Source organism: Hippopotamus amphibius, chromosome 7 (assembly GCF_030028045.1).
Source record: "Hippopotamus amphibius kiboko isolate mHipAmp2 chromosome 7, mHipAmp2.hap2, whole genome shotgun sequence".
Lineage (NCBI taxonomy): Eukaryota > Metazoa > Chordata > Mammalia > Artiodactyla > Hippopotamidae > Hippopotamus > Hippopotamus amphibius.
Window position 1 is genome coordinate 59,944,620 of NC_080192.1, and position 288,358 is coordinate 60,232,977.

Below are 288,358 nucleotides of genomic sequence, written 5' to 3' on the forward strand. Positions count from 1 at the left end.
GGAACTCACCAAAAAAAGACACCCCACATCCAGAGACAAAGGAGAAGCCACAATGAGATGGTAGGAGGGGTGCAATCACTTAAAAATCAAATCCCATAAATGTTGGGTGGGTGACTCACAAGCTGGAGAAGAGTTATACCACAGAAGTCCACCCACTAAAGTGAGGGTTCAGAGCTGCACATCAGGCTTCCTAACCTGGGCTCTAGCAAAGGGAGGAGGAATCCCCAGACAATCAGACTTTGAAAGCCAGAAGGATTTGATTGCAAGACTTCCACAGGTCTGGGGGAAATGGAGGGTCCACTCTTGGAGGGCACACAAAAAACTGTGCTCACCAGGACCCAGGGGGAAGGAGCAGTGACCCCATAGGAGACTGAACCAGACCCACCTGCTGGTGTTGGATGGTTGCCTGCAGAGGTGGGGGGCAGCCAGTGGTTCTGGGAAGTGCTCATTGGCATGAGCCCTCCCAGAGTCTGCCATTAGCCCCACCAAAGATGCTGTAAGCTCCAGTGCTGGGTAGCCTCAAGCCAAATAACCAACAAGATGGGAACACAGCCCCACCCACTGGCAGACAAGCAGATAAAATTTTCACTGAGCTTCAACAACCAAATCGGATTAAAGTTTTACTGAACTCCACCCACCCAGCCCAACTCACCATCAGTCCCTCCCATCAGGAAGCATGCACAAGCTTCCTAGATAGCTTCCTCCACAAGAGGGCAGACCACAGCATCAAGCAGTAGCAGGATTATCTTGTCTTGTGGAACTGAAAACCACAGCCACAGAAAAATAGAGAAAATGAAAAGGCAAAAGACTTTGTTCCAGATGAAGGGACAGGGTAAAATGCCAGAAAAACAACTAAATGAAGAGGAGATAGGCACCCTTCCAGAAAAGGAATTCAGAATAATGATGGTGAAAATGATCCAGGACTTTGAAAAAAGACTGGATGCAAAGATAGAAAAGTTGCAAGAAAAGCTTACCAAAGATCTAGAAGAATTAAAGAGAAAACAGAGATACGCAACACAATAACTGAAATGAAAAATACACTGGAAGGAACCAATAGCAGGTTAACTGAGGCAGAAGGGCAAATAAATGAGCTGGAGGACAGAATGATAATAATCACTAACGTGGAAAAGAATAAAGAAAAAAGAATGAAAAGAAAAGACAGCCTAAGAGACCTCTGGAACAATGTTAAATGCACCAACATTCGCATTATAGGGGTCCCAGAAGGAGAAGAGAGAGAGAAAGGACCCAATAAAATATTGGAAGAGATTATAGTTGAAAACTTCCCTAACATGGGAAAGGAAATAGCTACCCAAGTCCAGGAAGTGCAGAGAATCCCAGGCAGGATAAACCCAAGGAGAAACACACCAAGACATATAGTCATCAAATTGACAAAAACAGAGAAAAGTTCTTAAAAGCAACAAGGGAAGAACAACAAACAACATACAAGGGAACTCCCATAAGGTTAACAGCTGATTTCTCAGCAGAAACTCTGCAAGCCAGAAGGGAGTGGCATGATACATTTCAAGTGATGCAAGGGAAGAACCTACAACAAAGAGTACTCTCCCCAGCAAGGATCTCATTCAGATTTGATGGAGAAATCAAAAGGTTTACAGACAAGCAACAGCTAAGAGAATTCAGCACCACCAAACCAGCCCTACAACAAATGCTAAAGGAACTTCTCTAAGCGGGAAACTTAAGAGAAGAAAAGGACCTACAAAAACAAATAAAACTATTAAGAACATGGTAATAGGAACATACATATCGATAATTACCTTGAATGTAAATGCACTAAATACACCAACCAAAAGACACAGACTGGTTGAATGAATACAAAAGCAAGACCCACATATATGCTGTCTCCAAGAGACCCACATCACACCTAGGGACACATACAGACTGGAAGTGAGAGGATGGGAAAAGATATTCCATGCAAATAGAAATCAAAAGAAAGCTGGAATAGCAATACTCATATCAGATAAAATAGACTTTAAAATAAACAAAGTTACAAGAGGCAAGAAAGGACATTACCTAAAGATCAAGGGATCAATTGAAGAAGAGGAGATAACAATTATAAATATATATGCACCCAGAAGTGACCTCTTTGACATGAGTAGTGAAACCAGAAAATCGTCCAGTCATGGCAGCCACTCCAACCATGCATACACTGACACAAAATGATTAATTCAGTTGTCCTGATATGTAACCAGTCAAGGTCTTGAATAGTTCTGCAGCTGTGGTGTTCTTTGGTGACAAAAGTACACATCCTCATGCACATCCTTCTGAAAAATATATCACACAGAAACAAGCATTGTTGCCTTGTTGTCAACATCAGTAGACTCTTCAACCTGGATTGTGTACTGTGGTGAGTCATTAATCCTCTCTAACAATTGTGCTTCTGTATCCTCTGCTATTTTATCAATTCATCTAGTTATGGTTCTAGCTGAAAGAGGAACACATGCTAGGTTCTGAATTGCAACCTCTCCTAAAAGTTCATGACAAATGCCCTTAGCAGCAGGCAGGATCAACTCCTCACCATGAGTAAAAGTCTTCTTAGTTTTAGAAATGTGGCTAGCCAATAAGAATGATGCTTTCAGTGCAGACACATTTGATGAAGTGCTGGACTTCCATAATTGTTTCTGTTCTTTGTGTTCATGTTTTTTTCTTTTGAAAAACTCCAAAAGCTTGTTTTTAAATTCAGGGTGCTTAGTATCCATGTGGCAAAGCAGTTCTGAAGGTTTCATGGCTTCTTTCAAGAGATGAGAGCCACATATTATACAAAGTTGATTTGGAGAATATGAAGCACCTGTTGCAATGAATGTGTAATTTAAGTAGGACTCTTGTTATTTTCTCTTAAATGCAGCTTTCTTTTTATTGGCAGTCTCAGAGTTTTCTGCTGTCTCACCATTGGGTCTTTCTCCCTTTTCAAAGAAGCTCTCCAGCAACCTTTGATTTTTACTCATTTTGGCTAGGGTTAGCTTGTGGTCTTACCAAAACTGTGACTGAGACAAGTGCACAGTAAGGGAAAGAGGAGTGGATGGAAGTGGTAAATAAAACAATGGGCGGGCCACACATGGACTAAAATAAGTGTCAGATTCTGACTTAAAGCCTGCCATGAGATGTCACTGTACAATTGAAGTACATCAACTCACTTCCCACTATAAAGCCTGCCACCAAATGCAGCTTAATTGACACTTGCCTCTCACTGATAGGGTTTCAACATGAGTCTGCAAGCAGTTGATTTATTATGGTCTCTGTGCAGCCAGAACTCTCTGCTAATGATAATATATATTTGCAGCCCCTCCCCAGCACTAGCATTGTTGCCCTAGCTCCACCTCAGATCACCAGGCATTAGATTTTCATAAGGAGAGAAACCTAGGTCCCTCACATGCACAAGTCACAATAGGGTTCATGTGCCTATGAGCATCTAATGCTGCCACTGATCTAACAGGAGGTGGAGCTCAGGTGGTGAGGAAGAGTTGGGGAGTGGATGTAAATACAGATGAACCTTCACTCACTCACCCACCACTTTACCTCCTGCTGTGCAGCCCACTTCCTAAGAGTTTACCTGGGATTTGGGGATCCCTGATTTAGGATTAAGCCAATAACTTAATTCTGGCTAGTGGACTATGAAAAGAAAAGTTCCAGAGGTTCCTTGGAAAAAAATCCTGGCTTTTACAGGGAGTGAGTAATGGTATATTTTACTATGAATTTTTTGTGCCTAGATGTGATGTTCACTCTTGAAGAGCACTGGCCTTCATCTGAGTAGCAGGCTGATATACAGAGGAGAGAAGTGCAAGAGCAAGATCACCCAAGGGAAATGAAACAAAGCCTGCTACACTTTGTATTTTGTGACTTAATTAAAATTATTTGATACTACTTCTCCTCTATCCTCTGACCCCAAAATATTTTGGTAATGCTTATTATTTCTTTACATCTGTCTTGACCATAGGTCAGTTTTCTGTATCTTTTAAGGGAGTAGTAATATTTTTCCCTTTGCAAATATGTCCTACCTATGATAGAGGAGTAAAAGAAGCATACATTTTAAAATATATAATCTGGTTGTTATAGCAACTGTGAATTCCATGGAGAGACCAACATCCTTGAAGTTGCAACTAAAATGGTTACGACTTACTATCTCCACTACCCCATATTCCACATGAATTCTCTTGCCAACTTTACTTGCATAAAGGAACATGAAAAGTTCTCCACACAAAGAAATTGAAGTCTTGACAACTGAGTGGTAGAACAGGAGGCAGCTAACAAGAACCATTCATTTTCATGGTATTATTTTATAATACTCATCATATTTGTTCTAAATGGCCAGAGTCAATAACCTCAACAAATATTTTTGTTTTGCAATTTCCTAATTTACATTACAACTTAAATAAAGTCAGGGCATACTTTTAGCTTCCAGTTCAGAGAAAACATGATTAGAGCCCATTTCTTTGCATAATAAAGCCCCTAGTCTGGTACAATTCAAGAAAGTTAAAATATTCAAGGTAGGCTATTAGTTAAAATCCAGATTCTCTTATCTTCTCTACCTTTTTTGTTTGTGGCACTTTATGGAATAGATATAGATTATCTCTCTGAGAGAAATAGGATACTATTATTGAAATGGATTGTTCCCAGATTCCAATAGGTGTTTCTATTATTTAGAGAACCAGTTGCTTATAGGTGATGGATAAAAAATAAGACCAGTGAATCTCACAAGTGACAGCTTATTGTTTACTTCTTTTATTTTGAATTGGTTCCTTGGTTGGATGCAGAGTATAAAGCATTGAGTAATTTCATGGATGAATGATATTGACAGCAGCAGGAAAAGTAACTTCAAATATAGATTGTCTATTTGGTAAGGACAAATCTTTGTCCCTTCATGATAGAAAGGGTCACATGTAATCAACCTATGACCAGAGAGCTGTCTGGGCCCCTAATACGTGGTGTCATCTCATGGATTCAAAGTTGTTCTTAGCAAGAAGGATAACAACAAAGCCTGGTGAGAGAAAATTCCATAAGTTAAACCTGTGAATCTATACCATATCTGCTCCTTTACCCACTTTGTTTCTCAGTCTTATTGTGTGAGCATTGGCCTGGGTGGAAAAGAAGGCTTGTGGACATGCAAAGAGGCTCATCTTGGGCTTCTGAATTTAGAGAGACTATTTTGCAGTTGCAGCCTTTTGGTGAAGGGTACAAATAATTTCAATATCTAGGCCAGTATTTTTCAAGAAATCTGTAGTGAAAGACCAGTTTCTTGTTTTGGTCTGTTCTGTTAAGTCTAATAATCTGTTGCAAACCAACAATTTCATAGCACTGCTCTTAAGTCTATTTTTAGATCTTCAGCCACATGTTCTTTCACCAAAACTCCTTGTCACAAGATACTCTAATATTGATATTCAAAGTCCTTTTTTAGGTACCCTTTTAGACCATAAGTTACTGTCTAAGAATCATTGACAGTAACTTGACCTAAGTCCATCTCTCTGTTCCAGGCAAGTTGAAAAATAAGGGAGTTTTTTAAGATCTGCCAATAGTAAGTTTTTTTTTTTTCTTTTCTCTATTAACTGTTAATCACTGAGAAGGGTTTTAACACTGCTGCAAAATACATATGGTTGGCATTACCATACTGTGTGATACCATCTCTAAATAAGGCTTAAAATTCTTATCTTCATCAACTGGTCCTTATATCATTAAATCATAATCTAATGCATGAGGGGGCACTAGAGTTAAGTCTGTATAACTATTTGCATCTTCAGGTTCTTTTTGGAGCTATTTTCTGATGGGATGTTGTTGTATGTACTTACCTAGGAAGTTCAGAAAACTTCTAGACACTGATACCATTCAAGACCAATGGTCATGTGCTTCTTTATGACCAGGAGATCTTTCTCAAAAAACAACAGGTCCTTGTTAAATGAATCCTAATTTCAGGGTCCTCTGTTCCACTGCCCTGCTGTAGGTTTGGACCAGGTGTTATGTTATAGACTAGTCTGCTGCAGATTTATTAAATACAAAATTTGTAATAAGGTGCTTGGGCAGAAAAACCAAATCACTAGACCTTCTTATGTGGTATATTAATACACAGTTATTACATTTTAAAAATTACTCTAAAACTTAGTGGGTTAAAACAACAAACACTTATCTCACAATTTTTATGGATCAGGAATATGGAAACAACTTAGCTATGTACTTTAGTTCAACATCTTTCATGCTGCTGAAGCAAGGTGTTGTTCAGGGCTACTGTTTCATCTCAAGGGTCAAATAGAGTGAGAATTTTCTTCTAAGCTCACTCAAGTGGCTGTTGGTAACAGTTAATTTCTTGAAGGCTGTTGGACTGAGGGTCTTAATTATTTTCTGGATGTTGGCCAGAGGCCTCCCTTAGTGTTTTGACATGTGGATCTCTTCAAACAGCCACTTATAACATTGTAGCTGGCCTCATCAGAGTGAACAGGTGAGAGAGCAAGAAGGAAGCCAGAACATTTTTTGTCACTTAATCATTGAAGTGATATCCCATCAATTTTGCCATGTTCTATTTATTGGAAGCAAGTCATTAGATCCAATTCACACTCAAGGAGATGGGATTATAAAGAACTTAAATATCAAGAGGCAGTGGTCATTGAGAATCATCTTAGAATCATCTACTATAGATGACCTTCATTAAAATCATAAAACACTTGTGTTTATCTAGTAAATGGAAGAAGGACATCCAAATATGGTATCATCCTACTAAGCTGTATTATGTGTCATTTTTAGTCAAAGAAGACATAGGCTTTGTCTTCACTTTTGGATGCATATATAAGTCCAGCCCACACCAGTCTATTCTTAGGAACTTCAATGAGGTAACTCTGTCCTGTATTTTTTGTGAGATTTATTTCCTGCCATCATCATCCATATATTTTTGAAAAGTTTGTAGGGAACTTAATACTTGTGCTTACTCAGTCCTTTCAGAATTTTATTATTGACATAGTAAACCTGTCTGATGTTTTAGAATGAGGGCTCCAGAGGACCAAAATTTCTACAGCTTAGATTGTGGCAGAAATAAAGTGGCAGAAAAATTATTCATATAGTCCTCCCACAGTAGTGAGCTAGTTTGGCTTTGGGTGGTCCCTATGCACTGTAAAGGAGAAATATGTGTTTGTTAGGATGAAAGATGTACATCATGTACCAAGAGCTATATGTAGAACAATAGTCACAATTAAAATCATCCCCTGCTTAAGTTAACAATAATTAAACCCATCAACCTTCCATCCTGACCAACTTGGAAAATTCATCATTCCTAATGAAAATAGGAGGAAAGACAAAGCAATTTTGAAAGATCCCAGGATATTTCCTTGCAACAGAAAAAAACATATATCTACTGGATTTTAATAGTGTACAAGAGTGAGGCAGCTGCTAGGCAAAATATCATGTCTATAGTACAGAATTCATAAAAATCATGCTTCCTAATGCTTTAAAATTCTTTCCTTTGCATTTGGCTAAAGTGTCAGCTAGCCTTGGCCATGACTGGTTCACGTTTGTGTAGTCAATCTGGCATTGAGTTGTAGCTGCTTGTTGAACTGTATAGTATCGCAGGTGAGTTGTTGCACACATAGCAATATATTCTGTCTGGTATTAATTTTAGGTTTGTTGTTGTTAAGCACCTTCAGATTGTCTGCAGAGTTTTCTTAACATAGGAGAAAACATACATTTTCTTATGGATTATTACTCACTTATGGCAATAAAGTTTAATATAAGACTGCAAGAGGCTGTTATGTAGAGATTTTTGTGTGTTTCAGTTAATATTGCTGCCTAGCAAATGACTAAAAACTTTGTGGTATAAAGCAACCACTTTATTACACTATAGATTCTGTGGGTCAGAAATTGTAAAAATTATACTGAGGATGAACTATCTCTGCTTTATGATCTCTGAAGTCTAATTGGGGTAGGTTTTGAAGGCTGGAAGTGACAACATCTGGGAGCTGAAATTATCTGGATGTGTCTTCACTCACCTATAGGGATTTGATGATAACTGTTGATCAGAAGCTTTACCCAAGGCCACTCCATGTGATCTTTCTACGTGGGCTAGTTTGGGCTTCCTTGTGATATGGTTTCCAAAAGAAACACAGAGAGAGGAAGTGGAAGCGGTAACTTTCCTAAGGCTGAGACCTTGAAACTAGCACGGTATTAACTTCTAGGTCACATTCAAGTCAGATATTCTCAGGGTTCAGGTTTGCTTGGAGAGGATATGGACCTCATATCTCAATGGTAGAAAAGTCAAAGAATGGGGGGCCATGTTTTAAAACTGCTGCCAGAGGGATGTATTTCTTCAGAATTTCCAACCTATCTCTGTTATTGCCATTTTATTTATTTTTAAGGATCCCACTCTTTCCTCATAAACTCCCTATTGTTTATATAAGAATCCTATAGAATTTCATTTTTACAGTCGTAACCCAACAGTTGTACCTGAGCAAAGTGGTTTATTCAGCTGTATCAATTCCCTGAGGTGCATAAATTCCCTGAGTTTTCTTCCTTTTGAGTTGAGGGCTTTAAGGTGTGAATTTATCAAGTTCTTATTTTAACCACTGCTAAAAGGATTCTGAGCAAATTCTACTTTCCACTTCTCATCATCCCTCAATCAGTGACCAAAATTAAAATTGAAAATAACCTGGAATCCAAAATGCAGAATCAAAGTAGGAAAAAGCAGATTATACTTGCTCATAGGAAATTATGGAGAATTGTTCATCCACATCACAAAAATCTAAGGAAAATATTTTCAATTTTCCTAAACACCTACATGTTTCTGTCAATCTTCCATCTTTGTCCCTATAGTCACAATTAAACTTCGCCCCTATAGTCACAATGTGATTAGCACATACTCCAATCCCCTCCAATAATGAGCCTGGTACCAACATCTTTTATTCAAGGTATTCAAGATTGGATTAACTGAAACTCACAGAAACTGATGCTGACTGATTTCGATACAAGACAATTTATACAATGCCATTGAAGAGTTCATGAAATCAAAGGAATAAAATGTCAGGATCTTGGACAAGCCTTGGGTCATCAGCAGTGGAAGTATATGCATGTTTCTTCTTTTGAGGGTGTTGCCGTTCAGCTGGCTCAGCTCTAGACACATCCAGTGGTGAAATGTTTAAAAATTACTAGTTGTGTGTACTGTGTAAAAACTACCCCAAGCACCTTTTTATTTTCACAGGGAAATTATCTTTTCCTCCCTATTTGAAACATAAAATGTTGCTACAAGGGCATATGGAAATGTTTCACTCACGGGAATAAAGTTTTGCTTTGTAGGCAAACTTCCCTTTGGAATTCAAAGATCAGGAACAGATGTCAGGAAATGGTCTTTCTCAAGGAAATTGGAAGACTCCCAGCCTCTAGGATTAGCACTGCTACTATTTTATTTCTGCCAGATTAAGGCTTTGGCTTAATCCAGAGACTACTTCTCTAATTGAAGGGTTCTGGTTTGGTTCCCTTTGTTCTTTGATTTACTTATCATCAGTGGTTCCTCAGCATGTAGTTTTTTCCAGCCTCTGCTGGGTTGCTGGTAGTGCTGGCATATGTAAGTGTTGGTATTCGTAGTGAAAAAATATAAAGGGATTAATGGGAATAAGAAGTTCAGAGAAATTAATTGCTGGGTCATGATGGAGCTTCCTCTTAATTTTATTTTCTGTATTTGTTGTAGCAGCCTAAAATTAGATACCCCTTCTATAACAGGTTCTTTTTCCAACTTCAGGTATCTTCCTCAGCAAAGTGCTATATCACCTCCGTGCTTAATGGGTCATCCAACCTAAGGACAAGTGGAAAACAAGATATTGGTTTGTCTATTGATAGGTAAATTTAAAGTTCAATATCCTATTTCCAGCTCTGTAGTAGATTTTCTTTTATCCTGTTCTTTTTTAAATCAAAATTACTAAGTGAAAGTTAAATAATTTCCTTTTCCCCTTTTTTTCTAGTTTATATTATTCTCGATCATTTTAAGTCACTTTTCAGCTCAGAATGATTGACTTTATGATTTTTGTCTCTCTATTTGTCTCATCTATTCTGGAGATTTCTTTAGCAAGATCAATTGTTCATAATCAATATCTCTGCTCACTGTTCACTATATCTTGACAATAGTTTTATAAATTACTGCTTCCATTGTAATATTTTAAAACCCTATTCAATTATTAGCCTTTTGAGATTCCAACTTACACAATAGCTGATTGTCTATCATAGTCAATAATCTTATCACCTATTTTTCCAAACTTTCTCAAAGTCAATATATTTGAATAAATCACAAAGTAGTCTATAAACTTTATTTTTATTTTTAACCATGTTTTTATTTTAAAAATATGTCTTTTTCTCCTGTGTATGTGACTAATTTCTTGTTTGTGGCAAAATATTTTGACAGGCCACTTACTGGGATATTATTATTGTTAAGTTTTCTTTGAGTAAAGATACTATCCATAACAGATATTTTTCCCAAATAGGGTATGCTTTTCCTATTAGGGTGAACTAATTTTTATTTTCTCCCTTATCTTTCCTCAGAAATGCTCTTGGAATCTTCTTTGCTGTTGTAAAACAGAGGGATTTGTAGATAAAATTTTTCATCACCAGTTTGTTGATATGTCAGTTCATTTGAAGTTAAACAGGATGGATTGATGGAGGAAGGAAAGCCAGTTACTCGGCCTTACTACAAGAAGCATTCATTCTTGACACATTTTCTTCTCTCTTTCATACCATTCTTCTACTCAATGTGCAATTCAATTTCTGTTTGTCTAGGCTTCAAACTCATAGCATTAGCTATGGTTATGCCCTTTTCTTTCCTGTATCCCTGTCCATAACAACAAAGAAGAACCTTGCTATATTATGAGCAAGAGCTGCTATGTACCTGCTGCCCCATTGTGGTGTGACCTTACTTGCCCATTTCCATTTTAAAGTAGCTGGTTTAATGTTTTCTTGATCCCAGGCAGATGAGATAGCACAGTATTTACATGCTATACATTTATTTCCTGTTCCTCCCCCTTTCTTACATGCCTTGGCCTCCAGATTTTGAAGTCCTTCTGGGTTTCTTTCTGGATCACTTCTTACAACATTATGGTTCCTTTGTATTTTTTTTTATTAAGAAAGCAGGGTTTTCTTCTCCTTTGAGATTTATTATCAGTCTTCTCTTCTAATAGAGCCTCATATATGCTATATCCAATAACAATAATTTGACATATATGGTGCATCAGTGAAAAACACTATTTCCCAGTTCTTCATTTGTTACACATTTTTCCTCTTTGCTTATATCCTTTGTTGATGTCAGTCAGTATCTATGATAGGGATGGGGGTGGTTATGCTTAAGTTTTCATCTTTTACAGAGGTACTCTACCTTTAATTTTTTTAGTACCTTGCATAATAGCTAATTTTCACAGAAAAAAAAGGGAAAAAAAGCTACATAAATGTGGAAGGTTTGCTTCTCCCCATCATGTTAGAGCAAGCAATCAGACCTAATTTTCATAATATGCAGCCAACATTCCCCTTGAGCCTCAGTCCACATGTTCAGAAATTTATTCTACAACCCAAAATCTTGTGTTCCATTTTCTCTATCCATATCTTTTAGGAATGAGCAACCACACCAAAGTGTTACTAAAAAAATCATTTAGTTTTATAGAAGACAGTTAAATTTTAAATGACAAATGCAGTAGATCTTAAGCTGATTAAAAAGTTCTCAAGAAAGCCTGGTGTATTTAAACTGTGCAAAAAAAAAAGAAAGAAAGAAAATCTATGTATAATAACACACTTGGATTTTCAGCACTAAGTGTTTAGATGCCAGAAAAAAGGTGATAGACCTATCTCAAATTTAAGGATACTCAGTGACTCCTCTCCCAGTGGGAGTGCAGCAGTCCTGCCTATCTGACACTGCAATTCAGAGACAGATCTGGGGATGTCTACTCAAACAACTGGGGACCAGGCCTGAACCCCAACAGGGATGTGACAACTACAGAACAAAGAGGAGGCCCCAACCCACATCCAGTGCAGGCTCTGGTCACCACAGCAATCATATCCACTATCAAGGGGGTAATGGCCAATACACACTGAGGGAAGATGTGGCAGGAATCCATACTAAAAACATCCCTTGCACCAAAAATATTAGACTCATGGAGGCTACACAGGGACACTCTGACATAAAAGCAGCCCTTTAAGACCACAGTAGATAAATTCATGGAGTCAGAAAATATAAGCAAAATAAAGATGCAGAGAGTTCATTCTCAATTAAAAGATAAAGAAAATTCCCCTGAAAGAACAAACAGTGAAAAGAGGTAATGAAAATACTTAAGGAATTAAGAAAGGCCATGCAGATTACTGTAACAGGGAACTAGAAATTATAAAGATGAGCCAATTAAAATTTTTAAAAAATTCATTTGCCAAGAGAAAAGCTGAGCTAAAGGCAATAAATAGCAAACTGAATAATGTAGAAGAATGAATAAGTGATCTGGAAGATATAATCATGGAAATCACCCAATCAGAACAGAAAAGAGAAATATGAATAAAAAAAATGAAATAAAAGCAATGTATGAGACCTATGGGATAATATAAAGCATTCCAATCTATGTATAATAGAGATCCCAGAAGGAGGAGAAAGAGAAAATGGGATTGAAAATATATTGAAGAAATTATGTTTGAAAACTCCCCAAAGCTAAGAAGGAAACAATTGCCCAGGTACAAGAAGCACAGAGGGTCCCAAACAAGATGAACCCAAACAGCCATACACCAACATATAGTATAAATTAAAATGGCAAAAGTTAAAGATAAATAGAGGATTTTAATGGCAGCAAGAGAAAAAAAAGTTAATTACCAGGGAACCCCCAAAGCTATTGGCTGATTTCTCAACAGAAATGCTGCAGGCCAGAAGGGAATGGCAATATATATTTACAGTCCTGAAAAGGAAAAACTTGCAACCCAGGATACTCTACCCAGCAAGATTATCATTTAGAATAGGAAGACAGAGAAATAATTTCTCAAACAAGTAAGAGCTAAAAGAATACATCAATACCACTTACTGAGCTCTGCCCACCCATCCCAGCCCACCATCAGTCCCTCCCATCAGGAAGCATGCACAAGCTTCCTAGATAGCTTCTTCTACAAGACGGCAGATCACAGTATCAAGCAGTAGCAGGATTATCTTGTCTTGTGGAACTGAAAACCACAGCCACAGAAAAATAGAGAAAATGAAAAGGCAAAAGACTTTGTTCCAGATGAAGGGACAGGGTAAAATGCCAGAAAAACAACTAAATGAAGAGGAGATAGGCACCCTTCCAGAAAAGGAATTCAGAATAATGATGGTGAAGATGATCCAGGACTTTGAAAAAAGACTGGATGCAAAGATAGAAAAGTTGCAAGAAAAGCTTACCAAAGACCTAGAAGAATTAAAGAGCAAACAAGGAGATATGCAACACAATAACTGAAATGAAAAATACACTGGAAGGAACCAATAGCAGGTTAACTGAGGCAGAAGGGCAAATAAATGAGCTGGAGGACAGAATGGTGATAATCACTAGTGTGGAAAAGAGTAAAGAAAAAAGAATGAAAAGAACTGAAGACAGCCTAAGAGACCTCTGAAACAATGTTAAATGCACCAACATTCGCATTATAGGGGTCCCAGAAGGAGAAGAGAGAGAGAAAGGACCCAATAAAATATTGGAAGAGATTATAGTTGAAAACTTCCCTAACATGGGAAAGGAAATAGCTACCCAAGTCCAGGAAGTGCAGAGAATCCCAGGCAGGATAAACCCAAGGAGAAACACACCAAGACATATAGTCATCAAATTGACAAAAACAGAGAAAAGTTCTTAAAAGCAACAAGGGAAGAACAACAAACAACATACAAGGGAACTCCTATAAGGTTAACAGCTGATTTCTCAGCAGAAACTCTGCAAGCCAGAAGGGAGTGGCATGATACATTTCAAGTGATGCAAGGGAAGAACCTACAACAAAGAGTACTCTCCCCAGCAAGGATCTCATTCAGATTTGATGGAGAAATCAAAAGGTTTACAGACAAGCAACAGCTAAGAGAATTCAGCACCACCAAATCAGCCCTACAACAAATGCTAAAGGAACTTCTCTAAGCGGGAAACTTAAGAGAAGAAAAGGACCTACAAAAACAAATGAAACAATTAAGAGCATGGTAATAGGAACATCCATATCAAGAATTACCTTGAATGTAAATGTATTAAATGAACCAACCAAAAGACACAGACTGGCTGAGTGGATACAAAAGCAAGACCCATATATATGCTGTCTCCAAGAGACCCACTTTAGACCTAGGGACACATACAGACTGAAAGTGAGGGAATGGAAAAAGATATTCCCTACAAATGGAAATCAGAAGAAAGTTGGAGTAACAATACTCATATCAGATAAAATAGACTTTAAAATAAAAAAATGTTACAAGAGACAAGAAAGGACATTACCTAAAGATCAAGGGATCAATTGAAGAAGAGGAGATAACAATTATAAATATACATGCACCCAATATAGGAGCATCTCAATACATAAGGCAAATGCTAACAACTATGAAAGAGGAAATGCAAGGTAGAAATAGAGACACAGATGTAGAGAACAAACATATGGACACCAAATGGGGAAAGTGGAGAGGGTTGGGCAGCAATGAATATGGAGATTGAGATATTAAATTGTACACTCCAAATATATGCTGTTTATTGTCTGTTAACTGTATCTCAATAAAAGTTCTTAAGAAAAGGATACATTAATACTAAACCTATCTTAAGAAAATATTGAAAGATCTTCTCTGAAGAGAAGATAAAAGTATTGGAATGTAGATCACTTAAGGAAGATAGTACACAATTTTTTTTTAATGAAAAAAGAATATTTTAGGTAAAGTGTTGATAACTACAAGGAACAGAAAAAGAAAAGATGCAGATGTAAAAGAGGACATGAAAATTATAAAATGTGGGGGAAGAGAGTAAGAAAACATAGATTTTTTTTTTTTTTTAGAATGTGTTTGAGCCAATATGAGTACCAGTCTAAAGCAAGTAGATATAGTAATGGGTTAACATACTTGAGAAACGGGGTGACCACAAATCAAAAACATACAGTAATTTCACAAAAACCAAAAAGAACCCAAAATAATCCAAAGAAAACCATCAAACCACAATAGGAAAACAAAAAGAAGTAGGAATAAAGAAGAAATACAAAATCACCTGGAAAGCAAGGTTTAAAATAGCAATAAGTATTTATCTATTAATAATTAGCTTAAATGTCAATAGACTAAGTGCTCCAATCAAAAGACATAGAGTGGAAGATAAAGGGAAAAAAAAAAACATACAGTTTTCTGCCTACAAGAGACACATTTCAGAGTCAAGGACAAAGAGCTTGAAAGTAAGTGGCTGGGAAAAGATATTTCATTGACATGGAAATGACACAACAAAAAGTTAGCAAATCAAATCCAGCAGCACATAAGAAAGATTATGCACCAGGATCAATTTGGATTTGTCCCAGGGTCACAAGTGTGGTTCAACATATGCAAACCAATCAATGTGATATACCACATCAACAACAATAACAAAAAGACCGAAACCTCATGATCATCTCAATAGATGCAGAAAAAGCATTTAAAGTAAAATTCAACATCCATTTATGATAAAAAAAACTCTTACCAAAGTGAGTATAGAGGAAACATATCTCAACATAATGAAAGCTATTTATGACATACCCAAAGGCAACTTAACACTCCACAGAGAAATGCTGAAAGCCTCCCCGCTAACATCTGGAACAAAGGATGCCCACTATCACCAATAAAAAATAGCAATTAGACAAGAAAAAAAAATCCAAATTGAAAGTGAAGTAAAATTATCATTATATGCAGATGACATGATACTATATAGAGAAAACCCTAAAGCCTCCACACAAAAATTGCTAGAACTGATACATGAATTCAGCAAGGTAACAGGATACAAGATTAACACACAGTAATCCCTTGCATTTCTAAGAAGAAATATCAGAAAGGGAAAAATAAAAATTCCTTTTAAAATCTCATCAAATAAATAAAATATTAAGAATAAACCTGACCAAGGTGGAGAAAGACTTATATGCCAAGAACTATAAAACATTGATAAAGGAAGTTGAAAATGATTCAAAGAAATGGAAAGATGCCTCATGTTCTTTGATTGGAAAAATTTGTATTATTAAAATGGCCATGCTACCCAAAACAATCTACAGATTTAATGTCATCCATATCAAATAATCCATGACATTTTCCACAGAAATAGAATAAATAATTCAAGATTTATATGGAACCACAAAAGACCCAGAATTGCTGAAATAATCCTGAGGGAAAAGCACAAGCTGGAGGCATAACCATCCAGGAAGCAGATAATACTACAAAGCTACAGTAATCAAAACAGCATGGTATTGGCAGAAAAACAGATACATGGATCAATGGAACAGAATAGACAGCCAATTAATAAACCCACAAATCTACAGTCAATTAATCTTCAACAAAGAAGGCAGGAGTATAAAATGGAGAAAAGATAATCTCTTCAGCAAGTGGTGTTGGGAAAGCTGAACAGCCTCATGTAAATCAATGATGTTAGAACACACCCACACACCATACACAAAAATAAACTCTAAATGGCTTAATGGCTTAAATATAAGACATGACACCTAGACCAATGTTTTCTTAGGTCCATCTCTCAATGCAATAGAAATAGAAGCAAAAATAAACAAGTGGGACCCAATCAAACTTACAAGTTTTGCACAGCAAAGGAAACCACAAACAAAACAAAAAGACAACCTACAGACTGGCAGAACATATTTCCAAGCAATGTGACTGACAAGGACTTAATTTCCAAAATATACAAACAGCTCATACAACTCAATAACAAAAGAACAAAAAACCCAGTTAAAAAATGGGCCAAAGACCTAAACAGACATAAACAAAGAAGACATACAAATGTCCACTAGGCACATGAAAAGATACTCATCATTGTTAATTATTAGGGAAATGCAAATCAACATTGCAATGAGGTACCACCTCACACCAGACAGAATGGCCATCATTAAAAAGTCTACAAATGACAAATGCTGGAGAGTGTGCAGATAAAAGGAAACCCTCCTATGCTGTTGGTGGGAATGTAAATTGGTGCAGCCACTATGGAAAACAGTATGGAGTTTCCTTAAAAATAACTAAAAATAGAGTTGCCATATGATCCAGCAATCCCATTCCTGGGCATATATCCAGAGAAAACTCTCGTTTGAAAAGATACGTGTACCCCAGTGTTCATAGCAGCACTATTTTATAATAGCCAAGACACGGAAACAATACACACACACAATGCAATGCTACTAAGCCATAAAATGAATGAAATAATGTCACTAGCTGCAGCATGGATGGACCTAGAGATTATCATACTAAGCAAAGTAAGTCACAGAGAGAAAGACAAATATCATATGATATCATATATATGTGGAATCTAAAATATGACACAAATGAACTTATTTATGAAACAGAAACAGACTCTGAGACATAGATGACAAACTTATGGTTACCAAAAAGGAAAGAGCGTGGGGGGGATAAATTAGGAATTTGAGATTAGCAGATACAAACTAATATAAATAACATAGATAAGTAACAAAGCCCTACTGTATAGCACAAGGAACTATATTTTGTATCCTATAATAAACCATAATGGAAAAGAATATAAAAAGAATATGTATATATGTGTAAATGAATAACTTTGCTGTACACCAGAATCTAATGCAACATTGAAAATCAACTATACTTCAATTACAAAAACTAATTTAAATCTTGGGCATCTGTACCTGCTGTCCCTCTAGCTCTTTAGCTTGTGTCTTTTTGCCTATATTGGTAGAGTCCAATCTCCTCCCTCAAATGTTCTCCTCTTATCTAATTCTTACTTTAGAGAACTAGCTTTTAGCTTGAAATATGAAAATTATGTTCACAAATATCTTCTTAAAATATAAATTAAATTGATCATCTGCCTACCTCAATTTATCTAAATGAGTCAAATCTTAATAGGCCAACACATATTTATTGAGTATTTTTGATAGTTGAATCACTTTCTTAAGTGTTTTGAGAATCAAGTTTATACTACTGTTTGCTTGTTAGGGCTGAGATAATAAACAGACTGGGAGGTTTTTAAACAAGGAAATTTGTTTTCTCACAGTTCTGGAGGCTAGAAGTTCAAGGTTAAGGTGTTGGCAGAATTTGTTCCTTCTGAGAAACTATGAGGGAAGAATATGTCCAGGCTTTTCTCTTTGACTTGTAGATGGCTGTCTTCTGCACTTTTTTTTACACCATCTTCTCTCTGCCCATGTTTGTGTCCAAATTTCCTCTTCTTGGATGGACATCATTCTTATTGGATTAAGGCCAATTCATATGACCCCATTTTAACTTTATCCATGTCTGTAAAGTCCCTGTTTTCAAATATAGTAATATGGTCACATTGCAAGGTCCTGGGAATTAGGATTTCACTATATGAAACTTGAGGTGGACACCACTAACTCATAATGTACTACATAGTATCCACTGTATGTGTGAAAAGCAGTGCAATATACTGGTTAAGAAGAAGGACTATGGAGACTTAGCTGATATTTAGATTCTGAATCTGATGGTACCTCTTAGCTGGGTCATTCTTTGCAAACTTCTAAGCAAGTTTTCCTGTGGTTAAACATCCACATCTATAAATTTAGGGTAACATTTATTACATAGGCTTGCTTTGTAAATTAATGAGCTAATACACATCAAGTGCTGAGAAGGTAAATAACTCAAACTACATATTCAATATGTTTTAGTTTTAATAATTCAATGATAATATACAGTTTTTATAATTAAATAAAAAATGTGTATGTGACAGAAAGGCATCATGATGACTAAATCAGGCAAACACCTGATAGGTAAAGATTCCATTAGATTGGTGTTAAAATTTATTTTGACAAAAATAACCACTTGAGAAAGATATGAACATTTTAAGCAGAGCCATTCTAATCAGTTATTAATCAAAAGCATTTAAAATCACTAAACAGCTTCTGGTTCTGTGTAAGATAGAGTACACTTACTCTGGTTCTTCCCCTGAGAAGTGCTATAAAACCTGAATAGAATGCAGAGGAAAAATAATTTGAGGACTCTGACAAGTGTATAGTAACAGGTGGATTGAGGAAGAAGAGAATATGAAGTACCACTAGCTGGTGGTGATTTTACTATTTTCCCATTTGGGTATTCACCTGCCTGGACTTAAGGTTGCCTAAAATCTGAAAGTGCATATTGTTTCAGGCAAAAAGCACTCCAGGAGATTCTCTTTATTTATTTTTTAAAGAACTCTATTGAGATATAATTGACATACAATAAACTGCATATAAAGAGTACAATTTGATATATATATATATATATATTTCTTATTAGTAATGTATATATGGCAATCCCAATCTCCCAATTCATCCCACCCCAACCACCCCTCCCTGTCCCTGCTTTCCCTCTTGGTGTCCATATATCTATTCTCTACATCTTTGTCTCTATTTCTGCCCAGCAACCTAAATGTCCATCAACAGACAAATGGATGAGGAAGATGTGGTTATTTGGAATGGAATATTACTCAGCCATAAAAAGGAATGAAATTGGATCATTTGTAGAGACATGGATGAACCTAGAGTCTGTCAAACAAAGTGAAATAAGTCAGAAAGAGAAAAACAAATGTATATTAATGCATATTTGCAGAATCTAAGAAAATGGTACAGATCAATTGGTATGCAAAAAGATGCTCTTTAGTTCTGACTTGAGGAGCTGGAAAATGGTATCTTAATATTCAGTAATAGTGGGATAAATCCCCATATTTTCTTTTCCTATTTCCCCCCTTTTTCTATTCTCTCTCATCCCAAACCCCAGGTAAATTTAATTGCATGGAAAGTAGTGATGACAATAATGAAGGCAAGGCAGACTGGAAGAAACTCATAGGAAGCGGTTTCCAGTTTGAGGAACTATGGTCCCCAAAGAATGGGATAAACCACTATTGCTGTCTCTGCCTTTACTATGCTTGCCCCCAGAGGTGGGAATACTAGCAGGAAGTGTGTGACAGAGCAAGGTAAATAAAGCCTCAGCTTTCTGGCTAAAGGACCAATATGGAAGCCCGAGTCACTGGAAAATACCAGGGTGATCCCAGACAGAGAGGAACTCAGAAAAGCGACTGCATAAAGTTGTGAATAAACTCATGGTTTCACCATTGAACTGAACATACATGGATATTAACCTAAACAACATACTAAATGTTTGAATATGGAACTAAGAGATAGATCATTGCTCACATTCCAGACTTGCTGCTGTCTGGTGCACACGTGGGACTGATATGAATAACAAAGGCAGTGAGCATGGAACTGACATTGAGAGCACAACAAACAGATTACTGGTTGAAATTTGTTTCTTGAACCCAACTGTGTTGATTACCTGGTGAAACAAAATTATCAATATAAAATATCATTTAAACAAGACACAGAGCATACTATTCAAAATGTCAAGGATACAAGGATACAACCCTAAATTACTCAGTGTATAAAGAATCAAGAGAATCTCAGCTTGCAGGAGAAAAGGCAATCAATAGACACCAAAGCCAGAATTTCCCTGGTAGGGCAGTGGTTTAAAATCTGCCTGCCAATGCAGAGAACATGAGTTTGAGCCCTGAACATGCTGCAGAGCAACTAAGCCCATGCACCACAATTATTAAGCCTGTGCTCTAGAGCCTGTGTGCCACAACTACTGAGTCCATGTGCCACAGCTACTAAAACTCACATGACTAGAGCCTGATTCCTGCAACAAGAGAAGTCACTGCACTGAGAAGCCTGCTTACCTCAATGAGGAGTAGTCCCTGTTCTGTTCACCACAACTAGAGAAAAGCCTGCATGCAGCAATGAAGACCCAAATGCAGCCAAAGAAAAGAAAGAAAGAAAGAAAGAAAGAAAGAAAGAAAGAAAGAAAGAAAGAAAGAAAGAAAGAAAGAAAGAAAGAAAGAAAGAAAGAAAGAAAAAATGAAAAAATGAAAAAAACAATAAATATACACCAAGACCAATAAGCACAGATGTTGGAAATATATGATGAAGTATTTAAAGCAGCTATTATACAATGTTTGAACAAGCAATCAGACAAAATTGAAATTAATATCAGAGGGAACATATCGACAAAGTAGAATACATGAAGAAGATTCAAATAGAAATGTTAGAACTGAGTAATAAAATCACAGAAACAAAAGCCAAACCTTATATCAGATATTTTTGTTGAGCCAATAAATAGCCTCTTAATCCTGAAGAGTGGGCTGTGAGAGTCTTCAAATTGAATTGTTCATATATCAAATGAACATTTTTATGAAAAGGGGGTGCATGTTAAAAACACTGATGCCTGAGCCACAAACTCAGAGTTTATGACTTAGTGGTTTATGAATAGGACCAATGGAATCAGGTTTTTAAGAATCTACTCAGAGCATACTCATGAGCAGCTAGGGGTGAGAACCATTGGTCTAGTGCAACCTACTTAGTTTTCAGAAGAGGAGAATGGAGGCCAACAGAATGTTCCTCATCAGCTTTCTCAGCCACCTCAATTGTGAATACTATTTACTATTATTAATTGTTCTCTGGGTATTTCAGTATTTTGAGCCAACTTTCAACTTAATTCTTAACAGTCCTTTACTCCACCATCCTATCTTATTTCTCAGAAAGATCTGTCTTATTTGTGTGTTTATTTCTCAGAAAATTCTCCAATTAACTTTGTTTTTGTCCTTGGTTAGAGTGCTGAGTTGGGGTAGGCAGGCCTTGGGCCTAGAATTTGAGAGGATGTCAGAAGTTTAAGTTATTTAGATAAATATTGTTTGGAAGCATTATTTTTAAAAATCAAAATTAATTCAAAGAAGTCCATGATGAGAAAAAATCAAAAAATTAGAGTAAAACTCACTAACAGTGCTGCATAAAGAAATATTAAAACCTAAGACAAAACTTAATATTTATTCTGCCTTTATTTGGAAACTTGATATCTTATCTTCATAGATTTCTTTTTGCATTAGTTGAATGCATTGAATGCTGTAAATAAATAGTGAATTTATTTACATTATTTGTTGTCTTGATTGCTGTCTTGGAACATTGTCTTGGTTGCTAGGTGTTTTGGTCATCCTTGGATTTTGTGCTCAGGAAGAGTGTGTTGCTTATCTCACCCCAGTTCTACCCCCATGTACTGAATTTGCTAAACAGGGACTTGTGGGAAGAGCAAGAAGCTCCTGGTTATGGTGAGAAATAGGTTACAACACTGGGAAGTGGAAGCATGGACAGAATGAACAATGTTGTGAGAGGAGATACCAAACTTAATTCTTTATTATAAAAATGGGGGAAAATTTTGCTTTATCAGCCAACATGAGACATTTTCTGGGAGGTGGAATCAACATTCATTTAAACTCATTTTTTAATAAACTACTTAAAGAGAAATGAAAACTCTGAGCATCTAAGTGTTTAGCAACCATGATAATTAAAAAAAGAGAATTAAATGGGTTGTTTTGTAAAGAGAAAAAAGAAAAGAGAAAAAAAGAAAAGAGAAAAAAATTTGAAAAGGGAACAGAAGATCACCATCCATTGTTTGGGGAACAGAAATTACTAATATCTAAGTTGTTTGTATTTGAAATGTAAATCTTTCCAGTGAGATCCTTATAAATGCCTCCTGAGCGGGCTTTACTATATTTTGAGGTTGTGCAAGTTAAGGAAAGCAATACATTTTCTGTCAGTGACAACAATAGCAAGAAAATGAGAGGATCCTTAGGTCAGACTAATTAAGCAGAAGCAGGAGCCGAGTATTTCACAACTCTTTGAAATGTTCTTACCATTTTACTGATTCTCCTTGGTAAATTTAAAGGTGGATTGGTAGAAATTATCCAAGCTGAAAAATGAAAGAGAAAAAATGAAAGAAAAAAAAAAGGCAAAACAGTAACTCAAGGACCAATGAGAAAATATCAAAAGATTGAACATATGTATCATTGGAGATCCAGAAGGAAAGAAACAAGTGCAATGCAGAAAAGAGAAAAAAATGTTTGAAGAAATACTGGCAGAAAACTTCCCAAATCTAGATAATGCCATAACACCTTAGATTGTCATCCCAATGAACCACAAACAGGATAAACACAAAGAAATCACTGCCCAGTCACATCATAATCAAAGTACTGAAAAACTAAGAAAAAAAAAATCTTGAAAGCAACTAGAAGAAAATAACATATTATCTATGGGGAATATGATTTGAATGGCAAGAGATCCCTCATCGAAAACCATTGAGGCTGGGAGAAAGAGGCTAAATATTTGTAAGAAGCTGGAAGAAAACTACTATCAACACAAAAATCTATGTCCAGTGAAAATGCCCTTCAAAAATGAAAAATCATATAGACTTCTAACACAAGGAAAAGAAAATTTAGAGAATATGTGGCCAGGAGAGCTCCTCTAAGAACTTTACTAAGGCAAGTTCTATTGAAAGAAAGAAAATGACACTAAAAAGAAACGGATTATCAGGATGGTGAAAAAGCAAGAAAAAATGATAAATATTGATGTAAATAAAATAGGCTTTCATCTTTTCTTGATTCTTTAAAATACATTTGAGGACTTCACTGGTAGCACAGTGGTTAAGAATCTGCCTGCCAATGCAGGGCATATGGGTTCTGGGCCAGGAAGATCTCACATGCCATGGAGCAACTAAGCCATTGTGCCACAACTACTGAGCCCGCACTCTAGAGCCTGTGAGCCACAACTAATGAGTCCACACTCCACTACTACTGAAACCTGCATGCCTAGAGCCTGTGCTCTGCTACAAGAGAAGCCACTGCAATGAGAAGCCCATGCACCACAACGGAGAGTAGGCCCCACTCACCACAACTAGAGAAAGCCTGAGCACAGCAACAGAGCCAATAAATGAATTTAAAAAATATATTTGAGTGCAGCCAATAAATGAATTTAAAAAATACATTTGAGTGCTGAAACAAATGATCAAAATCACCAGATGGATTTTCAGTACATGTAGATATAATATACAAGACTATAACATAAAGAGGGAGGGAAAATGGATATATTTGGTGGTAAGATTTTTACATTCCACTTGAAGTGGTAAAATAAGTTAAAATGAGTAGACTGTTAAGAGTTAAATAGTACATTGTGATGCTGAAGGCAACTACTCAAAGCTCTATAGAAAGTATTAGAGTCGCTAACACAATTGATAAAATAGTAGGAAATTTTCAAAATACCTAAAAGAAAGCAGGAAAGGAAAATCATAAGGATGTAAAACATTAAATAAATAGAAAAATATAATTAAATGGTTATTTAAGCACAAATTTAACAGCCAGTACATTCAATATCACTGGGCAAACACAACAATTAATGAAACACCTTCAGAAGGAGGAGAGAAGTAGAGACGTATCAATCACCCTACTACATACATACATACCTAGAAGGATAAGAACCATAATAGTTTTGAATGGTTCTGTTGACTACCATAGGGTAACAAAATTCGTGGGACAAACAAATATTTGCTTACTGATATCACAATCCTAGTCTCAGTTAATAACATGATCTAGAAATAAAAAGTAACTTCTAATTTGACATTGACCTATAAACAAGTACAGACTCACGTGTGGAGCTATGTATCATTTGAATTCTTCTTCACTAGCCACCCTTATCTTTTTTATACTTATCTCCTTATGTTCAGACACATTTCTTATAGCATTGAAAAGATATTTATTATAGGTCTTTGCATACTTATTTGCCTGAAATATTTTTGATATATTTAATCAAATCTTAAAATTCCTTGAGCCATATTTTGTGCAAACAATTTTCATGAAAGTATATCATGGCTAACTTTAGGGAAATTAATGTACTCAATGAAATTGATTATATCACCTTTCCTACTAATCTAACCCTCTGTTTATTTAATTTAGCCTTGATCTCTCTGAGTAAAATTTTTTGAAACTTAAATATCTCTAAATTTATCCAAGGGTTTGGATGATCCCAATGGGAAAGAAACTTGTTCCTTTAAACAGCACTTTTAAACTATATTAAAGCTTAGATAAAAGCATTTAGGAGAGTTAGCCATGGAATACTTTTCCTTCCTGTCATATAGATTCTATTGAAAACAACCCCTTAGGAATAAGGGAAACAAGACAGTTATACTCAAAATCGTGTATTATTAAAACATATCAGATAACTGAGGATTCAAATTAACCTAAAATGCTGAAAATCATAAATATTTAATAGCAGAAAAGAGGCCTATGGCTGTTTTCATCCCTGGAAAAGCAGCAGGAGGCAGAAAATCTCACTATATATGGAGTAAAGATAAATCAACTAAAATTTTAATATATTTTATTTTTAAGCTCTTTATTGGGATATAATTGATTTACACTATTGTGCCAGTTTCTGCTGTACAACAAAGTGAATCAGCTGTATTTATACTTACTTCCCCATATCCCCTCCCTCTTGCAACTCCTTCCCACCCTCCTTATCCCACCCCTTTAAGTCATCAGAGTTTATCTCCCTATTTTATGCAGCAGCTTCCCACTAGGTATCTATTTTACATATGGTAGTATATATATGTCAATGCTACTCTCTCACTTTGTACCAGCTTCCCCTTCACCCCCCACCACATGCCCTCAAGTCCTTTCTCTACAACTGCATCTTTATTCTTGCCCTGTCACTGGGTCCATCAGTACCATTTTTTTAGATTCCATACATATGAGTTAGCATACTGTATTTGTTTTTCTCTTTCTGGATTACTTCACTCTATATGACAGACTCTAGGTCCATTGGTCTCACTGGAAATAACTCAATTTCATTCCTTTTTATGATTGAGTAATATTCCACTGTATATATCTTCTTTATCCATTCATCCATTAATGGGCATTTAGATTGCTTCCATATCCTGGCTATTGTAAACAGTGTTGCAATGAGCATTGTGGTACATGTTTCTTTTTGGATTATGGTTTTCTCAGGGTATATGCCCAGCAGTGGGATTGCTGGGTCATATGGTAGTTCTATTTTTAGTTTTGGCTGTACCAATTTACATCCCCTCCAACAGGGAAGGAGAATTTCCTTTTCTATGCACCCTCTCTAGCATTACAAAGGATTAATCTCCAAAATATTCAAGTAGCTCATGGAGCTCAATATCAAAAAAGCAAATAACCCAAACCAAAAATGGGTTGGAAGACCTAAATAGACATTTCTCCAAAGAAGATATGCAAATGGCTAACAAACACATGAAAAGGTGCTCAACATCACTAATCATTAGAGAAATGCAAGTCAAAGCCACAATGAGGTATCACCTCACACTGATCAAAATGACCATCAACAAAAAATCTAGAAATAATATACCTTAGATGGCCTCACTTTGGCTGGTGTGATGATTTAGAATCTTGAGGCCACAAAAGTCTGCATCTACCTTCCAAACCTTTTACACTGGCCTTCACTAAACTTATGGGGTAAAATTCCAAGTCTAAGATAGGTCAGAAGAACTAAGAGAAATTCTTCTGACATATGTCAGTCCTTAACTGGCTTACAAGGTAGTGGCCTACTAAGACTGAAAAAGGGTCATGGAAATTTATGGAAATTAAAAGCTGTTTCTTTAAAAAAAATCAATAAAATGGATACCCTCACAGCTTGACTGATCAAAGAAAAGAGAAAAGACACAAATTATAGATAGCAAGAAGGTTGGGCCTGACTAAAGAGCTTGTAAATATTAAAGGACAATAAGAAAATATTATGAAAAACATTATAGCAATAATTCAACAAGGTACATGGAATAAATTTATTTCATGAAAGATAGATATTACCCTAAATAACTCAAGAAGAAATAGAAAAACTCAATAACCACATATTACTTTGAAAATTAATTCATAGTTTAAAATCTTCCCACAAAGAAAAATACAGGTGCAGATGTCTTCAATGGAAAATTCTACAAAATAACTAAGAATGAATAAACAAACAAACAAAAAACAACAATGGAAAAAAACAATTCTACAGGTACTATTTGAGAATAGAGTAGGAAGGAATATTTCTTTTTTCATTTTTATGAGATTATCATTACTCTGATACACAAACTAGGCTAAGACTTTATTAGAAAAAAATGCAGACAAGTATCTCTTACAAATGTGAACATAAAATATATTAAAAAATAGTATATGTATAAAGATAATACACTATGACAAAGTGGAGCTTACACTAGTAATGCTAGTTTGATTTAACTATGTAAAAATCAGTCAATGCATTTCATCCACTAACAAATAAAAGAGAAAAACAAATGATGATTTTAATAGATACAGAAGAATGCAGATAATAAAATTCAGCACCCACTTGTGGTAAAAATTCTCAGCAACTACAAATAGAAGGAAATATTCTATATGAAGGGTTTCTATGAAAAAAATAGAGCTCTATCATAATGATGTATATTAAATGCTTTCCCCTAAAATCAGGAACAAAGCAAGAGGGTATAACTTCATTTCTTTTATTCAATATTGTTCTATATATGTTAGCTATTGTAATAAAGTAGGAGAAAAAACAGGATTATTAAAAGGAAGAAGTAAAACTGTTAATATTTGCAGAAACTATAATTATGGTTGTAGAAAACCTTATTTGTAGATTTACAAGTAACTGTGAGAACTAACTAAATATTGCAGTTTCACAGATTTCAACATCTGTATACAAAATGCACTATATTTCTATGAACTAGCTGGAAAATTTTTTAAAGTGAAGTTTAAATATAAAACCATTTATTCCATGGGACAGATATCTCTTTCTCCAAATAATCTATAGATTCAACACAATCATAATCAAATTCTTAGCAGGATTTTGTTTTTACTTTTCAGTAACTGACAAGCTTATTTTTAAATGTATATGAATTATGTACACCACAGTCAAGTAGGATTTATTCCAGGGATTTATGGATGTTTCAATATCTGCAAATCAATCAATGTGATACACAACATTAGCATAAAAGGAATAAAAATCATGTAATCACCTCAATAGATGCAGGAAATGATTTTGATTAAATTCAACCTCCTTCATGATAAAAACTGTCAATAAGTGAGTACAGAGGGAACATAACTCAACGTAATAAAAACCATAAATGACAAGCCCATGACTAACATCATACTCGATGATGAAAAGCTGGAAAGATTTCCTCTAAGATCCGGAACAAGACAAGGATGTCCACTCTTGCCACTTTTATTCAACACAATATTGGAAGTTCTAGCCACAGCAATCAGACCAAAAAAAAAAAAAAAAAAATCCAAAATGGAAAAGAAGATATAAAATTGTCAGTTTGCAGATGACATGATACTATGTTTAAACAATCCTAATGACTCCAACAGAAAACTATTAGAACTAATAAATGAATTTAGTAGAGTTGCAGGTTACAAAATTGATATACAGAAATCTATTGCTTTACTATACCATAATAATAAACTATTAGAGAAATTAAGAAAACCCCATTAACAATTGCATCAAAAAGAATAAAATACCTAGGAATAAATTTAATGAATGAGGTGAAAGACTTGTACTCTGAAATCTAAGACATTGATGAAAGAACCTGAAGATGACAAAAATATATGGACAGATACTCTGTGCTTATGGATTGGGATAATTAATATTGTTAAAATGTCTATACTACCCAAGGTAATCTATGGATTCAATGCAAAATGCCAGTGGTATCTTTCACAGATTTAGAACAAATAATGCTAAAATTTGTATGGCACCAAAAGACATGGAATAGGGAAAGCAATCTTCAAAGGAACAAAGCTGGTGGTAGCACATTCCCTGATTTCAAAATATATTACAAAATTGATTTTCTATAGAAAATCAACACAGTGTGATACTGGCACCAAAACAGGCACAGAGATCAATGCAACAAAACAGAGAGCTCAGAAATAAACCAACACATATATGGTCAATTAATCTACAACAAAGGAGGCAAGAATATACAATGGGGAAAAGACAGTCTCTTCAATAATAGTGTTGAGGAAACCAGACAGCTACATGCAAAAGAAACAAACTGGACCACTTCCTTAAATACAAAAGTAAAGTCAAAATGGATTTAATCTGAAAAACCTGAAAGCATAAATCTCCTGGAAGAAAACAGGCAGTATGTTATTTGACATCAGTCTTAACAGCATTGTTTTGGCTCTAACTCCTCAGCAAGAAAAAAATTAAAAACATAAAAATAAAGCAAAATAAACAAATGGAACTAAGCAAACCATTTTTTTTTTTCACAGTGAAGGGAACAATCAACAAAATGAAAAGGCAACATACTGAATGGGAGAAGATATTTGCAAGCAATATATCTGATAAGGGATTAATACCTGAATTATATAAAGAACTCATACAAGTCAATATCAAAAAACAATTTGGTTAAAAGTGGGCAGAGGACCTGAATACAGACATTTTTTTCCATGCAGATGGCCAAGAGACACATTTGATAATGCTCAACATTACTTATCATAAGAAAAATGCAAACTGAAACCACAATGAGCTGCCACCTCACACTTGTCAGAATGGCTATCATTAACAAGATAAATACCATGTGTTGACAAGAACGTGGAAAAAAGGAAACACTCCTGCACTGTTGGTGGGATTGTAAATTGCTGTAACCACTATGGAAAACATTATGGACATTATTTAAAAATAAAAGAGAGAACTACCATATGACTCAGCAATTCCATTTCTGGATATTTACCTAAAGAAAAGAAAAACACTAATTCAAAAAGATATTTGCACCCCTATGTTCTTTGCAGCATTATTTATGATTACTGAGATATGGAAGCAACCTGAGTATCCACAAGATTTGATATAAATATACAATAGAATATTACTCAGTCATAAAAAATGAATGAAATCTTGCCATTTGTGACAACATGTATGGATCTGAAGGGTATTATGCTGTGTAATAAGTCAGACAGAGAAAGACAAATATTATATAATCTCATTTACATGTGGAATCTAAACCAAAACAGTTCATATAGATACTTTTATCTATGCTTCATAGTAGGTTTATTGAAACCCACTAAAGTGATATTTCACAGACAAAATGAATTCATAGTAGAGTTATGAATTCACCCTAAATTCCTCAATTCAGATTTTGTTTGGCTTCCAAACACTTTTATAAAATCTAGGTCAGAATATCATTGCCATAACTAAATTTGGATTTCATCTCTTCACCTTCAGGTGCTTGTTTATTTCCTATTTATTATTATTATTTGCTTTTGATTCAGGCTTATTTTTCACTATCCAGCAATCAGCTCAGTCAAGTTTCTCTCTCATCAGTCACTGAGCATACATCTTTTCTTCCCACCTTCCTGCTCTGAGTCATGCAGTTTCTCCAACCTGGGATAATCTTTTTTGCCAGTTTAAATTCTTCCCATTACTCAATACCCTATTCAATCTCCACATTTCCTCTGGGAATCTTTCTTCATTTATGCTAACCTTCTGAACTCCTGCAGTGGTTATAGACAGATCACAGTGCAGCCCTCTAATTGCACGCAGAATGTCAGAGCTGGAAGGGATCTTAGGAATCATCAAGCCTAATGCCTATGCTCACAGAGAAAAAAGCAAAGCACAGCATATAATCTGGAAAGTGAAGGACATGATCTTAGAGAGTATTTAGGGATAAGATTTGGATGTGACACTGATACTATATGTTATGATTACAGTCTAGGTGGGATTCAGTGTTGGGAAGAGTAATCAAGTTTAGACACACAGCAGAGAGAAATGGAACTGGTAGTTAATTAGAGATGCACTGGTAATTGCCTAGAGATGCTCTGGTGGTTACCTAGAGATGCTCTGGTGGTTAACTAGAGATGCACTGGTGGTTAACTAGAGATGCACTGGTGGTTAACTAGAGATGCACTGCTAATTAACTAGGGATGCACTGGTGGTTAACTAGAGATGCACTGGTGGTTAACTAGGGATACACTGGTGGTTAACTAGAGGTGCACTGGTGATTAACTAGGGATACACTGGTGGTTAAATAGGGATGCACTAGTGGTTAAATAGGGATGCACTGGTGGTTACCTAGAGATGCACTGGTGGTTACCTAGAGATACACCGATAGTTCCGATTTTCCATTCAATATTTATTGATGGAATGTAACCAAATTTATAAAATTGTAGAAGTAGAATTTTAGGTAGAGAAAAAATAAGGAAAATCCACAGAAGAAATCATTGGGTGCCAGGGAAGACAGTCAGGCTCACTGAGACTTGAAGAGGATCCCACCAGCCTGGTGTAAAGGAGGAAGTCAAGGACTTGGAATGTATTTTTAGGTCAAAAGCAATCCATTGAGTGGAATGTAACAGAATAATGATAGAGACACAAATGCACTTTATGTGGACTATGAATAAAAGGGGGACAAAAAAAAAAGGACATCACTGTACAAGTGAAGAGGTGTTCAACTTCCTGGATCCAAATCACTTACCTTTCAGTTTCTATGGCATCACTTTGCTGGGTTTTCTTCCACCTTCCTGGTGCTACCTTCTCAGTCTCTTTCCTGAGTCCTCAGCCTGTGTTTATTTTGTGTTTAGAATTATAATTTTTTTTATTCTCTAGCTCTATTCTTTCTCTAAGTGAAATTATAATTTTAAATTTTAGAAATAAACCAAAAATTATCTGTATGCTAAAGATTCACTGTTTTATACCTTTACACCTGGATTCATCTGAATACAAGGCAGTTATATATATAGCTGTTCTGTTAACATATTCAGTTGCAAATCTCTTTAGATGTAGTAAGCTTTGATATCACTTCTGAAAAACTTTATCATTTTAGTAAGAACATTGTCATCCACTGTAACCAAAAAACAAAAATTTATCTTTGATTTCTCCCAATTCTTAATTCCTCATATCCAATAAATAAGCAATCCTATCTCTAAAACTTATCTTCAATTGGTCCATGTCTCTCCATCTTCTCTGATACTCTCCTAATTTAAGTCCCTCTCATGTTTTTTCCTATGGGACTTCACTAGCTCCATACCTGGTATCATTGGTTCCACTATGGCCCCCCTGCAAAACAGTCTCCATGGTACTGTCATAGTAATCTTAAGTAATACTTATTATCATTTCACTATCCTATTTAAAACCCTTCAACAGCTTCCTATAAAATCCAGGCTCACTACTCTAGCCTAAGAGGCTTACATAGTCTGGCCTCTTGTGTCTGTCCTTTATTCTCATGAATCTCCATTCACACAGGCCTTCTTCCTCATTCTTGAAAAATTCAGTTCTTGAATGTCTCAGGACTTCTGAACATGCTGCTTCCTCTGCATATTGTGTTTATCTTTTGGTGCTTCTCATGGCTGACTTCTCACACTTCAGATCTTGGTTAAAATATCTTTTGGAGAGGGCATTCCTGAGGGTTCTTTCTTAAGGTTGGCATCCTTACCATATACATCTACAAAGTTTTTCCCTATCACCACTCTGCTTTTCCCTTCAGGGCACTTATACAAGTCTTCAATTATCTTAATTATTAATTTATATATTATATGTTTCTCCTGAGTATAATAAAACTCCATAAGGGACTAGGCTCATCTTTTTTGTTCACAGGGACATAAAACTGAGCCTGACACAAAGTATCTGCTCAATAAACACCTATTGAATGAATTAGGAAGCTACCAACTTCAATTTTAGAAGGAATTATGACAAAAAAAAAAAAAAAAAAAACTTCTGCAGATACACTAACAGCTAGAAACATGAAGTTAAACATGAAAACAACAGAAGTGGCTTTGAGCTTATTTAATTGACCTTAATATAAATCACCTTGTTTCTTAAACACCAGGCAAAAACTAATGCTGAGGTATGCAGCTAAGTGGAAAAGTAGTGAAAAAAGATGTGCTACCACATATATTTTAAGGCTTACAAAAAGAAGTTCAAGATATGTCTTGTACAAGCCACTTGCCAAATGTCAAACTGCAAAGTCCTTTGAAGGGGGTCCCGTCATTAACTCAAAGGGACCCAAGAATATGCAATTTTTAATTTACCCTGAGGACTTAAATCAAGCACCCATAGCTCAAAGTTCTTCTTGTGTTTCTATTCTATTATCACCCATCCCAAGATATTTTTGGTGTCCATATAGCCATGTACCTATGGATTAAATGAATGCAAAGTGGACATGCCCTGTGAAGCTCAAGCCGCACTCTGAGGGAGCAGCCACCTCTCTGGGAATAGGCTCTGCAGAGACCCATCCACACCAACAGGCCAGGCCCCTCTGACACTCTGAGGGCAAAGACATCTCTCTTTTCCCTCTGGGTTAGCCTTGGTATGAGAAGGACCTAGGAGTAGACTGGCCTTTCTACAGGCTTGATTTAAAGATGGTGACAATAAACATGTTCCTTGTTGCAAATACTGGATGAATAAATTGTTGATTGTCTCTAGATTAAATAAAACTCTGAGGTCAAGGTGGTCTGTGGCTCCTTACACATAGAGCAGTCACTGTTTAGTGGCTGCCTAAGACCACACATTGAATATTTGCCGAACTGCATTAAGATTGGGTTTTTGTTGTTGTTGTTGTTGATGTTGTTTTGGTAAGCATATTGTAATTCTGATATGGTATGATAAAAGTTTCTTGCAGTAGAAAAGTTTAAATTTTGTCTTTTTTTGTCTTTATTTTTTAAAGACCTTTTTATTATAGTTAATACCAGTTACATACAAAAGTGGAGCAAATATAATGAAACTTTATGTATTTATCTTCCACAGTAAATGATTTAGGAATTTAAGTTCACTCTTATTTCATCTGTACCCTGACCAGCCTCTCCCCTCTTCACCAATAATTTTGAAGCAAATGTCAATTTTTTTTTTTATTTTTCACTGATGAAATAAAAATAAAATTATTTTTATTTCATCAGTAAATATGTCTGCAGTATGTCTTAAAGATATAACTTCTTTAAAAAACTCACAATACTATTAACTGACCAAAATAAATTAACTATTTAATATCAAGAAATGTTAATTAACATGGTTTTAAACATAAGGAGGAGATTCTATCCAAAGTGGAGCTCACAGGCATTTAGGAACAAAGATTCTCTTCTTCTGTGACCTCCTAAGTTTGATGCCTCTATTGAAACAGGGGAATAATAAGTACTCACATTTATAATAATAAAAACTCAACCTTTTATTATATAGTTGTGATTTCTCATTTTATGGAGGTAAGATTTATTTATTTTCCAACAATGTGGAAACTTTTTTTAAAAAATTATTTATTGGAGTGTAATTGCTTTACACTGTTTTGCCAACAGTTGAACAGTTTCTGCTCTACAACAAGGTGAATCAGCTGTATTTATACATATATCACCATATCCCCTCCCTCGTGCAACTCCTTCCCACCCTCCCTATCTCACCCCTGTAAGTCATCATCAGTCATTGAGTTGATCACCCTGTGTAATGCAGCAACTTCTCACTAGCTATGTATTTTACGTTTGGTGGTATATATATGTCAATGCTACTCTCTCACTTCATCCCAGCTTCCCCTTCACCTCCCCCCTACCCCCACCACCACATGTCATCAAGTTCATTCTCTGCATCTGCATCTTTATTCTTGCCCTGCCACTGGGTCCATCAGTACCAATTTTTTCAGATCCCATATATATATGCATTAACATACGGTATTTGTTTTACTTTTTCTGGCTTACTTCACTCTCTATGACAGACTCTAGGTCCATCCACCTCACTACAAATAACTCAGTTTCATCCCTTTTTATGGCTAATATTCCATTGTGTGTATATATATATATCACATCTTCTTTATCCATTCATCTCTTGATGGGCATTTAGATTGGTTCTATGTCCTGGTTGTTGTAAATAGTGCTGCAATGAACACTGTGGTATATGTATCTTTTTGGAATATGGTTTTCTCAGGGTATATGCCCAGTAGTGGGATTGCTGGGTCATATGGTTCTATTTTCAGTTTTCTAAAGAACCTTCATACTGTTTTCCCCAGTGGCTGTACCAATTTACATTCCCACCAACAGTGCCGGAGGGTTCCCTTTTCTCCACACCCTCTCCAGAATTTATTGTTTCTAGATATTTTGATGATGGCCATTCTGACCAATGTGATGTGATACCTCATTGTGGCTTTGACTTGCATTTCTCTAATGATTAGTGATGTAGAGCATTTTTTCTCTGTGTTTGCTAGCCATCTGCATGTCTTATTTGGAGACATGACTATTTAGCTCTTCTACCCATTTTGGATTGGGTTGTTTGCTTTTTTAATATTTAGCTGCATGAGCTGCTTATATAATTAGAGATTAATGCTTTGTCCATTGCTTCATGGTCAAATATTTTCTCCCATTATGAGGGTTGTCTTCTTGTCTTGTTTGTGGTTTCTTTTGCTGTGCAAAAGCTTTTAAGTTTCATTATATCCCATTTGTTTATTTTTCTTTTTATTTCCATTATTCTGGGAAGTGGGTCAAAAAGGCTCTTGTTTTGATTTATGTCATAGCATGTTCTGCCTATGATTTCCTCTAAGAGTTTTATATTGTCTGGCCTTACATTTAGGTCTTTAAGCTATTTTCAGTTTATTTTTGTGTATGGTGTTAGGAAATGTTCTAATGTCATTATTTAACTTGCAGTTGTCTAATTTTCCCAGTACCATTTATTGAAGAGGCTGTATTTTCTCCATTGTGAAGTCTTGCTTCCTTTGTCAAACATAAGGTGCCCATATGTGTGTGGGTTTATCTCTGGGCTTTCTATCATGTTCCATTAATCTATATTTCTGTTTTTTGTGCCAGTACCATACTGTTTTGATCACTGTAGCCTTGTAGTATAGTTTGAAGTCAGGAAACCTGATTCCATTAACTCCTTCTTTCCTTCTCAAGATTGCTTTGGCTATTCAGAGTCTTATGCATTTCCATACAAATTGTAAAATTTCTTGTTCTAATTCTGTGAAAAATACCATTGGAATTTGATAGGGATTGTATTGAATTGGTAGATTGCTTTGTGTGGTATAAGTCATTTTCACAATGTTGATTCTTCAAATCCAAGAACATGGTATATCTCTCTATCTGTTTGTATTGTCTTTTATTTCTGTCATGAGGGTCTTATAGTTTTCTGCATACAGGTCTTTTACCTCCTTAGGCAGGTTTATACCTAGGTATATTATTCTTTTTGTTGCAATGGTAAATGGGAGTGTTCCTTAATTTCTCTTTCTGATTTTCATTGTTAGTGTATAGGAATGCTAGAAATTTCTGTGTATTAATTTTGTATCATGCTACTTTTAGTAAAGTAAATTCATCAATTAATGCTAGCAGTTTTCTGGTAGAATCATTAGGTTATTTTATGTATAACATCATGTCATCTGCAGAGAGTGACAATTTTACTTCTTTTCCAATTTGGGTTCCTTTTATTTCTTTTTCTTCTCTGATTGCTGTGGCTAAACCTTTCCAAACTGTGTTGAATAACAGCAGTGAGAGTGAGCACCCTTGTCCTGTTTCTGTTCTTGGAGGGAATGCGTTCAGTTTTTCTCCATTTAGAATGATGTTGGCTGTTGGTTTGCCATATATGGCTTTTATTATGTTGAGGTAATTTCCTTCTATGGCCATTTGCTGGAGAGTTTTTATCATAAATGGATGTTGAACTTTGTTAAAAGATTTTTTGCATCTATGGAGATTGTTATATGGTTTTTATCCTTCAATTTGTTAACATGATGTATCACATTGATTGATTTGCATATATCAAAGCATCCTTTCATTCCAAGGATAAACCCCACTTGATCACGGTGTATGATCTTTCGAATGTCCTGTTGAATTCTGTTTGCTAGTATTTTGTTGAGGATTTTTGCATCTATATTCATCAATGATACTGACCTGTAATTTTCTTCTTTTCTGACATATTTTTCTGGTTTTGGTATCAGGGCAATAATGGCCTCATAGAATGAGTTGGGGAGTGTTCCTCCTTTTGGTATATATTGGAAGAGGTTGAGAAAATATAAGAAATATTCAATAAGGACCTAGAAGAACTAGAGTAAACAAACAGTAAAGAACAATGCAATAACTGAAAATAAAAATACTCTAGATAGAACCAACAGAAGGATAATTGAGGCAGAAGAATAAGTGTCAGTGGGAAGTAAGAATGGTGGAAATAACTGCCACAGAACAGGAAAAAGAAAAAAGGAATAAAAGAAATGGAAGAGAGTCTCAGAGACCTCAGGGACAACATTAAGTGTACCAACATTTGAATCATAGGCATCGCAGAAGAAAAAGAAAAAAAATAAAGGGTCTGAGAAGATATTTGAAGAGATTATAATTAAAAAATTTCCTGTCATGGGAAAGGATATAGTCAATCAAGTCCAAGAAGCACAGAGAGTCCATACAGAATAAATCCAAGGATAAACACACTGAAGCACATATTAATCCAACTAAAGAAAATTAAACACAAAGAAAATATATTAAATGCAGCAAGAGAAAAGCAATAAATAATATATAAGGGAAAACCCATAAGGATAACAGCTGACCTCTCTACAGAAACTCTGCAGGCCAGAAGGGAGAGGCAGGATATACTGAAATTTCTGAAAGAGAAAAACCTACAGCCAAAAATACTCTACCCAGCAAGAATCTCATTCAGATTTGATGAAGAAATCAAAATCTTCACAGACAAGCAAAAGTTAAGAGAATTCAGCACCACCAAACCAGCATTACAATTGCTAAAGGAACTTCTCTAGAAAGGAAACACAAGAGAAGGAAATGACCTATGAAAACAAACCCAAAACAATTAAGAAAATGGTAATAAGAATATACTTGTCAATAATTACCTTAAATGTAAATGGTTTAAATGCTCCAACCAAAAGACACAGACTGGCTGAATGGATACAAAAACAAGATCCTTCTATATGCTGTCTACAAGAAAGCCACTTAAGACCTAGGGACACATACAGACTGAAAATAAGGGGATGGAAAAAGATATTCCATGCAAATGGAAGTCAAAAGAAAGCCAGAGTAGCAATACTCATGTCAAGCAAATTAAACTTGAAAGTAAAGACTATTACAGGAGACAAGTAAGGATAGTACATAATGATCAAAGGATCAATCCAAGAAGAAGACATAGCAATTGCAAATATCTATGCATCCAACATAGGAGCACCTCAATAAATAAGGCAAATGCTAATAGCCATTAAAGGAGAAATCAACAGTAACACAATAATAACAAGAGACTTTAACACACCACTTATACCAATGGATAGATCATCCAAAGAGAAAATAAATAAGGAAACACAAGCCTTAAATGACACATTAGATCAGATGGACTTAATTGATAGGACATTCCATCCCAAAACTACAGAATACACTTTCTTCTCAAGTTCATACAGAACATTTTCCAGGATAGATCACATCTTGGATTACAAATCAAGCCTTGGTAAATTCAAGGAAATTGCAATTGTGTCAAGCATCTTTTTGAACCACAAAGCCATGACACTAGATATCAATTACAGGAAAAAACTGTAAAACATACAAACACATGGAGGCTAAACAATATGCTATTACACAACCAAGAAATCACTGAAAAATTAAAGGGGAAATCAAAATATACCTGGAAGCATTTTAAACCTAGTTATTTCTTGGAAAATTGTGATTGCCTGTAATTAGTGAGTTAATTGGATGAAGTCATAGAGAGTAACAAACAGGACATGGAAGTAAGTCACAAATTGATATGTTGTCAGTATGTCAGTAGACTGGGTAAATGTCTTGGAGGAAAAATGCAACAAAGCAAAGCAAACAAATAAACAACAAAGAGCTTTGATTTGCCAGGCACTAACATAATAAAGTTTCCAAGTTATCAAGAGGAAATACTTTGGCTGATTTTTGGAGCAAACTGGGTTGTTTCTTTTCCTATTGTTGAGTTTTTAGAATTCTTTTATGTCCTGGATACAAGTCCTTTGTCAGATGTGTAGCTTGCAAATATTTTCTACCAATTTCTGTCTTGATTTTTCATTCTCTTTTGCAGGTTAAAGCTTATATTTTGACAATATCCAATTAACTTTTATTTTTCTTGTATGGACCATGTTTTTAATGTTATGTCTTTTTTTTTTTTTTTTTTTTTTTTTTTTTTTTTTGCCTAAATCTGGGTAGTTAACATTTTCTCAAGTGTTTTATTCTAGAAAACTTACAGTTTGACATTTTGCATTTAGACCCAGGATATACTTTGATTCATATTGTGTATGACACTTGAAGTTTACTTTGAGATACTTTCTTGTTTGCTTTTATGAGGCTGTCCAGTTGTTCCACTGGCTTTTGTTGAAAATGTTATCCTTTCTTCACTGAATTGCCTTTAACTTTATCAAAAATAAATTGGTATGTTCATGTGAATCTACTATGGATTCTAATTTGTGTCATTGATTGGTGTCAATGGTTGATTTTTGGCAATTTCATAGTTTTTATTATTGTAACTTTTTTGGTAAGCCTTAAAATCAAATAGTGTGATAATTCCAACTTTATTTTTCTGTTTTCAAAATTGTTTGGTCTCTTCCAGTCTCTTGGCTTTTCCATGTAAATTTTAGCACAAACTTGTCAATACTATAGAAATCCTGGTTGAATTTTAACTCTGATTGCATTTATTGTATAGATAAATTTGAGAAGAATTGACACCTTTACTTGTTGATTCAAAATTTATGAGTAGGATATGTTTCTTTAATTTGTTGAAGTATTCTTTGATTTCTTTGATCATCATTTCTTAGTCTTCAGCAGACAGATGTTACATGAGTTTTATTAGATTTATAACTACATTTTTGAGGAAATGCTGTTGTATATAGCACTGCTTTATTTTTTTTCCAATTGTTCATGGCTAGTGTATAGATGTTTGAGAGATGACCTTATATTCTATGACCTTATGAAATTCGTTTATTAGTTCTAGATGATTTGTAGATTCTTCTTTTTTTTAATTTTCTGTTATTCTTTCTCTATTGATCTCTATATCAAGGGTGTGGTAGATTGAAGATTCTTTGAATTGTCTATGTCTGCAATCACATGAGTAGGGATGATTTCAACTCTTCTATTCCAATCTGCATGCTTCTTACTGTTTTTTGTTTTTGTTTTTTTTTTTTAATTTGGTAATCTACCGTATTGGCTAACACTTTCAATATGATGCTGAGTAGTAGTGGCCTTATGTGCCGTATTCTCAATCTTAGGAGAAAAGCACTGAGTCTTTCACAATTAAATGTTAGCTGTAGATTTTTTAGAGATATCCTTTATCAGGTTGAGGAAAGTACCTTTCATTCCTATTTTTCTCAGAGTTTTTAATCATGAATGGATATTGAATTTTGTTAAATGTTTTTTATACCTTAACTTATATGATCATGCTGTGTTTATTCTTTAAACTAGCAACATGGTAGATTGCACTGATTCATTTCTGTGTGTTCAACCAGCCTTGCATTACTCAGATAAACCTTTCTTTGTTATGCTATATTATTCTTTTTCTATGTTGCTATAATTTGTTTTTAAGGATTTGCTTAAATATTATATATTGTGTGTGTCCTTGGGTAATAATGTCCTATAGTTTTATGGGGGTTTAGACAACATCTATTTAGTGTTTTTGCAGAATCAGGACTTTCTGAATAAATTTTGCTGAAAATATGGAATCCTGGGGTAAATTCAAGTCTTGGGAAGTTAATTTTTACCTACATGGATAGAATGAGAGCACCAGAGGGATTTACCTAGCTCTGGAGGTATGTGCTTACATTTCCTGGGACCTTGAACAAGGCTCCATGCTGTAAAATCTGGAGACACCAGGGATTTCCTGGCCTTGGGTGGGATGTGTTAACATATTGTGTGTAACTGTAGTTCATTACTTTTTATTGCTGAATATTATTTTACTATGCACACACCCCCCCACAATTTATTTATCCTTTCATCAGCTGATAGACATGTGAGTCATTTCCTGTCTTGGGGAAAAGCCTTTCTCCTTAACAGTTAATTACTTAATTTATTTTGTCATTGTTGTTGTTGCAATGTGACTCATCTCATTTTATTCTTAAGCATTGTGATTCCATAGCATTTCCTGAAAAGAGTCATTGTTTTCACTCTAGAATATTTCTCCCCACCCTAATAACCTTCATTAAGATGTAACCAATAAGGAGAAAAATGTCAAATTGTACACTTTAAATATATGCAGTTTATTGTATGTAAATTATATCTTAATAAAAGTTCTCAAAAAAGATGTAACCATCTCCATATCCAATTTCCAACTTAAGTTGTATATTATATTTTCTTTCCTGGTGCTCTTTTTTTTTTTTTTTTTTTCTAGTCTTGAAACTATGAAGGTCTTATGACTTCTCTCTCATGTGATCAAAATGCATGCCCTTTTGGGAGGGGTAAGTGGGATACTCTCAGATCAATTTACCTAGGTACCTTATGCAGTTATGCTTGGAGTGTGAGGTGCCTTGCTATATGCTTCCAGGCCTACACTCAAAAATGCATTCCATAGATCTGGGATCTCCCAGGTTCCCTTAGGTTAAGTTGTTTCTTGTCCCCCTGGATAGTTCCCAAGATATTTAAGCAGGGATAGAATTGAGTGGTAGTTTTAAACTTTCTGAGATCTTCCTTAATTTCTACACCCAATTGTCCTTAACATGTTATTCTCTAGTCTATATCAGAATAAAAGCTACACAGGTTTAGTTACCTAGAACATGATTCAGTTACATGCAATAAACAAAGTATTTCTGTTTTGGATTTGGGCCTGAGATTTTTGGAATGTTACAGCTAAGTTTTTTCTTGGTGACTGCCCACCGTGAGGCAAAGTGCAACTTATATCTCTATGTCAAATGGGGGCAGGAACTAGAGTTAAATATATGAAAACATACAATACTCTGCACATCATCCTACCACAATGATAAATAACTGGTGATAATATTGCTAAGTTGTATTGAGTACATAATCAAAATATTTTTATATGTATAAATTTACTTAATCCATACCGTAATGCTGTGAGGTTGGTAATATTTTTGTGTTCATAAATGGTGCAGCCTAGATTCAAACATTGGCATTTGGCTCCAGATGGTTTTTTAGCCATTATTCATTAAACCACTGTATCTATAGATAGAGCCATACTTGGATACAGGTATCTCCTTGCTGTGTCAAAAGCACATTAACAGCATTCAGACATCTCAGTAAAGGTATGGATTATGGGTAATGATTATCTTTTCTTCTTTCTCTCCAACCTCAGAAAGGATATTTTTTCTTTTGTTTGATAATTAATGAAGAAAATCAGCAATCATTTTGGGGGAAAAAGAGTGTTTGGAATATTTGAAATGCACAGAAGGTCAACAAAGATACATCATGTTGGGAGCAATAATGTCAATGTCAGACTTGAATCAGGTCAGATTTTCTGTGTTCAGGATTCATTGTTTCCAGAGAGGACATCAATCAGTTATAAATACACTGTGTGTTTTTGCTTGAGAAAACACAGAAATATAACAACTTATAAGAGGAGTTAGAGAAGGAAGAAAAGAGTGAGAGAGAGTCTAATCTGAAAAAACAATTTTGAGAGGAGATAAATATTTGACTAAAAACCTTCTCTTTTGGGAGGATTTTGCTTTTTCACTGTGAATACTTCTATCCTGACCTAAAAGTGCCCACTTATGTAGAGCTCATAATTTATACAGTGTTGAGATGCTCATACGTTGAATATTGTGTGAGAACATTGGTAAAGTATGAATTCATTTACATTCAGGGTCTGTTTCAAGGCTTGAAGGAAAAGGGGAAATGTGAAAAGCAAATGGTCATTAGATGCAAAAGGATGTGTGCCAGTGCTTTATTTTTATTTTTTGAGTTTCCACAATATTTTCATACTTTCCATTCTATTTTATTTAACACATTATTTTTAAGCTTTATTGAGGTATAATTGATTAGCCAGTGCTTTAACAGAAAAGAGTGTGAGAGTTTGTGAAAGGGAGTAAAAAGTTTCTGAACTTTCAGAGACTGAATCTCACTGATGGCATAAAAGTATTTGTGTGCATAAGATAACCAGCCAATTATAATGCCATCTCTATGTGAACCTTATTATCAATGATGTAAAAACGTCATTCATATCTAATTTTGGTGATTTAAAATTAATAGAAAAATACAACAGTTGCCATCTACATTTAATTGAAAATATTTCTCCAGACATTCTCTAATTACCTAAATTATTTTGTATTTCTATCTTTTCCGCATTCTTCCTTCATGTAATTCAGTAGAGTTACTATTTCCTAAACTGGGAGTGGAATGGTTCTGTAAGGGTCACATGGCCTAGGCCAAAACTAGTCAGAATATTGTGTTGTCTCTGGTTTGACATTGGGTAATGACCTTGTCAGCAGCAAGAATATTCAATGGACTGGTATTAGTGATTCTTGTTAAATCTATCTGAAATAACTCTAGAATCAAAGAGAAAATCTCTTACATCAATAGATAATTTATAAACAATGACAATAATCTATTATATATTAACATTTATGGACTATATGAGGGAAATAGAGGGATGTTGGTCAAAGGACACATAGTTGGAGTTACGTAGGATGATTAGATCTTATGTATAGCATGATGACTATAATTGATATTCTATTAATTACTGGGAAATTTTCTAAGTTTGTACATTTCAGGTACTCTCACCACACACACACACACACACACACACACACACACACACACACACACATACACACACACACAATGGAAACCATACGAGGAGATGGATATGTTAATTAGTTCGACTATAGTAATGATTTCACTATATATACATATACCAAATCATCATATTGTACACCTTAAATGTATAACATTTTTATTTTTAAAAATGAAAAATATTCATTCTGAATTAAGAGTACTGCAGAAGGTAAGGTTTTGTACTGTACTGAGTTGGAAATTGTTGGGGAAGGGGTTGCTTTAGCTAAGGTTGTCATAGAAGATGTCTCTGAAGAGCTAATACTGACTTAAGATTGAGTAGAGAGATGGAAGTCATGTCAAGGTCTGAGGAAATAATGTCCCCAGAAGGCGTGGCAGCGAGGCAGAGGCTGTAATGTAAAATAATCATTCTGTGCTTAATGGTCACCAAGAATGTCACTGTGGCTAGAATATGAAGATTGAGGGAGTGAAGCATATGGGATTACCAGTGGGAGCTCCCTTGACAGTGGAAGTTGGCCTGACATTCACCACTAGACAGTATTGTTCTTTTGTTCAACATAAGTAATTTCAAGGAACACCAACTTCAAACATGTTTCCTCTGTGACCATAAGTGGAGGAATACAGAAACAAGACTACTCCATAATATATATAATCACAGCTGAAAGCAAGAACACTGTCCAATCCACAAAAATGACCCATAACCATCTTTCCTGGCTAACATGAGTGGCTACTGCTTCTCACCAGTCACAACTTTCACGCTGCTTTATTCCTCTTCCCTGCTTGATAAGATTCTTTGAGATACCCAATCAAAGTAGAATTGACCCTGCTGTGCTGATAACATCTAGCCTAGAACTAAGCTATGCTTTCTTTCCTTTTTTTTTTCCATCTTTATTGGAGTATAATTGCTTTAGAGTATTGTATTAGTTTCTGCTGTACAACAAAGTGGATCAGCTATATGTATACATATATCCCTATATCCCTTCCCTCGTGAGCCTCCCTCCCACCTTCCTTATCCCACCCCTCAAGGTCTTCACAAAGCATCAAATTATCTCCCTATGTTATGCAGCAGCTTCCCACTAGCTATCTATTTTACACTTGGTAATCTGTTTGTGTCAATGCTACTCTCTCACTATGTTCCAGCTTCCCCTTCCCCCACCCTGTGTCCTCAAGTCCATCCTCTACATCTGAATCTCTATTCCTGCCCTGCCACTAGGTTCATCAGTACCATTTTTCTAGATTCCATATATATGAGTTAGCATATGGTATTTGTTTTTCTCTCTTTGGCTTACTTCACTCTGTATGACAGACTCTAGGCCCATCTACCTCACTACAAATGACTCAATTTCATTTCCTTTTATGGCTAATGTCCCATTGTATATATATGCCACATCTTCTTTATCCATTCATCTGTTGATGGACATTTAGGTTACTTCCATATCCTGGTTATTGTAAATAATGCTGCAGTGAATATTGCATTATGGTACATGTATATTTTTGAATTATGGTTTTCTCAGTGTATGTGACTAGTAGTGGGATTACTGGGTCATATGGTAGCTCTCTTTCTAAATTTTTTAGGGAACCTATATACTGTTCTTCATAGTGGCTGTTTCAAATTACATTCCCACCAACACTGTAGGCGGGTTCCCTTGTCTCCACAACCTCTCCAGCATTTATGATTTCTAGATTTTTTGATGATGGCCTTTCTGACCAGTGTGAGGTGATACGTCATTATGGTATTCCATTTCTCTAGTGATTAGTGATGTTGAGCATCTTCTCATGTGTTTCTTGGCCACTTGTATGTCTTCCTTGGAGAAATGTCTATCTAGGTCTTCTGCCATTTTTAGATAGGATTTTTTTTTATTTGTTTTTTATTGAGCTTCATGTGCTGTTTGTATATTTTGGAGATTAACCCTTTGTCAGTTGCTTCATTTACAAATACTTCCTCCCATTCTGAGGGTTGTCTTTTTGCCTTGTTTTGGTTTCCTTTGCTACACAAAAGCTTTTAAGTTTCATTAGGTCCATTTTTTTATTTTTGTTTTTATTTCCATTATTCTGGGAGGTGGGTCAAAAAGGATCTTTTTATGGTTTATGTCATAGAGTGTTATGTCTATGTTTTCTTCTAAAAGTTTTATATTGTCTGGTCTTACATTTAGGCCTTTAATCCATTTTGAGTTTATTTTTGTGTATGGTGTTAGGTAGTATTCTAATTTCATTCTTTTACAGTTAGCTGTCCAGTTTTCCCAGCACCACTTATGGAAGAGGCTGTCTTTTCTCCATTGTATGTTCTTGCCTCCTTTGTCATAAATTAGGTGACCATATGCATGTGGGTTTATTTTCTGGGCATTCTAGCCTGTACTATTGATCTATATTTCTGTTTTTGTGCTAGTATCATACTCTCTTAATTACTGTAGCTTTGTAGTATAGTGTGAAATTGGGGAGGCTGATTCCTCCAGCCATTTTTCCTTCTCAAGATTGCTTTGGCTCTTTGGGGTTTTTGTGTTTCCATACAGATTGTAACATTTTTTGTTCTAATCCTGTGAATAATGCCATTGGTAATTTGATAGGGGTTGCATTGAATCTGTAGTATTATTTTGGGTAATATAGTCATTTTCACAATATTAATTCTTCCCACCAGAGAACACGGTATATTTCTCCATCTGTTTATGTCATCTTTGATTTCTTTCAGCAGTGTTCTATAGTTTTCTGAGTACAAGTCTTTTGTCTCCTTAGGTAGGTTTATACCTAGGTATTTTATTATTTTTGTTGCAATGGTAAATGGGAGTGTTTCTTTAATTTCTATTTCTGCTCTTTCATTGTTAGTGTATAGGAATCCAAGAGATTTCTGCACATTAATTTTGTATCCTGCAGCTTTACCAAATTCATTGATGAGCTCTAATAATTTTCTGGTGGCGTCTTTAGGATGCTCTATTGATAGTATCATATCACCTGCAAAGAGTGACAGTTTTACTTCTTTTCCAATTTGTATTCCTTTTATTTATTTTCCTTCTCTGATTGTCATGGCTAGGACTTCCAAAACTATGTTGAATAAGAGTGGTGAGAGTGGGCATCCTTGTCTTGCTCTTGACCTTAGTGGAAATTCTTTTGGTTTTTCACCATTAAGAATAATGTTTTCTCTGGGCTTGTCATATATGGCCTTTATTATGTTGAGGTAGGTTCCCTCTATGCTCAATTTCTGAAGAGTTATTATCATAAATTGGTGTAGAATTTTGTCAAAAGCTTTTTCTGCATCTGTTGAGATGATGATATGGTTTTTATTCCTTAATTTGTTAACACAGTGTATCACATTGATTGATTTGTGTATATTGAAGAATTCTTGCATTCCTGGGATAAATCCCACTTGATCATGGTATATGATACTTTTAATGAGTGACTGGATTCTGTTTGTTAGTATTTTGTTGAGGATTTTTACATCTATTTTCATCAGTGATACTGGTCTATAATTTTCTTTTTTTTGTGATATCTTTACCTGGTTTTGGTATCAGGGTGATGGTGGCCTTGTAGAACAAATTTGGGAGTGTTCCTCCCTCTGCAATTTTTTGGAAAAGTTTAAGAAGGATAGGTGTTAGATATTTTCTAAATGTTTGATAGAATTCACCTGTGAAGCCATCTGGTCCTGGAGTTTTGTTTGCTGGAAGATTTTTTATACAGTTTCAATTTCATTAATTAAGATAGGTCAGTTTATATTTTCTAATTCTTTTTGAATCAGTCTTGGAAAATTGTGCCTTTCCACAAATGTGTCCATTTCTTCAAGGCGGTCCATTTTATTGGTATATAGTTGTTTATGGTAGCCTCTATAATCCTTTGTATTTCTGTGGTGTCAGTTGTGATTTCTCCTTTTTCATTTTTAATTTTATTGATTTGTGTCCTCTCCCTTTTTTTCTTGATGAGTCTGGTTAAAGGTTTATAGAATTTTGTTTATCTTCTCAAGGAAGCAGCTTTAAGTTTTATTGACCTTTGCTATTGTTTTCTTCATTTCTGTTTCATTTAATTCTGCTCCGATCCTTATGATTTCTTTCAGTCTACTGATTTTGGGTTTTCTTTGCTCTTTCTCTAGTTGTTTTAGGTGTATGGCCAGATTGTTTACTTGAGATTTTTTCTTGTTTATTGAGGTGAGATTGAATTGCTATTAACTTCCCTCTTAGAACTGCTTTTGCTGCATTCCATAGGTTTGGGGTCATTATGTTTTCATTGTCATGTATTTCTATGTATTTTTAAATTTATTCTTTGATTTCTTCACTAATTGCTTGGTTATTTTGTAGTGCACTGTTTAGCCTCCATATATTTGTGTTTTCTACAGTTTTTTTTTTTTTTTTAATCTTGTAATTGATTTCTAATCTCATAGTGTTTTGGTCAAAGAAGATGCTTGGTACAATTTCAGTTCTCTTAAATTTTCTGAGGCCTGATTTGTGCTCCAAGATATGATCTATCCTAGAGAATGTTCCATGTGAGAAGAAAGTGTATTCTGCCACATTTGGGTGGAATATCCTATAAATATCAATTAAATTTATCTGCTCTATTGTGTCATTTAAAGCTTGTTTCCTTGTTTATTTTCTTTTTAGATGATCTGTCTATTGGTGTAAATGGTGTGTTAAAGTCCCCTTCTATTATTATGTTACTGTTGATTTCCCCTTTTATGGCTGTTAGCATTTGCCTTACATATTGAGGTGCTCCTATGTTGGGTGTATAACTATTTATAATTCTTATATCTTCTTCTTGGATTGATCTTTTGATCATTATGTAGTGTCCTTCCTTATCTCTTAGACTTTAAAGTCTATTTTATCTGATATGAGTATTGCTACTCCAGGTTTCTTTTGCTTTCCATTTGCATGTAAAAACTTTTTCCATCCCTTCACCTTCAGTCTGTATGTGTCACTAGGTCTGAAGTGGGTATCTTGTAGGCAACATATATGTGGGTCTTATGTTTGTTTCCATTCAGCCAATCTGTGTCTTTTGGTTGAAGCATTTGATCCATTTACATTCAATGTTATTATTGATATGTATGTTCCTATTACCATTTTCTTAATTGTTTTGGGTTTGTTTTTGTGGGTCTTTTTCTTCTCTTGTGTTTCCCTGCTAGAGAATTTCCTTTAGCATTTGTTGTAAAGCTGGTTTGGTGGTGCTGAATTCTCTTAACTTTTGCTTGTCTGTAAAGCTTTTGATTTCTCCATTGAATCTGAATGAGATCCTTGTTGGGTAGTGTAATCTTGGTCATAGTTTTTTCTCTTTCATCACTTTAAGTATATCCTGCCACACCCTTCTGACCTGTAGAGTTTCTGCAGAAAAATCAGCTGATAACCTTATGGGGTTTCCTTTTTATGTTACTTTTTGTTTCTCCCTTTCTGCTTTTAATATTTTTTCTTTGAATTATTTTTTGTTAGTTTGATTAATATGTGTCTTAGTGTGTTTCTCTTAGGGTTAATCCTGTATAGGACTCTCTGTGATTCCCAGACTTGGGAGACTACTTCTTTTCCCATGTTAAGGAAGTTTTCCACTAAAATCTCTGAATATTTTCTCAGACCATTTCTTCTCCTCTTCTTATTCTGGGACCCCTATAATTTGAATGTTAGTTTGTTTGGTGTTGTCCCAGAGGTCTCTGAGACTGTCCTCACTTCTTTTCATTCTTTTTTCTTTATTCTCCTCCTTGGCAGCTATTCCCACCATTCTATTCTCCATCTCACTTGTTCGTTCTTCTGCCTGTTATTGATACCTTCCAGTGTATTTTTCGTTTCAGTTATTGTGTTGTTCATCTCTGTTTGTTTGTTCTTTAGTTCTTCCAGAACTTTGTTAAACATTTCCTGTATTTTCTCAATTCATGCCTCTATTCTATTTCTGAGATTCTGAAGCATATTCACTATCATTACTCTGAATTCTTTTTCTTTTTCAGTAGGTTGCCTACTTCCTCTTCATTTACTTGGTCTAAAGGTTTTTACCTATTTTTTTTTTTTTTTTGAAGCAGCCGGATTGTGTTCCTGTCTTACTGGTTGTTTGGTCTGAGGCTTCAACCACTGGAGTTTGTAGGCTGTTGAGTAGAGTTGGGTCTTAGTGCTAAGGTGAGAACCTCTGGGAGACCTCACTCTGATGGATATTCCTTGGGATCTGGGGTTCCCCGTTAGTCCAATGGTTTGGACTCAGAGCTCCCACCACAGGAGCCCAAGCCTGACCCTGGGCTTGTGACCCAAGATCCCACAAAACTGCATGGAGCAGGAAAAAATATATAAAAATAAAAAAGGAGTAGAACAATAGCATAATTAAAAAATCAATAAGATTAGAAAACTAAAAGATGTGTTAGAAAACATTTTAAAAAATGGATGAAACAACAACTGGAAGGTAAAACAGAACTGCAATAGCAAAAAAGAAAGGGGGGGGGAGAAAAATAAAGAAAGCCAGAAAAGGCCTTGGCTGTGGGAATGGGGCTTAGGCAGAGACTAGGTTTAGACAGTGCATGGGCCCTACACTTTTGTCCCACAGGGCAAGAAAAGGCCCCAAGGGGAGTGGAGAGTGGGGCTTAGGCTTACAAGGCAGGAGGGGCACAGGAGTGCATCTGGTCTTGGAGGCAAAGGATCAGGTCCAGGACCCCAGCAGGCTCCCTGGGCCTGAGTTGGTGGGGGAAGTGCTAGGCACTTCCCCCAGTCTTCTGATCTCAGAGGGTCCCTCCCCCTCATCCACCTCTCCTCCAAAGCCATGCTTTCTTAGATACTGTTCAAAATCCTGATATAAGACAATATCCTATATCATGTCCTTTCTAACACCTTCTTACTGAGACATTCCATGGTTCTCCATGGTGTGTTTTCTTTCTTACTTTAATGGGTCCAAAAAATCAACTTTGTTCAGATATAGGTGGATTTTTGCTAGATGGCATAAATAAGATTCTGTTGAGGAAAGAGATTGGCTGAAAAAATAAAGAGTTTGGTGAGAAGTAAAAGGCAGCTTTAGTTTCATTAAAATTTTGATGAAAATATTTTGCAATTATTAGGAAACAATGAGAAGAAAATTCACAATATGTAGATATAGATATATAGATGATGATGATGATGATAGATAGATAGATAGATAGATAGATAGATAGATAGATAGATAGATGATAATCTTGAGAAACATTACTCCTCCCCTTCCCCATAGAGGAATATTCTTTACATTTATCTTGCATCATTATCACCTGTTTAGCTTACAAACAAAACAAAGGCAAAACAATACTTGGGTGCCTCCCCCTCCCAACCCTCAGAGATTGTCTGAAGGGAGTCCTGGACATTCTAGTGTCCAAATGGTGCCCAGATGATTCTAATGTATAGCCAAGGTTGAGACCCACTGTTCTAGAAGTAGATGATGGTGTATTTAATTAGTCCCTTAAAAATTGCAATTTCAAAGCTTCTACAGATTTTTGAGTAAAGAGTAGTTACTAAGAGGAACTCTACAGTAGTGGAACAGTTTCCTTCTTCTTGGATCAAGGGAGGAGAAACTAGAGCACTGTGTGTAATAAACAGTATAATACTCCTTGCTCTGTGAGCATAATGGCCTTGCAAACCACTGCATAATTAGAAAAAACTATGGGCTTTGTGGGCTGATTGTACTTTTTCTGAGAACTACTCTTTGTCTTTAGGAACAATGTGACCGATCCAATAGTTAATAGCTGAATGAGTAGTGGTAAGAAGAGTTATGTTTCCTATTCATACCTGTGGGAAGAACTTAAAAAGTTTCCTTATCATGCCTTCACTTGTGAATTATATTTCATCTGTTTCCTTTAGTCTCCTGGCACCCTCTATGAAAGACAGGTGCATCTCTCCAACTTTGTGCAGTGGTGTTGAGGAGGCAAATGACTCAAGTTTATATCACAACCACTGCTACATATTTCAGGCTGTCAACATATTTTGTCCAACTGCCTTTCACTCCCTAAACTAGTGAATAAATGTGTTCATTTAATTTGTTTACACACATAGTGATTTTGAATGTTGAGATTCTTTTAGATTTGACAATGAGGAAGATTGTTGGTAGTGGGTTTACCATATCTCCATTTTATTTACACTCATTAACTTATTAGTAAAGCTGATAATTCATTGGCAATTATACCTTTTGTGTAATCTCTCTTTCATATTTTCTACTTGATTTTAAGGGGATGGAATTTTTTAAAAAATGCAAGAAATACATGCACATTAAATCTGCTAACACTATCTCCTTTACAGATATTCAAAGTATATTTTTCTGCTTGTCATTGCTTTTGAAACTCATATTTTTAGTAAGTTTCTTGGCCATTGTTTTTATATAGTCACATCAATTAATAATTTCTTTTTTTTGTTTTGGACTTTGGGTCAGTAATTTATCAGACTACAATTATGCAAATGTTTATATGTTTTATTTTTGTGAATCTAGCTTACTTTTGAATTTGGAAAATTTTATGCTACTTAGAAATAAATTTTAGTAAACAGTAAAAAATCAAGTAGTCTGTGAAAAATATTTGTAACACATGTAAAGGGGCTAGGTTAGGAAATGTATAAAATATATTTTATTTAAAAAAATAAAATAAATATTTCAATAGGGAAAAGTGGGCTTAGGATATAAATAAGCAATTAGAAAAAGAACAAATTAATATATTTAATCATTTATTCAGTATATATGTATTAACTATTCACTATTATCTTTGCTCTATGACAGATCTTGAAATGGATAGTAGTAAACACTCAAACTCATTAACCTCATGAATTTTACTAAAAACCGTTAACACGTGTGTAAATGTTTAGCCAAACAAATTTAATTATATCCAAACTATATTATTAGTTACATGTATTTCCCCAAAAGAAATTTGTAAAACTGAGAAAAAAGAAATAGGTCATAATGTACAAAATTGGTCACTCAATGGGAAACTCTCTTCATAAAATCTTTCTGGCCTGCAACTTGATAATATTCAAAACAGTGAAAAATTAGTTGATATTGGGAATGTATCCTAGGAAATAATAAATATAAAATGTATAATATGTCCATTTAAATAACTTTTATAAATATGTAATAATTATTCACATATAGAGAAAAAAGAGTTTTTACAAAATATAGGTGTAGTATGACATGTACATGAGCGCACACGCACGCATACACACACAGAGTCAGAGATCAAGAAGCAGAAAATAGTTCTGGAAGGACTCACTGTATTAGGAGTGTGACAAAGCACAGTCTGTGATTGCCAACCACTGGTGGGATTATGGGATTTTTTCATTGACTCTTTTATAATTCAATAAACACTAAATAATAAATAAGGAAAGTTGAAAAACTTACCTTCTTCATTCTTTCTTGATTTACTATTTGTGTTTTAAATAGGTAATCATAACTACTTAGGTAGGAAAGTTCATTACTCATTAGTAATCTAGAACAATCTAGGCAGTGAATTTTTTCTATACAAAATGTTGATTTTTTTCTGGTTCTCCTGGTTTTGGAAGAGTGATGATGACAAGGCTAAAATTAGTGTATGATTAAATGGTATAATTTTGAATTATTAAACTAATGCATTAGTTACAATGATTCTAAGTAGAATAGGTCTTCCAGTGTCAAAAATATCATATTGAATTCCTTTGGCATAATATGCAGAAATCTCTCAAGTTTTTTTTTAATGATTTGTCTAAACTTGAATACCACAATGATAAACATAGTTCCATGTGAGACTACATTTTTGAAATCTAGATATTATTCAAATCAAAGTGTAGTATATATCCAGAAATAGACAAAGCTAAGAGTGAATTGTTTTATTACTAAAAAAAAGGGGGGAGGTTAATTAGATTTTGTTTTAACATTACCTCTTGAGGCTGTGAACTGTGAGATGATTTAAAATTATACATCCAATAGCTCAATTTGTCTGTATTGAATGAAAATTGTATTACACTCTGCCAAATACTGAGCAAAAAAGAATTACCAAGTTTGATGAGAGACAGGCAGAAATCACATAATAAAGTCACTGTGCTTTGCTTTATTTCTTTTGTTTTTATTTTGTTTTCAAGGGAACTTATTATCCCCTCTGCCTGGTTTACCATTTCAGACATATTCATGTGACTAAACGTGCAAGGAGTTGGAATATTGTCCAATAATGACATTGTCCTTAGGGAGAGTTAGTAGGCTTGATGTTGTTTTGAATATATACTCTCAGAAGAGCTGAAAATCCATCAATCCACCAGTAAGTACTTATAAACTTTACTATATGTCTACATCAATACATAAAAATCTATATTTGCACTTTGTAGAAGACAAAGTTTGTTGATTAACACAAACCACATTCCCAATTCTTATCTCCTTTATCTATCTCCCACTATAAAGTATGAAAGTGTGATATACTTATTTCTCATCATCTTTTGTAGCCAAGGGTGATAATATGAACTAGTTTTGGGCAATGACATTTTTGTGGGGTTTCTGGAATGTATATATATATATATATATATATATATATATATAGTTGTTGTTATACGCACACTCCACCTTAGCTTGGAAATAGCATGATGTCTGTATCTGCAGCAGCCACATTGAAGTTTCATGTGAAGGGTGATACATGGGCAATAAAATCCGTGATGCTATGGATGTTAGAAGGGAAAGAGAGAACTTAAAACCTTGAGAGCATTGCTGAGCACTCAACTAGTGACAACACTGCCTACACCCAGACTTTTTTTTTATGTGAGAATAGTAAATTCCTATATTTTAAGCCACAATTCATCAGTTTTTTAGTACTTATACCTAAACACTGTCCTAATTTGTAACCTTCCTTAACGTTCATTTGTTAAATAAATATATGAGCATCTATGAAGAACAAGGCATTTTGCTTGCCCCTATGTTTGTGATCAATTACTAACAGACCTGAGTCTTCATTTCAAGAGTGCTTAAGAGGGTACATATTAATAAGAGAATTGTCACTAAGGAAATCAGGACACAAAGAGGTCGTGTCACAGAGAGAGGGAACACATAAATTAAAACCTGCAATCTGACTAGTACCTGACTAGGCAAAGAGGGAGGCGGAAGCATTTCAGGCAGAGGACAGCATGTGCTCAAGCATGAAAGTCCAGAAGAGAAAGGAGCTTAACAAATTTTCAGATGAGGAAATAAAGAAAAGGAATATTGTTAAGTTGGACATAGATATATCATTGTTTAGATGGCAAGAGCACATTCATTAAGTAATAGGAAACTATTCAAATTATTTTATTCTCAATATATAATAGAGCTAGAAGAGAATTTTGGTCTTAAGTTCTTTCCTAGATGGAGGTATATTTACCTCCCTCCCGTAAAAAGAATTTCTTGAAATGAAAGAAAAGAAGGAAAAATTCATAAAAACAGTGAGGTAAAATGAAATAACTGAATATTACAATATAGGTGTTACAATTCTATACACTTAACTCTAATATGTATCTAAATTATATTTTATTTTTAAACAATTTCATGAATTTAATAAATTTCCTCCTGAGCCCTCATTCTGGTAGATTGAAGATGTGGAAAAGTAGGTTCAACATATCAGTTAATATACTTTAAATGCAGCCTAAGCACAGAAGAGTGCACACAACTCAAAAAATTATAGTAAAGTAAATATACTCATGTAACTACAATGCAAGTTTAAAAAAAATAACAGAATGATAACAACACTGTAGAAACATTCTTTATACCACCTTCCAGTAACTAATCCCACAGTTTTATTTCTAGATTTCTTTGCTTTTGAATTTGAAGGAAAGAATATATTATATATTTGTTTGTTTGTTTTGCATCTGGAGATATTTTTTCCTTATTAAGTTGTTTTATGTAGTGGTAGTTCACTCATTTCTATTGCTATATAATATGTTAGAAATTGAATATATAACAATGTATTTATCCATTCTACTGTTTGTGGGCATTTTGTTTCCACTAATGGATTTAAAATGTTTTCAGTAATTAGCTATTATAAACAATGCTTCTATTAATGATACTGTACATATGCATATTGTTGGGTCATTGTGTTAGGATTGGTGGGTTATGATGACTGAATACTTTCAACTTAGTATAAAATACTCAAGTATATTCTAAATTATGTCTACCAATTTACTACCAGGAAGATTTGAGACTCTGGTATTCCATATTTTTGACTAATTGTCAATCTTTATCATTGTAGCCCTCCTTAAAAGTGCTCAGCAGTATTTCAATATGGTTTTAGCTTACATTTCTTTGATGACTAATGAGGTTGAGAGCCCTTTCATTTGATTATTGTCCATTTGAATTGACTCTTTTGTGCATATTCTATTCAAATATCTTCCTATAGGATTGTCATCTTACAAATTCATAGAGCTTTATTTTTATTTTTATTTTTTTATTTTTTTGGGGGTACACCAGGTTCAATCATCTGTTTTTATACACATATCCCCGTATTCCCTCCCTTCCTTGACTCCCCCCCCTCGAGTCCCCCCCACCCTCCCTGCCCCAGTCCTCTAAGGCATCTTCCATCCTCGAGTTGGACTCCCTTTGATATACAACAACTTCCCAGTGACTATTTTACAGTTGGTAGTATATAGATGTCTGTGCTACTCTCTCACTTTGTCTCAGTTTCCCCTTCACCACCCACCCCCTCCCATACCTCGAGTTCTCCAGTCCATTCTCTGTATCTGCTTCCTTGTTCTTGTCACTGAGTTCATCAGTACCATTTTTAGATTCTGTATATGTGAGTTAGCATACAATATTTGTCCTTCTCTTTCTGACTTACTTCACTCTGTATGACAGATTGTAGTTCTATCCACCTCATTACATATAGCTACATCTCATCCCTTTTTATAGCTGAGTAATATTCCATTGTATGTATATGCCACATCTTCTGTATCCATTCATTTGTTGATGGGCATTTAGGTTGCTTCCATGTCCTGGCTATTGTAAATAGTGCTGCAATGAACATTATGGTACAAGTTTCTTTTGGGATTATGGTTTTCTTTGGGTATATGCCCAGGAGTGGGATTACTGGATCATATGGTAGTTCTATTTGTAGTTTTTGAAGGAACCTCCAAATTGCTTTCTATAGTGGCTGTATCAACTTACAGTCCCACCAACAGTGCAGGAGAGTTCCCTTTTCTCCACACCCTCTCCAACATTTGTGGTTTCCAGACTTTGTGATGATGGCCATTCTGATTGGTGTGAGGTGATACCTCATTGTGGCTTTGACTTGCATTTCTCTGATGATGAGTGATGTTGAGCATCTTTTCATGTGTTTGTTGGCCATCTGTATGTCTTCTTTGGAGAAATGTCTATTTAGGTGGATTGTGCCCATTTGTGGATTGTGTTATTTGCTTTTTTGGTATTAAGCTGCATGAGCTGCTTGTATATTTTGGAGGTTAATCCTTTGTCCGTTGTTTCATAGGCAATTATTTTTTCCCATTCTGAGGGTCGCCTTTTAGTCTTGTTTATGGTTTCTTTTGCTGTGCAAAAGCTTTTAAGTTTCATGAGGCCCCATTCGTTTATTCTTGATTTTATTTCCCTGATTCTAGGAGGTGGGTCAAAAAGGATCTTGCTTTGATGGATGTCATAGAGTGTTCTGCCTATGTTTTCCTCTAGGAGTTTTATAGTGTCTGGCCTTACATGTAGGTCTTTGATCCATTTGGAGTTTATTTTTGTGTATGGTGTTAGGAAGTGTTCTAATTTCATTCTTTTACATGTTGCTGTCCAATTTTCCCAGCACCACTTATTGAAGAGGCTGTCTTTTTTCCATTGTATACTCGTGCCTCCTTTGTCAAAGATAAGGTGCCCATATGTGTTTGGGCTTACTTCTGAGTTCTCTATTCTCTTCCATTTATTGTCCCTTCTATTTTTGTGTCAGTACTATATTGTCTTGATCACTATGGCCTTGTAGTATAGTTTAAAGTCAGAAAGCCTGATTCCACCAACTCCATTTTTCCTTCACAAGATTGCTTTGGCTATTCGGGGTGTTTTGCATTTCCATACAAATCGTAAGATTTCTTGCTCTAGTTCTGTGAAAAATGCCATTGGTAATTTGATCGGGATTGCATTGAATCTGTAAATTGCTTTGGGTAGTACAGACATTTTCACGATGTTGATTTTTCCAATCCAGGAACATGGTATGTCTCTCCATCTGTTTGTGTCGTCTTTGATTTCTTTCATCAGTTTCTTAAAGTTTTCTGCATACAGATCTTTTGCCTCCTTAGGCAGGTTTATTCCTAGGTATTTTATTCTTTTTGTTGCAATGGTGAATGGGAGACTTTCCTTAATTTCTCTTTCTGCTCTTCCATTGTTAGTGTATAGGAATGCAAGAGATTTCTGTGCATTCATTTTGTATCCTGCTACTTTACTCAACTCATCAATTAGTGCTAGCAGTTTTCTGGTAGAGTCTTTAGTGTTTTCTATATATAATATCATGTCATCTGCAAAGAGGGACAATTTTACTTCTTCTTTTCCAATTTGGATTCCTTTTATTTCTTTTTCTTCTCTGATGGCTGTGGCTAACACTTCCAAAACTATGTTGAATAACAGTGGTGAGAGTGGACACCCTTGTCTTGTTCCTGTTCTTAGAGGGAATTCTTCCAGTTTTTCCCCATTGAGAACAATGCTGGCTTTTGGTTTTTCATATATGGCTTTTATTATGTTGAGGTAATTTCCTTCTATGCCCATTTTCTGGAGAGCTTTTATCATAAATGGATGTTGAACTTTGTCAAAAGCTTTTTCTGCATCTATTGAAATGATCATATGGGTTTTATCCTTCAAGTTGTTGATATGATGTATCACATTGATTGATTTGTGTATATTGAAGAATCCTTGCATCCCAGGGATAAACCCCACTTGATCGTGGTGTATGATTTTTTTAATGTGCTGTTGCAGTCTGTTAGCTAGTATTTTGTTGAGGATTTTTGCATCTATATTCACCAGTGATAATGCTCTGTAGTTTTCTTTTTTTGTGACATCTTTGCCTGGTTTTGGTATCAGGGTGATGGTAGCCTCGTAGAATGAGTTTGGGAGTGCTCCGCCTTCTGCAATATTTTGGAAGAGTTTGAGAAGGATAGGTGTTAACTCTTCTCGAAATGTTTGGTAGAATTCACCCGTGAACCCATCTGGTCCTGGGCTTTTGTGTGTTGGGAGATTTTTAATCACTGCTTCAATTTCCGTACTTGTGATTGGTCTGTTCATGGTTTCTATTTCTTCCTGGTTCAGTCTTGGAAGATTGTATTTTTCTAAGAATGTATCCATTTCTTCCAGGTTATCCAATGTATTGGCATATAGTTGCTTGTAGTAGTCTCTCATGATGTTTTGTATTTCTGAGGTGTCTGTTGTGACTTCTCCTTTTTCATTTCTAATTCTGTTGATTTGCATCTTCTCCCTTTTTTTCTTGATGAGTCTGGCTAATGGTTTATCCATTTTGTTAATCTTCTCAAAGAACCAGATTTTAGTTTTATTTATATTTCTTATGGTTTCTTTCCTTTCTTTTTCATTTATTTCTGCTCTGATCTTTATGATTTCTTTCCTTCTGCTCACTTTGGGGTTTCTTTGTTCTTCTTTCTCTAGTTGTTTTAGGTGTAAGGTTAGCTTGTTTATTCGATCATTTTCTTGTTTCTTAAGGTAGGACTGTATTGCTATAAACTTCCCTCTTAGAACTGCTTTTGCTGCATCTCATAGGTTTTGGGTTGTTGTGTTTTCATTGTCATTTGTTTCTAGATATTTTTTGATTTCCTCTTTGATTTCTTTAGTGATTCCTTGGTTGTTTAAGAGTGAATTGTTTAGCCTCCATGTGTTTGTATTTTTTGCAGTTTTTTCCTGTAATTGATATCTAGTCTCATGGCGTTGTGGTCTGAGAAGATGCTTGATATGATTTCAATTTTCTTGAATTTGCTGAGGTTTGATTTGTGACCCAAGCTGTGATCTATCCTGGAAAATGTTCCGTGTGCACTTGAGAAGAAAGTGTAGTCTGTCGTTTTTGGATGGAATGCCCTATAAATATCAATTAAGTCGAGATGGTCTAGTGTGTCATTTAAAGCTTGTGTGTCTTTATTTATTTTCTGTTTAGATGATCTGTCCATTTATGTAAGTGGGGTGTTCAAGTCTCCCACTATTATTGTGTTACTGTCGATGTCCCCTTTTATAGCTGTTAGCATTTGCCTTATGTATTGAGGTGCTCCTATATTGGGGGCATAGATATTTACCATTGTGATATGTTCTTCTTGAATGGATCCCTTGATCATTATGTAGTGTCCTTCCTTGTATCTTGTAATAGTCTTTACTTTCAAGTCTAATTTGTCTGATACGAGTATTGCTACTCCAGCTTTCTTTGGACTTCCATTTGCATGGAATATCTTTTTCCATCCCTTTCCTTTCAGCCTATATGTACCCCTTGGTCTGAAGTGGGTTTCTTGTAGGCAGCATATAGAAGGGTCTTGTTTTTGGATCCATTTAGCCAGTCTGTGTCTTTTGGTTGGAGCATTTAATCCATTGACATTTAAAGTGATTATTGACATGTGTGTTTCAATTACCATTTTCTGAATTGTTTTGGGTTTGTATTTGTAGGTGTTTTCCTTTTCTTGTGTGTCCTACTTAGAGAAGTTCCTTTAGCACTTGTTGTAAGGCTGGTTTTGTGGTGCTGAATTCTCTTAACTTTTGCTTGTCTGGAAAGCTTTGGATTTCTCCCTCAAATCTGAATGAGAGTCTTGCTGGGTAGAGTATTTTTGGCTGTAGGTTTCTTTCTTTCAGGACTTGCAGTATATCCTGCCATTCCCTTCTGGCCTGCAGAGTTTCTGTAGAAAGGTCAGCTGTTATCCTTATGGGTTTTCCCTTATATGTTGTTTGTTGCTTTTCTCTTGCTGCTTTTAATATTTTTTCTTTGTGTTTAATTGTCGTTAGTTTGATTAATAAGTGTCTTGCTGTATTTCTCCTTGGGTTTATTCTGTATGGGACTCTCTGTGCTTCTTGGACTTGGTTCATTATTTCCTTTCCCATGTTGGGGAAGTTTTCCACTATAACCTCTTCAAATATTTTCTCAGTCACTTTCTTGTTTTCTTCTTCTTCTGGGATGCCTATAATTCGAATGTTGGTATGTTTAAGGTTATCACTGAGGTCTCTGAGACTGTCTTCTAATCTTTTTATTCTTTTTTTCTTTTTCCTGCTCTGTGGCAGTTATTTCCCCCATTCTATCTTCCAACTCACTTATTCGTTCTTCTGCCTCAGTCATTCTGCTGGTTAGAGCATCTAGAGTATTTTTAATTTCAGTTATTTTGTTATCCATTGCTGTTTGTTTTTCTGAGTTCTTATGAACTGTTTCTTGTACTTTCTCTATTTTGTTATCGAGATTTTGTATCATTTTTACAATCATTACTCTAAATTCTTTTTCAGGCATTTTTCCTATTTCCTCCTCATTTATTTGGTCTTGTGGGTTTTTTTCCTGCTCCTTTGCCTGCATGGTGTTTCTTTGCTTCCTCATGGTTGTCCAAACTTTTGGGGTTGCTTGTCCTGGCGATAGAGGTGTTTATAGAAGACTGTCCAAGCCTCACACTAATGTCCAAGTATTGGATTAAGCGAATATTAAGTCTAGGAAACACATACATGTATAAGTCACACAATTACTGAATCCGTTAGGACATAAGGCTCTAGAAAGACCTGACAGAACCCCAGTGTGCTATCAGATATTCAAAGAGAAACCCAGCAGAAATTGACAACTGAAACAGAACAAATCAGAGACAAAAGCAAAAGCAATCAAACAACAAATAACACCCTACACATACAAACATCAATCCAGGGAGATTTTGTAAGCTAGGATCAAATATAGAAAAGAGCAGGAGTACCACCAGAGAGAATGGAGATTCTCAGAATGTAATTAGACAACTGTACTAAGAACTAAGATAAAGACAAAAGCCTAATATTAAATACCAAGGCAGTGTGTCATCTGGAGAATAGAGCAAGGAGTCTGAGCAGACCGATAGTGTTGCTTATAAGTATGTTAAGATAAAATAAACTTAAAAAGGCTGGAAGAAAGGGGAACAGAGGAGCGTAATGTGGTTGGAAATATGCAAATAAAAAGAAAGGAATAGAAATGTATAAAAGATAGGGATGAAAGGAAAGTATGAGAGATATATTGTCCGTACTACCAAAAACTTAGCTAGATATAGAAGTACATAAAAAGGCAAAAAAAAAAAAAAAGAATAAAAAATATCATTAAAAATTATGTTATAAAACTTGTAGATCCCTTAGGGCTAAGATCATATTTAATAAATCAAAAAAAAAAAAAAAAAGAGAGAGAGAAAAAAAAAAATGAAAAAAAAATCCAGAACTGATCCCAGAATTGACCAGTTCAATAGGTATTGATACTACTATTTCTGTTTCCTTAGCGTCTCAGCTGTAAGTGTCCTTCTCCTTGCCTTGGGTTTTTTTTTTTTGCATTACTCTGTGACCAGCAGAGGTTCCTTTACTGTTCCTCTGTAAGCGTTGGTGTGTGGGGAGGGAGAGGGTACAATAGTGGCTCCTTCTCCTGGGAGTGAGTGAGCAGTGGCGCACTGTTGTTTCAGTCAGGCTTTGAGGTGCCTGTTGCAGAGGGTGCTGGTGGCTCAGGCGTAAACAGAAAGTCTTAGAGTTGGGCCTCTCTCAGGGTTTTTTTCTTTTTGATGCTGTTTTTTTTTTTTTTTTCCCTCTCGGCAGCCTCCCTGCTGCTGGTGTTGCAAGGGGTTTTAATCTAGCCCTGCCCAAGTGCCTGAGGGTGCTGGTTATCCCTGAGCACCTTAGGTGGCCCACAGGGCGTCTCTCCACTGCCTGTTGCAGAGGCACTGAAAGAGAGGGAGGGTGGCTCCTCCTCCCCGCCCATGAGCCTGCAGCCTCCAGCCACCATCATGGCCGGGCAGCTCTCAGGGACGGGCACTCCTCTCCACGGACCTCCTCCCTCCTGTCCTCTCGGTCCGTCACCCTACCGGCAACAATGTTTCTCACCCTGAACCAGCTCTCCGGTTCCCACGCTTCCGCTCCTGGACCCTCCGTTCAGCCGCGGATCGATGTCTCAGTCTGGGAACGCTGAGCTGCGCTGCAGACCCTCCGTATGTTTCTCACTCCATCCCGTCTGCCACAGCTCCGCTGCTTCACCCTCTTTGAGCCATCGTAGATGCCTCCCTACTGGCTATGTCAGGCTCCCTGCAGCCCTTTCTGGTGTCCGAGGCCGTCTGCTGGTGTTCAGCTGGTTCTCTGTGGGAATGACTGCGTCCTTCCGTGCATTCCCAATGCATCTGTGGAGAGGGATGCACTCCACATCTCTCTACTTCGCCGCCATCTTTTCTCCAAGTGAGCTTTATTTTTAGTATTCTGGATAATAATACTTTGGTGTTATGTGTTATAAATATTTCCTTCCATTCAATCTTTCTCTAAAAATTTATTGATTATTCTTGGAATTTTGCATTTTCATTTAAATACCAGATTAGTCAGTTGTTTTAAACACTAGGGAAGAACAATCAATCAAATAGCAACAACAAAATCTTGTTGGGATTTTTTTCTTTAAGATTATATCGAGTACAAATCAATTTGGAAATAACTGATATTTTTACAATATTATGTTGTCTATTTCATGAGCTACTATATCCTTCCATTTATTTAGGTATTCTTTAATTTATCTCAAAAATATTTTGTGATTTTCTGCATATGACTTTGAAGATTTGTTAAACAGAGATACAGATATTTGAATATTTGAAGCTGCTATAAATGCTGAGGTTTAAATTTCATAGTCTAATTATTTGATTACAATAATATTCTTAAATGTATTCTCTAATATTTTCTCTAGATTTTTCTTTATATGTACATGACCATCTTATCTTCAAATAATGAGTTTTATTACTATTACTTCTTTTCAAATCCTTATAACATACTTTTCTTGTCTTTTTTCATTACTTAAAAAATTCATGTATAATTTTGAATATAAGTAGTGACAGGAGGCATCCTTGTCTCTTTCCTATGAAATATTCAATACAGTTTGTTTTATTTGTAGTTTTAATTCCATTAAGGACCTTCCGTAGTTTGTTATGGGTTTTTATTTATTTTTTCATTGAAATATAGTTGATTTACAGTATTATTTTATTTTCAAGTATACAACATAGTGATTCTGTAATTTTATGTATTATACTTCATTTAAAGTTATTACAAAATTGTGTCTCTATTTCCCTGTGCTGTACAATATATCCTTACTTATCTATTTTATGCATAATAGTTTATATCTTTTAATCTCATACCCATACGTATCTTGCCCCTCTCTCCTTTCTTCTTCCCACTGGCAGCCACTAGTTTGTTCTCAGTAATTACGAGTTTCTTTCTCTTTTGTTACAAATATTCATTGGTTTCATTTTTTAGATTCCATATAGAAATGATAATGTGGAATCTTTTTTTTTGCTGTCTGGCATTTCACTAAGCATAGTATAGTCTAGGTATTTCCACAGTGTTGCATATGGCAGCATTTCATTCTTTTTTATGACTAATATCCCATTGTGTGTGTGTGTGTGTGTGTGTGTGTGTGTGTGTGTGATCACATCTTCTTTATCCATTACCCTGTTGATAGATACTTAAGTTGCTTCCATGTTATGGGTATTGTAAATAATGCAGCTATGAACATTGGGGTGCATGTGTCTTTTCAAGTTAGGAATTAGTGGGGTTTTCTTGTTTTTGTTTAAGATTTATACCTAGCTGTGGAGTTGCTGGATAATGTTATTGTTCTATTGTTAGTTTTCTGAGCAAACTCAATAATGTTTTTCATAGTGACTGCAACAATTAACAATCCCACTAGCAGTGTATTATAGTTCACTTTTTTCTTTTTTTTCACATTTGCACCGACATTTGTTATTTGTAGGCTTTTTGTTATAGCCACTTAACAGGTGGGAGGTAATATTTCATTGTGGTATTGATTTGCATGTTAGTGATGCTGAACATTTTTTTCATGTGCCTGATGAACATCTGCATTATATTCTTTGGAAAAATTCTATTCTGATCTTCTGCTCATTTTTTAATTGGGTAGTTTTTTTTTTTTTTTTTTTTTTTAATTTTGAGTTGGATGAGCCCTTTATATAGTTTGGATATTAACCCTTTATTGATCATACCACTTGAAAATATGTTCTCCCTTTCAGTATGCTGTCTTTTCATTCTGTCAGTGGTTTTCTTTACTGTGCAAAAGCTTTTAAGCTTAATTAGGTCTAATTTATTTATTTTTACTTTTATTTCTTTTGCCTTAGGAAACTAATCCCCCAAAAAATATTGCTATGGTTTTTGTCAAAGTGTTTTGTGTATGTTCTCTTGTAGGAGGTTTTTTTTTTTTTTTTTTCCTTTAGGTCTTACGTTTAGGTCCTTAATCAATTTTGAGTTTATTTTTGTATTTGGTGTGATGAAATGTTCTAATCTCATTCTTTTACAAGTAGCTCTTTGGTTTTCATATCACCGATTATTATTCTGTACATCTGCATCTCCACTCTTGCCCTGTCACTGGGTTCATCAGTACCATTTCTTTAGATTCTGTATATCTGAGTTACCATATGGTATTTGTTTTTCTAGTTCTGGTTTACTTCACTTTGTGTGACAGACTCTAGGTCCATCCACCTCACTACAAATAATGCAATTTCATTCATTTTTATTGCTCAGTAATGTTCCATTGTATATACGTGCCATATCTTCTTTATCCATTCATCTGTTGATGGGCGTTTAGGTTGCTCCCATGTCCTGGCTGTTGTAAAGAGTACTGCAGTGAACATTGTGGTGCGTTTCTTTTTGGATTATGGTTTCTTTGTTGTCCATTTTATTGGCATATAATTTTTGTAGTAATCCCTTGTAATCCTTTGTATTTCTGTAATGTTTATTGTAATTCTCCTCTTTCATTTCTGATTTTACTTATTTGGACCCTCTCTCTCTTTCTTTTTTTTTTTTTTTCCTTGATAAGTCTTTCTAAAGGTTTATCAGTCTCATTATCTTTTCTGTAAGAACCAAACTTTGCCTATATATAAAACCCTTCAATTCTGAAAAAGAAACTTGCCAGGTACAGTATTCTTAGTTGTTAGTATTTTTTTTTTCTTTCAACACTTTGAATATATTTAACTCCCCTTCTTGCCTGTAAAATTTCTGTTTAAAAGTCAGCTGATTGTCTTATGAGTTCCCTTGTATGTAACTAGTTGATTTTCTCTTGTTGATTTTAAGAGTTTCTCTTTAATTTTTGACACTTTGATTATAATGTGTCTTTGTGTGGCCTCTTTGGGTTTATATTGTTTGAGACTTTATGTGCTTCCTGGATCTTGATGTCTGTTTTCTTCACCAGGTTAGGGAAGTTTTCAGCTACTATTTATTCAAACAAGTGCTCTGCTTCTTTCTCTCTGTTCTTTGTTGGGCCCCTGTAATGCAAATATTAATATGCTTGATATTGTCCCAGAGATTAAACTATCCTCATTTATAAAAATTCATGTTTTTTTTCTTTTGTTTAGCTTGGGTGATTTCCACTACTTTGCTTTCTAGATTGCTGATGTATTCCTCTGTATTATCTAATCCACTCCAATTCCTTCTAGCATATTTTTAAAATTTTAGTTATTGTATTTTTCCTTTTATATTTTTTTAACTCTTTAAAAACTGTCATTGCTCAAACATTCTTCACCTGATTTCAGTGAGTATACTTATAATCATTACCTTAAACATCTTATTGGTCAGACTGCTATCCTAACTTTTTGCTTAGTTCTTCTTCTGAACTTATGTCTTGTTCCCTTGTTTGGAACTTATTCCTATGCCTCCTAACTTTTCCAGTTCTCTGTGTTTATTTCTATGCTTTATTTAATTTGGTTATGTTTCCTGATCTTGGAGAATTGGCTTTATGTAGGACACACCTTATGATGCCAAGCAGCATGTTCCCCTTAAATCACTAGTGCTATATGCTCTATGGGTGCTCCCTTTGTGGGCTATGTGGGCCCTTCTTTTGTGGTGGGACTGACTCTGGCAAGCATGTTGGTAGGTGGGCCTGGGCTTCAATTTGGTTGGTTGTGAGGCCATGCCTCATGTGGTGTCTATGGGTTTACTGGAGGGAAGGCTCTTTTTTCCTGCAGGGTTGGTTGGGCATTGGGGGATTCAAGGCTAGTGTTGGCTTGTTGGTCAGTGAAGCTATGTCACAGGCTCTAACAGGCTAGATGCAGGATGCCAAAATGTTGCTTGTCAGTGCTGGTGTTAATGCCATATAATGAGCTCCCCAAAATGGCTGCTGCCAGCATCTCCATCCCCGTGGAAAGTGTCAGTTGCCTCCTGAGTCTCTGGACAGATCTCCAAGATCAGAAAGTGGGCCTAACTCAGGTTCCTTTCAATCTACTGCCTCTGTACTGGAAGTCAGAGTATGATTTTGTGCATGCCTTTTAAGGGTGCAGTCTCTCTTTCCCAAGACATTTGGCAATCTTGAACATAAGCCCTTGCTGGCTTTCAAAGCCAAACATTTTAGGGATTCACATTCATGGTACAGGATCCACAGGCTGACAGCTCAATGTGGGATTCAAACCCTTCAATTCTTGGGGAGGACCTCTACAATTGTGATATCCCTCCTATTTGTGTATTGCCAACCAAGGGTTGTGGGTCCTAACCATACCATGTCTTCACCATTCCTACTCATCTCATGGCTTCTTCTTCATGTCTTTAGTTGTGAAAAATATTTTCTGTTGATTTTCAGGTCATTCTCATAAATAGTTGCTCAGTAAGTAATTTTAATTTAGAGAGAGATTATGCCACATCCCTCATGTTATTTTTCTTAGTAAAATAATTAATTTTGCTTTCTGCAGGAAATTGTGTTTTGGGGAAATATCTTAATGGAATAATTTGAAGATGGATTCAGAATGTGTAAGATTCAAATTCAAATTGAATTCAAATTAAATTCACAACTTGTAAGAGCTAGTCTCTTTCTGGTTCTGTCTTAATACTAGTTTTGTCTACTTGGTGTTTTAGGATTCTGCAGCATTTGACAGAGCTCTCTTCCTTGTAAGGAACTCTAATTTTGGCCTCCAAAGTCACAGAATTCATCAGAGAAGGAAAAATAAATGTAAAATATTAAGATGAATTAAGACACTTGGAAGATAACAAGAAGTCACAGTACATCTCTTCAGTATGAAATTACAAAGGAGAGAAAGTTATTTTAACTGATAACAATGGGTAATATTCTAGCTTTGCTGACTTAGATTCTTCTGCTTAATAAAATACCAAGAGAGAACATTTGGATTATTTTACAACCATTAAATAATAGTAATAATCTACCCATACATCTATGATCAACTTATTTTTGATATCAGTGCCAATTCCATTCAATGGGAAAATAACAACATCTTAAAAAATAGTGCTCAGATAATGGGATTTTGCTCATGCAAAGAATGAGGTTGGACCCCATCAATATTATATAAAAATTAAGCCAAAATGGATCAATAACATAATAGTGAGGTAAAATTAAAAAACTCTTAGAAGAGAACATGGATAAGTCTTCATGACCTTAACACCAAAAGCATACAACAAAAGAAAAAATAAATTGAGCTTTATGTAAATTTGCTTTATGCATCAATTAAAGCTATTGATAAAGTGAAAAGACAACACATTGAATAAAAAAATTTACAAGAAATGTATTTGGTAAGAGTTTAATATCCAGAATGTATACAGAACCAATACAACTCAACAACATAAATTGAGGAATGGACAAAGAATTTGAATAAGTTGCCAATAAGCATATGAAAAGTTGCTCAATAATTTTGATCATTAGGAAAATGCAAATCAAAACCACAGTGAAATATTACTTCATACCTACTAGATGGCTGTAATTTTTTTAAGAAACAAAAGAACACCCAGAAAATAACAAGTGTTACCAAGGGTCTGGATAAATACAAACTCTCACACATAGCTAATGGAAATGTAAAATGGTTCAGCTACTATGAACACAGTTTTTGATTTCTTAAAAAGCTAAACATAGTATTAGCTTATAACCCAGCAATTCCATTCCTAGGTATATACTTAAAATAATTGAAAACAAGGACTCAACAGATACTTTTATACCAATGTTCAGTGCATGCAAGAATGAAAGAGCAGAAACATAAAAATGCCCATCAATAGATGAATGGATAAACAAAATGTCATATGAACATATAATGGAATATTATTTAGCCATCAAAAGAAATGAAACTATGACATATGATACAATATAATGGACCTTGAAATTTTTATGTTAAATGAAATAAGCTGAACACAAAGGGACAAATATTGTATGATTTCATCTCTATGAGATATTTAGAATACAAAAAGTCATAGAGACAGAAAGTATATTAAAGTTTACCAGAACCTAAAGCAGTGGGCAATGAGGAGTTACTCTTTTCTATTTCTTTTAAGCTCTTTATTGGAATATATTTGCTTTACATACTTGCACCAGTTTTTGAGTTACACCAAAGTGAATCAGCTGTATTTATACATATATCCCCATATCCCGTCCCTCCTGTGACTCCCTCCCCCCTCCCTGTCCTGGCCCTCTAAGGCATCACCCATCATCAAGTTGATCTCCTTTTGTTATACAGCAACTTTCCACTAGCTATCTATTTTACAGTTGGTAGTGTATATATGTCTATGTTACTCTCTCACTTCATCCCAACTTCCCCTTCACCCCCCATCCCAGCCCTGTAATACCAAAAAAGCCAATAACCCAATCCACAAATGGGCAGAAGACCTAAATAGATATTTCTCCAAAGAAGACATGCAGATGGCTAACAAACACTTGAAAAGATGCTCAACATCACTAATCATCAGAGAAATGCAAGTCAAAGCCACAATGAGGTATCACCTCACACCAGTCAGAATGGCTATCATCAAAAAAATCTAGAAACAATAAATGTTGGAGAGGGTGTGGAGAAAAGGGAACTCTCTTGCACTGTTGGTGGGAATGTAAGCTGGTACAGCCACTAGGGAAAACAGTTTGGAGATTCCTTAAAAAACTTAAAATGGAACTACCATATGACAAAGTATTCCCACGATGGGGCATATACCCAGAGAAAACCATAATCCAAAAAGAAACATGTACCATAATGTTCATTGCAGCACTATTTACAATAGCCAGGACATGGAAGCAACCTAAATGCTCATGAACAGATGAATGTATAAAGAAGATGTGTCATATATACACAATGGAATAATACTCAGCTATGAAAAGGATTGAAATGGAGTTATATGTAATGAGGTGGATAGACCTAGAGACTGTCATACAGAGTGAAGTAAGCCAGAAAGAGAAAAACAAATACAGTATGCTAACTCATGTATGGAATATGAAGAAATGGTACTGATGAACCCAGTGACAGGGCAAGAGTGGAGATACAGATGTAGAAAATGGACTTGAGTTACTCTTAATGGTTACAAATTGTCTGTTTGGGGTGATGAAATAGTTTTCAAAATTGTATTAATGGTGGCACAGATGTAAATGTAATTAGTGACACTACATTGTACACTTAAAAATGGTTAAAATGACATATTTGGTTATACATATTTTCCATAATTAAAAATAGGAGAAAAAAGAATGTTAAAAACCTTTGCCTTAACATATGCTTGCACATCTACCACCCCACTCCCCAAATAAAAAAAAAGATAAACACATAATTTGACTTGTTACTTTAAGAAAAATGCAAGTAACACATAATTTAATTTTTAATACAAACTCTAACAGAAGGGAAAAATGAGTGATATATATATATATATTGCAATGTATGAAGACAATGAAACTAGATGATGACTCTAAAAGAAAGGAAAATCACAAATTCATTTTTTATACTTTTATATATTTATTTATTTATTTATTCTTTTATTTATTGGCTGCATTGGGTCTTCCTTGATGCTCACAGGCTTTCTCTAGTTGCGGTGAGCAGGGGCTACTCTTCATTGTGGTGCACAGGCTCAAGGTGGCTTCTCTTGTTGTGGAGCATTGGCTTTAGGCATGTGAGCTTCAGTGGTTGTGGCACATGGGCTCAATAGTTGTGGCTCATGGGCTCTAGAGCACAGGCTCAATAGTTGTGGCATGCAGGCTTAGTTGCTCCTCGGCATGTGGGATCTTCCTGGAGCAGGGATCAAACCCATTTCCCCTGCATTGGAAGGTAGATTCTTAACCACTACACCACCTAGGAAGTCCTACAAATTCATTTAACACTTGAACATAAACATACAAATTATAAATAAAATATTAGCAATGTATTCTAGCTCTAGCTGTAACATTTATTTTATCCTAAGGAAGTAAAATTAGTTTCACAATGGTTAGACAATTAATATCATTCATCACATATACAGGTTAAAGAACAAAAAAACTGCAAAAATAAAGAACTTGATCAAATTTGAAGATGATCTGAGCTTTGCTCAATTTCAGTATTTGATGTGTAGTCTGTCTATGTGCTCCAACTAATGTATCCTAATATTAAATTTGTCAATTGATGTAGCTGTCATCACCCACCTATACAGAAACATAAACTTACTTAGAACACAAATCGGTTGTATAAAGAAATTCCATCATTTTGTGGGTGAGCGATTTGCTAAGAGAGTCTTCTTTCTTGATCTAATCTTATGAAAGCAAACATGAAGCTGCTCAGGTGACTAACTATTTTACTTGTTCTTTGACCCACTTCCCATACACCCCTTAACCATGAGATTTTATAATGACTCAATTATTTAGAAGAGACCAATTAAATCAGAGGAAATTCATGGTGGCCATTTAATAATTATGACAATATCTTATACATTAATATATATTATGCATTAATACACATTCCAGATTTGGCATAAAACTAGCAACACAGAAGCAAAGAAAGACCATTAAAGAAGTAAACCAATATGTTACCATGGAGGAACCTAATAATGCAGAACACAGAAATATATTGAAGAACTCTAAAATTAACATGCTCAGAGAAATTTGAGATTTTTTTCTAAGAACTTTTATTGAGATACAGTTAACATACAATAAACAGCATATATTTAGACTGCACAATTTGGTATCCCAATCTCCCAATTCATTCACCCTCAACCCTCCCTGCTTTCCCCACTTGGTGTCCATGTGTTCGTTCTCTACATCTGTGCCTCTATTTCTGCCTTGCACTTCCTCTTTCATAGATGTTAGCATTTGCCTTATGTATTGAGATGCTCCTTTATTGGGTGAATGTATATTTATAATTGTTATCTACTCTTCTTGGATGGATCCTTTGATCTTTATGTAATGTCCTTTCTTGTCTTTTGTAACATTTTTTATTTTAAAGTCTATTTTATCTAATATGAGTATCGCTACTCCAGCTTTCTTTTGATTTCCATTTGCATGGGATATCTTTTTCCATCCCCTCACTTTCCATTTGTATGTCTCCCTATGTCGAAGTGGGTCTCTTGTAGACAGCATATATATGGGTCTTGTTTTTGTATCCATTCAGCCAGTCTGTGTCTTCTGGTTGGTGCATTTAGTCCATTTACTTTCAAGGTAATTATTGATATGTATGTTCCTATTATCATGTTCTTAATTGTTTTGTTTTTGTTTTTGTAGGTCCTTTCCTTCTCTTATGTTTCCTGCTTAGAGAAGTTCCTTTATCATTTGTTGTAGGGCTGGTTTGGTGGTGCTGAATTCTCTTAGCTGTTGCTTGTCTGTAAACCTTTTGATTTCTCCATCAAATCTGAATGAGATCCTTGCTGGGGAGAATATTCTTGGTCATAGGTTCTTCCCTTTCATCACTTGAAATATATCATGCCACTCCCTTCTGGCTTGCAGAGTTTCTGCTGAAAAATCAGCTGTTAGCCTTATGGGAGTTCCCTTGTATGTTATTTGTCATTTGTCCCTTATTGCTTTTAATAACTTCTCTCTGTCTAATTTTTTGTCAGTTTGACTACTATATGTCTTGGCATGTTTCTCCTTGGGTTTATCCTGCCTGGGACTCTCTGTGCTTCCTGGACTTGGGTAGCTATTTCCTTTCCCATGTTAGAGAAGTTTTCAACTATAATCTCTTCCAATATTGTATTAGGTCCTTTCTCTCTCTCTTTTCCTTCTGGGACCCCTATAATGCAAATGTTGGTGTGTTTAACATTATCCCTGAGGTCTCTTAGGCTGTCTTCAGTTCTTTTCATTCTTTTTTCCTTATTCTTTTCCACATCAGTGATTTTCACCATTCTGTTTTCCAGCTCACTTATTTGCCCTTCTGCCTCAGTTGATCTGCTATTGGTTCCTTCCAGTGTATTTTTCATTTCAGTTATTGTGCTGGATATCTCTGTTTGTTTGCTCTTTAATTCTTCTAGGTCTTTGGTAACCTTTTCAATCTTTGCATCCAGTCTTTTTTCAAAGTCCTGGATCATCTTCACCATCATTATTCTGAATTCTTTTTTCTGGAAGGGTGCCTATCTCCTCTTCATTTAGTTGTTTTTCTGGGGTTTTATCCTGTCCCTTCATCAGGTGCAAAGTCCTCTGCTTTTTCATTTTCTCTATCTTTCTGTGGCTGTGGTTTTCACTTCCACAAGACAAAACATGGCTGATACTGCTTGGTATAGCTGTCTGCCCTCTTGTGGAGGAAGCTATCTAGGAGGCTTGTGCATGAAATTTGAGATTTTATACATAAAAGGATAATTTCTATAGTAATCAACATTTAAAAATCATAGATAGTAAATATATAATTGTTGAAATAAAAATTTTCAGTAAAAGTCTGGAATAATTGAAGAATTATTTTTAGAAATATAGTTAAAAACTATGATAAAGATATAGTAACTTTGATGTTTAGAGAGAAGATGGAGGAGTAGAAGGATATGATTTTGCCTGTTCTTATGAAAACATCAAAATCACAAGTTGAACATCTATCAAAACAAATGCTGAAACCTACCAAAAATTATACCCTATATCCAAAGACAAAGAAGAAGCCATGATGAGATGGTAGGAGGGGCACGATCACATTAAAATAAAACACCATACCTGCCAGGTAGCTGACACACAAACTGGAAAATAATTATACCACACAAGCTCTCCCACAGGAATGAAAGTCCTGAACACAATTTTAGGCTTCCCAAACTGGGGGTATGGCAATGGAAGGAGGAGCCACCAGAGAATCTGGCTTTGAAATCCAGCAAGGTTTGAGAGCAGGAATTCCACAGGACAGGGGGAAACATAACCTCCAATCTTCAAGAATGCACACAAGGTCTCCTATGCCTCAGGTCCCAGGAAAAAAGAAAAAAGAAAAAACAGTGACCTAAGGAGAGACTGGGCAAGATTCACCTGCTGGTATTAGAGGATCACCTGTGTGTGTGTTTGAGGGGAGGAGCAGCTGTGGCTCACTGCAGGGCAAAAGATACTGGTGGCAATAGTTCTAGGACATATTTATTGGTGAGTCTTCTTGAAGGCTGCCATTTTCTCATCAAGACCTCATCCCACCCAACAGTTGTTAGGCTCCAGTGCTGGGAACCTGAGACCAAATAACCAACGGGGAAGGAATAGCCCCACCCATATACAGACAGGCTGTTTAAAGTCATCCTGAGCACACAGCTGCCTGTTAAACACATCCCTTTATGTGGCCCTGCACATCAGAGGGAAAAGACTGAGCTCCACCCACCAGTGGGAAAGAACCACTTTCTTCCACCAGAAAGCCTGCTTAAGCCTCTTAGACAGTCTCATCCACCAAAGTCCAGAGAGCAGAAGCAATAATAACTACAACCCTGCAACCTGTGGAAAGGGAACCATAATCACAGAAAGTATGAAAAAATGAGATGGCAGAGGAACATTTTGCAGAAGAAGGAAGAAGATAAAATCCCAGAGGAACAGCTGAAAGAAATGAATGTAGGCAATCTACCTGAAAAAGAATTAAAAGTGATCATATTAAAGGTGATCCAAGATCTTGAAAGAAAAATGAACAGATCAAGAAGATACAAGAAATATTTAACAAAGACCTTAGAAGAAGTAAAGAACAAACAAACAGAGATGAGCAATACAATAACTAAAATGAGAAAACACTAGAAGGAATCAATAGCAGAATAACTCAGGCAGAAGAATGCATAAGTGAGCTGGAAGACAGAAGGGTGGAAATCACTGCCACAGAACAGACTAAAGAAAAAAAGAATGAAAAGAAATGAGGACAGTGAAAGATACCACTGGGACAACATTAAATACATCAACATTTGCAATATAGGGGTCCCAGAGGAAAAGAGAGAGCAAAAGGACCTGAGAAAATATTTGAAGAGATAATAGCTGAAATCTCCCTTAACAGAGGAAAAGGAATAAGCACCCAAGTCTAGGAAGTGAAGAGTGTTCCAGAAAGGATAAACATAATGAGAAACATATTAACCAAATTGACAAAAATTAAAGACAAAGGGAATTCCATAAGGTTATCAGCTGATTTCTCAGTAGAAAACAGCAGGCAAGAAGCAAGTAACACAGCATATTTAAAGTGATGAAAGGGAAGTATATACAACCAAGGATAATCTAGCCAAGAATGCTCTCATTCACATTTCATGGGGAAATCAAAACCTTGGAAGACAATAAAAGGTAAGAGAATTCAGCACCCCCAGACCAGCTTTCCAATAAATGCTAAAGGAACTTCTCTAGGTAGAAAAGAAAAGATCAAAACTAGAAACAAACAAACAAAAATCTACAAATGGAAAAGCCCACTAGTTCTGAGGAAATCATCTTCACACAAATGTGATATAAAACCCAGCAATTGTAAGAAGAGGAGAGCACAAATGTAAGATATTGGAAGTGCATTTGATATTAAAAGACAAGCATCTTAAAACAATCTTGTTTATATATAGGTTGCTATATCAAAATATTATGGTAATGGGAAACACCAAATGTACAACAGATACACATAGAAAAAAGAAAGTGATGCATACACAATACTAAAGTTAGTCACAAAATCAATAGAAGAGAACAAAAGAGGAGGGGAAGAAAAAAAAATCTAAAAAAATTAAAAAAATCCTGAACAATTAAGAAAATGGCAATAAGAACAAACATATCAAAAATTTACCTTAAATGTTCCAAACAAAAGACAGACTGGCTGAATGGATACAAAAACAAGACCTTTTTGACCCACCTTCTAGAGTAATGGAAATAGAAACAAAAATTTACAAATGGTACCTAATGAAACTTAAAACCTTTTGCACAACAAAAGAAACCATAAACAAGACAAAAAGACAGCTGTACAGATTCAATGCAATTCTTATCAAATTATCAATGGCATTTTTCACAGAACCAGAAGACAAAATCTGAATATTTGCATGAAGAAACAGAAGATAAAGCAATCTTGAGAAAAACAAAAAACAAAAAAACAGAAAAACAGAACTGGAGGAATCAGGTTCCCTGACTTCAGACTATTCTACAAAGCTACAGTCATCAAGAAAGTATGATACTGGAACAAAAACAGAAATATAGATGAATATAGAACAGGATAGAAAGTCCAGAGATAAACCCACACAGCTATGGTTACCTCATCTATGAAAAGGAAGCAAGAATATACAATGGAGAAAAAAAGAGTCTCTTCAATAAATAGTGCTGGGAAAACTGGACAGCTACATGTCAAAGAATGAAAGTAGAGCATGTTGTAACAGCATCCACAAAAGTAAACTCAAAATGGATTAAAGACCTAAGTGTAAGGCTGGACACCATAAAGCTCTTAGAGGAAAATATAAGCAGAACCCTCTTTGACATAAATTACAGCAGTATTTTTGGTATCTGTCTCCTAGAGTAATAGAAATAAAAACAAAAATAAAGAAATTGAACCTAATTAAACTCAAAATCATTTGCACAGCAAAAGAAACCATAAACAAAATGAAAAGATGACTGACAGAATGGGAGAAAATATCTGCAAATGATGCAATTGATAAGGAACTAATCTTCAAAATGTACAAAAAGCTCATGTGGCTCAATATCAAAAAACAAACAAACAACTCAAAAAAAAAAAAAAAAATGGACAGAAGACCTAATTACACATTTCTCCATACAAAACATACAGATAGCCAAGAGGCATATAAAAAGATGCCCAACACTACTAATTATTAAAGAAATGCAAATCAAAACTGCAATGAGATATCACATCATACTGGTCAGAATGGCCATCATCAAAAAGTCTACAAACAATAAATGCTGGAGAAGGTGTGGAGAAAAGCTAACCCTCCTACAGTGTTTGTTGGTAGAAAGGTAAATTGGTTGCAACCACCATGGAGAACAGTATAGAAGTTCCTTAAGAAACTAAAAATAGAGCTACCATATGACCCAGCAATCCAATCCTGGGCCTAAATCCAAAGAAAAACATGGTTTGAAAGGATATATGCATCCCAGTGTTCACTGCAGCACTATTTACAATAACAAAGACATAGAAGTAACCTGAATGTCCATCAACATCGGAATGGATAAAGAAGATGTGGTATGTGTATATATATATATACACACACACACATGCATATACACATATATATGTATACATATATGTATGTAATGGAATATTACTCAGCCATTAAAAAGAATGTAATAGTGCCATTTGCAGTAACATGGATGGACCTGGAGATTATCACAGTCAGATAGAGAAAGTCAGATAGAAAAAGACAGATACTGTATAATATCACTTATATGTAGAACCTAAAATAATAATAATAATAATAATAATAATAATAATATAAATGAACTTATTTACAAAACAGAAACAGACTCAAAGACTTAGAGAACAAAGTTATGGTTACCAGGGAGGAAGGGTGGGGGGATAGATTGGGAGTTTGGGATTGACATGTACTCATTGCTATATTTAAAATAGATAACCAACAAGGACCTACTATATAGCCCAGGGAACTATGCTAAATGCTCTTTAATAACCTAAATGGGAAAAGAATTTGAAAAAGAATAGGTAAATGTATAACTGAATCACTTTGCTGTACACCTGAAAATAACACAACATTGTTAATCAACTATACTCCAATATAAAATAAAAATTAAACAAACTATATACATACATACACACATATATATACACACACAATAATTACTCTTCTGTATGTTTACCTGAAATAATTGAAGGCAGGGACTCAAACAGATATTTATACATTCATGTTTATAGTGACAATATTAGCAATAGCCAAAGGTAAATATAAACCAAGTGTTCATCAAGGTATGAATGAATAATCAGAATGTGGTATATACATACAGTGGATCACTGTTCAGTCTTAAAATAGAAGGAAATACTGATGCTGTAACATAAATGACCTTTAAAGACATTTCACTTTCTTCTCTTGGAGCAGTCAGCAAACTAGACAAAAAGAAAGAAAAAAATAATAACCTTCATGTGGAATAAAAAGAATTTGGCTTAATCATTACAGAAGAAAAACATTTTTTATTAGAATTGTCAAGAGGAATTCTGTTTCCATCAAAATCTTCTGTTTTCTGAGGAAAACATTATGGTTCAAATATTTTTATGTTCCTTTTTCTTTTTCCCCTCCCTCTGGTATTCTCATTACATGTATGTTATACCTTTAGTAATTGTCCTGTACTCCTTGCAAAATTCTGTTCTGTTTGGAGGGGTTTTTTTCCCCCATCTTTGTTCTCTTTCCATTTTTGTTCTTAAACCTATTGGTTCATTTTCAAGTTCAGAGATTCTTTGTATAGCTATGTCTGGTCTGTTAATAAGTCCATAAAAGTCATTCTTCATTTCTGTTATAGTGTTTTTAATATCTAGCATTTCATTTAAGCTTTTTCTTAGGAAAATTCATCTCTCTGCTTACATTGCCCTTCTGTTCTTGCATGCTGTCTACATTATCCCTTAGAGCCCTTAGCATATTAATCATAGTTGTTTTAAGTTCCCATTCTGATAATTCATCCTACCATGTTTGCTTCTGATATTTGTTATATCTCTTCAATTCGGGTTTTTGGCCTTTTTGTTGTTTGTCTTGTAATTTTTCTTGAGAACTGGACATGAAGACACAAGTAAAAAAAAAAAAAAAACTGCTGTAGGTAGGCCTTTAGTACTGTAGTAGTGAGGTGCTCAGGGAAGAAAGATATTCTTTGTCCTATGATGAGGTCTCTGTCTCTTAGTGAGCCTATGCCTCTCCACTGTGAACATCACAGATGTCTCACTTATTTTTCTCCCTGCTTAGGTGGAACAGAATGGCTAGAGACAGCTGGAATTGTGTATTTCTCATGTTCGGGTCAGTTAAGTTGTGATAATACCTAAGCAGGTTAGGCTCTGGTTAACTAGTTTCCCTTGAGAACAGGCCTTGTTAAGAAAAATACCTGCTATATTTCAAAGTGGTTCCTTTTTCCCTATGCATGCTGAAAGTAGAATAGGAATTTTTTTCTCCATATTTACTGTGGGGATCTGATCAGACTACTGACAGTAAATATCACAGTATTATGGGGGTCCCTTGGTGATTTTACCAATAACTCTGAATTATACTCACTGAGCTTCCAGCAACTTTTTTGATTACAGTTCAGGCTTTCCTATCCTGGCAATGGTCCCCATGAATGTTTTCACTTGTGAGTCTCTGCTCTGGGAAGCCAAGACTCCAAGGAATGCTTTTCTGTCTCTCCAATTTTGGGGGTACCAGTTTGCCCCATGTTCTTCCTTCTTTTATGGATCCAAGAAGTGTTGATTTTTCTGCCTGTTCAGCTTTCTACTTGTTGTTAGGACACTGACAATTTCCAAGCTCTTTGTATGTGAAATCAGAAAAAAAATCTACACTGATTTTTAGTATTAAAAAATTTAACTCACCAAGAATTCTTTGGGTATGAGTTGGGTAGGAAAAACTGTTTTAATAAAATTAGCTATTTTAAATGTCAACCTACATGTTCTGTTATATAACATGTATTATTATAGAATTATGCATTTAAGGAAGTAGAACACTAATCTACTCATACAATGTTTTATAGAAATCATAGAAAATATCATGTGCTGCCAGAAAACTGTTAAGTGGAATAGCATTGACTCTAGTTTCCTATTGTTCATGCTGACTTTTTATTTATTTTGCCGGATCCCTTTAACCTAAATTTGTTGTATCTTTCCCCCAAAAGCTTTAAAATTTTGAATCACACACTTTTGCTTTTGAATTTTAAAGTACTATATTTTTGGTAGCACATTCTGCATTTGCAATAAAGAAAACCAAGTTTTTAAATATTATTTTTGTAACTGCCACTTAGGCAGTTAATATATTCATCTGATAAGATAGATGACTTAAGGAAGTAAAAACCAGAATATTTACTATAGTGTACAAGAATGTTTTTTATCTGCCATTCCCCTTCCCCCACATCTCTGAACTTATATCCTAGTCTCTCCCTCTCCAATCTAGATTCTGTAGTTACTGTGGCCTCTTTGTTGTGCCTTGACCAAGCCAAGCAAAATACTTTACAGTGCTACTTCCTATACTTTGGAATTCTTCCCCAGACACCCAGTTAGCTCACTCCTCACTTCCTTCCTATGGCTCTGAATCAGGGGTATTTTTCTGATCACTCTCTTGACATTGCTTTTATCCCACAGCACATATTTACTGCACCCTGCTACTCCCACTTTCCTTAACCTGCCTTAATTTTCTTCCAACACCTATCCCCTGATAGTGTATATTTGTTATACTTATTGTCAGTTTCCTCCTATTAGCATGCTAACTCCATGTGGGCAGATGCTGGGTTCACTGTTTTGTGATATGACAAAAACCAACGTGATAGAGAATCCTCAGTTTCCCCCTTATGCCTCCTCTCCCACCCCTTCCTTTTCCTCTCTCTCCCTCTTCTCTCTTTCTTTCCTAAGTGATTGAATTATACCAACAATATCAAGTGAGAGGCTTGAAAACAAGAACCAGGGCAAGTCTGGGTTACAGACAAAAATAGCTTACCAAGCCAAAACCACAAGGACACATATCTGACTTTTCCCTAGTCCATAAAAAAACACTGCTCTTGTATTAACCTTGAAGTTTCCTGGTCTTTAGGTGTCCTCACAGATATCAGCTGAAAGTGTTGCAAGTATATTTTTAGTGTGTTGCCTGAATTTTAATGTTGTTGGCAGGTTTTTCCCCCAATTGATTCTTAAGTTTTCATTAAATCAAATCTGTCCATTTCCTTTGTGATTTCCCACCATAGACCCTTTGCCATAGGATCAGGCTAGCTTCCTGCATCTATTACACATAGTATTTGTCATCTTGGACTGCCATGACAAAATACCGCAGACAGCATGGCTTAAATGACAATTTATTTTCTCACAGTTCTAGACATTGGAAGTCCAAGATCAAGACACTAGTGATGTCAGTTTCTGAGGAGGGCCCTCTTCCTGGCTTGCAGACTGCTGCCTCCTCACTGTGCCATCACATGATCTTTCCTCTGTGTGCTCATGGAGAGAAAGGTCTCTAGTGTCTCTTCTTCTTTGTATTAGGACACTTGTCCTATCACATTAAAGTCTCACCTGTATGTCCTTATTTAATCTTAAATACAGCATTCAAAGCTCTAACTCCAAACAGTCACACTAGGGATGAGAGCTTCCCCATATGAGTTCTGATGAGGGGCACAGAATTCAGGTCATAGCACACATATCTTCATCTATATTTTCTAATGGTATTTCTGGCATCAATATCTTAAATTTATATTTTTTATCCACCTGAGAATTGTTTTTTTAATGAATTTTAGTTCACCAGTTTTTTTGTTCCAGTGTCTATAACTGAATAACCCAGATTTTTTCCTTATAAAAGCCATCTATATCATTAATAAATTTTCTCACTCTCTTATTCACACATCTGTTTCTTATCTTTCTTTAACTGATATATGGATTTCTCCAGAACCACTATCTTGTTTCAATTATTATTGTAGTAGAGCTCTTAAAATTCTTTCTCATTAAAAAAAATAAGCTTTTCTCATTTTCAAAACCTTGTTGTTCCAGATGCAAACTTAAATGTAATTAGATATCTTAATCATACTACAATTAAAAATAACTTTCATTTTAGAAAAGTAATAAATATTTATTATACAAATGAAAGAAATAAAGGAAAATAGAGGGAGAAGAAATAATTTTAATCTAATCTATCTATATCTATTTATATATTCACATATCTATGCACCTATCTATCTTTCCAAACTGAATTTTTGTTTAAAACTCCACCCTGCAAGAAATAACACTACAGACCTAGATGGCTGTACTATTGAATTGTTCAAATATTTAAGGAGGAAATATTCTGAATTCAAACTTTTTTTCAGGAAGTAGAAAAAGCAAAATGACTCAGTTTATTTTATGAGGCCAAGCTTACCATGATACTAAAGTCAGACAAAGACATTACAACTTAAACTACAAAATGAGAGCTCTCTTAAACTTAAATGCAAAAGTCCTCAACAAAATATCAGTGAATACAATCTGTCAATAAAAAAGGATAATATATAACTATAAAGTGAGATTTATCCCAGGAATGCAAAACTAGTATAATATTTGAAAATCAATCAATGTAGTTAGCCATATCAATAGACCAAAGAAGGAAAAACTGTATGATAATCTGAATAGAGCAGAAAAATTCTTCAACAAAATTTAATATCTAAATAGCTTGATAAAAATTTCCAGTAAACTAGAAATAGAAGGATTCTTCGTCAATATGATAAAGGACATTTATGAAAAACCTATAGCTACACCATACTCAAGGCTAAAAGACAAAAAGATTTTACCATAAAAATGGAAAAGGGAAATTATTTCTTCCTTTATCCTTCTATTTAACACCTTAATGGAGTTCTTAGTGCAAGAAGGTAAGAAAAAGAAACAAATGGGTACTGATTTTTAAAGAAATGTATAAAATTTCCTTCATTCATAGACAATATGATTTTCTATGTAGAAAATCTAAAGGAATCTACAAAAAAGCTCCTAGATCCAAAAAGTGAGTTTAGCTATGTCATAATATATATAGTCAACAACCAAAGATCAAGTGTATTTCTCTGTATAAGGAATGCTTCATTGGAAATTGAAATAGAAAAACAATATTAATGAAATAACAATGATAATACAAAATCTTTCAAAATATTTACCATGTCTGCATGTTAAAGGTTACAAAACACTGAATAAAAAATGAAATAATTTGTCATAAATGAAGAAATATGCTGTGTTCATAAATTGGAACACAATATTGATAAGATGTTAATTCTCCCCCATATTAATCTGTAAATTCAACAAAATCCCATTCAAATTCCAAGAAAAAATATTTTATAGATAATGAAAAGGTGATTCTTAAATTTATATGAAAAGACAAAATAACATTTATAGACAAATAATTTTGTACAAGAAAAACAAGATCAATTATTTACAGAATACCCTTAGCTGGATGTCTCTGGCAAAAAGATTACATATAGTACAAATAGAGAATTTATGAAGCATGATTATCTTAAGAATGTCACATTTAATAAATAATTTTTGAGGTATAAAATAGAGGTATTTAATAACTTAAATGTTCCCTGGATGTGAGGAGCCCTGTAAAACCTCATGTATTATTCTTTGGCAGAGAGTATGTGTCTAATGTGGGAAGGAAGAATGTAAGAACTCTCTCTCCTTGATTTTTCTGTACCTCTTAATTATCTACATCTTAAACTATTAATAAAGGTTAACGCTGGGTAAGTTCTCAGATTCCTGTGACTCTGATGTGACAATATAATTTTTTTATATCTGCTCTCCCTTTGATTCTATTAAAATAATACAAGAACAATAAAGCATAGATAAATAGACAATATCAAAGTGAGCAGAGGTGGGCTGTCTTCAAATGAGGAACATTAATACATTCCTGAAAGAAAGAACAGTTATGGTAGAGTGGAGTGACAACCAGAGATTCTGTTACTTACTCTACTTGCGGAGTAGCTTTTAGTGAAAGAAGTTAGTTTTGTTTCCAAAATGTCAGGAAGATGTGGACTATGAAGATGATGACATTATGGAGGAAATTTAACTGAGAATCTTTTATAAGAAAGAGTTGATGCCTTCACTTTACTGTCCCACATGTATTCACAGAATTCTGAGAAGCCAGTGTCAATAATAGCAACAGCAGTAATAACAGCAACTGCTTACCTAATGACTACTATATGACAAGCAACATGCTAATGCATTATGTATGTTAAATTTAATCTTCACACTTTCAAAGGCAGGTATTATTGTTACCTACAGCTCAGAGAAATGAAGCACAAAGAAATCACATAATGCAACCAATAAGTAGATGAACTAGAATTTGAACCCAGGTAATCTCACTCCACAGTCAAATCCATGTGCTTTACCATTATACTATTTGTGATTCTATTCTGTCTGTCTTCTTGCAGCAAAAAAGGTGCATGTTTGTTTGACCACCTGTGATGGTTAGCCTTTTACAGCTAATTGACTAGGCCACAGTCTCCAGTTATTCAATCAACCACTAATCTGGGTGTTGCTGTGAAGCTGTGAAATGTGATTAACATTTTCAATCAATTGATTTGGAGGAAAGATGATTATCCTTGAAAACCTGGGTGGGTCTTGTTCAATCCATTTGGAGGTTTTAAGAGCTTGACTGAGATTTCTGTCAGGAAAAAGTTTAACCTGTGGACTATAGCTTTAGCTCCTGCCTCAAGAGTTTCCAGTCTGCCCTTTCTGATGTCCTGAGGGTCTCTCCTACATATTTCAGCCTTCCCTAGCCAGCCCCAACAATTGTGCAAGCCAATTATTTCAATAAATCTCTCTCTCTGTCCCTCTCAGTTTGCTAAATTCTAGTATAAAATCTTGGAAATATTTTTAAAATATGCAAATCTAAAATATCAATGGATATTCAAGAATCATGAAACAATTCAAGAAAACTCACAAACTAAACAGAAGATTAAATAGGGCAAAGACTTGAACATCAAAGCATATAGAAACTGAATTCAGGAAATTGAAAAAAAAAACACAAACTTTAATACCCTTTAATTAGTATCCTCACAGAGTCAAAAATATGTTGAACAATGTGATATTGTGATTTATAGTAAGAAATATATATTTAGTCTCTTCCTGTTTGTGGTACAGAGCTCTCAGAACTCTTGAGATTTTCTGTGATGAGAATGATAAAGCTGCATTCCATTCTGTTAATGAGGTGACTTATGGAAAGCACCTAAGGGTGGGGCTATTTGCCAGTGGAGTCAACAATGTGATTGGTGGGTTGTAGCTGAAGATTGAGTTCATTCACTAATGGCCAATGATTTAACCAAAAATACTTATGTAATGTGCCTCTGTAAAGTCTCCATAAAAATCCAAAAGAACAGGGTCAAAGAGCATCCGGGCTGGTGAACATGCAGAGGAGCTGGGAGAATGATGTGCCTGAAGAGGGCATGGATGCTTTGTGGCCATTCCCACAAGCATTGCACTATTTGTCTGTTCCATCTGGCTGCACTGAGTAATACCCTTTTATTATAATCTACTTAGTAAAATGTTTCTCTTAGTCCTTTGAGTTGCTCTAGCAAATTAATCAAACCTAAGAACCTTTGGAACCTGTGATCTGTAGCTGGCCAGTCAGAAGCCTGGGTGACAGCCTGGACTTGTGATAGACATCTGAAGTTGGGTTTGGGGTGTAGCCTTATAAGACCATGACCTTGATCTGTGGGTCTAATGCTAAGTACAGGAAGATACTGTCAAATTTTAGTTGAATGATAGGACAATTAATTGGTATCTGAAAACTGTTTGGATGTGTGGGGAACCCGGCCATCACACACACACACACACACACACACACACACACACACACACATTAGCAATAGTGACAGAATTTTTAAACAATAGGAGAACAGAGGAGAAGTCTTGGACGTTAAAATATGGTTGTAAAATAAATATTCAATAGAATGTTCAAAATATATAGTTGAAGAAATGTATATTTATACAGTACAGCAAAACAAAAGAGCAGGGAATGTGAGAGATAAAAGAGATAAAAAGGGAATATGAGAGATAAAAGAGATAAACTCAATATTAATCCATGAGGTCTAACTTTATACTAATGAGTTGCAGAAATAATTGAACAGAGATGACAGTGAGAAGAAAATTATTATAGGTAAAATGCTAGAAACTTCCTAGAGCTTAAGGACATGGTCTTAAGATTCAGAAGAGGCCACTGAGTGTATAGTCTAATGAATGAAAAAGACAAACAGCTGGACACATCACTGTGAGCATTAGAGATAGAGAAAAAAAATCTAAAAGAGAGGAAAAATATGTTGAAAGCAGTGAGGGGAAAATAAAGCAGTTTGCCACAAGCCACCTGAATCAGGCAGAGGTGATTATTTTTGTACCAGCAGCACAATGCGCATTAGAATGAAAATCAAGCCTTTGAGACTTAAGATAAAGTTATTTCTACATTCAATTCCATACCTGGCAAAAAAATGTAAACATATTCAGCCAGGCAATAATTGAGGAAAACTAGCTTCTAAGTACTTTATAGAAAGTTCCTTAAGCCTGTGCTGCAGTGAAACAGAGGAGAAAGGTAAGAAAGAAGACAGATTGTGATTCAAGAAACATGGCACCCACCCTGGAGAACAAAGCAGGATGAAAGCAGCATGGTCAACCTGGAGAACACTTAGCTCAGGTTAGAGAGGCTTTTTCTGTTCAGATTCTGTCTGGTGGAATTCAAGCAGGAAGGAGATGTGTCTGGTATGGCCAAACCACATTCCATGGCAACTGACATACAGGAAAGACCATTTCTTTGGTTGCTTTTATTCCCCAAGTCTGTATACAATTGAGACACCTTTCTCATGCCTAACCACCTCCCTGCTTCACATCCTGTCCCTTCCCATGAGACTCATGATGGTTTTGCTAGGGACTCTGACCAGTAATTTCCCAGAAAGTTTGTGTTTTCTTTATTTTTGTAGCTTTTATTTCCCTCAATCTGGTCTCATAAGATTTCTTGCAAAATGTTCTTAATTTGGTGATGCCAGCCTATTCTGATTTCTGATGTTACAGACATTCCCCTTCCTCATTTCCTTAGTAAATTTAGTGAAAAATTGACAGGAAATGTGTTTAAATAAATGAACTCAAATCTTCAACTTAAAGAAATTAGTGTTAGAGAGACAGTCAAGGTGACAAAATTAATTTATAAATGTGTATGTTGATTGTTAATTTCCTTTAACTCATTTATACTAGCGAGGTAGTTGTTTCCTTATAAAAATATATATAAATTACAGAAAAAAAATTATCTGTCTTTACAACAACCTCAGTACTTTGGATAGACTATGTTAACTGATGGCTTTGCACAGTCATGCTGAAAAAGCATCCTCAGCCTATTCTCATTCTGTGAAGCCATATTGTGCATGTCATCTTTGTTTTAAAACTTTTTCTTTTTGTTAGGGAAAATTTCTGCATTCTCTTATTTCTACTGGGGTTATTATTTTTATTTTTGCTACAAGTCAGATATGTAAAATGCAATTTTAATTTTTAAAGGGAAAACACATAAATCCAGATAGTAAAAATCAAAATCTAAGGAAAAATAAAAAAAACTAGTTTTGAAACTAAGCACACATTCCAGCATAATGATCCATATAATTAAGCTAAGAACAAAATGATAAAGTCCCTAATCATACATATATGCAGCTGGCCCTTTGTCGATTTGGACACTAACTCAACTGTTTCATTTAATACTCTGAGTTAATGAGGGATCTCTTATTCTAACAAAATGAACCATTACATGATTTTTGCCTTAAGCCCAAGGTCCTCAAAAGCCTAGATAGCAAGTATAAGTAGTGATTAAAGAAGCATGTATGTGTGTGTGTGTGTGTGTGTGCCGGGGGCGGGGGGGTGTCTATATGCATATACACATATGGATATAATGGTCATTTGCATATTCATATTTATATGAAAGTCTGCTACATAATGGTTAGAAAAATATTATGTAAGGGCAAAATTTGACACTTTAATTCTGTCCTTAGGGTGACAAAAGACAACTTATATAATTGAGTAGAATACAAAACAGCTAAGTGCTGAAGGACAGTAAAACTAATAGAGAAAATTTGAAAGACTGCTTAAGGAAGGGAGTCTTATAAATAGTGTTATCATAGATAGAGGCTGCAGTTACGTTATTTTTTATAGATGGTATGGTAAGAGCAAAGTTACAATGATATAGTCAAAGAAAAGTAAATACAACATCTTGCCTTTTTACGGAATAGTGAGCTAGAAAGCTAGAAATTTATACCTAAACAAGGGTCACAGTTTTATTCATCTTAAATAGGAAGTGATCAGGCCATCAGCTAAAAGTCACTGAAAAATTTTTAGCAGAGGAAGGTCACCACCAAAGTAGTGCTTGTGGTCTCAGGTGCTGGAGAGAGTAGGTGAGAGACTGGTGATAGAAAGGTCATTGACAATATTACAATAGTCTAGATATCCACAAATGAGAGTTTAAATTTGAAATATGTTGGCAGCTAAGAATAGGGAGAAAGGATATTTATGGGAGATTAAAAGAAAGACTGTTAAAAATTATGATATGTTTGTCTTGGGGCATGAAGAAAACAGAGGCTGAGTTATATGATTAGGTTTCAAAATTTGGTGGTGAAGGGAAGAGTGTCAGGTTATTACAAGAATATAGAAACCAGAAATAGAAGTTGCATTTGCTCAGAAAGGAAAAGAGAAAAGGAAGAGAGGAATGATGGATTGGAAACAAATTATTATGTGTAGTAATTTCAGAAAGATTTTATTCAAAATTATAATTTCCTTTTCTACACTAGTCTTTTGAATTCAGAAGGTGTACAAAGTTACTCTACCATTGTTTCCAAGTTGTACAAAATTACTCTACCATTTTGCCAAATATCAGTGAGAATGCTTATAAGTGAGACACAAATCAGAGTGTAATATATTGATAGCTGTGCCTTTAGCCTTTACTATTTGACTATATGACAACTTCATTAGTCCAATTGAATATAAATATTGAAATAAAGTAATTGAGTGATTCAGCTGAATATATAGAAATTTGCATATATTATACAAAATTCACTTATGTAAAAACATACTGGAAATAGTAGAATAGTGTTGTTAACTTATCTGTATTAGTGGCAACAAAGTGTATTCCTGTGTCATGAGTCAGGAAGGAATGTTTGTGTTGAAATAGTGTGGTTTATTCTTATTTCTCCTTTGGGATACACTTTGTTCCTAAATATTCTATCACAAATTCAGAAGATAGCAAGGGGAATTCTCAGGTACTTTCAAAGGGAGAGTCAGGTCTGCAACATCACATAGTGGATTGTTTTACCACTTTACCTCCATGCAACCTCAAATACATTCATGGGAAGTAACAGGAAAGCAGTAAGCACAAGAGCAAACTGGTGAAAAAAGGTTTTCCCCTCAGAAATATTATTGGAATAATGCACTATAATTTGTGCTAATAGATTTATAAATTATTACACATGTAGTATATATATAAGAGTATTTATGGGATAGATATATTACAGTGACTTTGCCTAGTATGTACTTATAACAAATGGAACATTATCTTTTGTTTATTTGTCACATACATCTTGTTTTCTAAAACATCAACTGAAATCACTGAGTTCCACAATCTTTTAACCATTTATGAAATAATTGCTTTTCATATCATTTGGAATTTCAGCATGTTCAGATTCTTATTACAGGAAGGTCATTAGGCTTGTTATGTCTGCATAAATATCAGTGCATACCAGTATATTTTATTATATAAGAAAAAAGATTAGTATTTTTTATTTTCTCAAAACAAAGCTATACACACAAAGAACTATTATTTACAAACTATTCAGGAAAAATAATAGTTTAAAACAGTAACTCTTTCCCCTAGAGTCACATTTATGTTACCACTTCAGTGGGAAATATTCCCATATAGTTCTTTAAACTAGTCTCTCTGTCTATTAATATAGCTCAAAAGATATTTTCATTGCTGCAATTGAATTACTTTTAATCTATTGTTTTCAAAGTTTCCAACAAAATACAGAAAGAAAATAGGAAGTAAACTTACTTGAATATGTACAATAAAATGGGCTTAATTTTTTGTATTACTGAAGTATCATTAGTTTACAATGTCGTGTTAGCTTCAGGTGTACAGCAAGTGATATAAATATATATATATATATATATATATATATATATATTCCTTTTCCCTATCAATTATTACAGAATACTGAGTATAGTTCTCTGTTCTATACAGTAGTTCCTTCTTTGTTATCTATTTTGTATTTAGTACTGTGTATATGTTAACACCAAACTCCTAACTTATCCCTACCCCACTTTCCACTTTGGTAGACATAAATTTGTTTTCTCTGTCTGTGACTCTTCTGTTTTGTAAACAAGCTGATTTGTGGGTATTTATTTTTTTTTTAGATTCCATATATAAGCAATATCATATGACTTTTGTCTTTCTCTCTATGGTTTACTTCACTTTGTGCTTAATATTTTAAATGTATAAATTCATCCAATCCTTCCAAAAGCTGTGAGGTAATTTTTTATTTTCTTCTAACAGATGAGAAAATATGAATAACCATTATACCAGAGCTGAGCTTCAACTGCAGGTAAATGCCATTCTAATCAGAGTAGAATTTGCTTAACATGCTCAGCCCCTGTATTTTAACTCATTCTTATTTTCTTCTCTTTTTATGATCATGATATGTTGAGCAATGGTAACTCTCAATTACCTGTATAAAAGGGCACAAGCATTCCCTTACTTTGTGCTCACATGAGTGTATATCTGTATTAGAGTATTATTTTTCAAATATTATTTTCTTAAAAGAGTATTTGTTAGCACATTGGATTTATTTTTTATCATCCAAATGTGCATATTGCTTCTATGTTGTAGTAACTCTATCCTGTGTCCACAAAATTCACCAAGCAAATACTACCTAGGACTCTAAATCATTTAACAAAATTTATTGGGATCTCAGAGATTAGTGGCATGCATAAATCTTTTCCCTTTCTTATATTTTACAATGACAAATTCTCATTACCCTTAGAAATTAGATAAAACAGTTATTACTAAAGAAAAATTCCTATTGACTTTACCACACATAACATAATATGCATGCTATTTAAAAGACATTTCTTTCTAAAAGCATATTTATTTAGAAAGATAAATAGGAGCAGAAGACCAGCCCTATGTTTTTAGGCAGATTATGAGGATTATTGTATCCTAAATGCCTTCTGACTGGATGGAGAATACAGTGGCTTTCTAGTTGACTACTTTTATCATTAACAAGTATCAGAATAGATAATAAGAAGAAAGTTAAGAATATAAAAATAATAAATGCAATATTATTAATATTTAATCTGTGATTTGGTAATCACATCACCATGGAAATATCCAACAATCATAGAATTCAGAAGAGAGGCCCTGACTAGACATAAACATTTGTAGACATCTTCATATGGTTGATCATAAAAAAAAAAAACCAGGAATATAATGCAAGAGAGAAAACCTAGAGTAGAATTTCTGATCAGATTATTTGAACTCCCAGTTGCATAAAAAATAAAGGCTGATGTTCAAACCCCTTTGCATGATACATAGGGCCTCTCGTATTTTCTTGTCTTCAACCTTAACTCTTGTTGCTCTCCTTCTTCTTATACACTTTACATTCTAGTCAGAGAATTGTTACTTACTTGAAATAGACACCATATTATTTATACCTACATATGCACAATACATCACACAATTAAAATATAAACCTCAAAGGAGAGGTTAAGATAGAATAGGAGGACCTGGAGTTCACCTCTCTCCACAAGTACATCAAGAATACATGTACAAATGGAACAATTCACACAAAGCACCTGTTTAACACCAGCAGAGGACATTGGACACCTAAAAGGACAGAAAAAGATCCCTGAGTAACCAGATAGGACAAAAGATAAGAAAAAGAAAAGAGGAAATGGGATGGACCCTGCACTCTTGGGCAGGAGCTGAGGTAGAGGAGTGATCCCCACACCTGAGGAAGCCCCCTCACCAGTGAGGAGATAATCTGAGATAGAAGGGGAGCCTCAGGGCCTATCAGAGGAAAGTGCAATGGTCAGTCCCTGGCAGGCAGGATAGGGCAAACCTTATACAGGTAGTCTGTGCCACAGCTCTGCAGACCCCAGCCTGAGATGGGTGTCCACCAGTGTTGACAGGGGCTTGATACTGAAACACAGGGTTTGAAGAGCAGACCCATGGAGGAAACTGCTGTTGACTGCATGGAGACAACCTGTGGGGACAGGAGTGAGGAGCTCTGCAACTGGGAATGCTACTGGAAGAAGCCTGGACAACCATAGAAGTGAAACACCATTGTTGAGAGATGTGCAAAGTGTGGGGCCACCATCACAGCCTCTCTCCCCACACACCAGCCCTTGTCTCTGCAGGCACTGGGGGGGGCTCCCCCTGAAGCAAGCATATGTGCAAGTCATTGCTGTCTCATCCTTTCTCACCTGAGTAAGCACCTGTACCCCAGTTTGTTGCCATCTCCAGCCAGCTCCTGCCTTTGCAGGCATGGAGTGGAGGGGCTGCTCCACAAGGGCAAGCATGCAGGCCCAAGTCCTGGCCACCTTATGCCCCCTAACCTGAGCAAGCACTCATGTTCCTCCTGCCAAAATAGCTAAGCATGCCCCCAGTTGCTGACTTCACCCCCTCTTGCCTGGTGGGGAAAAATGCCTGAGGGTGGCTCACATGAAGAGGTAGAGCTGAAACCAAAGCTGAGATGAGGGGCTGTATGATTACAGAAAAATTATGGAAATATCTCCTTGCAGTTGCACAGGGTGCAGATTAAACCCCCATGATTGACTGGGTAAACTCAGCAACTGCAGAACATCTGAATGGACAACTAATGCTCCTGCAATTGAGATGGATCTAGCTTTAGCAGCCGTGGACTCTGTGGACACATACATGCAGGAGTTGGGCCAGGTCAGAGTCTGAGCTGCCCTCACAGTGCCCACAATGCATCCAGAGACCTACCTAGAGGTCTTAGAAGGTCTCCTAGAGAGGCAGGAGTGGACTGTAACTGATCTTGAGGGCAAAGACATTGGTAGCAGAGGCCCTAGGAAATTTGTTGTCATTGTTTTAGTTTTTTATTTTTTATTTGAATTTAAATTTATTTTGATTTTATATTTTTAAATTTTAATATACTTTTGTAGTTTTTTATTTTTTGTTTATTTTTAAAAATGTTTGTTTTATTTGTTTTTTTGTTTTCTGTTTTTTGTTTTTTTAGTTTTGTTCTTACTGTCTATTTTTGTTTTTGTTTTTTATTGGTGTGGTTAGCTTCTTATTTTGCTGGTTTTTTTTGTTTTGTTTTGTTTTTTTATCTTTGTTTTTATTTGCCTGTTTGTTGTTTGATTTTCTTCCATGTGTTGCAGCTTGCAGGATCTTGGTTCCTAGCTGGGGGTCAAACATGAGTGCCTGCAGTGGGAGTGCAGAGCCCTGACCACTGGACCACCAGAGTATTCCTGGCCACAGGGACTATTAATCTGCATGAGCTTTCCAGGAGGTCCCCAACTTGGCACCAAGACACAGCCCCATCCAACAATTTGCAAGCTCCAGCGTTGCAATACCTCAGGCCAAACAACCAGCAAGACAAGAATACAGCTCCACCCATCAGCAGACATGCTGCCTGAAGTCATGCAAAGCTCACAGATATCCCAAAACACACCAATTGACATGGCCCTGCCCACCAGAGACAAAAGACCCAGTTCCATCCACCTGGGAGCAAGCTTGAATCCCTCCCACCAGAAAGCCTATACAAGCCCCCAGACCAACCTCATCCACCCAGGGGCAGGCACCAGAAGTAAGAGGAGCTATGACACTGCAGCCTGCAGAAAGGAGACCATAAACACAGTGAGTCAGACAAAATGAGATGACAAAGAAATATGTTGTGGATGAAGGAACAAGGTAAAAACCTATAAGGCCAACTAAATGAAGAGGAGATAGGCAATCTACATGAAAAATAATTCAGAATAATGATAGCAAAGATGATCCAATACCTTAGAAAAAGGATGGATACACAGATGGAGAAAATACAAGAAATGTTTAACAAGGACCAAGAAGAACTAAGGAACAAACAAATAGTGATGAACAATACAATAACTGAAATGAAAAAAATACTAGAAGAAATCAATATCAGAATAACTGAGGCAGAAGAATGAATACGTGAGCTGGAAGAAAAGTGGTGGAAATCACAGCCAGGGAACAGAACAAAGAAACAAGAATGAAAATAAATGACGATGGTCTCAGAGAAGTGTGGGACAACATTAAAGGGACCAATGTTTGCATTATAGAGGTCGCAAAAGAAGAAGAGAAAGAGAAAGGGACTGAGAAAATATTTGAAGAGATTATAGTTGAAAAGTTCCCTAACATAGGAGAGGAGATAGCCACTGAAGTCTAGGAAGTGCAAAGAGTCCCATATAGGAAAAATCCAAGGAGACACAGGCTGAGACACATATTAATCAAACTAACAAAAATTAATACAAAGAAAAAATATTAAAAGCAACAAGGGAAAAACAACAAATTACATACAAGGGAATCCCCATAAGTTTATAAGCAGGTTTTTCAGCAGAAACTCTACAGTGCAGAAGGAAGTGGCAGGATATATGTAAATAGATGAAAGGAAAAAACCTACAACCAAGAATAATCTACCAAGCAAGGTTCTTTTTCAGATTCTATGGAGAAATCAAAAGCTTTACAGACAAGCAAAAGCTAGGAGAATTCAAGGCCACTAAGCCAGCTTTACAGAAAATGCTAAAGGAATTTTTCTAGGCAGAAAAAAACAAGAGAAAAGAACAAAAGTGGAAGGGAAGAAAAAAGACCTACAAAAACACACTGAAAACAATTAACAAAATGGCAATAGGAACATACATATTGATAATTACCTTAAATTTAAGTGGATTAAATGCTCCATCCAAAAGAAACAGACTGGCTGAATGGATACCAAGACAAGACCTGAATATATGCTGTCTATAAGAAACCCACTTCAGACCTAGGAACACCTACAGACTGAAAGTGAGGGGATGAAAAATGATATTCCATGCAAATGGAAATCAAATGAAAGCTGGAGTAGCAATACTCATATCAGGTGAAATATAATTTAAAATAAAGAATTTTATAAGAGACAAGGACGAACACTACATAATGATCAAAGGATCCATCCAAGAAGATGTAACAATTGTAAATATATATGCACTGAAAATAGAAGTTCCTCAATATATAAAGCAAATGCTGATAGCTGTAAAAGAGGAGATTGACAGTAAAACAATAATAGCGGGGGAATTTAACGCTCCACTTACACCAATGGATAGATCATCTAGAGAGAAAATTAATAAGGAAACATAAGCCTTAAATGATACATTAGACCAGATAGACTTATTTGATATTTACAAGACACTCCATATGAAAGCAGCAGAATACACTTTCTTCTCCAGGATAGATCACATCTTTGGTCACAAATCAAGCCTCAGTAAATTTAAAAAAATTGAAATCATATAAAACATTTTTTTTGCCACAACACTATGGGATTAGAAATCAATTACAGAAAAAAAAAATGTAAAAAACACAAATACATGGAGGCTAAACAATATGTTACTAAATAATGGGTTTCTGAAGAAATAAAAGAGGAAATCAAAAAGCACCTGGAGAAAAATGACAATGAAAACATGATGATCCAAAAACCCTATGGTACACAGCAAAAGCAGTTCTAAGAGGGAAGTTCATAGGAATACAATCTTATCTCAAGAACCAAGAAAATCTCAAATAAGCAACATATCCTTATACCTAAAATAACTAGAGAAAAGAGAACAAACAACAACCAAGGTTAGTAGAAGGAAAGAAATCATAAAGATCAGAGCAGAAATAAATGGAATAGAGGTGAAGAAAACAATAGCAAAGGTCAATGAAACTAAAAACTGATTCTTTGAGAAGATAAATGATATTGATAAACCTTTAGTCAGACTTATCAAGAAAAAAAAGAGGACTCAAATTAATTAAATTAGAAATAAAAAAAGAAGTTACAACAGACACCTCAGAAATACAAAGGATCAGAAGAGACTATTAGAAGCAACTATACATCAATAAAATGGGCAAGTTAGAAGAAATGGACAAATTCTTAGAAAGGTACAAACTTGCAAGACTGAACCAGGAAGAAATAGAAAATATGAACAGACCAATCGCAAGTACTGAAATGGAAACTGTGACTAAAAATCCTTCAACAAACAAAAGTCCAGGCTTCATAGGTGAATTCTATCAAATATTTAGAGAAGAGTTAACATTTTCCCATCTGAAACTCTTCCAAAAAATTTGCAGGGGAAGGAACAATCCCAATCTCATTCAATGAGCCCACAATCACCCTGATACAAAAACCAGACAAAGATATCAAAAAAAAAAAAAAAAAAAAATTGCAGGCCAATATCACTGATGAATATAGATGCAAAAATCCTCAACAAAATACCAGCAAAGTGAAACCAACAACATGTTAAAAGCACCCTGATCAAGTGGGAATTATCCCAGGAGTGCAAGGATTTTTCAATATCTGCAAACCAATCAGTGTGATATACATCAAAAGATTGAACAACAACAACAAAAAAAAAGGTCATCTAATAAATGCCAACAAAGCTTTTAACAGAGTTCAATACCCATTTATGATGAAAACTCTCCAGAAAGTGGGCATAGAGGGATTCTACCTCGACATAGTAAAGTCCATATATGTTAAACCCACAGCAAACATCGTTTTCAGTGGTGAAAAACTGAAAGCATTTTCTCTAAGATCAGAAATAAGAAAAGAATGTCCTTTCTCACCACCATTATTCAACATAATTTTGAGGTCCTAGTCATGTCAATCAGAGAAGGAAAGGAAATAAAATGAATATAAATTGGAAAAGAAGAAGTAAAACTATCACTGTTTGCAGATAATATGATACTATGCAGGAAAAACCCTAAAGATGCTACCAGAAAACTACTAGAGCTCATCAATGAATTTGGTGAAATTGCAGGATACAAAGTTAATACATAGAAATATCTTGCATTCCTGTACATTAACCATGAAAGTTCAGAAAGAGAAACAAAGGTAACAATCCCACTTACCATGGCATCAAAAATAATAAAATACCTAGGAATAAACATACCTAAGGAGGCAAAAGACCTGTGCTCAGAAAACTGTAAGATACTGATGCAAGAAATAAAAGGATGGCACAAACAAATGGATAGACATACCATGTTCCTGGATTGGAATAATCAATTTTGTGAAAATGATTCTATCCAAAGCCATCTACAGATTGAATACAATCCTTATGAAATTCCCAATGGCATTTTTTCACAGAATTTGAACAAAAATTTAACAGTTTGTACAGAAACACAAAAGACCATGAATAGCCAAAGCAATATTGAGAAAAAAATAGAGCTGGAAGAATCAGGCTCACTCACTTAAGACTATACTACAAAACTACAATAATCAAAATAGTATAGTACTGGCACAAAAACAGAAATATAAATCAATGGGACAGGATAGAAAGTCGAGACATAAATCCACACACCTATGGTCACCTCATCTATGACAAAGACAACAAGAATGTACAATGGAGAAAAGACAGTCTCTTCAATAAGTGGTGCTGGGAAACCTGAACATATAAAATAATGAAATTAGAACACCCCTTAATAGCATACACAAAGATAAACTCAAAATTGATTAAAGACCTAAATGTAAAGCTGGAAACTATAAATCTCTTAGAGGAAAATGTAGGCAAAATACTCTCTGACATAAATTACAGCACATTTTTTTTTGATCCCCCTCCTAGAGTAATGAAAATAAAAACAAAAATAAACAAATGAGACTAAAGTAAACTTAAAAGCTTTTGCACAGCAAAGGAAACCATAAGGAAAACAAACAAAAGAGAACTCTTAGAATGGGGTAAAATATTTGCAACTGAAGCAACTGACAAGGGATTAATCTCTGATGTATACAAACAGCTCATACAGCTCAATATATAAAAAAGAATCAAAAGTAAGCAGAAGACCTAAGTAGATATTTCTCCAAATAAGACATACAGATGGTTAAAATGCACATGAAAAGATGCTCAACATAACTAATTATTAGGGAAATGCAAGTCAAAACTACAGTGAGGTATCACCTCACACCAGCCAGAATGGCTATCATCAAAAAATCTACAAATAATACATGCTTGAGAGGGTGTGGAGAAAAGGGAATCCTCCTACACTGTTCATGGGAATGTTAATTGGTAGAGCCACTATGGAGAATAGTATGGATGTTCCTTAAAAAACTAAAAATAAAGCTACCATATGATCCAGAAATCCTACTCCTGGTCATTTGTCTGAAGAAATTCATAATTTGAAAAGATACATGAACCCAAATGTTCACTGCAGAACTATTTACAATAGTCTGGGCATGGAAGCAACCTAAATGTCCATCAATAGTTGAATGGATAAAGAAGATGTGAGATATATATATATATATATATATATATATATATATATATATATAATGGAATATTAGTCAGCCATTAAAAAGAATGAAATAATGACATTTTCAGCAACATGTATAGACCTAGAAATTCTCATACTGAGTGAAGTAAGTCAGATAGAAAGACAAATGTCATATATTACTTATATATGGAATCTAAAAAAGGGGTACAAATGAACTTATCTACAAAACAGAAGTAGATTTACAGATGTAGAAAATGAATTTATGGTCACCATGGGGTAAGGGAGCAAAAAATAAATTGGAAGATTGGGATTGACATTTACACATACTAGATATAAAATAGATAACTAATAAAAACCTAGTATATAGCATAAGGAACTCTACTCAATACTCTGTAATAGCCTACATGAGAATAGAACCTAAAAGGACAGGATATATTTATATGTGTAACAAATGTACTTACCTGTAGACCTAAAACTAACATAACATTGTAAATCATCTATCCTCCAATAAAATAAATAAATAAATAAAATGAAAAATAAAATTTATTGAATGTTTCAAATATATGAACCTCCCCAGTGTAAATATTGTTCAAGGGCTTTATACATAACTAAAATGCTAGCCAGTAATTGATGTAACATGAATCAATCTAATAGAAGAAAATGATTTTAGTTTCTGCCACCTTTGAACAAGTCACTTCACCTCTTCAAATTGCAATTAATCCAATCTTGGAATAAAGTTGTTGATAAAAATACATGTTACCTAATTTTTTTAATTAAAAATTCTCTAACTGCACTTATGTATTTCCCTTTGGATAATTAATCTATGGACAGGCAGAAGTTATTTTATAACCAGAAGCAATAGAAAAGACAAACAATTATCATAATTATTTCTCTTCTATGATAGTACTTTGAGAAATTTAACCCATGTAGTTGAAAGTATAGTTTTGTAATAAAAGTATCATAATAAGACAAATATGTCTAACACATCTATAAAAGCCCAGCTAAGCAGAAATTTTCATCATGTTAAATAATATAGAGTCAGCATCTGTAAAAGAGGAATTAGGTGAAATAACTTTCATAAATAAAATATGTATTTGCTAACATATATTGAATCTTTAAATCCAGAGAAATATCATAAATATTACTTTTTATCCCTGCTCTCTCCTCAATGGAGGGAAAATCTTAATTTATACTATTCTAGATCTAAATATAGGCTTTGAAAAAGGCAAGGATAGAATCAAAGTAGAGGGGAAAAATCTGACTGCATTAAAATAAGAAATAATCTACAAAGAATATTAAAAAGGTAAAGTTTTCAGTTTGATTCTCTTACTAAAGCTTATATATAAGGAAGAAAATATCTTTGAGATCTTAATACAAATAGGAAGTAAACCAACTGAATTTTCATTAACTATCGTGTTAGAGAAGATTTTAAATGCTCTGAATATTTTAAAGTACTATGTTGAGGAAAAATTTGTTTACCTTCACCTTTAAAAAAAAAGCTATAGTAACTTGGTATGGAAACAGTTTTCTAGAAGATCATAATATTAGTTTCAACACATTTCTCTATGGGCCCTATAATTAATTATATTTATTATCTGAAGTTTCACACAAACTCCATATGTAGAGACATGATTTTGAAAGTAATGAATTTTGAGATTTTCCAAATTTATTCTTTTATTTTCATAAAAATTACTAATTAATAAATTGTAACATATTGACTTTGAAACTGTCTCCTGATTGTTTTAAAAGTTAAAACATATCACAATTTTAGTCATATTTCTATCAAAACAATACTCATCTATTATGACTAAAAACATAATGTGTTGGAATTGATACTGATGAATTAACCACTCTTCAGCGGGTATGAAAAGTATTCCCGGACATAGACACTTTCTTTTAAAGCCTCCTCTCCTTTCCTATAAGCCCCCTAATAAGAGTGAATCCCTTCTAATTGGTAAGAAAATAGAAATTTCACAGTGTAACTTTCAGTCTTCCATATAGGCTTATTATGGCTTATGGTCACATTTGAATCAGGGGGTTCTGATTTCTGGAGAATTTAAAGACCCTGATCTCTTAACTGCTTATTATCAATGGTGTTAAAGTCTTCAATCCAAGTTAATAATCACTATAGTTCAGCATATGTGCTTTCTAGATGTGACAGGTATACCTTTTGATAAAATCAGCTGATTAACTAGTACAGAGGAAATTCCAATGTAACATAATTTCCCTGTCAGGCAAACAAACATCCTTCAATGGCCAGTGGACTTTGTCCATCCAACTTTTAAATCTTTAGTGAGTTTATTTTGAATATTGTTGTATATATTGGCAACGAACAACCCTCAGGGGAAACACATGAGCTGTGACTTTATTATAAGGAACAAATTTAAGAATAGCAGACATGAGTTAATGCATATAAAATAGTTTTTGAAATATAAATGAACATGAGAAAATAATGATAAATATTGTAAATGGCTGAATTGCAGTTTAGGACATTTAGGGAAACCCTATCTCCTTCCATCAACAGATCAATTTTGCTTTTGAAAATGTGTTTAATTTCTACTTCTAGTTCCTAGAATTTCTATGAAACAGACTCCATACTCAGGGTCTGAGAAGGTTTGTGTGATTCAGGCACAGTTTCACATGCTTTGGCAGTAATGACTGTTTGAAGAATGGGCATCTGACCAGCCAGAGGTAATGAGGCTGAGTTTATGAATGATTGTTGAAAATGTGAGGAGGAGGTTTTCTCATTTGTCTACTTGAATGTAGAGCATATTCACTTTATAATTATAAATTGTTAATCTCTATGAGAATGAAGCCAACATACAAGGAAGAGAGTAGAAGCTGATCAAGAGACAGACAAAACCAGGTCCTATTTACATTGTTTCCTCTTGTGCTAAATTAGGCAAAGTCTAAAACCAACCCCCACTCTGAATTTTTCCACATTTACATGAACCAAAATTTTTCAAATGTTTAATTCCTTAAAAAATAAAGTTTCAGTTGAAGTTTTAGTCAGTAGCAACCCAAAAGTCCTAATTGATTTGGGAAGAGAATTTGAGTATTCAGGTACCAGAACCAAAAGTCAGGGTCAGATAGTTCAAGAAATTGATGTGTTTTTTTCCTATTGCTTTTCCTAGGAATCAGAATAGCTGAAAATAGTCCACAGATGGTGTCTGATGATGACATCAAGGCTGTCAGAGCAATGTGAAAAATTGGAAAGGACACTGGAACTGCAGGAGGAGTGAAGGATAAGTGACTTGGTGCAGTGATGCCTGGGCCAGAGATTGCAAACTGATTTTGATTGTTAAGCCCTAGTTTCCTTTGTGGACTGAAAAAAATACCAAAAAAAAAAAAAAAAAAAAAAAAGCATAATGTGAATGCTATGAGTTTCAGTTTTATTTGGAGACTTACTGAGGACTATAGCCTGGATACAGCCTCAGATATCTCTTATGAACTGCTCCAAAGCTGCAGGGGAGTGCAGAGATCAGTGTGTGTGTGTGTGTGTGTGTGTGTACAGTGAAGTGGGTACATGCAATCAAGCACACATTTTGGTAGGAAGCTGCTGCTAGTCATGAAGAACAAGTATCCCAGTTATAGTTTTCATGCTAAGTTTGGGAAGATGCAAGAGTTTGGGTTCATAAAAAGTTTTCTACTGAAAATATCTAATTCTCTCAAGGCATGTTCTGCCAGTTTTCCCAGAGCACAGAGTGCCTCATTTCTGATCTCAGACCCAAACTTCTTTTAAGGTGTGCTAAAGGTCACCAACTGCAGTGTCTACTAAATTAATTATTGTAGAACAAGATGGTGAGTGACATTTTTTAGTTGTCATCTTGTTTATAAAAGAGGAGGGAATATGTTTGTGTCAAGATGGCAATGTAGGAAAAGCTTGACTCCTCCTGCAGTCACATCAAAACTTCAACTACTTACAGAGCAACTATCTGAGAATGATGTGAAGACTAACAAAAAAGATTTTCCACAACTGAGATGTAAAGAAGGAGTCACAACTAGATAGGAGGGACAATGTATCAGTCTAGTCAGCACCCACACTCTGGGCTTGGAAACCAACAGACAGGAGGGATGTTATAACCACAGAGATTCTTTCTGAAGACTGGGGGGCCTGAGCTCCACATCTGGCTCCCCAACCCAAGGGTCCTGCACCATGAAGATGAGCCTGTAAAATATCTGATTTTTAAAAACAGTGAGAATTATGTTTGGGAGAGACAAAGAGTTGTAGAAAACTGAGACTCCATTCTTAAATGTTGCATACAGAATATAAAATGCTCCTAGTTCTAGCAGAGACACAGCAGGTTAAAGGGTGCCTCCTAGAGAGGCAAGTGGCAGCTGGACTCTCCCAGAGATGAAGATACAATTGGCAGCCATTTTCTGATCTTGTTTTACCATGCTGACACCGTTCTAACAGGTGTCATTTGGAAATCCTTCCTCTAGCCTGTTGGCTCCAAGGTTCTTCCTTGCCTATGGGCATGCCTGAAGCAGTTGTACTGCTGGGCCTTGCAGTCAAGCATGCAGAGAACCTGCCCTGTCCACAAGCATGCCTGAAGCAGTCATAAGCCACTGGGCTTCCCAAACAGCTATACCTGTGGATAACAGACACTCTGGAGCACATAGCTATGGGAGCCAGAAGGTAGCTTGCTGCTAGGCCCCCTAGGACATCTTCTACATAAGCCCACTTTTCCAAGATTGGAACATGTATTTAATCTACCTAATACATATAAATAAAGATTTAGACAAAAGCAGGACACAGCTATATGCTCCAAATGAAATAACAAGACAAAATCTCAGGAAAAGAACTAAACACAATGGAGATAAGCAAATTACCCAATAAAGGGTTCAAGGTAATGATTGTAAATTTGCTCACCAAACTTGGTTAAGAACTTCACCCAAGAGTCTCTCTTCTCTGTGAGAACTTCAACAAAGAATTAGTAACTATAAAGAAGAATCAACTCTAACTTAAAATATAAAAACAAAAAAAAAAATCCACTAGAGAGTGTCAGAAGTAGACTAGATGATACAGAAAAATGGATCAGCAATCTGAAAGACAAGAGTAGTGGAAATTACCAAAGCTGAACAGAAAAAAAATATATATATAAAATATAAATAAATTTAAAAATCAAAAAGAGTTTAAGGGGCCTTTAAAACAACATCGGCTGTACTAACATTCTCAGTATAGGGATCAAAAAGTATATGAGAGAAAGAAAGAGACAGAGGAAACTTACTTGAAGAATTAGTGGTTGAAAACCTCCCTTACCTGGGGAAGGAAAAAAACATCCATGTTGAGGAAGCACAGAGAATTCCAAACAAGAAGTGTATGCTAAGTCACATTGATTAAAATGTCAAAAATTAAAGATGAAAAAAATCTTAAAAGCAACAGAAGAAAATGAACAAGTTACAGTCAAGGGAACTCCCATAAGACAATCAGTTGACTTTTCAAGGTAAATTTTGGAGGCCAGAAGTGCCACAATATATTCAAAGTGCTGAAAGTAAAAAAAAAAAAAAAAAAAAAAAATTGACAACCAGAATATTCTACACAGCAAGTTTATCATTCAGAATTAAAGGAGAGAGAAAAAGTTTTAATGATAAGCACAGGCTAAGAGTTTATCTACACTAAACAGGCCTTAAAAGAAATATTAAATGTGCTTTTCTAAGTATACAAAAAGACCACAACTAGAAATGAGAAAACTGTGAAATGCTAAATCTCACTGGTAAAAGCAAATATATAATAAAAAGTAGTGGATTAACTGCTTATAAAGCTAGTAGGAAGATTAAAACACAAAAGTAGTAAAATAATGTGTATGTACAATAAATAATTAAGGAATTCACAAAATAAAATGATGTAAACTATGACATTGAAAACATAAAACATGGAAAAGGGAATGAAAATGTAGGGCTTTAAAATGAATTTGAACTAAAGAGATTATCAAATTAAAATAGACATGTATATGCACAGGTTGTTATATATGAATCTTGCGGTAACCACAAACCAAAAAGCAACAATAGATAAAAAACAAAACAAAACAAAAAACAAAAACAAATGAAGAGAAAAGAATTCAAGCATAACAGTAAGGATAAATCACAAAATAAGAGAGCAAAACAAGAAGGAAGGAATAAATAAGAAACAAAAACTACCAAAAGACAAATCATGAAATGGCAATAAGTGTATACATATCAATGATTATTTTAAATGTAGGGACTTTCTAGGTGATGCAGCAGTTAAGAATCCACCTGCCAATGCAGGGGACACAGGTTCGATCCCTGCTTCAGGAAGATCCTATATCTTTTGAGTCCATACACCACAACTATTGAGCCTACATGCTGCAGCTACTAAAGCCCATGTGCCTAGAGCCCATGCTCTGCAACAAGAGAAGCCACTGCAATGAGGAGCCCATGCACCACAATGAAGAGCAGCCCCTGCTCACCACAACTAGAGAAAGCCCATGTGCAGCAATGAAGACCCAGTGCAGCCAATCAATCAATCAATCAATCAATTAATTAAAAAATGTAATTGGATTGAATGTTTCAATCAAAAAAACATAGGGTGGCTAAGTGAATACAAATACAACACCTTTTTTATGCTGCCTACAAAATACTTACTTCAAATATAAAGATACATACAAAAAGTGAGAGAATGGAAAAATATATTCCATGAAAATGGAAACAAAAAAAAATGCTGTGGTATCAATATTTATATCACATAAAATAGGCTTTGAAACAGACTGTAATAAGAGACAAAGAAAGATATATTGTCGTGATAAAGAATTCAACTCAACAAGAAGATGCAACACTTATAAATACATATGCACCCAGCATAAGAGCACCTAAATACATAAAACAAATAGTAACAGACAAAAAAGGCAAAATTGACACCAATACAATAGTACTAGCAAACTTTAACAGCCTACTTACATCAATGGGTGTATTATCCAGACAGAAAATCAATAAGGAAGATTGACCTTAAAGGACATGTTATATTAGATGAGCTTAATAGATATATCCAGAACATTTCATCCAAAACCTGCAAAACATACATTCTTTTCAAGTGAACGTAAAACATTCTTCAGGATAGATCACATGTTAGACCACAAAACAAATCTTAATAAATCTTTAAATGGAAATAATTTCAAGCATCTTTTCCAAACACAATGGTATGAGAATAAAGCCAACTACCAAAGGAAAAAAAAATGAAAAATACATAAACACATGGCATCTAAACAAGATACTAGTAAACAACAAATGGGCTATTGAAGAAACCAAGAGGAAATCTGTAGTGAACCACAGAGGACACAGAGGACATCAACTTGGAGTAACAATGCTGAGAGTGCATGACCAGCTACATGGCTGCAAGCAGTTCTGAAAGCAGAACTAGTCTCAAGGAAAACCAATTGAGATAAAGCAGTCATATAGCCCAATGGCTCCAGTCTCCAGCTCCAAGTTAAAGATTAACTATCTCCCCCAGTAGTCATAAAAAACAAGGTGTTCTGCTTTTTTCTCTATTTGAAGCATATACCTTGTGATGTCCATTATTGTGATTTATAATCCAGAATGCTAGAATGCTAGAATGATTTTTCTCAGTAAATATGCTATGGGAATCAGAGCTCAGGACTCTTGACTGGCTTGGTCTTGAGTCCCTTGACCCCATGCTTTCCTATCCTCTTGTGTGTATTTTCTTAATTCCACCATGCCACTCACATTCAGGTTTGTTTGTATGGATGAGATCTCCACAGAAAACAAAAAGTACTTTGAGACAAATAAAAATGGAAATAGAAACTTCCAAAATCTATGGGACTCAGTGAAGAAGTTTTAAGAGGGAAGTTTATAGCAATACAGGCCTACATCAGGAAACAAACAAACAAAAAAATAACAAATAAACAATATAATTTTACACATAAAGGAACTATAAAAAGAAGAGCATACATAACCCAAATCTAGTAGAAGGAAGGAAATAATAAACATAAGAATGACCAAAAAATAATAGAAAAGATTGATGAAACTTGTCTCTTTTTTTGAAAATATAACCAAAATTGATAAACTTATGAAGAAAAAAAGAGCAAATTGCCCAAATAAATAAAACAAGAAATGAAAGAGAAGTTACAACTGACACTGAAGAAGTACAAAAGATCACTGGAGATTACTATGAACAATTATATGTCAGAAAATTGTAAAATCTAGAGAAATAGATAAATTCCTAGTAACATACCCTCTTCCAAAACTGAATCAGGAAGGAATGGAAAATATGAGCAGACTGATTATTAGTAATGATAATTTCTCATCTAATTGATCATTAATAAAAGAAAAAGAAAAAAACTCCCAACAAACAAAAGTACAGGACAAGAAAGCTTCACAGGTGAATTCTACAAAACATTAAATAAGAATGAACACATCCTTCTCAAAATATTCCAAAAAATTGAAGAGGAAGGAACACTTCCATACTAATTCTACAAGGCTAGAATTACCCTGATAGCAAAACCAGACAAATTCACCACAAAAATTAAAAGTAAAGTTACCCATGAATATCACTCATGAACATAGATGCAAAAAAACCTTAACACATGGAATTTAACAATGCATTAAATGATCACCTGCAATGATGAAGTAGGTTTCATCCTACAGATTCGGGATAGTTTAATTGCAAATCAATCAATGTGATATACCATGTTAAAAAATGAAGGAAAAAATTACATAGTCATCTCAATAAATGCAGAAAAATCTTTTGACAAAGTTCAACATACATTTATAATAAAATTTCTCAAAAGTGTGGGGATAGAGGCAACATACTGCAATGTAATAAAGATCTTCTATGACAAAACCACACCAAATATCATATTACTTTGTGAAAAGCTGAAAGCATTTCTTCTAAGGTCAGGAACAAGACAAGCATGTCTACTCTTGTCACTGTTATTCACTATAGTATTGGAAGACCTAGTCAGAGCATTCAGACAAGAAAAATAATTAAAAGACATTTAAATTGGTAAGGAAGACATAAAAGTGTCACTATTTGTGGAGAACATGACATTATACATAGAAAATCCTAAAGATGTCACTGAAAAACTATTATCACTAATAAATGAATTCAGCAAGATTGTAGGATAAAAAATTAATATACAGAAATCTGTTGCACTACTATACATTAACATTGATCTATAAAAAAGAGAAATTAAGAAAAGTATCCCATTTATAATTTAATCAAACAGAAGAAAATACCTAGGAGTAAATTTAACCAGTAGTTGAAAGAACTGTACTCTGAAAACTATAAGACACCAGTGAAAAAACTTGAAGATGACAACAAGTGGAAAGACATTCTGTACTCATGCATTGGAAGAATTAATAGTTAAAATATCCACAATACCCAAGGCAATCTAAAGATTCAATGAAATTTCTATCAAACTACCAATGGGATTTCTCATGAAACTGGAACAAGTAATTCTAAATGTTGTGTGGAATCATGAATGGGCTTGAATAGCCAAATCAATCTTAAGAAAGAAGAACAAAACTGATGGCATATTCTCTGATTTCAAAATATATTACAAAGCTATAGTAATCAAAACAGTATGGTACTGGCACAAAATAGTCACATAGATCAATGGAACAGGATAGAAAGCCTAGGATAGGACTAAATCCATGCTTATATAGTCAGTTAATCTATAAAAAAGGGTTGAAAGTATACAATGGGGACTAGAAATCCTCTTTGATAAATATCATTGGGAAAACATGCCAGCTCTATGCAAAAGAATGAAACTGGATCATTTTCTTACACTGTATTCAAAAAAAAACTCAAAATGGATTAAATACCTAAATGTAACACCTAAACTCATAAAACTCTTTGAAGAAAAGATAGGCAATATAAATTACTTTTTGACATAGGTCTCAGCAATTTTTTTGGACTTGACTCCTCAGGCAAAAGAAATAAAAGAAAAAATAAACAAATGGGACAATATCAAACAAAAGCTTTTGCACTACAAAAGAAACCATCTGCAAAATGAAAGGGTAACTTACTGAATGTAAGAAGATATTTGCATATGATATATCTGATAATATGTTAATATCCTAGATATGTAAATAACAGCTCTATATCAGGAAAAACAATTTGATATTTGATCAAAATGTGGGCAATAGACCTGAATAGATTTGTTCCCAAAGAAAACATACAGAGGAACAACAGACCCATAAAAAGATGCTAAACATCACTAATCATTAGGGAAATGCAAATCAAAACCACAGTGATATTACCTAATACCTGTCAGATGGCTATCATCAAAAAGGCAAAAAATAATGTGTGTGGCCAAGGATGTGGAGGAAAGGGAACTCTTGTGCACTGTTGGTGGGAATGAAAATTTCAGCCATTATGAAAAATAATGTGGAAGTTCCTCAAAAAACTAAAACTGGAACTATCATATGACGCAGAGATTCCACATCTGGATATTTACCTGAAGAAAACAAAAACACTAATTCAAAAAATTATGTGCACCCTATGTTCATTGCAGCAGTATTTATATGGGCCAAGATATGGAAGCAACCTAAGTTTCCATTAATAAATGAATATACACATATTTTTTCCTTTTTTTATGGATACACACACACATACATATACATACATACACACATATATGTAAACTCAGCCATAAAAATGGGATAAAATTTTGCTATTTGTGACAGCATGGATGGACTTGGAGGCTGTTAAGCTTAGTGAAACAAGTCAAATAGAGAAGAACAAATAATGTAACATTTCACTTACATCTGTAACCTAAAAAAAAAGAAAAAAAGAAAACAAAATGAAGGCAGACACTTTGATACAGGGAACAAACTAGTGGCTGCCAGAGGAGAGGAGGCTGGGAGATTGGGTGAAATAGGTGAAGAGGACTAAGAGCTACAAACTTCCAGTTATAAAATAAATACATCATAGGATGTAATATACAATGTAAGGGATATGGTCAATAATACTATAACAACTTTTGATGGTTACAGATGGTTACTAGAGTTATCACGATGGTCATTGAATATTGTATTTAAATGTAAAATCACTATGTTGTGCATGTGTAACTGACATAATGTTGTATGTCAACTATACTTCAATTAAAAGAAAAAAAAGGAAGTCAGAGCTGGGAGACCCAGAGAGCACCAATGCATAGAACCAAATGAGTTTTAGTCATAGGAACATTTACCCAAAGATCATTTAGGCAGGAAAGCATCCCCTGGCAGAACTGCCCTGTTGAGGGAGAGGTGAAGTGAGGCCTGCCTGCTCAGGCAGCATCTGAGCATTATTTTCACTATCCAAGCTTTGTCTACCCAGTTTATATACCCAGTTTATATACATGAAGAAACTGGGGTCCAGACAGCTAAGAAGGCTGGCTTATGTTCATACAGCCTGTTAGCCAAGAGCCTTTCCTTCAACTCAGTAAGCCTCTGTTATATTTATTCCCATTTCTTCTCTGTAGATGATAGATTTTATAACAATAATAATAAGCTTCATCAACTGAACACTTACTATATACCAGTTGCTATAACAGAGTAGATATTTTCAAAGTGTGGTCATAGGGTACCTGGGGGTCCCTGAAACTGTTTCAAGGAGGACATGAGGTCCTATCTTTTCCAGTCACATATCTGTACAAGTACAATATTGAAAAGGATTGAATGGAATCTAGTCATCTATGGAATCCAGCCATCTTCTATTAAGCCAGGTATCTAAGATACTTTCCAAAACATAAAATACTGCCATTCTTCTCATTAATTGTTTTTAAAATAACTATTTTTCATAAAAATGTTATTTTGTGAATAAGTAGATCATTGTTTTTAAATAACATAATGAAATATTTTTTAAAAGAAAGAGAGGATAAAATAATCATAGTGGCATGTCAGTTAATTAATGCAAAATTTAATGTAAATCTTTTAGCATAATACCTAGCAATAGAATAACCTTGATACATTGTAATAATTATTATTGTCATTACACAACCCAAATGTGAAACTAATCTTTGCCATTTACTAAGTGTTAACAGTAAGCCTATTTACTTTTCCTAAACTCAAGTATTTTAACCTGGCAAGCAAGCAATGACTATTTTCATCATATCTATTTCATAGTGTTGTCACCAAACACAGAAATGTAAGAGAGGCACTGAAAAGTCATTATGCAACTGAGGCAGAATTAAGGTGATGAGAGCAGCTCTAAGATTTTAGACATTCTAAAATAGTCTGGGACATCAAAATATCTTCCTGAAACACCTAAGGATAATCCGTCCCATTCTATTGAATCAGAGTCTTCCAAGATTAAAGGCTAGGCATATAAAAATTTGAAAAGCCTCCACAGGTATTTCTGAAGTGCATGAAAGTTGTGGAACTTATGCTTTTTTGCAGGGATTCTGAATAGTGGTCACTCAGTGGAGTCACCTGGGGAACTTTATAAACTGTGAATGTCTAGAATCTAGCCCAGGGAAATTTAATTAGAATCTTTGGTGGTAGAGCTGAGAGAATCAGTAGTTTAAAGTGTTCACTAGATGATTCTAATATGCACCTATGATTGAGAACTGCTGTGTCTGGGAAAAGGGAACATAAATACATTTATTGAGATCACTGTATGCACCAAGCATGTCACTGGACGTGTACATATTATCTTAGTTAAGCTTCATTTTAAATTAACCATATAAAATAGGTGTCATTTCTATATTCTACAATTAAAAACTAAGTTCAAACAGGTTGGGGGATGCACAAGCAGCTGGAGTTAATACGTGGTGAAACAGTCATTTCGTTCTGAGCTTAGAAGCCCATTCTTTTTTGCATTCTTTCTCCACCGGCTCTAAAATCCTGTCACCTGAAGTCCATAATGGGCATATAATTTTAAAAGGTAAAATCATTTGTTGCTCTTGAAATACTTAATTTGTTTGTTTTCCATTTCATATTATCAGGTGTTTTTAAAAGCTAAATGGAGATGGTTTGAGGATTTAAAAAGAAATTTGTAATTATAAAAACTCAACTACATTCTATTGGCATTTGAAATGTATTCCAAAGAGAAACACAAGTTTTCAAAAAGTCTGTAAATGAGACCTTCAAAACTTAAATGCTTTAGGAATATTAAGAATTATACTAATAGCTATGGAACAAATAGATTCTTATCCGATATTTGAGAATACACAGAAAATTGTTACTTCTTGGGAAGCAAATGAAGGAATTTAGAAAGTAAATGATAAATCACTGTATTACCTTAGGGAAAAGAAAGTACAATTTTAAAATTAATAGTCCCCCAAAGGAACTCTGCATCTTATGATATTTTGAAATGCAACACTACTTGAATACCTTGGAGAAGTAAGATAAAATCTTATAAATGTTTAACAGTAGATTTCTACAAGTTTAAAAACATGAATTAAAAAAAAAAAAAACACTGGGAATGGGAGTTAGGTAGAGGAGGAAGTCAGTTTTGAAAATTTGAGTAAAAGTTCATACTGTGAGGAGTTACAGAAAGTTTCACATATATTTTACCATCTCTTTTTTCAAACCAGTGGGTTCAAACTTCACATTAACACAGCTGTAATACTAACCGTGTGTCTATTAATACTGTCTGCTGACCTCAGACTGCAGTTGCCAGCTTGAGCTGATACTTATAATGCAGGAAAATTGAAACCATAGAACTCATACATTAAATTTCTGGGAAGACAGTTTCTTAAGCAAAGTGTTAGAAGTCAGAGTCATCTCAGTTCTCTCCATATGTTGATAACTTCTTGGTGTGTAGGCCAAGAGATATTTCCTGACTTATGGTCAAAATAATTTAATGAAAAATGTATCTCTTTCAAAAAAAGAAAATTTGAAGGAAGAGTGCCATGAAAAAAATCATAAACTATTGTCCTATATTTGAAATACAATTAGAAAATATATAGCAGAGCTTAGCTTATTTATATAAAGCCATGAAGTGTTGGTTGATCTATGATTCCAGTGTTGATAATTAACATATCAATGTTTAGAAGAATACTCATCGATTATTAACTTATCCTAAGTATTGCCGAAGTATCCATTTAGTCCATGAAGAAGTTGAGGATGAATGTTTTACACATTTATAATTATTTTGTATTGTGTGCCTACCATGATGACTTTTTCTTTTATTCTAGTTTTGGTCTTGTAAAAAGATTTACTGAAAATTTAAAACTAGTGGTGATAGGTTGTAAATCAGTGAATCTCAAACTTAAGTGGGCATCGGAATCATTTGGAAGCCTTATGAAATCATGGATTGCTGGGCTCCAGCTCTATGATTTCTGCTTTAGAAGGTCCAAGTTGGGACCAAAGAATTTGCATTTCTAATGAGCATCTGACTGATGCTGATGCTGATGCTGATGCTGCTTGCCCAGAGATCACACATTGCGTAGCACTGCTGTAGATAAAGGGGCATTTGAAGAAAAGCTGTCAACAACAATAAAAATAACAGCTCCCACTCATTAGACACTTACACTGCACCTGTCTGGATCTCATTTAAACCTCACAGGTGAGGAGGCTGAAACTTGAAAGGATTAAGAGATTTTCTCAAAGTGAGATTAGTAATAAGGAGTCAAGAAAGGGTTTGAACTCAGTTTGTCCAATTTCTAAACTGGAATTTAACAAAAAACTCATAACAATTATTGTTCTATGTTCTGCATTAGCTTATTAATACAGATTAATACAGATTTCTTTTTACTCTCTAGAGTGGATTTGCTAAACATTGAAAGTACCTAACACCATATGTGTACAACATGTGAAACACTATGCTATTATATATTTGATATTAATCAAGTCACAACAACTGAATCTGGCTCAAAAATCACATACAGTAAACAGACCAAAAGAGGTTATGGAGACAATAGAAAGTAAAGAAAACTGACACTTAAAACGAAGCCTAACAAACTGTCTAATTGTTTATTCAATGGTATCTGGATAGAAGTGACATGAATAAGAAGATAGAGTTGGATGAGAAGTAATAAATTAACTAATCTGGGTTCCAGTTCAAATCATAGTCCAGACTGACTTCAGGAAATAGGAAACTGAGAAAAAGAATGTAGCAATTTCCTTCATAATTCTCTCCCATTCTTTCCCCTGAATCATGGACATAGAGGAAAACTAGGTTGAAAACAGACAGTGACCATTATCTAGCCTCTTGGTACCATTCTGTGAAGGAAACAGATTTTTTTTCTTTTTCCTTAAAACTCCCAAGAGAATCCTGAGGAAAAAACACACCTAGGTGTTTTAATTTTTATAAAATCCATGTGTTCAAAGTATCAAAAGATCAGGAAGTTTGGATGAAAGATGCCTAAATGAAGCCTTTCAGAACTTGAAACTGGATAGGTGTTGTGAACATTCGTTTCTATATCTGAGAAAAGTGTTTAGTCACCACATGAGGTAGAAAGTGATCACACCAAGATTCCCCCACTTCCCATATCTGTTAAAAAGTGTGTGCATGCTCAGATGTTGCCTCATTCTTGGATGAAGAAAGACACGCGCATGCACACACACACACACAGACACTCACACACACCCAAGGTAAGATTGAAATGGAATATATGGTTGGCTGTTCAAATCAGGAAATAAAATCTATGTTATACTGTAAATAGTTTTGGGAAACATTTGACTAAATATTTGGTAAAAAATTAAGGTAGATCCTTGCTTATATGGCTACCAAGTTAGGTTGTAGATTAATTAGATATTGGAATATTGCTAAAGAAAAATACTATAGAAAAATTAAGGTGACTACTTATGTAATAGCAGAATAGACAAACTCCAAAGCATAATTCTAATGGAGATAAAATACTGGAACAATTTGATAGAGTTTTTTAATCTGCAACATATCCTTTAAATCAATAAAACAAAATCATTAAAATATCTAAATAAATTGGGGAAAATATTAAGGAAGTGATAAAGATAAAAGTTGATATTGTAAACACTGAAAATAATAAAACCCAGATAATGGTATTCTTTTCCACCAGTGATGGACATGTAAATTGTCACAGCTTTTTATGTGACAACTGGCAATGCATCAGTTTTTGAATTTGCTTACTTATTTACTCAGTAATTTAACTTGTGGGCATTTATCCTAAGAGTTCAATTTTTTCCAGGGACAAAGATTTAACTGCAAGGAAATGTACTGATCATTATTCAAAATGGGGAAAAAGAAAAAATAATTTATCCCAAATAAGTCTATTAATTTGTGAGCATTCATAAAATGTTGTTTCATGTAACTATTAAAATATTGTTATAAGAGAGTGTTTAATGAATGAAAACATTTTTATATCTATCTAACTGAAAAGGAAAATTTCAAAATGGTAAATACAATATTGCGCTATTTGTATAGAAACAAACACGCAGTTGATTCAAGATAATAGACTGAGTACATGAATTAATCACCTCATCCTCCTAAAGCTGTGTAAAATTATAATAAAGAAATAAAAAGCCTAAATCAACAATCAACAATAGTGAATACATTAGTGAAGGTAGGAAAGCAGCTAGAAGTCACCACCAGAGAACAACCACGTAAAAACATGAAGCATATCATATACCTGCACTGGGTTGCTGTGAAGGAGAGAGTGAAAGGTTTAGAATGAGAAGCTGAGAACTAGCAGTGGGTAGGAAAGATCTGAAATTAACAAAGGACTACATATTGTATAAGCAACCCCCTACTTCTCTTCCACCTTCGCACACTCAGTGGCCCATAGCCAGGCATTTTCTCTCAAGGAGAATTTAAAAGTTTCTGCTCTAAATATTGAGTAAATAGTCTAGGGTTTGTTTTGGCACTCAAGAGTAAAACCACCACTCTTCCTGGTCTTTAGGAATGCCATGCTTAATATTCTGGTCTCCTAATTCACCCTAAAATGAAGATTTTCAGTCATAAAGTCTTGCTAAAATACTGCCTTAGCCACTTTTTTATTTTCTCATTCTTAGAGACAAATGATAAAACAACAACAAGAAAAGTAGGAATAATTAGGCATTTGAGGAAAGCTTGGAGAATTAAAAAAAATTCAACAAGATGAAAGCATAAAAATTAAAAATTCTTGGCTATGTAAGATAATTCAGAGGCAGAATAAAACTTTAAAATCTTTAAAAACTTCTAGCCAGTATTTTTAGAAAAAATCAGGAACATATTTCACCCACCTAAAAATATCAAGATAAATGTAAAAGGAACAATTGAGAAAAAACAAATACCTTCAGTGTACACACACACACACACACACACACACACACACACACACAGTTGACCTTAACAAATAGGTTACCAGCTATTTCTCCAGGAAAAAATGGGTTTATTCATGATCAGCAATTGTAACTCAAGATCTACGACAATAGCGAGTCAGGTGCAAGCACCTGCACAGCCGGGGAAGGATGACTTTTACAAAGGGTACAGGAAGGTGGGGAGGGCTATTGTGGACATAGTCCATGGCTTTTCACTGGCTGAGCTGTTGTCAGAGAAGAAGAGGAGGACTTTCTTCTTCTTGGGCTCTGCTTTTGTTGCAGAGCATGACAATGCACCCTTCTGGTCTCCTGCTCTATTTTATTTGAGTGTTCTCTCTTCTCTCTCTCTCTGTCTCTCTCTCTCTGTAATATATATATATATGTATGTGTATATATATATATATATACACACTAGAGATCTTTCTTTTATTACATTATGTGTTATATAATTCATATATTTATATATTACATTTTATGTAATATATAATAATTTTATATAACTGTATATGTATATATTCTATATAATTCTAATTTTACATGTATTATATATATATATACGTATTATATATATATATGTATATAGTATAAATATACATGAAATAAGAGAAAAACAACAGAAAACATGGCTTGGATTTGATCATCACAAGTTCAATCCCAAGGCTAATAAGGAATTATTTCACAGTTGTAATAGAGATCTTTGGTTCTCTCTATGACTTTTGAGCTCAGAATTTGGGCCTTGTTGGGAAAATTGATAAAATAGTCTTGTTCAGGCCTCAGAGGCAGAAGCAGGGCTCTGACTGACCTGTGACCCTGCCTGGACTGAATACCTGCTTACACACCTAACAACTGCTGCTAGCAAGTCAAGCAGTGCTTACGATAAGAAAGGGAGTTGGTCTTGGAATTTCTTGAGCCATGGGGACCTGGCCAGGTCCCCAGGGTCTGGAAAATCTTGTGACTCACAGGGCGAAACCAACAACTTTGTTAAAGTAAAAATTCCAGAGCTGCATTTTTGCACACAAATTGATATCAGTTTGCAGCCTGGAACTATAAGCAGGAGCCCCCATAACACCAATCTGAAGTCTCACTCATGGAGTGGACACACCGCCCAGGGCTCTTCCCAATTGGGACTCCAGATTGCTGTCACCTGGGACTTCTCAGCTCTGCTTGAATCTGGAGGTAGGTGCTTCCCCAATTCAGCAATGTATGAGCCTCTGTCTTTACTAATCTTTCTTAGTTAGTTATAGTGTTCTTTTCTTAGTATATTGTAATCTTTGTTAATTCAATGAACTCTCTCTAAATTCCTGTTTAACTGAGTGTAGAGTGGTTATTTTGCCAGCAAATCCTACAAACTTTGAAACAAAAAGTAAGGCTTTTGGCAAAACAGTCCCTGAGTTTGCCATTTTTAATTCCAAGTCTCCATTATACTCAAAAGTTGTCAGCCCAATGTGGAGTCCATATACTTTTTTTTTTTTTCTGCAAAAGCTATGACATCTCTTAAATATTGCCTTTTATTGACACTTGGTATCCTAAAGACTTGCCTTTTGTAGACACTTGATTTTACATAAAGAAAGAGGGAATTTCTCTTTAATAAGAGAGAAAAATAGTCATTACAACAACTTTTTCTGCAGTGAATAATAATTATATTGTGTGGCAGTACTGTTGATTTATTGCTAAAATCTACTCTCCCTTCTTCCATAGTAGGGTAATTGTGGCTGAACATGGGACTGCTCCAGACCAGCTAGAAAATATATTTCACAGCTTTCCTTGCAAACAGGATAACCATGTGCTTCAGTTCTCACTAACGGACTAAGTTGAATTGTTACTTATCACCTGGGCCTTAAATCACTGGATGAACACTCATTTGGGTATCATGATAGTGTTTATTGTTGATGGTTGATTTTTTTTCTCCTGGACTTGATTTATATTTTAGAGATTAATTTTATGTTTTTTTGGAACAAAGATGGAACCTGTCACCAGCTTTCAGTGATAATATAGGTTTATCTCCTTCATAACGACCCTTTGATAATTTTGATAGAAAAATACAGGAGAGAAGAATTGAAAAGTATGGACCCAAATCATTATATATTAACCACAGGTTTACTTTTAGGAATGTATCTAAAGTGTGAAACAGAAATATAGCCCATACAAATTGAAAATACTCTGAAATCAGTTATAAAATTTGTTTATACATGTCTATCATGATGTATTAAATTAAAATAAAATTATGTTTTAAAAATAATACAAAATATTGCATGTTTGATATCTATACATTAAATATGTGTGGTATATATCTATGTGTGTATATATAAAAAGTAAAGTACATAAAATTCAGATTATATAATAAATAGCAATAGGAAATTTTCATTTTCTTTTGTATGCTTACCTCCATTTTTCCACTGGGTGTTTTCAATTAACTTATCTTTATATAAACTAAAAACAAAATTTGTAAGCAATTTATATTTTATTAGCCTCTTTGTAGTAATTAACACAATTTTCTTCTGAAGAATTAAAATCCAGAGATTTGCTTCTTATTCAAAGAATATAGTTTTTGATAGACTTTAAAATAAAGACTGTTATAAGAGACAAAGAAGGACATTACCTAAAAAGCAAGGGATCAATCCAAGAAGAAGATATAACAATTGTAAACATATATGCCCCCAACATAAGACCATCTAAATACATAAAGCAAAAGTGAACAGACATACAGGAAGAAATAAACAGTAACACAATAATAATCGGGGACTTTAACACCTCACATTTATAGACAGATCATCCAGACAGAAAATCAATATGGAAACACAGGCCTTAAATGAAACATTAGACAAACTATCTAGATGTATAGAATATCCCATCCAAAAGCAACAGAATACACATTCTTTTCAAGTGCCAATGAAATATTTTCCAAGATAGAACACATGCTAAGCCACAAATCAATCCTCAGTAAATGTAAGAAAATTAAATCAAGCACGTTTTCCAACCACAATGCTGTGAGACTAGAAATCAACCAGAATAAAAAAAAAAAAAAAACTGCAAAACACACAAACACATAGTGGCTAAACAATATGCTATTAAACAAAAAAGGGATCACTGAAGAAGTCAAAATGGAAATCAAAATAATACCTGGAGACAAACAAAAATAAAAACACAACAAAACAAAATCTATGGGACACAGCAAATGCAGATCTTAGAGAGGTTTATAGCAATACAAGCTTACCTCAGGAAACAAGAAAAAAACTCAAATAAACACCCTAACCTTACACCTAAAGGAACTGGAAAAAATAAGACAAACAAAATCAAAAATTAGTGGAAGGAAAGAAATCATATAGAGCAGAGCAGAAATAAATAAAAGAGAGACTGAAAAACAATACAAAAGATTAATGAAAGTAAGAGGTGGTTCTTTGAAAAGAAAAACAAAATTGATAAACTTTTATCCAGACACATCAAGAAAAAAAGAGAGAGGGCCTAAATCAATAAAAGCAGAAATTAAAAAGAAGTTACAACCAACACCACAGACATACAAAGGATTGTAAGGGACACCATGAATGAGTATATGCCAATAAAGTGGAAAACCTAAAAGAAATAGACAGATTCCTGGAAATATTCAATCTCCCCAGACTGAGCCAGAAAGAAATAGAAAATATAAACAAACCAACCATCAGTAATGAAATTGTATCAGTAATTTTAAAACTCCCAACAAACAAAAGTCCATGACCAGATGGTTTCACAAGTGAATCCTACCAAATATTTAGAAAAGTGCTAACACCTATCCTTCTCAAACTATTCAAAAAAAATTTACAGAGGAAGGAACATTTATGAAGTCCTACAAGGGAAGCTTCACGCTGAAACCAAAACCAGACCAAGATATCACACACACACATATACACACACACACACACACACACACACACACACACACACACAATTAGAGGCCAATATCACTGATGAACATAGATGCAAACATCCTCAACAAAATATTAGCACACCAAACCCAACAATACATTAAAAGGATCATACATGATCTAGTAGGATTTATCCCAGGGATGCAAGAAGTTTTCAATATCCACAAATCAATGTGATGCATCACAGTAACAAATTAAAGAAAAAGATCCATATGATCATCTCAATAGAGAAAAAGCTTTCAACAAAACTCAACATCCATTTGTGATAAAAGCAATCCAGAAAGTGGGCATAGATGATATACACCTCCACATAATAAAGGCCATATATGACAAGCCCACAACTAACATCACACTCAATGGTGAAAAGCTGAAAACATTTCCCCTAAGATCAGGAACAAGACAAGGATGCTCACTCTCACCACTTTTATTCAACAAAGTATTGGGAGACTTAGCAACAGCAAGCAGTCAAGAAAAAGAAATAAAAGGCATCCAAATATGAAAGGAAGAAGAAAAATGTCACTGTTTGCAAATACAAACTATACATAGAAAATCCTAAAGACTCCACCAGGAAATTGCTAGAGCTCATCAATGGACTTGGTAAAGTTGCAGGATACAAAATTAATATACAGAAATCTGTTGTATTTCTATACACTAACAAGGAACTATCAGAAAGAGAAATTAAGTAAACAATCATGTTTACAGTCACATTGAAAAGAATAAAATATCTAGGTATTAACCTACCTAAGGAGGTAAAAAGACTTGTACTCAGAAAGCAATAAAACACTGATGAAAGAAATGAAATATTGTTGAAATGTCATACTACCTAAGGCAATCTACAGATTCAATGCAATCCCTATCAAAATACCAAGGGCATTTACCACAGAACTAAAACAAATATTTTTAAAATTTGTATGGAAACACAAACACCCTGGATAATCAAAAGAATCTTGAAAAAGAAAAACAAACTGGAGGAACCATGCTCCCTGAATTCAGACTATACTACAAAAGTGCCAGCATCATTCTGGCACAAAAATAGACACACAGATCAATGGAACATAATAGAGGCCAGAAATAAAACCAGGCACTTATTGTCAATTCATCTATGATAAAGGAGACAAGAATATACAATGGAGAAAAGACAGTCTCCTCAGTAAGTCATGCTGGGAAAAACTGAAGAGCTATATGTTAAAGAGTGAAATTAAAACATTCTCTAATATCATATACAAAAGTAAACTCAAAATGGATTAAAGACCTAAATGTAAGATGGGAAACCATAAAACTCATAGAAGAAAACATAGGCAAAATATAAATCATAACTTTTTTGGCATCTGTCTCCTGAAGCAAAGGAAATAAAAGCAAAAATAAACAAATAGGACATAATTAAACTTAAAAGATTTTGTGCAGAAAAAAAAATCAACAAAACAAAATGACTACCTGGTGAATAGGAGAAAATATTTGCAAATGATATGACCAATAAGGGATTAATACTCAAAATATACAAACAGCTCATGCAGCTCAATACCAAAAGAAAAAAAAAAAATACCAGTCAAAAAATGGGCAGAAAATCAAAATAGTCATTTCTTAAAAGAAGACATGGAGATGGACAATAGACACATGAAAAAATGCTCAACATCACATTAATCATCAGAGAAATGCAGATTAAAACAACAATGAGTTACCACCTCACATCTGTCAGAGAGGCTATCATCAAATGACCACAAAATAACAAATGTTGGCAAGGATGTGCAAAAAGGGAACACTTGCACACTTTTGGTGGAAATGTAAATTGGTGCAGCCAAGAACATGCACCCCAATGTCCATGGCAGCATTATTGACAATTTCCAGGATATGGAAACAGCCCAAGTGTCCATCAACAGATGAATGAATAAAGAAGATGTGGTAAATAAATAAATAAATAAATAAATAAATAAATAAATAAATAATAAATAAATAAATAAATATTAGTGGAAATATTTCTCAGCCATAAATAAAGAATGATGTTTTGTCATTTGCAACAAAATGGATAACCTTATAGTGTATTATTCTAAGTGAAACAAGTCAAAGACACATACTGTATGGTATCACTTATATGTGGGATCTAAATAAAACAAACTTGTGAATACAACAAAAAATAAACGAACTCATAGACATAGAGAACAAAGTAATGATTACCAGTGAGCAGAGGGGAGGGGAAGAGGAGCAAGATGGGATAGGGAATTAAGAGGTACAAACTGCTATGTATAAAATAAATAAGCTACAAGGATACAGAGTACAACACAGGGAGATAGCCAATATTTTATAACTATAAATGGAACATAACTTTTAAAAATTGTGAAACACTCTTTTCTACACCTGTAACTATATAATATTGTACATCAATTATGCTCTAATAAAATAGCCAAAAAAAGAATTTTCTGGTGTTAAAATTCTGGACAGATAGGTGGGTTTCTCCATTAATAAAAATCAAGAAGAGTAGAAACAAAATAAATCATTGCTGGTGAAAGAATATATAGAGAAAGAAAACCAGCACTCTTTAAAATTGACTTGAAGTTGACCTCAAATACAGGTTTAACAGGCTACAACTTATCTAGTAAAATAAATGCAAATTATTAAGGAATCTGGACTGTACCATTTAGGTTAAAGTTGCTGTAGAACATCATTTCTAATTTAAAAGGGAGCAACTCTCTAAAGAGTAGATCTAATCCACTCCAATGTGTTTCCATGCCATTCTATACTTATTTCCACGTTAAAAATGTTTATGTTGTAATGACATAGTCCTTTGAATACCCACTACACTATTACCATTTTGAGAGAGGTGATGGGTCTTGTTCACTTTTATACTAGCAAGTGCAATGGTGTATGCCATATTGTAAGGCTTGATAAATGTTAAAGTAATTTTTGTTTCAGAAAATTATCATAGAAACGTAGCTCAGAACCTCTATTAAAAAGGAAGAAATTGGAAGAAGAAGAATATTTGGGATTATTATTCTTGAGTAGGAAAGAGATAAAGCTATCCTGATTGAAGGCACTTGAAATAAGGTTAAAAAGAAGACAATGTATGAATGTTTTACTAAGTACAATCAAAATTATTTGGTAATTACTTTTTTTAAGTAATTATTTTTTTAATAGAGGAAAAAATGTAAATTTTATGCTGGTGTTTCTTTCTAGATGACTATGTGTTTGAGGATGTAATTAATCAGTATCAAGGATGCAAAGGAAGATGCAAGTTTAGAGAAGAGATAGTCTTTTTTCACTTGATAGGGAAGGTGGGAAGGAGTCATGGGAGGGAGAGGCTATGGGGATATATGTGGAGGTGAGGCTCACTTGGTTGTACAGCAAAAACTGGCACAACAGTGTAAAGCAATTTACATTCCAACAAAGGGCTTAAAATAAAAATAAATAAATAAAAATAAACTAACACAAATAATTATTTAATAATTACAAGGGATTATTAAAATCTTGTGCTACAATAAAGGTAAAAAAGCATGACATTACATGTCTACAACTAGTCATGTTCCTTCAGGCAGAAGTCAGATCCAATCAATTTGAATATCACCAGGCCTGGAATACAACAGCTCCTCAGTAAATATGTCATGAATAAGTCTTAATATGTAGATGCTGAGGTACTAATATACTTAAATTTCTCATATTTCTCAAGGGTATACAGACAACTTTTGAAAACAATCTCATTCAGTTTTCCAAAACAGGAGACCAAGAATATCTTGATCGGCTGTGGTTTTCTTTTTTTCTAATTTTAATTTTATTGGAGTATAATTGATTGACAATGCTGTGTAGTTTCAGATGTAGAGCAAAGTGGTTCAGTTTTTTATACATATGTATAAAACATGTGTAATATAAAGATATAAATGTATCACATATATAACACTATACATATATAATATACATAATAGTAAATGTATTATATAAATATGTTATACACATATATAATGTAATAATATATAATATACATATAATATATGGCATGTAGCATATGTAATATATTTAATGATATATATAAAATAATACATATTATTATATATTTTATTAGTCTTATAATATTAATATTACATATATTATATTAATTTTTATAACATTTATATATGTTATAGATATTGAAATATTAAAAACTAAAGTTATAATTAATATTATATTATTTATATTCATAATTATTATAATATTAATAATGATAATATTGTAAATAATTATTATATATTATAATCATAATTATAATAATCAATATTATGTCATAATTATAAAGTACTATAAACATAATTATATTATGTGATATTGTATATCATTATGTAACAATAATTATATACAATATTATATAATATATAGTATATTGTATATATTATCTTCATTATATAATACTATAATATAATATATAATTTAAATATACATATATACATATACTGTATATATATTTATATATATTATACATTTATATTATATATAATTATATTATATTATATATGTAATATAAATTTATATATAATATATAAAATATATATTATATATCATTAAATATATTATATATGATATATTTAAAAATTAATTATATTTAATGATATATATAAAATAGTACATAACATAATATATATTATTTATATAATACATATATAATTGTATAATACATATAATTGTAGTATATAATTAAGATTTATTTTATAGTAATATATGATATAAACTATAATATATTAATATATTAATATATAATATATAATAATTGTATATTATGTATTATAATAATATATTATAGTCCTTAATACATTGTATATAATACATATATAATGCATAAGTAATATATATTACATATTTACATGTATAATATATCTTACATATTTCAAAATTATATATAGACTTTTCTTATATGGTGTATAATATACTATGTAATATGACAGTTTAATATCTTAATATATAATATAATTGTATAGTATATATAATTATTTTATAAATATTTAATATTTTATAATATATTGTAGATTATATTAATACATAATCTATCATATATTGTATATATTACATGCATATTACATGCATATTACATATATAATGTACATATAATGTATATATAATATAATATATATAGCATAACATAACATAGTATACATATAATACATATGTAAAATATGTATATAATATAATATATAATGAAATATGTATGTAACATAATATATAATATGTATATAATAGAATATAATAAAATATACATGATATATTATATCATATATGGTTATAATATATGTATATAAGTAATATATGTATATATAGTATTGTATGCATGTGTATGTGTAATTTATATTTTATATGTATTTTATATGTATTTAATTTTAATTTACATATAATAATCATAATATGAATTGATGAATTTAATTTACATATAATATATAATCATAATATATTTGAACATATAATCTATAACTATTCTATAGGTATATATAAATTATGATATAAGTATATATACTTATATATAACAAATTATATACAAATGATATATGTAATATATATTATATATGGTAATATAATACATATTTTTGTATTATTATCTGTCCATTGCTGTAAGTGGGTGTTAAAGTCCCCTACTATTATTGTGTTATTGTTGATTTCTGCTTTTATGGCTATTAGCATTTTCCTTATGTATTGATGTGCACCTATGTTGGGTGCATAAATATTTATCATTGTTATGCCTTCCTTGATTGATCCCTTGATCATGATGTAGTGTCCTTCCTCATCTCCTGTAACAGTCTTTATTTTCAAGTCTATTTTTCATGATATGAGTTTTGCTACTCTAGCTTTCTTTTTATTTACATTTGTGTGGAATACCTTCTATCCCTTCACTTTCAGTCTGTATGTGTCCCTAGGTCTGAAGTGGATCTTTTGTAGGCAAATATATGTGGGTCTTGTTTTTGTATCCATTCAACCAATCTCTGTCATTTGGCTGGAGCATATAATCCATTTACATTCAATGTTATTATTGATATGTATGTTCCTATTACTATTTTCTTAATTGTTTTGGGTTTGTTTCTGTGGATCTTTTTCTTCTCTTGTATTTCCCTCTTAGAGAACTCCCTTTAGCATTTGTTGTAAAGCTGGTTTGGTGGTCCTGAATTCTCTCAGCTTTTGCTTGTTTGTAAAGCTTTCAATTTCTCTGTTGAATCTAAATGAGATCCTTGCTGTGTAGAGTAATCTTGATTGTAGGTTTCTCTCTTTAATCATTTAAAATATATCCTGCCACTCCCTTTTGGCCTGTAGAGTTTCTGCTGAAAAATCAGCTGATAACCTTATAGAGGTTCCTTTGTATGTTATTTTCTGCTTTTCACTTGCTGCTTTAAATATTTTTCCCTTTTGAATTTAATTTTTGTTAGTTTGATAAATATGTGTCTTCCTGTGTTTCTCCTAGGGTTTCTCCTAGGATAAACTTTATTCCGATTATCCTGTATGGGACTCTCTGTGCTTATTGGATTGGGAGACTATTTCCTTTTCCATGTTAGTGAAGTTTTCCACTATAATCTCTGAATATTTTCTCAGACACTTTCTTTTTCTCTTATTCTTCTGGGAACCTTATAATTTGAATGTTGGTGCATTTAGTGTTGTCCCAGAGGTCTCTGAGACTGTCCTCAATTCTTTTCATTCTTTTTTCTTTATTCTCTTCCTTGGTAGTTATTTCCACCATTTTATCCTCCATCTCACTTATTCATTCTTCTGCCTCAGTTGTCTGTTATTGATTTCTTCTAATGTATTCTTCATTTCAATTATTGTTTTATTCATCTCTATTTGTTTGTTCTTTAGTTCTTCTAGATCTTTACTAAACATTTCTTGTATTTTTTTTGATCCATTCCTCCATCCTGTTTCTGAGCTTCTGGATTATCTTTACTATAATTACTCTGAATTATTTTTCCAGTAGGTTGCCTATTCCCTCTTCATTTATTTGGTCTTATAGGCTTTTACCTTGTACCTTCATCTATGACATATTTTTTGTCATCTCTTTGTTTTTTTTTTTTTTTTTTTTTTTGGATGAGTGGGATTGTGTTCCTGTCTTACTGGTTGTTTGGCCTAAGGCTTCCAGCACTGGAGTTTGTAGGCTATTGGGTAGAGCTGGGTCTCAGTGCCAAGGAGAGGACCTTTGGGAGATCTCACTCCTATGACTATTCCCTGGGGTCTGGGGTTCTCTGTTAGTCCAATGGTTTGGACTGAGAGCTCCCACCACAGGAGCTCAGGCCTGATCCCCAGCTTGTGAACCAAAAAGCCACAAGCTGCGTGAGGTGGAGAAAAAAAAAAAGAGCAGAACAATAACAAAGAGTAAAAAAATGCAATAAGATAGACAACTAACAGATATGTTAGAAAGAAAAAGAGATGAAGCAAAAACTTGAAGGTGAAACAGACTCACAATAGCAAAAAAGAGATGGGAGAAAAAGAAGCCATTAAATGTCTTGGCTGTGGGGGGTGGGGCTTAAGCAGGGGCAGGGGTTAGGTGGTAGGCAGGCCTATGCTTATGTACCACAGTGCTGTGAAAAGCCCTAGGGGGTGGTGGGTGAGGCTTAAGCTCAATGAACAGGAGGGACCCAGGAGTGCCTCTGGTCTTGGGGGTGGAGGACCAGATCCTAAATCCCAGCAGGCTCCCTGGGCCCATGTGCTAGGAATTTCCCCCAGTCCTTGGATCTCAGATGGTCCCTCTCCCTTGACCTCTCTTCTTCTTTGCCACCCCCTCCCTCCTTTGCCCCTAGGACCCACATGGCTGGAGGGGGCACCAGAAGGCTGAGAACCAGACCTGGAAGCCCAACAGCCTTCCCTGGGCCAACTGAGTTAGGGAAACTCCTGCAGCACTTCCCCTGATCCCCAGTCCCTGGGGGTCCCCCACCTTCCTCTCTTCCTCTATCCTCCTCCTCCCTCCCTCCCACTTGCCTAGGATCCATGCTGGAGGGGGCCCCAGAGAGCAAATGACCAGGCCAGGGAGACCTGCAGTCTTCCCTGGCTGAGTGGGCATGGGAAATGCCTTACAGTTTCCCCTGATCCTCCAATCCCAGAGGGCCCCTCCCCTTGTTCACCTCTCCTCCTCTCTCCCCTCCCTCCTATACCCTGGACCAACATGGTCTGGAGGAGCCCTTAGAGGGCTGAGGTCCCCACCTGGGAGCCCAGCAGGCTTCCTGGTACCAACTGAGCAGAGAAATTGCTCACAGCTTCTCCTGATCTTCCAGTCCTGGGGGATCTCTCCCACCCCACTGTCTGCCTCTCTTCCTTTCCCCACCTCTTTCCACCCTCCCATGCCCATAGGATCCATGTGACCAGAGAGGGCCAAGGTTAACAAAGGACTGGGGTTGGGAGCCCAGCAGGCCTTCCGGGCCCAAGTGGGCAGGGGAAAGGCCCTTCACACTTCCCCTGGTCCTCCAATCCCAGAAGCTCCCCCCACCCATCTGCCTCACCTCCTTTTCACTCAGCCTCCCTCCTATACCCCCAGTACCAGTGTGGCTCTGACGGGGGCTTGGAGGGTGGAGGACCAGGCCCAGGAGCCCAGTAGGCTTCCCAGGGTCAAGTGGGCAGATGAAACACCCTCCATGTCTCCCCTGATCCTCCAGTCCTGGAGGGTCCCTCACCCTCTGCCTCTCCTCTTCTGCCCCTGCCTCCCTTCTATGTCCCCAGGATCAATGCAGCCCAGAGGGGCCTTTGGAGGGTGGAGGACCTGGCCCAGGAAGGAAATTCCCTCCATGCCCCCCCTAGTCCAATCCCAGAGGGTCCCCCCACCAGTCTTCCTCTCTTTTCCACCCCCCTCCCTCCCTCTTACACCCCTAGGACCCAGGTGGTCCAAAGGGGGCCTCAGAGGGCAGAGGACCCAGCCAGGGGTCCCAGCAGGCTTCCCAGCCTGATTGGGCAGGGGAAATACTAGATGTGCTTCCCCCATCCTCTGAGACCCTGAGGGTCCCTCCAGGCAGGAACCCCTCCCCTCCCCCAGCCTCTTATCTTCTCGTCCCCTAATTCCCTGCCACATTGTACCTGGTCACTTAGTGGTTCTTCCCATCACATCTCCTTGGGCCATGAGGTGCCCCGTATTCTTTTTTTGTTTGTTTTTTTGTTTGTTTTTGTTTGTTTGTTTGTTTGTTTTTTTGGCACACGGGCTTAGTTGCTCTGCGGCATGTGGGATCTTCCTGGAGCTGGGACTGAACCCGTGACCTCTGCATTGGCAGGTGGATTCTTAACCACTGCGCCACCTAGGAAGCCCCCCCCCCCGTATTCTTAAATTTGTTAATGTGGTGTATCACACTGTTTGATTTGTGGATATTGAAAAACTTTGCATCCCCAGGGTGAATCCCACTTGACCATGGTGTATGATCCTTTTAACGTATTTTTGTATTTGGTTTGTTAGCATTTTGTTGAGGATTTTTGCATCTACTTTATCTGTAATACATGTCTGTAATTTTCTTTTCTTTTTTGTGGTAATTTATGATGAGTTTTTTTGTTTTGTTTCTTTGTTTTGTTTTGCCAAATATATTTTCCTAGAGCATTCCCGTCTTATTTATTTATTTATTTATATAAAATGTGTTTAGCTTTGTTGCCATGACTGAAAATAGCTTTTGTTCTCAACCTTTTTAGCAGGTTCCAAAAGTGAAGGTACAGCCAAATCCAAGGAAGTACACTAATCAACTACCTATGGTAGATTTTGATTTAGTGACTGAAGTGCTGTGCTTAAGTCTTTCCTATCTTCTTAGCATCCTTTTTCTTGTGTTCTTGTACACAAAAGAGGGCAGTAATATGGGAGGAAGACACATTTGAGTTTAAATCTCAGCCTTACTGCATTCAGTTAATCTCCATGAGCTCCAGTTTTTACATCTGGAGTAATTCCTTCCTTATCATTTTGCTACAAACTAGAAACAAAATAATGTAAGTGGAAGTTTCAGTTACAGATAGTTTCTGTCTGCATTTCAGTTCAATTGCTGCTTATGCTTGTGTTCAAAGATATTTTTCTTATCTAAAAATAAGATTTAAAATTCATGACTAACTATAAAGAGCAAACAGAGAGCACTGTATGAAAAGATGGAAAACTTTATGATATTATTTTAAATGCAAATGTAACACAAAGCTTATATACAATAAATCTATTTTATAAAAATATCAGTATTCAAAAAATATTTCAACAGACTTAAATAGTGAGTTCAAACATTTAATAGAGTAAAAAGTGGAGCTGGCAGATGCTATAAGAGCCTTGGATTTACCCAGCTAATTGAACAGCAACATGGCTGCCTCAAAAAGAAGTTCAGTGCAATCTGCATCAGCAGAGATGAAGGGTCCAGAACAAAGACTGATAGCCCACCACTGTGATTGTCACTCATCAGACAGTATCCATGTAGAGGAAGAGGGAGGAGAGGAGGACAATGGTGTAGTGTGAGATGCAAGTGCCGAGTCATCTGCTGAAGGTAGCATTATATTATGGATACAGTCCTCAAAGCATGCTTGAATCAGAATGTATCACAGGAAAATTAAGCATTTTTGTAACTTATGTGGATTTCTGGCAGACAGTTAAATCTTTTAAAGGTAAATGAGCTAATGGTAAGGGACTGAATCTCTGTCTCATGTGATGATTATAAAGATTAAAGAAGACACCTTATGTGAACCACCTAATATAGTTCTTGCTCAAGGTAGACACTCAATAAAGTTATTTTATTCCTCACTTTTTGGTCAGAAGAGTGGTACAGTAAGTCCCCTACATATGAATGACTTCCATTCTGAGAGCACATTTGTAAGTCCAATTTGTTTGTAAGTCCAAGAAAGTTAGCCTGTACCCAACTAACACAATTGGCTATATAGTACTTACTGTAATAGGTTTATAATATTTTTTACACAAATAATACATGAAAAACCAACACACAAAAATAAAGAAAACATTTGCAATCTTACAGCACAGTACCTTGTTTCCATCATTATTGCTTGGCACCTCTTAGCAGTACCAGCTACATCACTGCTGCTTTTACACTTGCTTCAGACATCCTGGGCTTGAAGTAAGATACAGTACTGTTGTACTCTCTACAGTACTGTACAGTAAAGTACAGAAAAGCACAATCACTAGAAGATGTACACATGTGGCAATGTACACCTGACATGTGAACTAACTTACATTATTGTATGTGCAAATACGTTTGCATCTTTGAAAGTTCACAACTTAAAAGTTCATACGTAGGGGACTTACTGTATTTGTCTCTTTGTCGACAACATGTCCCATGTCCATATGGACTGTTTCAGAAGCCATTAAAATCTACTTGTAGCCAAATAACTTACCTCAGGTTTGTGAAATGAAACTCACTCAAATCTCCATCACAGTTTTTTTTCTTTAATTTTTATTGTGATTGTTTTTCTTTAGGCTGATCCTGGGCATATGTTCATCATGGATTTAATTCCTACATAGTCATTATGCATATACATTGCTTCAGCATTTTGCTTTTCTACCACAAACAGCAGAATACAGTATCCTAGAATATTCTATTAACAGAATTGCATAGCTATATAGTCTTGGTTTACATAATAGTCCCACAGATGATTGCTGAACAAATGCATTAATGAATAAATTCAATAATGAATACTTAAATCTTCATGCATGTTTAAATAAATAGAACTACAGAAAGGTGACTAATACTGTGATTGTTAATCTGTGACTCTACAAGTTGCCCATGGTGATGAACTTCTTTAGATTAAATCTTTAGTAGGTCAGTGAGAGTAAAGCATGGAGGTACATAGCTTTCAGGCTCAATGTGTTTCAGGATGCTTAAGCTCTTGTTCCTGTGGGCCACACCTGTAAGTACTCAAAGAAGAAAATCTCCTTAGATCCTCTGCTATAAGAACACAGTATACGTAACTCATTCTTCTGTGTATTCTTCCTCTAGTTTTCCTTCTGAAATATATTTGAAACCTAGTCATTGGGTTGGGAGAGTGATCTCTTAGTCAAGTTTTTTTTTTTCCTATTCTCTCTCCTAATTGATAACTAGACAGACTTTAAATTCCTGATTGATAACTAGATAGCCTTTAAATTCTTCCCCTCTGTTTGTTTTGATAGCCTACTTACTCAAATCAAAGCTGATCCTTTTGTCTCAGCACTAATTGATATGGATCAAATGTACATTTATCATTCTTTTTTGTATCTGGTACCTAGTATCATTGTCTTGGTCTTTTTCCTAGGTCTATCCTGCTGACTCCAAATTTGTTCTCATCTCCCTGGTGGGAACTCCAAATGTGCTGTAAGCCACATTTGCCGCATTTCTGGCAGTAGTGAATTATTCTCACAACAAGATACTTTATGTAGATAAGTTGATGTCAGAATGGTGAAGCAATCCAAAGATATTGGCAAATTGTGAATGCAGTAATCTAGCTGATAAATTATGTCCAAATATGCTTGCTTTAATAGAAGTAATGCTCATGTAGTGGGCTATCTACTTGACAATTCTGAACCATCATTGTAGGAGAATGTTGTCTTTTGTTATTATTTAAATCTGTGTATTTCCTTGTCCTTATGTCCCTTAAATAATATGTTCAAAATTCAAATATTTATTGGCTATCTACAATGTGCAAAAAAGTACACTTTATACTACTCTTTGTAGTGCATGGCTACAGCAGGTCTAACTTAATCAAAGCTAGGCCTAAGTTAATCAGACCCCATCTCTGAAAACTTTCAGAGAGCTTAGTGAAGGTTTTAAAATCTCAGAAGCACTTAGAGCTTGGGAGGAGGGTTTCCCAGATTTGCCTCCAGACATCCTCAGGAAACCTGCATTGAGGGCATCTTTCTGAGGTTCAGAAGGGACACTGTATTTCTGTGGTAAAAGAGAGTAGGGAATCATTAAATCTGAGTCTATTCTCATAGAAACCAGGAAGTAAATTTTGCTCTCAATTAAAACTGCTTAATCTAAAGAGGAAGATACAAATTCTCCTTATAGACTAACAAGTAATATCTGTAGGTATCACTACAAATAACAACTGAGTGTGGGCTACATCTAGTAATTCTTCCAAAGAATAGAATACAGAAAGAGAAAAACAACCATGTGCAGTGGAAAAAACTGAAAAAATCTCAACCAAGTTTTCAACTTCAGCATCAACATTAATATCATGTTGACATAATGTACCTCTGATATAATTTGATGAGAGGAAAACCACTTCATGTCTGTTTTTCTTCCTTAAAGCTTAAAACCACAATCTAATCACAAGCAGAAATTTAGACAAATTCGAATTGAGGAATAATCTATAGAATACTAACCAATACTCCTCTAAACTGTGAAACATGAAAAATGAGTAAAGTCTGAGGCACTGTCATAATATTTAATTTTTTATTTAATAAATAGCAACTACTACTAATTTAAATAGTTTAATTATTGAGTATTTACAATACGTCGAGGGGAGCTTGAAATACACAGAGTGTTTCTATAACAGGTTAGTGGGGTAAAGATGGGTATAATACTGTCCAATGGCATATTTTCTTGTAGGAGGATATATGAGTTGGCAAATTGCAAGATCATTGCTTTTAAAACAATTATACAAATGAGAGATATCCATCTTTACTTTGGTTTCATTGTGATATGCATCAATGGAGACTTTCTTAGGAAGTATTACAGAGAATAAACTTTAGGAACATTATAGTGATCCTTCTCCATTAAATATTGGGATTCATCATAATTCAAAAAAATCTGAATCCAAAAATTCTTTGTGTTTGTCTTAGATTAATTCAAAGGGTTTTATGTAATATTTTTCCTCAAACTTGGAGACCTTCACATTCCTCATGCACAAAAGTAGTCTAGGGTATACTTGAAAGTGAAAAATCAGTTTTCTGTGTGCTCTAAAGAAATGAGTCTGCTGAGCAGGGAAAATAAAAGCCATATGATAAAGTGTGAAGCAGACTTTCTTCCACCTTGTTAAGAGCAGAGGAAGGTTACTGCAGCCATGGCTTCGTTAGTGAAAAACTCACCTTGTCAACTGTGTATTATTCTTTGATTCCCCCTGCAGATCTTTTCTTCACTTTATTTTCTTCCATATGACATCTGCTGTTGAATCTAAGATAGAAACAAAAAAGATGAGATTTTAGCTCCTTGGATTTATCTACCCGCAGCTCAGTGATACTATACCACAATACTCAGCCCAACATGCTTATACTCTTAAGAGCCAAAACAAGCATAGAGAATTATTGCTCCACATTGCAACAAAAGTGGTACTAAAAAAATAACTAAAAATTACCTTTTACAGGATCATTTTGTCACTTAAAGAGTTTTGAGAAATCCCTATAAGTAGGAAAGTTTTCAAATATTTGCTGTTTTCTCCATAAAATTATTAAGATGGCAATATTATTTGTCTTCAAATTTTAATAGTATTCTTTCAACTTTTTGATTACTTGAGAGAAGTTGTCTGAATTAGATACTAACTAAAAAAGATCTGCAAAATAGTATTGAAAGTGTGAATATTCTAGAAAATAAAGATTCTCAAAACACTTAAAAGACAGATAAGATTATTCCATAGCTTTTCAAAATTATCAATCATAAAGTCATTTTAACTAAAAGACATTGCTGACTCAATTTCTACCAAATGGCTTCTAGCCAAATCCTTTCTAGCTAAATAACATAATATCTAACAAAGAGCAGTGGTAATAAAAAGCAAAGAGTGAATAACTTAAGAAATTTATAGAAGTGTGTAAGAGTTTGATTTTTAATTAGAAGCAATATCTGCCAGGTTAAATATTTCAAAATATATTGAATAGTTTAATTTGAAATCAAAATAAAAACATCCCATAAATCAAAGTAAGAATAAACAAATTGTTTATAAATGTAAAAATTATAGACTTGTTAAATAGATCTATGGGATTATTAGGCTCTGATTTATTGCAACAGCCTTCTAACCGGTTTTCTGCTGTTCCCTTGACCCCTATGGACTACTCTCAAACTACATTCAGAATATTTATTTTAAAACTTAAAATCATGCTCTTCTTATGTTAAAAAAAACTCTCTAATGGGATTCCATCTTTTTCAGTGTAAAAACTGAAGTCCTTCTAGTGGCCTCTGGCTCCCTGATACCTCTGTGATCTCTTAGTATTCTATTGGGTGGTGTTTGTTTGTTTGCTTGTTTGTTTGTTGTAAGATAGCTCTAGTAGCACTTAGTTTTCTTTAACTTCATTTGAAATGATTTTGTTAGATTATATGTGACAGCTGTCATATCAGCTTGCATTTAAAAGACATTAAAATTGAATTTGATTATGTTGCAGATTTGTGAATTTTTGTGTAGTCATTTTATTTTATTTTTATTTTCTTTAGATGCTTATTTTTATGGAAATATAGTTGAAGTACAATATTATGTTAGTATCAGGTGTACAACATAATCATTTGATATGTACATACATTATGAAATAATCATGATGATAAGTCTGGTAATCATCTGTCCCCATACAAAGTTATTAGAATATTACTGGCTATACCTTATGCAGCATATTGCATCCCCATGACATTTATTACATAATTGTAGGATTGTACCACTTTATCACCTATACCTATTTTGCCAACTCCCCATTCACCACCCTCTGGCCATCACCTGTTTATTCTCTGTACCTAGGAGAATTTTTTCATTTTGTTTTGTTTTGTTTTGTTTTGTTTTGTTTTTTAGATTCCACATATGATATTAGGCAACATTTGTCTTTATCTGCCTGACTTATTTCACTTCACATAATACACTCTTGGACCACATTTATGTTGCTGCAAATGGCAAGATTTTATTTTCTTAATGGCTGAGTGACATTCCTTCATACATACATACCATATCTTTTTTATCCATTTGTCTATTAGTAGACACTTAGAATGCCTCCATATCTTGGCTATTGTAAATAAGACTGCAATGAACATTACTGTGCACCTATCTTTTTAAATTATTGTTTTTGTTTTCTTCACATAAATACAAAGACATGAAATTCCTGGATCATATGGCAGTTCTATTTTTAATTTTTTGAGTAACTTCCATTCATACTGTTTCCCATAGTAGCTTCATTAATGTACAATACCAGAAACAGTGCATGAGTGTTCTTTATCCTCCAAATCCTCGCCTGTAGTCATTTTAATACTGAAGATGGGAAAAAAAAATATTCAGCATAGTATGCTTTATTATTTCAAGAAGTTAACTAAAATGCAAAAAAAAAAAAAAAGATTTGTACAGTGTATAGAGAAGGTGCTGTGACTGATCAAACATGTCAAAAGTGGTTTGAGAAGTTTTGTGCTGGAGATTTCTTGCTGGACGTTGATCCATGGTTGGGTAGACCAGTTAAAGTTGATAGCAATCAAACTGAAACATTCATTGAGAAAAACCAATGTTATACCATGCAGGAGATAGCCCACGTACTAAAAATATCCAAATCAAGCATCAAAAATCATTTGCGCTAGCTGGGTTATGTGAATCGCTTTGATGTTTGTGTTCTACATAAGTTAAGCAAAGAAAACCTTCTTAACCATATTTCTGCATGCAATTCTCTACCGAAACATAATGAAAACATTCCATTTTTAAAGCAAATTGTGATAGGCAATGAAAAGTGGGTACTGTACGACAATGTGGATGGAAGAGACCATGGGGTAAGTGAAATGAAACATAACTAACCACACCAATCTGTTACAGCTTGACTGGGAAGTTCTGATTCATCCACCATATTCACTAGACATTGCACCTTTGAATTTTCATTTATTTTGGTCTTTACAAAATACTCTTAATGGAAAAGAATTCAATTCCCTGGAAGACTGTAAAAGGTACCTGGAACAGTTCTTTGCTCAAGAAGATAAAAACTTTTGTGAGGATGGAATTATGAAGTTGCCTGAAAAATGGCAGAAGGTAGTGGAACAGAAAGGTGAATACTTTGTTCAATAAAGTTCTTGGTGAAAATGAAAATGTGTCTTTTATTTTTACTTAAAAAACTGAAGGCACTTTTTGTTCCACCCAATACTTTCCCCAATCCTTATTTCACCCCAACTGTAATAACCTTCTTTTGATTGTTTTTTTGTCTTTACCTTTGCTGCTCCTTCTTTCTGGAACATATCCCCCTCTCCCCAATATCCAAGTGTTTCACTCTCTTACCTTACTGCCTAAAGGTCATCTCCAGGAGAACTTCTCTGACTACAGTTCAAATTTCACCTCTTTTTAAATTTACTGTTTATTTCTGCTTTATTTTTCTTCATAGCCAAGAAGATGAAAGGCAAGGTATAAAAGATGGCTAGCACAACCTCTCATCCCCATCTTTACCATGCTTTTCTCTGCTAATATCTAATAAGAGTGATTTTTGTTATTCTTCAGACATGCTAAGCTTGTCCATGCTTCAAAGCATCTGTGAGTGCTATTTTTTAATGCTTCATTTCCACTTCCAGGCTTATTACCCTTCATTGGTCAGGACTTTGATTAACTGTCCTCCCTCAGATATCAGTTTATCTGAATAAGACTGGCTTATTTACCACAGTGTCATCATCACTGTGAGCCATTTTATCCTTGTGTATTACCTTCACATTTATTAACATGATTTGAAATTACATGATCATTTTTCACTTATATATGGTCTGTTCCTTCTTTTAAAAAGTAAGCTCTATGAAGGTAGAAAACTTGTCCAAAGTTGTATCCTCATTATAGGACAGTGCCTAACACAGAATACACATTAAAATATATTTGTTTAATGTTTCCTGAATGAACATTTACAGAAGGAAAGAAGGAAAGAAATAATAAAAAGAATTATTAGAATATAATTTTCCTGAGATTAAAAAGACTTGGACCTCTGGTTATAAGCAAGATACACCCAAATCTAGTGGCTTATTTTCTGTCATAACATGAAATCCAGAAGCAGATAGACACAAGTTGATGAAGCTTGTCCAAAGACAGTTGTTGCACCTTCATTTATTAAGTCTGTATTCCAGACAGAAGGAATGAGAAGACACAAAGTGAAGAGCACATGCAGGATGAGCCTTCTCTGTTTATAAGGAAGATAATAAAATTTCTATGTGTCACAGTCAGTACATTTTTGTTAACATCTCATGTGCTGTAACTATGTCACTCTGTCACAGGGCCATCACTATTTTAAAGAGAGCTTTCAAAAACTGAGTTTTTAACTTGAGTTTTTAACTCACTGCATCAAATAAAAGTTGCATTATTTTATTAGTAAAATCAAGAGGAGGTTGGATATAGTGGAGATAGACAACAATGTTGGCCACATGAGTCCAGACTTACTCTACTTTAAAATAACTTTAAACTTCAGCAAATGAGGGTTAAGTTACTACCACAGGTTATATTAACTGGGGACATAGGTGAGTATATTTTAAAGTCTAAGATTCATGGAATCTGACTTCTGATCTAACTTCTAGCAAATACTTGCTTTAGGAACTGAAGGTTGTCACATAACATTTTTGAGCCTCAAATTTTTATTTGCAAAATGGTGATGATGTATTTGGTATGCCATGCCGAGTTTACAGACTTGTGAGAATCAACTGATTTACTAAGTATAAAGGCACTTAAATGTATTAGGTAAGCCATAACTATAACACAATTTATTTTCCCTTCACAACTGCAATGAATACAAACTTTTTCCAGGTATTAGGCTGTCAATGGGACAAATGCCTGAATTATTATATAGGTGAAAATTGATCACACAATATTCTTTTTATTTTAATAATAACCTCTTTGGGATCTAAAAATGTTCTGTGTATGGAATCCCATTCAATATAGCAGGGTACTTCAGTCTAATTAACACATATGGAATAAGCTAGCATCTTAAAACTCTTAGCTTATACTCTAATGGTCCTTAGTTTTATGTATGTAAAAAAGAAATTTTTTTAAAATTTTTCTTAAAAATATTTTTTTGAAATTTGTTGATTTACAATGCTATGTTAGCTTCAGATATAGAGCAAATTGATTATCTTTTTTGACATTCTTTTCCATTATAGATTATTATAAGATGTTGAGTATAGTTCCCTGTTTTTGTTGGTTACCTATTTTATACTTAGTACTGTGCACATTTTAATCCCAAACTCCTAATTTATCCTTCCTTCCTCCCCTTTGGTAACCATAAGCTTGTTTTCTATGTCCGTGAGTCTATTTCTGTTTTGTTAATAAGTTCATTTGTGTCATTATTTTAGATTCAATATATAAGCTATATCATACGACTCGTCTTTCTCTGTCTGACTTAATTCACCTATATGATAATCTCTAGGTCCAACTAGGTTGCTGCAAATGGAATCATTTCATTCTTTTTATGGCTGAGTAATATTCCATTGCGCACACACACACACACACACATATACACACACACAAGGGTGAGTCAAAAATTATCTGCACTCTGGTTATATTATAACTTCTGCTGGCCGCACTGTCTTATCAGTGCTCTCCGTTCAAGGCTACTGTCTCCCCAGTCACTGCTGTGCAGATGTGAATGTGTTACATCAGTTCATTTGTAACTGCTGTGTGAGAAAAATGGACACCCCACTTGTGATTTGCACTAAAGAAGAGCAGCGTGCAGTGATTTGATTTTTGTCATCTAAGGGTGTGCACGTACGCACACTTCTGTCCACAAGGTCAACACTTTGCAAAAACTTTGTTTTGAGATGTTAAGGCATCATCCCTACAGTCCTGATTTGCTCCATAGGACTTTCACCTGTTTGCAGGTGAAAGCAGCCCTACAAGGACAAAGATTCACTTCTGATGAAGAAGTGAAGACAGTGGTGCATTCGTGGCTCACAGCTCAGCCTAAACACTTTTTAATGAGGGAATATGAAAGCTTGTTGACAGATGGACAAAGTGTACTGAAAAGCATGGCAATTATGTCAAAAGATGGTGTATTTGTCTTTTATAAAAGTTAATTAAAACAAATTCTACTGCCAAAGTGCAGATATATATACATATATATATATACATATATATACATGTATATATACATATATATATATACACACATACCACCTCTTCTTTACTCATTCAACTATAGGTGGATGCTTAGGTTGTTTCCATATCTTGGTGATTATAAGTAGTGCTGCTATGAACATTGGGTTGTATGTATCTCTTTGAATTATGGTTTTCTCCAGACATATGTCTAGGAGTGGGGTTGCTGGATCATATAGTAGCTCTATTTTATGATGTTTTAAGGAACCTCTATAATGTTCTTCTTAGTGAAAGTATCAATTTACATTTCCATCAACAGTGTAGGAGGGTTCCCTTTTCTCCACATCCTCTCCAGCATTTGTTGTTTGTAGACTTTTTAATGATGACCATTCTGACTAGTGTGAGGAGACACCTCATTGTAGTTTTGATTTGATCTAATAATCAGGGATGTTGAGCACCTTTTTATGTGCATTTTGGCCATCTGTATGTCTTCTTTGGAGAAATGTCTTTTAGATCTTCTGCCCATTATTTGATTGAGTTGCTTGTTTGTTTGATATTGAGATACATGAACTGTTTCTATATGTTGGAGATTAATTCCTTGTCAGTTGTATCATTTGCAAATATTTTCCCCAATTCTGTAGATTTTCTTGTTTTTGTTTTGCTTTGTTTATGATTTCCTTTGCTGTGCAAAACTTTTAAGTTTAATTAGGTCCATATTGTTTATTTTTGTTTTTATTTCCATTACTCTAGGAAACAGATCCAAAAAGATATTGCTGCAGTTTATATCAGAGTGTGCTCTGCCTAGATTTTCCTTTAGGACAGGGATCCCCAGCCCCTGGTCCATGGACCTGTTAGGAACCAGGTTGCACAGCAGGAGGTGAGTGGTGGGCAGGCTTGCAAAGCCTCGACTGCCACTCCTCATTGCTCCCATTACTGCCTGAACCATTTTTCCCCCACCACCATGGAAAAACCATCTTCCATGAAATTGGTCCCTGGTGCCACAAAGGTTGGGGACCACTGCTCTAGGAATTTTATAGTATCTAGTCTTACATTTAGGTCTTTAATCCATTTTGATTTTTGTGTGTGTGTGTATCATGTTAGAGAGTGTTCTAATTTTATTATTTTACTTGTATCTGTTCTGTTTTCCCAGCACCATTTATTGAAGAGACTGTCTTTTCTCCATTGTATATTCTTGCCTCCTTTGTCATAGATTAATTGACAATAGGTGCCTGAGTTTATTTCTGAGATTTCTAACCTGTTACATTGATCCATATTTCTGTTCTTGTGCCAGTACAATACTCTTTTGATTACTACAGCTTTATAGTGTTGTTTGAAGTCAAGGAGCCTGATGCTTCCAGTTCTGTTCTTCTTTCTCAAGATTGCTTTGGCTATTCAGGTTCTTTTGTGTTTCCATGCAAATTTTCAGATTTTTTTTTGTTATAGTTCTGTGAAAAATGCCATTGGTAATTTAATAGAGATTACATTGAATCTGTAGACTGCCTTGGGTTGTATAATCATTTTAACGATATTGATTCTTCCAATCCAAGAACATGGCATATATTTCAATCTGTTTGTGTCCTCTTCAATTTCTTTTATCAGCATCCTATAGTTTTCAAATACAAGTTTTTTGTCTCCTTAGGCAGGTTTATCCCTAAGTGTTTTATTCTTTTTGATACAATGGTATCTGGGATTGTTTCCCTAATTTCTCTCTGATCTTTTGCTGTTAGTGTATGAAATGCAACAGAGTTCTGTCTATTAATTTTGTATTCTGCAACTTTACTGGATTCATTGGTGAGTTTTAATTGTTTTCTGGTAAATTGCTTAAAGTTTTCTTTGTGTAGTATCACATCATCTGCAAAGTGACAGTTTTACTTCTTTTACAATTTGGCTTCCTTTTATTTGTATTTCTTGTCTGATTGCTGTGGCTAGGACTTCCAAAATTATGTTGAATAAAGTGGTTAGAGTGAACATCTTGTTCTCTTTCTGATCTTAGAGGGGATGCTTAGTTTTCATCATTGAGTATGACGTTCTCTATGAGTTTGTCATATATGGCCTTATTATGTTGAGGTAGGTTCCCTTTATGTTCACTTGCTGGAGGGTTTTTATTACAAATGGATGTTGAATTTTATCAAAAAAATTTTCTTCATCTATTGGGATGATCATATGATTTTTATTTTTCAATTTGTTAATGTGGTGTGTCACACTGATTGATTTGCGGGTATGGAAAAATCTTCACACCCCTGGGATAAATCCCTCTCGATCATGATGTCTGATCCTTTTAATGTATTGTTAGATTTTGTTTGCTAGTATTTTGTTGAGGATTTTTGCATCTATGTTCATCAGTGATTTAGGCCTGTAATTTTTATTTTTCTGTGGTATCTTTGTCTGCCTTTGGTATTAGGGTGATGGTGACCTCATAGAACGAGTTTGGAAGTGGCCTTTTCTCTGCAATTTTTTGGAAAAGTTTCACAAGGATAAGTGTTAACTCTTCTCAAAATGTTTGATAGAATTAGCTTGTGAAGCCATCTAGTCCTGGACCTTTGTTTGTTGGAAGATTTTTTAATTATAGCTTAAATTTCATTATTTGTAATTTGTCTGTTCATGTTTTCTATTTTTTTCCTGATTCAGTCTTGGGAGATTGTACCTTTGTAAAAACTTGTCCATTTCTTCTAGTTTCTCCATTTATTGTTATATAGTTCCTTGTAGTAGTCTCTTATGGTTCTGTGTACTCCTGTGTTTTCAGTTGTAACTTCTACTCTTTAATTTCTAATTTTATTGATTTGAGCCTTCCCTCTTTTTTTTTTTCTGATGAGACTTGCTAAAGGTTTATCAATTTTATTTATGTTTTCAAAGAACCAGCTTTTAATTTTGCTAATCTTTTCTATTGTTTTATAGTCTGTATTTTATTTATTTGTGCTCTTATCTTTACAATTTCTTTTCTTCTACTAACTTTGGGGTTTATTGTTCTCTTTCTATAGTTGTTTCAGGTGTAACTTTAGATTGTTTATTTGAGATTTTTCTTATTTCCTGAGTTAGGTTTTATCACTATAAACTTCCCTTTTAAAACTGCTTTTCTTCATTCCATAGGTTTTGGATTGTCATGTTTTCATCTTCATTTGTCTTTGCGTATTTTTTCGATTTCCTCTTTGACTTATTCCATGATCTGTTGGTTGTTTTGTAGCATATTGCTTAGTTTTCACGTTTGTGGTTTTTTGCATTTTTTTCTTGTAGTTGATTTATAATCTCATAGCATTGTCGTCAAAAAAGATGCTTGCTAAAATTTCCATTTTCTTAAATTTACTGAGGCTTGCTTATGCTTTATTTATTCAGCTATTGATTCCTTCTAATGTGTTTTTAATTTCAGTTGTATTCTGCAACTCCGTTTGGTTGTTCTTTATTTTTTTCTAATTCTTTGTTAAAAACTTATTGTAACTTCTCACTCTGTGCATCCATTCCTTTCCTGAGTTCTTGGATCATCTTTACAATTATTGCTCTAAACTCTTTTTCAGGTATATTACCTATCTCTTCACTACTTAGTTGTTCTTCTGGGGCTTTATCTTGTTCCTTCATCTGGAACATGTCCCCCTGCCATCTTATTTTGTCTAAGTTTCTATTTGTACTTTTATGCATGTGGAAGGTTAGTTATGTTTCTCAACCTTGGAGAAGTCACCCTTTGTAGGAGACATCCTCTGAATCCCAGCAGTACACTCCTCTCTTGTCACTTAATGGCCAGGGACCAGCTGGTCCCAGGGTAGGTTCTGACCTATGCTTGCAGACTCAGTTCCACAGCCTGTGGGGCTATGCATTTCTTGCTTCTAGTGTCTGCCGCCAGTGGGTGAGGCTAGGCTAGATGTTTCCTGATGGGAAGGGCTCATGCCTGCCCACTGGTGGGTAAAGTTGGTTCTTGGCCCTCTGGTGAGCAAGGCCACATCAAGGGATGTGTCTAGAGATGGCTGTGGGCTCAGAAAATCTTTAGGCAGCCTCTCTGCTGATGGGTGGGACTATGTTCCTGCCCTTTTGGCTGTTTGGCCTGAAACATTCTAGCACTGGTGCCTCCAACCTATTGTAGGCAGTCAGGTCTTGGTGCTAATGTCCCAAGCAAGATGTCAGCCTTCAGTTGAGTACTCCTGGATATGTTCACTACCAGCTTTTTTGTCCCAAGAGAGAGCCAACCCCCTCCCCACCTCCCTAGGAGACCCTCCAAGGCCAGCAGCTAGGTGGCCCAGGTTCCTATGAAGTCACTGCTTTTGCCCTGGGCCCAAATGTACACAAAACCTCATCCTCCAAGAGTTGAGTCTCTGTTTCTCTCAGCCTTATGGAGCTCCCTTGATCAAGACCATCTAGCCTTCAGAGTCAAACGCTCTAAAGGCCCATCCTCTTGATGCCAGACCCCCAAGCTGGGGAGCCTGAAATGGGGCTCAGAGCTCTCATTCTCATGGGAGAAGTTCTATGATATAACTGTTCTGCAGTTTATGGGTAGCCCACCCAGGGCATATGGGGATTTTATTATATCACTAGTGCACCCCTCCTGCCATCTCATTGTGATTTCTTCTTTATATTTGTATATAGAATACTTTTTTTTTTGGTAGATTCCAGTGTTTTCATTGATGGTTCCCCAGCAGTTAGTTGTGATTTTGGTACTCTCATGAGAGGAGGTGAGCTCAAGATCTTTTACTTCTCCATCTTGTCTTCTCTCCTGGTGCTGTCAAGGCAAATTTCTTAATTATGTAGCAGAATGAGAAAAATATCTTCATCAACATTTATGTAGTGATTAACTATATATTAGTATTGTCATTGGCAAGATTAGTGCATTTTGCCAAATTAAGACAAGGATGTTGCTTCTTTGCATATTTTATTTATAGAAAATTTACTGATGCTGCAATAGAAATCCATGACATCCAGCCCATGCAGAAACTTGGAAGGTTCGTGAATGAAAACAGAGAGAGAGCTATGACTTTGTGTTCAAACAATAGTCATTTGCCCCAAGAAAGGAGAACATCCTCAATGTTTCTCTACAATAAAAAAAAAAAAAAAAATTGCTTCTTTCTGGCTTTATTTTGACTTATGTTTTAGTAAGATTTATAAAAATAATTCAAAATGTGTTATTTTTTCATCATATTAAGTATGCTTAACTGAAGACACCACCCTCCATAGGATATTATTTAGCAATTGAGAATGTACAATTTTTATCATTCTAAGTTTTCTTTTGAGTTAGTCATATCTCCACAGACATTTTGTGTGCATCCTAAGAGAAGGGTCTGCCAGTCTGCAATGGATATTTATTCTCAGTAAAACTTTGGCATAAATGTATATATCACTTCCCCATCATAAAGTATCCAATGTCTAAATATGTGTAGGCATCATAAAGTCTCTATCTGTTCACAACATTCTACAAGCTGTTCTGTGAAGTCTATCTTCTTACTTTCTTTATGATTTTGATTTTCTCAGGAAAATCCTACAAGATGCTACAAGATATCAATTTTATTGTTTTATCAGAGGTCAAATAATAGTAGATTAAACAAAATAAAATATTTATTTAGGGTTTACATATTTTTAATCTAAAGGCCACGCTCCTGATAATTCAGGCTGGATTTTTCTCAGTTGGACATCTAGGCATCCAGATTCCTTCTCTCTTATTGCTCTGCCATTTCTGAGGGCATTTTCCTTTCCCACATGGTAGAATCTGGCTTTCTAGCACCTTAGTCCTTGAGGAGAAAAAGTAAAAATGAAAAGCAAACGGCTGTTTTTGAAGAATGTGGTCTGGAATTTGCACACATTATTTCAGCCCTTGGGCCCAAGCATATTGAAAACAGCATACCTAAGTGCAAGGAAGGCTGATAAGTATTGTCTATAGATTTGAAGCCATGTAGTCAGGACTTCTGTTACCAAAGAGAAGTAGAAGACACAGTTAGTGGTCTCTGCCCCAATAGAATTGCTCAGAATTTAGAATCAGCACTTTGACTATTAATGTTAGTTTGATTTCAGGTGCCACTGTCTACTTCATTTGAAAATGTTATAAATGTCAGAAAATGATGAATTGAAAGTGAAGTAATACCTTTTAATTAACTGTATATTGTTTATAAAAAACAATTAACCCTAGGGAAAGTTTGCAACAGTTTACTGATAACTTATGGGTCTAATTATAGTGTAGACCAGATATTAACTATCAATTTCTCTACACAAATTTATCATTTAGACAGAAAAGGATAAGAGAAATTGATCTGTGCTTGCTTCCTGGTCACTGTCTAAGTTCTGTTAGTTTAATGTATCTGTGAGTTTCAGTGATGCAACCATTTTCTAATCCCATGATAGTTTATGGGTTAGTAACTCAAATCAGACTTTCTACTTCCTTACATTATTGAAAGTCCAAGTTTTGGAATATACAATATTTATTAACTGCACTTTCATATTTACTATTACTTTTCCCAAATATCTAACAAAGATATGAATACAAATTCAAAGATCTCCAGAAGTATAGCTATCTTCTATTGCATACTATACTGGTTACTAGAGGAAAGTTCTCTTCTCTCTGAGCTTTTTCAGAAAAATACCTTTATGACAAATTTGGGAGAATAAAATAACTTCAAGCCTGGGAAATATTTGGAAATCCCTATTACTCTGAGGTCCTTTCAATTGTTAATTCTTGTATCTCAGCAGCAGGTTGAAAAATATTTAATTTGTATTTTATATGCTTATGATGACTAATGTGTTATAATCTGAAAGAATTAATTGCAGAAGTATAAAGATATTAGAGGAAAATAAATCACTCTTACATGCAAACAGATAGTCGCACACACACACACACACACACACACAATACCACAGCATTGCTACAAAATTAATGAAAGAAGAAGAAATAATGGACATAAAATATTTAGAAAATTTGAGAGAAACTAAAAGGTGTTACCTGTTTTCTGAATTTCTGGAAAGGATTCAAAAGAAAATTGGAATTATTTGTCATTATAAAGAACTACTTAAAGACATACATACACAAGGACTACAACCTGGGAAGTTGTCAGTAATTGTCTTCTGTCCTTTCAGACATTGTATTGGACACCTCTAAGAACTTTAAATCACTCCAGAAAAATGCACAATCTTCCACCTAAAGAAAATAGTAATTCAAAGAAACAGCCTATGAAACAAATCAGGTAGCACAGTTGGTCACATCTTCAAAAGTCAAAAAGAGCATTAACTATTTAATGTAGTAGGAACAATGGTAAGAAGATGGTAGAACTTGTAGCAGACCTATAGATTGTCTGTGGAAACACTGTGTAGTGTAGGAAACTTTGGGTCAAATTCTTCATGAGGTCCCTATGCTTGAGTGATTAGCAAGTGTGAAATGCAGAAACATTATCATTGCAAAGAAACATTAATCGGATTACACCTCATCATGTCATTGTGTATATGCCTTCTGAAAAGTCAACATGTTCTGGCATAACAGACTCTGGTATCTCAGAAAACAACACTCATATTTAATCTATTTTCTATTTACTCCAACCACTGATTATCTTCTTTAGATTTAGAAAAATAACTGCACTAATTTTCTTGGCAAACAAGATTAAAATTCCCAGAGGTCTTTGTAATTTCCACTGACTTCTGTGCTCTTAAACTGGCTTGTCATGTCAACTGAACTCCCTGACATTTGTTGAAGCTTTGAGTACTATTTCATTGTTCCAATTATTTTTAAATGAAAATGTTCTCACTTCCTACAGATTAAACATTTCCATGCTTCATATTCATTGTGGTACATTTCTTTATGAAGTTGATAAACAAGTTTGAACCCCAACTTATACTTTGTGTGTTACAAAGCTGCAACTGTAAGCGCAGCATTAAAATGTGAGCTGAGAGTGTTCATTAGAAAAAACAAGGTCATCATCAAATAACTGCCAGGATTAAGTTAATTTTTATCATTTGCTAATTGCTGTACCTGTTGGGCTGAAAGGAAAACCCATATGCCATTTTTAGAGAGCTTCACAATTAATGTAGCACTGTATTAACTTGTGGGTCTCTGCTGTTTTCTACAGGAAATGAAAGCAGATTTATCCATTTGTCCTATTTTGAACAATGCCAGTCATTGTTCTATGCAATAGGGTTATATACAGGAATAAACCATAACCTCTGCTTGCAAAGACCTTATAGTTCATTTAGGGAAATATACAAGTAACATACAAGTTTTTGAATAAAAGAAAGCATGTTTATAAACATCAAAACTTAAAAAAGGAAGGAAGCATTTAATTATTTTTGGTTGTTGTTGATTATCTATACTATTCAAAAATCTGCCAAAGACATTACCAAAGAAGGTTATATTTTATACTATCTGCAATAGTAACTAAGGAATTAGGAAGCAAAGAGAATAAATTGTTTGATGCAGCAAAAAATAAAAATGTTCATATTGAACAAATTTCCTTCTTTGTTTCCATTATAAATCATTCTATATAATCTTTCTGAGTTGTAACATTCATTGAGGAGCTAGAAAAAGAGTGAGCAAAATGTTTTTCACAGGTTCAGTAATGTGTATGTCTATATAAAGCACGTGGTTGCCTCACTTGCACCCTTTAAGAAAGAGTTTCCTTTCCCCTTCCATTATAGCCAGTTTCACAGAAGCTTTTATTTATATAATAAAGCAATGGAAATCAGGTTGCCTTAAAACTGACACATATAATGTGATACATATAATGAACTTCGTGAGACCTGAGTCAAACAACCTTTGATTTAACAAATTTTCATTTGAGTAGTCTTCTGGTGTTTGTTTAACGGGATTTTTGAACTATAAGTGAGAAATATCATTTAAATAATCTTTCACTTTTAATTTCGCTTTAGGTGTCTTTTTAACATGGACCATATACTACTTTGTTCCTTGTGGATATGTCTGAGCAAATACTTTGTAAAGTAATGGAACACTTCTTTGTTGGGTTGGGGGGAGGTAATATGACTCCCTTCACTAGATGTCCAGTGAGATGCTCCTGCAAGTTTCGAATGACCAGCACTGTTCTCCAGACAACCTGGTTTTGGACAACATAGCTAGAGAAGTTGTGTTCTATTATTGAGCCCTGTGTTATCTCCCAAATGGAAGATGTCATAAAGGAAAATAGGCAATTCCAATGAAGGCAGTCCTCTACTGAGAGCTGCAATTTACCACTGCTCCTTCATTGATCACTCAACCAAAAATGCATAAAATAATATTTAGGATTCTGAGAATATTTTTACCTAAATGAAATAAAGTGTCTACTCTAAATCACCATTAACAAGTAGATTCATTTTTAAAAGATATACATGAATACTTAGAATATAAAACCAATGTGTTACTATTCCAAATATGTAGTATAATATACTATGTATATATTATATAGTACATACATATGCATGGGGTACATACATATATATTATATAGTATGATATAATGTGCTATTCTGATCATCAGCAAATATTTAGATTTTTAAGGTTATGACATATTGAACTTCACATATTATTTAACTCATTGACTTATTCAAAACTATGTCTGTTTTTGCTTGTTCGCCAAAAATCTTAATGCAGTGTAGTAAGATAATTTGATCCCTGTTTCTAGTACTAAAGGGATAATGATAGTTTCCAATTTTTCCTATTACCTCTAGAGGTGGTGGAGCTCTCAAGGAAAAAGAAGCCAGAAGATGGAGTTTATGATTCCACATAGTCTTTCTTCTACCATATAATTATTATCATAATAATTATCAAGGAAGACTACTTTAAATTTGGCCTTGGGAAGGGATGATTTTAGGAGAGAGGAAAGAGGTGACTTTCCTCTCCATGGACCTAAATACAGCCAATTACCTAGTTCCGTGGATTTGCCCCCCCCCCCCTGTATATTTCTTGACTCCCTCCCTCTTTGTTCTCACCTTTCCAGCTGAAATATTTAGATTATTTATCATAAGAATTAGACTTATAACTTACTTTTTTCTTATCTCCATTTAATTCCTCCCCAATATTTCTCTTCCAACTTAAAACTTTTGCTGGATTCCCATTGCTTATCAATGTTAGCAAAATCTTTTCCCAGTGGCTTTTAGGCCCTTCACAGAATGCCTGATAAAGCCTCCTCACTCACTAGACCTTACAGACTCCCAAACTAGAAATACAGACTGATGCTCAGACACCAGATTACTTGTCCATTATGGTGATAAGTTTATTCTCCTTCCACTCGCTCAAATACTTATATAAAATACCCATTGTACCTCTTAAAAATCTCGACTGGCAGCTACATCATTTTGTATTTTCTGATTATCCTTGAAAAACTTGATGTTAACTTTCACATCCCTGAAACCTTCTAGCATTTCTATAATCATTCTATAATGATTATGAATTTTAGCTTTTCTCCATCTATGTTATATACTCCTTGAGAGTGGATTAAGTATCTCACTTTTGTTTTACCCTGGAAATACCTAGTATTTGCTCAGTATATTATTACACTGCATACTGTTTTATTGAGGAGAGAGTCTCATTATTAGAATATGAAATGACAGGCCATTTTCTTACTTCCAGAAAGTGTAAAATCATTGTTCATATGCTAAGGAAAAATAAAAGTGTGTAATGAACCTGTGACATGTAAGTGTGATGCTAAAGGCAGTAGAAGAGAAGCAGGATATAAAAACACATGATACATTACTCTCTAGAAGAGAACAGTTTTCTCGTTCAATACAGCAGCTCTTTATTATATTATAAGCTTTAAGAGGACAGAAAATCATTCTCACAGCTATTTCCCTAGCATCCAGCACAGTGCCAGGGACATTAGATTTGTTTTGAACATTGTTGTTGAATTAATGAATTATTCATTCTTTACACAAACTTATTGTGGCACTCTCTTTACTTATTAAAAAAATAAGCACCAGTTGTGTGTTTAACAGGTGTAATTAGTTCAGTTTGAAAAGAAAAGTTCTTGGCAGACATTCTAGGAATCAAATATTCATCAAATCATTGTTTTGTTTTTTTGTTAAGGTCAAAATTTCTAAAGTTATTGCTATGGTAACCAGACAAGGAATTTCCTAACAAATATGAAATATGTCTCTGACCAGAAGTAATTATTCAGTGAGTTTTAATAATCACATTTCTAGAATGGTGGATGTCTGTTTTCAGTTTATTGAGTTAACAGAACTGTGGTGGAAACCACATTTATATAATAAAAGGTTTTATACAAATGCTAAAACAGGAGGTACTGAACGGATGCCATATATCAGACAGAGAAGTCAGGGGGAGGACATGGAGAAGATGTGACCACTAGTCAACCCGAGAGCTGGACCTGGGCAGGTGGAGGCTCTTCACCCTGTACCCTGTTCTTGGAATATATGTTTGTCTACTGTTCCCACACTAGAAGCCACTCAAAGAGACACAATGTATTATTGAGACCATCTAGTCTGAATATGTGACTGAACCCCACTAAGGCCTCTATATAAACTTTTAAGATACTGGTGGGCAGGATTGGATGTATACACCTTTTGCTGTCACCCAAGTTAAGCCTTCTTTGTAAGTTTCCCTGCTTATTCAACCTGCCACCTGTTAAGCTGGAGCAATCTGCCTGTCCCTTTGATCTCTCCTTGCCCTACATGTATGGGAGCCAGTTGGATTTCCCCAAGGGAACTCCCAAATTTTCTAACCAACTGTTAGCAAGCCAGCCAGGAGACCAAAGAAATAGGACTGGGAAAGAGGCAACCATAGGGGAAACCCCGTTGGCCATTGACCTCTATGTGGGGAGGGTTGACCTGCATGTCAGATGCAGGTGGCCTGCTGTGTGGATACAGGGATGCCCCGAACATGCCAGCTGGTCTCAGGTGCTTGTTTGAGGACTGGGGGCAGCAAAAGGAACTGCAGGGCTGTGCAGTGGGCTGGCCCCTACTGTGGACAGGTTGGTCACCTGGCTAGAGGCAGAAGCTTGGGTTAGACAGGTGGAAGAAAATCTGAGGTTAGAGAAGGACATGAGGTATTCACTGCTGTGTTCCTCTTGGGGCTCACAGACAAGACAGGAGAGCTGTATAATAAGTTGGAGACATTAGCCTGAGGTTTTTGCAAAGCCAGGAAGGCTCAGGCTTCTGCAAATAAAGGTCTGAGCACTTGCAGCAGAGTCTGATTAAGAAACTAAGGTGAGGCCTCATGTTGAGTTCGCTATCCTGGGAAAGTGAGGATAGCAAAGAGGAGGATGTGTAGTGATTGAAGGTGGAAAAGATAAAATGCCCTTTGCTGTACAACCCCTAATAATACAAAGGGAAGGAAAAGCACAGCCAGTGAGGCAGCTTCCAGTTCAGGAAATGTTAATGATGAGAAAATATACTACCTGTGAGCTTATTGATATATCTGTCAAGTTCCAGCAAAAGGCCAGGGAAAGTATTCAGGCATGGTTAGTGTGGTCATGGGATATGGGAGGTGATGGCATTTCTCTGATTAGGCAGGATGCAGAGAGCATGAGCAACATCACCACACACCCTGCCCTCCAGAAGTGCCTGCAGGGCACTGGGGGTTCAAGGCACTCCCTCCTTTATAGACTGGATTATTCTAGACTGTCGGAAGTCTTGGCCCATTGAGGAGGCTCTTCCTGAGCACATGGGGCCTTGGAAATCTATAGAGGAGGCACAACACATTCTCAGGAAATTGGGAATGAGGCAGGCCAGCTACACCTTTGTCTTTGAAGTTCCTGATTGGGCCATGCTGACTATAAGAATGAAAGTCAGGATACTTCAGTCTGTCCCCAGCACCTGATGTGGGACACTGACATCCATGCTAAGTCCAGTTGTGGGACAAGACATTTAGGATTTTAGGCAATCTATTGCTGATTGGGGGAAACTGACAAGCCCAGGAGTGGTACAGGGCTGGGAAAGACCTGAAACAGAGAGGGATCTCAAAGACTCTGCCAATCCACTGTAAAGGATCAGGTAAAGGTAACCCAGAAGGAAATGTGGTTTGACCTCATTGCTCCCAGGACCCCACCTGAGAAGACAGAACAGCAGCCCAACCCTGTGCTTGTGGGGCTGTGGAAAGCCTTAAACTGGAACAGCCATTCAGGCCTGCCCCACCTGCTCCAGCCTCAGGGATACAGTCTCATTCAAGCTGAGTTTCTCTCATGGCCTATGTATAGGAGTCAGGCCAAGATCACCTCCATTTCAGGGCCATTGGAGGTGATGCCTCATGTTGAGCTCGCTATTCACTAGTTCCCAAGAAAAAATAAAAGGTGACAGCTCCGGTGGACACTTGAGCCCAATGTACTCTAATACGTGGTCACCCGCAGGAGTTCTCTGCCCTCCTCAGTGCCATCAATGGTTAGGGAGGGAAAACAGTTAGGGTCCGAAAGGTCCCTCTGACCCTGCAAACTGCACATACTCCCCCATGTTTCTATCTCACCTTCTCACCAATACCAGAGAACATATTGGGCATTGATATCCTACAAGGTCAAATTCTGCAAACCTCTATTGGTGAATTCTGCCTCCAGGTTACAGTAATCACCAACTGGGAATCAGTCTTCCACCTTCCAGAAGAGTACTAACTGTCAAACAATATAAATTGCCTATGGAACATAAGGGGATAGGAGAAACTTTCCAAGAACTGCACCAAGTAGGTATTGTACAACTTGCCCTTAGTGCTTCAAACAGCTGGCATGACAGGTAGAAAAGCCAAAAGGCTCATAGAGGATGACCATGGACTACAGAGCAATAAACAAGCTAGTGCCACCCCATCCATGCACTGTGCCCAAATTTGCTGCTATTTTAACTGACTAAGCAAGTGCTTTTTTCAGTATACCCCTGGTTGCTAAGGCACAGGATCAAATTGCTTTCATGTGGGAGGGCAACAATGAACCTTTCAAGTACTTCCCCAAGGTTACCTGCACTGCCTCACCATATGTCACATGATGGTAGCCCAAGACTTTTCCACATTCTTCACCAGCAGTAAAATAAGCCCATTCCATTGATTATGTAATGTTAACATGTAAAGATGTGCCACTGATGCAGGACACTCAGCAGACTTTCCTGGAATACTTGCAAGGAGAAAGGGCAGTGAATACACATAAAATGTAAGGCCTAGGCACCACTTTAAAGATTCTAGGGGTCATATGGTCTGGTAAGACATGTGTCATCCCTGAAGCTGTGATTGATTAGGTGCAATCCTGTTCACCCTCTAAGAATGTGAAAAAGCTTCAAGTCTTTGTAGTAATTTGGGTGATTTGGAAGACTTTTATTCCCCACCTGGCACAGTGCAGTGCCTCCATCCTTTATATACCACTTGGTAAAGAAAAGGTACATGTGTGATGTGGAATCAGAGTAGCAAGCTGCCTTTGATAAGGCAAAAATACTAGAGAAACAGATGAAAGCTCTGGGCAGCTCCCAAGCAAGGCTACCATTTGAGTTAGATGTATCTGTGACTCCAAGTGGTATGGAGTGGGCACTGTGGCAGAGACAATAGAAAGAGAGAGTATCACTAGGGTTTCGGTCCCAGTTATGGAAGGGGAAAAAATATGATAAATATCTTCAAATAGCAACAGCTACTAGCAGTGTACACAGTAGTGTACATAGGTAGAGCATCTCACAAAGAAAAAGCATATCATGGAAAGAACTTTCTGTCCTAAGAAGGGGTGGGTTAAGTCTATGGTCCATTGGCTCACCTCTGCCATGGCTCAAGTTCTCACTTTGACTAAGTGGCACACCTGTTTGTATCTGAAGAGCACCCTGTCTGCCAGCCCACTGTCTCTAGAAATGTGAGTGCTACTAGGCATTGTAGAGTATACTGATCTTCCAAATGCCCCCAGCATTATTCCTGTGGCAGTGCCTGTAGCCTGTAGAGAGGGAGTGGAGGAAATCTCCACTGATGTCTGGTCTGCTGACAAATCCAGTAGGGATAACTCACCTGCATGGATGGCAGTTGTTATACAGCCCAACACTGAGACCATCTGGATAAAAATAGGAACAAACTGTAGCGGCTAGTGGGCTAAACTCAGAGAGATTTGGCTGGTAATCCCTCAGGATTCCTGGCTGCTAATCCTTCCCACTGACCATTGGACTCTTCTAATGGGATTAACTCATGGCTTGGACAGTGGGAACTGAGAGGTGGACAATCATAAATAAGCTCTTGTGGAGTCAAGATAAGTACAAAGACATTGAGCTTGCCTTCAAGAGTGTGAGGCAGTCCTCATTGCCTTCCATGCCCTGGCTCATAGGAACTTAAATCAGGGGTCCTCAACCTGTCAGGGGCCTGGGCCACACAGCAGGGAGTGAGTGGAGGGAGAGTGAGTGAAGCCTCTCTGTATTTACAGCTCCCCATCACTTGTGCTACCACCTGAGCTCCACCTCCTGTCAGGTCAGTGGCACCATTAGATTCTCATAGGAGCATGAGTCCTACTGTGACCTGCACATGTGAGGGATCTAGGTGTGCCCTCCTTATGGGAATCTAATGCCTGATGATCTGAAGTGGAGCTGAAGTGGTGATGCTTGCACTGGGGAACAGCTGCAGATACAGATCATCATTAGCAGGGAGGTCTGACTGCACAGAGACCATAATACATCAACTGCTTGCAGACTCATATCTAAACCCTATCAGTGAGAGGCAAGTGACAATTAAGCTGCACCTGGTGGCAGGCTTTATAGTGTTAAATGAGTTGATGCACTTCAGTTGTACAGCTGCATCTGGTGGCAGGCTTTATAGTGTCAAGTGAGTTGATGCACTTCAATTGTACATCTGCATCTGGTGGCAGGCTTTAAGTCAGAATCCAACACTTATTTTAGTCCATGTGTGGCCCACCCATTATTTTATTTACCACTTCCATCCACACCTCTTTCCCACACTGTGCCATTATCTCAGTCACAGTTTTGCTAAGTCCACAAGCTAACCCTAGTCAAAAAGAGTTAAAAACAAATGTTGCTGGAGAGCTTCTTTGAAAAGTGGGAAAGGACCAATGATGAGACAGCAGAAGACTCTGACTGTCAACAAAAGGAAAGCTGCATTTAAAAGAAAATACCAAGAGTCCTACTTAAATTATGGGTTCATTGCAATAGGTCATTCACATTCTCCAAGCCCACTTTGTATAATATCTAATGAAGCCATGAAAGCTTCAAAACTACTTCACCACATGGAGACCAAGCACCCTGCATTAAAAGACAAGCCTTTGGAATTTTCAAAAGAAAAAACTGAATTCGAAGAACAGAAGCAGTTATTGAAGGCCACCACTTCATCAAATGTGTCTGCACTGGGAGCATCATTCTTAGTGGCTAACCACATTTCTAAAGCTAAGAAGACCTTTACTATTAGTGAAGTGTTGATCCTGCCTGCTGCTAAGGACATTTGCCATGAACTTTTAGGAGAGGCTGCAATTCAAAATGTGGCACATGTTCCTCTTTCAGCTAGCAACATAACTAGACAAATTGATGAAATAGCAGAGGATATTGAGGCACAATTGTTAGAGAGGATTAATGAGTCACTGTGGTATGCAATCCAGGTTGATGAGTCTACTGATGTTGATAACAAGGCAACAATGCTTGTTTTTGTGCTATATATTTTCCAGGAGGATGTGCATGAGGATATGCTATGTGCACTTTTGTTGCCAACCAACACCACAGCTGCAGTACTGTTCAAGTCTTTGCATGATTACATATTAGGAAAATGGAATTGTTCATTTTGTTCTGGTATATGCACGGACAGAGCGCCTACCATGACTGGACAGCTTTCTGTTTTCACTACTTGGGTCAAAGAGGTTGCTTCCGAATATGAGTCTACACATTGTATCATTTGTAGAGAAGTGCTGGCTAGCTGAAAAATGTCACATGACCTTAACAACATTTTGCAGGATGTGATTAAAATTATCAACCACATTAAAGTACATGCACTTAACTCATGTGTGTTCATGCAGCCCTGTGAAGAGATGGACGCAGAGCACACACGTCTTCTCTTACACACAGATGGGAGATGGCTTTCTAAAGGTAGATCACTGTCGAGAGTTTTTGAGTTATGGGAGCCGCTCTGGAGATTTCTTTAAGAAAAACAGTTATCACTGGCAGCATATTTCAGTGGCACAGAATGGGTCACAAAATTTGCTTAGTTATGTAACATACTCAACCTTCTCAATGAACTCAATCTCTCACTTTGGGGAGAATGACAACTGTGTTCAAGTTGGTGGATAAAGTGGCTGCATTCAAAGCCAAACTGGAATTATGGGGTTGATGAGTGAACACTGGGATTTTTCACATGTTTCAAACATTAACAGAGATTTTGAAAGAGACTGAGCCTGGGCCTTCTTTCTCCCAGTTGGTGCATGGTCACCTATCTCAGCTTTTAAAACAGTTTGAGCATTACTTCCCAACCACAAAAGACCCCCAAACTGGGAAGGAATATAGCCATGACCCATTTGTGAGTAAGCCAGGTGAATCAACTTTGTCCCTGCTAGAAGAGGATCAACTGCTTGAGACTGCAAATGACAGTGGCCTTGAAAGTATATTTGAGACAACTTCAAATCTCCATACATTCTGGATTAAAGTCAAGGCTGAATAGCCTGAGGTTACCACAAAAGTACTGAAAAGCCTGATTCCATTTCCAACACTGCATCTTTGTGAAGCAGGGTTTTCTGTAGTGATAGCAACCAAAATGAGATTCCAGAGTAGACTTGACATAAGCAACACACTTTGGGTGCCACTGTCTCCCATCACCCCCAAATGGAACCATTTAGTTGCAGGAAAACAAGCATAGGGCTCCCACTGATTCTGCATTATGATGAGTTGTATAATTATTTCATTATATATGACAATGTAATAATAATAAAGTGCGTGATAAATGTAATGCACTTGAATCATCCTGAATCCATTCCCCTGCTATCCCAGTCTGTGGAAAAATTGTCATCCATAAACCTGGTCTCTGGTGACAAAAAGTTTGGAGACCGCTAATTTAAACCACTTGGTGATTAGGAAGGTGATGCCAGCAACTCCCCCTTCAGTAGACAGAGCATCTTGGGTGCATAGGAAGAGTGGGCATGGTGGAGCTCAGGTGGAAGGGCATATTGCTGAGGAGCCAAATTGCCCTTGGAACACAGCAACTTGGTTAATGCAGTAATACCACATCCTCTGTGTTCTTAGCAAGGCCCAAGGCAACTGCCAAAGGAGTCTGGGGCAATACACTGTAATTGCCAACAAGTGAGGCATTGGCAGTTTGATTATTTTGGTCCCCTCTCTCTGAGTGAGGGTTCTAAACATGCCTTGGTCTATGTGGATACCACCTCTAGTCTCACCCAAGGTTTCCCCCATTGCTGCACAAATCAGACTGCCATCATTAGGGGATCAGAGAAGCCAGAGACCTTCTCAAGTAGACAGTGATCAAGGGTCACATATTGAAGGTCACATGCAATACTGGGCAAAAGAACATGACATTGAATGGGATTTCCATCTCCACTGTAACCTGCAAATTAGCAGGGTTGGTAGAAAGGAAGAATGGTATATTAAAGCACAGGTTAATAACTAACAGGTAAAAGTTTGGCTGCCTCAGCTGGGTGGCCAAAATACTGTCTTAGTCTTTAATACATTTGAATTATCAATCAGTAGGGCTTGTTGCCCCATATGCCAGACTGGGGACTCCTTCCAAGGTATCCAGCACTTTAAAGGTGTAATAGCCTCAGGAGGTAGCAATTGCTCAGGATTGGGTAAGTTACTTTTCACTCCTAGGTGAAGGGGAACCACTTAACCTTCACTGGGATCCCGTTGTCCTGCTACAAGCTGGATTTGTGGAAACACACCATACCTGGAATGGGACATGCACCACTGGAAGATAGGGCCTGGCATATTCCACCCCCAGTCCATCTCCTCACACCTGACAATGATGCCTCTCCAAGTCAACATGTATGGTATGCACACCAGGTCAAGTTCCTAAAGCTGAAGACACATAAACATCTACGGATCAGTCCACAAGTGTAATTCTTACAGAAGTGGAAGTCCATCCCATACAAGTTTACATTAAATATCTATCTTTTTGACCTTAGATTTCTGCTGCTCCTGTGGTGTCTGGTCACAGGATGGGCACCTGATAGAACACCTTCTATAGTGGGCCCACTTGTATCCAAAGGAATCAATCAAACCATGGGCTACGTGGGCAGCTGCATCTCCCTAGCTTATAAAGATTCCAGGGTGAGGACTGGAAGACCCTAAAGCAGTACATTCAGAAAGAACAAGCTAGGGCTAGTATTCTTTTATTTTTTTTTGACCTGAGGCTGCTTCCATTATTTTGTATTCATTCATTTTTTTTTCTCTTTCAAATTATTTTCCCATTTGGTTGTTACATAATATTGAGCAGAGTTCCCTGCATTATACAGTATGTCCTTATTGGTTACCCATTCCAAATATAGCAGTGAGTACATGTCAATCCCACATGCCCCAACTAGTATTCTTAATGCATCTGACATTATCGACACTGATCCAGAAAACTGGCTTGCAGCACACTATCAATATCACTGGGTAAAGGTATTATTTTTCTATAAATCAAACTAAACAGGCAGCCCATCAAACTGCTGACCAAAAGGATCCTAAATATACCACTATCAGAACCATGGGTAGCTACTCTCTGACTTGGAGGGGGGGGTCATGTAACCCATCCTGGATCACGGACATTTCAGCACCTGGGTGCCCCCATGTTGGGAACAAAAAAAAAAATCACTCTAATTAAAACCAACCAAATTGCACCAGAGACATGGGATAGATATTACCAGAACTGTGTAGTCAATCAGTCACGTTAAAAGATAGCGAATGGTTTGGCACTGACTGGTTACACCACCCAGGTATTCATTGCCTAGCCCCAAATGGGACCCAGTGGTTCTGTGGCACAAATCTTTGGTTCTGGCTTTCACCTGGGTGGTTAGGCCCATGCACCTTGGGTTTGCCTTTGTCACATGGGAGAATCCACTCCATGGTAACAAAAATTGCCAAATTCCCCCTCCTTAAGGCTATGAGGTCACATTCTCTTTTCCAATGATATGACCATTTGGCTGCATCTTCGTCCTCTCCACTGGTCTGGAGGACATTACAGCACATGTAGAATCCCTTGCTGGATTTATCTAACAAGTCTCAAATGACAGTAACAAAGCCTGTTTTTACTGACACTAAAATGCCTCTAATGAGAAAAGCTTTCCTCCAAAATAGAAGGCTTTGGACATTATTACTGCCTCACAAAGAGTCACCTGTGCCATTTTGTTTTGATAATGTTCCTGATGAATCTGCTAAAGTATCATCTTTATTAAATCACCTAAGAACACAAGTGAACACGCTGAGTGATCTGAACCTCAGCCTAGGGGACTTGGTTTGGATCACAGGGTTCTTGGTGGAAAAAATTTTTACTCATTTTGGGAATCATTATCTTGATCTGTGTTTTCTCGATCAATGTGCCTATGTTGTTGCTCTGGTACCTGTCTTCAATGCAGCCAGAAAGCCACCAGATGAGCCACCTCCATGCTAACAACACCTCTTACCACTCAGAGCACATGGTGGAAGAGGAAAGAGAGGGGAGTGTAAGGTTGTAAGAGCTGCTCACAAAGGGTAGAGTGTTGGAGGAGGTCATCAAGAGCTCAAGACCACTGGTTGACCCAAGAACTGGATCTGGGCAATCTGAGGCTACTTTTAACTCACCCCCCTCCCAGTCCTTTGAATATATGTTGCACATGAACATGTGGCAGCAGCCATTTGAATCACAGAGCCTTGAGAAAGTGAGGTATTGTTGAGACCATCTGCACTCAATATGTGACAACCCAATTAAGGCTTCTATATAAACCTTTAAGATTCTGGCAGGTGGGTGTGAAGATTCTGGCTCATTTTGTAGCCACCAAAGACAAATCTCATTTGTAAGTTTCCTTGCTTATTAAACCTACCATCTACAATCTGAAATAGTCTTCCTCTTTCTGTGGTATCTTCTTGCCCTCTGTGTAAGGGGCCAGTTTCAGATTTCACCTGGGAAGCTGCTGAGTTTTGAACCAAAAGTGGGCAAGCCCTATGTGTATTCAGACAAAGAACGATGCTGAGAGAGTTAAGCTAAAGCAGGTTCCTTAGGTTCAGGGCAACTGGTTGGTACAAGGTCCAGTGTCCTCTGATGGCAGTTCAGGAACAAGGTGGTAGTATAAGGGAAGGCATAAGAAAATGAGGAAACAGATCTGGGCAACAGGAAGCAGAATCAACCTAGGTATTGGAACAACAAGGATAAAGTTCTAAGAGAAGCTGTGGAATTGGAGATAGATTTTTATTTCATTTTTTTGTATTGCCTTATAGTCTAAGCACCCAGAGCCCTTGACTGCAGAATAGTGTGGGAGAGCTGGACAGTAGGCAGGTCTCCCACACAAAAGCAGCATTTCAAAGTCTACTATAACTTCTGAGGTCTAAGATTACAAATAAGACTACTGGGTCACCAGCTTTACTCCCCATAGCAAGATTTTGAAAAAAAAAATTGATAATCTCTACCTTCACCATTGTCTTATATTTCTATCATATTTACAGAGCTTTTCTGATACTATTGCTTTTAATTTCCCTTTAAACTTAAACTTAACTCTGCTTTTAGGTGTGAAGGCCTGAAAATAATCCAATTAGCATTTTAGTAGCAGGTACCTCTGGGCAAAGATCTAGTCTGACTCTCAGCTGGTGGCCCAGTGTGCACTTGCCTGAGATGATAAAGAGAGATCACATATGACTGCACCTTATCACCAGGCAGGGGAGCAGGTGTCTATCCAAAGGGAAGGCTCACTGCAGAGGCCCTAAACAAAGCCACACATCTGGAACTAACAAAACAACATCTCTCAGAGAAACACCTGTGTCCTCTCTTCTTTACATCATGCTAAGGAGATTATTTTCTTTCTCTAAAGCCAAAAATGTTCAACAAAGGAAAAAGAAACAGTGTGGTCTGTTCTTGTTCTTTTTGAAAATACCATGTACTTTAAATTCAACCTAATAGGCCATAATGCTGATAATATCAAGGTAGCTCAAAGCAGGTGGATCATAAAGACCAATGATCACAGGTATAGAAGCAAAGTATACAGATGAGTGAGTAAAAACTGTATGCACTTCAGTAGGTCATGCTCAGAATGTGTAGGCTGAGGAATATTGACCAGTAGATTTATACTTTTCTGTGGAGGAAAGTATATTTAGCATAGTCATGTAAGACCATACATTATTGACAATGTGAACATTTCACCATATCATTACTCATATCTATAGTTAATCTGTGTGGACAATAATCTATTTCATGTGTGTAATATTCACTTAACAAAAATTTGGTAATGAAAGTAGCGTTATTATATAAGTAGGGGAAACAAAACTGTGTAATTAGCCACCAATAGGTACACGTTATATTGGTGATTTCTTTGAATGATTTGCAACCTGCTTTCCTAAAGCCACTTTAAAGGAAATAAAAGCTTAAAATTCATCTGGAACTCAATAATTACAAATGTTCCTATTTTGAGAACATGTACATCTCTGTTGTAGTGAATGTTTCAGTTAATTGAAGCCTTGTTTTCTTGTGTTAAAGTTTTAAAAAAATTATCCCCTTCATGTGCAGATTTTTAGACTTTGCCTTACCCATGTATCAAACAGTAGACATTTTTTAGGCAACTTTATAGGATAAACATGATGCTTTTGAAATATATTCATGGGGATTTTCATTTCTTGGGGTATAATCCATGGGCTACCAGTGTTCATTTGTTCAAGCATGTGGATCACATGTGATTAATCTTTTATTAGCATAACTTCTAATGAGAAAGACCCTTTTTCCTTCACCCCATAATTAAATTTTACAATAGCTGTTGCATATATACTGTATTTACTTAGCAGTGGGAGAGAGAAGACTGAGCAATAGGGGTAATTACATGTAATCTATTTTCCCTAAGTGGTCAACAGATCAAGCTCTAGTATAAAGTGTGCTTTAACTTTCTGGAGTGAAGTCAGATACTACAGTTAAATGTAACGGCCCAACAGATGCTAAGTTATTGAGTTACAAAATAAGGACAGCTGCATACCCACATGTGAAACTTAAAACAATATATGTAGAATACAAATATAAGTGTTTAATATTTCTAAACTAGTGTTTTATTCTTTATATTAGAAAAAATAATCTAATAAGGATTTTTGAGTCTTCGTCAAGAATGATGAAGGCTCTGAGATTTCACCCTATTTGCAAGCTAAGAAGTTAGCCTGTCACAGGTTCATGGATGCTGGCAGAAAGTCACGAGCCTCCAGGGACAGAGACTAAGAACTCATGGTACAGCAAGCAGCAGGAGCTTCATGTTTGCATCAGTTTTTCTTGGTCTCCCAGTCCCATGAAAATATAGAGTGGTCTGGTGGAATTATTCAGTGGGTTTGTATCACAGTGGGGAACTTCAGTTTCGGAAACCCTAATCTTTTTTAACAGGATGCAAGGCAGCCTGCCCAACTTTTGCTCTAAAGGGTGACATTATCTTTAATACCTTAATAAGGAAACAGATCTGCTTTCTAAGTGGAGGAGACACTATCTCTGTCTTCCAAGATTTTTTGCTATACAACCATCCTTATAAAGATATTCTGGAACAAAAGCTGATACAAGATGTGCACAAGTGGGAGAGACCGTTGAAAAACTACCTAGCAGGCTTTTTGTGTTCAACTCTGCTCTAAGAACTATGGGAGATACATATATGACTTTCCAATGTAAAAGGGAATTTATATTGTAACGTTGGAGTGACAAAAGGTATAAAGGTAAAACTTAAAAGATGAGAAAAAGTAATCATGTTTCTGTTGAATGAGTTGAAGCTTGAAGCTGCTCATGAATACAACACATCCTACCTCATCTGCACACAGAATCATACTCTACATACAGTCACATCAATATTTATTTACAATGGATTATTAATATACACTAGAGGTTTAATTTTATAATTTGGGTAGGAGATAGAAACATTATGGGGAGATTTTGAAAAGGGTCAAGAGAACAAGAAGGGGATCGTGGGGTAATAAACTAACTCCATGTCCCTTGAACTCTATTTGAGCTCTGGCCACAGACAAAAATGCTTCTGGACTGAGTGGGAAAGGTAGAATTGAACAGGGGTGGAAGGCATTCTTCCACTGCAAGGAATACAATGCTGTAATGGCAGCCCATCAGTTAGAACTATGGGGGAATCTGTAGGCATCACCTTTGCAGTGAAAGTCACTCTTCCAATAATGAGCATTTGAGTGGTAAGGACTCTTCATGCTATTTCATACTGTCAGCCAGAACAGAAGACAGAAAAAAAAAAGAGAGGAAATAAGAAAAATGCTTTGTGTTTTGTTTTGACTGTGTGTGTGTGTGTGTGTGTGTGTTTGTATGTGTATGTGTATGTTTGTGAAAAACACAAAGATATAATAATTAAAACTGATTGAATGCTCACTTTGTACTGGCCCTGTCCTAATCAATTTACACGTAATATTTTATTCATTACCTGTAGTGTCAGTATTATTCTTATCATTACTATATGGATAAGAAAAAAATAGGCAGAACAAGGTTAAACAAGTAGTCCCTTGCTCATATTTTGAGAAATAAAATACCTGTGTTACAATGAAGAGAATAGCTAAGGGCTATTGAGTTCAGCAGACAACTGAGTCAGAGAAATATAAATGAGTGTTGTTAGGGACAATAGTTCAGAGATTTGATGATGTCCAAGAGACAGAGCGGTCATCGAAGACTGATAAAATAGGTAGAATATAATAAAGGCCTTGTAAAATGATGGACAGGATGAGCTGAGCAAAGATATAAAGGTGAGAAAGTTCATGGCTTGTGTGGCAAGAATGGTGATTAGATAAATGTGATTTCATTGGAGAGTTCACCCAATTATTAAAAGTTTTTTGTCATTGTTATTAGACAGCTATTATGTGTAAGCAATTAAGGAATAATGAAAATAATACTGAATGTTCAGGTTGGAGTTAGATATAGGAAACCTTCTAAATGTAAAACATGACCTGTCATATTATGTTTGTTAATTTTATCATATGTATTTCTTTCAATATTATAAATTTGAGTTTTTCAAGTGTATTTTAGCTCTTGCTTCTAATATTTGTAATTTTAACTCTTTGCCTTAAAAACTAATGCTTCAAACTACTTAATAAAGAAAAGAATAAGCCCAGGAAAACATCTGCTCTCCTCAAAACAGCAGCTCATATTTTGTGTGATAACATCTTCCTTGCAACTGTTACATCTCAAAGAGGTCGCTTTTAAGGCACTCAGACTTCCCAGAATGTTGCTATGTCCTTTGATCCTAAATTTTAACTTCTAAAAGATTTGAAATTATTAAATATTTGAGTTATGCTCATAGTACACTTCGAGTTGAAGTCCCTGTTTTCCAGTCTTTTAGATCCACCTCCTTTGGTGCAACTAGGGATAGGCCAGGTCCTTTGGGAGAAAGTTTTTGAAGACACTTGTTTCTGACCCTCCTGAGCTGGGGCAAGGCAAGCCTACCATTCAGTCTGCCCTCTTTGAGCATGTCCGGTGAGTCTACTGTGTTATTGGCTCATAACCTGCTGGAGGCTGGGTGCAATTTAAACCATTCCCACTCTAGACCTTTTCTACTCTCTCCCCAAGTTACCCCTATTTCATCTTACCCATATTCTCAGCTTTGTAGACCATGTGGCTGCTCAGGAGAAGCCAGGACCCTCTGGTGGAGAGCCCCTATGTTGCTTCATGAGTTTGGCTCTCATCCACCTAGAAGCTTAAGGCTTTATCTCCTCAAAAGCACACTGGGTTTTCTTTCTGAAGCCAACATATTAATTACTTCTTCTTCCATACACATAAAGGAAAAAAAGTGCATTAAAGCCTTAGATATTTTTAAATTTAAGTAAAGAATCGCATATTTAAATTAATAGCATCTGATACGTGCATGAAGAGTTTAAATTACCTAAAAAGGAAATACTGAGGGTTTTTTTTTTTTTTTTTGGTTTTGTTTTGTTTTAACACAAGCTGAAAGTTTTCTTTTGGGGGTTTAGTAAGAGTTGAATTTGAAAGGGGAGACCTGGCAACTACTTGGAAAGCTTCAGAAGTGGGCTGATAGTGTTGGTGACAATTTAAAAAAATAGGAAAATAGGTAGACTCAAGAGACAATAGGACAGGAAAGTCACTTGAACTTGAAAACTGATTGCTTGAAGGGGTAAGAGACAGAGGAAGATGATGAAGATGTGAAGTTTTTTCTTTAAAATTTTCAGACACAAAACAGTGTAAAAGTGAATGCTCTAGGATTTTGATGGGCAACCAGAAGAAGACTTTGACGTACCAACTCCTTGCTTACAAATTTGGAGCACATCATTTCTCGATATGAGAGTCTAATCATGTTATTGAACTTGGTTTTTTTACAGAGATATCGGTAGAGAAAATACCTTAAAATCCTCTTTCTCATCTAATATTGGATTTAGATAAAAGGTATCTTAAGGGACAAATGCTCACAATATATTGCTTTGGGATTAAAATAATTATAATTAAACATTGGAGCTTTGTGCCAACTTAATTTTCCCTGCTCTGAAAAACCCCATTAGAGACCCAGAAAACTGCAGAGCTGTGCACATATTTACAATAAATCTCAGTATTTAAATCACCTATAAATGCACTTAATTGTATAATAACTGAATTTATTTCAATGTACTTGAAGTTTAAATGATCCAACATGTTTCCAGTACAATAGTGGCCATTTTTCCTTTTGTTATTTTCACAAAACAATCACATTCTTAGATCTATTGGATAGTAACACTTTTTTAACTAAATAGTTGTAGATATAAAATGTTAATTGTCTTCATATGCATGGATTACTCCAAAAAGACATACATGGTTTTGCAGTCGTAAGAAGCTGTGTTTAAAATTGGATAATAGATGAAAGTATCACTATAAGTGCTGGGTTAGACACTTACACATGAGTGAAAAAGGAAGTCCTAAAAACACATTGGTTAAAACTATGTGGTTATATTTTTCTGTGTCCTAGAATGAAAGCTCCATAATGATGGGACCTGTGTGTGTACGTGTGTGTGTGTGTGTGTGTGTGTGTTAATTTTGTATCCTCAGTGCCTAGAGCAGGGCCTGACAGAAAAAAATATCAGTAGATTATGTAATTTAAATACATATAGATAGATAGATAGATAGATAATAGATAGGATTGATATTGTGGATTTAATTTTTTTCTATGCAATTTTTATCACATTTCCAACATTTTTTAAATGGATATTATTATTTAAATTGGACTAAAATAGCAATGCTATTAAGAATATACACATTAAGAAAATCATATGTATAATCAAAAAAGAAAAATATTTTCTCCATTGTGTGTAAAATTCTTAAATTTTTAGAAAATATCAACAATTAAAATGCATTGGACTTCTTTTCTATGTAATGTGGAAATCGCACAGACCATTATCTAGTTTAATAACCATTTTATAATTTCTTCAAGATTTTTCGGGGGTTGTTAATTTATGAATAACTGCTAAAAGCCTATTCCATTACCAATTTTCCTATGTCTGGTGTCATTTGAGAGCTAGTGAGCTTTACACTGGCAATGAGGTCCTAATTTTTGACTACTGCGATCAATGATCTTGTGACCTCTAAAGCCACTATATACTGGAGAAAGAATGACCTAGAGAAGTCACATTATAGATAGACACTTCATTAACTTTTTTAGTGGAAAATTCAAAAGGAATGAAAAGTCAATCCATGTGTTTTTTGTTTTCTGCTTTTTGTTTTATTTGCTTTTGACTTATAATAGCAAAAATTTATATAGTACTTGTGGTGTATCAGTTGATTTTCTAGGCACATTATATGTATAATTTTCATTTAATTTTCACAGTTGCCAAAGAAATGTAAATTATTCCACAAATGAGCAAAGTGGGGGTACAGGTAGGTGATGTAAGTTACTCAGATATGTAGTTACTGAGTGTTCAAACCAGTATTTCACACCAGGCAGTTTGGCTGCAGAGCCCATGCTCCTGACACAACCATGAACTGCCTGCCAGTCCTCCGCATCAGGAGCTTCACCACTACCTAGTGGGATGAGGATTGCCCAGTGAAACATGCTGGCAGGGTTATGATTTTCTGTCTGCTCATGTTATCTCTATAACCTTCAGTGAAACTTTTCATCTTTGATTGTTAATGAGTTCATGTGCAAAATGTGGGATAACTTTACTTGTCTTTCTTGGAAGCATTATAATGTCCTCTGTGATCTTTTGCAGGTTGTTCTAATTCTAATAATTATGTGAATACTCTTATTATCCAATTCATTGGAAAATCTTGAGAGAAAAATTCCAGGAAGATGTATTTGATAAAATAATTCAAAAATGATGTTTAGAAAGCCTGAGGAAACATTATGTCAAAAATAAATAAATAAATACATGAATAAGAATGAGGTTCAAATAAAACTATCTCTGAAAACTATGCTATTTTCTAACTCAGATTTAGCAAATATTCATTTAAAAATAATTTATATGCTATTTACCCAATTCATTTGTTAAATCTAGAATAACCCTACAATCAGAACCTGAAAAAGATCACAAAAAGAAAAGTATAAATACACCCCATTCTCATTGTCTGAAAAATAAGATAAATTAACAGTGAAAGAAATTTAACCCCAACCTAAAAAAAAAAAAAAAAAAAAAAGGCTTTATCAATCAGAGCTATTACAGAAAGAAAAGGATCATTAAAAATCAGAAAGCTCACCAATGAAAGTAATCACTAATAAAAGTAATCATAAAGGTATTAAGGAAAACATAATCATCACAATAAGTGCTGAAAAGTTCTCATAAAATTCTTCATCCTTTTTGATAAGAGAGGAATAGATTGATAATACTGTAGTCTAAACATACCTATATGAAACCAAGAGCTGCTAGAATCAGAAGAAATGCAACTCAAGGTATGCAACTTAAGTGGGAAGTATCCAATATTATTTTTAATACTTTCTAGACAAAGAAATAAGACAAAGAAAGGAAATATAAGTAATAGAAAGGAAGGCACTGTGTTAACATTATTTACAGTTAATGTAACTGTATTTTGTGGCATTTTAATGTGTCAGCATAGCCAGACCTAGCTATAATTCCCAGACTTCCCTTGCCTATAGGTTTCCAGTTAGAGAGACAAACATGAGGCTTTCATGGAAGATTTATAGGGCAGAGATAAAGCAGCTGCCATTCTGTAGTGCACACATGTTGCTGTTTGTCTGTTGACTCCCCTCACTGGACCTGCCTTGCTCTATTTGGGCTTCTATAACAATACCATGCACATGGTGGCTTATTTTAAATAACAGAAATATGTCACAGTTCTGGAGGCTGGAAGTCTAAGGTCAGGGTGCTGGTGTCAGGGGCTGAAGGGCCCTCTTCTAGTCCCAGACTTCTTGCTGTGTCCTCATGTGGTGCAAGGAACAGGGAATTCTCTGGGGTCTCTTTTATAAAGACACTAATCTCATTCATGGGGACTCTGCCATCCTGACCTAATCACCTTCCAAAGGCCACAACTCAATACTATTATATTGTGCATTAGGATTTCAATATATGAATTTTGAGGAGAACATAAACATTCAAACTATAGCAGTCCTGTAACTACTCTACCTTTCCCTGAACACCCCATTAGCCTGTCTGACAGCTGGGCCAGAAGTGAGGATGAAGAGACCTGGCTTCTCTTCAAGATATCCATGCCATCAAAGCTGGGGACAAGAACTGATGGGGATTTTTGCCTGTCTTCAGAGGCCCCAACTTGTTTGTGGGATTCAGCTTGTTTTCGCTCTTCTCCACTTTAGATCCATTTCCTCTTCCCAACTGTCTTCCTTGTGAACTCCAACTCTAGCATCAAACCCAAGGACAACAGCCTTACAGAGACTGCTTAATCAGCTCCCACAGCTGTGTAAGGTCAAATTCCTATGTGTATATACTTCCTAATGTCTCCACTTCTCTAACTGAACACTGATGACTTAGCATCTAACTGGGAAATTTTTAAGAATCAATGGAAAATTCAGATGATTGTTGCTCCGATGTACATACAACAGCAACAAAACCAAAGGTTCCAAATGATGAATACCCAATCAAGCCCTCCTCAAATTCCTAATGTGATTCCAACACCATAATTAAAATGCAATGGTTAATTCAAGTAGTTAAGTTCTGGAGTACTTTGTTATGCAGCAATATCTTTTATTTTTAACAGACAATAAACAGCATATATTTAGAGTGTACAATTTGGTATCCCAGTCTCCCAGTTCATCCCCCGCAACCCTCCCTGCTTTCCCCACTTGGTGTCCATATGTCTGTTCTCTACATCGGTGTCTCTATTTCTGCCTTGCAAACCGGTTGATTTGTACCATTTTTCTATTGTCCACATATATGTGTTAATATACAATATTTGTTTTTCTCTTTCTGACTCATTTCACTCTGTATGACAGTCTCTAGGTCCATCCATGTCTCTACAAATGTCCCAGTTTGTCTACTAACTTTGGGGTTTTTTTGCTCTTCTTTCTCTAGTTTCTTTAGCTGTGAGGTTAGGTTGTTAATTTGGGATTTTTCTTGTTTCTTGAAGTTGGATTGTATTGCTATAAACTTCCCTCTTAGAACTGCTTTGCTGCATCTCATAGGTTTTGGATCATTGTGTTTTCATTGTCATTTGTCTCTAGGTATTTTTTGATTTCCTTTCTGATTTCTTCAGTGATCTGTTGGTTATTTAGTAGTGCATTGTTTAGCATCCACGTGTTTGTGTTTTTTACAGTTTTTTTTTCCCATTAATTGATTTCTAATCTCATAGCATGGTCAAAAGAGATGCTTGAGAGGAAGCGGGTCCTTCAGAAAGATTGAACCCAGTCTTCCTTCTCCATGCTCCAGAGTTGAGGTGGACAGCAGAATTGAGACAGTTGGGAGACATCACTGCCTGCTGTATGTAGGGGCTTGGTGAGTTTTGGAAGAAGCTCTGTTTAGGAGAAAAAGATGGCGGCGAAGTAGAGAGACGTGGAGTGCATCCCTCTCCACAGATGCATTGGGAATGCACGGAAGGACACAGTCATTCCCACAGAGAACCAGCTGAACACCAGCAGACGGCCTCGGACACCGGAAAGGGCTGCGGAGAACCTGACATAGCCGACTGAATATTCGTCTAATCCAATACTTGGACATTAGTCTGAGGCTTGGACAGTCTTCTATAAACACCTCTATCACCAGGACAAGCAACCCCAAAAGCTTGGACAACCATGAGGAAACAAAGAAACACCATGCAGGCAAAGGAGCAGGAAAAAAACCCACAAGACCAAATAAATGAGGAGGAAATAGGAAAAATGCCTGAAAAAGAATTTAGAGTAATGATAGTAAAAATGATACAAAATCTCGATAACAAATTAGAGAAAGTACAAGAAACAGTTCATAAGAACTCAGAAAAACAAACAGCAATGGATAACAAAATAACTGAAATTAAAAATACTCTAGATGCTCTAACCAGCAGAATGACTGAGGCAGAAGAACGAATAAGTGAGTTGGAAGATAGAATGGAAGAAATAAACGCCACAGAGCAGGAAAAAGATAAAAAAATAAAAAGACTAGAAGACAGCCTCAGAGACCTCAGTGATAACCTTAAACGTACCAACATTCGAATTATAGGCATCCCAGAAGAAGAAGAAAACAAGAAAGTGACTGAGAAAATCTTTGAAGAGGTTCTAGTGGAAAACTTCCCCAACATGGGAAAGGAAATAATGAACCAAGTCCAAGAAGCACAGAGAGTCCCATACAGAATAAACCCAAGGAGAAATACACCAAGACACATATTAATCAAACTAACGACAATTAAACACAAAGAAAAAATATTAAAAGCAGCAAGAGAAAAGCAACAAACAACATATAAGGGAAAACCCATCAGGATAACAGCTGACCTTTCTACAGAAACTCTGCAGGCCAGAAGGGAATGGCAGGATATACTGCAAGTCCTGAAAGAGAGAAACCAACAGCCAAGAATACTTTACCCAGCAAGAATCTCATTCAGATTTGAGGGAGAAATCAAAAGCTTTCCAGACAAGCAAAAGTTAAGAGAATTCAGCACCACCAAACCAGCCTTACAACAAGTGCTAAAGGAACTTCTCTAAGTAGGAAACACAAGAGAAGGAAAACACCTACAAATACAAACCCAAAACAATTCAGAAAATGGTAATTGGAACACACATGTCAATAATCACTTTAAATGTAAATGGATTAAATGCTCCAACCAAAAGACACAGACTGGCTGAATGGATACAAAAACAAGACCCTTCTATATGCTGCCTACAAGAAACCCACTTCAGACCAAGGGATACATATAGACTGAAAGTGAAGGGATGGAAAAAGATATTCCATGCAAATGGAAGTCCAAAGAAAGCTGGAGTAGCAATACTCATATCAGACAAATTAGACTTGAAAGTAAAGACTATTAAAAGAGACAAGGAAGGGCACTACATAATGATCAAGGGATCCATCCAAGAAGAACATATCACAATGGTAAATATCTATGCCCCCAATATAGGAGCACCTCAATACATAAGGCAAATGCTAACAGCTATAAAAAGGGACATCGACAGTAACACAATTATAGTGGGAGACTTGAACACCCCACTTACATCAATGGACAGATCATCCAAACAGAAAATAAATAAAGACACACAAGCTTTAAATGACACATTAGACCATCTCGACTTAATTGATATTTATAGGACATTCCATCCAAAAACGACAGACTACACTTTCTTCTCAAGTGCACATGGAACATTTTCCAGGATAGATCACATCTTGGGTCACAAATCAAACCTCAGCAAATTCAAGAAAATTGAAATCCTATCAAGCATCTTCTCAGACCACAACGCCATGAGACTAGATATCAATTACAGGAAAAAAACTGCAAAAAATACAAACACATGGAGGCTAAACAATTCACTCTTAAACAACCAAGGAATCACTACAGAAATCAAAGAGGAAATCAAAAAGTATCTAGAAACAAATGACAATGAAAACACAACAACCCAAAACCTATGGGACGCAGCAAAAGCAGTTCTAAGAGGGAAGTTTATAGCAATACAGTCCTACCTTAAGAAACAAGAAAATGATTGAATAAACAACCTAACCTTACACCTCAAACAACTAGAGAAAGAAGAACAAAGAAACCCCAAAGTGAGCAGAAGGAAAGAAATCGTAAAGATCAGAGCAGAAATAAATGAAAAAGAAAGGAAAGAAACCATAAGAAAAATAAATAAAACTAAAAGCTGGTTCTTTGAGAAGATTAACAAAATTGATAAACCATTAGCCAGACTCATCAAGAAAAAAAGGGAGAAGATGCAAATCAACAGAATTAGAAATGAAAAAGGAGAAGTCACAACGGACACCTCAGAAATACAAAACATCATGAGAGACTACTACAAGCAACTATATGCCAATCAATTGGATAACCTGGAAGAAATGGATACATTCTTAGAAAAATACAATCTTCCAAGACTAAACCAGGAAGAAATAGAAACCATGAACAGACCAATCACAAGTACAGAAATTGAGGCAGTGATTAAAAATCTCCCAACACACAAAAGCCCAGGACCAGATGGATTCACAGGCGAATTCTATCAAACATTTCGAGAAGAGTTAACACCTATCCTTCTCAAACTCTTCCAAAATATTGCAGAAGGCGGAGCACTCCCAAACTCATTCTATGAGGCTACCATCACCCTGATACCAAAACCAGGCAAAGATGTCACAAAAAAAGAAAACTACAGACCAATATCACTGATGAATATAGATGCAAAAATCCTCAACAAAATACTAGCTAACAGACTGCAACAGCACATTAAAAAAATCATACACCACGATCAAGTGGGGTTTATCCCTGGGATGCAAGGATTCTTCAATATATGCAAATCAATCAACGTGATACATCATATCAACAAATTGAAGGATAAAAACCATATGATCATTTCAATAGATGCAGAAAAAGCTTTTGACAAAGTTCAACATCCATTTATGATAAAAGCTCTCCAGAAAATGGGCATAGAAGGAAATTACCTCAACATCATAAAAGCCATATATGACAAACCAAAAGCCAACATTGTTCTCAATGGAGAAAAACTGGAAGAATTCCCTCTAAGAACAGGAACAAGACAAGGGTGTCCACTCTCACCACTGTTATTCAACATAGTTTTGGAAGTGTTAGCCACAGCAATCAGAGAAGAAAAAGAAATCAAAGGAATCCAAATTGGAAAAGAAGAAGTAAAATTGTCACTCTTTGCAGATGACATGATACTATATATAGAAAACCCTAAAGACTCTACCAGAAAACTGCTAGCACTCATTGATGAGTTTAGTAAAGTATCAGGATACAAAATTAATGCACAGAAATCTCTTGCATTCCTATACACTAACAACGGAAGAGCAGAAAGAGAAATTAAGGAAACTCTCCCATTCACCATTGCAACCAAAAGAATAAAATACCTAGGAATAAACATGCCTAAGGAGGCAAAAGATCTGTATGCAGAAAACTTTAAGACATTGATGAAAGAAATCAAAGATGACATAAACAGATGGAGGGATATACCATGTTCCTGGATTGGAAGAATCAACATTGTGAAAATGACTGTACTACCCAAAGCAATTTACAGATTCAATGCAATCCCGATCAGATTACCAATGGCATTTTTCACAGAACTAGAGCAAGAAATCTTACGATTTGTATGGAAACGCAAAAGACCCCGAATAGCCAAAGCAATCTTGAGAAGGAAAAATGGAGTTGGTGGAATCAGGCTTCCTGACTTCAAACTATACTACAAGGCCATAGTGATCAAGACAGTATGGTACTGGCACAAAAATAGAAAGGAAGATCAATGGAACAGAATAGAGAACTCAGAAGTAAGCCCAAACACATATGGGCACCTTATCTTTGACAAAGGAGGCACGAGTACACAATGGAAAAAAGACAGCCTCTTCAATAAGTGGTGCTGGGAAAATTGGACAGCAACATGTAAAAGAATGAAATTAGAACACTTCCTAACACCATACACAAAAATAAACTCCAAATGGATTAAAGACCTACATGTAAGGCCAGACACTATCAAACTCCTAGAGGAAAACATAGGCAGAACACTCTTTGACATACATCAAAGCAACATCCTTTTTGACCCACCTCCTAGAATCAGGGAAATAAAATCAAGAATAAACGAATGGGACCTCATGAAACTTAAAAGCTTTTGCACAGCAAAAGAAACCATAAACAAGACTAAAAGGCGACCCTCAGAATGGGAAAAAATAATTGCCTATGAAACAACGGACAAAGGATTAACCTCCAAAATATACAAGCAGCTCATGCATCTTCATACCAAAAAAGCAAATAACCCAATCCACAAATGGGCAGAAGACCTAAATAGACATTTCTCCAAAGAAGACATACAGATGGCCAACAAACACATGAAAAGATGCTCAACATCACTCATCATCAGAGAAATGCAAGTCAAGGCCACAATGAGGTATCACCTCACACCAATCAGAATGGCCATCATCACAAAGTCTGGAAACAACAAATGTTGGAGAGGGTGTGGAGAAAAAGGAACTCTCCTGCATTGTTGGTGGGACTGTAAGTTGGTACAGCCACTATGGAAAACAATTTGGAGGTTCCTTCAAAAACTACAAATAGAACTACCATATGATCCAGTAATCCCACTCCTGGGCATATACCCAAAGAAAACCATAATCCCAAAAGAAACTTGTACCATAATGTTTATTGCAGCACTCTTTACAATAGCCAGGACATGGAAGCAACCTAAATGCCCATCAACAAATGAATGGATACAGAAGATGTGGCATATATATACAATGGAATATTACTCAGCTATAAAAAGGGATGAGATGGAGCTATATGTAATGAGGTGGATAGAATTACAATCTGTCATACAGAGTGAAGTAAGTCAGAAAGAGAAAGACAAATATTGTATGCTAACTCACATATACGGAATCTAAAAATGGTACTGATGAACTCAGTGACGAGAACAGGGAAGCAGATACAGGGAATGGACTGGAGAACTCGAGGTATGGGAGGGGGTGGGGGGTGAAGGGGAAACTGAGAAGAAGCGGGAGAGTAGTACAGACATATATATACTACCAACTGTAAAATAGTCAGTGGGAAGGTGTTGTATAACAAAGGGAGTCCAACTCGAGGATGGAAGATGCCTTAGAGGACTGGGGCAGGGAGGGTGGGGGGGAATCGAGGGGGGGGCGTCAAGGAAGGGAGGGAATATGGGGATATGTGTATAAAAACAGTTGATTGAACCTGGTGTACCCCCAAAAAATAAAATAAAATAAAATAAAATAAAAAAATAAAATAAAATACCTTAAAAAAAAAAAAAAAAAGAGATGCTTGATACAATTTCAATTTTCTTGAATTTACCAAGGCTTGATTTATGACCCAAAATGTGTTCTATCCTGGAGAATGTTCCATGTGCACTTGAGGAGAATGTGTAATCTGCTGTTTTTGGATGGAATGTCCTATAGATATCTATTAAATCAAGCTGGTTTATTGTGTCATTTAAAGCTTGTGTTTCCTTATTAATTTTCTGTGTGGATGATCTGTCCATTGGTGTAAGTGGGGTGTTAAAGTCCCCCACTATGATTGTGTTACTGTCAATGTCCTCTTTCATAGTTGTTAGCATTTGCCTTATGTATGGAGGTGTTCCTATATTGGGTGCATATATATTTATAATTGTTATCTCTTCTTCTTGGATTGAGCCCTTGATCTTTATGTAATGTCCTTTCTTGTCTTTTGTAACATTTTTTATTTTAAAGTCTATTTTATCTGATATGAATATTGCTACTCCAGCTTTCCTTTGATTTCCATTTGCATGGAGCATCTTTTTCCATCCCCTCACTTTCCATCTGTATGTGTCCCTAGGTCTGAAGTGGGTCTCTTGTAGACAGCATATATATGGGTCTTATTTTTGTATCCATTCAGCCAGTCTGTGTCTTCTGGTTGGTGCATTTCATCCATTTACCTTCAAGGTAATTATCAATATATATGTTCCTATTACCATTCCCTTAATTGTTTTGTTTTTGTTTTGGTAGGTCCTTTTCTGCTCTTGTTCCCCTCTTAGAGAAGTTCCTTTAGCATTTGTTGTAGGGCTGATTTGGTGGTGCTGAATTCTCTTAGCTGTTGCTTGTCTGTAAAGCTTTTCATTTGTCTGTCAAATCTGAATGAGATCCTTGCTGGGTAGAGTATTCTTGGTTGTAGATTCTTCCATTTCATCACTTGAAATATATCATGCCACTCCCTTCTGGCTTGCAGAATTTCTGCTGAGAAATTGGCTGTCAACCTTATGGGAGTTCCCTTGTATATTTTTTGTTGTTTTTCCCTTGTTGCTCCCAATAACTTCTCTCTATCTTTAACTTTTGTCACTTTGACTACTGTATGTCTTGGTGTGTTTCTCCTTGGGTTTATCCTGCCTGGGACTCTCTGCACTTCCTGGACTTGGGTAGCTATTTCCTTTTCAACTATAGGGAAGTTTTCAACTGCAATATCTTTCAGTGTTTTCTCGCATTCTTTCTCTCTCTCTTCTCCTTCTGTGACCCATATAATGCAAATGTTGGTGCATTTAACATTGTCCCAGAGGTCTCTTAGGCTGGCTTCAGTTATTTTAATTCTTTTTTCTTTATTCTTTTCTGCATCAGTGATCATCACCATTCTGTCTTCTAGCTCACTTACTCACCCTTCTGCCTCACTTAATCTGCTATTCGCTCCTTCCAGTGTATTTTTCATTTCAGTCATTGTGTTGCATATCTCTGTTTGTTTGCTCCTTAATTCTTCTAGGTCTTTGATAAACTTTTTGACCTTTGTATCCAGTCTTTTTTCAAAGTCCTGGATCATCTTCACCATCATTATTCTGAATTCTTTTTCTGTAAGGGTGCCTATCTCCTCTTCATTTAGTTGTTTTGCTTGGGTTTTATCCTGTCCCTTCATCTAGTACAAAGTCCTCTGCTTTTTCATTTTCTCCATCTTTCTGTGACTGCTTTTCAGTTCCATGAGATGAAACACCACTGATACTGCTTGATACTGCTGTCTGCCCTCTGCAGCAATAATAATTTAAACATTTTTTATAAAGAATATAAGGATATGGACTTCCCTGGTGGCACAGTGGTTAAGAATTTGCCTGTCAATGCAGGGGACATGGGTTTGAGCCCTGGTTTGGCAAGATCCCACATGTTGCGGAGCAACAAAGCCCATGCACCACAACTACTGAGCCCACATGCTGCAATTACTGAAGCTTGCATGCCTAGAGCCCATGCTCCACAATAAGAGAAGCTATCACATTGAGAAGCCTATACACCACAACAAAGAGTAGCCTCTGTTTGCCACAACTAGAGAAAGCCTATGTGCAGCAATGAAGATCCAATGAAGCCAATAAATAAATAAATGAATAAATAAATAATTTAAAAAGAGAGAGAGAGCAGATGTAGCTATCTAGCTAGTGGGTTTAAAAAAATATATAAGGATAGCAAAATAAACTTTCAGAATTTTCTACAACATTTTGTTCCCTAAAATTTTTACTCCATTGCTTTGTTCTAAAATAAGAACAGATTAATCTTAGTTTAAGAGACTTTAATTTTTTATTTTGGTAAACATATAAAGTAACTGATTTTAAAATGTAACATGTTATTATGGTTACATGTAATAACATATCTCATAATTTTCTAATTTCCATATCTGTGCTTTAATCATATTTTATTATTTCTGCTGTGTATTTATCATTCACATCCTTTGTAGTTGATTACATAGTATAGTGGTTCACCTTTTTATTCAAGTTTTCAAAGATGAAGTACTTAGATTTATTATGAATTAACTATTTTTATTTCTGGTTCACTAGTTTTTGCCTTCATCTACATTAACATAATTCATATATATTAATATATTTGTCCTGCTTTGTTTGCTTTGTTGTCATTTATGTATCTTCTTAAGTTCAATGTATAAATAACCATTTATCTTTTTAATAGAAGCAAAGTCTATGAATCTGCCTATTGTTGAATAAAGTTAAATTCTATTGAAAAAAATATTGGCATTATAGATTTGCTTTTTTCTTGACTCAAAAGTTATTTTTTGTTATTCCAATATGTCTTCCTTTTTTAAAATTAATATTTGTTTTTTTACAGTAGTTTTAGGTTTACAGAAATATGGAGCAAATCATACAAAGAGTTGCTTTTTCCTCATCATTATTAATGTATTGTATTAGTATTATACATAGTTACAAGTGATTAATCAATATCAATATGTTATTATTATTAAGTAAATTTCATTGTTTACATTAGGGCTCATTCTTTATATTGTGCACTTTAATGAACTTTTACAAATGCATAATGTCATGTGTTCACTTACAATATCACACAGAAGAATTTAACTGCATTATAAATTCCATGTGCTCCTCCTAGTCATCCTTCCTCCCTCCCTTGCAGACACTGATCTTTTTATTTTCTCTAAAATTTTGCCTTTTTCAGAATGTTATGTAGTTGAAATCATATAGTATGCAGCATTTTCTAGTGGTTTCTTTCACTTAGTAATATATATTTGAATTTCCTCAATGTCTTTTTTTTCTGGCTTGAGAGCTCATTTCTATTTTTAATCATGAAATAATATTTCTTTGCATGGATGTGACATGGTATGTTTATCCATTTATTAAAGGACATATGACCACTTATATGTAAGTTTGTGTTGACATAAGTTTTCCACTTTGAATAAATTCCTGGCAACATGATTCCTAGATCTTATGGTAAGACTGCTTAGCTTTGTAAAAAATTATTAAACTGTTTTCCAAAGTGACTACCATTTTGTATTCTTACCAGCAGTGAGTGCAAGTTCCTTTCGCTCCATGTTTTTGTCAGAATTTGATACTGTCAATGTTTTGCATTTTGGACCTTTTAATAGGTGTATAATGGTATCAAATTGAATGTTGTTTTAAATTGCAATTCCTTAATGACATAAAGTTGAACATATTTTCAAATGCTTATTTGTCTTCTGTATGTTTTCTTTGTGAGCTGTCCGTTCGGATGTTCTGCCCATTCCCTAAATGAATTGTTTTCTTGCTTTTGAGATTTCAGAGGACTTTGTGTTTTTATACAAGTCCTTAATCAGACATGTGCTTTTCAAATATTTTTACACCGTCTTTGGCTTTTCATTCTATTGATATTGCCCTTTATGGAGTGGAAGTTTTTAATTTTAATGAAGTCTAATATCATTTTTTTTCTCTCATGGATCATGCTTTTGTAACTCATTGCCAAACCCAATATTATCTTGATTTTCTCCTACATAATCTAAGTTTTATTAATTTGTATTTAACATTAGGTCTATGATCTGTTTTGAGCTACTTTTTGTGACTGTGTTGGGTCAGTATCTAGATTCATTTTCTGCATCTGGATGTTCAGTTGATCGAGCACCACTTCTTGAAAAGAGAGTACATCTTCATTAAATTACTTTTGTCCTTTGCTAAATAACTGTTTGCTATATTTTAGGTTTATTTCTAGGTTCTATATTCTGTTCCATTTTGATATATTTGTCTGTTATTTCACTAATGCCAAATTTCAATTTTATAAGACAGTATTATCAACTATAGCCAATATTTTATTCATTCAGTCCTCAGACCTTCTTCATCTTATAACTGAAAGCTTGTTCCATCTCTCACATTCTCCAGCCCCCAGCAACCATCGTTCTACTCTCTTTTTCGATGAGTTCACTATACTCTTGATTTCTATGAGTTTGATTTTTTTAAAAATTAGATCCCACGTGTAAATGATACTGTGCAGTATTTTTCTCTATATGGCTTACTTTACTTAGCATAATGCCCTCCAGGTTCATCCAGTGTATCACAAATGGCAGATTTCCTTCCCTTTTCAAGGGTAAATAATATTCCATTGTATATGAAAATTGTTTCCATATCTTGGCTATTGTGATTAATTCTGTAATAAACATTGGAATACAGATATATCTTCAAGATAATTGTCTTTTGTTTCCTTTGCACAAGAGTTCTTTTTTCTTCACATCATTTACTATCTCTTGTGCCTCAATAGTGGACACTCTAACAGGTGTAAAATGCTATCTCACTTTGGTTTTGATTTGTATTTCCTCAATGAGCAGTGATGTTGAGCACCTTTTCATCTACCTGTTGACCATTTGTATGTCTTCTTTGGAAAAATGACTATTCAGTTTTTCTGCCCATTTTTTAATTGGATTATTTGGGGGGGATTGGTTTGTCTTTTGTTTTTTGGTTTTTTTGCTATTGAATTGCTTGAATTTCTTGTATAATGAATTGTATGGGTTCCTTAAAATATTTGCAAACCACATACCCAATAGGGGGTTAATATTCCACTATAAAGTATGCAGTTTGCAAATGATTTCTCCCATTCTATAGGTTGCCTTTTCATTTTGTTGATGATTTCTCTTCATGGGCAGAAGGTTTTCAATTTTATATAACCCCAATTGTTTCTATTCTCTTTTATCACCTTTGCTTATGGTGTCAAATCCAAAAAAATCATTGCCAACAAGCAGTTCCATAAAACTACTGATGCCATCCATGCTGATGCAAATGGCATTATTTCATTCTTTTTATGGCTGAGTAATACTCCATTGCATATATATACCACATTTTCTTTATCCATTCATCTGTTGATGGACATTTAGCTTGCTTCTATGTCTTGGTTATTGTGAAAAGTGCTGCAATGAACATTAGGATGCACGTAAACACTGTATGTGCTTTTAATTTGCTTTTACTTATATTTTGTTCCCTTTTTTTTAATTTTAGAAATTTTATTAAAATTATAAATGCATATAGTATAAAAAGCCAAGCAATACTATGATATAAAGTCAAAAAGCTGCCTGTATCATCAACACAAATTCTTCATATTAGAGGCAATCTCTTTCAATATTTGTAAGGTGCTCTTTCTGTTATTTCCTTCCAGATTATTGTATGACAGCTTTCATCTATCTGCAACACTTTTAACTATTTATTGTTTATTTTTCAATATTTTAGATTACATATGGCACATTGCATATATTGCATATGTTTTATGCACATATATATTCTTTTAACTTTGTATAATATATCTCTTTATCTATATCCTTTCTTTTCTTGAGGCCAACTTATTCTGAAGATTGTTAAGCCATGGCTGCAGTCAGGGTGAGAACAAAATATTTAGGCAACTTTTTTTGCATGTCTATATAGTTCTGTGGATCTGCTGACATTGGATAGTGCGGTGCAATCATCTGTAGTGGATTAAAGTCAGCAGTACATATGCTGAAGTTGTTGAACCACCCCCACACTGTGGTTAAACATATTTTCTTTCTAAAACAATATAGATATAGATAGATTTTTACATACATTGTATTTCTTCATAAATTATATTTATATTTGTATAAATATTATATTTTGATATATATTATTTAATATTATATATAAATAAAATATATACACACATATATGTATATCTTCTTCAATACTCATTACTAAATATGTTTCTGCTTCCACCTCAGAATATTTATTTATAACACTATTTTGTTAAATTGTTATATGGCATTTAATATTATTATGAGTATATAAGTTTTTGCATAACTGAGCTGCAGAGTGTGCTAGGAGTAAGTTGCCTTTCTTTACAGTCCTTTTTCTGCCCCTTGGAGTTAAAAATCCTTGACCTTTAAAATGTTTTTTTCTTACTGTGCCTAATTTATTTATTTAAAAAAAATTTTTTTGACCATTAAATTAAAAAAAAATTGCCTCAGTTCTTATGCGTTTATCATTAATCCAACCTATAATTTTCCAAAATAACAAAATAAATAAAAAATAACACCAAACACACAAGGTTAGTCCTTCATATTCATCCCTTACCCCATATTTCCAGAGAAATTATTCTTAGATGCCTCCTTACTTCCACTTTAAAATAATTTATACATGTAGTTGGAATTTGGTCACATCTAAAGTAAGATCTAGGTTTGTACTGGCTCCTGGGAGTAGAACATAATCAATAAATCCTTAGATTTTGATAAATAATAGAAATATCTTTGTTATTTATGGTGGTCCCCTTGGACCACATCTGACAGTCTATGCTAAGAAGGTAACTAGGGGTGGGACTGGATGCACTGATAAAATCCTAGGATGGGGAAGGGTGTTCATGCCAGAAAGATCAAAGATGTGATTAGAGGTTTGGGACATGAGTCCTATAATATCATCTGACCTCCAGGAAGGGTAAGTGACTGGAGATCAAGTTTATCCACACAGGCAATAATTCAATCAATTCAGGCTAGGTAATAAGTCTCCATTAAAAGATCTGGACAAAAATCTCTGTAAGCTTTTCTGTCTAGTGATACTCTTTCAGTATTGCCACAAATTGATGCTGAGAGGGTAACACATCCCTGAGGATGTTGGAAGCATCATATTTGAGCCCTCCCAGAATCTGTTATATACAGATTATATACAACTTTTTCCTTTGGTTGGTTTTAATTTGTATCATTTATGCTATTAAAAAAAAACTGCAATGGTAATTATAGTACTTTCCTGAGTTTGCAAATCATTCTTGCAAATTATTAAACCTGAAGGAGCCCATGAGGAACCACAAATTTGTAGCCAGCTGGTCAGAAGTGAGAATGGCCCTGGGACCCCTAATTTGTATCTGGTGTTTGAAGTGAAGGTGGTCTTAGGGATAGTGTTCCCTCAGATTTGTAGTTTGGCCAAACTTATTGTAGTTGGTGTCAAAAGTCTTGGACAGACTTGGCAGTCTAGAAGACTAGAGGATGGTGGCCTTAACTGGGAAATTTCTAAATCTACTGTCCAGCTGTGGTACTAAGAGAGTGGAATCCTAAGAACTTTTTTTCCTTCTTTTTTCTATGTGAATTTCTTTTTTTGTGGAAACCATGTTTTTTATTTTCTAATTTAACCTTTTATTTAAGTAGGTGCCAGAGAAAGGGAGAACAGGATGTAAACATTTGAGATCTTGCTTACATTAAAATGACTTGATTCTTGCTTAACATGTAACTGCATTTTAGTTTGTACAGACATCTAGTTTGAAGCTATTTCCTCTCAAAACTCTAAAGGACTTGCTCTGTTGACTTCTTGCTATAGTCATCCTATGATATTGTTGTTTTCCCCTCTTTAGAAACTCTTAGTTAACACTATTTTTCATGTTCTGAAATTTTCACTATTGGTATTCTTTGAGTCGGGTCTTTTTTCCTTAAATGTATAGGTCAGAGGTGAGTCCTTCAATCTAGAAACTCACATTCTTAAATTCTGGCGAAACTTCTAGCAGTTTATTTTTTTGTAATTTCTTCCTTCAGTCTCCTCTGTTCTCTCCTTTTGGAACAACTATTAATCATATATTAATCATCCAGGACTGTCATCTAACTTTCTTATTTTTCTTTGTCTTTTTGTACTTTTGTACTTCTTTAAGAATCATTGGTTTGTGAACTTCTTTTTCAGTAATCATATTTTTTTCTCCTCTGTTTTAAATGAAAATCCTGAGTCCTTGTTTTGTTTTGATTTCTGACGTTATTGTCTTGTTTGGTTATAATTTTTCATTTATAAGTTTCAGGAAATTTTAATCCATTTCACTTATTTTGATAACTGGGATAGTATTTAAAATATTTAACAATCAGTACAAGAAAAACAACATGTTAGAGAACCCTAGAGGTTTATTATACTGTGACTTACAGCTGAATATCAGACATGAAATTTTGTATATTTTACTGTTATCTCACTTTATGTCTCTTACTCTTTTTTTCTACTTTTGAAAACACATACTCATCAATTATTTTTATTTTAATTGTGATGTTATAAACTTATACATCAAAGAAACTAGTTGAATTTATATTTCTGAAATTATCAATCCATGTTAAATGGAATTTATTGACTTGTTTATATTTAACATGAAGGAATTAACTCAATTTAAATTATTCCAAGGCTTTTTCTTAGATCTTTGAATTTTGTTGGTATGATATTGTATAAAACTGGTGATTTTATTTTCCCATGCTATACAATTAAAATCTTATATATCTAACATTGCAAAAATTAAATAAGTATACTGATTTGTAAACATATTTTCAATAATTGTTTAGGCTGAGTTTTAATTTCTGTGTGGAATTTAAAAAAAAATGAAGTCTAAAGTATATTTGCCTACTCCAGTAATATGCTTTCAAAACTGTTTTTCTACTACTTCTTGCATTATATTTACTTATCTTTATGTCATAAATCTTCCTTATGTGCATTTTTCTCATCTTTGAACTATCAGAGTCTTTTCCATGATCTTTATTTGTCCCCCAAATTTATTATTATTTTTTGGGGGGTACAGCAGGTTCAATCAACTGTTTTTATACACATATCCCCATATTCCCTCCCTTCCTTGATGCCCCCCCCTCGAGTCCCCCCCACCCTCCCCGCCCCAGTCCTCTAAGGCATCTTCCATCCTTGAGTTGGACTCCCTTTGTTATACAACAACTTCCCACTGACTATTTTACAGTTGGTAGTATATATATGTCTGTGCTACTCTCTCGCTTCTTCTCAGTTTCCCCTTCACCCCCTGCCCCCTCCCATACCTCGAGTTCTCCAGTCCATTCTCTGTATCTGCTTCCTTGTTCTTGTCACTGAATTCATCAGTACCATTTTTAGATTCCGTATATGTGAGTTAGCATACAATATTTGTCCTTCTCTTTCTGACTTACTTCACTATGTATGACAGATTGTAGTTCTATCCACCTCATTACATATAGCTCCTGTCCCCCAAATTTAGATATTACATTCTTTCCACACTTTCCACACTTTATTTTTAATTATATTCCAACTTTACAGGGGCTCTATATCAATTGACCTACTTTCCTTTTCAGTAAAATCAAGATAATGATACAAATTTACAAAATGATATACATTTAAATGTCACACACATGCACGTATATAAAATATTTTTCTATATCTACATCTTTACTAAGTTTATGTTATAGCTATAGTTATTTTTCTAGCACTTCATCTTTTGTCCTTTCCATCTATATGTGAGCCGACTACTCTCACATAGGAATTGGGAGATATCTCAGTAAGGAATATGACTGTAGAAGCAGACAAAAGAAAGGAGTCTGTTCCTGCTTTTTAAGTTTTATAGACCTAGGCATATCAATAGAATGGAGTGGAAAGAACTCATGGCCAATTACATTTGGGATGAGGGAGAGCAGAAATGCACCTTTGGCAACCCTCAAAATAGAAAATGATTCTCAAGGCTATGGAGAGGCAACATCAGAAATGTGAGGAGAGTTAGGGTTTTTCAGAGGGGTGTCTGAAACTTGCTTCCTTGGAAACTGCAAGGATAAGTTTGTGAAAATGAAACACAGAGGGTGTCTGGACTTCTACCTCAGACCAACTGCTACCTAACAAATACCATAGGCTGAATCCTTAAATATGACATTTTTTTCCCCCTTATAGTCTGGATGCTAGAAGTCCAAGATCAGGCTGCTAGAATGGCTGGTTTTTAGTAAGAGCCTTCTTTCCGACTTTCAGTGTCTTCACTTGATGGAGAGAAGGCAAACTTTCTGGTATCTCTAATTATGAGGGCAAAACCATCATAACAAGGGCCCTACCCACATCTAAATCTAACTACCTACCAAAGTTCCCATCTTCAAGTAGAACACGTTGGGGCTTAGGGATTCAACACACAAATTGAGAGGGGGACAGAACTTATTGTACAGCAGAATAGAGTCCCCAGAAATATAAATTGTTGCATCAAGTATTTACAGAAGAGAGTATTTTAGCCTCACAAGTTTCCTTTAACATTGCATGGTATAGGACCAACAGAATAATTGTTATATGCCTGATAGTGGCACGGACTTTGGAGTTACTGTACCTGAAGTGCTACTGGAGACCAGAATATGGGAAAATCTATAATGAACCTGTGTGGATCCAAACAAAATGTCGGGGGGGGAGGGCGGGTGAGTATGCAATGATGATATCAACAGATGTCAAAGTGGAAAGTGACATCAATAATCAAACATCCCATCCCCAATAGTTTGACCTTATCTGGGAACCTCAAATCATAGATGTTATATAAAAAGCCCTTTAGGAAGATAGATAAAGGGAGGAGACAGGAATGAAACTGGATGAAATAAAGTCTTTGTCTTTCCTTAAGAATGAATGCTTGAAATTAGGTTAAATTTATTAGATAAAGTAGCAAGCAAAATAAAACAAAAAGAACCCCTGCATATCTGAGTTTGTGGACTGATTTAATTAAAAATTTCATTAAAATTGCTTATCAGATGTTATTTTGAATTGGTCTTGAGTCTCAACATTTTCAATACATTTGATCTCTGTTTTTGAAATATTTTACTTTTATTGTACTGTCCCATCATGCCCTTTATCAGTTACAAACAAATAAAAGCATACCACATTTTACAGTCAATGTATTTTCAAAGAGGGAGTGGTTATATATGCTTCAAAGGCAGCTTACCTCCCTCTTTTTATCATATTAGTATCATTTTCCTTATTGAACATTTCATAGAGGGGTTGTATTGAAGCAGCCACTCCTATTTGTCAGTAAAAGCTATCAAAGGAACTGTAGGAGGAATGTAATTACCAGATAGTTCTAGCCTGGTGAAGTGGATAATAAGAAGTGCAATGAATGTGCATTTACTGTGTGTGTGTGTGTGTGTGTGTGTGTGTGTTTGTGTATGTGTGTACATGCTTGTGTGTTTGTGAATTATCATTTCAATTATTTTATTATTCCCATGCTTCACAAATGAGTGTAGTTCTGATATATATATATATTTTTTGTAGTTCTGATTTTAACTAAGTAGGGAGGGAGTTCCTGTCTGAATTGCATAATATGAGAGCCTCTCAAAATAAGTCTAAAGCAGACATTGAGTCTTGTAGATATTAAGTAATTTTTAAAGATAAATTTTATCAAGCAACCAAGGGATAGTCAATGATTTTCCTTATAAGAGCCTTGGATTTCAAATCTTCACATCTCAACAATGAGTTCAAATCCTAAAAGAAGGATCTAATTATTTATTTTACATACTCATCTTGGGTAGAACAATTTCCTTTATCAATTTGCACTTTTTATCAGAAGAAATAAAATAGCACAGAATCTTGTTAAACAATGATATAAATAACATGTTACATTGTCTTCTCTGGATTCTTATAAGTTCTAAGAATTTAATTAAACAAATTGAAAAGTTGTAATATTTCAAAAGGATTTGAGATAATATATTCATACTAGCTTGCCTTATTGATAATGGTCTCTAGACTTTTAGCCTGTTTACCATAATTAAGCTTCATTACATACAGGAAGGTGAGATGCTTGAAGAATTTTATCTGATCAGTGGCCCATCCTTATACTTTCCAACCCAGAGGTACAAATCAGATTTTACAGAAAGCCAAAATGCTGGTGTTACTTAGGAAAACCTGGGATGAGTAAACTTCTCTTCCTATCACCCATCCAGGATGTGCACTTCTCAAAGATAGGAAGTATGTGCTCAGACTCTTTCTATCAGGTTGACTTGGGACTTGTTGGTAAAGGTCACATCTCTTAAGCAACATTCCTTGGTGGCTGAGCTTTCTCATGCTGAAGATCCTTTTATACAGTCTGGTCAACTGTCCCAATCTGGTGATTGGAAGCCTTGACAAATCACAGCTGCATGTGCATACTATGGATGTCAGTAACTAGGAACAACACTATATGCATGCTTTGACATGTATAATGGTTTCTTTCTTGTATTAAATATTATTTGAGGGGTTTAGATATGGCATTTATTTATCAATATTCAAATATTTTCAATAACTTCTCTTCAGGGTACATATGTCTATGAATTTTATATTTCTTGTGGATGTAAGTATACAAGAAGGGTAAAAGGAACTTTGATTAAGTCAAATAGATATATAAAAAGAACTGTACCAAAAGAAAGAGGAAATGATCAGCAGTGGCAAAGCAGCAGAAAAGACCAGCAATGTTCCAAAAAAAGTTAGTTAATGGTCCCCAAAAGAGGGCTGAATCCCACAGCTTAATTGCATATCTCCAGGGAGACAGAGCCTCTGATAATCTCTACTAATTGTGATTAAATCACAGTGAAACATTATGAAGTAAATAGTAAACAGAGGTAACACAAGCTGCAACCAAGACTTTATAGTAAACATGATTAAGATTAAGTTTGCACTTTGTACTGAAAATAGATCTAATGTCTACACATGAATCAACTCAGAAAAAACTCGTGGGCTGGTGCCTTCATGATTTTTATTTCACAGAAGATGTAACCAAGTCAGAGAAAGCTTGTCTGATGTTATATAACAAGTAAAATGGGTGAAGAAAGGTTTTGAACTTAGGCAGTCTGTTCCCAGAGCCTACCAGATCTAAACTGTACAAAGTAACAGTTGTTACTTCTGTGTGACTCTATCTGGTATCAGGAAGAACAGGAGCCGACATGTAAACCACAGTCTTAGGTTTGGACAACATTTGGTGCTAGTCAACTGGGGACTTTGTAGAGGACACACTGCTTGACTCTAGATCATTAGCCTGGGTGAAAATCAGGAGTAAGTCAACAACATTCCACATCTAGTAGTAAATCAAACTAAAAAAAGAATTATCTAAACAGTAAGAATCTTAGGCAATCTCTATTTTTAAAATGGAGGGAGATTATTTTTACACCTTCAGTTACTGTATTTTGGAAGGGAAAATGATAAAAATCATCTAGAAGATGAGCGATGGCAAGGACCCTGACCTATGTAAGTCCTTATGGAGCCCATGGGTAATCATGGTTTTCCATCTTCATGTTCCACTCCAAGCACTGATCTTTAGGTAGTTCCTTAGTTGACTACAGTTCTTTACCCAGTAAAGTGATTTACTGGATATTTATCATTTTGAGGGGTTCACACATCTATCCCATAATTTCTATTTCCAAGTAACTTTCAATTTTGTATTGTTTGGGTGGGAGACAGGGCTCCACCTCCCACAGTGGAAGCTGTCACTCTTTTAATTACATGGCCAATTAAAAGCTCTACTAAGAATGGAATTTTTTCTTGACCCTTAGTTTCTCCCTTTGTTCTTGCCTATTTTCCATCTTGCCTTTCAATTTCCCTTCACATTTGTGAGTTCCTGTTACCTCTCTTTTTTCTAATTGAAACCATGTCTTTTCCCACTGTATTTGGAATTTCATACAACTTCCTGACATTTTTCTGGACTTTGCATTAGATTATTTTTAATGGTACATTTTTCTACTGATCCTTTGCTATGTTTTCTTTCTCTGGTTCTGAAGCCTATTTTCTTGAGACTCATTACTTTTGTTCTTCTTACTAATTCTAAAACAAGATAAGGTCTTATTGATATTAAAATTGGTTAACAGTGTAACTGGATTGCCTTCAAGTTCATTTTTTTTCTATTTGTTCAATAGAAAGAGTTCTTATTTCCATCTACAGCTGAAGACCTGGTAACATGCATAATTTTTGCTTCAATTTCAAGATCCTACTGTATTCTTAACAACTGAAATTCTAACAGGGGTAAAATTGTCCCTCTGCTTACTGTCTAGCTCTTATGTGAAACTGTGATCCAACATTCCATAGAATAGAATGTAGAAAATGAATATATTTTTCATATGTTTTGCTATTAGGATTTTTCCTCCATCTGGGAATCAATCACACTTATTCCTCCAGGACACTATCTTGTTAGAATCAGCACATGCTCAGAGAAGAGCACAAACACATACATACACAGAGAGTAGATGGTTGGAGATGGAATATTTTTCTGCTCAGTTTATAGAGTTACAATGGAAATTCAAGCAGTGTTCCAATTGTCAGAGGTCTTATAACATTGACAATCTTCGTTTTTATATTTTTAGGTGTTTGTTTATGGATAAACTGTGTTTAAGGTAAATTATCAGACCTAAATTCTAGCCAGAATACCACTTTGTCTTTATAAACTTGCTACTCCTCACACTTCTCAACCAAAGTCAAAAAATGGATTTACCCTAATGTTAATGAAGCTTAAGCCTCAAGGCCCCTCACTTGCATGGACTCCTTCCAGGGTCCTTACTGTGGAGCCTAAAATTTGTTCACATGGTCAGTTCAAAATAGGTATTTTAACTGTAATTAACTAAGCACTGTCTCTTTCCACTCTTATTTTCCACACATAACACACCCTCTCATGTCATACCATATGGAATGTCTGTGGGCAATTTGGGGATCTGGCTTACTAGGAAGTTTTCTCGGGGGAAGTTTACTATGAGTTTATTGGAACATATTTATATTACTTGCATATACAATTAACCTATCACTCACAGTCTTGGTACAGAAATGGATTCCAGGAATTCTCCCAGCACCCTCAGGACCAACCCCTTCCCCATCTATGACATGAGGACAACAATGACAGACTGGTAATGAGTAGAGTCAGTTCAAAGGGTGATAAGTTTAGTCATTACCTGAGAAATCTTCAAATGCATTGAAATCTTACAGCTTACATATAAAAGAACCTTGGGAAACCTAGAGGTTTTCCTAAATTTAACAGTAATTCTAAGATTTTACATTACTTTAGTATGATGAGAGTGAAGCTCAAATAAACATTCTTATACTGTCACATTTTGATAACACTAGAGGAAAAATTAATGTATTTTTCTGTTATCTTTATAAAAAATGTAAAATTATTGTTATATGAACAGGTAAGTGATCATAGACCAAGCAGCCAAAAATGTAAGAAAAATGATTAAATTATCTTTTTTTTTTCTGGATTTGGTGAACTTGGTGGTTTTTGTCACATTTCTACAAATTTATGTTTCTTTTTTGTCATTCCAAATAAATAACTGCTTAGGCATCAAATATTGTACTCATATATTTGTATTTTTTTTTCTTGAAGGAGGTGACTCGCCACTACACACACCAAAAAAATTGAATGAATTCAGGCTATGCAAAATCTGAATCCATCCCTGTTCTCAGCATATGTCCAAATTAAATTTAGAAAAGAAAATCAAATAATCAAATTAAACAATCTAAGATAATAAAAAATGTGCATAGAACATTTGTACTTCAAAGTTGTGACTTATCAAAAAACAACAAAATAGGGGGCTTCCTAGGTGGCACAGTGGTTGAGAATCTGCCTGCCAATGCAGGGGACATGGGTTCGATCCCTGACCCAGGAACATCCCACATGCCGCGGAGCAACTAAGCCTGTGCGCCACAACTATTGAGCCGGCGCTTTAGGGCCCATGAGCCACAACTATGGAGCCCATGTGCTGCAACTACGGAAGCCCACGTGCCTAGAGCCCGTGCTCCACAACAAGGGAAGCCATGGAAATGAGGAGCCCGTGCAACACAACAAAGAGTAGCCCCCACTCACCACAACTAAAGAAAGCCCGTGCACAGCAAAAAAGACCCAACACTGCCAATAAAATAAATAAATAAATAAATTTATTTAAAAAAACAATGAAATATAAGACAAATATGAGTAGTCTTATTTTTATATTGATTTATTTTATTTTAAACTCAAATAAATCATACTTTTTCATTATTGTTTTTGATTTTATATTTCCTTCTCTCTGCAAAGCCTGAATGTCAATAATTTAATTGAAATAATCGGCTGCAGGTATTTCACTGCTGGGGAAACAGATGCAGTGTTATCCAGAACAAAGAAAACTGTATATTGAGCACAAAAGGAATTTATCAGATTAAGTTTCCAGGCAAGGTAAAATAAGGTGACTTGATTCAAGTAAAAAAATAATTTTGTCTCCTCTTGTCTTATTTTTAAGCAGCATTGTGGTGAATCAGAGAATGTTGTACCTATTATAACTTTTATTTTTATCAGGTCATTAGAATAAAATAAAAGCCTCAAGCAACAAAGATTCTATTTTCCTGCAAATCTTCTTAGTAATAAAAGATAAGCAAGGAGAAATTAAAGAAAATTTCTGAAAGGAGTTGCCTTCAAATTAAATAGCATTTAAACAATTTGCATCAACTCTCAAATTTTTTGTATTTTATCTTAATTGTTCAAAACAGGGAATTTTCTGAAGTATATGTGGGTGCTCTTTCAGTTGCTTTCTCTTTTTGGTTCTTATTTGACACAAAAAAATACATTAAAATTGCAAACAAAGTTGTTTTCATAATTAGGATGTTGGCAATTAACTCACTCATTTATATCACATTTCTCACCTTCACTGGTTTTAAGTTGTGTCTGTCTTCAGACTACCTTTCAAAGTATAAAATCACGGCCTTTCCTATTCCCTTATACTATTATTTCTCACACAATTATGTTAGTATAGTGGAATAATTTTCATTATAATTGAAAAGAAATTTTAGCCCTGTCACAGAAGAACGCAGGTTTGGTTGTGAAGATCACTGAATAAACTACTGTCAAAGACTGATTTATGTGTTCTAATGGTAGAAATTGGTATCTTCTTCTGGTCTTATTTGTCAAGGTAGTAGAACATTTTACTGGTTACCTGAACTTCCTATTATAAGAAAACTAGTCTATACTAATTTAATTATTTTTGTTAGGAATAGAAACATAAATATAACAAATGATAGAATATAGAAAGTAAGATTACACTCCTAAAATGAAATATCTTTTCCAGGGCTGTCACCAAACAGTAGCAGCATGCTATTTGCTTACCAGGAGCTCTGATAGTTCCCCTGGGCCCTGGCTATGGATCTCTGACATACTTCTCTGCATGTCCTTCCACAGGAGAATAACACAGCAGACTTCTGATGATGACAGAAGCAAGAATAATTATAAAATTTGAGCAGGCAATGTTGATAAACAAAAGACCAGCTTGGGACCAGCCCTATGGCCATGTTTTGACCATTCTACCAACATGTGATTATTGAAAATGTGAGCAAACAAACCTCTGAAAGGCCCTAATGATGCTTCAAAAATAAGAGTTTAAATGAAGTATACACAATGGTAACATATATTGCTGGGGCATTCTCCATTTACACTCTCATCAGGTGTTCCTCCCAAATATGCACAGTGTTCAACCACAAACTTTTCTGTTTGTTTTGTCTTCTCTTCCTAGTCACATTTACAGTGATAGTTTATTTCCTTGGATACATTACAATATGTCTTATAGAAAGGCTTCCTGGGCAACTGTCTTTCTGGCTCTTCCTCCCATTATGCTCTGATTCTCAAATCATATCTTACATTAAATAAACATTATTAAATAAAACTTAAATTGAGGCATAACCATGCAACATGTACTTTAAGCTTAACTTGACAAACATGAATTGCTACCCATGTCAATACTTGAGATAAAACACAAAACGGCCCTCAATTTCATAATTTGCATGCAGTTTACTAAACACTTCTATATGCATTATAGGATCTGACTTTGGAACAATCTAGAAAAGGGATAAGAAATGATAGTTTAATTATTCCCATATATAGTTAAGTAAAATAATAATCAGAGAGTTTAAACACTAAATCTCAGAATGTTGTGTAACTCAGGAATGATTTAAATTTAGGTACATTGGTGTGAAAAGACTGCTTCCACTACAAAAATGCAAAATGCTAAGTGATTTTCCAACAAATACTGTTTTTGAGTCAGTGAGAGACATGGGATTAAAAAAAAAAAAATACCATGACTCCTCAGTCCTGAAGAAATTGCCATTTTGGTACCAACCTGGTACCAAATTACTGAGAGAACTTGAGTTAACCTGTTTATCTCTCTTTGCCTCTACTAGTTTATCATGAGTGATAATTACAAGGGTGAGGGTATTTCATACAGCTCTAAAACAAATTGCATCTCTTCAGGTAGTTTGAGACCAGTGGTTCTCAATGTTATTCATTCTTTGATACCATCAAAGAATGTGACCAGCTACGGAAAGGGGAAAATGAATTGTAAAATGAGTTCTCCATAAAATAAAGAGAGCTGTGGAGATTCAAACATCTCAATAGACCCTAAAATATAAGCATATCTTAACAAGGACCACATCCTTCCTGTCCCTTCTGAGTAGACCATGTAACCTTTATCTCTCTACTAATCTCTGCCCTTATATCTAGAAGTAATATTTGTCAGCAAGAATTTAAAGAGTTCCAGGTCAACTCTGTGAAATTTTGTATTTAAATTTAAGTGATGTATGTCTAAGAATCTTCTCATGCCATGTCAGGCTCATGTTCTATCAGCCCGGCTAGATTTCATCCACTGCTGAGTAGACACATTACATAGGTATCAGCTTTATGATGACTTCCTAGTGACATCTTTTGGGCTCACTTTTTGCCACTGGACTTCTCCAGTGTAAACAAATTGGCCAGGGCATTACTATCAAGCAAACAGGCAAAACTGGAGTGTGGAAATCTTGAAGCTGATGGCTGTAGGGAAAACAATTCTCAAACAATAGGAAATGGATCCAAGGTAGAAAATATTTTTCCTGGTCCACCCTTAGGGAAACAATTTTGATAGGCTCAGTGTAAGTTTTTCAAAATTCATAGAAGGGTTCATGACTCAATTTTGCTTGCACATCTAAAATTGTTTCTTAATATTGGTCTTTTCTCCTTCCCATACTCTCATGTGCCCTGCACTCCTGTTTCCTTGAACTACTTTTAATTAAAATACTTTCATACATATCCTGATCTCAACCTTTCATTTTGGAGGTACCCCAAGCTAAGTCAGTCCATTGACTTTGTAGGCTAGCTCTGAAAACTTGGACTTGTGTCCTACCAATAAGGGCACACTTAAAATAAGATTATGAAATAGCATAAACTACTGAAGCCAAATCTGGTCCCTGTACCCCAACACCTAATTAAATCTTGGAGACAGTTTTGGGTGAAGTAGAAAAGAATAACTTTATTGTTTGCCAGACAAAGGGTGGTGCATGGGGCTAATCTCATAAAAACTGTGTGTCCCAACCTGGAAAGGATAGTGAGGAGTTTTATAGTAATGGTTCAAAGAGGAGAGCATGATCAGCTCATGGACATACTTCTAACTGGTTGGTGGTGAGGTAAGTGGAAATCAGTAACATCAACCTTCTGGTTCCAACCAATCTGGGGTCTACATGCTTGTGGGCCATTAACTTCTCCCACCTGGTGGGGGTTTCAGTATCTGTAAAACAGCTCAAAGATACTGTTGTTTGTGTCCTTTGATGGGGAAACAGGATCCTGTCCAAAGTTTGCACTAGTGTTTTTCTTGACTGTTTGTTCCTCCCTTGTCTCACATACCCTCCATTCCCTAATTAATAACTGCTTGTCTTTGCATCTTGTTTATGGTTTCCTTTGCTGTGCAAATGCTTTTAAGTTTCTTTAGGTTCTATGTGTTTATTTTTGTTTTTATTTCCATTTTTCTAGGAGGTGAGCCAAAAAATATCTTGCTGACATTTATGTCAAGATGTGTTCTGCCTATATTTTCCTCTAAGAGTTTTATAGTGCCTGGCCTAATGTTTAGAAATTTAATCCATTTTGAGTTTATTTTGTGTATGGGGTCAGGGAGTGTTCCAATTTCATTATTTTACATTTACCTGTCTGGTTTTCCCAGCACCACTTGAAGAGGCTGTCTTTTCTCCACTGTATAGTCTTCCCTTCTTTGTCATAGATTAGGTGACCATATGTGTGTAGGTTTATCTCTGGGCTTTCTATTCTTTTCCATTGATCTATATTTCTGTTTTTGTGCCAGTGCCATACTGTCTTGATTACTGATGCTTTGTAGTATAGTCTGAAGTCAGGGAGCCTGTTTCCTCCAGCTTCATTTTTCTTTCTCAAGACAACTTTGGCTGTTCATGGTCTTTTGTGTTTCCATACAAGTTGTAAAAATTTTTGTTCTAGTTCTGTGAAAATTGCCATTGATAAAAGACAACCCATGGAATGGGAGAAACTATAGGCAAACCAAGCAACAGGCAAAGGATTAATCTCCAAAATATACAAACAGCTCATGCAGCTCAAACAAACAAACAACCCAATCAAAAAAAAAAAAAAAATCAAAAAATGGGCAGAAGACATTAGAAATGTCTAGATAGACATTTCTCCAAAGAAGACATACAGATGGGCAACAAACACATGAAAAGATGCTCAACATCACTAATCATTACAGAAACCCAAATCAAAACCACAAGAGATGACCTCACTCCAGTCAGAATCAAAAAAGTCTGCAAACAATAAATGCTGGAGAGAGTGTGGAGAAAAGGGAAACCTTCTACACTGTTGATGGGAATGTGAATTGGTCACATTCACATTATTGGCCACTATGGAGAACAATACGGAGGTTCCTTAAAAAACTAAAAATAGAACTATCATATGACCCAGTAATCCCAATACTAGGCATATACCCAGAGAAAAACATAGTTAAAAAAGACACATGAACCTCAGTGTTCATTGCAGCACAATTTACAATAGCCAGGACATGGAAGAAATCTAAATGTCCATTAACAGAGGAATGGATAAAGAAAATGTGATAACATATATACAATGGAGTATTAGTCAGCCATTAAGAGGAATGAAATTGGGTCATTTGCAGAGATATGGATGGACCTAGAGACTATCATACAGAGTGTAGTAAGTCAGAAAGAGAAAAACAAATATCATGTACTAGCTCATATATGTGGAATCAAAAAAAATGGTATAGATGATCTTATTTGCAAAGAGAAAATAGAGACACAGATGTAGAGAACAAACATATGGATACCGAAGGGGAAGGGGTGGGTGGGATGAATTTGAAGATGGGGATTGACATATATACACTATTGATACTAAAATAGAAAACTAATGAGAACCTACTGTATAGCTCAGGGAACTCTACTCAGTGTTCTTTGGTGACCTAAATGGGAAGGAAATCCAAAAAGGAAGGGATATGTATATGTATAGCTGATGCACTTTGCTGTACAGAAGAAAGTAACACAGCATTGTAAAATGACTATACTCCAATAAAACAATAAAAATTAAAATACAAATTAAAAAAAAACTGCTTGAACCTGCCTGTTGGGATTAAGGGAAGGTCATGGAGGCTGAATGAAGCCTATTTCCTGTAATTACAGAAATGGGGGATATGGGAAGGCTTTTGTGCCCAGGAGCCCCTCAGGGCCCTGCTCACTATCACTATCTTGCTTCCTATAATCAATCTCCTATGAATTAACAAATTCTCTAAATTGTAGTCTCTCTAAGTCCAGTTACCCTGTAATTATCCATTTTCCAAAGGATAGATTCCTTACTGTAAACTACAGCCATTTTTTCTGAAGTCTTGCTAGTCACTGCCTGCAGTACATGTCATCTTTGAATTAAACCTTGTTCTGAATTCCCTGTCACTGTGTCAGTTTGGATTAGGCCATTTGTCCCTGATTGCCATTTAGGTCAAATTACTGTCCTAGATCAAACTGCTGACCAACTTGAAGTTACCCTAAGTACATTTAACTGTGTCTCTTGTGCCTTCCCTGCCACAGTAAGCATATATAGTTCCAAGTTTTAGCCTCTCCTTATGCATTCCATTCCAGTGGAGTCTTAATGAAAACACAATTCCATCTGGTAGGAGACCAAATTTGAATATAGGTAGAAGTGAATAATTCCTTTAACAGCTATAAAACTTCTATCACAAAATTTCATCCTCTAAGAAGAGGACAATTTTTTGAGCTTCTTTAGGCAGGAATGTACAGGACACATGTTCTGTAGACTAGAAAATCCTTTATTAGGCATAGTTTTATTGAATTATAAGATTATTGGTATCTTGCCCACCACTATGCTTCCACTGGACAGACTGTGTTTCAAGAACTGTAAGACATTTTGGGGTGTTGACTTGAGGCAACATACCTTCAGGAAACCTGCAATTTCTTATTTTAGGTGTTGTGCCTGGAGACATAAATAGATAATATCAAAGTCTACTTCATTTCTTATTCAGAAGGCCAAATAATATACCATTTTGAAGCATGGAAATGTATCTTGACTAATGCACTGACCAAAGGATGACATAGCCAACCAAAAATCTCAGCTGAAACCTGCCACACAACCTCCTTATGGAGAACAATAGCTTCTCCTTTTCTTCTACCTTCCAAATCTATTGGGAATGCCTCTCCTAGAAATGGTTATTCTAACATGCAATGATTGGGCTAATGAGCATCTGGGAAATGTTAGACTTCTCTCCAGAGATTTAGAAGAAAATGAAAGTGGGGACAGGAATAATACTGAGTTGAAAACAAACAGTTCAGCATACATGGATTTTTGGTGGCATTTGGAAATTTGCTTTATGTCCAACAGCATCACCAGAATCAGTTGCAATTCTATCCTATACAGGAACACTGACCCTACTGTACTAATTTGGTCATGTTGTGATTTTTTTTTTTCTTTTCTTCCACTGAGTTTGGCTGCAAAAGTTATGTAAAGCTTCTCTTCTATGTAAAAAAAAAAAAAATCGTGAGGTTATATGCAGCTTCTCTTCTATTAAAAAAAAAATATAAGAAAGGTAGTTGTGGGAATCATCTCTGATACTATAGGAATGCTGAAGTCATGATGCTCATCTCCCATACACCACTAATTATTATTGATCCAAAAGGACACTTTCCCTCTCTTTTAGTAATTTAACTCCTTCTTGGTTTTCTAATTTTCACTATAGTATATAAAAGAGACTTAGTACATTTAATAAAACATGATCATATAAAACACATTGCAAACAGAAACTAACACAAGAGTGTAAGCAATTAGAGATGGGCCAAGATGGCTTAGTAGAAGAACATGCACTCAATCCCTCTTGCAAGAGCACCAGAATTACAGCTAACTGCTGAACAATCATTCACAGAAAGACAAAGGAACTCAGAAAACAAAAACAGAAACAAAAACAAAACAAACAAAAAACTCACAACCAGAGACAAAAGAGAAGATGCAATGAGATGGTAAGAGGGGGACAATCACAATAAAATCAAATCCCATAACTTCTGGGTGGGTGACTCACAAACTGGAGAATAGTTATACTACAAAAGTCCACCCACTAAAGTGAGGGCTCTGAGACCTATGTCAGGCTTCCCAACCTGGGTGTCCAGCAAGGGGAGGAGGAATCCCCAGTGAATAAGACTTTGAAAGCCAGTGGGATTTGATTGTAGGACCACCAGAGGACTGGGGGAAACACAGACTCCACTCTTGGAGGGCACACAAAGAGGAGTGTGCAAACTAGGACCCAGGGGGAAGGAGCAGTGATCACATAGGAGACTGAACCAGACCTACCTGCTGGTGTTGGAGGGTTGCCTGCAGAGGTGGAGGGCAGCTGTGGCTCAAGGCAGGGACAGTGATACTACCAGCAGGGGTTCTGGGAAGAGCTCATTGTCATGAGCCCTCCCAGAGTCTGCCATCAGCCCTGCCAAAGAGCCTGTAAGCTTTGGTGCTGGGTAGCTTCAGGCCAAACAACAAACAGGGTGAGAATGCAGCCCCATTCACTGGCAAACAATCAGATTAAAGTTTTACAGAGTTCCACTCACCAAAGTGGATTAAAGTTTTACTGAGCTCTGCCCATCCACCCCTACCCACCAGCAGACCCTCTGATCAGGAGGCATGCACAAGCCTCTTAGATATATTCCTCCACAAGAGGGCAGACAGCAGTATCAAGCAGTATCAGCAATATTTTGTTCTGTGGAGCTGAAAAACACAGCCACAGAAAACTAGGGAAAATGAAAAGGCAGATGACTTTGTACCAGATGAAGGGACAGGATAAAACCCCAGAAAACAACTAAATGAAGTGGAGATAGGCAGTCTTCCAGAAAAAGAACTCAGAATAATGATGGTGAAGGTGATCCAGGACTTTGAAAAAAGACTGGATGAAAAGATTGAAAAGATGCAAGAAAAGATTACCAAAGACCTAGAAGAATTAAAGAACAAACAGAGATATGCAGCACAATAACTCAAATGAAAAATACACTAGCAGGAACCAATAGCAGATTAACTGAGGCAGAAGGGCGAATAAGTGAGCTAGAAGACAGAATGGTGAAAATTACTAATGCAGAAAATGATAAAGAAAAAAGAATGAAAAGAAGTGAAGACAGCCTAAAAGACCCCTGGGACAACATTAAACACACTAAAGTTTGCATTATAGGGGTCTCAGAAGGAGGAGAGAGAGTGAAGGGACTCAAGAAAATATTGGAAGAGATTATAGATGAAAACTTCCCTAACATGAGAAAGGAAACAGCCACCAAAGTCCAGGAAGTGCAGAGAGTCTCAGGAAGGGTAAACCCAAGGAGAAACATGCCAAGGCATATACTAGTGAAACTGATAAAAAAAAAAAAAAGACAAAGAAAAACTATTAAAAGCAATAAGGGAAAAATGACAAATAACATACACGGGCACATCCATAAGTTTAACAGCTGATTTCTCAGCAGAAACTCTGCAAGCCAGAAGGGAGTGGCATGGTATACTTCAAGTGATGAAAGGGAAGAATCTACAACCAAGAATACTCTACCTGGCAAGGATCTCATTCAGATTTGACAGAAAAATCAAAAGTTTTACAGACAAGCAACAGCTAAGAGAATTCAGCACCACCAAACCAGCCCTACAACAAATGCTAAAGGAATTTCTCTTAACAGGAAACATAAGATAGGTCAAGGACCTACAGAAACATAGACAGAACAATTAAGAGAATGGTAATAGAAGCATACATGTCAATAATTACCTTGAATGTTATTGGGCTAAATGCTCCAACCAAAAGACCTGGCCTTGCTGAATGGATACAGAAACAAGATCCATATATATGCTATCCATAAGAGACCCACTTCAGACCTAGGGACACATACAGACTGAAAGTGAGGTGATGGAAAAAGATATTCCATGCAAATGGAAATCAAAAGAAAGCTGGAGCAGCAGTGCTCATATCAGATAAAATAGACTTTGAAATAAAAAATGTTACAAGAGACAAGAAAGGACACTACATAATGATGAAGGGATCAATCCAAGAAGAGGAGATAACAATTATAAATATATATGCACCCAATATAGGAGCACCTCAATACATGAGCCAAATGCCAACAACTATAAAAGAGGAAACTGACAGTAACACAATAATTCTAGGGGACTTTAACACCCCACTTACACCAATGGACAGATCATTCAGACAGAAAATTAATATGGAAATATGAGCTTTAAATGACACAATAAACCAGCTAGATTTAATAGATATCTAAAGGAAATTACATTCAAAAACAGCAGATTACACATTCTTCTCAAGTGCACATGGAACATTCTCCAGGATAGATCACATTTTGGGTCATAAATCCCACCTTGGTAAATTTAAGAAAATTGAAATTTTATCAAGCATCTTTTCATACCACACAGCTATGAGATTAGAAATCAATTACAGGAAAAAAAGTGTAAAAAACCCAAACACATGGAGGCTAAACAATATAAAAATAAATAACAAAGACATCACTGAAGAAATCAAAGAGGAAATCAAAAAATTCCTGGAGAATGATGACAACAAAAACACAACAATCCAACACCTATAGGCTGCAGCAAAAGCACTTCTAAGAGGGAAGTATATAGCAGTACACTCCTACCTCAAGAAACAAGAAAAATCCCAAATAAACAATCTAACCTTACACTTAAAGAAACTAGAAAAAGAAGAGCAAACAAAACCCAAAGGTAGCACAAGGAGAGAAATCATAAAGATCAGAGAAGAAATAAATGAAATAGAAACAAAGAGAACAATAGCAAAAATCAATAAAAAAGAAAGCTGGTTCTTTGAGAAGATAAATAAAGTTGATAATCCTCTTGCAAGACTTATCAAAAAAAAAAGACAGAGAAGACTCAAATCAATAAAATTTGACATGAAAAAGAAGTTGCAATGGACACTGCAGAAATAAAAACCACCATAAGAGACTACTACAAGCAATTATATGCCAATAAAATGGACAACCTGGATGAAATGGACAGATTCTTAGAAAGGTATAACCTCCCAAGACTGTATCCAGAAGAAACAGAAAACATGAACAGACCAATCACAAGTAATGAAATTGAAACTGTGATTAAAATTCTTCCAACAAACAGAAGTCCAGGAACAGCTGGCTTCACAGGTGAATTGTATGAAACATTTAGAGAAGAGCTAACACCCATCCTTCTCAAACTCTTCCAAAAAATTGCAGAGGAAGGAAAACTCCCAAACTCATTCTATGAGGCCACCATCACCCTGATACCAAAACCAGACAAAGATACTACAAAAAAAAGGAAAATTACAGACCAACATCACTGATTAATTTAGATGCAAAAATCCTCGACAAAAAAACTAGCAAACAGAATCCAAGAATGCATTAAAAGGAGCATACACCATGATCAAGTGGGGTTTATCCCTGGAATGCAAGGATTCTTCAATATATGCAAATCAAACAATGTGATGCACCATATTAAAAATCTGAAGGTAAAAAACACATGATCATCTCAATAGATGCAGAAAAAGCCTTTGACAAAATTCAACACCCATTTATGATAAAAACTCTTCAGAAGGTGGGCATAGAGGGAACCTACATCAACATAATAAAGGTCATATATGACAAACCCACAGCAAACATCATCCTCAATGGTGAGAAACTGAAAGCATTCCCTCTAAGATCAGGAACAAGACAAGGGTGTCCAGTCTTGCCACTACTATTCAACATAGTTTTGGAAGTCTTTGCCACAACAATCAGAGAAGAAAAAGAAATAAAAGGAATCCAAATTGGAAAAGAAGTCAAACTGTCACTGTTCGCAGATGACATGATACTATATGTAGAAAAGCCTAAAGATGCCACCAGAAAGCTACTTGCACTAATCTATGAATTTGGCAAAGTTGCAGGATACAAAATTCATACACAGAAATCTCTTGCATTTCTGTACACTAACAATGAAAAATCAGAAATAGAAATTAAGGAAACAATCCCATTCACCAGTGCAAAAAAAGGAATAAAATACCTAGGAATAAACCTAACTAAGGAGGTAAAAGACCTGTACTCAGAAAACTGTAAGACAGTAATGAAAGAAATCAAAGACAACACAAACAGATGGAGAGATACACTGTGTTCTTGGATTGGAAGAATCAACATTGTGGAAATGACTATACTACCCAAAGCAATTTACAGACCCAATGCAATCCCTATCAAATTATCAATGGCATATTTTACAGAACTAAAACAAAAAATCCTAAAATTTGTATGGAGACACAAAAGACCATGAATAGCCAAGTCAATCTTGAGGGGAAAAAATGGAACTGGAGGAATCAGACTCCCTGACTTCAGGCTATACCACACAGATACAGTAATCAAGACAATATGGTACTGACACCAAAACAGAAATATAGATCAATGGAACAGGATAGAAAGCCCAGAGGTTAACCCACACATGTATGGCCAACTAATCTATGACAAAAGAGGCAAGGATACACAATGGAGAAAGTGCCACCTCTTCAATAACTGGTGCTGGGAAAAGTGGACAGCAACATGCAAAAGAATGAAATTAGAACACTCCCTAACACCATACACAAAAACTCAAAATGGATTAAAGATCTAAATGTAAGGTCAGACAGTGTAAAACTCCAGAGGAAAATATAGGAAGAACACTCTTTGACATAAATCACAGCAAGATGTTTTTTGACCCATGTTCTAGAATAATGGAAATAAAAACAAAAATAAATAGGTGGGTCCTAATGAAACTTCAAAGCTTCTGCACCGCAAAGAAAACTGTAACAAGATGAAAAGACAACCCTCAGAATGGGAGAAAATATTTGCAAATGAATCAACAGACAAAGGAGTAATCTCCAAAATATATAAACAGTTCATCCAGATCAATATCAAAAATACAAAACAAAACAAAACAAAATAAAAAAACAATCAAGAAATGGGTGGAAGACCTAAATAGACATTTCTGCAAAGAAGACATACAGATGGCTAAGAGGCACATGAAAAGCTGCTCAACATCACTAATTATTAGAGAAATGAAAATCAAAATGACAATGAGGTATCACCTCACACCAGTTAGAATGGGCATCATCAGAAAATCTACAAATTGTAAATGCTGGAGAGGGTGTGGAGAAAAGAGAATGCTTTTGCACTATTGGTAGAAATGTAAATTGATACAACCACTGGAAAACGGTATGGAGGTTCCTTGAAAAACTGAAAATAGAGTTACCATATGACCCAGAAATCCCACTACTGGTCATATACCCAAAGAACACCATAATTCAAAAAGATGCATGCATCACAATATTCATTGCAGCACTATTTACAATAGCCAGGGCATGGAAGCAACCTAAATGTCCATCAGCAGAGGAATGGATAAAGAAGAAGTGGTACATATATACAGTGGAATATTACTCTGCTGTAAAAAGGAACAAAATTGGGACATTTGTGGAGACATGGATGAACTCAGAGATTGTCATACAGAGTGAAATGAGTCAGAAAGGGAAAACAAATATCATATATTAACACATATATGTGGAATATAGAAAAATGGTACAAATCAACTCTTTGCAAGGCAGAAATAGAGACACAGATGTAGAGAACAAACATGTGGACACCAAGTTGGGAAAGCGGGGATTGAGGGGGAGCTTTGGGGTGGGATGAATTGGGAGATTGGGATTGCCATATATACATTACTAACAAGAAAAAAAATCAAATTGTACACTTTAAATATATGCAGTTTATTGTATGTCAATTGTATCTCAATAAAAGTTCTTAAAGAAAGAAATAAAAATAAAAATAAAAACACATTGCAGTGATACTTTCACAAAACAAAAGTTCTTAAGGACTTCCCTGGTGGTTAAGAATCCACCTGCCAACACAGGGGACACAAGTTCAATCCCTGCTCTGGGAAGATCCCACCTGCTAAGGAGCAACTAAGCCCATGCACCACAACTATTGAGCCTGCACTCTAGAGCCTGCAAGCCACAAATTCTGTGCCCACATGATGCAACTACTGAAGCTTGTGTGACTAGAGCCCATGCTCTGAAACAAGCCACCGCAATGAGAAGCTCAGGCACCACAACAAATAGCAGCTCCTGCTTACCTTAACTAGAGAAAGCCTAAGCCCAGCAACGAAGACCTATAAATTACCAACTCTATGAGAAATAATATTATCCAAAATTATTCATCTTCAGAAAAATCAAGACAGCAGAGAATGTCTGTAAACTAAAACTTTTTACAGAAAGAATAGTTAAGAATTCAATGGATATGTGGCCCATGTTTTTATAGTTTCCTTGTCTGTAAAAGGAGGGTGATTTAGTAAATAATACCCAAGATCACTGGCTACAATTTAAAGGCTTATAAACAGACTACTGCTATTCATCTTTCCTATGTTTAAATGAAAATAGAGGGTATTGGTTCATGTCCACATACCATTTATTATTTATTCTTTGCTAGCCACTGGGTCATATTCTTCACACTCTACCAGTTACATATTTTTCATCACCATTTTATACATGCAATGGCCAAGGCTAAGGAAATTACTTTGGTTCCACATTTAGTAAACTGCTAACAAATTCAAACCTGAGTCTGAGTCAAGTCTACTTACATGCTTTTGGCTACACTAACTTTTGCCAATGGGTATTTTGATTTGGCATGAGTTATAATATTTTCATATTTACCCTGTACTGTACATAATGCTAAAAATGGACAAAGGGCTGCATTTTAATAAGAATCATGAATTTGGAAAATTTAAAACATTGTTTTAACTGTAGTGGGTTTGTGAATGGAAAGATCAAAAGGAATGAGACCACTTCTTTCCTGGTGTGGTGTGGGGGAGTGGGTAGAAGATGTTTTCTTTTCTTGTATTATTAAGGAAAGAAATCTCAATGGAAGTGAGAAAATTCAAGAGTAGGAGAGAAATATTTAAGCATTTATAAACACGAAGATTTTAGGAATTTTGGACACTGAGTAAGAGACAGAAAAACAATAACAAAGAAAAGCCTAGAAGGCATCACTATTAGACCTACTAACACAATTTTTTCTTTGTCTTTGGACATCAGAAACTCAGAGATAAATAGGGTTAGATTAAAATGGATTCTGATGCTGAAATTCAAAGGAGATTTATTAAAAAATAGAAAAACAATTAGGTTGAGCAAAGTGAATGCCTACATGTGGTAGAAAAGGAAGATGATCAATCTGAAGCAGTTTGAAAAGAATTGGGGGTCATTAAATAGAAATGGAAATGGCTCCCAGAAAAAAATGAGGGGCAGAAATAGCCTCAAGAATTTAAAGTTGCCAAAACTGCAGCTTGGGAAAGGAGCGCGTGACACCTGATGCAATCAGTATGTCTCAATAGCTCCTCAGGGATGCAATCTTCATTACTACCAAAAACTCCAGTTTACTTATCTAATGAGAGAGATTTTCTAACAGCAATAACTGGGAGAGTAAAGTGATACCCGCCTAGAGGCAGGATTCTCAGACAGAAGGAATTTCAGAGTAAAAAGCAGCAGTAGCCCCCAAGGCAGAAACATGGTAGCACAGAGCTGAGAAAGCCTCAGGATCTTTCTAGGAATGGTAAAATAAGATAAGGACAGAAAACAAGGATCATGGGACATATAATACCATAACATCTGCTTAGAGAATTGCCTATGATTAGCATGAGAAATCTATGCATAAAATTTGGATGTCATTTCTCAAGTCAAGTCTCATTATTAATCATTGAGGAACAAGAAACACAGGGGTCAATTGAAAATGTAAAAGGAAACGGAAATTTAAAATGTTTGGTGCAGACAAGGCAAGATAGGAGGTGATCGCCATAAAGATTTAGGGGATAAACAATAAAGGCATTTTAATAATTGAAAAATTAGTGTTTGACATGCTCTCTTGGAAAGAAAAGACATTCTAAGTGGTCTTTTTTTCCCCCTCAGGACTTTGGAAGCATAGTGTCAAATTATTCCTTTGATAGAAGATTTTCCCCAATTGGGTGTAATTTTCACAGGTATGGATTTCTGGCTTAACCAGCATGGATTAGCTTGACAATTGGTCAAGGTAATTAAAAATTATTTTTTTTCCTTTTCTCATGTTTTTTCTGTGCACTATCTTTGTGCCAAATAATACTATCTGCTCTAGTCTGGTAATATTAGTGTACCTCTAGGTTCTAGAGGATTGTGCATTGGGATGTATGTTGGAAGCATAAATTTGGCTAGGGAAATGGTGTTTAAGAGTTGGGTGCTTGGAATGTTTTCTGTTAGTGCTCTGGAACTTTAGAAAATTGGAGAGGTTCTTAAAGTTATACATCAGTTGTTGAAGAGGACAGCCCTGGAGAGCAATTCACATCCCCTCCTTGATCTAAGTGAGATCCCTCTAAATGGAACTACCTTCTACTAGAAAACGATGAAGAAATTGGGATGTTCATTTGTATCATTTTAAAAATTAGATTCCACATATGAGTGACACAGATCTCGAAATAAAACTTATAGTTAACAAAGGAGAAACATGGGGGGAATTGATAAATTAGGAGATTGGGGTTAACATATACACAGTGCTATATGTGAAATAGATAACTAATAAAGGTATACTGTATGGCACAGGGAACTCTACTCAATGTGCTGTAATAACCTATATGGGAAAATAATCTAAAATAGAGTGGATATATGTGTATGTATAACTGATTCACTTGGCTGTACGCCTGAAACTAACACAAATTTGTAAGTCAACTATACTCCAATAATTTTTTTTAAATGTGATGTTTTATCTATAATCTGTTTCTAAATCTATCTCTGGGGAGAAAAAAAGAGCAATTAATTTTGTTTTAGATTTAGTTCATCTGTGGGTACTGAGTGAATTTTTGGTTAGTAAGCTGACATATTAGAATATTATAGGGTGCAGATAAATAGGAGAGGAGCTATTGTATATTTTCAGCATTTTATTATTGAATATTTCACTTTCATCTGCTATACTGTGTATAAACTGTCTTCAAAACTTGATTGAACAGCAGAGCTGTCATAATTTGGATAGCTAGTCTTTCTATGGAGTAAAGGTAATGCTTTGGGGTAAACTTAACAAACTATATCTTGAAGTGCAAAAGAAAAATATGTTCATGAGAGGTCTTGGAGGATCTGAGGGGTCTTCTCCTTTTCCTGAGCTCTCAGAGCAAATAAAAGTGGCTACAAAAATTTAGCAGAACATTTTTTATACTTTGCTGGTGCTTTGCCCTGATGGGAAAATTCACACCACTGAGTGACCAATATAGTCTATACTTTACTTTTTTGTTCTAAGAGGATCCCAGTGTTTCTTTACATCATCCACCACCACTACAGGGAAGTGTGGATAGAGAATGAAGATGTATATTTGGCCAAAATGCTAGAGAGTATTTTTTTGGCATTCATTCCCTTTTTGTTTATTTCCTCCTATTCTTCTTGGCAGCTCATATGGTGTCAAAGGACTTTCATCATTACCCAGTGGTAATAAGGCCACCTGTGTTATGGTATTACATTGTCAGTAGAAACCACATAGGGATGTGAAACTGGCATGGACCAGCAGCAAAGATCTCTTATTCAACAATAATGAGGGGGCACTTAATTATGGATGTTGAAGGATGTCAAATATAGAAGCTGAATTTCTATCTCCACTTGGAAATAATAAAGTACCCCCTCTCCTTCTCAAGCTAGAGTGGTGTCAAGCCCAAATAAAACAAAATGTTTAAATAAGATGCAGTATCTCAATATAATACAAAAATATCCACATTTCTTTGAAGTCATTTACCATTTCAAGAACAAGCAAAATCTCAAACTGAGTGAAAAAAAGGCAACTGATAGAAGCTAACATAGAGATGGCAGAGATATTAGATTTATCTGACAAAGATTTTAAAACCACCATAATAAAATGCTTTAGTGAACAGTTATAAATATGAATGAAATAAATGAAAACTAAAAAACCTTAGCAAAGAAATAAAAAGTGTTAGCAAAAAAAGAAAATGAGATATTAGAACTGAAACATGGAGTAATTGAAATAAAAAGATCTGCAGATGGACTCAAAAGAAGAATGAAGAGGAGGAAACAAGCAAAAAACTGGTAAACTGGAAAATAGAACAATAGAAATTACAAAGTTTCAACACGAGAGAAAATAGATGGAAAAAGAAAAACAGAGCCTAATAAATGCATGGGAATATAATAAGAGATCAAACGTTTGTGTTATTGACTTCCCAGACAGAGAGGAGAAGACAGATGGTGTCGAAAAAGTAATTGAGAAAATATGGCTGAAAACAGTCCCAAAGTTTGGTAAGAGATGTAAATATAGAAATTCAAGAAATCAATTTAACCCTAAACAGTATAAAGCTGAAGAAACCCATGCCAATACACATAAGTAAACTTCTAAAAACTAAAGACAAAGAAAAAAGTCTTTAAAGCAAGAAAAAAAGGACCACTTACCTATATGGGGAAAACAATTCAAATTATAGTGGATTTCTCATCAGAAAACACAGAGCCAGAAGGAAATAGCTCAAAATACATTGTGATGAAAGAAAAGAATTGCTAAGCCAGAATCCTATACACAGCAAAAAATATCCTTTGAGAATGAAGGAGACATAAAGCATTCTCAAATGAAGGAAACATAAGAAAAGTTGTAATCAGTAGAACTACACACACACACACACACACACACACACACACACACACACACAAATAAACAAGCTAAAGGAAGTTCTTTAAGCTAAATGAGATGATAAAAGAAGGAATCTAAGAATGTTAGGAAGAAGGAAAGAACACAATGGACAAAAATATAGATGAATACAATTGACTTTTTTCCTCCTTTAAATTTCCTAAGTTATATTTGATAGCTGAAGAAAAAAATGGAACTTGTCTGCTGTGGTTCTAAATGTATATAGAGGAAACATTTAAGGCAATTATATTGCCCTATATTAGAGAGTAAAAAGATGTAAGGCTTCTATTATTCACTCAAAATTGTAAACAACACAAATAGACTGATATAAGTTAATATATAAAATAATAACTATAGAAACCACTATAAATTCTATTCTGAGATACACTCAAAAACACTATAGACAAATCTAAATAGAATTTTTAAAAATGTTCTAGTAACCCACAGAAAGCCATGTATAAAAAAATGGAAATAAGAGATGGAGATAGAAAACAAAAAATAAAATGACAGGTTTAAACCCTAACATATATATAATTACACTGAATGTAAATATACTAAAATTGTCAATTAAAGAAAAAATACTGGAGAGCACTAAACATGATCTAACTGTATCCACAAGAAATTTATTTCAAATATAATTATAACATAGATTGAAAGTAAAAAGATGAAATAATATGTATTAATAGTAATCAATAATCAACAACAAATAACCTAAGAAAAGCAGGAATAGCTATATTACTTTACTGATTCAGTAAAGTAAATGTTGAAGCAAAATAAAATTATTAGAGACAGAGATGGGCATTATATAATGATAAAAGTGTCAGTCAGTTTACAAGACATAGCTATCCTAAATGTGCATGCACCAAAAAGCAAAGCTAGAGAATGTGAAGTAAAAACTAATTAAAAGGAGAAATAGACAAACTCACAAATGTTGGAGACTTCAACAGCCCTCTCTTAATAACTGATAGAACAATGAGACAGAAAATCAGCAAGAATATATAACTCGATAATACCATTAAACAACAGAATCTGATCAACATTTATAGAACACTCTATTAAACAACAGGAGAGTACTCATTTTTTACAAGTGTCAGTAGACCAAATAATAGCATATATAGTCCCAGAACTATATATTGAGACTTAAGAACAGACATCATCAAATTTTCAAAAAAATTAATTCAATAACAGACATAAAAGGAAAATCACCGAACACCTGGGAACCAAGAAAATTTTCTAAATAATTTATGGGTCAAAGATGAAATGTCAAGGGGAATATATATATAAATGGAAAAAAATGTATATAAATGAAAATACAATATATAAAACTTTGTGAGATACAACCAGAGCAGTGCAAAGAGGGAAATTTACAGCATTAAGTACATATGATACAAAAGAAAAAAGTCTGACAACAATAATCTAAATTCTACATCAATAACATAGAAAAAGGACCTCAAAAAAATGGTGTAGGATTAGGATGTGGAGATCACCTTCCTCCACACAAATACATCAACAACACATCCACTTGAGGAGTGGCTCCTGCAGAACAACTTCTGAATGCCTGCAGGAGACCTCAGACCTCCAAAAAGGCAAGAGAATTTCCACATAATTGGGTAGCACAAAGGGAAGAAGGGAAAAGACAGACAAAGAATCCTGAGAAGACTGGCACCTCTGGGTGGGAGCTATGGGGAGAGGGAAGGCTCCCACCCACTGGGTAGCCCCCTCACTGGTGGGGAAGGACAAGGGGAGCCTAAGAGCCCCAAGAAGAGAGAGTAATGGCAGGTGTGCAGAGGGCAGAGTGGAGAGATCCACACATGGAGGATTCAGGCAGCACTCCCCAGCCGGAAAAGCTAATCTTCTCACCTGCAACAGTGGAGGCTGGGTACCAAGGGTTAGGCTTCAGAGAACATACACCTGGGAGAGAGCAGGGGCTGGCTGCATGAGAACAGCCTGGGGGGCAGGTGCACCAGCAAGCTAGGAGGGAGTTTGGGGAAAATCCTGGGCCAGATGGAGAGACAGCAGACTTTTGTTTCAGAGTGCTTGGAAGGAACTTCCCTCTCTGCAAACTCACAGGCTGCAAAGCTGTGTGACCCATGGCTGCTAGATAAAGAAGCTCACCCACTGCCCTGTGCCTGTGACCTGCCATGTGCCACCAGACCTGTTGACCACCTGTCCCATGCAATGCCGGGTCCTGCTGAGAGCCCACTCACCTGCCCCCTGCTGTGTTCCCATCCCCCACCATACATCACTGGGCCCCAATGCCTGTCCACCTGCTGCTGCCAAGGGTCCTGTGTGTAAGGCAAGTATTGGCCACACCCTCCCAGCAGCAGGTGAAGCCCACCAACACCAAGGGTCCCGTGTTCAGGACCAACTTTCATGGGAGAATGCATGGCATACCTCAGGCTCATGCTGACCACTGCTGCCATAAGCACTCCTGCATATTTCAATTAGACTGCCAAATCCTTCCCTTCCCCTGACCTGAAGTTGCAAGTGAGCCTCAATCACCCTCTTTTGCTCCCTCTTGCCTGGGCAGGGAACTCGTTCCTGAGAGCAACCCACATGCAAAGAAGAGACCAAAATCAAAACTGATCCCCAAGGACTTTAGGACTAAAGAAGAGAAAGGGAATCAGCTACTGGAGGAGCAGATTTTACCCACAATAGGCTTGCTAGAGCCTGCATCTGTGGATCACTTGAATAGATGAGTGTTTCTACAATAGAGACAGTAGACATGGGGGCACCAGGGGATTATGGGGACAAATACACACAGGACTGATACCAGATCACAATCTGAGTTCTCCACAGTCCTCTCCACAATAGGTGCAGAGTGCAACCTAGAAGTATTGGAGAACTTCTTGGTATGTTTGTCTTCTTTCCGGTCTTAGGTATTTGTTTAATCTTTACTGTATATATTTGTATGTGGATTTGCTTGTTATTGGTATGAATACTCCCTTGTTTCTTTTCTTTGCTATCTCTTTCTCTCTTCTCTTTGATTTCTTTTCCTCTTCTCTTTCTGTAAGTGCAAGTGTGCACATTTCCTTGTGTGATTTTGACTGATTAGAGTTGCCTTTACCAGTTTGGGGATCTGTCTGTCCTTTCCCCTTCTTGCCTTTTTTCTTCCTTTGTTTTCCTTTGCTCTCCTTCTACCTCCTTTTTCTCCATGCTGTGCAGCTTTCAGAGTCTTGGTGCCCAGTCGGGGTTCAAACCTGGACCTCTGAGACAGCAAAGCAGAGTCCAGGATGTTGGGCCATGAGAGAACTCCTGACCCCATGGAATAATAATCAGAAAATTCTTCCCCAGAGTTCTCATTCTCAACACCAAGCTCCAAATCCAACCATAGGCCAGCAAGCTCCAGTGCTTGATACCTCAAGCCAAACAGAACAGAGAAAACAGGAATTACTACTAGGCAGCATAGGGAAAGGAGACAGCAAATCTTATAAATAAGACAAATTGAGAAAACAAAGAAACACCTTGCAGGCAAGGGAGCAAGATAAAAACCCACAAGATCAAATAAATAAAGAAGAAATTGGCAAATTGCCTGAAAAAGGATTCAGAGTAATGATAGTAAAGATGATCCAAAATCTCAAAAACAAAATAAAGAAAATATAAGAAATAGCTAATAAGGATCTAGAGGAACTAATGAGCAAACAAACAGTAATGAACAACACAACAACTGAAATTAAAGACACTCTAGATGATATAAAAAGCAGAATAACTGAGGCAGAAGACAAACTAAGTGAGTTGGAAGATAGAATAGGGGAAATAACTGTCACAGAGCAGGAAAAAGAAAAAAAGAGTAAAAAGAATGGAAGACAGTCTCAGAGACCTTGGAGATAACATTAAGCATACCAACATTCGAATCATAGGCATCCCAGAAGAAGAAAAATAGAAAGAGTCTGAGAAAATATTTGAGGAGATTATGGTGAAAAACTTCCCCCACATGGGAAAGGAAATAGTACATCAAGTCTAAGAAGTGTAGAGAGTCCCATACAGAATAAACTCAAGTAGAAACAAACTGAGTCACATATTAATCAAACTAATGGAAATTAAACACGGAGAAAATATATTAAATGCAGCAAAAGAAAAGCAACAAATAACATATAAGGGAAAAACCATAAGGATAACAGCTGATATGTCTGCAGAAACTCTGCAGACCAGAAGGGAGTGGCAGGAGATAACTAAAGTCTTGAAAGAGAAAAACCTACAGCCAAGAATAATCTTCCCAGCAAGAATTTCATGCAGATTTGATGGAGAAATTAAAAGCTTTACAGACAAAGCAAAAGTTAAGAGAATTCAGCACCACCAAACCAGTCTTACAACAACTGCTAAAGGAACTCCTCTAGGCAGTAAACACAAGAAAAGGAAAAGACCTACATAAACAAAATCAAAACAATTAAGAAAATGCTAATAGGAACATACATGTCAATAATTACCTGAAATGTAAATGGATTAAATGCTCCAACCAAAAGACACAGACTGGCTGAATGGATACAAAAACAGGACACTTCTTTTTTTTTTTTTTTTATTTTATTTTTTTATTATTATTTTATTTTATTTTTTTTTGGGGGGTACACCAGGTTCAATCAACTGTTTTTATACACATATCCCCATATTCCCTCCCTTCCTTGATGCCCCCCCTCGATTCCCCCCCACCCTCCCTGCCCCAGTCCTCTAAGGCATCTTCCATCCTCAAGTTGGACTCCCTTTGTTATACAACAACTTCCTACTGACTATTTTACAGTTGGTAATATATATATGTCTGTACTACTCTCCCGCTTCTTCTCAGTTTCCCCTTCACCCCCCGCCCCCTCCCATACCTCGAGTTCTCCAGTCCATTCCCTGTATCTGCTTCCCTGTTCTTGTCACTGAGTTCATCAGTACCATTTTTAGATAAAAACAGGACACTTCTATATTCTGCCTACAAGAAACCCACTTCAGATTTAGGGACACATAGGGACTGAAAGTAAGGGGATGGAAAAAGATATTCCATGCAAATGGGAGTCAAAATAAAGCTGGAGTAGCAAAACTCATATCAGATAAATTAGACCTTAAAGTAAAGACTATTACAAAAGGCAAGGAAGGACACTACATAATGATCAAGGGATTAATCCAAGAAGTAGATATAACAATTGTAAAAATTTATGCACCCAACATAGGAGCACCTCAATACATAAGGCAAATGTTAACAGCCATAAAAGGGAAAATCAATAGTAACACAATAATAGTAGGAGATTTTAAAACCCAATTTATGCCAATGGACAGATCATCCAAACAGAAAACGAATAAGGACAAACAAGCTTTAAATGACACATTCGACCAACTTGACTTAATTGATATTTTTTAGGACATTCTATCCCAAAACTACAGATACACTTTCTTTTCAAGTGCACATGAAACATTCTCCAGGATAGATCACATCTTGGGGCACAAATCAAGCCTCAGTGAATTCAAGAAAATTTAAATTATATCAAGCATTTTCTTTGACCACAACACCAGAAGATTAGATATCAATTACAGGGAAAAAAACTGTAAAAAATACAAACACATGGAGGCTAAACAATATGCTATTAAGCAACAAAGAAGGCACTGCAGTAATCAAAGAGGAAATAAAAAAATACCTAGAAACAAATGACAATGAAAACATGACAACCCAAATTCTATGGAATGCAGCAAAAGCAGTTCTAAGAGGGGATTTTATAGCAATACAATCCTACCTCAAGAAACAAGAAAAATTTCAAATAAACAACCTAATCTTACACTTAATTAGAGAAGGAAGAACAAGAAAAAACCCAAAGTGCGTGAAGGAAAGATATCATAAAGATCAGATCAGAAATAAATGAAAAAGAAATGAAAGAAACAATAACAAAGATCAATCAAACTAAAAGTTGGTTCTTTGAGAAGATAAATAAAATTGATGAACCATTAGCCAGACTCATCTGGAAATAAAAGGAGAAGACCCAAGTCAACAGAATTAGAAATGAAAAAGGAGAAGTGACAACTGATACAGCAGAAATAAAAAAGATCATGAGTGACTACTACAAGCAACTATATGTCAATAAATTGGATTACCTGGAAGAAATGGGTAAATTCTAAGAAAAGTACAATCTTCCAAGACTGAACCAGGAAGAAGTAGAAACTAGGACACTTAGCTTGTGTAAGAGAATTGCTTGATGTGGAAAGCCTTTCCACAAATCTGGTGTTAAAAGTGAAGTATTGAAAATAGAGGAGAAACAAAGTTTTTCCTTTCAATGATGAATTTAAAAAGATTTTAAATTATGCAGATTTCTTAGAGAACAATATGTGGATATCAAAAAATGGCATACTATCACAGAATAATCATAACCTAGATTTCTGAAGGAGAATGAAAAATCATAAGCAGGAAAAAAAACAGTTTATAGTGATATAAACTCATTGAACATTCAGTATCAATTTAGCCTAACAAATGTTTTTGGCTCCTAGACCTTAGAAAATTATTCTACAGAGAGACAAAAAAGGTGAGATATGCACATAATGCAAAGGTAATAATAGTAGAGATAAGGAAAATAAGCTAATATCAAAGACCTGAGGCTTGTAGTCAAAATGACCTGCATTTGAAACCCAGTGAGATTTCTTATAAGCTTTGTGGCCTAATGTGTAAGAGTGGCAGACTTTTACTATAAAGGACCCAACAGTAAGTATGTTAGGCTTTGTGGACCATATATGGTCTCAGAGAAAAATTATTTGTGTGTGGTTGTGTATGTGTATGTTTACAATTCTCTAAATTTACCAACTATTTAAAAATGGATCTTATAGTATATAGGCCTCTTGGCCACAGTTTGCTAATTCCTGGTCTAGGCAAGTTACTGATCCTTGGGTTCCTCAGTTTTCTCAATTTACATTGGGAATAATACCTTTCTTGGAAACCTGCATTTAATATTAAATAAGATAATGCTTCCAAAGCCTGTAAAACATGGTATCTGTTCAATAAACAGTAGTAACTAGGGTCATTATGGTAGTAGTCATAGTTGAGCAGTTTAGTTTTTACATTATTATTAGAAGATTACTATTACTTTTATTAAAACACTATTATTATACAATTACAAAATTGCAAATTTTTTACTGTTCAAAGTGTCATGGTTGTTTCAGAAAAATATTGTGTCTATTTTAGGGGAGGGAAGACTTTGAGAAGCTTCAGCTCTGTCCAGTTGGTGTAATAAGTAGACACAGAAAGAGAAGTAGTAGATATAACAGCAAGAGCAAAAGCCACTCAGTAGAGTGCTGAGGATCATGTTCAGTGGGGTGTTACCAGCACATACAGTCAGTGTGGTATTACAGGTAGTTTTAAGCAAATACTCTCAGTAAAATATGAGAGAGTCTTTCCTTGACTCCTCTTCTCAACTAGGCCATGGATTTTGTACTTCCATGTTCTACTTTACATTGCCTAATTTTAGCAAGAATCCTGCTAAGTTGGTTTAGGCAGAATTCCCCATCCTCATTACCTGATCACCCTGGATATCTGATTAGGTTCCTCACCTTCCATCATCCTCCAGATGATGTCTCATTACCTTGGTCTGCCTTCAGCAGAATCCTATTCAGTTGGTTTAGCCAGAATCCCTCCTTACCACTGATGTTTACTCTTAGTAATTTTTCATCCACTTACCTGACCTCCCCCGACCCAGCTCTACTCTTTGACTATAAATTCTTACTTTTCCTTGTTGTATTCAGAGTTGGGCCCAATCTCTTCATCCTACTGCAAACACCATTGTAGCAGTCCTCCTGAATAAAGTCTGCTTTCCTGTTCTTTAACAAGTGTCATGAATAATTTTTTTCCTGAACTAGTATCACATGCAGGGTAAGATAGGGCTAGATCATAGAGGACTTTTTCAACACAGTAGAGCAGTGGGCATTATCCTCTACTAAAAGATATAATAGGATTAAGCAAAGGATTTGAAGAATGGGAGTCATACAGGCCTTACTTTTTTATACTGGGCAAATACATGTGCAGGTCACTTGACCAAGAAAAACAGGTCATTGTAGTTGGAAAGCAAAGAATATCTTGTATAACTAAAATTTTGTGACCTTTGGCTAATATCTCCCCATTTCCCCCTCCCTCCATTCTGCTCTCTGCTTCTATGAATTTGACAATTTCAGATTCCACATAAAAATGAGATGATTCATACTTATAAATAATAGATAACTAATAAGGACCTACTGTATAGCACAGGGAACTCTACTCAAAGAATCTAAAATAGAGTCGATATATGTATATGTATGACTGATTCACTTTGCTGTACACCTGAAACTAACACAACATTATGAATCAACTGTAACACAATAAAATTTTTAAAAATTGAAAAAAAAAAAAAAACAAGGGTTAGACTGAGAGCAGTGAAACTGTTAGATACTATGCAGATCAATGATTATGAGTGTCTGAAATGGAAAGAAGAGTGGAGGGGCAAGCATTGTGGGCATGATTTAAACATTTTTTTTTTCAATAAATAGTGGTGGATTTTACCTAGTGCATGCTACAGACATAAGTAAGATGAGTCTTGAGTTTCTGGCTCAAGTGCTGCTTGGATGGAAGCACATTAATAGTGATTATGATGACAGAAATGGCCACAGATTGGGCACAGAAGATACACTCAATTTTTGATATGTTGTGTTCTATGTCTTATGGTCACTTATCCCACAGGTGGTTGTATATTCAGGTTTGAAGGCCAGGTTCAAAGATATATATTTTTAAGTCATTTCACCCAGGTGAGTTTTTAAACCATGAAAGTGAGTAAATTTGACCAAGAGAATAAGTGGAGCAAAAAAAAAAACATGGGTAGAAAAAATGTGGGCAAAAAAAAAAAAAATCTTTTGTGTTAAAACTTAAAGGAACTAGTTTGTGTCTCTCAATCCCCTTCTGTTATCTTTACCCTCCCCTCCTCCCTCCCCACAGTGAGAGCCACTAGCTTTTTCTCTATATCCATGAGTCTGTTTCTCTTTTGTTATATACATCCGTTTGTTTTATAAAATAAATGAGAAACAAAAGTGTGTTATATAGCACATGGAAATATAGCCATTATTTTGTAATTAAGTGGAGTATAAACAATAAAAATATTGAGTCACTACTTTGTATGTCTGAAACTAATACAATACTGTAAATAAAATATAATTCAAGGAAAAAAAAAAACCTAAAGTAAGGACTAATTCTGCCATTGTGGTTTATGTAAAATATGCTAGGGAAAAAAAGAATGGAGTAAGGAATCATGTAATTGACAGATTAACCTGATCACAGTCCCTGAAAATATTTCAATTTTTAGAAATCAATATATTGCAGAATTTCCCAAAATGTACTTTCAATATAAATTAAAATTAATTCAGTTATAACTCACATCAAAACAACCAAGAAGAAATCAGGCAGGTGCAATTTCTATTCTACATGGTGCTAGGTAAAAACTGTCTTTTCTTTATCTACTCATTATCTCACATTGTTTAAAACCAATTAGGCCAATTAAATCCAGATCATTCTGTTAATGCAAACAGAAAAACAAGTATTGTCCTTTATACTGATCACACAATCTTACTGGTCTTTGAACTGGCATGAAAAAAAGAGGCAGTTGGATCTGTTTGCCAATATCAACATCAATTATGTCAAAATCAGATGGATTGTATCAGAAGATGGTCTTTCTTAAATAGTTCTACATAGCAGGACAATACACACAACAAGAATGATGGTCTATAAACCACAGGCAGGTTTTTCAATATGTACAGCAGTGTGCTGTTATCTTTTCTAACTATTTTGCAGACCAGAAACACTCATATGGCACAAACACTCAGGGTCATGTATAATAAATATTGAGATCAAACCAGCAAAGATAATATGCTTCTTTTTTGTGTCAAATGCTCTAAATTAGAGCAGTTAAACAATGCTGGCTGGGATGCCATCTACTTCACAATAGCACCTGCATATCTTGCTTGATGCTTAGTAACTTTCATTTTATTTGGTATAATTGACACTGGCTAAGAAAAGCCTCATCACCACTACCATAAGTATCTATTAAAATTTTAATTATGGAAGGTAGTCTTCTCCAGTCTTCACATGAATTTACTCATTTAATTCTCACAGCAACTCTATGATTTAGGTGAGGTTATTATCAGTGTTTGTGAAGATAAGGGTGTATAGAAAGTATAAATAATTTGCTCACATATATGTCAAATATCAAATAGCTAGTAAATAGGAAAAGTGGGTTTTATGCTCAGTGGCAGGTTTCCATGATTCATACTTTTAGTCACTGCCTCTCACCACACTAATACTGCCTCTCACCTTACTATAAAGACTTCCTAAAATTATAGAGTTGATGACAGAGAACAGTAGGATTCAGATAGGTCACAGGCAGAAGAATATTAGACCAGCAAAGACTGGGCTAGAATATTACAAGATTTTCATCTACTTGAAGAAAGGAGTTAATTTCCTCCCCCTATTTAGAAGTATCCATTATCAGGAAAATGGAGACAGTTCATTTAATACCTGCCTTTGGATGAAGAGGCAAAATTCAGTGGAATAAAGGAATTTCAACCATAGCTCTTTCAAAAGTCTGTGAATAAAACTGATGGGTAGTTTGGGGCAGAGGGGCTTAGCAATCAGATGTTTCAGAGCCATAAAGAATACTATGTAGTCTTCAAGTGATGTAAGTTCCAGTTTTCCATGACTGTAGTCTAGACTAGAAACAAGTTTTAAAACTTGCCAATTTATCTATAGATATGGAACATACAGATTATTTATGCAGATGTGAAAATAAATGAAATCCATCTAAAAGAGTACAAACAGAGGCTGTTTATTCAGAGCTTGTATAACATGGGAGTTAGCCAAGCCACCATCACTTGCATTTGACAGAGACTCAAAGAAAGGCAGAGGAGTAGGAGAGCTTTATAGTGAAAAATAAAAGGAAACCATCATTGGTTATGGTTATGCTCTGACGGCAAGTTGTAGGCATGATGAAGCCAGAGGCAGGCTATCCAGAAGTACCATTTTATACGATTGGTTTGGAGAACATATTTGTCTTTTATCTGGTTGTTCCTGAGTTGAGTACAGTGGTAAAAATGAAAAAGCTGACAGTCGTTGACCAAGTTCTGAATGTTCTGGGAAGATTGATTCAGAGATTGTAGGTCAGGGTTCTATTAATACATTTGGTCTGGCCATTGCTTGTATATTCACTATCACAGAGAAATTTTCAGTAGAAAACTGGGCAGTCTTCAGAGCTGTGTGGAAAAGTTCTTTGCAGGTAAGAATGGCTATAGTGGAAGTATAATGAGGAAAAAGCCAAGCTCTAACTATTTAGGAGCATAAAGAAAGATATCACAAGGTCTCTCCTTTTTGTACATTTATGGAAAAAAATGTTATAGAAGTCAGGATCCAGATGGAGCTGTGCTGTCATTGTTACCACCAAATCTCCCATCAGGGGCAGAGTTAGGTGTAGCCCCAGGTGCTGGTTCTCAGGAGTATTGTCTTATCCTCCTTCCATGTGAGGTAATCCTAGATATCAGTCTATTCTGTGAAGGATCTAAAATATAGGAATAGATTACAATGACAGCAGTGGCTCTTAGCAGAATTTTCATGAAGCCAAAGATTAAACAGGTGCTAGTGAAGTTGAAAGTACATTCATTGGTATGAAAGAAGAGTGCTAAGCAAACAAAAGTGTGATGGGGTGGGTTTGTGCAGGGTGGCAGTGAACTTGATAGTCAGGGTATCAGAGAGCTACAGTAAGTGAAGTAGGTGGTAAATAGTAAGAAGTTTTGGAGGAACTGCATAGGGCTCCCATTAGATCTTTAAGAACCCATGTATCCCCCTTTCATATAAATGAAGAGAACATTTAAAGGGGTAAAACAACATAAAGAGCCACGTTTGGGGGCATATCACATGTTGAAAAATACAAAGATGTTGATACAATTGTTTCCAATACACAGTTATTAAACACCCAGGCAAAAGGACCCATATAGATATTATCTATTTCCCCTAAGAAGATGAAGAGCTACAATTAGTACTTATGCAAGGTACAATAAACAGTAAGAACCCTGATCATTCACTCAATCATTTGTTATTTATCTGTGACGTAGGTTATTAATAGCACCTACCTAATAGGATTGTTGTGACCTTTCAATGAATAATAATGTGAATTTCCAAAAAGAGTGTCTAACACAGAGAAAAATGCTGCAAAGCACCAGCTACTATTATTATATTTACAATAATAATAATCTTTACTATTATTATTAATATTATTAATATTATTATTATTACCATTCAATAAGCTTTGAGAACTGTACAAAAGACCAAAGAAACAAAGACAAAAAAGACATAGGCCCAAACAAAGAAACAGAGTGAGGCATGCCATCAAGTGATTACAACGTAAGCATCATGATTAGGATTATATACATGCACTGTGAAAACACAGAGGAGAAAGTCAGAACTGGAACACTAAGCCTGTAGCTGGGGTACTCTACTGGTGCAAATCTACTAACATTGAAATCACAATTTTGCTTTTCTTTACAAGCATTCCAGATGGCAGGTGATTAAACTTGATGTGAGTGAAATTTCAAAAAGATTAATTCTGATATGAGATGAGTGAAGGGTTTGCTTTTTAAATTTCTAATTTAGAAGCTCTTTAATTTCACATCAAGTCAAGCTACTTTAAATTGAGAAATATCTCAGTAAGGCTGGTCTGTATTAATTCATTATTTGCATATGCAATTCATATTTACTGCCAAGAGTTTAAAATTACTTCTCTTAGTTACTGCTCCTGGAGGTGAAGTTGAGGAAAATCAGCAAGCTACTACTATTTATTAAACACAAATATATCACTTTAGCCTCAAAGTACTCTTATCATAAGGGTATCACTAATTCCATTTAATAAATTAAGTTTTATATTAAAGCATTGAGTAACTTCCCTCTAAATATTTGTCAGTAATTTATTTAAACTCAGGTATATTTAATCTGAAGATAAAGTTTTGCCATGATTTTTAAAACCCATGCTGCTTCCTAAAACATAACCATCAATAATTATTGTCTAAATTAATACCACTAAATATTGATGAAGTTCTTACCTATGGTATTTAGTCATAGTATCATGATACAGATTTCCATACACATTCTCTCTCTCTATGTGTGTGTGTGTGTGTTTATGTATATGTGAGGTCCAGTTGATGTACAATATTATATAAATTTCTGGTTTACAATATACTAATTTACAATTTTTTAAGGTCATACTACATTTATAGTGATAATAGTTATTATAAAATATTGGCTATATTCCCTGTGTTGAACTATAAATAATTGTAGCTTATTTATTTTATACATTGTAGTTTCTATCTCTTAATCCCTTACCCCATCTTGCCCTCTCTCCATCCCTGTCCCCACTGGTGACCACTACTTTGTTCTGAGTCAGTTTCTTTTTTGTTATATTTGCTAATTTGTTTTATTTTTTAGATCACACATATATGTGATATAATACAGTACTTGTCTTTCTCTGTCTGACTTATTTCACTTAGCATAATACTTTTCAAGTCCATCCATGTTGTTACAAATGGCAAAATTTCATTCTCGTTTTGTGATTGAGAAGTGTTTTCATTTTGTGTATGTATATTTACCACATCCATATATATATATATATGGATATGAAATTTTGCCATATATATGGGTGTGATATATGTATATATACACACACATACATACACACAACATATCTTCTCTGTTTTTTTTAACCAAGATGATGATAAAAAAATATAACATTACATTAAAGATACAGTATATGATGACTACATTGAGTGAATGCAAGGGAGGAGGGTACTGGAAGAAATCCTCATATCAAAAACCAAAAACCAAACTGATCATGTTAATGATGCAAAGAAAAAATGCTTCTTTATGAAACAAATGCTGATTTTTTATTGTTTTATCAGAGTATCTTTGATTTACAATGTGTTAGTTTCAGCTGTGCAATAAATTGAATCAGTTATACATATACATATATACATTTTTTTTTTTTGGATTCCTTTCCCATATAGACCATTACAGAGTATTGAGTAGGGTTCCCTGTGCTATACAGCATGTCCTTATTAGTTACCTATTTTATACATGGTAGTGTATATATGTCCATCCCAATCTTCCAGTTTATCCTTCCCCTCGCTTACCCACTGGTATCCATTAGTTTGTTTCCTATATCTGTAACTCTATTTCTATTTTGTAGGTAAATTCATTTGTACCCCTTTTTTTGATTCCAAATTTAGGCCATATCATATATTTGTCTTTCTCTATCTGGCTTATTTTACTCAATATGACAATCTCTATGTCCATCCTTGTTGCTTCAAATATCATTATTTCATCCTTTTTTTATGGCTGAGTAATATTCCATTGTATATGTGTACCCCATCTTCTTTATCCATTCCTCTGTCAATGGACATTTAGGTTGCTTCTATGTCTGGCTATTGTAAATAGAGCTGCAATGAACATTGTGGTGCATGTATTTTTTGAATTATGTTTTCCTCTTATATACGCTCAGGAGTGGGATTGCTGGATCATATGGTAGTTCTATTTTTAGTTTCTTAAGAAATCTTCATACTGTTCCCCATAGTGGCTTTACCAATTTACATTCCCACCAACAGTGTAGGAGGGGTCCCTTTCCCCACATCCTCCCCAGCATTTATTGTTTGTAGATTTTTTGATGATGCCCATTCTCACCAGTGTGAGGTGATACCTCATTGTCATTTTGATTTGCAATTCTCTAATAACTAAGGATGTTAAGCATCTTTTCATGTACTTTTTAGCCAAAAATGCCAATTCTTGATGCAAATATAATCAACTAATAATGGAATAAAACTTCCTAAGACTGATAAAATGTATTTATCAAAATCTATACCAAAAGGATATTAATGAAAATATTAGAAACATTCTTTTTAAAATCAAGAATAAGATAAGAATGTTATTATCATTGTTTCCATTAAATATTTTATTGGAGATCTAGTAGTTAAGTTACCAAGTTCTGTGATAAAACCTTTAAAAAGAAACTTACATAAAGATAAAGAGTAAGATGTAACAAATATTGTAATTGTATTGGTCTCCCAAAAAGTGATATATTGAATAAATGCTATTCTTATCAAAATTGCAACACATTTTTAATGAAAATTGACAAGTTACTTCTCAATTAATATTGACTAATAAAATTTGTATGGATTTTCATGGAAGCAATATACAACCCAATAAATCAGGAGAACAGAATCAAAAGCCCAGAAACCTGTATACTGGGAGCATAACATGTAATATAAGATTCATAACACTGGAAAAAATTAAACTGTTTTCTTACATAAAGTATAATAATTCCAGGTAGAACCATGAAAAATTTTAAAAAACAAGAAAATATTATAAATTTTAAACAAGACATAAAATGCACAATCCCCAAAAGAAAATGGGGTGATTTTAATAATGATGTTTTCCAAGAGGTTAAAAGATATCTTAAAATATTAAAAATATAAGCCAAAAGCTAAGATAAAAATAGGACACCCATATAACTAAAAAAGAATTAATACCCATAGTATGTATGTGAAATAATGCTAACATTTTTTTCAAAGTGGAAAAAAAAGCTCAGTAGAAATTGAACAAAAGACACTGCTGGCTTAAAAAAATATATGCACAATATGAGAGTTGCAAGTTAAGTTTTATTTGGGGCAAAATGAGGACTGCAGTCCAGTAGACAGCATTTCAGATAGTTCTGAGAAACTGTTCCAAGGAGGTGAGGGGAGGAGCCAGGATATATGAGAGTTTTGCAACAAAGGACAGGTAATCAGGAATGTCAAAAGATTATTGTTAATTTAAAGAAAACCAGATATCTCAAGTTAAGGAATTTATTGCTTTTCTATGTTTGGGAAGATGAAGGCTCTGGGCTTAGCAAAATCATTCCTTTGATATGCACCTTAGCTATCTGGGGCCTGCATTTTCACATCCTGAGTTTCCTCAGGGCTCATCACAGGGATTTGTTGCAGTCTGAGGGCTACTAGATGGCAGGTATTCTTTTCAGCTCTGAGTTTTCTTGGCTCACCAGCTCACATTGGAGGGCTGTAATGGTTGATGACAATGACATCCTTTGTTTATTGATATGGCAGGAAATATTCCATTTATAAATTTTCCATTGCACTTATAAATATTCCATTTATAAATATCAATTGGCTTGTCACAGAAAGGACATAGAAATGACTGATAAGATGAAAATAAGCAAAACATTGGTGTTCCATAAATCCATACTACAATTTACTGGATCCCATTTAATGGAAACCGGATTGGCAAAAATTAAAGTGTCATCAAGTTTTGGAAAGTGCATAGACTAGTATTAAGAATTTCTACCTACTGTTGGAGAATATATAAGCTTTTATAGCACTTTTGGAAAGCAGGCATTATTATGAGTGAAAAGTGCAACAATGCTTGAGCAGCAAAACACTCAAAATAATGTAAATATCCATCAACAAGAAGAATGGACAAAACAATTGTACTTTTCAATGGAATACTATGCAATAGGCCAAGTACTGAAGTAACAGCAAATTCATAAACTTTAATGAACTTCAGAAATACGATATGTAAAAGAAGGAAACAACAGAAGAATGTGTATTTTGATCTCACTTACATAAAGTTAAAAATATCAATGGAGATTTAAGGATGATACACACATGCAAAAAAGCAGGGGATTTTGCAAAAACTACACAAAAAAGCAGGAAAATATAAACATGCAATTCAGGAGAGTCTTTGGTTCCCCTTCTGGAGGAGAAGGGGAATACATCATGAGATATGCAACCAGAGAAAGAGAGACTCAGAGGATTTCAATTTTACTGATAATATTTACTTTCTTAAGTTGAGTGATACATCTTAGGTGTTCATTGTATTAATCGTTCTACTTTATGTGATACTAATTTTTATATATTAAGTGTTTCATAGTAAATAAAGAAGCACTTTAAGCATTTGTAAGAAATGACTGCTTGGTGAGGCTGGAATCAAGATGGCGGAGTAGGAGGTTTTGTGCTCACTCCCTCTTGCAAGAGCACCAGAATTACAACTAACTGCAGAAAAATCATCAACAGAAAGACACTGGAACTCACCAAAAAAAAAAAAAAAAAAAAAAAAAAAAAAAAAACCCACATACAGAAACAAAAGAGAAGGTGCAATGAGACAGTAGGAGGGGTGCAATTGTGTAAAATCAAACCCCATAAATGCTGGGTGGGTAACTCACAAGCTGGAGGACAGTTATGCCACAGAAGTCCACCCACTAAAGTGAGGGTTCTGAGTGCCACATCAGGCTTTCTGACATGGGGGTCCAGCAACAGGAGGAGGGATCCCTAGTGAATCAGACTTTGAAAGCCAGCGGGATTTGAGTGCAGAACCTCCACAGGACTGGGGGAAACAGAGACTCCACTCTTGGAGGGCACACAAAAAAGTGTGCTCACCAGGATCCAGGGGGAAGGAGCAGTGACCCCATAGGAGACTGAACCAGACCTACCTGCTGGTGTTGGAGGGTTGTCTGCAGAGATGGGGGGCAGCCATAGCTCACTGAGGAGACAGGGGCACTAGAGGCAGGGGTTCTGGAAAGCTCTCATTGGGCTGAGCCTTCCCAGAGTCAGCCATTAGCCCAGCAAAGAGCCTGTAAGCTCCAGTGCTGGGTAGATTCATGCCAAACATCAAACAAGGTGGGAACACAGCCCCACCCATTGGCAGAAAAGCAGATTAAAGTGTCACTGAGATTCACCCACCAAATTGGATTAAAGTTTTACTGAGCTTGGCTCACACAGCCCAACTCACCATCAGTCCCTCCCATCAGGAAGCACCCGTAAGCCACTAGATAGCTTCCTTCACAAGAGGGCAGACAGCAGAATCAAGCAGTATCAGCAGTATTTCATCTTGTGGAACTCAAAACCACAGCCACAGAAAGACAAGGAAACTGAAAAGGCAAAAGACTTTGTACAAGATGGAGGGACAAGATTAAACACCAGAAAAACCACTAAATGAAGAGGAGATAGGCACCCTTCCAGAAAAAGAATTCAGAATAATGATGGTGTGGATCCAGGACTTTGAAAAAAAGACTGGATGCAAAGATAAAAAAGTTGCAAGAAAAATTTATCAAAGACCTAGAAGAATTAAAGAGCAAACAGAGATATGCAACACAATAACTGAAATGAAAAGTACACTAGAAGGAACCAATAGCAGGTTAACTGAGGCAGAAAGGTGAAAAAGTGATCTGGAACACAGAATAGTGATAATCACTGAAGCAGAAAAGAATAAAGAAAAAAGAATGAAAAGAACTGAAGGCAGCCTAAGAGACCTCTGGGACAGTGTTAAACAAACCAACATTCGCATTATAGGGGTCGCAAAAGGAGACGAGAGAGTGAAAGTACCCGAGAAAATACTGGAAGAGATTATAGTTGAAAACTACCCTAAACATAAGAAAGGAAATAACCACTGAAGTCCAGGAAGTGCAAAGAGTCCCAGGAAGGGTAAACCCAAGGAGAAACATGCCAAGACATATAGTAGTCAAATCGAAAAAAATTAAAGACAGAGAAAAGTTATTAAAAGCAATAAGCGAAAAAACAACAAATAATATACAAGGGAACTCCCATAAGGCTAACAGCTGATTTCTCAGCAGAAACTCTGCAAGCCAGAAGGGCGTGGCAAGATATATTTCAAGTGATGAAAGGGAAGAATCTATGACCAAGAATACTCTACCCAGCAAGGATCTCATTCAGATTTGATGGAGAAATCAAAAGATTTACAGACAAGCAACAGCTAAGAGAATTCAGCACCACCAAACCAGCCCTACAACAAATGCTAAAGGAACTTCTCTAAGAGGGAAACATAAGAGAAGAAAAGGATCTACCAAAACAAAAACAAAACAATTAAGAAAAATGGTAATAGGAATATACATATTGTTAATTACCTTGAATGTAAATGGACTAAATGCACCAACCAAAAGACACAGACAGGCTGAATGGATACAAAAACAAGACCCATATATATGCTGCCTACAAGGGACTCACTTCAGACCTAGGGACACGTACAGACTGAAAGTGAGGGGATGGAAAAAGATATTCCATGCAAATGGAAATCAAAAGAAAGCTGGAGTAGAGATACTCATATCAGATAAAATAGACCTTAAAATAAAAAATATTACAAGAGACAAGAAAAGGCACAACATAAAGATCAAGGGATAAATCCAAGAAGAGGCAATAACAATTATAAACATATACGCACCCAATATAGGAACACCTCAATACATAAGGCAAATGCTAACAACTATGAAAGAGAAAATGGACAGTAACATAATCATAGTGGGGGACTTTAACACCCCACTGACACCAAAGGACATATCCTCCACACAGAAAATTAATAAGGAAACACAAGCTTTAAATGACACAATAAATCAGCTTGATTTAATAGATATCTACAGGACATTACATCCCAAAACTGCAGATTACACATTCTTTTCAAGTGCTCATGGAACATTTTCCAAGATAGATCATATTTTGGGTCATAAATGCAGCCTTCGCAAATTCAAGAAAATTGAAATTGTGTCAAGCATCTTTTCTGACCATAACGCTATGAGATTAGAAATCAGTTTCAGGAAAAAAAGTGTAAAAAACACAAACACATGGAGGCTAAACAATATGCTACTAAATAACCAACAAATCACTGAAGAAATCAAAGAGGAAATCAAAAAATTCCTAGAGACAAATGACAATGAAAACACAATGATCCAAAACCTATGGAATGCAGCAAGGCGGTTATAAGAGAGAAGTTTATAGCAACACAATCTTACCTCAAGAAATAGAACAATCACAAATAAACAATCTAACCTTACACCTAAAGAAACTAGAGAAAGAAGAGCAAAGAAAACCCACACAGTTAGTAGATGGAGAGAAATCATAAAGATCAGACCAGAAGTAAATGAAATAGAAACAAAGAAAACAATAGCAAAAATCAATAAAAATAAAAGCTGGTTCTTTGAGAAGATAAATAAAATTGATAAACCTCTAGCAAGACTCATCAAGGAAAAGAGGGAGAGGAGTCAAATCAATAAAATTAGAAATGAAGCAGAAGTTAAAACAGACACCATAGAAATAAAAAGCACCATAAGAGACTACGACAAGCAACTATATGCCAATAAAATGGACAACCTGGAGGAAATGGACAGATTCTTAGAAAGGTATAACCTTCCAAGACTGAATCAGGAAGACATAGAAAATATGAACAGACTAATCACAAGTAATGAAAGTGAAACTGTGATCAACAATCTCCCAACAAACAAAAGTCTAGGACCAGATGGATTCACAGGTGAATTGTATGAAACATTTAGAGAAGAGCTAACACCCATCCTTCTTAATCTCTTCCAAAAAAATTGCAGAGGAAGGAATACTCTCAAACTCATTCTATGAGGTTACCATCACCCTGATACCAAAACCAGACAAAGACACTACAAAAAAAAAAAAGAGAAAATTACATACCAATATCACTGATATATTTAGATGCAAAAATCCTCAACAAAATACTAGCCAACAGAATCCAAGAATGCATTAAAAGGATCATATACCATGATCAAGTGGTGTTTATCCCTGGAATGCAAGGATTCTTCAATATGCACAAATCAACCAATGTGATACACCATATTAATAAATTGAAGGATAAAAACCACATGATCATCTCAATAGATGCAGAAAAAACTTTTGACAAAATTCAACACCCATTTATGATAAAAACTCTCCAGAAGGTGGGCATAGAGGGAAACTACCTCAACATAATAAAGGTCATATATGACAAATCCACAGCAAATATCATCCTCAATGGTGAGAAACTAAAAGCATTACTTCTAAGATAAGGAACAAGACTAGGATGTCCACTCTTGCCACTACTATTCAACATAGTTTTGGAAGTCTTTGCCACAGCAATCAGAGAAGAAAAAGAAATAAAAGGAATCCAAATTGGAAAAGAAGAAGTAAAACTGTGACTGTTCACAGATGACATGATACTATACATAGAAAATCCTAAAGATGTCACCAGAAAACTACTTGAGCTAATCAATGAATTTGGTAAAGTTGCAGGATACAAAATTCACACAGAGAAATCTCTTGCATTTCCATACACTAACAATGAAAGATCAGAAAGAGAAATTAAGGAAACAATCTCATTCACCATTGCAATAAAAAGAATAAAACACCTGGGAGTAAACCTAATCAAGGAGGTAAAAGACCTGTACTCAGAAAACTATAAGACACGAATGAAAGAAATCAAAGAAGACACAAACAGATGGAGGGACATATCATGTTCTTGGATTGGAACAATCAACATTGGTAAAATGGCTATACTACCCAATGCAATTTACAGATTCAATGCAATCCTGATCAAATGACCAATGGCATTTTTCACAGAAGTAAAACAAGAAATTTTACAATTTGTATGGAAATGTAAAAGACCCCAAATAGCCAAAGCAATCTTCAGAAGAAAGGAAGGAGTTGGTTGAATCAATCTTCCTGACTTCAGGATATACTACAAGTCTACAGTGATCAAGACAGTATGGTACTGGCACAAACACAGAAATATAGATCAATAGAACAAGATAGAAAGCCCAGAGATAAACTATGGTCAACTAATCTATGACAAAGGAGGCAAGGATATACAATAGAGAAAAGGCACCCTCTTCAATAAATGGTGCTAGGAAAATTGGTCAGCTGCATGTAAAAGAATGAAATTAGAACCCTCCTTAACACCATATACAAAAATAAACTCCAAATGGATTAAAGACATAAATGTAAGGCCAGACACTGTAAAACTCCAGAGGAAAACATAGGAAGAACACTCTTTGATGTAAATAACAGCAAGATCTTTTTTGATTCACCCCCTAGAGTAATGGAAATAAAAATAAAAATAAGTAAATGGGACCTGATGAAACTTCAAAGCTTCTGCACAGCAAAGGAAACTATAAGCAAGACAAAAGACAACCCTCAGAATGGGAGAAAATATTTGCAAATGAATCAACAGACAAAGGATTAATCTCCAAAATATATTAACAGTTCATCCAGCTCAATATCAAAAAAGCAAACAACCCAATCAAAAAATGGGCAGAAGTCCTAAACAGGCATTTCTCTAAAGAAGAAATATGGATGGCCAAAAGGCACATGAAAATCTGCTCAACATCACTAAGTATTAGAGAAATGCAAATCAAAACTACAATGAGTTATCACCTCACACTGGTCAGAATGGGCATCATCAGAAAATCTACAGATAGTAAATGCTGGAGAGGGTGTGGAGAAAAGGGAATGCTCTTGCACTGTTGGTGGGAATGTCAATTGATAGAGTCACTATGGAGAACAGTATGGATGTTCCTTGCAAAACTAAAAATAGAACTATCATATGACCCACCAATCCCACTGCTGGACATATACCCAGAGAACACCATAATTCAAAAAGACACATGAACTCCAATGTTCATTGCAGCACTATTACCAATAGTCAGGACATGGAACCAACCTAAATGCCCATCCACAGATGAATGGATAAAGAAGATGTGGTACATATATGCAATGGAATATTACTCAGCTGTAAGAAACAATGTAACTGGGACATTTGTAGAGAGATGAATGGACCTAGAGACTGTCATACAGAGTGAGGTGAGTCAGAAAGGGAAAAATAAACATTGTATATTAACACATATATGTGGACTATAGAAAAATGGTACAAATCAACTGGCTTGCAAGGCAGAAATAGAGACACAGATATAGAGAACATACATATGAACACCAAGTGGCGAAAGCGGGGAGGGATGGGGGGAATGAATGGGGCAATTTGGATATCAAATAGTACACTCTAAATATATGCAGTTTATTGTATGTTAACTGTATTTCAATAAAAGTTCTTAAAAAAAGAATTAAATTGAGCTATTCAGTGAGAAAAAAAAAAAAGAGAGAGAAAAAGAAATGACCTCTTGGCACTTCCCTTGTGGTGCAGTGGTTAAGTATCCTCCTGCTAATTCATGGGACATGGGTTTGATCCCTGATCTGGGAAGATTCCCACATGCCAGGGAGCAACTAAACCTATGAACCACAACTACTTAACCTGGGCTTTAGGGCCCGTGTGCCACCACTACTGAACCAGCATGCTGCAAATACTGAAGCCTACATGCCTAGATCCTGTGCTCTGCAACAGGAGAAGCCACTGCAATGGGAAGCCTGCACACTGCAATGAAGAGTAGCCCCTACTCACTGCAACTAGAGAAAGCCCTCATGCAGCAACAAAGACCCAAAGCAGCAAAAAAAAATAAATAAATAAAATAAATAGATAAATTTATTTTTTTAAAAAAGGAAATAACCTCGGAGATATATTGCCAAGTGCAGTAATGAGAAGACAAAAACAAAAAGTACAGACCTTGGTATATAAAATGCTACTATATTTGTTTAAAAATACTGTATAGGATATTTCCTCATATATTAAAATAAATTAGCTCTAGAAGTAACAGGCAAAACGTATTCCTATATCTCTTGAAATTGGGCAGCAAATGGAGAAAAGATTTAGAACCAGAGAAGTTAAAAACCTTTCTCAAAGTCTCAAAATGCTGGCAGAGTCAGGCCCAATTTCAATTCTTCATTTAGCAATTACTTGCTGAGCTCCAGTTCTGGGCCAGGAATTGGTCAGGTATTTTTTGTATCAGAGAACAAAATGAAGAACTCTGTCTTCATTTAATCAAATTCTAGCTGGAGGAGATGAGAATAAAAAATAAACACAATCAATAAATAAACAAGTGATATATCATATTAGATATATGTTAGAATCTGGCAAATGCCAAGGATATGATGACAGGGTAGAACAGCACTGGGCATAGTGAGGCCTGGGAGAGGAAGGGTGGTGTTAGCTTGCAGAGTTAGAGTAGTCAGGGCAGGCCTCATCAAGAGGGTGAGGATTGAGAAAAGGCTTGAAGGAAGTAAGTGAGCTAAGCATGTATCTAGAGAAAGAACATACCAGACAGCTAAAGCAGGCCCTAAGGAGCAGGTACCGCATCCAAGCTGACAAAGTCAAGTCTGCTGATTTAAAAAGTTTCATCATTGTCATGACTATGCTCCACTGATTACTTTCTTTTCAGAAACATCAACTAATTTTTAATTTAATATTTTATATGAGTTATATGTGGTCCTAAAATGTGAATATTGGGATCACACTATGGGGTCAACCCACAGAAATATCATGAGAGACTTGAGCAAGATTGATGTGCAGAGACTTAAAGCCTTTCCTATCTTTCCTATCTTTTATGGGGTACATATAAAACCCACTTTTTTCCAAAAGTTGAATGCATTAAATCCAGAATAAAGGAAATAGCAAAAGCATGTGTGCCTAGGCCTGGACGTCTCTAGCATATTTTAAAAACAATGGTGGGAAGCTTTCTCTAAAACCCTCTCTTTTCAAGGAGATTTACTCAAAGAAAAACATGTTTTCTGGCTTTAAACATTATGTGTAAGCATATAAAAAAGAAATAAACCAGTCAATGTTAAAAATGTAGCATAATGCTAAAGGAGAAGAAAAACCATCCCACAGTCTACTTGGGGGATTTGTAGAGGAAAAAGGTTAAAAGAACAAGTTTTGCAACTGTTATCCTCCCAAAATAGGATTTAAGTTATTTTAATCTCTCTACACACCACTGATTTTCTTGAACTTGCAAAAGTCATCCAGTATCTGCTCATATATCTGTGAAAACAAGGGCAATGATCTCTTCTCTCTGGGGATCCTTTGGGATAATTTAGTGACTTTAATATCTAATACCAACTACTATTATGCCCATTGCCTTTGTTCTCAAAACTCATACCACTGACCTAATAATGGACAAAGTGACAGTCATGTCTATAGCCACTTGCAACCACAGACTCTCAGTGGCATCGTATTGGAGTATAATGAAGAGAAATTACAAGCGAGTAGAGAGCAGCAACTACCCAGAGACAATCCGAGGACTGAATGAAAAGAACAGTCTTGATGATGTCCTTATAAATGTGCCACCAGGCTAAAGGGAGAGAAAACATGCTTCCTAGTTAATTTTCCATATTAGTGTAATGAGAAGAAATAGACAAACTGCCAGAGGGTTCATTTGTCTAATGTTTCAGCCAGCAGACACGGCACAGCTCTCACTAAAAGGGGTTAAAAGGTGGCCAAATATATATATATAATTCTAAGCTGCTTGTTTTGGCCTTATAAAATAACAAAGCAGGGTCACTGTGGATAGTGGTATGAGGATGACATCAATCATTTCCAGCTCATTTCTCCTAACAGATTCTGATTTTTTACAAAATATTTCATTTTAATAAACTGCTGGCTGAATTACACCTAAAACATCAAGGCTAACCTTATATTGCCCATTACTATAAATCACTCCCCAAGCAGTCCCATAAACATCTGTTTCTGTGAATGCTCATTCTCTTGTTTTCTGAATAGTGAGTATTCATTATTCAAACCATATAGCAACTATTCACTAAAACTATTCAGAATTTTGACAAGGAACAAATGAATATGATATAAATATGTAGTAAATACTTTTCTTTGCCTATAGACTAGAAAAACTGCTGATTCCTAGCACAAATGCCTCATATTGTAACCACTGAATGACTGGTTAAAGGATTGTACTTATTAGGTCTAAACATTATAGATCCATTGGGAATACAATATTGATTGTAAAGCATTCTTTTCTAAACAGCTCTACAATCATTAGCTACTCCAGACAACAGCTCTATGAGAACAGCTCTGTGTGAAGTGGGTTACTATCTGCTCAGTTCTACTTTGTGTGGATAGTACCTGTCTGAAAATTATGCAGGGTAATCATTCATGGCAGGAATTGGGCTGATATAAAGGTATACTGTTACTCTATCCACAGTCAATTCATTGACCAAGCTTCTTATTTGGGAAAACAGTTATTGCTTCTTGTTCATTTTCTTCCTTTAAAATACTGAAATCCCAAGAGTATTTCAGACAACTCTTTTTTTTGGTAATAATCATAAGATTTTAAAGTTATTGATTATCTGTAAATAGATTACCTTTTATTGATTATCCACCATGACCATGACTAATATGCTTGGTGCAATGAAAAGAGGAGAGGATTTGGAATAAAACCTGGCTCTGTCTTTAATTAAAGAGATGTCATCAAGTAACTTTGTTTCCTTTTGTTCATCTGAAAGATAAAAGATTTTGAATAACTCATTTCTAAAGTCATTTCTGGCATTAAAAGCCAGTCATTTTATATCCCTTATGTTCAAATAGTGGCAAATTCTATAAATACATTCCTTTTTCCTGATTATCTTCTGGAAAAAAATCTGAGACTATCTAACACTTTAACCTATATTTCAGTGACTGCCTTTTTGGAAAATGATTATGTGTAGGCTGCCAAAGTTCCTGGTCTTAACTGACACTAGGTTAGTGTACCAAATTCATATCAACAGGAGAGGTGAGATGGAGGTACAAGTAGATAACAAGAAACTGAGTTCATGCATGCCCCATTGTATTCATGAAATCTATCAAATTCATTCTCAGTAGAAGACAACTTGAAAATACTCCTACACCAGTTACATTTCAAAACTATATGTAAATAGTCCAAAATTATTTTCAACTCATTTTATGTAGCATAAACAATTGGAATGTGATAATGCTTAAACATCACATTTCCTTAGATGTCTAACGATCCTGAAATAATTCACACTAATTTGATGCTGTGGGTCGTTGCTAAGCTTTCAAATGCTAAAATCTTTGAGCAAGGTATTCAAAATTTTAAATGGTCATTAACATTTGAGCAAGAATTAATTTATGTGGTTTACTAATCAAACTGTAAAGGAATAGGGCATAAATGTGATGGTGTGTTGGACAATACAGTATGATGTTTACAACTAGAGTCCAATTTAGGGAGGGCAGATGTGGATAACAAGCAAGAATGTGTACTGCTGTTGAGGAAGTGATTCCAGAATCCTCAGACTGATGCTAAAAGAAGAAAGGAGCATAGAAAAATAGAGTAACTTTTCAGTATCTTTGTGTAATTTTTGCTATTGCCTTTGGTTAACCTTGGCAGATCAACCAGATTTGCCTATTGGTACCAATTCTTCACTTTCCTATTTGAAAGTGGGCATCCACATCCTTAACATGTCATCATGGTGAAATTCCACACACTTACTTTGGGCTTGGCTATGTGACCAAGCATTCCATTGCTTCAACTGACCAAAGGAGAATGAGAGGCATATAGACACAAGCTTTATCTTTCAGTTAAGCCCAGCTAACCATAGTCTGAAGCAGTGCCATGAAGCTGCACAGCTGAATCCAGCCTGTGTTATTAGTAGGGCCTCAGTTGTCCTACAATCCCAGGCTAAGAAAATGCTTTTTGTTGGAAAACACCAAGTTTTGGGGTCTTTTTTTCACAGCATTGTTATATTGAGAAAAAATAGTAAACCATGCTTTAGTAATGCCATTTTTTTCAGAAAAGTCTTTTCTTGCTTATTTCTTGAATATCAAAATAATATGTAATCACTGCAAAAAATTTAGAAAGTAATTTTGTATATTGTTTTACCAAATATATAAACATATTTAAGCTTATAGCTATCTTGAATACATATAAAAAGCAAATAAAATGGACACTGTGTCTATAAAAAATAAGCTCATATTAAATAAGCCTACTTTCACAAATAATTGCATCTGCATTGTAGATCTAGAAAGAGAGGTCAGAGTTGAAGTTAGTCTTGAGCAGGAAGAAAAATTCCTTGTATATGGACTAATTTAAAACAGGTTATAAGCAGAACTTATTTCTTATAGAATTTTTAATGGAAATAAATCATCAGGTTACTTTAAAAAATTTGAACTAAATATTGACAGATTCTGTGCATATCTGAAAATATAAACTTGTTGAAAATTTCTGATACTCAAAGAGACAGATCTATTACACACTTTCAAAAATGAGACCCGACAGTTATACCTAATTTTCTTAGTACTAGTATTTAAAACTGTAATTTTAATCGATTCTTTACTCCATTTTAATTTTGCTCAGGTAGGAAAATATTCTTTCCTTCAAACTTATAAATTTAATCCAAGCTGTTATTTGTAATATATTTGCATTGAGTTTTTTCTATTCTCTGAGTTTGCCAGACAGTATAGAATCAAACCACCTCACATCAGACGGTCAGTGAATAACGTGTGAAGAGTATTCCATGCTATATCTAGAAACAAAATTACATGTTTCAAAATTTCCAAATTATACACTGATGAAAGTAGCATTAATTATAAAATGCACCACTTGTTGAAGTGCTACTGTTTGCCAAGCACTGTGATAAGCATTCTACATGGGTTATTTTATTTGTTAAGCAGACCCTATCAATAGTCTCATCTTAATAGCTGAGGAAGTTATGGCAAAATTTTCCAATTTTCTTATATTTGTATGTCCATATCGAATCAAAAATGTTCTGGTGTCTGTTATCAATATAAGGAAAATATGATCTGTTGAAAACAACTGATTTACATAAAAAACTGCTGCTTCATGCTAGACCACCATAGAATAGGATGGGGATTGGTATGACCCCCATGTCCCAACCCTGCTATCATTGACATTATGTCAAAGACTTTCCAAATAACTGCCAACCCTTCTAATAAGTAGAGACTTGGCCACATTTTTCCTTGTTTGTTAATGATTGATGGTGTTAAAGGGTACAGCATTGAAAATCTTGTTAACATCAAGATATATTTAATCTATTGCTTCTCCTTGATCTCCTAAGTCACTCTGACATATAAGGAAATTAGATTAATCTGACATGATTCATTCTTTATACAGCCTTGTTTATTACTCCCCGGTACCAAGTAGATGCTGGTGTCCATTTAACTGTTGCCAATTGATTTTTGATGATACATTCTATCTTCTTCTTTTTTTGCATGGGATTTTAGTAACAATGTATCATTACTTTGTGATCCTTATTTTAGATTTAGAAAAGGATGTAAATACATTTAATTGTATTGATCAGGTTTATTAAGAATAGTTAAAATTTAATTTGTTGATTACCTAAGTTTAGAAATTTAAATATATATATATCATGATTCAATTAATATCTTCATTATCAGAGGTTGTTGGTCACTGGAAACAAAAGGTTTGAACAAATAAAATTTAGTCCTAATTTTTAACTGATTTCAATTTACTTCCCTCCACTCTGCATCAAGTGTAGCATCACTTTTTTCTTTTTTTGTTTTCTGATTATGATAGTGGGACTTTTAAAATAAAAGTGAGCCCAAAAATAACATTAAAAGTTTTGCTTTCTGAGTGTTCTTTCTGTGTATGGATCCTTCAAGTTTGATAATTTAGCTAAACAACTGTATTTTGGAGTGTCCACCACATTATTCTTTACCCTGAAAGCACTGTGATGAAAGCAAGATTTATAATGTGTTATATTTGTCTTCAAAGAGCATATGCTGTTTTAGTCAAAACAAACCAAGTAATTAAAGTATAGATTAATATTAGATCATTAAGGTACATAGATCTGAAAAGCTTGATGAAAACATTAGTCCTTCTGATGCCCTACACTTATTTTACATACAGGGAAAAGGACACCCACTATTCTTTGAAGGGGTAGAACAGGTGCTGAATTCTTGTGATCATTTTAAATCTTGCTCACTCAAAAAACCTACATAGAACACAGAATATTGCTGCTTAGGGTGGAGACCAGACACACACAGCCCTCCTTGTCATTTCCTGGTCTCGTTATCCACTAGTTGGCCAGATATTTGGCTCCTTGGTCAACAATGAACATTACCCTTTCCATGCAGCCATTTTCTGGATATCACTTATGTTTCATAGAAGTCTCCTAACTAGTCCTTCCGGATGCCAAAGGTTCAAAGGTCAAATACTATTGGGAAGAAGAAAAATTATCTAAGATCATAATAAGTAATATTTAAATATTTAAAAGCAAGAAAGCAGAACAGAGGAGAGCAATTGTGTCTCAGAAAGAGTAGAGAGTAGGGGTGTGGGGACAAGTTTGTGAGGATGAACAGAGAGGTACCTAAAAGTTCTGCCATCACCCTTGCTCCCTTCCAGAAATATGCACACAGAATCTCATTTCCAGTTTGCCTCCAGGTAATCCCGTATTAATCTGCACTGAAGGTGGCATCCTTTCAATCAGTACTCTCAGTTAAACTTTTCCCAATTTGGCAGCACAAGAAAATGTATTAACTGAAATAATGTAAGTTGAAAGTCTTTGGCCCATTTGTTGAATATAAATATAGTACTCTTCACTATATTCCTAAAAATTCTCATTCCTTGCTTAGATTTTCTGATTGTACCCTAATGTAATTTTTTTTTTCATGTTTTTGGGAAAAAGACCTTTAGTGTCTGTTTAGTTTTATACTTCATCCTACCTTTTCTTTGTGGCTTGGTGTTGGGAATAGAATGTTTTCTCATCTAGCTATCGGTGTATTTTAATGAATTTCCTAGTCTCTTCTGATGCTTAGACTACATTTCCATGGATCATCTCCTGTGATCTCCATTAAGGCCTCTGAAACTCACTTTCAAGCACAGTATTCTGAAAATTTCTAATGGTTTGAAAACTGCACAGAATGACATCAACTTGAAGCAGCAGAGAAGGGAGCTCAACAAAAAATCCTGCTCCAAAAGTTCAAAGTCCTTTCATGCATTCAACTGACTATTCAGAGATCCTTTCTTCTGCTAGGGCATTGGAAGCAGCTCCTGAATAATTTGCAGAGGTTGTCTCATTGTATCTAGCTAGGCACATTGAAAACACATACAAAAAAGTGGTTCTGTTATTACATGTTACATTTTGTGAACAAGTATACTAATCATAGAAGAAAACATATATCAAACTCTGAGGTTGATAAAATCCTGGTGGTTAAATAGGAGAGGTTAAAAAAAAACTGTATATTTCCTGAATATTATCTTTTTATTGTCCCAATGAAAGTAACTTAGAAACATTAGATTTTCTGTAACACACACACACACACAGACACACACAGACACACACACACACATACACACACACACACGAGGAAACCTCAAAAAATGCCACTGTATGTACACTTTTTGAAAAAGAAGAGAGAAAAATGGTAATTTTTATCAAATTAATTTTCTATATCTTAAAATTTTAATATTTGTTTCCTATGCAGCTGGTACTTTTCCTTAGTTTATTAATTTATATTTTGTCTTTATTTTAATCATTAGAATAATTAAAATTTTAACCAAAATTGTTAATTTTGATTCCCCCCACCCCAGATGCCTTTGTGATAAATGAGGAATTGAATTTACTTGAAATTTTAGAAGTTTGAACCCAGTGAGATCTGACTAACCTAATATTTAATTTAATCACAACTTATCTAATCTTTTACTGTTTTTCAGTATGGTATTCAATAAGATTAAAATGTGACAAATAATAATAATACAATTGGTAGTCAAAAATGTGAGGAAAGGAAATGTGTATCATAAATAGGAACTCTTAACATTTGCTCAACATCATTCCAGATATTTCCATTAGTGGACAGATAGTAAGATAGTGGACATATAGGAAGATACATAAAACATTTTTTAGTATTTAATATTTTTTAATTAAATATATTGATTTTTGCATGAATAGAGAGGATATAATAAACCTGCAATAAAAAGGAAGATGTTGCAGAACTTAAGGTCACAATTTTTTCAGGAGGTATTAGTTCCTTAAAAATAATTCCTCTGAAGGTAATGGGGGCAAAGGAGTCTAGATTGGAGCTATTGTAGTTTGTCTTTCAACAAGTGCTCCCCAAATGTGTAGTATTTCCAACATTTTAATATTTCCAATATTAACCTCCTGTCATGAAAGAACAGAAAACAAAAGTATTGATACTTTTACTTCCCTTTCTCCAACCCTATGATCTTATGTGTTTATTATTTTTTACACTATTAAGGTTGTTAAAGTATAACTTTCACAGCTACAGGACTTTTGCCATTTTAGTGATTCACTTTTATTTCTTCTTTCCTCCATTACAGCCTTCATAGTTTTGATATTGGTTAATCTGTCACACAAGTGCTCAATCAATACTTCTTTTCCCTTCTTCTTCCCACTGGTAATACCAGGTGATTTGCTCCAGTACAGATCAGCTTCCTTTGCTTGTTTTTTTTGTTTTTTGGGTTTGGGGTTTTTTTTAAGCTAACCTTTACTCTTCCAATCATTTCTCTGAGTCAATGTTGTGGGCATTTGTATCTCTCTGAATATATTTTGGTGAATCATTAGAATTCTTTTTTCTCTGCATCACATATAAGATTCGCATGCACAATAAAAGCACGAATCATTGCTATTTTGTTGGTACGCACATAAAATGCATTCCAAAGGGAGTGGGGAGAAAATCTAAATTATGATGATTTAAAAGAATGTTCACTTCCCAAGCAACATACCAGTAAGATTATTTCACTGTGGCATAAAAATGACAGATGGCCTTGTAGGAATATATCATCTAAATATTTTTGTCTTTGCAAAGTCTGTATTAATATGATTAGTAAACATTTGGGATTTACATTATGCTTGATAAACTAAAGCATCACAAAAATAAAACACATAGCTTATCTTCATTTCAGAAATGAATAAAAGTAAAAAAATAATTAAATATAGGAGATTCTATATGACATATTTTTGCATAGTTTAGAATAATTTTATTTTAAAGCAATGCTTTTGCAAGAAGAATTGCATCCACAGAGAAGTGACATACCTTTTGATAATTATTGCTCCCCTCAATTCCAAGTTTAGTAGCATTGATAATAAGAAAGATTAGTAACATATATTTCTATTGCTTTTATCTTCTAGGAGCACACAGACTTTCAATAACTGTGATATTACCAAGTGTGATGTTCATCTTTGTAATAGCCACACAAAGCAAATGGCAAGTGGTAAGAGAATTGTAATGATCATAGTTTTAAAATGATTTCAAGGGCCAAATAAGATGTCCCAGAGTAATTAATGACATAATCTAAGATTTTTGTTTCTATTTAAAGATGCAGAAGCCTAAGGAAGGGGCAAAATAGAAACAAAATCCATAGAAAAAGGGAAATTAAAACACAAACACATGCATATACAAAGGTGCACACCTCTAAGGATATTTTTAGGTTTTCAAATGAAACTAAAAAAATTACTTATATCTTTCCCTAATAGTTCTTAATTACATATGTCCAACATGATAATAGTAAAAAATCAAGTAAATCACAGTGCATTTTTACATATTTAAACTACCAAAGTGTCTTAGACATATAAAGATACTTAACAATAATTGTATTACTCTGGTGTAATTTTGCTAACTGCTGATTATTGGAAAAATTTAGTATTTTCAATGTCTTCAAAGTTTTTGGAGTTATGCATTTGTGCTATTAGTTCAAAGAATGCCCTTTTCTGAAATTTTCCTATATGAAAAAAATGCTATTTTACCTAGTTATACAATGATAGGCCCCATTTGTTTTATTAAATTCTTAACATTTATTGAGAATTCATGAAATGAAAAAAAAACATAAACACTTCAGATATAATTTATAACTAAATATTAATCTATACCAGAAAGGTCTATCAAAATTATTTTATTGTTCTGATTTTATCTAGTTGTGTTTGAGTTGAAAATCTAAAAGCTCTCATTCTGGATTTTTTCTGAACATATATGACTTTTCTGACTCTAAGACAGAATAAAATAATAGAAAGACCTGTTTATAGTTCAGATGTTAAGCTAGTATAAACTTTACTATTTATTAAACTAATTTTTATTGGATAATAGCTGCTTTACAATGTTATGTTAGTTTCTACTGTACAGAAAAGTGAATCAGCTATACATATACATATATCCCCTCCTTTTTGGATTTCCTTCCCATTTAGGTCACCACAGAACACTGAGTAGAGTTCACTGAGCTATACAGTAGGTTCTCATTAATTATCTATTTTATACATAGTATCTATAGTGTATATATGTGAATCCAATCTCCCAATTCATTCCACCACCCCCTTCCCCACTAGGTGTCCATATGTTTGTTCTCTACATCTGTGTCTCTATTTCTGTTTTGCAAATAAGATCGTCTATACCATTTTTTAGATTCTACATATATGCATTAATATACAATATTTGTTTTTCTCTTTCTGATTTACTTCACTCTGTATGACAGCCTCTAAGTCCATCCACATCTCTACAAATGACCCAATTTTGTTTCCTTTTAAGGATGAGTAATATTCCGTTGTATATATGTACAATATTTCTTTACCCATTAGTCTATCAATGGACATTTAGGTTGATTCCATGACCTGGCTACCATAAATAGTGCTGCAATGAACATTGTGGTACATGTATTTTTTGAACTATGGTTTTCTCTGGATATATGCCCAGTAGTGGGATTACTAGGTCACATGGTAGTTCTATTTTTAGTTTTTTAAGGAACCTCCAAGCTGTTCTCCATGGTAGCTGTATCAATTTACTTTCCCACCAACAGTGCAAGAGTGTTCCCTTTTCTCCACACCCTCTCCAGCATTTATTGTTTATGGATTCTCTGATGATGCCTATTGTAACTGGTGTAAGGCGATACCTCACTGTAGTTTTAATTTGCATTTCTCTAATAATTAATGATGTTGAGCATGTTTTCATATGTTTGTTAGCTATCTGTTTATCTTCTCTGGAGAAATGTCAGTTTAGGTGTTCTGCCCGTTTTTTGATTGGGTTGTTTGTTTCTTTGATATTGAGCTGCATGAGCTGTTTGTATATTTTGGAGATTAATCTTTTGTCAGTTGCTTCATTGGCAAATATTTTCTCTCATTCTGAGGGTTTTCTTTTTGTCTTATTTATGGTTTCCTTTGTTGTGCAAAATCTTTTAAGTTTTTTTAGGTCCCATTTGTTAATTTTTGTTTTTATTTTTGTTACTCTAGGAGGTAGATTGGAAAAGATTCTGCTGCAATTTATGTTAAAGAGTGTTCTGCCTATGTTTTCCTCTAAGAGTTTTATAGTATCTGGCCTTATTTTTAGTTATTTAAATGATTTTGAGTTTATTTTTGTGTATAGTGGTGGGGAGTGTTTTAATTTTATTCTTTTACATGTAGCTGTCCAGTTTTCCCAGCACCACTTATTGAAAAGACTGTCTTTTCTCCATTGTATATTCTTACCTCCTTTGTCAAAGATAAGGTGATCATATGTGTGTGGGTTTATTTCTGGACTTTCTATACTGTTCCCCTTATCTATATTTCTGTTTTTGTGCCAGTACCATACTATCTTGATTACTGTAGCTTTGTAGTATAGTCTGAAGTTAGGGAGCCTGATTCCTTCAGCTCTATTTTTCTTTCTCAAGATTGCTTTGGCTATTTGGGGTCTTTTGTGTTTCCAAACAAGTTATAAAATTTTCTGTTCTATTTCTGTGAGAAATGCCGTTGGTAATTTGATAGAAATTGCACTGAATCTATAGAGTGCTTAAACTGTACTCTTGTCTAAGTTAATTTTGTGCCAGTTAGCTTGATCTCAATTTTAAAATCTTTGTATTTCTTGTATGGCCAAAGCTTTCCTCTCTAAATTTAAGCCATTGAGCCAAGTCCCTCTCTGCTTCAACTGGTAATTAGAAGAAATACATTATTAAAGAAAAGAACTCTACTTTTAACATCTTGGCCCTGAGTCAAAGCCACATGGAGAGCTAGTCCTACTCTGAAGGACAGGAATGTTCAGACTTCTAAAAGAAGCTACACTCAGTCAAGTGCTTGTGATGCTATAGAGCACATCTCCTTCTGTCAAAGATGGTTAAATAGCCATTGAGAATCCCTGGCATTTATCCCATAAAAATATGCCAAGTTACAAACAATGGAAGCACAAAACAGACAAGATGAATGGATGTGGGCCTTGACTATTTGTGACTGAGAAAACACACCCAGCTGTGAGACATTTACTTTCAGATTTTGCGTGGGCATTTCAGAGGTAGTAATTAGAACCATTTTTATTATTTCATTTTTCCCTTACATTTCCTTTAAAATGTCTGGCATTAAAATATAATTAGTTTTAACCATGGGATGAATGTTTGTAAATCAATCTTATCTAAAAACCATTCTGTAATTAAGATCACATTCAGAATTTACCAATTATAAATATCGACATATATCATTTTGACTGGGCAGCAGTCCTTCCTGTGAAATACAAAATATATGAAATGCAAATGCCTTCAGAATTCAAATGCACTTTTTTTAATCAATGCATTTATGTGACAACAACATAATTAGCCTATATTACAATTATAAGCAGTTTGATATTACTTGCCACAAATATAGACTAATATTTTATTTGTCCATCAAACATAGAGTTTATGATGAATGCCCTCTAAGTGCTTACAGGTTGAGAAAATATAAGTTGAAGACAGTTTTTTCTTATTTTGCTTTTTTTGTGTAAACACACCTGATTTTGCTGCATTTTTAACCCACAGTAAGCTACTTTGAAAGGTAGAAAAGTCTGGTTTGGCTCATGGGGTTTTAATGTCTTTACCCTATGTTTTTTCTAAAATACTTTGACTACCATTTCATATATTCTAGCTATTTGCTCTAAAGCCTGATTTTACATCATTGCTCAGTTCCAGGAGAGCTGGATTTGTTTGTTTTTCTGTCAGTTAAATCCTAGAAACTGACTCAATACATAGCTAATATTGGCTCTCAAACACATTCAAGAATAAATACATTAATTAATCTAGCTAGATCCTGAAATATCTAACTTAAACTTAAGGTACATTCATGCCACCACTGACAAACAAATAAACATTTAATTAATCACTGAAGTACAAAACACAAGCCTAATTTATGTACCTCCAGTGACTTCCTTTCAGCAATAGTTATAAAAATCATTTTCTATGTCATTTTTCTGAGATTCCATCAAATATAAATTTTGAGAATGGAACATGTGTAAAGATGCAGCACACAGATGAACATTTGTTAGAGCTGCAGACCAATAAACATGCCTGCTCATAATTAATAAATCTGTTTTATATTTGATCTCACTGGCCTCTCCAAAACTCATGCCTCAAATTTATATTTTGCCTCCATGAATACCTTCTAAGTATCTAAATATTTTTTTCTCTTGAATAATAGTTACATCTTTTTATAATTAATTAATTTTAATTTATTGGCTGTGTTTGGGTCTTCATTGCTGCATGCAGGCTTTCTGCAGTTGCGAACAGCAGGGGTTACTCTTCATTGCAAAGCACAGGCTTCTTATTGCGGTGGCATCTCTTGTTGCAGAGCATGGGTTCTAGGCACCCGGGCTTCAGTAATTGTGGTGCATGGGCTCAGTAGTTGTGGCTCACAGGCTCTAGAGTGCAGACTGAGTAGTTGTGGTGCACAGACTTAGTTTCTTCGTGGCATGTGAGATCTTCCCAGACCAGGGCTCAAACCTGTGCCCCTGCATTGGCAAGTGGATTTTTAAGCACTGCATCACCAAGGAAGCCCTAAAGTTATATCTTATTACTGGCACTTTATTTTCCCAAGGGTGAATAATTGAAAATATGAAAAGCATGTAAAACCAAGAAGCAGGTTTATTTCTAACAGTGTTCCACAGTGTTCTTTCCATCTGTCCAAGTTTTTGATTCAACTCGACAGGAACTAAATATGCTTAATCCTATGAGGAATAAAGTTTCCCTGACAATCACCTTCAACCAGAGTAGGGAAAATGCTGTAAGAATGAAAGTTAGGATTTTACTTTTGCTTGCCCTGGAGATCTTGTCTCCCCAAGGGCAAAATATATGTCAGATGAAACATCAAGGAGAATGCTGTTTTACTTGGAGCCGTGAACTCAATCAAAGTAGATATGTGTTGGTCTTCAGTATTTGTTTATACATACTGTCTTTAAATATAATGGGAAATATAGACTCTCTCTATTCTAAAATATTTCACTGCCTGCCAAGAGGAAATTTACTCAGATTTATTGCTATGGGGAGAAAGTTGAGTATTTTGGGGAGGTTGTTTGATTTGGTGCCTAGCTTTTCCTGTTTGTGAAGTGGGTAAATAACACCCCGTTATGACAGGTTTGTGAACACTGCATGAGAATGTAAATATAAATTGAATGTGATATGTAGATTAAAATGCCTAGAATGGTTCTTCAAAAAGTGAAATTGCCCCCAAATATTAATCTCATTATTCCATTCTTTTCATTTTTAATTTGATTCATTCTCATTTTTAAATGTTTCCTCTATTCCATTGGGAAACAGAAAAAAATGTGAGAGACAGTACCCAACTGTAATCTGAAAGACTGAGAAGAGAAACACCTAGCAGTGTTCCGATGCCATGTGACTAGATGATCAGGACAATGAGCCAAACTGAAAGTAGCAATAAGGCCTTTCTTCACTTCCTGTTATAGTGCAATCAAGAAGCAAATAAGCTCCAGCTTTCCAGTGCTTTATTTTCCTCAAGGAGGAGCATTGGTTGAGGAAGAGATGACAAGGAGTATAGATTCCAGAAATAGTCCCACTGCCCAGATACATTAAAAAATGTCTTGTGTCTTTTCATGGATCCAGGGTACCAGGGCCGGGGAGGAGAGGTGGGGGAGGAGTAGGAATGGAAAAGAGCTGAGTTAGAGTGGACAAAAGTGCCTCACCCAAGGGCTACTGATAAAAGATGCCTGTAAAGTACATGGGCTAGAAGTACAGACCTGTACATGACCATGACTGACAGGGGGAAGGGGCACTGAGCCCTTAACTGCAGTTCTCTCCAGAAAGCAATGCATTGTTTGTGCACCAAGTCTGGTGTGAGGAGGATAAGCTTTCCCCTTGGGATCTCCCAGGCTAAACCTTATCATTGTCTATGGTCAGGCTTGAAAATTTACACATAGTATTTTTGCCTGGAGTTAGACTTCTCAGTTACTTTTGTGAATGCAGAATTGGAAAGCAGCTCACCCATATTAGAAAAAAAGTATATATGCTAGAGAAAAGTCCTTGAAATTCTGAATTACAAAGTAGATGCAAATGACTTCAGGAAAAAATGAATGTGTCCAGTTTTGGGGCAATAAATTGTGGTACATCTACATAATGATATATTAAATAGTGGCTATGAAAGATGTTTTCAAGAAGATTCTTTTTGACCCACCTCCTAAAGTAATGAAAATAAAAACAAAAATTAACAAATGGGACCTAATGAAACTTAATAGCTTTTGCACAGCCAAAGAAACCATAAATAAGACAAAAAGACAACCCTCAGAATGCAAGAAAATATTTGCAAATGCATCAACAGACAAAGGATTAATCTCCAAAGTGTACAAACAGCTCATGCAGCTCAATATTAAAAAAACAAACAACTCAATTGAAAAATGGGCAAAAGACCTAAATAGACATTTATCCAAAGAAGATGTACAGATGGCCAACAAACATAATGAAAGATGCTCAACATCACTAATCACTGGAGAAATGAAAATCAAAACCACAGTGAGGTATCACCTCACACCAGTCAGAATGGCCATCACCAAAATATCTAGGAACAATAAATGCTGGAGAGGGTATGGAGAAAAGGGAATGCTCTTGCACATTGGTGGGAATATAAATTGATACAGCCACTATGGAGAACAGTATGGGAGTTCCTTGAAAAACTAAAAATAGAACTACCATATGACCCAACAATCCCACTACTACTGGGCATATACCCAGAGAACACCATAATTCCAAAAGACACATGCACTCCAATGTTCATTGCAACACTATTTACAATAGCCAGGACATGGAAGCAACCTAAATGTCCATCAATAGATGAAAGGATAAAGAAGATGTGGCACATACATACAGTGGAATACTACTCAGCCATGAAAAGGAGTGAAATTGAATCATTTGTAGTGAGGAAAATGGACCTAGAATCTGTCATACAGAGTGAGGTAAGTCAGAGAGAGAAAAACAAATACCATGTGCTAATGCATATATATGGAATCTAAAAAAAAAAGTACCAATGAACCCAGTGGCAGGACTAGAATAAAGATGCTTACATAGAGAATGGACTTGAGAATATAGGGGGAAGGGGAAGCTGGGATGAAGTGAGAGGATCGCATTGACATATGTACACCACCAAATGTAAAAGAGATGGCTAGTGGGAAGCTGCTGCATAGCACGGGGAGATCAACTCGATGATTGGTGATGACCTAGAGGGGTGGGATGAGGAGGGTAGGAGGGAAGCTCAAGAGGGAGGAGATATGGGGATATATGTATAAATACAGCTGATTCACTTTGTTGTACAGCAGAAACTAGCACAACATTGTAAAGCAATTATAGTCCAATAAAGATCTAAAGAAAAAAAAAAAGGCCGGAACAGGCTCTCAGAAGAGGTAATTGACCCTCTACTGGCTCATATCTTTGAAAACAAAATGAAACAAAATAGAAAGAAAGTATAGTTAATGATCTAAGAAAATAGTTGCAGTACAACGTGAAGTAAAGACTGTAGAGTACTCTATTTGATATAAAGGGAGAGCCAGTACCCAAATTTATAGATATATCTGTTTGTGTGAGTGTAACCTTGAGAAAGCATGTCTAATGTTAAAAGTAGCTATTACTGGGTATTTGGATTATGAAAAAAAATCCTTGTAACTTCATGAGACAAATTGTCAATTATAAGCATATATAACTATAATTATTAAACATATCATTATACAGACAAGTATGAAAACTTTAAAGATATGGTGTCTGAGCAAAGGGAAAAGGAGCTGAGAAGCCTACACTGGTGCCCTTGTTACTACTCACAGCACAGGCAGATGCAGCAGATGAAAGGAAATAGGTCCCAGAGGTGAAAAGGAAAATTAATTGGAATCTGCCTCTCTGTGAAACTTATATCTGTTTCTATTTTGGGCTTTTTCACATTTTTTTGTGTGTGAAAATATTGTACATACAAATAGTAATTTAATAAACTAAATGTGAATTGATTTATAACAAATGAGCAGTGATATCTGAAAGGACATGGGGGGAAGAAAGCACTTTTTGAGATAAAAAGTGAAATTATGACTGTTAATGATGAACTAAACAGTTCTTTACTCTGTCCTTGTTTTCTCCTAGACCCTATGGTGCCTCCCTTCTTCAGTGATGTGTCCCCAGCTGAGTAGCCTCCTGAGTCTCTGGGTGCATACCAAAGAGGCTTGTGCACACTCTTTCCCTGCAAATGTAACTTCTGCCCCTTTAGTTGTGATATATGCTATTGACAAGCAAGGGGATTGGAGAACATCACTGCATTTTTTCTATTTTGCATCATCTTTACAACTTAAAATGTCCTAACAACACAATCCTTCCATTACTTTCTTGACTTTAAAATTTAAAATAAGAGATTTGTTTCAGAGGATTAAGAACCCTTTACCTTGGACTCACCCTTTCCTAATCAGGGGTCTTGATCCCACCATTCAAACTTTATTTTCCTGAAGAAATTTACAGACTGAATTACTGTCATTTAACAAAGCAAGAGGAGCAGATCCTGAAGTAACAGAGGAGGGCTATGCAGATTTTTCCTGAAAAATTGATGTAGAACTGATGCCATTAATTCTTGTGTTTCTTTTGAGAATGAGTCTTTCAGTACATGGCTGTTTCCTTTCTGTTCAAAATAATCCAAAACAGAAGCAAGTAGGTTTCAGAATTACTGGAAGTTCAGCTTGTAATCACTGAGCAAGTTAATCAAGAGAACACATTTATATCAATATGAATATAAATTTTTAACAAATTCCATGTGTAATGAGTATAGACAACCATGTGCTCATTGACGAAGGCCAGAAGGTTGGATATTTCATTTTATTTTTTTTCAAAATTGCCTTTAACCTTAGTAGCTACTGTTTTCTCATTCAGATAGATACACAATAATGGAACTTTTAATATTTTAATAGCTTTGCTTATGTACCTCATTTCTTTCAGACAAGAGGAGAAATTGGTGCCTAGCTCCAAGGTATTTTAGAAGAGTAGGCCATCTCATAGGTATAAGGACATAGTGGAGCCCCAGGCTATGAAGATATGTGGAATGTAATGTTTTCCATGGAAGGAGTAAAGGATGTATACACAGACATAAAGTAAGCAACTTGAGATCTTCTGTGTTTTTCTTTGATTTATCTTGAGCTCATTATCTCCTCTAGGCTGTGGCAGGCAGCCCTCTGCCATGGTTGAGGCATCCCTGACTTTGGAAAGTCACACAGGAGCTAGGATGGAGACTGAGGGAGGCAAGAAGCTACCCACCTATCCTGAGTCCTCTCTAAGCCAAGAGAGAAAATAGTTCTTAGGCCCCCTGGTATGTGACAAGCCAGCTTACTTAGAAAGAAGATGAGGTAGAATTCAGAGGATAAAAGCCACCTATCAATTGATTAGTTTCTTACCTTTCTAACTCACTGTAGCTGCAGGATGAGTGAGTTAAAATCCTACCTCTGCTTCTCATAGCAGTGTGATATGGTTACACTTTTTTCTTTTTTAGCTGTGCATGACCTGTTTCTAGTTGTGGCAGGCAGGGGCTTCACTCATTGTAAAGCACAGTCTCTAAGGCACATGGGCATCAGTAGTTGCAGCACATGGGGTCAGTAGTTGTGGCTTGTGGGCTCTAGAGGGCAGGCTCAGTAGTTGTGGCACATGGGCTTAGTTGTTCCGCAGCATGTGGGATCTTCCCAGCCCAGGGATGGAAACCATGTCCCCTGCATTGGCAGGCAGATTCTTAACCACTGCGCCACCAGGAAGTCCTGGTTACACTTACAGCTATCTTGCCCATCAGTTCCCTCATGTATAAAATGAGGCTACTACTTAGTACTTCCCTCTGTGGGTTGCTGAGATGACTGAGTCAGCACATGCAAGGTGGGGCCTGACATGCTGAGCACTGGGTATGCATTTGTCTTTTACTCTTCCCTTTAGCTGGTTGAATAATCTGTGTTGTGACCATTTCTTTACTTAGAGAAATGATGAATCATTTCTAAACATCAAGGTGGTTGTCTCATCTCAATCACTGCTACTTTCTGCTCAGCTTGGGTCTAGTCTTGGGCTAATAGAAACAACATGGTACTGTGGGCACACTGTGGACTTAGGAGAATGTAGAGCAAGTGCTTCTCTGATCTCCCACAGATCAAAATTAAAACAGTTAAGTATGCATTACAGCAGGTTGACTAGTTTAAAAAGTTTTCATTTCATTAACATTATTTTCATTATTTTTAATAATGTTACTGTTTTGTTATAATTTATTTCAGATACACAAATTTTCTTATTTCATGCTACCTTGGTTCACAAAAGCTTTGTTTTCCTCTCTTGTAAAGGCCCTGGGCTAGTCATCACCTCTTGACTCAAATCCAACCAGTCTGCATTTCCCCCTGACCCCCCCATAGAATACATGTCCAGGCTCCCTTACCCTCTGGCATCAAGTTAGGCTGGGTCAATGGAAGGCACAAAAAGGAGGGAAGGGGAAAAGAAAAGTGATTCTCCTCTTGTCTCTCTCTATATTGAACTACCTGACATGGATTCCATTTTTTTGACTGAAGTCTGACTTTATATACACCAAAGCTAGAGTATTTAAAATATATTCTAAGTTAGGCATGCAGTTTTTAAAAGTATATGCTGATATTTGTGAGTTTTTAAAATTAATATTAATAATTTTGTGCTTATTTTAAACTTATTACTCTTTTTAAAATCTTATAATAGTGCTGCATAAATTTTACTTCTTTATTTTAGACCACTTTATAATATGTCATCCTTTATAAAGACAATGTTTCTAGTATCATTTCCCATAGTAATAGATATCTAAATTGTCTCAACTCCCCAGTACCCATTCTGATAGCAGGAAATTCCCTGTATCTCATTCTAGGGTAATGCATTGAAAGTTTTGCTATTTATTATCAATCAGGGAAGGCTATTGCTTTTTCAAAATAAGAACATTCCCTTTTACGCCTTATAATCTGGAGTTTTCTATCAGATATTGGGATTCAACTTTATCAAATGCTTTTTCTAGGTCAATGAAATGATAATTCTTCTCCTTTAGTCCACTAATAGGATAATATACATAGGTGGATTTTCTGATATTTTAACTAACTTTCCCAGAGATAAAACCTACACAATGATGTATTATGTGCTTTCTATATTATTATGTACTTTTAGAGTTGATTAATAAAAGTACTCTTTACTAGGTAAATCTATTCTGCTCCTAAGTTTAGATAACAAAAATTCAGAATAGATCTTAATTTTCTACTCTGACCCTTATTAATAGTTTCTTGTTAATTCTATCTTTCCTGTTTCTTTGCATTTACCTTTTTGTTTTTCTTACGTCTTCTGAAATTTCACTAATATTTTTCTCAGTCTTTTTTGTTATTTAAATTACTTCATTTTATTCAATATTTCATTGTTTTTCTGCTTTAAATGAATTAATATATTTTTTCAACATGTGGAATTATTTAGCTATAATAGATTTGCTTTTATATTTATTGATTTCTAATATTATTGCATTACAGTAAAAAAACTATACATATATATATATATAAAGATATATAAAGACAGACACTATGTGTGGTATATTTTGTGATCTTGAACAGATTTAGTTTTTGAAAATGTTATATCTTGCTTTTATATCCTATATAGTTTGCTTAATTTACATCTTTTTGAGATATTAGCTTCTAAGGATTAGACTATAATATTGGAGCTTCTGAATTCTAACAGATATTGATTTATTTATGATTTTATTGTTAGGTTTACATACATTCAGATTTTTTAATAATTTCTTTTCTCTTATTCCTTTAGCCAGTATAGTATTCCTCTCATTTTCTCTTTCATTATTTATCACCTAAAATTATATTTTTTTCTAATATTAAGATTGTTTAGTTGCCAGATGCTGGTGGGGGATCTGAGGCCCAAGCAGACCACAGGAACCCCAGAGAAACTGGATAGGACCTGGAGGAAGTCACAGGGATGGGGAAAGGGAAGCCAGAAAGCACTGGCATCCCTGGGGGATGGCTGGGTGAGGGGGGAGGTTCCCACCTGGAGGGACCATTGGGGCAGGGGAGATCTGGAAATTGCAACTGGGTTTCTCCCACCCAGGAGGCCAGGAGGCCTGATGAGCTCCCTGGCTTGGGGGCCTGCTGGGCTCCCCAGTGAGGTCTTCCACCCTCCAAGGCCCCATTCAGGCTGCCTGGGTCCCGGGGGTGTGGGAAGGAGGGAGGAGGGGCATTGAGGTGGAGACGCAGACAGGTGGGGGAGGGGGCTTTGAGATTAGGGGATTGGGAGGCAAGAGGGTGTTTCAACTGCCTACTTGGCCAGGGAAGCTGACGGGGCTCCCGGGCCTGGTCCTTCACTCTCCAGGTCCCCCTTCAGCTCAGGGGTCCTGGGGACATGGTGGGCAGGGGGTTGGAGGGAGCAGGGCAGACAGTGGGGCTGGGAAGGGATCTCTCCAGGTCAGAAAAATAGGGGAGGAGCCACCAGGTATTTCTTCTGGGTTGGTCCTCCACCTTCCAAGGCCCCTCCCAGCTATTGGCCCTAGAAGTACAGAAGGGAAGCAGTGGGGGGTAAAGAAGATGGGGAGATACCCTCTGAGATCAGAGGATTGGGGGAGGAGTGGAAGGCATTTATGCTGCCCACTGGCCCTGGAAGCCTGCTGGGCTCCCTGGCCTGGTCTCCAACTTTCCAGGGTCCCCTCCCAGATGTGTTGGTCCTGGGGAAATTGGAGCATGGCAGGGGAATAGGAAGAGAGGCAGACTGGTGGTGGGATGTTCCAGGAGCAGAGGACCAGGGGAGGTGTGGAGGACCTTTCCCCTGCCCACTTGGGCCTGGTGGGCCTGCTGGGCTCCCAAGTCTGGTCCCTTGGTCTCTCTGGCTGAGTGGGTCATAGAAGCATGAGAGAAAGGGAGGAGAGGAGAAGAGGAAGAGAGGTAGACAGCAGTGGGGGCACCTTGCATGACTGGAGGATCAGGGGGGATGCTGTGGGAAATCCCCTTTCCCACTTGGCACTGGGAGGCCTGTTGTGCCCCCCAGGCCTGGTCTTCAGTCCACCCTCTAGGTCTCACTGGTCCTAGGTGTGTAGATGGAAGGCAGGAGAGAAGAGGAGAGGGGGGCAGGGAGGGGGTCTTCTGGGATTGGAGGATCAAGGGAGGCAGAGAAGGTATTTCCCTTGCTCACTAGCTCTGGGAAGGCTGCTAGGCTCATGGACCTGGTCTTTCACACTCGAGGGGCCATTCCAGCTGCTTGGGACTTAGGGGAGTGGTGGGCAGGGGAGAGGAAGAGAGACAGACAGGGACCCTATGAGACTGGGAGACCTGGGGAAGTGCTGCAGGCATTACTCTAGCCCAGTTGGCCCTGGAAAGTCTATTGGGCATTAGAGTCTGATCTCCTGCCTTCTAGTGCCCTCTGCAGCTGTGAGGGTCCTATGGGAATATGAGAGGGGGGTCAGGAAGAAGAGAACCAAGGGGGAGGGACCCTCAGAGATTGGAGGACTAGGGGAGGATCCTGGCATTTCTCCCACTAACTCGGGCCCAGGGAGCTTGCTGTGTAGCTTGACCTGCTCCTTTGCCCCCAAGACCAAAGACATTCCTGGGCCCCTCTGCCTCATTGGGCCTAAGCCCCTTTCCCCATCACCCCCAGGAACTTTTCTAAGCATAGGCCCTGCACATTGCCTAACCTCCCCCCTACCAACTCCACCCCTGCCCTTGTCTAAGCCCCACCCAGACAGGCAAGGCCTTTTCTGGCTTTTCTTTTTTCTCTTTTTCTTTTCTTCCTATATCCTCACTTAGGCTATTGCAGTTGTTTTATCTTCCAGTTGTTGCTCCATCTTTTTTTTTTTCTAACACGTCTGTTAGTTTCCTATTATTGTATTTTTTATCTTGCTATTGTTCTGATGTTCTCCTACTTTTTATAATTTTTTTTTTCATTTTCCTGCTCCACACAGCTTGTGGGATCTTGATTCATAAGCCCAGGGTCAGGCCTGAGCTCCTGAGGTGGGAGCTATGAGTCCAAAGCATTGGACTAACAGGGAAACCCAATTCCCATGGAATAGTCAACAGAGTGAAATCTCCCAGAGGTTCTCACCTCAACACCGAGACCCAGCTATACTCAACAGCCTACAAATTCCAGGGCTTGAAACCAAAGGCCAAACACTCAATGCAACAGGAACACAATCCCACCCATCCAAAGTGGGGGGGAAATGAGACAACATAAAAGTATGTCACAGATGAAGGAACAAGGTAAAAACCCACAAGACAAAATAAATGAAGAGGAAATAGGAAAATAGCCTGAAAAAGAATTCAGAGTAATAATAGTAAAGATGATCCAAAATCTTGAAAACAAAATAGAGAAAATACAACAAACAGTTAATAAAGACTCTGAAGAACTAAAGAGAAGACACACAGTAATAGATAACAAAATAACCAAAATTAAAAACACACTAGATGGTATAAAAAGCAGAATAACTGAAATGGAAGAACAAATAAGTGAGTTGGAAGATAGAATGGGGGAAATAACTGCCACAGAGCAGGAGAAAGAATAAAAGAAAATTAAAAAAAAAAAGAATGGAAGACAGTCTCAGAGACCTTGGTGACAACATTAAATGCACCAACATTCAAATCATAGGCATCCCAGAAGAAGAAAAAAGGAAAATGTCTGAGAAATATTTGAAGAGATTATAGTGGAAAACTTCCCCAACATGGAAAAGGAAATAATTAATAAAGTCCAAGAAGTGCAGAGAGTCCCATACAGAATAAACTCAAGGAGAAATACATTGAGGCACATATTAATCAAACTAATGAAAATTAAAGACAAAGAAAAAATATTAAAAGCAACAAGAGAAAAGAAAAGCAACAAATAACATATAAGGGAAAACCCATAGGATAACAGCTGATATTTTTGCAGAAACTCTGCAGGCCAGAAGGGAGTGGCAGAATATATTGAAAGTCCTGAAAGAGAAAAACCTACAGCCAAGAATACTCTACCCAGTAAGAATCTCATGCAGATTTGATGGAGAAATCAAAAGCTTTACAGACAAGCAAAAATTAAGAGAATTCAGCACCATCAACCCAGTCTTACAACAATTGCTAAAGGAATTTCTCTAAGTAGGAAACACAAGAGAAGGGAAAGACCTACAAAAAGCAAACCCAAAACAATTAAGAAAATGATAATAGGATCATACATGTCAATAATCATCCTAAATGCAAATGGATTAAATACTCCAACAAAAAGACACAGACTGACTGAAAGGGTACAAAAACAATACACTTACATATGCTGTCTACAAGAAACCCACTTCAGACCAAGGGACACATATAGACTGAAAGTAAGGGGATGGAAAAAAGATATTCCATGAAAATGGAAGTCAAAAGAAAGCTGAGGTAGCAATACTCATATCAGACACATTAGACTTTAAAGTAAAGACTATGCAAAGAAACAAGGAAGGACACGACATAATTATCAAGGCATCAATCCAAGTAGAAGATATAATGATTGTAAATATCTATGTACCCAACATAGGAGCACCTGAAGACATAAGGCAAATGCTAACAGCCATAAAAGGGGAAATCGACTGTAACACAATAATAGTAGGAGACTTTAACACCCCACTTACATCAAAGGACAGATCATCCAAACAGAAAATAAATTAGGACACACAAGCTTTAAGTGACATATTAGACCATCTGAACTTAATTGATATTTATAGGACATTCCACCCAAAACCTACAGAATACACTTTCTTCTCAAGTGCACATGGAACATTCTCCAGGATAAATCATATCTTGGGTCACAAAAAAAGCCTTAGAAATTCAAAAGATTGAAATCATATCAAGCATTTTCTCTGACCACAATGCCATGAGACTAGATATCAATTACCTGAAAAAAAAATTGTAAAAACTACAAGCACACGGAGACTAAACAATACACTATTAAACAACCAAGAAATCACTGAAGAAATCAGAGAGGAAATCAGAAAATACCTAGAAACAAATGACAATGAAAACACAACAACACAAAACCTATGGGATGCAGCAAAAGCAGTTCTAATAGGGAAGTTTATAGCAATGTAATATTACCTCAAGAAACAAGAAAAAAAAAATATTGAATAAACAACCTAACCTTACACCTAAAACAATTACAAAAAGAAGAACAAGAAAAAACACAAAGTGAGCAGAAGGAAAGAAATCATAAAGATCAGAGCAGAAATAAATGAAAAAGAAATGAAGGAAGCAATAGCAAAAATTAATAAAACTAAAAGCTGGTTCTTTGAGAAGATTAACAAAATTGATAAACCATTAGCCAGACTCATTGAGAAAAAAAAGGGAGAAGATGCAAATGAACAGAATTTGAAATGAAAAAGGAGAAGTAACAACGGACACCACAGAAATACAAAAGATGATGAGAGACTATTACAAGCAACTATATGCCAATACATTGGATAACCTGGAAGAAATGGATAAATGCTTAGAAAAATACAATCCTCGAAGACTGAACCAGGAATAAACAGAAAATATGAACAGACTAATCACAAGTACAGAAATTGAGACTGTGATTAGAAATCTCCTAACAAACAAAAGTCCAGAGCCAGATGGATTCACAGGTGAATTCTATCAAACATTTAGAGAAGAGCTAACACCTATCCTTCTCAAACTCTTCCAAAATACAGCAGAAGTCAGAATACTACTGAACTCATTCTACAAGGCCACCATCACCCTGATATCAAAACCAAGCAAAGATGTCACAAAAAAAGAAAATTACAGAGCAATATCACTGATGAATATAGATGCAAAAATCCTCAACAAAATACTAGCTAACAGAATCCAACAACACATTAAAAAGATCATACACCATGATCAAGTGGGGTTTATCCCTGGAATGCAAGGATTCTTCAACATATGCAAATCAATCAATGTGTTACACCATATTAACAAATTGAAGGATAAAAACCATATGATAATCTCAATAGACAAAGAAAAAGCTTTTAACAAAATTCAACATCCATTTATGATAAGAACTCTCCAGAAAATGGGCTTAGAATGAAATTACCTCAGCATAATAAAGGCCATATATGACAAACCAACAGCCAACATTGTTGTAAATGGTGAAAAACTGAAAGCATTCCCTCTAAGAACAGGAACAAAACAGGGGTGTCCACTCTCTCCATTATTATTCAACATAGTTTTGGAAGTGTTAGCCACAGTAATCAGAGAAGAAAATGAAATAAAAGAAATCCAAATTTGAAAAGAAGTAAAATTGTCACTCTTTGCAGATGACACGATATTATACATAGAAAATCCTAAATATTATACCAGAAAACTGCTAGCACTAATTGAGGAATTTAGTAAAGTAGCAGAATATAACAGTAATGCACATAAATTTCTTGCATTCCTATACACTAAAAATGAAAGAGCAGAAAGGGAAATTAAGGAAACTCTCCCATTTACCACTGCAACAAAAAGAATAAAATACCTAGGAATAAACCTGCCTAAGGAGGCAAAAGACCTATATGCAGAAAACTATAAGACACTGATCAAAGAAATCAAAGAGGATACAAACAGATGTAGGGACATACCATGTTCTTGGATTGGAAGAATTAATATTTCAAAAATGACTATCTTCCCCAAAGCAATTTACAGATTCAACCAACCCCTATCAAATTACCAATGGTATTTTTCACAGAACTAGAAGAAGAAATGTTACAATTTGTTTGGAAATGCAAAAGACACTGAATAGCCAAAGCAATCTTGAGAAGGAAAGACAGAGTTAGTGGAATCAGGCTTCCTGACTTCAAACTATACTACAAGGCCACAGTGATCAATAAAGTATGGTACTGGCAGAAAAATAGAAAGGTAGATATATGGAACAGAATAGAGAACTCAGCAGTTAACCCAAGCACATATGGAAGCTTATCTTTGACAAAGAAGGTAAAAATATACAATGGAAAAAGGACAGCCTCTTCAATAAGTGTTGCTGGGAAAATTGGACAGCAACATGTAAAAGAATGAAATTAGAACACTTCCTAACACCACATGCAAAAATAAACTCCAAATGGATTAAAGACCTAAATGTAAGGCCAGACACTATGAAACTTCTAGAGGAAAATATAGGTAGAACATTCTATGACATAAACCAAAGCAAGATCCTTGTTGACCCACCTCCTAGAATAAAGGAAATAAAATCAAGAATACACAAATGGGATCTAATGAAACTCAAAAGCTTTTGCACAGCTAAAGAAACCATAAACAAGACAGAAAGACAACCCTCAGAATGGGAGAAAATACTTGCCAATGAAGCAACGGACAAAGGATTCATCTCCAAAATATGCAATCAGCTCATACAGCTTATAATGAAAAGAGCAAATAACCCAATCCACAAATGGACAGAAGACCTAAATAGGCATTTCTCCAGAGAAAACATACAGATGGCCGACAAACTTATGAAAATGTGCTCAACATCACTAATCATTAGAAAAATGCAAGTCAAAGCCACAATGAGGTATCACCTCACACCAGTCAGAATGGCCATCACCAAAACATCTAGAAACAATAAATGTTGGAGAGTGTGTGGAGAAAAGGGGACTCTGCTGCACTGTTGGTGGGAATGTAAACTGGTATAGTCACTATGGAAAACACTTTGGAGGTTCCTTAAAAAACTAAAAATGGAACTACCATATGACCCAGCAATTCCACTACTGGGCATATACCCAGAGAAAACCATAATCCAAAAAGAATTATATACCATAATGTTCATTGCAGCACTATTTACAATAGCCAGACATGGAAGCAACCTAAATGTCCATTAACAAATGAATAGATAAAGAAAATGTGGCACATATACACAATGGAATATTACTCAACCATAAAAAGGAATGAAATTGAACTATATGTAAGGAGGTGGGTAGACCTAGAGACTGTCCTACAGAGTAAAGTAAGCCAGAAAGAGGAAAACAAATACTGTATGCTAACTCATGTATATGGAATCTGAGGAAATGGTATTGATGAATCCAGTGACAGGGCAAGAGTGGAGATGCAGATGTAGAGAATGGACTTGAGGACATGGGGCTGGGAAGAAGTGAGAAAGTAGCATATACATATATACACTACCAACTGTTAGTTAGTGGGAAGTTGCTGTATAACAAAGGGAGATCAACTCTATGATGGGTGATGCTTTAGAGGGCCAGTACAGGGAGTGTGGGAGGGTGTTGTGGGAGGGAGGGGATATGGAGATATATGCATAAGTATAGCTGATTCACTATGTTGTACCTCAAAAACTGGTACAAGTGTGTGAAAGAATTATATTCCAATAAATTAAAAAAAAAAAAAAAAGATTGTTATCATGGCTGACCCTTATTTAGTTTACACAATCAGAGAGATTTTATCTTTTAAACTTGCATTCTAATTCTTTTATAGTTATTAAAATTACAGTTATATTAGGACTTACTTCTGCCTTTGTATGCCTGATTTTCTATATACCATATTTATTCCAGAGTCTACTCACTTTATGTTCTTTCCTCTTGCCTATCTGCATTAAATAATTTAAATTTTCTTCCTCTTCTGATATACAAGTTTGTTCAGTTGATTTTTACTCTTGGTGGCTCATACACATGTATATTTTTATGTATACTAATGTGTATTTCTTCCTATCTCTTTTTTTTAAAGAAATTTTATTAAGGTATAATTGACATACAATAAACTGCATATATTTAAAGTGTACAACTTGAAATTTTTTTTATTAGTAATACATATATGGCAATCCCAATCTCTCAATTCCCATGTCTTTCATAAGAACATAAATATTCATTTCTTTCTTTGTTCTGCTCAATAGATAACCTCACCAAGTCTATTTTTCTGCTCTTTTCTTTATTTAGGGACATTATTTATTTAGACCACTGTAAAGCTTTGTTGGCCCACTTATCCAATGTTATCTTCTGAATCTTGTTTCTTCCTGAATCCATTTCCATTTTTGAGTACTTTCTCCAAAAGTGTTTTCAAAAAAAATTTGCATAGTAAATTTTATTGTGTCTCATATGCCTGAGGACAATATTTTGACCTCACATTTAAATTATAGCTTTACTGGATAAAAACATATATTCAAATTTCTCTTGCATCAACTCATAAACATAATTCCATTACCTTCTGGCATGCAGTATAGCTGTTGAGAAATCTGATTTTAATCTGATACTTGTACTTTTGTAAGCTATCTGCATTATTTCTTTCTGGAAGCCTTTAGAATGTTCTTTGTATTGGATGATCTCAAATATTATAATAATACTCATGTGTGTGGCTTTTACTTTCATGTTTAATTCTATATATGCATTTTTCATCTTCTTTTAAACTGAAGACTTTTTATTGTTGTTTCAAATGTTTCTTCCTTTCTCCATTTTTTCTCCTTCTGGTATATGTACACTGTGGATGGTGACACTTCTATTTTTATAGTCCATATCTCTGGACATCCTTTAGTTTGCCATTCTTTTAATATTTTTATGTGCTTTCAGTAAAATATTACTTGCCCTCATCTTCTATTTACTAATTTTTTCTTTATTCTATTTTTAGTTCCTTATTTTGTATTTTATATTATTCACATCAGTATCTCCAATTGGTTCTTCTCTATAAAGCTTACATGTCCACTACCAATTTTATGCTTTATCTGAAAGAATATGTATGTTGTGCTTTTTAAGTTCAAAATATGTATGGTTCATTATTGTTTTATTTTTCTGACAAGTTATACATTCTCTTATTTCTTTCATAGACATTGAACTCCTAAATGTCTTGCCATTTTTTCCCTATGACTTCTTATTCCCTTGGGATGTCAGCTATCTTGTCTTTATTGATTTATTTGGTTTTGTTGTTGTTTGTTTTATTTTTAACTTTTTATTTTATATTGGAGTATAGTAACACAATACTGTGTTAGTTTCAGGTGTACAGCAAAGTGATTCAGTTATACATATACATGTATCTATTCTTTCTCAAATTCTTTTCCCATTTAGGTTGTTACAGAATATTGAGCAGAGTTCCCTGTGCTAGGCTAGATCTTTATTGGTTATCCATTTTAAGTATAGCATTGTGTACATGTCAATCGCAAACTTCCTATCACTTCCCCCACCCTTCCCACCTGATAACCATGTCTGTCCTCTAAGTCTGTGAGTCTGTTTCTGTTTTGTAAATAAGTTGATTTGTGTCTTTTTTTTTTTTTTGATTCTGCATATGAGTGATATCATGATATATTGATATTTGTTTTTCTCTCTCTGGCTTACTTCACTCAGTATGACAATCTGTAACTCTATCCATGCAAATGGTGTATCTTGTCTTTATTGTAAACCCAGAGAAGGGGTGGAAGCCACAGTCCTATGCTAGGCATGTCAAGGTGAGTTTAAAAGAGTCTTTGGAATAAGACTTCTGGGCCAAGAACTGCTGGTGTTCCCATTAGGTCTCAACTCCATTTCTATCAGGTGACCTTGCCCATCAGAGAACAGCAATACATGCACTCCTATTTTCCAAGTGCTCCTTCCTTAGGTTGGCATTGTGTGACTCCTGGGATTAGGATGTGGGGGAGGCAGGATCACTCCAAGCCATCAGTCTTGTCTCCTACTCCTGCTAGACTGCATTAGCTTGCACTGTCACTTCCTCTTTGTGTTCAGTTGGCATTGATAGAGGAAAGAACAGAGCACACCAGAATGCCCTTTTGCAGCATATTCTCTCATTCGGCTCTTTGCCCTGCTCCACCTTCAGTCCCCAATTTCTTCCCTCATAATGACCCTACCAACTTTCAATTTCCCAAAGGGCTTTCACAATTTTGCCTATGCTCTAGATTCCATCAACTTCTTTCTAACTTCTGTGGTATGTTTAAGGCTAGATTCAGCAGCAGCTTAAACTAAGGTGTGATTTTGTATCCCATTTTTTTTTAAAGATGGAGAAATTGTGCCTCTGGCATATATTGATAATATTTGATAAAATGTCACTCCCTAGGAAGCTGGACATATATTAAAGCTGACCAGAGCCCTGAAATTGAAGTGAGTTGTTTTCATATGAAGTCCAGATTTATATATATAGTTGAATGATTCTCTGGTAGCATTTAGTGTTTTCTTTTTCTCTCTTTTTCTATATTCTGAATGTTTTATAATTTGAAACTATTCAGGTGAAACTTTAGATATGGGCTGAATTGATGTTGGTAATTTATTGACAGTAACTAAGTGCCTGTGCCTGGTAGCAGAGCCAAGATACTCTGACATTCCAAAAACAAATAATATTTGTTTAGCATTTTGCAAAGTATTATCTTAGTGACTGATAAAACAAAACTATTAAACAAGCTTTATTATAACTTTCATTTTATGGATGAGGAAACCAGAGTTAAGACAGGCTCTTTGACTTTTCAAAATCACTCAGCCAAGAGTAAAAGGCAGGTAAATAGCACAAAGAAAATTACAGAATCTGGGCTGCCTCAAATGCAGGAATAAGTAGGCACAAGCACTGAGTGCTCTAGCACTAAACCAAGCCAGCAAATGCAGAGGGAACAAATGCAAGGAATAGTATCTGCTTATGGATGCAAGGCCTGAAAGAAGTAAGTTGCTCTGGCTGCCAGAATTTAGCCTCAGCTATATCTCTGTTAAATATAAGAAAATAACTAGAAAATGTAAGATAAAGAACAAACACTTAGTTTAAAATTGTCTTAGCAGTGGGGAATCAGTGGGTGGGAGGGCCACAGCAGAGGTAGGGGGAATGACTCAGGTGCTTTCCCCACAGCTTTCCAAAGAGGAAAACATTTTGGTAACTACACTTATTTTTAAGATGTCAAACCAATGGCATTTTCCTTCTCTTCACATTGCCCTGGCTTCTATTTCTATCTCTCACTTTCCTTGAGTTTGTTTTTTATTTTTTTGTACTATTTCCCCTCTACCTCCTCACTTCTCTATCCCCAAAATTTCTATGTATTAAGATGCCTCTCCTCTTTGCCTCTCTTTTGTCTCTCATCATCCTCTTCTGTTTCTCTTAAAACCAGCACCTGGATCATAATTATTTTACAATGCTACATCATATTTGCTTTAGACTCCAGGAATAAGGTGTGTTGTTTGTTTGTTTGTTTACTTTCTGTTTCTCTTAACTTTCTTTCTAATATTTCTTCTTAAAGTTTTGGTAAAATTCGTCTGTGAACTGTCTAGAACTGACATCCACTTTAGGGATAGTTCTTTCATTGAATTTTTTCCCCCAATTCTGTGATTATTAGTTTATTTAGGTATTTTAATTCTCCTTGAATTTTAGTATCTTTTTGTTAATGTATATTGTCTTAAAATATTAACTTAATTAAATTCAGTGGCATAAGTTTGCCTGTAGCATTATCTTATTTTTTATAACTTTTAATTTATGTAATTAGTATATTTTTGTACTTCAGTCTTTTCTTCATTTACAGTTTTGTTGTTGTTTGGTTGTTTTGGTCTTCTTTCATTTTTCTTCATCAGATTTCCTCAAGCCCTACTATTTTATTTTTCTTATAAAATTTTTGTTTAAAAAAATAAAATGTTTGTTTATGATAACCAATAACATTGTTTCTATTATATTATTTTTTGTTATTATAATTATTATGTTATTTCTATTTTTAATTTATTTTGCTTTTCTAACTTTTTAAATTGAAAATGCATTTGATAAATTTTCAAACTTTTTTTGTTTTCTATTATATATATTTAAAACTGTACATTTTCTCTGAGTGCCATTCTGGACTTTGCCATGTTTATGCAGTGATCTCATTGCTTATAAATTTAAAATACTTGCTAATTTTTTATCTTGTTTCTTCTTTAACCCAAGAAAAACTTAGTAGCATGTCACTTACTCTTGACATACACAATATTGGGGGAGAGGAGAAAAAGAAATGTTATTCTTTTGTTGAAAATTTCCAGTTTTTCTCAGAATGTTCATACAAATAATTTACATGTTTTCTGCTTTGGGAAAGTTGTTGAGTTTCTTTAATGCCCAATATATGATCTAGTTTATTTGAATATGTTTATTTCCAGGTTTTTGGATATAAGTTGGTTATTTTGATAACATCACTCTACAATTTCTATTAAAATGTGTTATCTCTTAGTTTCAGAGGAAGGAGAATTAGTAAGACTTCATTATAATTTGTCAATTAATTTCTGAAACTATAAAAATTTTTATTGCATTACAACAATTTTTAAGGCCTAAATAGACTTCTCATCACTATGTGTCTTGATAAATTACATCTTTAATGATCACTAAATAATACTGAACATTTATTGAGCTTCCTACATAGCAGGCTGTATTTAAGTACTTTGCATTTCTGCTAGATTGATAATATTATTATTATTATCATTATTATTCCAAATTTCTATGAGACACTCTCTGTAAAGAATGAATACCCATAGATTAGTTCAAGTTAGAGGAGTACAATGATGTGTGCTCACTCCCTCCTGCAAGAGCACTGGAATCACAACTAACTGCTAAACAATCATTAACAGGAAGACACTGGAACTCAACAAAAACTATACCTCACAAACAAGAAAACAAAGAAGAAACCACAATGAGATAGTAGGGGTGGTGCAATCACAATAAAATCAAATCCCATAACTGCAATGTGGGTGACTCACAAACTGGAAATGAATTATACCACAGAAGTCCATCTACTGGAGTGAAGGTTCTGAGCCCCATGTCAGGTTTCCCAAACTGGGGATCCAGCAATGGGAGGAGGAAGCCCCAGAGAATAGACTTTGAAAGACAGCAGGATTTGATTGAAGGATTGGGGGAAACAGAGACTCCACTCTTGGAGGGCACACACAAAGTAGTGTGTGCACCAGGACCTGGGGGAAGGAACAGTGACCCCATAGGAGACTGAACCAAACATACCTGCTGGTGTTGTAGGGTCTCCTTCAGAGGCAGTTGGTGGCTGTGTCTCATCACTGGGAAAAGGACACTGGCAGCAGAATTTCTGGGATGTGCTCATTAATGTGAGCCATTCTCTAGTCCACTATTAGCCCTGTCAAAGAGCATGTAAGTTTCAGTGCTGGATTCCTCAGGCCAAACAACCAACAGGGAGGGAGCTCAGTGCCACCCATTAGCAGAGAAGTGGATTAAAGTTTTACTGAGCTCTGCACACCAGAGCAACACCCAGCTCTAACCACCACAAGTCCTTCCCATCAGGAAGCTGCACAAGCCTCTTAGATAGCCTCATCCACCAGATGGGAGACATTAGTAGGAAGAATGATGATCCTGCAGCAAGCAAAATGAAAACACCAGTGACAGAGATAGAGAAAATGAAAAGGCAGAGGACTTTGTACCAGATGAAGGAACAAGATAAAACAAACAAACAAACAAACAAACAAAAAACCTGAATGAAGTGGAGATAGGCAAGCTCCCAGAAAAAGAATTCAAAATAATGATACTGAAGATGATCCTGAATCTCAGAAAAAGAATGGAGAAGATGAAAGAAATGTTTAAGAAAGACATAGAAGAATTAAAGAACAAACAAACAGAGATGAACAATACAATAACTAAAATGAAATGTACACTAGAAGGAATCAATAGCAGAATAACTGAGGAAGAATTATAGATAAGTGACCTGGAAGTCAGGATGGTGGAAACCACTGCTGCAGAAGCAAATAAAGAAAAAAAGAATGAAAAGAAATGAAGACAGCCAAACAGACTTCTGGGACAACATGAAATCCACCAACATTCACATTATAGGGGTCCCAGAAGGAGAGGAGAGAGAAAAAGGACCCGAGAAAATATTGGTAGAGATTATATTCAAAAAATTCCCTAAGAAGGTAAAGGAAATAGCCACTCATGTGCAGGAAGATCAGAGAGTCCCAGACAGGATAAACACATGGAGAAAGATGCCAAGACATATAGTAATCAAATAGAAAAATTAAAGACAAAGAAAATTATTAAAAGCAACAAGAGAAAAACAACAACAACAAAAAATACAAGGGAATTTCCATAAGGTTAACAGCTGATTTCTCAGCAGAAACTCTGCAAGCCAGAAGGGTGAGGTACTATATACTTAAAGTGATGAAAGAGAAGAACCTAAAACCATGAATACTCTAACCAGCAAGAATCTCATTCAGATTCAGCAGAAAAATCAAAACTTTACAGACAAGCAAAGGCTAAGAGAATTGAGCACCACCAAACCAGCCCTACAACAAATGCTAAAGGAACTTCTCTAAGTGGGAAACACAAGAGAAGAAAAGGGACTACAAAAAAAAAAAAGTTCACAATTAAAAAAATGGTAATAGAAACATACATATTGATAATTACCTTGAATGTGAATAGATTAAATGCTCCAACCAAAAGACACAGACTGGCTGAATGGATATAAAAACAAGAACCATATATATGCTGTCTACAAGGGAACCACTTCAGACCTAGGGAAACATACAGACTGAAAGTGAGGGGATAAAAAAGATATTCCATACACATGGAAATTAAAAGAAAGCTGGAGTCATGATACTCATATTTGATAAAATAGATTTTAAAATAAAAAAATGTTACAAGAGACAAGGAAGGACACAACATAATGATCAAGGAATCAATCTAAGAAGAAGATATAGCAATTATAAATATATATGCACCCAATATAGGAGCACCTCAAGTCATAAGGCAAATGATAACAACTGTAAAAGAGGAAATCAGCAGGAACACAATAATACTGGGGGATTTTAGCACCCCACTTACACCAGTGGACAGATTATCCAGACAGAAAATTAATAAGGAAACACAAGCTTTAAATGACACAATGAACCAGCTTGATATAATAGATATCTATAGAACATTCCATCTGAAAACAGCAGATTACACATTCTTCTCAAGTGCACATGGAACTTTCTCCAGGATAGATGAAAACTTGGGTCACAAATCAAGCATTGGTAAATTTAAGAAAATTGAAATCATATCAAGCATCTTTTACAAACACAATTCTATGAGATTAGAAATCAATTACAGGAAAAAAAAAGCTGTAAAAAACACAAACACTTGGAGGCTAAACAATACACTTCTAAGTAACCAAGAAATCACTGAAGAAATCAAAGAGGAAATGAAGAAATTCTTAGAGACAAATGACACCAAAAACACAACAATACAATACCTATGGAACAGAGCAAATGCAGTCTTAAGAGGGAAATTTATAGCAACAAAATCCTACCTCAAAAAACAAGAAAAATCCTGAATAAACAACCTAACTTTAAAGCTAAAGAAAATGGAGAAAGAAGAACAAACCAAACCCAATGTTAGCAGAAGAAATCATAAATATCAAAGCAGGAATAAATGAAATAGCAACAAAAAAAAAAAAATAGAAAAGATCAGCAAAACTAAAAGCTGGTTCTTTAAGGAGATTAATGAAATTGATAAAGCTTTGCCAGACTCATCAAGAAAAAATGGGAGAAGAGTATAGAAAAGAGGCTGGGAGATTGGATCAAGATGTCAGAGTAGGAGGACATGCACTCACTCCTTCTTGCAAGAGCACCAAAATTACAAATAATTGCTGAACAATCACAGACAGAAAGACACTGGAACTCACAAAAAAAAGACATCCTACATCCAGAGACAAATGAGAAGCCACAATGAGATGGTAGGTGGGGTGCAATCGTGTTAAAATCAAATCCCATAAATGCTGGGTGGGTGACTCACAAACTGGAGAACAGTTATACTACAGAAGCCTACCCACTAAAGTAAGGGTACTGAGCCCCACGTCAGGCTTCCCAACCTGGGAGTCCAGCAACAGGGCGGGGGGGGGGGGGAATCCCCAGATAATCAGACTTTGAAAGGAAGTGGGATTTGATTGCAGGACCTCCACAGGACTGGGGAAAATGGAGACTCCACTCTTGGAGGGCACACAGAAAAGTGTGCTCACCAGGACCCGGGGGAAGGAGTAGTGACCCCATAGGAGACTGAATCAGACCTATCTGCTAGTGCTGGAGGGGTGCCAGCAGAGGTGGGGGGGGGCTGTGGCTCACTGAGGAGACTGGGGCACTGGGGGTAGGGGTTCTGGGAAGTGCTCATTGGTGTGAGCCATCCCAGAGTCTGCCATTAGTCCCACTAAAGAGCCTGTAAGCTCCACTACTAGGTAGCCTCAGGCCGAACATCAAACAAGGTGGGAACACAGCCTCACTCATTGGCAGACAAGCAGATTAAAGTTTTATTCAGCTCTGCCCACCAAATCGGATTAAAGTCTTACTGAACTCCACCCAGCCCTACTCACCATCAGTCCCTCCCATCAGGAAGCACACACGAGCCTCCTAGATAGAGCCTCCTAGATAGCTTCCTCCACAAGAAGGCAGAGAGCAGTATCAAGCAGTATCAGCAGTATTTCCTTCTGTGGAACTGAAAACCACAGCCACAGAAAGATACAGAAAATAAAAAGGAAAGGAATTTGTACCAGATGAAGGGCCAAGGTAAAACCCCAGAAAAACAACTAAATGAAGAGGAGATAGGCACCCTTCCAGAAAAAAGAATTCAGAATAATGATGGTGAAGATGATCCAGGAATTTTAAAAAAGGACTGGATGCAAAGATTGAAAAGTTTACAAAAGAACTAGAAGAATTAAAGAGCAAACAAACAGTGATATGCAACACAATAACTGAAATGAAAAATACACTAGAAGGAACCAATAGCAGGTTAACTGAGGCAGAAGAGTGAGTAAGTGACCTGGAAGACAGAATGGTGATACTCACTGATGCAGAAAAGAATAAAGAAAAAGAATGAAAAGAACTGAAGACAGCCTAAGAGACATCTGGGACAAAGTTAAACGCACCAACATTCACATTATAGGGGTCCCAGGAGAAGAAGTGAGAGAGAAAGGACCCGAGAAGATATTGCAAGAGATTATAGTTGAAAATTTCCCTAACATGGGAAAGGAAAAAGCTACCCAAGTCCAGGAAGTGCAGAGAGTCCCAGGCAGGATAAACCCAAGGAGAACAGGCCAAGACATATAGTAGTCAAATGGACAAAAATTAAAGACAGAGAAAAGTTATTAAAAGCAACAGGGGAAAAATGACAAATAACATATACAAGGGAATTCCCGTAAGGTTAACAGCTGATTTCTCAGCAGAAACTCTGCAAGCCAGAAGGGAGTGGCATGGTATACTTCAAGGAATGAAAGAAAAGAACCTACAACCAAGAATACTCTACCCAGCAAGGATATCATTCAGATTTGATGGAGAAAGCTTTACACACAAGCAACAGCTAATAGAATTGAACACCACCAAACCAGCCCTACAACAAATGCTAAAGGAACTTCTCTAAGTGGGAAACATAAGAGAAGAAAAGGACCTACAAAAACAAACAAAAAACAATTAAGAAAATTGTAATAGGAACATACATATTGATAATTACCTTGAAGGTAAATGGACTAAATGCCTCATCAAAAAGACATAGACTGGCTGAATGGATACAAAAACAAGACCCATATATATGCTGTCTACAAGAGACTCACATCTGAACTAGGGACACATACAGATGGAAAGGAAGGGGATGGAAAAAGATATTCCATGCAAATGGAAATCAAAAGAAATCTGGAGTAGTAATACTCATATCAGATAAAATATACTTTAAAATAAAAAATATTACAAGAGACAAGAAAGGACACTACATAAAGATCGAGGGATCAATCCAAGAAGAAGAGATAACAATTATAAATATATATGCACCTAATATTGGAGCACTTCAAGACATAAGGCAAATGATAACAACTATGAAAGAGGACATCAACAGTAACACAATCATAGTGGGGGACTTTAACACCCCACTTACACCAATGGACAGATCATCCACACAGAAAATTAATAAGGAAACACAAGCTTTAAATGACACAATAAATCAGCTTGATTTAATAGATATCTACAGGACATTCCATCCAAAAACAGCAGATTACACATTCTTCTCAAGTGCACATGGAACATTCTCCAGGATAGATCACATTTTGGGTCATAAATCAAGCCTTGGTAAATTCAAGAAAATTAAAATCATATGAAGCATCTTTTCCAACCAAAACATTATGAGATTACAAATCAATTTTTACACAAACACATGGAGGCAAACCAATATGCTACTAAATAATCAAGAGATCACTGAAGAAATCAAAGAGGAAATCCTAAAATACTGAGAGACAAATGACAATGAAAACACAATGATCCAAAACCTATGGGATGCAGCAAAGGCAGTTCTAAGAGGGAAGTTTATAGCAACACAATCCTACCTCAAGAAACAAGAAAAATGCCAAATAAACAATCTAACCTTACACCTAAAGAAACTAGAGAATGAAGAGCAAACAAAATCCACAGTTAGTAGACGGAGAGAAATCATAAATATCAGAGCAGAAATAAATGAAATAGAAACAAAGAAATCAATAGCAAAATCAATACAACTAAAGGCTGCTTCTTTGAGAAGTTAAATAAAATTGATAAACCTCTAGCAAGATTCATCAAGAAAAAGAGGGAGAGAACACAAATCAATAAAATTAGAAATGAAGCAGAAGTTAAAACAGGCATCACAGAAATAAAAAGCACCATAAGACACTACTACAAGCAACTATATGCCAATGAAATGGACAACATGGATGAAATGCACAGATTCTTAGAAAGGTATAACCTTCCAAGACTGAATCAGGAAGAAATAGCAACTATGAACAGAGCAATCACAAGTAATGAAATTGAAACTGTGATTAAAAATCTCCCAAAAAACAAAAGTCCAGGATGAGAGGGATTCACAGGTGAATTGTATGAAACATTTAGAGAAGAGCTAACACCCATCCTTCTTAATCTCTTCCAAAAATTTGCAGAGGAAGGAATACTCCCAAACTCATTTTAAAAGGCCACCATCACCCTGATATCAAAACCAGACAAAGATACTACAAAAAAAGAAAACTACAGACCAATATCACTGATGAATTTAGATGCACAAATCCTCAACAAAATACTAGTCAACAGAATCCAACAGCATATTAAAAGGATCATACACCATGATCAAGTGGGGTTTATCCTGGGAATGCGAGGATTCTTCAATATATGCAAATCAATGAATGTGATACATCATATTAATAAATTGAAGGATAAAAACCACATGATCATCTCAATAGATGCAGAAAAAGCTTTTGACAAAATTCAACATCGATTTATGATAAAATTCTGCAGAAGGTGGGCATAGAGGGAACCTACCTCAACATAATTAAGGCCATATACAACAAACCCACAGCAAACATCTTTCTCAATGGTGAAAAACTGGAAGCATTCCCTCTAAGATCAGGAACAAGACAAGGATGTCCACTCTCCCCACTACTATTCAACATAGTTTTGGAAGTCCTCGCCACAGCAATCAGAGAAGAAAAAGAAAAGGAATCCAAATTGGAAAAAAAGTAGTAAAATTGTCACTTTTTGCAGATGACATGACACTGTACCTAGAAAATCCTAAAGATGCCGCCAGAAAATTACTTAAGCTAATCAATGAATTTGGTAAAGTTGCAGGATACAAAATTAACACACAGAAATCGGTTGCATTTTTATACACTAACAATGAAAGATTAGAAAGAGAAATTAAGGAAACAATCCCTTTCACCACTGCAACAAAAAGAATAAAATACCTAGGCGTAAACCTAACCAAGGAGGTAAAAGACCTGTACTCAGAAAACTATAAGACAAGAATGAAAAAAAATCAATGAAGACACAAAGAGATGGAGGGGCATACCATGTTCTTGGATTGGAAGAATCAGTATTGTGAAAATGACTATGCTACCACAAGCAATTTACAGATTCAATGCAATCCCCATCAAATTACCAATGGCATTTTTCACAGAACTAGGACAAGAAATTTTTCGATTTGTATGGAAATGCAAAAGACCCTGAATAGCCAAAGCAATCTTGAAAAGGAAAGATGGAGCTGGTGGAATCAGGCTTCCTGACTTCAGGCTATACTACAAGGCTACAGTGATCAAGACATTATGGTACTGGCATTTAAAAACAGAAATATAGATCAATGGAACAGAATAGAAAGCCCAGAGATAAACTATGGTCAACCAATCTATGACAAAGGAGGCAAGGATATACAGTGGAGAACAGACGGCCTCTTCAATAAGTGGTGCTGGGAAAATGGCAGAGCTACATGTAAAAGAATGAGACTAGAACACTCTCTAACACCATACACAAAACTAAACTCCAAATGTATTAAAGACCTAAATGTAAGGCAAGAAACTATAAAACTCCTAGAAGAAAACATAGGAAGAACACTGTTTGATATAAATAACAGCAAGATCTTTTTTGATCCACCCCCTAGATAAAAGGAAATAAAAACAAAAATAAATAAGTGGGACCTAATTAAATTCAAAGCTTCTGCACAGCAAAGGAAACTATAAGCAAGATGAAAAGACAGCCCTCAGAGTGACAGAAAATATTTGCAAACGAATCAACAGACAAAGGACTAATCTCCAAAATATATAAAAAGTTCATCCAGCTCAATATCAAAAGAACAAGCAACCCAATCAAAAAATTGGCATAAGACCTAAATAGGCATTTCTCCAAAGAAGACATATGGATGGCCAAGAGGCACATGAAAAGCTGCTCAGCATCACTAATTATTAGAGAAATGCAAGTCAAAACTCAATGAGGTATTACCTGTCAACGGTCAGAATGGGCATCATCAGAAAATGTACAAACATTAAATGCTGGGTAGGGTGTGGAGAAAAGGGAATGCTCTTGCACTGCTGGTGGGAATGTAAATTGATATAGCCACTATGGAGAACAGTATGGAAGTTCCTTGTAAAACTAAAAATAGAGTTGCCATATGACCCAGCAATCCCACTGCTGGGCATATACCCAGAGAACACCGTAATTCAGAAAGACACATGCACTCCAATGTTCATTGCAGCACTATTTACAATAGCCAGGACATGGAAGCAGTCTAAATGTCCATCAACAAATGAATGGATAAAAAAGATGTGGTACATATATACAACGGAATATTACTCAGCTGTAAAAAGCAAGAAAACTGCGACATTTCTAGAGACATGGATGGACTTGGAGACTGTCATACAGAGTGAAGTGAGTCAGAAAGAGAAAAACAAATACTGTATATTAACACATATATGTGGACTATAGAAAAATGGTACAAATCAACCAGTTTGCAAGGCAGAAATAGAGACACAGATATAGAGAAGAAACATATGGACACCAAGTGGGGAAAGTGGGGAGGGTTGTGGGGGAATGAATTGGGAGATAGGGATACCAAATTGTACACTCTAAATATACACAGTTTATTGTATGTTAACTGTATCTCAATAAAAGTTCTAAAAAAAAAGAAAAAGAAAAAGAGGGAGAAGACTCAAATCAATAAAATTAGAAATTAAATAGGAGAAGTTACAGTGGGTACCACAGAAATAAAAAGCATCATAAAAGCATCATAAGAGGGAATGGTAGCAAAGATGACAGAGTAGGAGGACATATGCTCACTCCATCTTGCAAGAGCCCCAGAATTACAATTAACTGCTGAACAATCATTGACAGAAAGACAGTAAAACTCACCAAAAAAGACAGCCCAGATCCAGAGACAAAGGAGAAGCCACAATGAGATGGTAGGTGGGGTGCAATCGTGTTAAAATCAAATCCCATAAATGCTGGGTGGGTGACTCACAAACTGGAGAACAGTTATACCACAGAAGCCCGAACACTAAAGTAAGGGTTCTGAGCCTGACATCAGGCTTCCCAACCTGGGGGACCTGCAATGGAAGGAGAAACCTCCAGAGAATTTAACTTTGAAAGCCAGCAGGATTTGATTGCAGGACTTTCACAAGACTAGGGAAAACAGAGACTCAACTATTGGAAGACATACCAAAAATAGTGTGCTCAGCAGGACCCAGGGGGAAGGAGAAGTGACCCCATAGGAGACTGAACTAGAGCTACCTGCTGGTATTGGAGGGTTGCCTGTAGAGATGGGGGGCAACTGTGGCTCTATGAGAGGACAGGCACACTGGTGGCAGGTGTTCTGGGAGGTACTCATTGGTGTGAGCCCCCCCAGAGTCCATCATTAGTCCCAACAAAGAGACTGTAAGCTCCAGTTCTGAGTAGCCTCAGCCCAAACAACCAAAAAGTTGGGAACACAGCCCCACCCATTGGCAGACAAGCAGATTAAAGTTTTAGTGAGCTCTGCCCACCAAATCAGACTAAGGTTTTAATGAGCTCCTTCCACCCAGCCCAAGCCACCATCAGTCCCTTCCATCAGGAAGCATACACAAACCTCCTAGATAGCTTCCTCCACAAGAGGGCAGACAGCAGTATCAAGAAATATCAGCAATATTTTGCTCTGTGGAACTGAAAGCCACAGCCAAAGAAAGACAGAGAAAATGAAAAGCCAGAGGAATTTGTACCAGGGGAAGGGACAAGATAAAACACCAGAAAAACAACTGAATGAAGAGGAGATAGGCACTCTCCCAGCAAAAGAATTCAGAATAATAATGATGAAGATGATCCAGGACTTTTAAAAAGACTGGATTCAAAGGTTGAAAAATTGCAAGAAAAGATTAACAAAGACCTAGAAGAATTAAAGAACAAACCAACAAGATATGTAACACAATAAGTGAAATTAAAAATACACTAGAGGGAACCAGTAACAGATTAACTGAGGCAGAAGGATGAATAAGTGACATGGAAGACAGAATGGTGAAAATCACTGATATAGAAAAGAAAAAAGAAAAAAGAATGAAAAGAACTGAAGACAGCCTAAAAGAACTCTGGGACAACATTAAACACACTAACATTTTCATTATAGGTGTCTCAGAAGGAGGAGAGAGAATGAAAGGACCCAAGAAAATACTGGAAGATATTACAGTTGAAAACTTCCCTAACATGGGAAAGGAAATAGCCACCCGAGTCCAGGAAGTGCAGAGAGTCCCAGGAAGGATAAACCCAAGGAGAAACATGCTAAGACACATAGTAGTCAAATTGACAAAAATTAAAAACAGAGAAAAGTTATTAAAAGCAATAAGGGAAAACAGCAAATAACATACAAGAGAACACCCATAAGGTTAACAGCTGATTTCTCAGCAGAAACTCTGCAAGCCAGAAGGGAGTGACATGATATATTTTAAAGTGATGACAGGGAAAAACCTACAACCAAGAATATTCTACCCGGCAAGGATATCATTCAGATTTGATGGAGAAATCAAAAGCTTTACAGACAAGCAACAGCTAAGAGAATTCAGCACCACCAAACCAACCCTACAACAAATGCTAAAAGATCTTCTCTAAGCAGGAAACATAAGAGAAGGAAAGGACCTACAAAAACATAAACAAAACAATTGAGAAAATGGTAATAGGAACATGCATATTGATAATTACCCTGAATGTAAATGGACTAAATGCACCAACCAAAAGACATAGACTGGCTGAATGGATACAAAAATAAGACCCATATATATGCTGTCTACAAGAGACTGACTTCAGACCTAGGGACACATACACACTGAAGGTGAGGGGATGGAAAAAGATATTCCATGCAAATGGAAATCAAAAGAAAGCTGGAGTAGCGATACTCATATCAGATAAAATATACTTTAAAATAAAAGATATTACAAAAGACAAGAAAGGACATTACACAAAGATCAAGGGATCAATCAAAGAAGAGATAACAATTATAAATATATATGCATCCAATATAGGAGCACCTCAAGATATAAGGCAAATGCTAACATCTATGAAAGAGGAAATTGACAGTAACACAATAATAGCAGGGGACTCTAACACCCCAATTACATCAATGGACAGATCATCCAGACAGAAAATTAATAAGGAAAAGCAGCTTTAAATGACACAATGAACCAGCTTGATTTAATAATTATCTATAGAACATTCCATCTTAAAACAGGAGATTACATGTTTTCTCAAGTGCACATGGAACATTCTCCAGGATAGATCACATTTTAGATCACAAATCAAGCCTTAGTCAATTTTAAAAAAAATGAAATGGTATCAAGCATCTTTTCAGGCCACAATGCTATGAGATTAGAAATCAATTACAAATAAAAAAAATTCTAAAAATTGAAATCAATTACAAAAAAAAATGTAAAAAATACAAACACATGGATGTTAAACAATATGCTGCTAAATAGCCAAGCAATCACTGAAGAAATCAAAGAGGAAATCAAAAAATTCCTAGAGAAAAATGACAATGAAAACACAATGATCCAAAACCTATGGGATACAGCAAAAGCAGTTCTAAGAGGGAAGTTCATAACAATACAATCATACCTCAAGAAACAAAAAATTCCCAAAAAGAAAGAAAGAAAGAAAGAAAGAAAGAAAGAAAGAAAGAAAGAAAGAAAGAAAGAAAAGAAGCAAGAAAAATCCAAAAAAAGAAATCTAGCATTATACCTAAAGAAATGAGAAAGAAGAGCAAACAAATCCCAAAGTTAGTACAAGGAGAGAAATCATAAAGATCAGAGCAGAAGTAAATGAAATAGAAACAAAGAAAATAATAGCAAAAATCAATAAAAATAAAAGCTGGTTCTTTGAGAAGATAAACAAAATTGATAAACCTCTAGCAAGACTCATCAAGGAAAAGAGAGAGAGGAGTCAAATCAATAAAGTTAGAAATGAAACAGGATAAGTCACAATGGACACCACAGAAATAAAAAGCACCATAAGAGACTACTACAAGCAACTATATGCCAATAAAATGGACAACATGGATGAAATGGACAGATTCTTAGAAATGTATAACCTTCCAAGACTGAATCAGGAAGAAATAGAAAATATGAACAGACTAATCACAAGTAATGAAATTGAAACTGTGATTAAAAATCTCTCAACAAACAAAAGTCCAGGACTAGATGGCTTCACAGGTGAATTGTATCAAACATTTAGAGAAGAGCTAATAGCAATCCTTCTCAAGCTCTAAAAAAATTACCAAGGAGGAACACTTCTAAACTCATCCTATGTGACCAGCATCACCCTGGCACCAAAATCAGACAAATATACTAGAAAAAAAAGAAAATTACAGACCAATATCACTGATATATTTAGATGCAAAAATCCTCAACAAAATACTAGCCAACAGAATGCAACAACCCATTAAAAGGATCATACACCGTGATTAAGTGGGAGTTATCTTGGAATGCAAGGATTCTTCAATACATGCAAATCAATCAATGTGATACATCATATTAAAAAATTGAAGAATAAAACCATATGGTCATCTCATTAGATGCAGTAAAACCTTCTGACAAATTTCAACACCCATTTATGAGAAAAACTCTCCAGAAATTGGGCATAGACGGATCCTACCTCAACATAATGAAGGCCATGTATGACAAACCCAAAGCAAACATCATTCTCAATGATGAAACCTGAAAGCATTTCCTCTAAGATCAGAAAGAAGACAAGGATGTCCACTCTCACCACTGCTATTCAACATAATTTGGAAGTTCTTGCCACAGCAGTCAGAGAAGAAAAAAAATAAAATAAAAGGAATCCAAATTGGAAAAGAAGAAGAAAAGCTGTCACTGTTCACAGATGACATGATACCATACATAGAAAATCCTAAAGATGCCACCAGAAAGCTACTTGAGCTATTCAATGAATTTGGTAAAGTTGCAGGATACAAAATTAATCAAGAAATCTCCTGCATTCCTATATGCTAAAAACAAAAGATCAGAAAGAGACATTAAGGTAACACTCCCATTCACTATTACAACACAAAGAATGAAATACCTAGGAATAAACCTAACTAAGGAGGTAAAAGACATGTACTCAGAAAACTTTAGGACACTGACAAAAAAAATGAAAGATGACACAAACAGTTGAAGGGATATGTCTTGTTCTTGGATTGGAAGAATCAATATTGTGAAAGTGACTATACCATCCAAGGCAATCTACAGATTCAATACATTCCCTATCAAATCATCAATGACATTTTTTTACAGAACTAGAAGAAAAAATCCTAAAATTTGTATGGAGACACAAAAGACCCCAAAGAGCCAAAGCAATCTTGAGGAAACACCACCCCCCCACCAAAAAAAAAAAAAAAAAAAAAACAGAGCTGGATGAATCAGACTCCCTGACCTCAGAGTACACTACAAAGCTACAGTAATAAAGACAATATGGTACTGGCACAAAAACTGAAATATAGATCAATGCAACAGGATAGAAAGCCCAGAGATTAACCCATGCATGTATGGTCAACTAATCTATGACATAGGAGGTAAGGATATACAATGGAGAAAAGACAACTTCTTCTTGAGTGGTGCTGGGAAAACTGGGCAGCTACATGTAAAAGAATGAAATTAGAAAACTCTCTAACACCATACACAAAAATAAACTCAAAATGGATTGAAGATCTAAACATAAGGCCAGACACTATAAAACTCTTAGAGCAAAATATAGGAAGAACACAGTTTGATATAAATCACAGCAAGATCTTTATTGACTCACTTCCTAGAGTAATGGAAATAAAAATAAAAATAAACAAATTGGACCTAATGAAATTTAAAAGCTTTTGCACAGCAAACAAAATTATAAGCAAGATGAAAAGACAGGCCTCAGAATGGGAGAAAATACTTGCAAATGAATCAACAAAGTATTAATCTCCAAAATATACAAACAACTCATGCAGCTCAATATCAAAAAAACTAAGAAACTAAAAAACAAACAAACCCAACCCTATCAAAAAAATACCCAAAAAACCTAAATAAGCATTTCTCCAAAGAAGACATTCAGTTGACCAAGAGGCACATGAAAAGCTGCTCAGCATTACTAATTATTAGAGAAATGCAAATCAAAACTATAATGAGGTATCACCTCTCACAGTTAGAATGGACATCATCAGAAAATCTACAAACAGTAAATGCTGGAGAGGGTATGGAGAAAAGGGAACACTTTTGCACTGTTGATTGGAAGATAAATTGACACAGCCACTATGGAGAACAGTATGGAGGTTCCCTGCAAAGCTAAAAATAGAATTACCATATGAACCAGCAGTCCCACTACTGGGCATATACCCTGATAAATCCATAATTCAAAAAGACACATGCACCCCAATGTTCATTCCAGCACTATTTACAATAGCCAGGTAATGGAAGAAACATAAAAGTCCATCAACAGACAAATGGGTAAAGAAGATATGGTTCATATATACAATGGATTATTACTCAGCCATAAAAAGGAATGAAACTGGGTCATTTGTAGAGAAATGGATGGACCTCGAGTCTGCCATACAGAGTGAAGTGAGTCAGGAAGAGGAAAACAAATATATATTAACACATATATGTGGAATCTCCAAAAATGATACAGATCAACCAGTTTGCAAGGCAGAAATTGAGACACAGATGTAGAGAACAAGCATATGGACACCAAGTGGGGAAAGCAGGGAGGTTTGGGGTAGGATTAATTTGGAGATTGGGATTACCATATATAAATTACTAATAAGAAAAAAAAATCAAATTGTACACTGTAAGCATATGCATTTCATTGTATGTCAAAAAACAAACAAAATAGAAACAAACAAACATAAAGAATGAATACCCAAATTACTCTCATCTAGCACACAGAGACGCTGCCTGGACCTAATCCCACTGGCTCCTGAGCCATATTCATTAACTATCACAGTATGTGACTCATCATCAGTAGCATTCACAATTTTGTCTTTTTCTTGAATTCTATTTTGTCTTTCCTTTATATGGTGGTTGTCTGGCCTATATTTTCCCATTCTTTTGTTTTCAACCATATAGTGCCACTTTGTTTTAGGTTCAATATTTGTTAACATCATATAACTGGATTTTTTTAAACCAGTTTGATAGTGTTTCCTTTAATAAACCACAGAAACCACCCCCCCCACACACATTTTAATTATGGGTATTTTGACTTAATATTATTTTATTTTCCTATTTACCATATATTTATTACTTTTTAAATTTAGTTTTTCTTTTCAAATGTTTTTTTTTTTTACTAATTAATATTCATTTACCTCTCCTAATTTTCTTCATTACTCTATCTTCATGGATGTCATAATCTGCCCCCTTTTTCTAATGGTTAGTTTTAACATTTTATCTTGCTTCTCTGAAAAGTCTAAAGAAAATCAGCTTTTAATTCTTCCTCTGAACAAGACAAGAAATTTGAAATGTCTAACTCTATCAATATATGCTGGAGGGAATTTTGTGCCAGCTCTCTTTTAAAATATTGAATATTATCAATAATTTATAGTTAATTGAAAATATTGCTTTTGTCTCATCAATTTTTCTTGTATATAAAAATCTATTCTTTCAGCTTTGCTTTTTTAAGACTAGAATGTCCAATATAACACCCTTCTTCTTCTGAACAAAATTTTCTTTTTTCATTCCCTTCTCTCTGCCCTGTTTTGTTCTGGGATTTCTGTTACATAAATACTGGATTTCTTCAGTTACTCCTCCAAGTCTCCCATATTCAGTGCACAATTTTCTTATGCTTATTAAATTTGTTTTAATTTTAGGGAAAATATATTGAGCTGATCATATAATATTTGCATTTCTAAATTGTTTCTCAGTATCTCCATGGCACTTTAAATTTCTGTCTTTAATCCCCAAGCAATCCACTTGTCCTTTCATGTCTTCTGGCTGTAGGTCATAGATGTATCATTTTTATGTCATAAAGATCTGCTAAATTTTCTTTTTTTTTTCTTTGAATAAGTCTTATTTGTAAGGGAGTCATTCTCCTAATTGACTCCCTAATTTGACATATCTTTTTACATGTCTAGTGGTTTTTTTTGTTTGTTTTTCTGTTTATTTGATTTCATTTTCTATCTTTTATACATTGTTTATATATATGATTTTTTATTATAAAAATTGTGCTGACTCTCCTCCCAGACAGTGTGTGCCTTTAATTTTCTCATATCCAGCCATATAACACACATATTCTGAAAAAGTGAGACCCTTTTTTGATGATTAGGAATGTGAGACAGAGATGGTAAGAGGGTTGAGAGAAGGGAAAGAGGTCAGAAGTACTCTGCATACAGTGAGGATGTGTTATTTTGCATACCAGGATAACTATGGCAACACCTAGAGATGTTTTTAGTTGTCACAAGTTGGGGGAACTACTGGCATCTGGTGGATAAAGGCCAGGGGTGTTGCTAAACCACCTGCAATACACAAAAGAGCTCTTCAGAACAAAAATGTTCTAGTCAAAATGTCAATAGTATGGAACATTGGAAACTCTGATTCTTAGAAATGAAAGGGAACTCATGGTTGAGGAAAGGCAGCAGCAAAATAGTCAAAGAAGGGTCAGTAAGACAGAAGAAAGATCATTGCTGCAAGAAGAGTAAATATTGAGAACAGAACATACCAGCAATTTTACATTCTCCAATATAAAATAAAATATGATCCTCTTTTAATCTCCTAAAGAACATTTAATAAAAATCCACATTGTTGAAATTACTCTGAGTGTTGCATTTCTGATGTTTCTCTATTTGATTTTTCAACAATATTCCAAGAATAACTCCCCAGCAGGTGAAGCAGAAACAGCCAAACAGTCCCTGTAACAGTGTCATTACACTTAGAATTACTGTAACCATATCAGAAATTTCCCAGCTTCTGGGAAATAGTTGGAGAGCTACAGCTAGAAGGTATGTCAAATAAACTGAATTTCCATGTCTTAACCCAAAATAAGAGAATTTCTATTTAGGGCCAATACAAGTGGTACTGGTCATCAAGAATCTCCTTCCATGATAATTTATGATCTGTTCATTTTTAGTTGGGCCATCCCAGAGTCTGCTGCATCAAGCCCACAGATGGAAGGTGAAAGAGTGCAGATATCCATTTTTTAATAAGAATTAGAAGACAATGTCACAAATGAATGTGCTCAAAGTTTGCACCAATCACTGAGAGCCCTGCTTTCTCCAATCCTGCTCGTTAGCCCCAAATATGAACACATTTGAAGTGTCAGCCATTATCGCATGCATGGGATTCTCAAGTAAAACCAAGAAAGTTTCTTATATTAAGATACTTGTTGATTTCCTCACAGTTCCTGCTGGAAATGAAGTGAATTTAGTTGTTTCATTTATGAAAGGATGGAGTTGTAGGCATCAGTTTTAAATTATGAGAAGACAAGCAACAATGGTTTGTGATGAGCAAGATATTTAATGTGGTCTGAATATTTTTTTATATAATCACTGCTGTATGCATCCCAATAAAACTATTTTGCACAAAAGGACTTGAAAAAAAAAGTTTTTACATGGCACTATCATAGAGATTATCCCAAGCCAATAAATATTTCTTGTCTTTTTAGAAATGCAGAACATCCCTTTGAATTAAAAGAACTTTATTTAAATGTCATGAGATCACACAGAAAACAGTGTAAGAAAAGTACTTCAAATTTCTTTACTGAGGACATGAAGAGCATATGCACATCAACCTGGTATCACATGAACTCACAGAACACAGAGGTCATAGGGTTGGAGACCTAGAAGTTGAACTGAGCACAGTTCTGGGATTTTACTGGTCTTAGCAAATATGTGTTAGGTTTAAGATAACAGAAACAAAAATAGGCAGAAGTATAATTTTAGGGTAAAAGTTAGAGGGCAGAGTCTTAGGATAACAAAATTAGAAAATGGCATTAACAAGCAGAATTGATCCATTTTAATATGGTGCATTAATACAGTACAATTAAATCCATTTAATACAGTACATTTTTCCTCTGGGTTATACTCTCTCTGACTTTTGACTTCTTTTTGCTCAATGATGATAATTGCAGCCAAACAGAATTTACAGTAACTCACTCATGATTGAGTAAAGGAAAGATATGCCCATTTGATTTCACATAAATGAGTCTTTAAGGCCATAAGATTCATTGAGTAACATTAGACCCAGATTTTATGAATAGAAAATAGGTTTATTAAGCACTTATTCAAGACCATGAAGAGGAAACAACAATCTACAGGCATGTGCAAAATAGAAGCTTAGAGACTGCAGCAAACTAGTTATGGCAACCATACCAATAACTATACTCTAAGGTGCAAATTAATAACTGCCATGTTTGAAGATGAAACAATTTCATAAATTCAAAAGACAGGAACACTACTTTCATGTGGTGGGGGCATCAAAAGTACCATGGAAAAAAGACATTTGAAGAGAGTTTAAGGTATCAGTGGGATTTGGCCATGTGGCAGTTGTGTAAGAGCATTTTAGGTAGATATTTTTTGGTTAAGATATGACAATTGAAAAGTATATGGATCTGTTTGTAGGTGGAATGAGTAAAGGAAAAATAAGTTTGGAGAACTATATATAAGTTATGTTAGTAGAGACCCTCATATGCTGGACTCAGAGTTGAAACTGTCGGGTGCCCAACAGAAAACCAGAGCTGAGGTTCTGAGAAGAGGAACAGGAAGGTCTACATTAGGGAAATGCATTTTGCAGCACTGTAGTGTAATTAGAGGAAAGATGACTGAAATTGGCAAGGACTGTTAGTGGGCTGTTGCAACAATTATGGTGGTGAATGTCTGACTACAGTAGCTGCTGTAGAATGGATACGAACAATGACTGGTCATGGTGTTCCAGAACATTCTGCAGAATGTGGTCCTCATTGTGGGTGAGCACTGAAGAGTGATAGCTGATGTTTCAGATATGGATATCTAAAAGGACAGGAATGTTCTTAGTTTGAGTAAGGGATATACAAAGAAAATATGGTTAGAAGTAAGTTTAAATACTACATAAGTACTCTAAATATTAAAAAAGTTACTTTGATAATTTAACACATAAAATAATTTTAACACAACTTTCTAAGGATGAAAACAAGATAGCATGAACAAATCATATTTCCAAAGGAAAGTGAACACTGATTAATATAACCACCAATCCCATCCTTTATCTCTTTCAGCACCTGATAATATTTATATAAATCATCTCATTGCTATATTCTTCACTTTACTTGATTGAGAAGATTTATCCATAAGAAAGCCAAAGGATTCTAATTATGTGAATATTAATGGCTAAGTTGGCTTGTTAAATTATTTTTGTGAAGTAAACTTTGGCTTTTAATAACCATTAACAGTAAAAACAATGGTCATGCACTTTGCAGATATGTAAAATTTCTGTGACCTCCTGGGGAATAAGAATAAAATGATCTGAAGGAGAACTAGCATATGTGATTAGAAGAATGTCTAGAGCACAAAGAAGGCCATGTTGCCTACATCAATGTGAGAACGAATCTTTCAGCTAAAGTATCTTTAGTACCAAGAAAGGAGTTAAACATAGACTGGAGGAACTGGGAAGTGAAATCCAAAGGAATTCTAAGATTTAACTGGCAATTTTTTTTTCCTGTAAAAATAATAAAGAGACCCCGAAGTAAATTTTCACAATGCACAAAATACACATGAACAAATAACCTCTCCACAATTAGCATTTCAGTATGTATCATTCATATCTTTTCTAGGCACATATATATTCAGGCATTTAAGTCATACATTCTTTATTAAGATCTAACTCTGTTCAATATACTGATCTAAATCAGTGATGCTCAACTGAGGGCAATTTTGCCTCCCAGAGGACATTTGGAAATGTCTGGAGATATATTTGGTTGTCATAAATTGGAGTAAAACATGCCACTGGTGACTAATTGGTAGAGCCCAGGGATGTTGCTGAACATCCTACAATGCACAGAACAGCCTCCACATTAATGACATATCCAATCCTAATGTCAGTAGTGCTTAGGCTGAGAAACCCTAATCTAGGTGCTAGGGATTCAGTAGTTAATAAAACAAAGTCTTGGTTTTCATGGAGATTTTTCTCTATTTGCTAGAGTAACACACACACACACATACACACACACACACACACACACACGAACACACACAAAACCAAACAAATATATGAGATGGAGACAAAATAATTAATAAAAGTTATTAGAGTGTGATGACAGGGTGTGCCATTTTTACAAGGTGCTGTGGAAGGTCCCTAAAATTGGTTTTCATCTGAGCAGACATCAAAATGTAAAGGAGCTAATTATATGGGCATCTCAGCAAAGGTGCTACTGGGCAGAAGGTAAGTAGGCACATATCCTGTGAAGGAAATTTGTCTAGTGTGTTCAAATAAAAGCAAGCAAGCCATGTGCCTAGGATGTAGTAAGAAGGTAACTGGAAAGTAACAATATCAGAAGATAAATGGCTGCTAATACTATAGTGCCTTGTTAAGCATGACAAAGATTTGGGGCTTTTGCTCTGGATGAGAGGAAAAGTCATTAAAAAGTATAAACAGAAGAGAGACATGATCTGATTTGCATTTTTAGAAATCACTGTCTGCCATGTCAGTAGACTATAAGGGAGATTGGGCATTCAAATTGGAGTCCAGCCTAGAGCTCAAGATCCTCAGGATGGGAGTGATGTTGAATCTGTCCTCTGTACCCTGATGATGAGTTAAATCTCAGAGACAGGATTTTGAGGTAGTAGAAAAATTTATTGCTTTGACAGGCAAAGGGCGCCACAGCAGGCTAATGCCTCCAATACTGTGTGCCCCAACCTGGAGGAGGTAAGGAGGAGTTTTATAGTAATGGTTCAAAGAGGGGGGTATAGTCAGCTCATGGATATTCTTCTGATTCACTGGTGAATGAGGTAAGTGGGAGTCAGCATTATCAGCCCTCTGATTCCAACTGGTGCTTGTGGGCAGTGTGCAGTTAATTTCTTTCACCTGGTGGGGTTTCAGTATCTGCAAAACAGCTCAAAGATATTGCTATGTATATTGCTATGTGTATCCCTTGAGGGGGAACCAGGGCCCTGCCCCAAGGCTGCACTGTTGTTTCTTGACTGTTCCTCCCTTGTCTCCACATCCCTTCCCATTCCTGATAAGCAACTATTTGAACCTATCTATTGCAACTCTGGGAAGGTCATGGAGGCTGAATAAAGCCTATTTCCTGTAATCAAGAAACAGAGGACACAGAAGGACCTTTGTGCCCAGGAGGCCCACAGGGTCTGGGCCGCAGATTTCAGTAGCAAATTTCTGTGAGTGGTTACTAAGTATATGATTGTAAAGAGATTCTTCTACTCTGTGACCCATTGATTCCTGGGCTCATGTATTCTGGCTATGAAGTGGAAGTGCCATCTAATGTACATATTCAAGGACATATATACATCATTAGGTAAGCTGAATTTTTCAGGGTGTTGTTTCCCACCTGCAACTATAACTGAATATTTCATAAACCATCTTACCTTTCATTAGCCTAGCTGCTTCTCAGTGGTGGAAAAGGGGTTAATCCAGTTAATTTTATAAGTATGAGCCTACTGCTGAACTTTCTTTGTTGTAAAATGAGTTTTTTTTTTTTTTTTTTTTATTAGAAGCAATTTGATGGGGAGTGTTCTATGAGCTCACAGGTGGTGGTGCTAGCAAAAGCATTGGGGGCAG